The following is a 202,824-nucleotide window of genomic DNA, read 5'->3' on the forward strand; positions in this document are numbered from 1 at the left end:
AAAATTGCGGAAAGTAAAATGGTCGCTATGGCAACCATGAGGCATTTTTGCGATGGCTCATTTTTTGAAAATGTTTAGGGCCCTAACCTGTACAATTGTACCAAGTTTCATGCTTTTATGAAAAAGTGAACATTTCATCTCAAATTTTGCACATATCACCAGGACTATACTAAAAGCATTTGGTTTTTAGTGTGAAGACTGCTGAATAAGTATCACAATTCAAATGCAGTAAGAAAAAGTGAGAAGTAGGAGTTGTAAAAATATGTACCAGTATTTTACATAAGGAGAAATATACATTTACTAAGCTGAAAGAGATGATAATAAGCTCTACAGTCATTTTCTTGAAAATATCAAATTTTTGAGTCAGACAATCAGTACAGGCATTCAGCTTGTGATTTCCATTATCTGTAGTTTGCAATGTGAAAAGTAACAGTTCAAATTGTAAGAGATCAGCAACTATGCCTGTAACCACATGGGACAGTGGTATAACGGTCTAGTGTGGTAAAGGAACAAGCTTTCTTAATTATGTTGAACAATTATAGTAAGTTAAAAGTGTTTGTCTAACATGACCAAAATAATGCATTCACATGTCTAAATTTAGTCAATCCAATCCACAGTTAATTTGTATTATAACCTATACCTTTTTTTTATTTGCAATAAAATGAAAAAAAACATGCCATGCATGAGCTTCCATGTGAAACTCCATTAAACACACCGAAGGCTGAATTAGAGATACTATTATTTTAGTGTCATTGGGATACTATTACATATTCATTCATATTTTGGGTTTTTATTTTTATATTTTCTGTTTTCTTTTAAATTGTACTTTGGTTATTTTAGTGCATCAAGTTACATTAAATGAAAATGAGAAATGTTGCAACTAGCTGAAATTGAAGATGAAGGGTTTTTATATTTTATTTTATTATTTAAAGTAATGATTTTTTAAAATGTTTTAGTTCTAGTTAAATATAATAACCCTGAAAGGGAGGAGTTGTGAAAAAGAATACAGCAACAAAGGTAAGACAAACTATTGTTACGAGGGAAAGAAGACAAGAGTGGAAGGATTGCAGCGGTAAGTCCTCTTTTCCAACAAAAGCATTTCTTGTATCTAGAAACCATATATATATATATATATATATATATACTGTATATATTAGGGCTGTCAGTTGATTAAAATGTTTTATCTAATTAATTATATGATGTCAATTAATTAATCGCAAAATAAATTTGACTGTGAAAATACCCTCAAAAGATTATTTAAAGCTATTTTTGTGTTAAATAAGAAAGTATCAAGTATTGGAAATTGTAGCTTTAGAAATAAATATTTTGTTTGATTCAACATAAAATGTATTATACATAAACATTTAGGCTACAACAGCCTAACAAAAACTAACTAATGGAACATAAAAGAAGATAATTTGAGAAACGTCTCAGTATTTTTGTTTATTCAATGAAAGACATTGGTAACCAAAACAGATTTGTTACCAGAGGTGTAAAATACTTGAGTAATTTTACTTGATTACTTTACTTAAGTATTATTTGGGGGGATTTTTACTTTATTCAAGTACAATTTAAACTGACTACTTGTACTTTTACTTGATTACATTTCTGAAGAAAAAACAGTACTTTTTACTCCTTACAATTTTATTTCAACTTAAAAATTTAATTACAATTTTTATCTATTTCACATTAAATATGGTAAACGGAAGTTCAAAAGTGCATGCTTGATGTGAGAACCAATGATCATTGTTTTCATGCATCAAGCACACAGGTCTACTTCAGTTATGACTTTCATCAGGTAAATGTCTGGCTTCGAAAGTTCAACATCAAATCTGAGGAAGCATGTTGTGGCAGCAAAGTTGTGTTTTCCCCCAAAAAAGTTTATTCATTATTCTTTCAGTTTTGATAGAGCCATTAGCTGCATGTGTAATATATTGTCTGAATGCACAAGATTGAGTGCAAATAAAATCAATGATGAAAATTTAAATATAATTAACATTTTTGTGGGAATTTTTTATTTTTTTTTATTAAATGTTACAAACCTCCAAAAAAAGTGTTTAAAGGAACATTGTATGTTTAGTTAATTGTAATTCATGTTGTGATGTTCTTACCGCGGGTAAGTTGATTTTATAATGTCATTATGTGACACATGGAGTAGGAATTTGAACTCTCAATGAATATCTTTTAATCTTAATAATTACATGATTTGCTCATTAATTCATTTAATTAGTCACTAATAATTATGTAGCAATATTTTCTGAGAAAAAGCCCAAATAAAAATGCCCCAAATAAACAAAAGATTAATTATCCTTAGACAGTGACGTAGACAACACAAAAAAGTGGCCTTTCCAAACATTAATGATGTATGTTTTAATTATATGACTCTCCTCATTAATTCAGCCCATTCTTGCATTCTGTCTGGAATATGTTTCTAACCTCTGCATCACATTGTTATTAAAAGTGATAGTTCACCCAAAAATTAAGATTCTCATGTCATCCCAGATGTTTATGACTCTTCAGATGAACACAAGCAAAGATTTTTAGTCTTTGATTTTTAGATTTTAATTAATGCAAGGGGACAGGACCACTTCAGAAACAAAAGTGAACACGACGGTCAAGTTAAAAATATTGCTTAATTAACAGGGTGTCAGTCCTCTGTTGTGTGTGTCATGTGTTCCCGCCTCTTGTGTCCATATTTGGTTTGTTTCCTGTCCTTGTTTAATATGATAATTAGACAAACACTGCTGGACAAGAATTAACTAATGATGTATGATTATCCTGTGTAGGCCTACTTATAGTCCTGTCTATTCAGTAGATTTCGTCTGGTCTACTCGTTACTCCCCAGTGTTCCTGTCTGTGTCAGCCCTGCCCTGCCCTGCCCTGCCCTGCCCTGATTTGATATCTTCATTAAAGACTGTTATTTTGAGTTTATCCTCGTCTCCCCCTCGTTCCTCCCTGCTGTGTGCACCGTGACAGAAGACCAGACCTAAACTGTAAGTGGCGCCCCTTCACCTCGTTTTGTTTTGTTCGTTTTTTTAAAAGATTTTATTTGTTCCTGTTTGTCTGTCCCGCGGCATGGAGGTCGCGGCTCGACATCTCGCCTTAGCCTGCTAAGGTGTTGGAGTTCGGCACGAGTCCGTGAGCCGCGAGCCCTCAAGCCCGCCGATCGCGGGAGATATCCGCCGCCGCCCACGGCTATCTCAAGCCAGCCACTCACTCCCAGACGGCCCGCCGCCTTGGATCCAGTTCCCCAATCACGGCCGGGAGTGCCATGCCATATCCCCAGAAATATTTTAGTCATGTTGTGTCCACGGAAGCAGTTTTAATCCAGTCTTGTCTTGTCCACGGAGACTCGTCGAGGGCAGGCGGCTCCTCTAGTCATGGCCGAGGAGGCCATTCCCAGCCACGTGCCCCTCCTGTCGCAGAAGTAGAAACGGTTCCTGAGGCAACCTCGACTGTGAGGGCCCCTGACTCCACGTCATGTCCAGAATGGACCTCAGCTTCTGAGCTCGCCCACGGAGGGTTCCCTGCTCCTGTGGAGTGTCTTGTTCCTGTGTGGACTGTCCTGTCCTGTATGTCTAGCCCTGGAGGGCTCCTGATACCCCCGAGCTACCCCATGGAAATTTGGGGGGGTAGAAGGGTTCTGGCTGGAGTGGCCACGAAGACCACCTGCCATGACCTCCAGAGGTCCCAGCTCTGCCATGGCCTACATCTGTCTGTTCCGCTCTGGAGGTCCCCGTCCTGTGTTCCTGTCCATGTCTGTCCTGAGGGGCCTCCAGAGCGCCCACCCCCCCTCCCCGGTGGAACTGTTAAGGCTCGAGATGGGCCTTTCGGGAGGAGGGAGTTATGCCAGTCCTCTGTTGTGTGTGTCGTGTGTTCCCGCCTCTTGTGTCCATATTTGGTTTGTTTCCTGTCTTTGTTTAATGTGATCACTAGTTAATTCTTGTCCAGCAGTGTTTGTCTAATGTATGATTATCCTGTGTATTTATAGTCCTGTCTATTCAGTTTGATTTCGTCTAGTCTACTCGTTACTCCCGGGTGTTCCTGACTGTGTCAGCCTTGTCTTGTCCTGCCTTGATGTCTTCATTAAAGACTGTTATTTTGAGGTTATCCTCGTGTCCGTGTTCCTCGTTCCTCCCTGCTGTGTGCACCGTGACACAGGGGTTGTATGAGTTACTGTCATGTTCACTTTGTGTAGTTTTTGAAGCGTCACTTTTGGATGTCCCATACTTCTCTTGTAAGAAGAGAGATGAATTAGTTTAGATTATTTAGTACTTTTACTCAAGTATGTTTTTGGCCAGATACTTGTACTTTTAATTGAGTAAAATGTTCACTGAGTATCTTTACTTTCACTTGAGTAAAATTGAGTACTTTTTACATCTCTGTTTGTTGCCAACAGTCTTCAAAATTTACATTTATTTATCTGACGCTTTTATCCAAAGCGACTTACAATTGCTATATATGTCAGAGGTCGCACGCCTCTGGAGCAACTAGGGGTTAAGTGTCTTGCTCAGGGACACATTGGTGTCTCACAGTGGATTCGAACCCGGGTCTCTCACACCAAAGGCATGTGTCTTATCCACTGCGCCATCACCACCCACACAAATACTTCCATGTTCCTCAAAAGTAAGGTTTTAAACGACATGGTAGTGAGTAAATGATGACAGTATTTAAATGTTTTGGGTGAGCTATCCTTTAATGTTATTTATTATGAAATGCACCAAATAAACTAAGTCTGCGTGCAGGTGGCGGTAAATGTCTTTGAGTCATTCATTCATTCAGACAGACAGCTGATTCATTCAGGAACGAAGTAAACGTCTTTCTTTATGAATGGATCTTTGAATTATTGATTCACACGATTCGTTCAAAACATGATTCGTTTGGTTTCATTCAGAAACCAAACACCACTGTATTGCTCTGAGACATGCAACAGTTCTGCGGTGGCTTTAAAGGTAATATTTTCTCTGCATATTTGAGCAAAAACACATAGGCTAATATTGTTTAAAATGTAACACAATATCAATTTATTTACTGAACTGTTGCTATAAAATCACGTTTAAACTCGTGATATTTGGGACAAACAGCGCTGGTGTAATACTGCTCTCCATGCTCGTGTGATATCGTCGTATGATATAAATATGGAAAAAATATTAAAAATTTAATTTTATAAAAATAAATGTAAGCTTCCATTGATAAAGTTTTCTCCTTCACAGTATAGCAGGAATGGAGTCTTTCGGCTTTTTATTGGTGACTCCTCTTTGGAAGTGGAAGCTTCTTAACAATGGAGAGAGGTGATGTTGAACATTTATTTCATTTGCTAAAATATATGTCATGCAATAAACTGATTTTTTTCACTGCAACACTCTTGAAAAAGGTTCTTTAGTGACATTGATGGTTCCATATAGAACTATTAACATCCATGCTTATAATCTTTCCATTGCACAAAATGTTCTTCAAATTATTAAATATTTTTCATTAGAAAAGAAAAAGAACTGTTCATTGAAAGGTTTTTTTGAAAACACCTTTTTGGAACCTTTATTTTTAAGAGTGCGGAATAAGTTTGGAGCCTATTGTTGTCATTTAGATGAAGCTGCTGGACATACAAATCTATCATCAGGCTGTGTTCTGCCTAAAGCATGTCCACTGACTGGCTATGAGGACTGGTACAAAGTGGGGTCACGCTGTGTCAAATTAGGGGTGGGCGATATGGGGAAAATATCATATCACGATTTTTTATAGAAATATCACGATTCACGATTTTTATCCCGATTCTTTGTTAGTTTTACTATTTTGGTTTTACAAGTTGTCTGAGCATTACAGCCAAACTAGAAAGACAAAGACGCATGGCAGATATTTAGGCCAAAGTGGGTGAAGATAAAAAATCTTTGTCATTATTTTATTTTTCTTATTAAAAAATAAGAACAAAGATACACATTACAAATACACATAATATACAAATAAAACAAGTGCTTTATTTTCAGGTACAATAGGTGTATTTAGCAGAGCATTCAATGAAATTGAATGAACAAATATAAAAATAAAACACTAGATAGACTGATTCCTAAAGCAACTGTATTAAAGTTTTTCAGTCAAGAATAGTGAGTGATTTTTCTCTTTGTGTTTTGTTGTTTTGTTAACGTTAAATGAATAGTTCCCCCACAAATAAATATTCTGTCATCTGTCTGTCAATTCTGTCATAATGTTGTATTTTTATATCATCATTTACTCAAAAGTTGTTTTAAACCGGAATGAGTTTCTTTCTTGTGCTGAACATTTATAAATGCTATTTTGAAGAAGGTGGAAAACCAAACAGTTGCTGGTCCTCAGTGACTTCCATAGGATTTTTCTTTCCTACTATCAAAGTCAATGTAGACCAGCAACTGTTTGGTTTTCCACTGAGTAAATAATGACAGAAATTCAATTTTAGGGTGAACTATCCCTTTAATGACAGTCGACAGCATGTTTAGTGTCCTGTCCCTTTAAGAGCTGCACGCATCTAATATACAGTACAGGCACGCATCCGTTTCTCTCTTAACTATTTACTTTCATTTTAGAGATAACCAACTCAGTCTGTATGCAAACCTTGTGTGTTTTGACAGTATTAGCGCAAAATATAACTTAGTTGAGTAATCAGGCGCTGTTAGACAGGCGTTTTAGTGCGCGTGCTTCAGGTGTATGCGCTCAGAACAAGCGCACGTCAGACCAGCGCGCGAATGAAACATTTAACCATCAAGGCTTGTATGCAAATAATGTGCTTTTGCGATCGCGAATAAGTGCAGTGTCCTGTCAGAGTAACTCTACTGCTGTATGTCGTGTTGTACAGTATATAGAGACGGAGGCGCCAGAACTGTATTTGACAATGTGCGCGGTAGCGCGATACTACGATATTTCTTAAAAAGCAGATCGTGGAGACATTTTTATCGTCCACGATCAAAAATCGTCATATCGCACACCCCTATGTCAAATACTTCGGCAGCCCTCTCAACTTCACTTCCGCTGAGGTAAGTAGTTTCAGTGGGAAAAAAACAAACATTACAGATAAACAGAATGACATATGCTCACATTCTCCAATTTATTCTTTCCATATTTTCTTTAGAATTAACATTATAGCTCTTCCCGCACAGTTTAGCTGTAGAAACAAAGCCCCTGGTGGACACCTGGTGTCAGTGCATAACTCAAAGGCTAATAGTGATCTGCTCTGCATTGTGATCAAGTTAAACCCACACAACCTGCGCATCTGGATCGGAGGCTTTGACTTTTTTCAGGTAAATTAGAAATAATTTTTTTTTATTTTTCAAAAACATTTTCCTTAAAATGTGTCTCACTCTCTCAAGTCTGGTAGATTCATCTGGACTGATGGTTCCTCCTGGAACTATCAAATGTGGACACCTGGTGAGCCCAACCACGTCTTCAGCTACAAAGCAGACTGTGTGGAAATGAACTGGAATCGTAAGGGTTTCGCTTTACCATTTTACCAATAATTCTATTTTCTGATCAAATCATCGCATGGTTAGTACAATTTATAATCTATAATGATTATTCATTCTCTGTTGGTTTGAACTTTTTCGACTTTTTCAGATGTTGGCAAATGGAATGATGACACTTGTTATGTGAAAAAAAACTACATGTGTGGCTTCAAAGTGATGACAGCTTTGACTCAGACTTTGGCCTAGACTGAACTTTTTTATCAGGTTATCATTACATGAAACCTTCAACATAAAACTTTGTTTAAAATTGTGAAAATGCAATGTGTTTTCAAATTAATTAAAAATTGTACTCTAATAAAAATGAGTTGCTTTTGTATTGCACTGACTGGAGCGGTAGAGACTCCAATCGTATAATTACATTTTTGTCATGACAGCTTTAGGAGGGATCGGCATGGTACTGTACATGACAATGATCATGTGTTTGGTCTTGGCGGAATAGATCTGCTACACTGCTGCTGCGGCAGAGCAAGTACTAAGACTTGCTACTGCCAATACATTTACAATATGCTGCTGTGAGCATGTAGGAAATACTGCTGCTGCAAATAACATATATGAAATAACCTCCATATACTTGATCACCTCATAGCAAATCTATACAGGTGGAGCTGGGGAAGGGGGTGTTTCTGAAGCACGCTGCAACTGCTACAACAAGCACTAGACAAGTATTTGAACGTTGCAGTGAGCACATTGGCTACCGATACAGGAGAGAACCAATCAGCTGTGACGTGATAATGATCTTATTATGTCAGACCGAGTTAGACCTATCGGACTGCGCCATCTAGAAATTCATGCCAGTATTTTGTATATTTGAGGGAAATATGCTTTCATCTATAGTTGTCACAGTACATTTACATGAAGATTTCACATGCAAAATGTGATTATAATCACATTACTACTCTTCTCACATCAGCCACTAGAAGGGGCTGTAAAAACTTCAAATGAAATTTCATTCAGATTGACCACAGTCCAATAAACTGAGGTGTTTACATGATCTTTTCACAAGTTTTTCTGTCAGATTGAGCCATCAGTCCAATGGGCTATTTGGGTGCATGTACATACATAGTGTACATAGTGTCTCTTATTTTCTCTATGTATCAGACCAGAGAATGTTGTAATGTCAGTAATGTGCTGTAATAATCTTTGAGGTAATGTCCTTTATCTCAGATCTATCAGGGATTCATAATCTGAGATTGTTAAAGGAGTCATGAACTGCCTCTTTTTTGGTATTGTTCTCTGAGGTCCACTTATAATGTTATAAAGATTTTTACATAAAAAACAGGCTATTTTCTGTCCTGTTTTTAACCCCCTCATCAGAACACTTTGAATGGCATATTGTAAACTCGGAAGTAAATGCCCACTGCTATGATTGGCTAACAGTTGTGTATGCAGACTACGTCCTTAGATTAACGCTTAAATACTCATATTAAATGATCTGTTTAACAGACAAAGCAATAGTGATCACATAATAAAAAAGTTACTCACACTTGTGTGTTCAGCATTACTGTAGGATCCAATATATTCAGCACAGCATCGTTTTTTTGGTTTCAATCTTTCTGAAAAGCTCACATCGAAATTGTGCCTTGTTTGTAAATGAATCAAAGGACCGAGTTCTTACTGACACGGTCTGAAACTTCATTCAAAATAAAGTTCAGCCACCCTTTCCTAACGCTGGGAGCAGAAGGAAGGCAATGCAAAGACTGTTTTTTCACAACTTGGCACTGCACAGTGTCTCGTTGTCTTCGGAGGCATCTTTATGCATTAACCTGTTCGCCTCACTCATAAACACTACATGTGCAAATCGGTGGGCGGGGCTAAACAGCCAGTGATGTAGAAGCAGACATTGATCTTCTTCTGCGGAGGAGGGTTTAGCCACACTATTACATCACAGTGGCACATTCCACATGTTGTTCTTTTGGCCGATTGGCTTCAATATAAGTTGGTTTTAGACTAACGAGAAAAATTTGAGTTTTAAACTTACAGGATGTTTTTATCATACAGTGACCTCTTATATGTCAAAAAAATCAATGGAATTTTGGTTTCTCAGTTCATGTCCCCTTTAATTAATAATAATAAAAAAACTATGACTTTTGAGATATGGACCTTATTTAGGGTAAGACAGCATATTTTAATTTGGTGCCACTGAAAACAAGGCACGTAGACATAGGATGCATTCCAATCAACCTACATAGTGGACTTAACATGGTATTCAACCCTCTTCAATTATAGAGTCCAATCCGAAGGAGTGGAGAGGGAAATTTACCCACCAGGCAGTCATTGCACATCACACCAATACTGCAAAAAAGCTGTACTAATAAGTGCAGTAAAAAAGAAGCTGAGGTCCTGGAATTTTTATTAAATTAAACTGTGATTGTTTGCAACAGTCAAAATGCAACCATCATGTTTACAGGTTAAACATTAAACAAATTAAATGTCATGTTAAAAATCGCTACAGACATGTATTATTCAGTTTAAGCCTTTTATATATGACTTTATGTTAATTAAATTATAATAAATTTGTTTATTAATTTGTTTAATGTTTAACCTGTAAACATGATGGTTTACACATAATGCATTATGTAAACATACAATATACTCAACTTTTGTTCATGTTTGATGACTTTGCAAGGTGCTCGGATTCAAAATGAACACATTTTGTCAAGTCAAATTAACTTCAACAGATATTCCCTGTTTAGGGAGTAGTGAGCAGTGAACTGAAATGAAGTGAGCAGATGAACTGTGAATAGAAAGCTATGCAGTCTGTTCAGTTAACTGTACTGTCTTAAGGTTGTGCACGTCATGTCAAAACATTTGCGGACTGGAAATATATTTCAATGTGTTGTTGACTGAACAGGCACATCCTTTCTAAACACATCCACCGACATCTGTGCACAGTGTTATGAAGCATCCAAAATACAAACACAGGCCAAAGTTTGCTTGAAATGACCAACAAAGACTAAATAAGATTATAGCATACATACTATTTTTGGCAGTTTTGTCATCTAGCTGTAATAGTGAAAAAGAAATTAGATGATAAAATGCTTCTTTCAGCATAATGCTGTATAATAAACAGCTTATATGAGGCTGCCTTTTTAAGGATGTAGAAGTAACTCTGAAAGTAAGATGTGACCGTATAATGTGAGAAAAAAAGTGAGAGAAAGAAGGAGGGGTTGTGAAAATGAAAGAGATGTAGTATGTCTGGCTTAAAAATGTAATTAAATTAAATAAAAAATGTGTAAAGTAACAAAGTCTATTAAGCAATCGACTTGAGAGCTGCAGCAACTTGGGCAGCACTGATACTGACAACACACTGTATATAACCATGAGAATAAGTGGTTTCATTGTCTGGTGTGGTAAAGTACTCATTTTTCAGATGTTTGTCATTTACCAGATGCCTCTTTCTGAGCAATTTGCAAACTACTCTCTACAAAAATAGTCCCCCGAGTGACACTCAAACACTCTGCTCCCATAAATGCTGCATGCATCTGAAATGGAAACTCCTACAAATGCATATATGTCAGCCGCAAAAATAATTGTCTTTAGTAAATCCTAACAGTCATTTTTAATTCAAAAGCAGGTTTTTGCTAGCACAGGCTGCAGAAAGTTTATCCCTTAATGATAGACAGCACGCTCAAATAATTACAAGACAGTCCCACTTAGATAACATTTTCACAATTAAATAAATTAATGATAATAACTAATGAATTGGTTAATGTTTTTTTAAAAAAAGGGTTAGGGTTAGGGTTAGACATTTGTATAAGCTAATATGTAAAGAATAAATAAAATTATATTATTATATTATAGGTGGTATTTTTAAACAGAAATATTAATGAGTCTGAAAGGTTAACACTGATTAATTCATTTTTAATGGGAGTGTGAAAATAATGTTGTTTTTTTCCAAATGTGTGATTTAAATATTACTCATGTCGTTCCAAACCCGTAAGACCTTTGTTCATCTTTGAAACACAAATTAAGATATTTTTGATGGAATCTGAGAGCTCTCTGACTCTCCATAGACAGCAAGGATATTACCACAATCAACGCACATAAACATAGTAAGGACATTGGTAAAACAGTCCATGTGACATCAGGGGTTCAACCGTAATTTTACGAAGCTACGAGAATACTTTTTGTACGCAAAGAAAACAGTAATAACATAATTTATTCAGCAATTCTTCTCCAAAAGTTACTGTCTTCCACCATTTTGGAGAGTACCTCAGAACGAGAAGAGAATTGGTGAATAAATGCTGTCTATGGGAGGGCCAGAGAGCTCTCAGATTTCATAATTTGTGTTCTGAAGATGAACGAAGGTCTTACGGGTTTGGAACAACATGATGGTGACTATATAATGACAGAATTTTTGGTTTAACTAACCCTTTAAATATACAATTATGCTGAATTTCAGCCACCCGAGCCTTTAAAATACAGTGGATTAAGATGCAAGCAATTTTTATCAATTACTGCAATTCAACACACATTTTGTTTCACAAAACTAGTTAGTTTGTTTATTATTTGCATAGCACATTTAAAAGCAACTCATGTTGACCAAAGTGCTTTCCAGTAAAACAACATATAAAATAAAATAACCAAAACTAAAACAGCAAGAACACAGAAACAACATGACATAAACAAACACAAAACCATCAGATATAAACCAACTAGCTCACACCAAATGCCCGGGCAAGTAAGTGCCCTCTTAGAAGTGTTTTAAGATTACCTAGTGATGTACAACATCTAATTTCCAGTGGCAGGTCATTCCAGAGGCGAGGTGCCACAACCGAAAAGGCACAGTCTCATTTGGACTTTAAGCTGGGTTTAGGGATCTTTAATAAAAAAAATTTGAGATGACCTCAATGGCCGTGTTGTAGAATAAAATGGGATCATGTCCGAAATATATTCAGGTGCTAGACCATGCAAGGCTTTATAGACATACAGTAAAACCTTAAATTGAACTCTAAAATTAACCGGCAGCCAATCTAATGGTAGCAAGTCATCAGATCACCTAACTCATCACGATCATGTGCATTCAGTGGAAGATAGAGTTGTGCATCATCTGCATTAAAATGGTATGCAACTTTGTATTTCCGGCAAATAAAACCAAGCGGAAGCATATATAAAGGAAATAAAATGGGCCCCAAAATTGATCCCTGGGGAACCCCAAAAAAAGCAGCGAGCATTAAGTCATTCTGCCCTTTTAAAAGGGCAGTCTCTACTATATTTTGATCTAAAACCAGACTGAAATTTTTATTTAAATTTAAATGAAATTTGAATTTTTATTTAAGAAGAGCTGATGATAAACAGCCTTCTCTAATATTTTGGATAAAAAAGGGGCAGCGGCTATTTGCACTAAGTGTAAATAGCGATAGACGCTATTTACACTAAGTGCAAATAGCAATAGATGCTATTTACACTCGGTGTAAATAGCAATTAGATGCTATTTACACCAAGTGCAAATAGCATATTTTTTTGGCAGCGGCTATTTGCACTAAGTGTAAATAGCGATAGACACTATTTACACCAAGTGCAAATAGCATATTTTTTTAGTGACAGATGCTATTTACACTAAGTGCAAATAGCGATGGATTCTATTTACACTAAGTGCAAATAGCAATGGATTCTATTTACACCAAGTGAAAATAGCAGTATTTTTTAACGATATGCTATTTACACTAAGTGCAAATAGCTATAGATTCTATTTACACTATGTTAAAATAGCAAGATTTTCTGCTATTTATACTACTTATTGCAAATAGTGGCAATTATCTGCACCTCAGTATTTTAGTACATTATAAAACAGTACGCAATAATAATGTACTGAGTGTAAATTGTAATTTTAATTCAAATTTATTAAATGGATGCCACATTATTGGGACAATAAAGCCCTCCCTACACCTACCCTAACCCTACCCGATACTTTATTTTCAACTTTTTGATTATTTCCTTCATTTTTATTGAAAATAAATGCCTTTCTGATGCGATATGCGATTTGAAAAGGGAGAAAAAAATGTTTGGCAAAAGGTGGGCTCGAACTCGGGTCGATCGCGTCAAAAAGCATGTGCCTTACCATCTACGCCACTAAAACTGATGTTGAACTAACTTCTTTTTTCATTGTTGACTAAACCAATCACACGTTAGTGGGCGGAATTAGTGTAAATAGCCTTTGCCAACAAGATGGGCTATTTGCACTTAGTGTAAATAGACACTCCGTAAAAAAGGGATCTTAGAAATGGGGCGATAGTTATTTAAAACTAAAGGATCCAGTCTAGACTTTTTCAAAAGAGGTTGTATTATAGCATGTTTTAGGCAAGATGGAACTATACCATTTACTAGGCTACAATTAATACTAACAATGTTTGGGCCTACAAAATCTAAAACTTGAAGAAGATGAGAAGGAATGGCATTTGATGCACAATTTGTAGGTTTTAAATGCTGGACTATGTTTACTAAATTAGAAAGTGAAATTGGCTCAAAGTCAGAGAAGAACAGGTCGTGAAGAATAGTCTAAAGAATAATCAGAGGTAGGCTGAATGCTAGCTCTGATTATCTTGATCTTACTGGTAAAAAATTGTAAGAAATTATCACAGGCTTCTTTAGTAGAATCTGGGTAAATGCATGTTAATTGATTTAATACAGAGTTTATTGTACTAAATAAAACTTTTGGATTATGAGAATACCTATTAATTAAATCTGAAAAATACTGCGCTTTAGCTGCCTTAACTTCTCGTTGATAATTAATCATACAATTTTTAACAATGTCATAAGATACTCTCCTCCATTCTCGTCTATAATAACACTAGTGCTTTGGTTAAGCCATGGCTGTTGTCTGGTTTTAGGTAATACCATTTTTGCAGGTGCACACCAATTTAAAATGTCATTGCATGTTGTGTTAAACCACGAAATCAATTTGTCAGTACACATATTACCAAAATATGATATAGTTGACCTAGAGGTCACAGCAATATTATATACCTCTACAAACTGACTGGCAGTGAAGGGACTGATGGCCCTCAACCATTTTCCTACAGGCTTACAGCTCTGAAGATTGCCCAACAAAGAAGCATTAAAAGAAGCATTAAAAATTACAGGTTTGTGATCCAATAAAAGGGTGACAGCAATTTCCACATTATGTATAGGAAAACCAATAGATAAAATCAAATCCAGTGTATGTCCATGACTATGAGTGGGCTCCAAAACAGACTGCCATAAGACTGAATGAATCCACAAGATCTAAAAATTAATTAACCAATGCCAGTCTGTGTCTCGTGTTTCCCCGCCTCTCGTGTCCATATTTGGCCTTCCCGTTCCTGTCCTCGTTCCCTGTTTATTAGTTAATTAGTCCCTAGCCCTGAGTTTAATTGCCCCGCACCTGTTTCTGTTCTTCCTTGTTGATGTCCCAGTGTTTATAAGCCCTGTGTTCCCCTGCCTTGGTGTCTGGTATTATATTAGACGCACTGTGACAGAATACCAGACCTTAAACATGACTAAGGCTGAAGACAGGCTTTGGTGTCTGCGGCAGGATGGTCGGGAACTGATAAGATATGTGGAGGAATTACTTGAGCTTTCCAAAGAGGTGAGCTGGATTGATGCCTCCCTCGGTGTCTGTTTTCGGCTTGGGTTGGACGATGATGTCATCAGCTGCGATCTCCCTTCGTCCAGTTTTTCCCTGATCGAGCTGATTATGTCCTCTGTGCTAATGGCATGGATCTAGAAGTAGAAGTTTGCAAAGACGATCGTCGTCCAACCCCAGCCGAAAATCAGCCCCACCAGCTCACCCCTCGCCTCGAGTCATGTTTTGAACACAGATGTACTGGCTTCACTCTCCGTCAGATAGGAAAGACACAGTCTGAGCAAGAGTACTTTGGAGAAGTAGGGCCATACTAGTCATACATTTACTTCCATATGATACATTTTGTATGTGTTAGGAAATTTTTCAAACAAAAGGAAATTCCCCATCTTTTCACAAAAGTATGTGCTAAGAAAACTGACAAATAATAATTTGCCCACTGGGACACTTTTCCATTGATCTTCTCATTTATTGCTTCATTCCAATGAAATGTGAATACATATAATTGAGTTTTACCTTTGACTACATTAGTATTGTGTAAAAGTATTGATTAGTATTTTAGGCACTAAATGGAAAAAAAAAAACTGTTTCCTGTTTGATGAAGACACATACACACCCTGAAAGATAAGGATGAGTGTGAGAAGAGGAGGAGTTGTGAAAACAGATGGAAAGTTATAAAATTAGGTTAGATAGATCCTGAGAGGACAGATAGACAACAAAAGTGGAAGATCTGCAATGGTAAGTCGTCTTCTGTCTATATAGTTTATGTGGTTATTCCACTGATTATGTTCCTTTCACAGGCCAAATCAGGATCTATTAGCGTTCTGTTGATGACTTTCCTTTTTGAAAGTGGAAACATCTTAGCAATGGAGAGCGGTAACTTTTAATTCACATTACAATATATCTATTTGGTAATTTCATAATTCTACCCATTATTCCTTAATGTACCCCTGATTATAATACAGGAAAATGCAGATATTGTTGACAGAAAACACCTGACCAATAAAGTAGCCAAAATTTGTGAATATGTTATATTTACTGCTGTAAGACATGACCTGCTTTGAGTGGATATTAGATTAACAGAGGGATATATTACAAATGCTTTCAAATGGTCAAGAAATATACCCACATATCATATTTATAAAATTCTTACAGCTTAAATATGTGATTCTGTAATTTAGGGTCTGTTGCTGATCATGTAAACATCATTGGTCAGTGTCCTATACCTCAGTTATGTAATGAGGATGGCTTCACTGATTGGTACAAAGTGGGCCTTCACTGTGTCAAATACTTCAAAGAGTCTCTCAACTTCACTGATGCTGCTGTATGTTCTTTATTTTTATTTAAATTCTATTATTCCTTAAATTACTTTCTTCACCATTAAAATAAATCACTGTATTGTGAGGTCATTAAATGTTCGTCCTGTTTCATATCTAGTTCAGCTGTACGAAAAAACACGCTGATGCACGCCTGGTGTCAGTGCATAGTAGTAAGGAAAATTATTACTTGTTATGCACTGTGAAAAAGTTGAACCCAAACGACCTGCGCATCTGGCTTGGAGGCTTTGAACTTTGAGGTAAAAAGACCTTTTGTGAGGTTCACAAACAGAGGGAGCAAAGAATGAGTTGTTTTTCTACTCTGTTTTTCAATGACGTGCACCCACTATAGTTTCTCACTACCCGAACACCTTTTCTGTCTGTTTTCTTTTTTAAAATCTCTTTCTCACTGTCTCAGACTGGTAAATTGTTTTTGGATCGATGGATCCATCTGGGTTTATGAAAATTGGACATGTGGTCAGCCCAGCCACATCTACACTAAGGATGTTTTCAGAGACTGGCAGATGGAATGACACATCTTTTGAAAAAAAAAAACTACATCTGCGCTTTCAAACCAAAAGCCATCCTGGAAGCAGACTCGGAGTAGATGGAGCATTTTATCTATATCGTCCCATAAAACTTTCTGAATAAAACTATTTTCTCTGCATTCTGAAAAAAAAAAAAAAACCTTTAAAATGATAACTTTTGCAATCAAAATATTTTCTGGACAAATGACAAAAAAAGGACACTGGTTACACACAAAATCTTATATTACATTTTGCATAATAATAGGGCTATGGAGAAAGAGAAATTTACTGTGCTGTGCGGTTAATTAACAGTCATAAATGAACAGCTTAAACTTTAAAAGAAAATAGGAGAAACATTTGCTATACAAATTACATAATCTGATAATCTGTCAAGGGATCACTCAAAACAAAGCAACCTTACCTTCACTGTTTGTAAACCAGTATTTATTTGTCTGTTTTAATAAAATGTTTTGTATGCAAGGTTACATAATTGCCTTGAACCTCATTCATCCTCATTCAATCATGCATAGCATGCATGCAGTTTTATAAAACAGTAACTGTCTATTTTGGTTGGACCTGTAGGTCTCTTGTGGTTTTCATTTGACTTGATATCCTTTTTAGGTGAAGAGCATCCAGTGACCGTGGCATAGTGAAATGAACATACAGGCCAAAGTATGTTTGAACTTTATCTGGATTTAAATGACCAACTAGTTTTTTTAATTACATGTTTTGTCATCCTGTAGATCAGCTAAGGATAATTTGTAACATTTGTAAAGTTTAAACAAATTTATCTTAGCTCTACCCAAATAAATGATTAGGCTATAAATTTAAGCAGTATCACGAACCTTTAACTGTAATATAGCCTATTTAAAGAAGACCCATATGTAAAGAATTTTTCAGCAATAAAGCAAAAAGAGAGGTGCAAAGAACCAACAACAATGATTAAGTTTGCAAGAGAAGGTGAAAAACCACCAACTACAGCAACAACAAACAACTTATTACAAAAGGCCCAGGCATGGGAGATGAGTGTAGATCTGGGAGGAAGATTGCAGTTCCCCAAGTAGTCCAAGTCGAGGTTGGCTGTAGAGGATTCCCGGCCCAGTCGGTATGGAGAATGTTCACTAACAGAGAAGGAGAGGAAGGTAGCAGTCTGTAGGACGGGGGAGGCAGCAGAAAGTGTCTCTTGCTGGTTATGGAATAGGAGAGAGGAGCAAAGCTGTAATCAAGGAAGAGAAGAATGGTAGTGATTTGGCCACCACTGCCAACCCACCAACAGGAGGGTGTTACGGTTCAGGGTCGAAACACCCAAGGACTTCTGATGACATCAGCTCCTCCTAGCCAAGGCTACACTCTTGCATGGTGAATGTAAGACAAGAATATCTTAGATGTAAGTAATCTTGCATAAAACAAACAAAACACTATTTTTGACAGTTATGTTTAGCTATAATAGTGAATGGGAAATTGGAAGAGCTAATGCTTCATGCAAACTAATGCAGCTTTGTTTTATCATGAGGCCATCTTTAAGGGTTTTTTTATGCGTGATGAAGAACTGAGAACGAGATGTAAGAAATAGGAGGGGCTGTGAAAATTAAAGGGGTGCAAAGTGACTGGAACATGAATTTAATTAGAATTAAAGACAACTGTCGCTGGCGGTGTCAAGTGGATTTAAGGTCACAACTGTATCTTCAACCACATGAACCTATATTGCCTCTTTCTGACTAGTGTACTGTCTATAAAATCAATTTTAAATATATAAATAAATAAATATAAATAATATAAATATAATTATTAATACTTCATGTGTTAATATTGTAGTAGGGAGTGTTGTTTTGTTGTTGTGATTTTTGTTTTTTTTGTGTGTGTTATGTTTTTGGATTCTTGTGTAATAGAAACCCCTTGAAAAGGAGATGATGCATCTCAAGGGGTTTATCCCAAAGATTAAAATGTGTTGCATTCGTAGCCTGTTTTCCAATCACAATACTGATAGGGTGGGGAAAAGATCCAAGAGAAGGGTCATGGAAATGTAGGAAATAAGATGCAGATCAATTTCTTGTTTGGTTTGAACCATTACTTAAAGTTAAAAGTGCATATGACTCAGATTGTAATGAGAAGAGTGCAGCAGGAATGAAATCCTTTAATATCATGTTTCAGTCCACCTAAGATACAGTCTCTCTTCTCATTCTTTCCTTAATTTGTTTATTCATTGAACTTTGAATGCATAGGTTGATCTGTGTAAAGTTTAATGGATCACACAAAAAATATTTTTTTTCTTCATTATTTTAAATTTATTTATGTTGAAATGCTTCAGTCACTAGATGTGTGAAACGGTTTCCTGTGTGATGAATAAAAAACTGTTCTACACCCTCTGTTCTACAGACAGTAAGACTGAGAGAAGAGGAGGAGTTGTGAAATCGAATGGAAAGGTATAAAATAAGGTGAGACAGTTGCAAGATTATTGTGAGGACAGATAAGACGACAGAAGCTGATGAACTGCAATGGCAAGTCTTTGTATCCTATAGGCTATATATAAAATTTGTGGTTATTAATCATATTCCACTTCTTTTACAGGTCGAATCAGGATCTATATGCGTTCTGTTGGTGACTCTCCTTTTTGGGAGTGGAAACTTCTTAAGAACGGAGAGAGGTAATGTTTAAATCGTACAAAAATATATTTATGTTGAATTTTCATAATTTTATCCATTACTTCACGCACATTTCTTAATGAGCCCCTGATATTAAAGGTAAACCAGAAGTTGTTAAACAAAAAGCAAGTGACCATATATATATAGTACATACATATATAGTTTGTGCATATGGTTTATAAAGTATTTGTTGAGATGACTTGCTTTGAGTATACATTGACAGTATTAGAAGACTAACAGAGTGATAAATGCAAAGTTTATCTTTTAAACAGGGAAGAAATACTACCCACTTATCAGCTCAAATATGTGATTCTGTCATTTAGGGTTTGTTGCAGGCCGTACAAATGTCACTATGCCTAAAGCGTGTAATGTGTACGGCTTCACTGACTGGTACAAATTGGGCAGTGTCTGTGTCAAATACTTCAACTTACCTCTCAACTTCACTGACGCCGAGGTAGGTTTTTTGTCAATGCAATGTGAAAAAAATCAATGTAATGTGTAGTCATTAAATGTTCTTCCTTGTTCATATCCAGTTCAGCTGTAGGACCAAAGCCCCTGGTGCACACCTGGTGTCGGTGCATAAAAGACAGCATAATGATTACTTGCTCTCCATTGTGAAAAAATTCAACCCAAAGAACCTGCGCATCTGGCTTGGAGCTTTTGAATTTTTTAAGGTAAAAAAAAAAGGAGAGCAAAGAGAAATGACTGATTTGATGTTATTTCCTGGTTTTCTATGACATGCACACACTATAGTTTCTCACTAACTTTTTTTTTCTTTAAAATCTCCTGCTCATTCTCTCAGTCTGGTAAATTTTTATGGCTTGATGGATCCTTCTGGGATTTTCAAATTTGGACAAGTGGTGAACCCAACCATATGTACACTAGCACAGAGGAATGTTTAGAGATGAACTGGAAAGGTAAGAACAGAGAAACACTAAAGGTTTATAGTATATATTTTGCTAAATTATTTATTCCAGTGATGTTGTGAGGAATATTTGGTAAGACACACTGCAGAAGATAGAATAATCTCTTAATTTCACTGTCCCTCATTTTCAGAGATTGGCAGATGGAATGACGACGCTTGTCATTACAAGAAAAACTACGTATGTGCCTTCGATGTAAAGGCTATCTTGAAACCAGGCTCTGAGGAGATGGAGTAGTTTTATCTGGGTATCGTCCCATTAAACTTTCTGATTAAAATGATTTTCTCTGCATCAACAAAAAAACTTACAATAAAAATAAATGAAATAAAAAAACAATTCTTCAAATAGCTAATAAAGAATGTTTGCAATCAAAATGATCAGTTTTCTTTTCTTTATTGTTTATCTGATTATGACTGACTGTAATGACCACACTCTTAAAATAAAGGTCCCAAAAGGGTGTTTTTGCAGCGATGCCTAGAAAAACCTTTCAATTAAAAAATCCTAAATGAAAAATTTTGAAAATATAAAAATACAAAGGACCTTTTTCGAATATAAAGAACCTTTTCTGCATTTGAAAGGTCCCATGGATGGTCAAGGTTCCTCAAAAGAACCATTGATGCCAATAAAGAACCTTTATTTTTAAGAGTTTGTAAATATTTAGGAGACTTTTAAAATTGAAATCAGCGAGCTTTCCTAAATCAGTAGTCAAAATATCATTAAAATGTAATTGTGTAATTGTTTAGATAATTTTTTTTATAGGTCTATCATTTATTCGTATCGGAGTTCATTTAAAATTGTGTGCAAAACAATGACACGCTTTTCATGAATTGGTTTAGCTATAGTACACACAAACAGTATTACTTTAATTCAACATTTAATAGTTTGTATGTGACTACCTTGAAACCGATTACGGAGAGTCATTTAATAATTGAATTTAATAGCACTCTGTTCATCCAGGTAAAGTTCATCAGCGCCCTCTTTTGGTGAAAATAATAATGACACGATTACTCCGATAACCAAGGGATTTGGGGACAGTCTGTTTACCATAATAAGTGTAGGCCTATAAAAACAGGGGAAAGGTGGCTTTATCTCACTATCCTTGATCGTAACTAGTTTTGGACAAAATTATAAGAACACTGGTATTTTCACCAGCTAAACATGGTTTTAAATCAGTTATTTACATTTACATTTACATTTACATTTATTCATTTAGCTGACGCTTTTATCCAAAGCGACTTACAATTGCTATATATGTCAGAGGTCGCACGCCTCTGGAGCAACTAGGGGTTAAGTGTCTTGCTCAGGGACACATTGGTGTCTCACAGTGGATTCGAACCCGGGTCTCTCACACCAAAGGCATGTGTCTTATCCACTGCGCCATCACCACCCCTTTTCTTGCTGTAGTGTTTTGCAGGTAGGTTTCTTGAAGCATCTTGGAGACGTTGCCACAGTTCTTCTGGATTGAGTCCATCTCAGTTTGTTGTGTTTCTTCATGTCATTCCAGACAGACTGAATGATGATCAGATCAGATCTCTGTGTGGAGCACTGGCTGTTGTCAGACAAAAATCTCACTGGATTATTGCAATTAATAGCAAAATGAATGTTTGGAAATGTAAACTGATATTTCCTACTGACACACTACAGCAAAAGATAGAAATAACTTTAAACCTTAATAACTTTAAACTTCTAGCTGGTGAAAATACTAGTGTTCTAATCATTTTGGCCAACGCTGTATACTTGTGTCGGTTTAATAAAAAAGGATTTTATATAAAAAAAATGTTTGCCTTAATTTGCTTTAAACTATTAATCCAAAAATACAGTATATGCTACAAAAAGACCCAGGTTAAATAGATAAGGATACGCATCCAGGAATACTTGAATACAGTATTTCTTTAGATATAGATAGAATTCTATCTAATGAATTCTATCTTAGTAAGAGCCGCTAAACACAGATACAGAGAGAGAATTGAGTCTCATTTCCAGCTCAATGACTCTCGACGGATATGGCAGGGACTGAGGACCATCTGTGCCTTCGGAAACGAATCCTCCACAGAGGTAAGTGAACAGTGTTCACTTCTATCTTTAATGAGTCCCTTGCTACCTCCGTGGTTCCCACCTCATTCAAAAAATTCGTCATTATCCCTGTGCCAAAGAACAATAAACCCTCTTGCCTGAATGACTATCGCCCAGTTGCCCTCACATCTATAGTCATGAAGGTTTTTGAGAGACTTGTAAAGAGCCACATCTGCTCCTCCATCCTTGATACTTTGGACCCTCTTCAGTTTGCCTATCGCCCAAATAGATCCACTGACGATGCCATCTCTCACGTCCTCCACTCTTCCCTCACACACATGGACAGCAACAATGGGAATTATGTAAGGCTATTCATTGACTATAGCTCAGCTTTCAACACTATAGTCCCCATCAAGCTGGCTTCTAAACTCACAGACCTCGGCCTAAACTCCTCACTCTGTGACTGGATTCAAGACTTCCTCACCGGCAGACCTCAAGTGGTGAAAGTTGGCCAGTTCACCTCAAACTCCATCACCCTGAACGTAGGAGCCCCACAGGGCTGTGCCCTTAGTCCCCTGCCCTACTCTCTCTACACGCATGACTGCGTGTCCTCTCACAGCTCCACATCTATTATCAAATTCGTTGATGATACTATGGTTCTGGGCCTCATCTCCAACAATGATGAGACCGCTTACTTGGATGAGGTAGAGAGACTCACATCATGGTGCCAGGACAACTGTCTCTGTCTGAATGTGAGCAAAACTAAAGAGCTGATCATGGACTTTAGGAAGAGACAGCAGCGGCCCTACACTCCTCTTATGATCAGTGGGACCCCTGTGGAGAGGGTGAGTAGCTTCAAGTACCTCGGTGTAAACATCTCTGAGAACCTGACTTGGACTACACACATCCAAACACTGGTTAAGAAAGCCAGGCAAAGACTGTACCATCTGTGACAGCTGAGGAAATTCAGGGTCTCACCAGCAATCCTGAAAACTTTCTATTCAGGGACCATAGAAAGTGCATTGACTCAGTGCATCTCAGTGTGGTATGGAAACAGCTCCAATCAGGACTGCAAAACATTACAGAGAGTTGTGCGCTTAGCTGAGCGCATCTCAGGGTCTGCTCTCCCCTCTCTGCAGGACATCTACCTCAAACGCTGCAAAAATAGAGCTGTCAAAATCATTAAGGACTCTAATCACTCTGGTAACCGACTATTCACTTTGCTACCATCTGGTAAGCGCTTCCGTAGCCTGATGGCAAAAACTGAGAGACTTAGGAGGAGCTTCTTCCCCCAGGCCATCAGGCTCCTAAACTCTAACTCTGTGTCATAACTTCACTTGACTCCATGTAAATATCACCATATCAATAAGCTATTCATAATTTTTCTCCATGTAAATATCACCATATCAATAAGCTATTTATAATTTTTCTCCATGTAAATATCACCATATCAATAAGCTATTCATAATTTTTTCTACCTCATATTGCTGCTATTTAAATACCCTGTACAACTTTTTTGCACATTATTTTTGCACATTCCTCTTTATTACTATTTAAGTCAACAACATACTGACCTGCACATTTATATTTATATTTTTTATCTTTTATTTTATTCTTTTCTTTTTTTCTTTTCTTTTTCTTAATATTTGTATTCTATATAATTGCACTGTCCTTGGAGCGGACCTGACCTACATTTCACTGCTGGTTATACTCTGTATAATTGTGTATGTGACAAATATAAATCTTGAATCTTGAATCTTGAATTCTCATGAGCACATTAAGCACAAATCTGAATTCAGGGAGTGTGATAAACAACTCAACAGATGGAAATGAAAATACATTTTAATACATGTTGGTGATTTACAATTCATTACAATACATTAGTGGAATTTAAAGACAGCAAAAGACACATACACACACACATGATAATATTACATGATATTTTGCATAATTGCATAATAATAAGGGCTGTGGAAAAAGACTGATGATTTACTGTACTTTACAGTTAATCATCAGTGGTGAATGAACAGGTGTATTATTAATTTGTATTAAATAAATGTGTATACTGACATAGCAAATCATTATATTGATAACTTTTTGAAAATTATTAAGAAAATAATTATGTGAAAAAGGTTAGTTCTTTCTAGTAAATGGATTATCTACTGTAATGTGCCCCATCTTCTGCACACCAGTAAATTTCCAGTCTTTACAGTCAAGGAAGTATAAAACAAGGCACACAATTAATATAATGATCACATGAACAATGAAATCGATTTGATGCAATATGGTCTTTGTGTGTTGCTTTGGGGTTTCATAGACTAATGACTGCAGCTGTGACTTTACTGACCTGACAAATGCAGATGATAGATCTGGTATGGTCAGCAGTGGTAAGGATGTGATGGTAAATGCAGAGGTGGAGATGTGGAAAAGGGCATGCTGTGACGTGGTGGAGATGCGCTGACAGGAGATTCATTCAGGATTACCGGGGGAATCTTGTAGAATATGGCGCTCAACGTTTCTGTTTTTACTGGAAGAGAAAATGAGTGAAATAAATGTCATGTTCATTGCTCTCATTGAGTAAATTAATTCCAACCCTCCTCAGCTTTTTCTCACCTTTTTTGTGCTTTTTAGGTTGTCGGTGGTGTCTCTTTTTGCTAAGACGAATTCGACTCTTGAGGGCAGAGTTATCCAGCAATTCAAATGACTGCGAGAGATAATTTTTTGTCATTTATTAAGTTAAAATAAAACTAAAAAAATCATATATTAACATAAAATTCCAGTTATACAGAAAATGTACAAATGTGTTCCCGACCTTGACTGCTGAAAAGTCCAGGGGGGCATCTGATGATTTTCTTTTCATTAATGGAAAGTCATTTTTGGGAATAATATACATGTCCGCACAGCCATAGACGTCATCTGAGTTGTTTGACTTACAAGCCCTTTGCATTGCATTATTTGTTAACAGTGCCTTAGGTATAGCAAATATGTTTGCATCCCGATCCACTAGTTTTACATCCAAGTAACTGTTTGATTTTGCTACACTGTCCTCTTGAGGATCACTAACACTGTCTTGATTGTCCTTTATGTCCTCTGACTGGTCTTCCTCTGGTGTCTTTATGTCCTCTGACTGGTCTTCCTCTGGTGTCTTTATGTCCTCTGACTGGTCTTCCTCTGGTGTCTTTATGTCCTCTAACTGGTCCTCCTCTGGTGTCTTTATGTCCTCTAACTGGTCCTCCTCTGGTGTCTTTATGTCCTCTAACTGGTCCTCCTCTGGTGTCTTTATGTCCTCTGACTGGTCCTCCTCTAGTGTCTTTATGTCCTCTGACTGGTCCTCCTCTAGTGTCTTTATGTCCTCTGACTGGTCCTGCTCTGGTGTCTTTATGTCCTCTGACTGGTCCTCCTCTAGTGTCTTTATGTCCTCTGACTGGTCCTCCTCTAGTGTCTTTATGTCCTCTGACTGGTCCTCCTCTAGTGTCTTTATGTCCTCTGACTGGTCCTGCTCTGGTGTCTTTATGTCCTCTGACTGGTCCTCCTCTAGTGTCTTTATGTCCTCTGACTGGTCCTGCTCTAGTGTCGGAAGAGGAGCGTCAAGCTGAATGTCCTTTTCTGGTTGTAGAACATCATTTGTCATTGACTCATCACTAGTGTCTTTCTCAGCTGGACTTTCTTTGATGGGAAAGTAACTGAGCCATATGCTGCCTGTGAATATTTCTTCCATTAAGTTGATCGGTTCAAGATTGAGTTTGAAGTCTTTTAGGGTAAATCTTCTGCTCAGAAAGACAATAAATATTAGATTAATTTAATAAGTCAACTGAACTTGAAACACAGGTTTGAAGGTTTTATTTGAATAGTTTTAACTAGCGCAAACTGCAGGTATTTTCATCCCTTAATGTAGTATTTGTACATTCAAACCTTTGGTATTCCCTCAAAGTATGATACAGTGATTTTATTTAACAATGCACTTAGTGTGCAACCCGAGATATCACCAGAGGCTAGGGGTGGGCGATATGGGAAAAATATCATATCACGATTTTTTATAGAAATATCACGATTCACGATTTTTATCCCGATTCTTTGTTAGTTTTACTATTTTGGTTTTACAAGTTGTCTGAGCATTACAGCCAAACTAGAAAGACAAAGATGCATGGCAGATATTTAGGCCAAAGTGGGTGAAGATAAAAAATCTTTGTCATTATTTTATTTTTCTAAAAATAAGATGACAAAGATTAGATGACAAAAATAAGAACAAAGATACACATTACAAATACACATTATATACAAATAAATCAAACAGTGCTTTATTTCCAGGTACAATAGGTGTATTTAGCAGAGCATTCAATGAAATTGAATGAACAAATATAAAAATAAAACACTAGATAGACTGATTCCTAAAGCAACTGTATTAAAGTTTTTCAGTCAAGAATAGTGAGTGATTTTTCTCTTTGTGTTTTGTTGTTTTGTTAACGTTAAATGAATAGTTCCCCCACAAATTAATATTCTGTCATCTGTCTGTCAATTCTGTCATAATGTTGTATTTTTATATCATCATTTACTCAAAAGTTGTTTTAAACCGGAATGAGTTTCTTTCTTCTGCTGAACATTTATAAATGCTATTTTGAAGAAGGTGGAAAACCAAACAGTTGCTGGTCCTCAGTGACTTCCATAGGATTTTTCTTTCCTACTATCAAAGTCAATGTAGACCAGCAACTGTTTGGTTTTCCACTGAGTAAATAATGACAGAAATTCAATTTTAGGGTGAACTATCCCTTTAATGACAGTCGACAGCATGTTTAGTGTCCTGTCCCTTTAAGAGCTGCACGCATCTAATATACAGTACAGGCACGCATCCGTTTCTCTCTTAACTATTTACTTTCATTTTAGAGATAACCAACTCAGTCTGTATGTAAACCTTGTGTGTTTTGACAGCATTAGCGCAAAATATAACTTAGTTGAGTAATCAGGCGCTGTTAGACAGGCGTTTTAGTGCGCGTGCTTAAGGTGTATGCGATCAGAACAAGCGCACGTCAGACCAGCGCGCAAATTAAACATTTAACCAGCAAGGCTTGTATGCAAATAATGTACTTTTGCGATCGCGAATAAGTGCAGTGTCCTGTCTGAGTAACTCTACTGCTGTATGTCGTGTTGTACAGTACATAGAGACGGCGGCGCCAGAACTGTATTTGACAATGTGCGCTGTAGCGCGGTACTACGATATTTCTTCAAAAGCAGATCGTGGAGACATTTTTATCGTCCACGATCAAAAATCGTCATATCGCACACCCCTACCAGAGGCTACATATTTCCCCCGTTAATCCTTTGACTGATCATTTCAGTTGACTTTAACAGGTTTTCCTTGTTTATTAGTCCCCTTTTTTGTGGACTAACATGCAGCATTACAGAGCAGGAGAAACAGATCTCGGTAGCAATTTATTTGAAGGTGTCCTTGTTATATGTTACATACTTACTATTATAACAACGATAAATAATGAATAATTACATGCAAGTAACCCTAAACCAAACTAACCCTAATCCTAACCCTAACCCTAACCATATGTAGTTAATACTCTGTACTTAAATGTATAATTACACTGTAATGGACACCTTAAAATAAAGTGTAACCCAGATCTCTATTACAACATGCATGTTTGAGTTTGATTTGTTCCATCACTTCATATAAAAGGAATGTCACAGAACTAGAAATTGTCACATGTCTGTGTTGAGTTTCTGTTTTTGACATAGTTTTTGCCTGTGTCTTATTAAGTTCATCGTCACCACCTGTTATTTCATTAATTATCCCATTAACCCCTGGGTTTATAAATCCTGAGTTTTCTCCATTTCAGTTGCCAGTTATTGTCTATGTTACACTTTTTGAGTGGACTGTTATTAAAGACTGTTATTTTGGATTATCTTTGCCTGATCTCATCTTCCTCCTTGGAGCTCCGTAACAGAAATAAGTGCTCTGATTTATAAATAGGTTGACTGGGCAATGCTACAATCAAGGAAGTGTTGTAGATTTTGTAAAACAAAGTTTTAAAAGGAAATAGGTTAAAAGATAATATGCATATGCCACAAATAAGTGTAGTCTATAATTTGGCTGTTTTTCATCTGAAATGCATAACTCTCAGTAATTCTCTCCATAAAAAATGTTCTGAAAATGTTGTTGTTTGAGGTGTTGTTGTCATAAACTAAACCTAAAACTATTCAAAATGATTTTAGTTCATTGAAATGAATATGAAATAAAATAAAACAAAGATGAAAAAAAGCAATTGAAATAAAAGTAATAAAATTGCTAAAACTAATTATATTTACAAATATTTTGAATGTACTTTATTTTACAGTATGTGTGCTTACATGCACTTACCTAAGAAAGTACTGTATTTAAGGTTAGGTCTAGGGGTAGGTTCAGGGTTAGTACCTAGTTATTACCCAGTTATTGCGATCACCATTATAAGCACATAGGATGTACATGTGGAACAGGACTGTAAAATTCCATAAATATTTTTAAGAAAAAATGACAAGAGCACAACATGACTAAAACTTAAACTAAAATTCAAATAAAAAAAGTGAATTCAAATGAATACAAATACCATATCAGTGTATAAATAATACTAAAATAACACTGCTTGTTATGTTTAGCATGTCCTACCTGTCTAAGAAAACATATTTCCCCATTTTTGGTGGAAGTGGTGGTGGAATATCTTGAGCCTCGGCTTCCACCTCCACAGAATTCAGCTGCAAGATGATTCATTGTGATTTAAGTTTGAAAAACAACCCAATGAAAAGTGCAATAGTTAAATATGAACTAAAAAAAGTTAATCATAAGTCACAACATTGATTTACGTTCATTGTAAGAGATCTGTCATACATTAGAAGTATGAGGAAGTAAACATACGTTTTGTCCTTCTTCTTCTTCCACGCTGTCTTGGGTGCTCTTGCTGCCAGTGTGCTCACAATCATGTTTATCTTTAAGCTTTTCCATCAGTTTTTGAGTAAGATTCTTCATTTTGTTTTTCACACCTTTCTTTTGCGTTTTGGTGAGCGGGTTGTCATGTTCCACATTTCCTGAATACTCATGTCCCAAAATCTTAGCAGCTTTGCTGAAGCTTTTGGCTGGCATTGCATTTGCAAAATCTTCATACTTTTCATATTCCCGTAGGTTTGAAATACTTGGAGCTGAGAGGGGTCTCTCTTCCTTAGGCTTGCGGGTTACTGGATCTGAAGCGGACCTTGTTGTCTTGCCTGTAACATTCACAGCAGTTTGATGGGTTAGAACTCTGCTCGTATCCATACTGAATGGTTTTGAAGGACCACCACAAGCTTCATCTAGTGGTTCATGCTTCAAGCCCACCTGTGCAGAGTCTACTTTATCAGAGGACACAGAGAGGAAAGATGTGTGTGTAGATGTTTCTTGAGATTGATTGTTAGGCACTAATGCTGCTCCAGCCACATGCTCTTCCTTCTCTTTGCTCATTTTGTCCTCCAAAGACTCACTTTCTCTTGGCTGACGACTTAATTCTGCCACCTGGGTTTCTATGGACGAAGAGTCAGGGAGTAAACTCTTCCTCTCCCATTTAGGAAACGCATCTTGAAGCTCTTTGACCTCTTCAACAGCTTCATTTCCATCTTCTGTTTCAGAACGCCTAGTTGGTTCCTCCTCATCAGATCTGACTTTGCAATCTTTCCTGTCTTCTTCATTTTTGATTCCTTCTTCAGGCTCCAGAGAATTGTAAAACACACTTTTACAGACTGTTTCTGGGTGTAATTTAACACTGTCTGTTTTGGGATGTTTGTGTTTTAGATTAAGTTTTGCCAGCATAGACTGCAGTCGTGGAATATCATTCCGCAGACCATCCCTCACATCGCTCTGAAAAGATGCATATTATGCCCTTATAATATTAGTTTATGGCATTATTCAACTTTTTAAGCACTTTCAGTGAACAGTTCTTATAAATATACCTTTTTATTAACATTTTAATAATCTAAGGAAACATTTTCCACTATAACAAACTTTTTGTGCAATGGAAAGGTTCCATGAGTGTTAAAGTTTCCTTTATTTTTAAGAGTGTAATAATAGTAAAAACTAATAGTACTACTTTGTAGTTTGTTTACAATACTTGTGACATCCCATTTACTCTTATATATTATATATCATACAAATCTTATCATATTTGATCTTTTTGTGCTGTTTAAATACTGCATTTTTTGCAAAGCAATCTTATCTATACTATCTATCATCTATTTTTCATACCTTTGCTGTTTGTTCCTCCATAGTCTCTCATTTCATTCATCATTTACAGCTCCTTTACATTCATCCTTCAAGTCATATTCAGCATTGGTTCTTCAGTCTGAAGTGTATTACACCTTATGGTCTCTTTTCTTCAAACCAATCAATAGCACACCCAAAGCAGTTGTGCAACCTGTGTGAATCACCTTGCTTCTGTACCTTCCTCTCTCAGTCACTGCCTTCTTCCTTTTACAGTCAAACATTTCTATACTGCCAAAACCTGTTTTCTAAATCTTATCTCACGTTCCACCTTCTTTCCCCATATAGCCTATGAAATTAATATAAGTTCTTGAATGTACTTTTGCTTTAAATATTAAATCTACATTAAATAGCTTTGCAATACAATGTTTACATCATTAAACAGATTTGCATTAAAGTGTTGATATTTAAAAATGTGCAGTTGAATGTAATACATAGAGGCAGGGAAACTGTAAAATATTAACTCAATAATACCTGGCTACATTTTAAATACGATGTGAATATGTCTTAATACTATGTTATTCTTCATAAATTTAAGCATTTAACTCAGTAGATTCCAGTCTTTACTGTAGAGCCTGCATGTAAACAGAAAACCAGGAAACATCTCATCAAGAAAAAAAATCCTAGAGAATTCCACACCAGAAATGCCAAAGAAACTTTTTGTTACTGCAGGAGGACTGGCCAGTTAGAAGTAAGCGTATTGGTCAGACAAACTTGTCAAACAGGAATATCTGAGGAACTCCTTCTAGGACTTTCCACTTTTTCTTTGGACTACATTCTTGATCAAAAATTAACACTAATGACGCATGTGCGGTATACGTTCATAAACATATCTCATTACACTTTTACAGATAGATATGTGCTCATATACACATCCACTCCAGTGAAAACATGTTTACACTGCCTACTGTGCTGTAAATAGTATGCTGCAGTGAATCTCAGCCTTTTTGATGCAAAAGCCCTTAATATTCAAAGGCATAAGTGTTCATGATTTGCTCGGTATGAATTTTTATAAATATTTTGTACTTTTAAAAAAATTAATTATTTGATTTCATTGATTTACATAGCTTGCATATTTTGGCAAATGTATATTCCTGGGGTGCCAGGAAACTCAGTTCCTGGAGGCCCAAAAGCCCTGCAGAGTTTTATTCCAACCCTGCTCCAACACACATGCCATGTAAGCCTGAAGAACTTGATTGTAGTAGGAATTTTTGTTGTTTTCCAGTAAGCCTAAACGATTGAGTGCTTTACAGGAACTGAGTTTTGCAACCCTGGGCTATTCATTATTACAGGAAATCTGCTCACTGTACACAAATAGCCTCCATACTGCATTATACAAAACTAGCATGAGCAGAATGGTTGTACCCCAGCTCACTGTCGCAACCAATGAAAGACTACAGTGGTCGTCACGTGGTGATCTAGATTGCGGAAGCCAACCAGTGTTTTCTACTTTGTACACAAATTTCCACGTGTTTTGCTACTGTGCTTTTGAACTGGATTGTTTCTTTTTTATTAGAAAATGGCAATGTCGGCGCTCGTCCACGTTCTCATACCCTTCCTGCTTTGCATTGCGCTTGCAAACACTCACATTTTCGACAAAGTTTTGGTGGATGTCACTTATGATCACTATGCGGAAAAGAAAGTAGACAACCTTCCTGCTGTCTTGGCCATGCCGTTTAACTGTCTGATAAACTTGGGATACATTTTTTTAGGTGTCTATTGGATCTTGCAACCGATGTCAGACGATAGAGACACCTGTGCAGCCGTCTACTACACCAAAGACGTGTTTGCGTTAATGGCAGTCGCTTATGGCCCGGTGCAGTGGGTCCGCTTGGCCACCTTGCGGCGCGCGCCCTCTGTTTTGGACCAGTGGTTCACTTTACCTATTTTTGCGTGGGTGCTGGTGTGGTGTCATGTCATTGAGAAAGGCTGGTCGTCCCGTTACGCCTTGATGGTGGAATCGTGCTCTGTCCTCAGCTATGGACTGGCGCTCTTTCACGACCGAGGGTTTGAAGTAGCTCTAGGATTTCACATCGTCTTCGCCGTGTTCAAAGGCGTCCGAGCGCAGATGAGCCTCGGAGACACTGCGTCCATGCGCTACCTCTGCTTGGCCCTGCTGTCCTGCGCAGGTTTCGTGCTTCTCAAGCTTCTGGATCATTCTCTTGCAGAGTACTGGATGTTTCAAAATCTTACTGGACATTTCTGGTCCAAAGTTTGCGACATTTTGCAGTTTCATTACAGCTTTTGTTTTCTCACTCGCCTTAGTGAAAATGCACACAAACGCTCTTCATAAATGCACATACATGTATTTAGCTGAATCATGAGGCAATGCAAATAACATGTACGAACCCTAATTTTGTCTTATCTTCAACAGTAATATTGTCACTGACATGTACAAATTTGAACAATTAATGTGATCAAAGAGTTGTAAAACCACAAACTAATTTGATGCTCATCATTGTTCAGATTTACGTTCAAAATAGTGTCAGAAAATAACTTTGTAATTATTTATTTGTAAGGTAAACTGTCAAATATGTGAAATGCTTGGATTTCATCTCTTTAAATACAGTAATATCAAATAGATATACTGTGTGTGTGTGTGTTTATGCTACATTGTGTGACAAAATGTCCCCACAAGGATAGTAAAACCGGAACTTTTTGACATTTTGGGGGAAAAAATCATTAAAAATGGTAGCTAAATTATGTTTATCTGAAAGTGTAACTATGTAAACAGGTTTTCTGTAAGGGGTATAGTTTAGGGTTAGGATTGGGTTAGGGGATAGAAAATATTGTTTGGTCAGTATAAAAACTATAGAAGTTTATGGAAAGTCCCCACAATTCACAGAAACAAATATGTGTGTGTGTGTGTATACAAACTCATTATTTGAGGCATTTTAAGTTTTGTGTGTGTGTGTGTGTGTGTGTGCTTGATAATGTGTGGTGTCATACATAAGTATGAGGTATTACAATTAATGTGAAGGTGATTTATGAGGACACTTTCAGTGTCCCCGTAATTCTAAAGGCTTAAAAATCATTTAGATTGAGTTTTTTGAAAATCTAAAACTGCACAAAGTTTTCTGTGAAGGGTAGGTTTAGGTGTAAGGTTGGTGTAGGCCGTCAGAAAATACAGTTTGTACAGTATAAAAACCGTTACGCCTATGGAGAGTCCCCATATCCCATAAAAATCAACGTGAGTGTGTGTACAAATTCACTATTTGATGCAGTTTAATGTGTGTGTAGTTCATGATGTCATGTCCTAAGCTTCATTCTCAGTTTTGTCAAGTTGAAGATTAAAAGAAAATGAATGTAAATGCACAATATAATTATGGGCAGCCTGGCATATATGCCTTAACTTGATGCATTAAAACAAAACTTTGGGCAAAAACATCTTCAGCATTTATTATTAGCTGCATGTTTGCATTTACTGAAATCTCAGCACGCATCTAGTCATGAGACAGAGTGCCATGTCTTCCCATTAAAATCATGATGGGATGCATTACAAAATGTGTTGCACAGGAAAAAAAAATCATATTTCAAGCCTTGTTATGCTAGTCAGCACTGGATGGGGAAAAGCTGATCTCCTTTTGTTCCAAAACAGTATGAGTACTGCTTTTCGGAAGTCTTTATTTGTGCAGTAGATAAAGGGGTTTAAACCACAGTCCAGATACGCCATTACTGATGACAGTGATCGCAGCCATCCAGGGGATGGGGTCAAATCAAGCCTTCCAAGAAGAACTAACTAACAAAACAAGAATAAACTGAATTGTTAACATGGAAAAACACATTCAAATCAAATTGACTCCTAAAAATGAACAAAACAGAAAATAATTCCACACAGATTTTTCTCACCTCAGATGCAGCAAATGGAGCATAGCAGAGCAGATACAAGATCACCAGCAGTGGCGTGATAGAGGACAGGTCACCCGGGCTACAAACAGATCAAATGTGGACATTTAAACTATGACAGAAAAATGGAGAAATGGGAGAAATTTTGCATCACCGGTATGTCTGCTCACCAATGGATCCTAGTGAATGGGTGCCGTCAGAATGAGAGGCCAAACAGATGATAAAACATCACAATAATCCACACAAATCCAGTCCATCATTGAATGCCGTGTGAAGCAAAAAGGTTCAAGTTTGTTTGGATTATTGTGATGTTTTTATCAGCTGTTTGGACTCTGACGGCACCCAATCACTGCAGAGGATTCATTGGTGAGCAAGTGATGTAAAAGTGATGCAAGTGATACATTTCCCCAAATCTATTTTAATGATGAAACAAACTCTTGAATGGACCGAGGGTGAGTACATTTTCAGCAAATTTTCATTTTTTTAACAAGCTATTCCTTTAAAAATCCATATGAAAACTTTCAGCATTTCTACTTCCAACTCTACAAACCTGGAACAGTCTTTCCCATAGCCAGCACAACTCAGGATGGAGCAGGAGATTATGAGGAGAAATGGGATGAAGATGGAGATGGAGAAGGCACAGAGGATGTAAACCAGCATGTCAGAGTAACTGCTTTCCCAGAAAACTGCACACAGCATTTCTGCTGGATCATACCTGAAAATGGCATGCAGAGTATAGTGAGAAGTCATGTTGATGCCTAAATTTGGAGCATTTCTAAGCATCTTCACTCACTTTATCCAGTCATAGACTACTGGTACTGCTCCAAATATAGCTCCAGTGCACCATGATGCTACACATGCCACCGCCATGAGAACAGACAGCTTTTTGCCTTTGGAAGGAATTCCCATATATCTCTGAACACAGAGAATTGCTGAGGACAAAGAAGAAAAGAATGCTATTATTGTGATATAACTCTTTTTTTTTATAGATACATTTTTAAAGCACAAATGAGGAGTTTAATTCTCAGAATAACCTTTTCTAATAAACCTTAATATATATACTATATATACTTTTATTCAGAATATGGTGACAGTAAAGAGATTTGTAATGTTACAAAAGATTTTGATTTCAAATAAATGAAGTTCTTTTGAACTTTCTAAAAAATATATTTAAAAACATATTTGAAACTTTGAAGTTCAAAGACTTACTTTAATCATATTAAGTATGAACCCTTTTTACATAACCAAATAACAACAACAACAATAATAATAATAAACATTGTATTACTTCTAATAATGAAAATAGTAAACAATCTCAATCAAAGAAGAAAAGATACCTCCTCTATTGATAACTGTTTTTGATAATTTATTGATTATTTTTAAGGCACAAATGAGAAGTTAAAGTTTTTAGACTACCTTTTCTAAGTCATCCTAATAAAAAAAAAAAAAATCTTTGAAACTAAAGTTTAAAGACTTTCTTAAATAATATTAAGAATTTTGAAATAACTAAATAATAATATAATTAATAATAAAAACTTTTTTTATATTTTATATTTACTAGTAATTAAATATATGCGGAGAACAACACAGAATAAAATTATATTATTTGGACAAAAGATTTGTTGTAGATAACTTTTTAAGACACAAATACTTTTTTGAATGTACCATAATTAAAGATAAATAAATAAATAAAATTAAAAGATAAATTAAAGATAAATAAATAAATAAAAACATTGAAACCCAAATAAAAAGGCTTTAAAATTAACTTTAAAAAAAAAACTATTTTAAACCATAACATTTTATAACTAATTATAGCATTGCTTTTAAGAAATATTGAAACATCAAATTGTCTGCATTTCTGAACATTGCTTTTTCAATAAATACTCAGATGCACCCATTCAGGTGTACAATAGGGTGTTTATTTATTGTTCTTTATTGCTAATTACAATGAAAGCAGTATTAGAGATATCCCACAGAGGTCAATTGTTCCTTGTCATAGCCATACCTATGCTTCCAATGGAAGAGGTGATGAAGGTGAACTTTAGCAGGTTCACCACCTCACACCACGGTGAAATCTGACCTTCACTCAGCATGGCTAAGAGGGAGCCACAGATTATGAGGATGGAGCAGAGGAAATCTGAGAGCGTGAGACTGAAAAGTGGCAGCCAGTAAAGGCAGTGAAAATGATCTTTACACTGTGAGAAAGCAAAAATAAATAAAGGCATGAGATAAGCATTGCATTTTAAAACTGATCGCATCCCATTTGCTTTCTTTTTAAAATAAAATTCTATATTATTCTTACCACAACTTTGACTATCAAAACCAATCCATTTCCTAAAACACCCAGTACCATCTCAGTGGTGAGGATGGGAGCGAGCACAGACTTCTCAGTTCTGGACCAATAATTCTCCTCTGATTCTGTTATATTATCTGAAGTGTTCACTGAAATGAATCAGAATATTATTCTGATGAATTCATTTTCAAATTGCGTAGCTTCTATAGAAATCAGAAATCAATTTAGCATTGAAATTCAAAAAATGATACATCAACCTTTAGGTCAGTCAATGAAACAGCACTTCGACAGCACAGATTTATCTTCATTACAGAGAACATGACAGAGAATTTTGTGTAAAGGTGATCGACTTACTTTGTCACTGAAGCAGAGACCTACAGATAAACCCAACAATTAGGAAAAGGAAAGCTTCACACTCTTGTTTTGTGGATATGTGATACAGAGAGCACTGAACACGTGGATTACGTGGAGACATACGTCACAGCTTTCTGTAATTAAACTTATCATGCTTCATTAAGCTTTAACCATCAAACACTTATTCAGCTTTCTTCACAGTGATAGCACTAATGGCTTCATAGCATTAGTATAAGGAAAAGAATCACTCTAAAACGTCATTTTAGCAATTTAAACATCTGCATATCTTTTTTTATCAACTCATATCTCACTCAAGTCCAAAACTATTTTCAAAACTATGGCATGTCAGAAGGTTAGAAAATGATTACTTGATCACATAAATACACAATTATTATTATAAATAAACAATTGTTAAACCTACAGTGTTTAACAATTGTGAAAATTATGGGCTATTAGAAACAAAATAAAACATGTTTAAGTAAAGGATCTTTTGAAGAATACAATCAATAAAATGGTACATTATTCATTGTAAGTCTTTGTATTTATTAATTAATTTATTTACTTAAAATAACGTAGCCTACCTCCACTACTCCCACCTCTCTCTCTCTCTCTCTCTCTCTCTCAATTCAATTTTCAATTCATATTGCTTTATTGGCATGACATACTTAGGTACATATTGCCAAAGCATTGTACATAGCAGAATAAAAAACTAAAATATATATAATATACATCCATATATAAACCAAACAAAATACATGTAAAATACACACACACACACACGTTGGTTTTTGTGGTTTATGTGGACTCTCCATAGGCGTAATGTTTTTATACTGAACAAACTGTGTGTGCTATTGCACTGCACCAACCCTACACCTAAACTTAGCCCTCACAGGAGACTTTGTGCATTTTTAGATTTTCAAAAAAACACCATTTAGTATGTTTTTTAAGCCTTTTGAATTATGGGGACATAGGCAGTGTCCTCATAAACCACCTTCATATTGTAATACCTCTGTCATACCCATGTCATTATACAAATTTGTGTCCTCATAAACCACATAAACATGCACACACACACACACACACACACACATATATATATAAACAAACATTAATGGTACTACTAATGCAGATGTGTTGACTCTTTACTTCTTAGTTTGTGGCATTTTATAAATATGATGTGCTACCAAAGAGGAAGTAGGTCCTTCACCAAGTAATATTCTTAATTAGTCATTTTCATGGAGTGTCTGGAACTCAGGAATAATCTGTCCTTCTCTCTCTCTCTCTCTCTCTCTCTCTCTCTCTAGGCTTCTTTCTTTGTAAATTGCACTTTCGTAAATTCTCTATGGAATTTTGCATTGATTACTATTATTCCAATTAATTTATATAACCCTGTACTATACAACAAAATTCTGAACCACAGTGTTCACTATTTTATATCATAAAGAAACATATTACATTTTATAACTTCTATTATAAAGGTGGTTTTGTTAATTGTATTATTTTTGTATGCTTATTTTATATTATATATATATATTTTCAATCTTTTTGCGGATGTCTTGTGTAAAAAAAAACAACAACACACAGACACACACACACACACACACACTTCCGGCGTTCTGCATGTGCATTTCCTCAGTCGTCCGCTGTTCTGGTTGAGAAGGCCAAATAGCGAGTGTCCGGTGAGTGCGAACTGGTTTTTAAACTCTCTGCAGTCGCTATCTATCTTTTGAGTGAACATGCTCCGCATTTTGTGGAACCGATATAATTAATACAAAATTAGAAACGCAAATATTGGTATAAAAGATATACGAATGATAGCAGTATAGTCATTGAAAGTCCTTGAGAAAATCAGCCTGTGGCTAAGCTACTTAAAACACTTCACGGACAACGTTTAACTTTGAATAAAAACACAAAGTTATAGATATTTAGGCGAAGATTAAATGGTAAATGCACATTGGAGAAAGTGAATAGTAAATATGTGGAAAGCTAAGTAGTCGGCTAAAACGCACATGCTTGTGCTCCTTGTCTTAAGCCACTTGCTGCAGTCCTACAGTATCTGGGTTGCCTGTCAAACAGTTGCTTTATTATTTTGGACGTGTGACATGTTGTCTATAGATTAAATAGCGATAATTGACATGTGGTGCTTAAATGAAAGCTAGTTATGTGTCTGCTGCCTCGCGTCAGCGGAACCAATGTTTTGGGGTTTTGTTTACGATTTGTAAGGGGAAGTAAATCGTGGCACACTGCCAATGTTTTGCCAAAATAAAGTGTAATAATACAGTACTGAATACAGTGTTTCTTACCATTATTTCAAAATTTGGTGATTAAAACTTGTCACTATATGTCCACAAGTATGTTTAGTGTTGTAATCCTGAAAAAAAAATCAAATAAAAGTTTCCATCCCTCATCTTTGTCCCTTTCACTCACAGTGCACTTCACTGAGATGTCTGCGGCGTTACGTGTGGTTTACACCGTATCCAGGCCAGGTGAGTCTAAGAATGATTAGAATAGAAGCAGTATATGAGTTTAAAAAGCAACAAATGCAGTGACATTTATGTATGACTGTATAATGTGCTTACTTCTTAGGGTCATTTCTGGCCAGTCAAAATCTTGCACGTTCTCTCAGCCTATCTGCACACAGAGCAGGGATTAGTAAGTATCACATGGTACAAACTATGGTCTTGGTTTTAAACCTTTTCCTGTTTCATCACTTATTTATTTTTGCAGAGTATGTCAATAATCAGGAGGAAGCCACCGATATGAAGTCCATCACGGACCGTGCGGCTCAGACTCTTCTGTGGACAGAGCTGTTCAGAGGTCAGTTACGTCATGAGATTTTTATCTTTAACTACAGCGCTTCCTTAAAGTAATTCACACAAATAACTCTAAAAGTAGGCATTAGCTGATATTTGTCTTGATGCAGGTTTGGGAATGACCATGAGCTATCTTTTCCGTGAACCTGCCACAATCAATTATCCCTTCGAGAAGGGCCCTCTGTCGCCCCGTTTCCGTGGGGAACATGCGCTGCGCAGGTACCCCTCTGGAGAGGAGCGGTGCATTGCCTGTAAACTTTGTGAGGCTATTTGTCCAGCCCAGGTATACTTTCTTTCTGATTGCCCTTGTTCATTCTAATAAATCTTGACACTTATAAGGACAAGCAGAAATTGCATGCAGGCTATTTGCACGTGAACAAGAAGAGTAATAGTAAAAGTAAAATGTGTAAGGTAACGCCCATATTTTTCTCTCTCTCAGGCGATCACAATTGAGGCAGAACCTCGTGCCGACGGCAGCAGGAGAACAACGCGTTATGACATAGACATGACCAAATGCATCTATTGTGGCTTTTGCCAGGAGGCCTGCCCTGTGGATGCTATTGTAGAGGTAAGCATCTCGCAGCACTTATTTAAACTGCTCATCATGTCTCTTAACGGGTTGTTTAATGTGTTCAAACTGGTTTCTAGTGGAAATTTTGAGGAAAAAGCAATCAGAGTTAAACAGTGCAGTACAATATAGAGAACATAGTGAGAGAAAACAAATAGAACATACACTACAGTTTGGGGTCAGTAAGATTTTCTTTTTTATGTTGTTGAAAAGTCTCTTTTGTTTGCCATTTATTTGATCAAAATACAATAAAACAGTAATACTGTGAAATATTATCACAATTAAAAAATAACCATTTTGTATCTGATTATATTTGAAAATATAATGTATTTCTGACAACGAATTTTTAGCTGTCGTTAGTCATTCTAATATACTGATTTTGTGTTTTTGATGCTTATCAACTTTATTATCTTATTATAAAAGTAGTTGCATAATGCTGTTTAATAATGAGAAAAGTAACACTTTTTTTCAAGATTCATTGATAAATTGAAATTTCAAAAGAACAGCTTTTTTGAAATAGAAATCCTTTGTAAATAAATGTCTTTAGGAAAGGAAAGGAAAGGGAAGGGGTGTGTGGCCAAGTATGGTGACCCATACTCGGAATTTGTGCTCTGCATTTAACCCATCCAAGTGTACACACAGTAGTGAACATGCACCTGGAGCAGTCTTTACTGTCTCTTTTAATTAGATTTATGCTTCATTGCTGAATAATAGCATTCATTTCTTTAAAGAAATCTTGCTGACCCCTTAATTCTGAATGGTAATGTATATAATATGTAACGTGCATTAAATTATGGAGAATTTTGGAGAATTATTGTAATATTGCGCAGCATGAGAAGTCAAATGTGCAAGGATGAATAAGGATGAATACCTTCTATATGACCAGAGTTACTGGAGTTAATGTCCACCTTTTCCTGTCTGACGTTTTCTTAGGGTCCCAACTTTGAGTTCTCCACAGAGACCCATGAGGAGCTGCTTTATAACAAGGAGAAACTCCTCAACAATGGAGACAAGTGGGAGGCTGAGCTCGCTGCCAACATCCAAGCTGACTATCTCTACAGATAAATAAATGTCATGGACTGTCTCATTACAACACAGTGACAATATACTCTTCACCGTGCTCTCTTACCAGTAATCAGTTTCAATTGCGTATGGAAGATTTTATTTTAGACAGTTACTGTTGTGCTGACTGCACATTTTCAAAGCCCAGGGACTGACTTTTTTGTGAAGATGCACATAATTTTTTATTTTTTTTTACTGTGAGCATACATGTAGATGATCAGATCTAAAATTAAGTTCACAGATTCATGTCCATGTAAACTACAGCAGCCTTAAAGTGGTGCGTCATACTGAAACATTTCAGTGTGCTTCTAAAGCTGTCATTTTTTACTTTTCATTCAGCACAGCATGACCATCACACAGCAAATGTTGAGGTATGTTGTGTAATAAACAGTATCTAATGGCAGTATAATCAAGTTATTCTTGAAAACCACCAAGGATGACACACTACTTTGAGGCTAAAGTTACATTCTCATTTTGAGGCAGTCGATCCATCCTTCCCATTTTCACCCTTCTTCCTTTCATATTTTGACCATCCAGTGGATTTAACCGAAGAGTTGTAAGAAACAAGCACTTTGACAGTTGTGTTGAATATATCTCACATTATATCCTTACAGGTTAAGACATTTTATTTGTCCTTGTGAGAACTGTACAAAGACTAAATACTTGTGGACCGTATATAATAAATTAATGCTCTCACAATCTCTGGCCTCTTGTTTTTATTGCAACCAAGTTTGTATTTTGAATAGTTTCTTCATAAGAGCAATGTATGTTTAAGGTGAAGATTTTCTTTCTCTGAAAGAAGTTTTCATATGTTTTTGTTTTGTTTCTTTAAATGTCTTTTTAACGGGATGGGGAATCTTTGTCATTTTTGTCTCGTATAAGCTGTGTCAGATGTGCTGCTTTGTGATACATTTCTTGATGTTTTGACTTTCTTTTTAAACTGTTTGTGCTGGTGAAGAAGAAATATGCAGACTAACTGGTCAATTCATGGCCAAATATCAATATTGATTGTAATGGTGTTTCAGTTACTGCTTTTAAAAAAAGCAAATAGATTTGAATAATTTTCAGTACTTCAAAAGTCCCTCAACTCACCCCAACCAATCTTGACATTTTTGTTTTATGTTGGATTAAATAGTTTTAAGTATAACAATTTAATTTTCACTTTTAGACAAAATGTATTGATTTTTTATTATTTTATCTATTTTATATTTTAAAACGTGCATTAAGTAGTTTTAAATGTCTTAATTTGTTCATTTAAAAAGTGATTTATTTCCATTTTTATGTAACTCATTCCTTAATTTTATTATTTTTAAATCTCAGTCCTAGTCCCATAGTTTGGGGTAGTCCTATGTGTGTAAATGGAAAAAAAGAAGCAGCTTGGCTCGGCAGAGGAAGATTAGCTACCCAGCATACAACTGTTGCGCTAATCCGTTCTGAGAGGATAGGCTTAAAACAACTACAGGACAAGAGCGACACTGCCATATTGTTCGATTTTATTTTTCAATAAAAAAGAACACCACTCTTTTTTTTATAATTTTTTAGAGTGTCTAAAATAAAAATTCTAACCGGTTCTATTGGAACTCTAAACTTAGTGTATTCAGTTAACATGTTTTCTAGCTATCAAGACTGAAAACCACGTCGCTGCTGTTTATCTTCTACACTGACCACTACAGTAATTTGAAATCTTAAATCTCATCACATTGAACTGAAGATGAAGGACCGACTGGAACAACTAAAAGCGGTTAGAGATTTTTTTTCTTATGTTGAACTATGATTTTATTATTACGCACACGGCGCTTTGAGGACTGATTTGCTACTGTTTGACCTTTCCCTGGGAGGTCCTGTGCTCAATAATATTGACCAACAGGGTCATTGTAGTGAGTTATGGTCAATTACGGGTAGGTTATCTATCTCTAAATGTTAGCAATAGGTCATTATCAGGAGATTACACTCATGATTATACAACAAACAGGTTAAAAGAGTAAACAGCATCTTAACTGCCATTAGACACGTAGAAATGCGTCTGACAGCAACTTGTCCTGTGTATTTAATTCAAAAGTGTTACATTTCTGTAATGTTTCATTTCTGTTGAAACACTGAAGATAAGCTGTACTGGATTCTTTAACTTACTGACAAAACAAGAACAGGTTGCTGAAAAAAAATCTTTTGTATGTAGTTTGCTTGGTCTTGGTCGGTCTCTCAGCTTGGTCAAGCTGCTCGTTGAGTTAAACATCAGATTCACCAGTCTGGAAGACCAGCTTAAAAAGCTAAAGCATATTTTAAGGCAGACAAAACACTATTTCTGCCAAGTTATTAAAATTTCTGCTGTTTGTTTAGTTTGTTGTTTCTGTTTGTTGTTCTGTCAAAACAGAAGTCGGATCAAGCTCCTGATGATGTGGAAATTCCAGTGGAAAATAAAGAATTTATGGATGAGTTCTTCGCTCAGGTAATGTGAATCTACATTGTATTCAAATGAATAAGCACCTTTAAATGTCACACACTCTTAAAAATAAAGGTTTCAACAAGGGGGTTTAACAGCCGGCATGAAGAACCTTTTTGGGGTTCCCCAAAGAGCCTTTTAGTGAACAGTTCTTAAAGGATTCATTTTTTTAAGTTTTAAAAGGCGAAAGAACCCTTTTGCAATAAAAAGAACCTTTAGTGCAATGGAAAGTTTCCATGGATATTAAAGATTATGTATAGAACCAGCAATGCCAATAAAGAACTTTATTTTTTTAAAGTGTTGTTAAAAGGACATTTTTTAAAGTCATTTCTGTATATGTTGCACAGATTGAAGAAATCCGCACCAGTATAGACAAGATGGATGAAAATGTAGGCGAGATAAAGCGACTGTATTCTGTCATCCTCTCTGCACCTACATCAGACCAGAGTTAGTCTAATCACATTTGACCTTCATTTGATAAATTATTTATCATTTTTCTCTAACACTTCCCTAACCCGTTCATGCTTTAAATATCTCTCATGTCATTTCTCAAACAGAGACACAGGATGAATTGGAAGCAGTTACCAATGAGATAAAGAAACTGGCCAACAATGCTCGCAACAAACTCAAAAGTCAGCTTTCTGCTCTTTTTTTTTTGCTTGTTGATGAAAATAAATATTTTTTCTCCAATGATAATTGGACAGTATGCTACATCGCTGTTATCTCAAATTCTGAGTTGAATTATTTTGTCAACCTTGAAAACAGGCATTGAGCAGAGTTTGGCATCTAACGCTGAAGACAGGGTTTCAGCAGATATCCGGATAAAGAAATCTCAGGTAACCACTAGCCATTTGAATAAACCACAGGGTTTTCAGCAAGTAGTTTGTTTTTAAATCACACAGTGTTTATCTCCTTTGTTTAGCATGCCATTCTTGCTAAGAGGTTTGTAGAAGTGATGACCAAATACAATGAAGCCCAAATGGAGTTTAGAGAGAAGAGCAAAGGACGCATCCAAAGACAGCTGGAGATCAGTGAGTGACACACACACACAGTACACAGACCTTCTTTAAGGTTGGATTACAAAGAAAGTCAGTGAACACAATGTTATATACATGTTTAAGGCCACTGTTGAATCTTGTCTTACAGCTGGCAAAGCCACTACTGATGAAGAGCTGGAGGAAATGCTGGATGGAGGAAATGCTGCAGTATTCACAGCAGGAGTGGGTACTATTCTATATACATCTATGTGTGATGTATTGTTGTAAGAATATAACTTGTCTGTAATTTGTATGGGGTGTAAGATATTTTACTTAGACTGTTGTTCATAAGTTTGGAGTCAGTATGATTTTTTTAAAAGAAAAACATTTATTCATCACAGAAACGTTAAAAAAATCAAAAGTGACAGTAACATGGTTAAATAAAATTCTATTTCTAATAATCACTTTTATTTAGGATTTTCTATTCATCAAAGAATCCTGAAAATAATTATGCTGGTGTACAAAAATGTAAGATGCACGAAAGTTGTCAACATTGATAAAAATTGAAAATGTTTCTTAAGCAGCAAATCAGCACACACGAATGATTTCTGAAGGATCATGTGACACTTAAACTTTACATCACAGGAATAAATCACATTTTAAAATTATATTAAAAAAGATAATATAATAATATTTATAATGATATTACTAGTTGCACTGTATTTTTTAATTATATAAATGCTGCTTTCTTTAAAAATAATAACCTTTTAAATGTTTTTTTTTTTATATAGATTATGGACTCGGGGATATCAAAACAGGCACTAAGTGAGATTGAGGCACGACACAAAGATATCATACGACTGGAGAGCAGTGTAAAAGAGTTGCACGACATGTTTGTGGACATTGCAGTTCTGGTGGAAAATCAGGTACATGTGTTTGTATTTTCAAGAGAATAAAGCAAATCTACAGCCCTGTTTTGAAGACTTTAGGATTAAAACTGCTTTTGGACACCATTTTGTTCTCAGGGAAGCATGATTGACAGGATCGAGAGCAACATGGACCAGTCTGTGGGTTTTGTTGAGAGAGCCGTGGCTGACACTAAAAAGGCTGCCAAGTTCCAACAAGAAGCACGCAGGGTGAGCTGGGAAATTATGAATTGTGTTATATAATAAATGACACTTTCACTTAGAGTATATTTTGTACTAAATGTAGACTACCAGTGCTGAGATTCCCAAATTAGATTTTTTTTTGCAGCATTTGTTTTTTATTTTCACTGTTCCATCTTCTATTCTTCTTCATGCATTGATGTCCTCTGCTTCTTCTTCATAATTTCAACCTCAACTCTGTATGTCTGTTCTCTACACCTTCCAAATCTCTTTTTCCCAATCATCCTTTCCCCTTGCTTTCCTCCACTATCATTATATCATTATCACGCTGTCACTGGCTGCCCACTTACACCTTTGTAGAAGAAAATGATGATCATGCTGTGCTGCACAATTCTGGCGGTCATCGGTGGTTCTCTGGTGTATAGCTGGCTGACATAAACGTCAAAGTAAGCATTCATAAAACTAAATTGATAATATGGCATGTTGACCATTTGTGAGTGACATCCAGTCTTTTCCAGGCGAAGTGTTTGGCTACTTTTCCAAGTTGTGTGTCTATCAAGAATCAAGAGAAGCATCTTAATGCAGAAACCCAAAACATCCCTACACACACAACATGCTTTCCAGTGCTGGTTCATCTCATTTTCCCATCATTTTTTTTTTTTTTTTTGTCTTTTATGTTCTTCCTGTCTTATCAACTGGCCTTGCACTGTTAGAGGCATCACGGCAAAATGTGATGTGCAAGCTGTCTGTTTATTTTAGGGCTGTGGTATGAAATATTGCTTTTATTTATTTAATTTTTTGGAAACTTATGATGTAGCCTATATATGATGATAAAAGATACACAAGAGGCTAAGTTTAGTTTTTTGAGGCCTCTTTTTTTGTAACTGACAACTGAAACAATTTACATTAACAGTGACAAATATTTTGTCCTTGTTGGGAAAAAAAAACAGTTTCATTCTTAAACATTTACATTATGTTTTAACTTTTATTTTAGGATTAGTCCAAATTATTTGAAGATTCAGTGAGGGTAAATGTGGTTCTGTCTTTACTGACCATTTGCTTATTTAGTGTAGATGAGTAGCAATGAGTTGACTTATTTCTTGAGTTGGTATTGCTCTCTTGATAATATTAGAACTTTATATTTTGGAGACACTAAAGTTTAATTTTACCGTAGTGTGACTTGAGGTGTCTAGACTGAGTAATTGTGATTAAAAGACCAGGGTTGTATAAAATATGTGTTGTTCGTTCTTTCGTCCAGGCTTAAAAACAGTCAATTATTGTTAGTTGTATTTATGAGAGAAACTCTTTGCATTTGCAGTTATCATCGACAGCTGTTTAGTCCAATGAGTGGCTGCGCGTTGAGCTGAAGCCTGACCAATCAGCAACTACTTCCTGATCATTTGGGTTAAACGAAAAGTTTTACCATGCGGAGTTACCTGTGGTGGCTTACCGACAATTCAATGTGTACAGTTCTTCCAGACAGTTTACCGGACCCAAAGAAATGTCGAGGATTTTATGAAGACCTTATTTGAAGTTCTTTCTTTGTCACTGGGCTAATTCGAAAGAAATTTAGACTTCTTTGACCAGACGACCCAAGCCAGAGCTTTATATGCAGTCATGGAGTGGACGTCCGCAGGCCACGGAAGATCGAAGGTATTTAATATATATTTTAATAATATTGCTCCTAAAGATTAAAGCGATTTTGTTGCAGAAATGTTGCTTAAAGTGAGTGTTGATATTTAATATTTGATTGGTTGGCAACGCGACACTTTCAGCACATAAAAACCAATCTTTGTGTAGTTGTATTGATCGGCGTGTAGCTCCAGCCAATGAGAGCGTGGCTACTCTGGTCACGTGTACTATTATTAGTCTCTTAGCACCGCCTCCCAGAGAAGTGACAGCGACACTGACCAATGAGAGCAAAGGCGATGGCGTCGCATGTGTTTGTGATTGGGTGCTGAACCAGTAATGGGCGGGGCTTATTTCGTGGAGTTTTTGTGACGATGTGAAAATGGCGGCGAATGATCTACTACATTAACTTTGTCGTGAATTCACTCAGTGGAGCTGTCTAAATAATGCTTACTTTCACTTAGAATAGAAAAGTTACTAGACGAGTCTAGTCGGAGTGCACATTAATAGTATAAAATCCACGAGGACTGTTTTAACCGCTGGATTTTCCCCACTGTGAGCCCGAGTTTAAGTCTTATGGTTTTATTTGAAACTTGAACCAGGATTAGCGTGTGTTACTCGATAAATATACGCTCCTCATTTCTCGCCTCACTCTTCATGGTTGACTGAAATATTAGACGCTATATGTATCAGCAAGACCCCATATCGCTTTGTAATTTTAATATTTTTTCGACCGTGTTTGTGGGCTGATGCTCGTTCAATATCCTCAGCAGCGCTTAGCTTGACGACCTAACGCTAGCTATCATGGTCGTTTTAATAACCTGCTGTTTTTTCATTCTTGTGTGAGATTATAATATCATAGTTTTGTAATATTAGAGAACACGCTGAAATCGTGAAACCCGCTTCTGAAAACAGTGATTTTATACAGCAAGTATTCATGTAGCGCAATTTCACAATTAACACTGTATTAAAGTGAGCATCAAACACATTGGGGGGTATTTCTAACGCGATAAAGTGACATAAGCGCGTTTCCTGGCTCGCCATGGACGACCCCAAGCCGCGTTACAGCAAGAGACTGGTGAGTGCAGCACAGTGGACACTTGGACAATAAAATGCTTTGATTTGGAGGGTACATTGTGTGTATATATACTGCATTTGTACAGAAACTAACTTAAGCTGGTGAAATGTTGCTGTCATATGAGTGGGAAAAAGAATCTGCTAGGCGTCACTTAAACGACCTCAAATTATTAAGCGTTTTATTTACTCTTTATCGGTTTAATGCGATTAAAACATTTTGAACAGATGTCAGTCTCAGTTAAAGATTTCTTAAAAACTATGGCACTCTAGTGAAGAGGTTGGATACAGTAGATATTGATGTTTTTTGGCTGACTCGCAGAAGAACCACGTGACCAGCAAGTGCCAGAAACCACTGACCCTGACAATTTTATGATCGAGACGTTTCCATTGTCACATCAAAAATCAGTAAAATAATAATATACTTAACAAAGCGTTCTTGCAATGAACGATGATGAGGAAAAAAAAGATTGACTGGTTGGCGCAAATATCATGGTATTAAAAATATTTACCAAAAGTATTTCTTCGTTCCTATATAATATATATATTCTTTTTCAAACCTGTGATTTTAAAATGGTCGTATTTCTTTGATCCAAACTGATAGGTTACTTTCGCTCTATTAATATTCATATTTTTGTATTAACCTCAACAATAACTGTTGAAAGCATATTCAACAACATTTACCTCACATGTGAGATAAAGCCACCAATATCATAATGTTAAATTCATATTTAGTTATGCATATTTATATAATATGTAATTATATTATTCAGATCAACACATGACGGTCTGATCAAGTTGCATTTTAAAACACTTATTTGAATGCTTAAATCCACAAAATATTGTTAATTGACAAGTTAATGTTTAAAAAATGCTGAATGTTAGTTGCTGACATGGTGACTTGTGCATGCAGAAAAATTATTAATGTTTTTTTTTTAACATTGTGGTTCTCTTGTTGATTCTGCTTTTAGGGAAGTAGTAGCAGGTAGTGAAGATAACTAGGGCTGCGAAACGATTAATCGCATTACTATGTGTGTGTGTGTGCTGTGTATAGTTGTGTATATCTATAATATGTTTATGTGCAGGGCTCGCAAAATTTCTAAATCCCTGGTAGCCCTTCGGGCACGTACTCTTCAGATTTTGGTAGACCGAAAATTATTTAACTAGCCCAAATAAAATAAAGGCCATAAATGTCAATCAAAAACATTTTCAATACACAAATATCAACGAATATCAAGGAAAGAGTTTTATTTTACTATTTACAAGGTATCTGTAGAATTCTTAAAAATCTATTTAAGGCAACTTGAAAAATTATTTCTTATACCATTTAACATATTTAAAACTGTCTAAGGCCTTAACTCTTCAATTTAGTTGTATCCAATTTAAGGACCCGTGGGAGCAATGTTTCCTCTAATTTTTTGTTCTTGCTGAGCAAAACTTTTCTCTATTGGGCGGACATTTCGGTCACCTGAGCAAAAGCATTCTTTATACCAGACCTGTACAGCATGCACACAAAAAAGTGTGTAACTAAATGATGTGACCCTTGATGTAACTAAATGATGTACATTTTAGGTTACCTGAGAAAACATTTTTACTGTACAATACACTGCAGTTCAAAAGTGCTCATCAAGGCTGTATCTATTTGATAAAAAATACTGAATATTATTTCACAAAATAATATTGTGAAATATTATTGCAATTTAAAATAAATGCTTTCTATTTTAATATACTTTAAAATTTAATTAATTCCTGTGAAGCAAAGCAGTATTTTCAGTGTCACATGATTCTTTAGAAATCATTTTAATATGCTGATTTTTAATCAATGTTGGAAACAGTTGTACTGCTTTTTTATTTTTATACTGTATTTTTTGGGACCTGTGATATTTAAAATAAAAAAAATAAAAAAGTTAAAAAGAACAGCGTTTAGTCAAAATAGAGATTTTGTTACAATATAAACTATTTAAAAGTTTGGGGTCAGAAATTTTTTTTTTCTTTCTTTTTTAAAGATACTTTAAAAAAAGTTTAAAGCAAGTTAAATAATCTTTATTCAGCAAGGATGTGTTAAATGGATAAAATTTATGGTAAAGACTTCTATTGTTAGAAAATATTTCTATCTTGAATAAATGCTGTTCTTTTAAACTTTTTTTTTTATTATTATTAATCAAAGAAAAAAGTAACGCAGGTTCCAAAAAAATATTAAGCAGCACAACAATTTCAACACTGATAATAAATCAGCATATTAGAATGATTTCTGAAGGATCATGGGACACTGAATACTGGAGTAATGATGCTGAAAATACAGCTTTGATCTCAGTAATAAATGCTATTTTATAGTATAGGTATTAAAATAGGAAACCAATATTAGAAATTGCTATAATATTTCACTATATCAGTTTTTTCTGTATTTTTGAAATGAATGCAGCCTTGATGAGCAAGAGACTCAAAGTCAAAGTCTCAAAAACAAGATCGATTATTTATCAGGTTTATAATATAGCCCTAACATAATATATTACCAAAACAAACTATTTAAACTGATATAATAGAATAGAATAGAATACAAACTGAAGCAAAACTTAAGCTGAGATCTGTAAGTTAAATATTAAAACCGTGAACATATGAATTCTTCTATAGCTGTCTAAACATGGTTATGAAGTACAGTTTGTACAATACTCTTGTGTGTGACTGTACACGTTTCAGAGTTTTGTTACCCATCCTCCGCTATTTCCAGCACTTAATCAAGCCACTCTTCTTTAATACATGAGGACGTTTTATTTCACGTGTCTTTGCGTTTGTTGTCTCTCGTGTTGAGCACACTTCAACCATTGAAGTATTCAGTTTCTACAGCGACTCATTTGGTGCATATCGTTCTCTTTCTATGAAACCGGCTCTAACTCTGTCGTGACATCAGCTCTATAGCGGTTTGCCCGAGCATTGCTATTCTTTCCCTTTTACTGGCGGCAGTCAATCAAATGGCTTCCCAACTCATTTTGTGTGTGCGCGAGGCACATTATTTCTTCTGCACGGCCGTGGTGGAAGAAGGTCGCGGTCGCTCATCTTAGAGGTAACACTGTATGGGAGCCCTGTATATTAAGATAGCCCGTTGGGCAGGGCAGTGATACATTTTGGTAGCACGACTGGAAAACACAATAGCCCCGGGACGTCGGGCTAGCGATTTTGCGAGCCCTGATGTGTGTGTGTGTAAAATAACAACAACAACAAACTTACATTTTGAATGCAATTAATCACGATTAATCTTTTTGCAGCCATAAAAAGATCTATCAACCTTTTGCTCTATATAGATTAGAATTTATCATCTCTGATGTTAGGGTGGTTTGAAATCATAATGTTGGCTGGATTGTAACATTTATCTTCTGAAGACAGGACAGTGATTGAAAGTAAGGAGGATTGGATGGATTTTTGTGTGCAGACTGTTTTTGTAGCGGCTGAGGTAGTGGAGGACGAATGATTAGATTGGTTTAGCAGACCATGTGATGAGACATGTGGAAACGGGGAGAGGAGTGGGAGGGGGCACTGCAGAGGCGAAAGGATGACAGAGGAGAACAGACGGCAGATTTTCTCATTTTGAAAGTAATGCGGGGATGGAGAATGGGCAGGAGATCCTTACGCTTGTCGACGGGGGGATGCTGTTGATGAGACGCAGAGGCAGGAAGAGGAAAAACCAGCAGAGGGATGAAGATGTGACACTGAAGGTGCGAGGTGTGTAGTGTCTCATTGCCCTCCACAAGGGCTTCCTCTTAGCGCACTGCAGTCTAGGGCCTCGCTTAGAGAGATGTGATCAAACGCTAGGGAATAACAAGAGTGCATGGAAGGTTTTCATTCTGCCATCAGTTGCATTGTCCATTTATTTATTTTTTTTATACTCCATCCTAATTCATCCCCCTCCTGTGTTCCCATATTGTGCTTCGTTATTGGTGTCAAATTTGGGACATGTTGTACTGTTTCACCATTTGCTGCTTTTGTCAGTGGGAGATCTGACAGTTGTGAACGGAAGAGATGGAAAGATGCAGTGAGTGATGCAGTGACAGATGCAGGGATTGCGCACAGGCCCAGAGGAGGTAAAAAAAAAACTGCAGCGTCGTTGGCTAGGGATGGGCACAAGCCCTGAATACTTGGCAATGTCAACACCGATTAATCATCATGATAAATGTGTCTTCAAAAATATCTCTTCTTAATGTTGTTTACAGTTGTGTTTTGGGCGGTTCCTTGCTGTCTGATTGGCCAAGAATAGGAACATGGTGTACATGGTGTGACTTTCAGTTTGTGACAGCAGTTTTAGATGGGCGTACACACAGGACATGTTCTTGTATTCAGAAACAACCAGACAAAGCACAATTGATGTATTGGAACAGAGCACAGGTCCTGAAACACATTTTTAATACTAGTGCAATTCTCAATTGTTGAATAAAGAGTTGTGAGACAAATAATCATCTGTTGGGCTATTGTCTGGTAATGTGAAGGTTTTTAATCTATAGGGCTTGTTTGCATGCTCATAGAGGTGCACGTGGTTTGATCAGTTATCTTTTGAATGGGTTTGTTGCAAATTTTCTATGATACTGCACAGTCATACCCAATTCATTTGATTGATTTTTTTTTTTTTTTTTTTTTTTTCCTCCCCCCTCTTTTTTGCTCGATGTCATTAAGAGGGTGTGACGGCAGGGCTTTAGGAAGCGTGTGATTGGCTAGTGGTTCCCACATCACCATAGAGACATTGAGGGCAGAGGCAAGGGCGAGCAGAGGAGGGTCTTATTGTTTTGTTCTCTGTGTGTGTGTGTGTGTGTGCGCGTGTTACTCACATGCTCTCCGTGAGCTGTGGTGCATCTCGGCATCATTAACATTGCAAACAAGCATTATTTCAGATAGTATTTTTCTTTCTTTGTAGCAGAAATTCTATCCACATAATTTGTAAGCTACTGTTTAAAATATTGGGGTCAGCAAGTTTTTTGTTTTTAAGAATGATCAAAAGTGACCGTCAAGGCTTACGTTGTTACAAAACATTTCTATTTCAAATAATTATTGTTCTTTTTAACTTTCTATTCATCAAAGAATCCTGAGAAGAAAAGCAACATGAAAACCTTCCACAAAAACACAAATTAGCACAACTGTTTTCAGTTAATAATAATAATATAATAATTCAGTAATAAGAAATTTATCTTTAGCAACAAATCATCATATTAAAATGATTTCTGAAGGAACATGTGACACTATAGACTGGAGTAATGAATGCTGAAAATTTAGCTTTGACAGACTAGGAATACATTACATCTTAAGTATTAACCTATTAGCTATTGATCAGTTTTTAGTAGTTAGCAACTTATGAGCCATATGAGCAGTTCTTCTCCAAGGCTATTAACAGTGAATCCTTGTGCATCAGTGTGATTTGTGATGTCTTATTTCTTTTTATTTTTTTTATTTATTTATGTTTTTTCAAATTTGTATTAATTTTCAAACATTACAAGCAATTTCAAATCGAACAAGATGGAAAATAATAATTATAACAACAGAAAAAAATAAAAATATTATGGCTCACCCCTCCAATAAATCAATCTGAGAAAGAAATGAAATGGAGAATGACATAATTGTACAAACAATATACCTTATTTGTACTTCAATATACTACACCTATTTAGGCATCATTAAACAAACCCTCTAATAAGAATAAAGGATATATCTAAGCCCATATATATCAGAAATTGGTCCCACCTTCTATGAAATATGGCATCTTTGATATAAGAAGCACAGGTTAAGTAATCTAATGATATATATTCCAGTATGACCCTGTGCCACAGTGCCTTAGATGGGGCTTTATCACTTAAACATAAAAATACACTTTGCAAGTTCCTAACATTTTGTGCAAGAAAATGTATTCTTTTGAACTGGTTGTCTAAGATATCATCATATATTCCAAACAACATGTGTTTTGGACCACAGCCAATAGTACTAGACAAAATAACATTAAGTTTTTGTTCAACCATAACCCAAAACTTCTGAATCTCCCTACAAAACCAGAAACGGTGAATAAGATCCCCTTTCTCTGTTCTACGTTTCGGGCATACAGGCAAACATCTGATATCTTATTAATAGTTGGTGTGTGTGTGGGCTAGTGCTCATGATGGGAGAGTTATTTAGTGTATGTATGTGTGAGATTGTGAGTGTAGGTGTGCGCTCAAATAACCCAACAAGTTGAAGCTGTGGTAATTATGCAACATTTGTTCAGCATTCGAGGAGGAGTGTATGCAGAGAAATAGTGTTGCTCTGGCATCGGTTTTTCATTCTCATTCGCTCATTCTCTTGTCTTACAGCGGTCTGGCACGCGGCGGCGTTACCAAGACGATGGCATTTCCGATGACGAAATCGATGGAAAGAGGACTTTCGATCTGGAGGAGAAGCTTCACAACAACCGCTTCAACTCAGACAGAGTCAAACGCATGGAGGGCAAAGGTGAGAAAGAGATGCAGCTCTTTATGGAACTCTTCAAAGATCTTAATGATGTGTGTAATTTAACACTACCTGTTGTTTTTGTTGATTTTTTTTTTTTTTTTTTTAGACCTCACATTTGAGTACATTCAGAGATATGGGCTCCGGGACCCCATTATCTTTGAGAGACCTGATGGACTTGGCATTAAGTAAGAGATTGTCCTTTTTTAATGTAATTTTTCCTCTGTCCTTTATGGTTCCTTCTTTCTTTACACATTTCAGAATGTTTAGAAATTTTACATTTAAGTTTAATCTGAAGTTGCAATATTTCCTTTTTAGAATGCCAGATCCAGACTTCAGTGTAAATGATGTGAAGTTGTTTGTAGGTAAGTGTTTTTGTGGTTGAATACGCTGATGAATTTCATGTTGACTTGCATCAATGGTGCTTCAGCATCTACTCCCTGCTCGTCTCTGTTTACAGGAAGTCGGCGTATGATTGATGTGATGGATGTGGCTACTCAGAAGGGGACGGAGATGTCAATGGCGCAATGGAGGCGCTACTATGAGACTCCTCCCTCTCAGAGAGAGAAACTTTATAATGTTATCAGCCTTGAATTTAGCCACACTAAACTAGAGACCCTTGTCAAAAGACCTGCCACGGTAGGTACCTTAACGCTTAAAAGGATAGTTCACCCAAAAATGAAAGTTCTGTCATTAATTACTCACCCTCATGTCGTTCCAAACCCGTAAGACCTTTGTTCATCTTCTGAACACAAATGAAGATATTTTTAATTAAATCCAAGAGCTTTCTGGCCTTGCATAGACCGCAACAGAACTACCATGTTCAAAGCCCAGAAAGGTGGTAAGGACATCGTTAAAATTGTCCATGTGACATCAGTGGTTCAACTTTAATTTTATAAAGCTACAAGAATACTTCCATGTCAGTCAACGAAGGCCTTGTGGGTTTGGAACGACATGAGGGTGAGTAATTATTGACAGAACTTTCATTTCTCTTTAAAACGCACCAAAAAATACTAATATTTAGATCCGTCTGTGATGGCCATCATTTTTTCTATGTTACAGGTGGACATGATTGACTGGGTGGACAACATGTGGCCACGACACTTAAAAGAAAGACAAAGAGATTCTACAAACACTATCACTGAGATGCAATACCCCAAAGTGCAGAAGTGAGCATATATTAGATCCTTAAATATAGTTTGCGTTTATGAAAGCTTGGTCTTCTTTTACATCTTGAGATGGCTTTAAAACAAAAAGGGTTTGTTCACTGGGAAATAAGTCTGCTGTATTATGTTTATGTCCCATGTCTCACACAGCCCTCTTTGTTCATTCTTGTTATTCAACAAAGCAGCAATTTTCTCCTATTTCAAATTTGCCTGTTTTGTTTCCAGGTACTGCCTAATGAGCGTGCAGGGCTGTTACACAGATTTCCACATAGACTTTGGAGGCACATCTGTGTGGTACCACATACTGTGGGGCTGCAAGGTCAGAGAACACTGTATAAATACACTACTGTTCAAAAGTTTAGGGTCAGTAAGAATTTAAAAATATTTTTCGTGTTTTATGCTTACCAAGGCTGCAATTATTTGATATTTACATTTTGTCATTTAGTAGACGCTTTTATCCAAAGCGACTTACAAAAGAGGACAATGGAAGCAATCAAAACCAACAAAAGAGCAAAAATATGCAAGTGCTATGACATGTCTTAGTTAGCCTAACACAGTACATGTCGCAAGGTTTTTTTTTTTATTATTATATAATAAATAAAAAGAAAACATATAGAATAAAGAATAGAGCAAGCTAGTGTTAGTTTGTTTTTTTGCTTTCTAACAAGCAATTAGTAAATGAATAGTGCAAGTCCAAAAGGAGCAAGTTTTTTTTTTTTTGAATAAATTAGAATAGAGAGAGCTAGAGTTAGAGGGTCAAATAAAGGAAGAGGTGTTTTTAGCTGATCCTTGAAGAATCAAGAAAAACTAAAATGTTTACAACAACATATGCTTACAAATAGTTTCTATCCTACACAATTTGCAATCCTTTACAATTCACTATTTGCTGAAAAAAATTAATATTTTTTTTTTGCACTAAAGTTTGAGGTGCAACATTTTTCATGCTAAATAATAAAATTTTTGTTTAAAAAACAAAACATTAAACTTAACATTGATAGAATCAATCTTCTGAATGCAACATCTATATAAAGTTTTAATACTTTGGTAGCGATCACTATGAATCTGTGACTTTACAGTTACAAATAAAAGCCCCCATTAACCAGACATTGAAAATCAATAATACGGGGTACATACTGCCACTTAAACAAGTTAATTCATGTAATATCTATTGTAAAATTAGACATTTTAATTTTATTTATCAATTTATTTTTTACATTTCTTCAAAATATGTGTTGGGATGCAAATCAAGCATGTGACAGAGTATGAACTAAAAAAATATACTATATCGGACTATATAGAATAGACTATATCAGATTTCATACTCGGGCCTGGAAGGAAGCAGCATTTGGAGCCTCTTTGTTTCTGATGCTATAATAGTCTGAATGGGTTAACAACGGGTGTGGCTTTCATCGTCAAAGGTAGCTGAGGGATGTGGTGATATTTCAAGCATTCGTACCAACTCTTACGAAGGACTGAGCAAAAGTGTGGAAATCGATTTAACGAGTTTTTTTTTTTTTTTTTTTTTTTTTTTTTTTCTTCACGCTCCTCAACTGATGGATTTTTTGGTGACATCTCGGGCACATACAACAAAATAGCCTCTTTTTTTGCTCCAATTTTTAAAATATAAAATAAATACAGTAATATTGTGAAATATATTACTATGTAAAATACTGTGTTCTATTTGGGTATGTTTAGAATGTAATTTCTTGATGGCAAGGCTGAATTTTCAGCACCCAAGACTTCAAAATATTTGTCACTTTTGATCAATGTTTTGATAATTTCTTAAAAATCTTTGAACCCCAGTCCTTTGAACAGTAGTATACATGCTAAAATCATGGTTTTTCGAATTTATGAGTTCACTGATAACACCATATGAACTGTTGTATTGTGTGTAATTAGTTTGCTGTCAAAACACCCCAAAATGGTTTTAGCCTAGATGAGCTTGATTTGGATGTCTACTACAGGTGTTTTGGTTAATCCCACCCACGCCACAAAACCTGGAGCTTTATGAGAACTGGGTGTTGTCAGGAAAACAAGGCGACATCTTCCTTGGTGACAAGGCCACTGATTGCCAGAGGATTGAGCTCAAGCAGGGCTACACGTTCATTATTCCATCAGGTGAGTATATGCAGGCACACACATTTGTTTACATGAACAGAAACACTTGACTGTAATATATTTTGTGCTTGTTTATTTGGGATCTCTTAGATTACCATGTTTTCATGGTTTCAGTTTTGAATGATTAGTTTGAACCTTCTTAAATTACATGTTTGCTGTGAATTAAGCCTACATAAAACAGTTTTAAAAATTTTTTTTTTAATGTTAGGTTGGATCCACGCGGTGTATACTCCAGTAGACACACTTGTGTTTGGTGGGAACTTTCTACATAGTTTCAACATCCCCATGCAACTGCACATCTCCAGCATTGAGGACAGGACACGGGTGAGTCCAACATTTTACTGCAACCACCATTTTCTTGTATAACTTGCATGACCTTTTATGGGCTTACTAATTTATAAGTAAATCTCATAAAACCTGCAATAACATGACCTGGTCATCTTTTTCCCTAAATTTAAGAGATAGAATATAAGAATATATATATATATATATTTTTTGGTACCACATTTGGACTGCTCGTATCATTTTGCAAATTAAGCACACTTCTTTTCAGTTTTCATCACAAATAAGAGGAAAAGATAATTGTAATTACCGCAATCCAATAATCATTGTAGTATTTCTTGTAATGATTTTTGTTTTTCATATGAAAGAGAACCTTTGACTAATGTTGAAAAATTTCCTTACTGCTTTACAGTAATGAGAACGAGTTTCCTTTCTCACACAATTATTGGGAATTTGGCAGGAAAAGGTGTATAATTTTCATGAAAATAATAACTGGAATAAAAAATCATAATGGTCTCTGGTTGTTCCTCAGGTGCCAACTAAGTTCCGCTATCCATTCTATTATGAGATGTGCTGGTACGTGTTGGAGCGTTATCTGTACAGCATAACCAACTCCTCCCACCTTATTCCTGAGTTCCAGAAATACTCTCTGGGAATTGGTCAGTACATTAACAACACATTCACATCCTAACAGATTTGATTGTATTGAGCACAGATAAGCTTAACGCTACTTCTCTCTTGTTGAATCTAATATACAGGCTTGAAGCAGGAAGACTCAGGCTGTGAGGTACTAAATGGTCATGTAAAAGAGGAAAGAGATGACAGCGATGCTCCCTCTCCACCTAATGCACCAGGGGTAAAGCTTCACTTGACTCCTTTGGAGCTGGAGGGGCTGTGGCTCCTGGTGGGGATGCTGGAGTCGTTGCCCTCACATAAGAACTGTGTGCCTTCAGGAATACACAATGCTGCTGCCCTGCTGCATGACATACGGGTCAGAACTCATGCTCATTGTGCTTTACACTTCTGGTTATTTTGATGTACTTGCTGGTGTGGTATTTGATTTTTTTTATTTTTTTTTATGCTTAAAAAATGTCGCTTGAGATGCAGGATGTCAGTGGTTAATTTTAGGTTTTGTTGCTTAAAAATCTTGTTGGCACAGTGGTTTTGAAATTTAATGAAAGTGTTTTTGTTTTCTCTGTCTTTTAGGCATTATTGAAAGAACATGCCAATGACATCCCTAAACTCTCTTACACCGGAAAACCTATTGTCAGATGGCCAAAGAGGGTAAGATCACAGTAATAGTGTCTTTAAATGGTTAATTTTTAACTTTCTTTCCAGTAAAAACATTAAGTGAATCATGTAAATAACTAACATATTAGAGTTTTTCTTTTCATTCAGTTTTTGTAATTTGTCATTTTTGTGGTCAGTGTTTGTAATTTCATGCCATACCATGGAATAATGAATTTGTAAATAATGTTTTTAAAATGTTTTTTCCTGATTTTTAAAAAACATATATAATGAAAATTAGCTTGTCAGGACAATTATTTTGTTCTTGCATACATTAATGGTGCTATCAAAATATCCCTTTTTTGTCTTCCTTTTGATTTTATTGTGAGCAAAATATGACTGGAACATTTTCTTTGCTGCACTGATAGTTGTGACTGTCTAAATATGTGAATTAAACAAATTAAGCTTGTTAACTGCTTTCAAAAGGGAACATGATGGATAAAACAAACCATAAATTTGCATTGATGAGGAAGATGCATTTTATTCAATTCTGTTTGAATATTCTCACCACACTGCAGCACTTACCTCTGATTTCTCTTTGTCCCTCTTCCAAGCCCCCCTGGTACCAGCCTCCTCCTCCCCCTCCACCGGTTATTCGTCCCAAGCTGGCAAGCACTCCCATCATTCCTCGGCCAGTGAAACCAGCCTCTAATATGTCAGTCTTACGACGGCGCCGTGTACGCTGTAAACGCTGCGAGGCATGTCTGCGCACAGAATGTGGCGACTGCAACTTCTGCAGAGACATGAAGAAATTCGGTGGCCCTGGTAAACTCAAACAGACCTGTGTGCTGCGCCAGTGTCTCGCTGTGAGTGTCTTCACATTGTGCATTTTACTTACAATGTAGCCTTCCTTTGGTTGCATATATTGAATAATATATTTATTATATTATTCAATATATGCAATATACGCTTTGACTTTTTGTGTTCTCTCAATAGCCTGGTCTGCCGCTCTCTGCTGTATGTGAGATCTGTGGGGAAGGCAACCAGGACACTGGTGAAGAGCTCATGGAGTGCTCCAACTGTGCCGAGATTACACATCCTAGCTGTTTGAAGGTACAAACATTATTACTACAGACAGCAACTCAGTAGACTTCTCAAAATGCTTTATTCAGATTCATTAATCTTTGAGCATTGTGACTATAGGCTTTGCAAAGTGTGGACATCAGTAAACCATTTTCAACACAGCAGAGCGTAACAATTGGCTTTCGGAAGTGAAAATCTTATTCATGTTCTCCATAGAGAAATGCATTAGTATAGCAAGACTCCTTAGCATTGTATAAGCACTTCAGAGACAGACCTGCCTGAGCTTTTGAAGAGATTTGACCCGTTTAAATGCCAAATTTCTAGTTAACACAGGGTTTCCGCGGAGTCATAAGTCATAAAACGTCTTAAATTTAATAAGAATTTTAGGCCATAAAAAGTCCTAAAAACGTCCGGATTTTCCATACAAGGTCATAAATTACATTTAGCCACGTCTTAAATTGATATGTTTGTTCATTCATTGGTTCTACCATCGCCTTTTCCCCCCGAAAATGCGCAGGCGGCGGCATTCATTCGTTTCACCTGTTGTAGTTCTGTCTGAGCGTTCCAGAACTTAGGGCTGGGCGATATGGCTGAAAACTGTATCACGATATCAGTTTCATATCGGTCGATATCGATAATTATTGATATTGCTTTTAAAGTGGTACATCAAGTTCGTGGTATTACCAGTCTTGGCGGGGACGACGGTCTTGCATAATTTGCAGACGACATTTGGTCTGACTACGGTCAGACTTATAATATCCAAAAAACTGCCATACTGGCGAGCTGACTTTCTCTTTTATTTACAATTTCCTCGCTCGCTGCGGCACTCATTTTCTGCTTATGAAGAGGAATCCAGCAGACCAGCCAGGTCTGGCTGTAGACGTGCACTCTCAGCCGCGCGTGCGCACTTAGACACGAGACAACGATATGGCGCAACCAAACATGATACTGTTACATGATTGGCTGTTAGCGTGTCACTCCCTACATTGCTAGGTTACCAGAGAGCGAGTGCCTTTGTTAATGCAACCAAACTTGCTTCGCAACCTTTGTTTTCTTCCGACGAAGAATAAAAAATATTGAACGTTTTATCGAAGACACTTTTTATTGATATCGTTGACGTGTCTATCACGATACATATCGTTATCGTTTTATCGCCCAGCCCTACCAGAACTACAAGGTCCATGTGGCAGTGCAGCAAACAGACTTGTCATAAGGACTTTCACAGAAACCCGCGCGAACTCCCAACTGCCAATGTTCTAATGTAGCCTAGGCCTACAGTCTATGTTCGCACAGTGTTGCCAACTTAGCGACTTTGTCGCTAGGTTTAGCGACTATTCCAAAAAAGCGGCTAGCGACAAATCTAGCGACTACTTTGACAAACCTTAGCGAGTCTCTGTGATCGCTGGTACTGCCGCAATGGCGCGAGGTCAGCGCGCACGCACCTCTTTCTCTGTATCTGCTCTGTTCAGTGAGCGTCTGAGAGGAGCAGCGCGTTCAGTTAAAATAGATATTATATTGCTTCTCTAATTTTGAAAATATACCATGGACAATATTCTGTAATAATCTTTTGCTCAAAAGGGAATTGTATATAAATAATTACAATTAATTATGATTAATTAGAATTATTTATATCGGCTGACAGTAAGAATTAAACAGAATTAAATAGCCATCAACTGATCTGTCCGTCCAGCGAACATTCAGTGCAAGTTCATATCAACTCTAAGAAAGGATATTTCCTTGGCCACATGAAATACTTTCCTATTAATGCATTAGAGCATGTAGTGAGGGTCATAATCATAAAGAGACATTTAATTTGCAAGGCAGAACCAGAAACTTGTGTAATTTGTGCGCACAACTTTTATTAACCGAATACTAATGCAAACTAGTCTAACAAATAAACATACATGCCTACAATCACTCATACATGAGGAAAGGGCAAATGAGAGTTGATGGATGAAACCATCAGGAAAACCAGAGAATGCAGTTATGGAAAGTCATTTAACCACCTGAGTAAAACCATCAGCGGCGTTTATAACGGGGTCTATAGCTTGTACTAATATAGATATTGGATATTATTGTCTCCATGCATGGTAATTAGCATATGAACTGGATTGGAAGTTGATATACAAATTATTAAATATTCTTAGAACACTTATGTTGCATAGGTATCGACATATAATATACACTCTCAATTAGATCATCCGAAGACAAATTGATAGAGACCAAACATTGTAGAAGTTAGGTAATATTAACTAGTGATCTATCATAAGCATGCATAAAACAGTATATAATACACAAGAACAGTAATAATATACACTATGACCAGAAGATATGTGTGTTCATTCAAAGAGAGGTTTTTCTATGAATTTTATTAGAGAAGAGTCCATTTCCTAAGGGGAAATGAGGTGAGTGTTGCTCTACCCGTATACCTTTGAGCAATAAAACTGGTGTTATGAGATTGGTTGCCATGGAACCGGGGGCCTGGAGTCATTCACATGGACATATCGGCACGCAGTATGTGTATTGGGTGAGGGGTCTGTGACTATTTGTTAATTTAATGACTTAAGTGATTTGTTAAATCAAATGCAAAATCGTGTGTCTGATTGGTCCAAATGCTACAATTCTTCTAACATTGTTATAACTTTTCTGACTTGGAGAACCATCGTAGGGCTCCGAGACTAACATTTGAGGACAGTTGAGATGCAGATAAAATTAACTTTTATTACTGTCATTCATAATGTCTAAATATAATTTGATAAATTAAAAAAAATAATTATGTATAGGGAGTGGAAATGGCTAATAAGCCTATAAGTCTCTGCAGCCATATAGTGGTAATTTAATTATTATATATAATTTTATTTTTAAACAAGTTTTTGCTTTCCTACATTATGAAACTTTGCTTTATAAATGGAGGCAACCTATGAAAGATGAACAAATAATGTCATCACATTACAAATAATGTTCAAATTTGGTAATAGTACTTAAAGCTTTGAAGTGCTGGGAAAATTTGTGGGAAGCATTTAAAAACACTGTAAAACATTAGACCATTTCTGCCACAAGTTGTTCCGGTAGTTATGTTAAATCCATAGTGAATGGTGGAGATTTGTGTTTATTGAACAATGTTTTTCCTGGTTTCCACATCAGTGGCGTTTGTTCGGATATCTGTAGCTTTAACAGAATTCTGCGTTGTATTGGAATGCTTCTCACAAGATTTGACAGATGCGGCAAATTCGACTCCTTTCTTCACTGTATCTCTCAGTGCTGTGTGTAACGGCGTCGCGTGATCGAGAGCAGCCCGCGGCTCCGGACCGAGCAGATAAACGGTCTGTGCCGCGTAGCCCATACTGTGCTTTCAGTTAATTTGTCCAATGTAACGTTAGCTCTTGTAAATCAGGAATGATGAGAACGCAAGGTGGTTCATTACATTTTTCAAACTGAGAAACAAACTTTCTTTCACTGAGTGCGCGTTGTGATGACATCACGGGACGCGTATATAAGCCCAAAATTTGCGAGCTCTTGCGAAAATTGCGGAGTTTGCTTGATTTTGCAAAATTATCGCAAAATCCTGGAGGGACCGAGTTAAGAACAACACTTCTCAAGAGTCAGAGCAATTGATGTAACCTTGGATAAATCTTGGATACTTAAATATTTTAAAATGTAATTTATTTATTTAATGAAAACAATAATACTGTGAAATATTCTTATAATTTAATATAATTGTTTTGAAATTTCAATGTTTTAAATTATACCTTGTTTCCCAAAAGCTGAATTTTCAGCATCATTACTCCAGTCTTCAGTGTCACATGATCCTTCAGAAATCATTCTAATATGCTGATATGGTGCTCAACAAACATTTCTTACTATTTTCAATGTTGAAAACAGTTGTGCTGCTTCAAAATTGAGTGGAAAACATGAAAGTTTGATAAATAGAACATTCAAAAGAACAGACTTTATTTGAAATAGAATTTATTGTAATATTATTTACAATTGACCTATCGGTAAGTTAGTTACTGTTGCTCCCTCGGACTAACAAACGGAGTTGCTCACTGTCTTACAATGACAGCTGCAGTGTGAAAACCTTGTCCCACAATGTTTTTGCACAATTTTGGACACAGAAGACCACCAAATGGGGATTAAATATTCCATGGAGGGATTTATAAAATATTTAAAAATGAATACGTACAGGAGAAAATCCATAGCATTTTCTCCTGTACAGAAAATAGTTTGACTGTCATTGTTGTAATGATCTTATGTCCTCTGTCTGTGTAGTCATCTGGTGAGGGTGTGGTAAACAAAGACCTACCGAGCTGCTGGGAGTGTCCTAAATGTGTTATTGGCAAAGACACAGATTCCGAGGTAAAATGCATTTTTACAAGCAAAAACATTCACCCACACACCCACAGTTTTGAAGATTGTTTCTCACCCTCTTGTTTGAACACCCATTCAGGCCTTTGAAACAAAGGAAGCTTTGAGTGTTTGTTCTAATGCTGCTAGCTTTTGCAGGCCTGCATACATACTCTCATTCACACCATGTAGAAAGATGCATGCCGAGAGCTTACTGTGATGTACACAATCAGATCTGTGTGTGTAACAGTAACGCTTGTTTTCCTGTGTGCCAGTCGTCAGGCAGCGGTGATGACATCACGGCACAGGATGGGTCAGGGGGGCTCGGGGGCGAGGGCAGGGCATGGCACGGGGTCGGGCGGCCCCCTTCTTCTCTCTCACACGGGTTGCTCCAGAAACGGGCCGCAGCCCCTGAGCAGCGGCTCAGGAAGCGGGTGAGAGGCTCCGCCTTCCTCACATCACTGCTGCCGCATGCACAGCTGCTCCGCTCTGCCTTTGTATTCCCTTCTCTGCTCTCTCTACCTTTTGCAGTAAACCCCCCCCCCTTATCTTTTTTCCATGTGTCTTCTCTCGCTCTCTCTCTTTGGACCTCCCTGCCCTGTTCATCATCATTGTGCCCCACTGCTTTGACTGACTGAGGGTTTCAGAATCAGTTTTGTGTTCGCAGCTTGTGTTTCCATTCAGTGATCCTGATGTGTTCATCACCGTTTATTGATGTTCATAATTAACCACAGCATGTTATTCTGTTTTGCAGCTAAAATTGGAAGGTGGTAAAACACATGTACGTATCCTTTTTTTTTTTTTGGGGAAGACTGTTTATTAGTGCTTGAATGATTTTCTTAATTTGTAATGAAAAAGCCAAATTTATAATCATTTTGTTCTGACTAGTTGTTTGTGACCGCAAGTGGATACATTTCCACAGCAGACTTTTGCTGTGATAAATTTAGTTTAAAAAAGTATTGGCTTGTTTAAAGTTCTAGGCCCTGTTTCTGAAGTTTTTTTTTATTTTTATTATTCTTTATCATAAAATTTAGTTGGAAACGGGTCCCTTTAGCTGCCTTCTCACTGTCATTGACATAAAAAATGTGTTGTGTTTAACCCCCCTAGTGGCAGTCACACAGAACTTGTCATATTGGTCAGGGATAAGGTCTGCTGATTCACCATGGTAAAATGAATGAATACTGAATGTTTGACTATATCCACACAAATTAAATAACCACCAACACTTCTGAAGGGAAAAAAATGGTAATTCTTAACTTGTACTTGGGTTCAAGTTGATTAGGTTCAAGTTTCTTATAATAATATAATAGATAAACTAACAAGACGTGAATAAACAAGTAAAATAGAAAATGAATGTAGAATATAATAGAATATGGTCTAGATCAGGAGTAGGCAACGTCGGTCCTGGAGTGCCGATGTCCTGCAGAGTTTAGCTCCAACCCTGAAAAAAACCTCACCTGCCTGTAGCTCTAGTAAGTCTGAAGAACTTGATTAGCTTGTTCAGGTGTGTTTGATTAGGGTTGGAGCTAAACTCTACAGGACAGCAGCACTCCAGGACCGATGTTGCCTACCCTTGGTCTAGCTGCAAAAGTTCAGATATTTCAACACAACCAAAGCTCAAAACGGATTTGAAAATTCTGCATATGCTTATAATCAGAGCTTTACTCAGCTTTCATATTTCTTTCCATTGGAAATAATTATTTTTGGTCTGTCATTTGTTCAAAGAGGACATTGGATAAAATTCACTTTTTTTTTTAAATTTAGTTAGGTTTCTGGCATGTCTGCCTGCTGAGAAAAACTGAAAAAACAAACATGCAGCCAGTTTGTTATGGGCTGTCTGAGTTTTTCAATCTGCAGCCAGTGTCTACGTAGATGGCTAGCTATTTAATTAAGACCACTGAGCCATATACGGAGTCCAAGATGGCACTTCATGTGTCTTGTGTTGACAGCCCATGGAAGAGAGGGTGTGGTGAGCAGTAGCTCATCATTTAAAGAGACATGCACCAAAATGGGTTGCTGTTAACAAGGTAAAAAGGGTGTTTTACACGACCATTGATGAATTTTAAAGCAAAGTGTGTTACAGACATTTCATGAAGACCCTAAAGAATCATACCAACTTATGGAAAATGGGCATCTGATGTCCCCTTTAGAGATTGTGAAGAGGTTTTGTGTGCCTTTTTTTCTTATTTTTTTTTCTCTTACAGAAACGCAAGTCTTCATCTCTTGACCCTCGCGTGGCTAAGATCTATCGGCGTCATGGGATGGAGCACGATGATGATTCGGGCAGCGATGACGACAGTGGCAAGATGTCATCTGTCCGAGGCGGGGTCTCTTCGTCCCGCCGAGGTTATGGAGCTGGGAGGAGAGGTGTTTGGAGAGGCTCCTCGCATCGAGGGAGTCGAGGGGGAGGCAGCTTGGCAACAGGTTCGCTGAAAATGAGGCGGGGACTTGGGGCAAGAGGGGAGAGAGGGGGTCGGGTGAGGTTAAGAGGAGGATCCCACATGAGGCGACGGCGCTATGAAACTGAAGACGAGGATGATGATGATGACGACGATGATGATGATGATGATGATGAGGATGACAGTGATGAAGAAAGACATCTTAGCCGGTCAGATAAAGAGCATCGTTCAAGGAGACGAAGGCGGAGAGGTGATGACTACGATGATGACGAGGACGATGATGATGACGAAGACAGTGAGGAACAGGACTTTGAAGGAGAGGACGATGAGATGGAAGACTTAGATGATGGAGGAGAGGAAGATGAAGATGATGAGGATGGAGAGAACCAATCAGACTCTGATCCCGACCCACCCGTCTTACTAGTCTCAGACTTGAATGATGACCTGCTGAACGATTCCTACCTGACTGTGACACTCCAGCGTCCTCCAAAGGCCAAACGGGACCCAGGTTCCATTGTACCCAAACTGGAGGCGGCTATGTCTCCCCGAACACCTAGCGGTCCTGGCTTCATCCAGCGCAAAACGCTGCCCAGGACCCGTCTCAGGAACAGCACCTCGACGCCAGCCGGAAACGGCCTCTCTCAGTTCAAAAGCATGCACACATCCGGCCGCCACACGAGGCGGAGCTCCAACCAGGACGGTCGAGAGAGAGACACCGCATCACCGTCCTCTATGTCTTCTCGATCCTCTGTTTCTCCACCACCTCCTCCTCCAGCCATCACCACTTCTCCTCCTTCCCTCCTCTCTCATCCCTCATTTCGTGATGTAGGAAATGAGCGTGGCTGTGAAAAGGACATTTGGATGTCTGTGTTCCGTTACTTGGATCGGACGGATTTGGCTGTGTGTATGAGAGTCTGCAAGGCTTGGTACAAATGGTAAGTGTAGTAGTTAGTTAAAGCCACAACAGATCCTTTTTAACAAACTAGGATGTTTCCTTTAATTTCCTGTTTGTTTGTTTTTATCAGAAAAAAGGCCTTTTCACACTAGAGATAAATGATAAGCGAAATAAAACTTAAATTGCGATATGTTGTAGTACTATTATAAAATCTGCGATGTAATTAAAAATATGCTCTGTGGGTTTCAGAGTGAAGCGTGGCTCAGTTCATTTACACGCAAGTAGCTTGTGTTTTCAGTAGGGGTGTGCGATAATGACAAAATTATATCTCAACAGAAATATTTCAGAAATTTTGTCTAACGATAATTAGCCGATATTTTGCTGAGCAAGTTATTGTGCTGGTAATTTGGCAGCTTTAGGACTGTTGTGGACAGCTGACTCAAAGCTTTTCCAAATATAAATGTTAGGTTAATATTTAATGTATATGTTAAAATATAAACCTAAAATCTTTTCCAGATTCGTTTAAACTGCCGCATGATTCAGTAACGAAACACTGTTGTGAGTTGCTCAGAGATGCAAAACAGTTCTGCTGTGGCTTTGTTTGGAACTAGTTTTATTGTCTAAATACAGCAAAAACAAGAACTGTGGTGTATAAAATCTAAGTCACTTAATATTTACTACATGTTTATTGAGCTGTTCATCAAATCAATATCATATTTGCAATAGTGATGGTATTTGGAGGAAAACGTCACTCTTGTGATATTAATTTTATCAGATGATATAAATATAAAAGACAACTCATACAGGGGCATTTTCCTCCCCTATCTTGAATAAAAAAAATAAAAAAAGTATTTAAATAGACTAAATGAGGCAGTGGAAACGTGAAATGTAAATGTGCTTTCTCACTAGTCTAACTTACATATGCCTGCATGCACTCTTGAGTTTTTTTTTTTTTTTTTTGATTATATGCAAAAATAATTGCAAATTGCATATTACAATTACAATATTTTCGTAGATGATGTATATCGCTCACCACTATGTTGGGGTTGTCAAAAAACAGAATAATATGATTAAAGACTAATTTGCATAGGTAACTTGAAAGAGTATTTTTACAGTAGTACGCTATTTTAAACGGCATAGTTGTTTTGGTTCATAGTTGTGATAGTACATGATATTGATCATTCAGTAAATTTTTTTTTTTTTTCCCCTTCTCTCAGAGTAATTGTTTTGTTTCTCTCCTGCTGTAGGTGTTGTGATAAGCGCTTATGGACTCAGATAGATCTGAGTCGATGTCGGGCACTCAGTCCTCAGGCTCTGTCAGCCATCATAAAACAACAACCTGTGACACTTGACCTCTCCTGGACACCAGTATCAAAGAAACAGATTGCCTGGCTCATTCATCACCTCCCAAGTACAGTTTACCCAAATCTCAGCCTTTTATAGATCCTTAAGGGCCAGTTTTATTAAACGGGGCAAATTAGCGCGAGAGCGCAATTCCAAAATAGTGCCGATGGGAGGGGAAATGTCTGGGTGTGATTTGCTAACAGTGTGCAAATTAAAGAACACAGATGCAACATGTCATTTACATATCGACCAACGCAATATACCAAGCACAGCGCAAATTAGCGCAATCGGAAATAAAGAAGCCACAGTATGTTGAAAAGAACCAGAGGCCAAAAAATGAAGGTTTGATAGACCTAGTATTGTGTGACTCCTAGTTGAGGGTTCCAGGTCGTCTTTTATTTCCTGAAGCAAAAAAATAACATGGCTTGGCAAACAATATCTTCAGATAATGTGATGTTCTGGCATTCAAAATAAATTAATAAATGTGGAAAAAATCCTCTCACTTCTACCACGCGCTTTCAATAATTGCAGCCATTTCAAGTGCAATATTGTTTAAAGAGGTGGTTGACCTTTTTTTTTTTTTTTTTTTTTTTTTTTTTTCTATGCTTGATTGTGTTTATGGGGTGCAGTTTAACATGTTCATGCCTTGTTTTTTTAAAAACTCATTATTTTTCACATAATTTACCTTTATTCTACACCGCTCTGTCCCTTCTCTGATAAACGTGCTGATCATTTCCTGCTTTTATGAAGCCCCTTCCTCAGAAATACACGATAGGCTCAGATTGGTTAGCTGGTCCAGTGTGTTGTGATTCGTCTAAACGTCACGCCCCTCACCTCAGCGGCTTATAAATTTTTGCCCGATTGAGACACAAAGGATAATTGGTGAAGAGGATCGTGTAGTACTTAATGGTTTGTTTGTTGGTGTCTCATGCTTTTACATACTCTATTTACACTTGTAAATGCTACCGATTCTGTTAAAAAAAAACAACAACCTTGCTACGTGTCCTGTTTTAAGCTAAATAAGACTTAAAGCACTTTCATATTGCTGTTTTGTTGATTTTGATTGCTTCCATTGTCCTCATTGGTAAGTCGCTTTGGATAAAAGCATCTGCTAAATGTAATGTAATACGTGGTTTTATCCTGATTAAAGCTTTAATACGGCATGGCAACCGCACACGCATCCATGTATAACGCTTCTCATTGTTCCAATTCTACACTTATTTACACATAGCAGTTCATTGTTGGAGCTGAGCTGATGATCTAATCAGACGAATGAGAGGCAGAGAGAGAAAGAGAGATGCAGAGCAGGAGGATGTGAGGGACATGATTAAGAACTGCTGCTTTAAAATATTGATTTTGAAACTTGTGAATCCATTAGAATCGTTAGAAGACAGAATTGCGATTTCATATATAGTTTTCTTCCTCTTCTCAAAAGCAGCGCAGCATGGCCTCCCCCCCTTTTGCTGCATATTCCCGGGGCGGGGTTTATCTGGGTTTGTTACATCATGAACCTGGGAAGTAACTCGTTGTAATCTCCTTTTGCATTGGACTTTCAGCTTCATAACTTTGGTTGCATCCGAAAACTTAGGCAGCTGACTTGCTGCCTCACTGTCTTATGAGGCAATGACTTTGCAGGCAGCGTTTTTGCAAGAAGGCACTTCACGAATCTGAGGCAGCGTAACGGTTTAATTATCTACAACAAAATAGGAGTTTTGGTGATGACTAAAATATTTAGTTACTATAATACTAATTTCTCACTAGAAATAACATCAAAAGTGCAGAAAGTTAATCAGAAATACACATTTACACACAAACTAACCACCAAACGAAACTTTCAGACGGCATCTTTATTTTTTAGCTCAACCGTCACAGAATGGAACGCACAGGATTGTGGGATATCAAAGGCAGCGAAGGATACATCTATGCTGCCTTCAAAAATCGATCAGATGAAGGTATCTCATGAGACAGGATGTGAAGCTAACTTTGGATTCAGACTTGCTTATTGTTTATGCTCAAACAGCAACATTACACACTAACTAACGTTAAAGTGAAATCGCAATCAACCACCCCTTTAAGGCATGTTTTTTGGGCGTTAAATAATGGCACAAATGCCAGTAATTTGACGAGCGCAAACGTTAGTAAAACGTGTTGCATTTGATTTCTCTCCTCCCATAAATTTTGCGTCTGAAAGAGAAACTCCTACAAATGGATATTCAACAAGGTCAGGCGCAAAAATAATTGTCCACGCCTTTTCAGCGCTAATTGGATATGCGCAACAGACTTCCGTATTCTGCTAACCTGGTCTCGTTGCTTCCGGTTCACGCATTTTGCATATGCCTTGTTAAATATGACGCTGTTTTACTCAAGATGCCTTCAAAGTAGACACTAAAGATAATCATAACTAATGTCTATCACATATGTGTGTTGAATAATAAATGTTTTTTATTTTTATTATTTTCACTAACATTTATAAGTCGAAAACAGCTAGCTAATTTAACTGATTACCTTCAAAGTATTTAATACTGTTATTAATGCACTCTCCGAGAAGCAGAAGAGATGAGACCTGTTTTCTGGGTTTCATCATGTGACGTTCAACATTTACCGCATTGATCACTGCGTGTCTTTAGTAAAACCTGACAGTAAAATTTTAACTCTGGTTTGCGCTGACGCAAGCTGTTAGTAAAACTGGCCCTAACAGTCTTAACTCACATGAAATTGCTTAAAGGGGTCATATGATGCTTTTTTTAAAGATCATTATTTTGTGTATTTGGTGTAACAGAATATGTTGACTTTTTTTTTTTTTTTTTTTTTTTTTTTTTTCAAATACTGTACATTAAGTCCACATAAGTCCTCTATGCCCTGCCTCTCTCAAACGCTTCGTTTTCTACAAAGTCCCTCCTTCCAACAAGCACAGTTTGCTCTGATTGGCCAACTGACCCAGTGCATTGTGATTGGCCGAACACCACAAGCCGCGTCGGAAATGTAACGCCCCTTTCCATAATCGTGAGCTTTAGCTTTCAAAATTATAGTAAAGACAGTTAATAATGTCCTTAGTTTTACCATCAGTTCAAGCCTGAGAGGGGAACAGAGTCACGTGACAGACACAGTGATGATGCTCATATGTGTTTGCAGTACACAAGCTGCAGTTGTGTGACCGTGTCTCCCTCTCTCACACACACACACAAACGACGCTGCGCTGTGACTCTCTCTCACACACGACGCGCAAAATTCTGCATTTAAATAGCAAATACTTAAACTAATAACAAAACATAGTCGCTGATTCAGAAGCGCCAGATTGTCATAGCAAAGTCAGAATTACCTCCTCTCCTAGGTTCACAAAACAGTCGTCCATAAAATGTGTAGCTGTTCTGTTGCATCTACTTCCGGAAGGCCAAATAAAGTGCTTTTACATAGAAACACACAGCGTCTCCCTGACATGGCACATCAACACTACTGCGGTTAATGAAACCACACCTTCTTTCTTTGCGTGAACATTTGGGCAGCATTATGCAAATATTTCAACATCATGACATAGACATGTGGGGGCGTATTTGAACGAGCCGTTTTAGGGGTGCGTGGCAGATTCTTAACTTTGATAAAGAATATCTCTTTGGTTTTGAGACTTTAGTCTTTGCAACTTCAGGGATCTTATCTATGCACAAACAGCTTGTAACACTCCAAAGAGAAAGGAAAACTTGAAATCGCATGAAATATGACCCCTTTAAAAATAAAATCTGCATCACAGTCAAGACTAAAATACTCTCCCTCTCTCTCATTTTTTTTTTTTCCCACAGGTTTGAAAGATCTAACAATGTCAGGTTGCTCGTCACTATGCGTGTCAGCGTTAAGTACACAGAGCTGTCCGGGTTTGCGAAACCTTGACCTGAGCTGGGCCGTGGGTGTCAAAGATTCACAAATAAAAGACCTCATTGTGCAGCCAGGTGATACACTCATAATCATTGTTAATGAGACTGTGTTTAGTGTGAGCTGAAATTCACTCTCCTCTTTCACCTCTGCTTTCTCTTGTTACACAGGCAGTGAAAGTCGCAGTCGGCTGAGAGGTTTGCTCACTCTGCGCTTGGCTGGGTTGGATGTAAATGATTCCACCCTGAAGATGATCGTCAGACATATGCCTTCACTGCGCCGGTTAGATTTGTCCCACTGCCAGGGGCTCACAGACCAGTCCATCAACCTGCTCACTGCTACCGGCTGCAACACTCGCAACACACTCAGACAGCTCAACCTTTCAGGTGAAAATACCTATATGTTCTTCCCACATTGTGTTTAGGCTATCCTTGTGTTGCCCAAGAAAACACGACTAGTGCTGCAAATCTTGGTAACACTTTAGTTTAGGGACCAATTTTCAACTTAAAATTAACTTGTTGCTCATTAGCATGCATATTGCTAGCATATTTGCTGTTTATTAGTACTTCTAAAGCACATATTAATGTTTTAATCTGCATGACCATATTTTAGAACCTTTACTCCTACTCCATACCTAAATGTAGCAATGACTTACTATTAATAAGCAGAAAATTAGGAGTTTGAGGCAAAAAATTAATAGTGACAATTGGTCCCCAAACTAAAGCGTGACCAAAATCTTAAATTCAGTTCCAAATCAATGTGAAGGCCATAAAATCGTGCATATTTTAATTTAGTTTCAGTTAAATAAATGAGTGCTGCAAGTTGCAATGTAAAAACTTGTCACTGTTGTATTTTGCAGTTACTGATTACCATGCATTCATGCCAAGCAATAGCTTATGATCTACTATTGATGAATTATGACAATGTTTACTTCATGGTTTTAATATTGTAATATATTGTAAATGGTTGTAAAAGTGCATATTTTTGAATTACCAGCTTGAAGTAACCATGTTCATTTCAAAATAAAGTCCCTGTGTATTTTGGGCTTGTTTATACTTAAAAGTTAGACATTCTGCATAAAATCTCTTGTTCTCCTGGAAATTATTGGCATTTTGGTTTCATAAACCGTATCTGGCATTTAATTGAACATAAACCTTTCTAGCTTCTCCCTGTCACAAGAAGAAATGAATAAGAATTTAATTAAGCACGATATAGAGATTTTTGTTTCTTCTATATGGATATATGGTATTAAAGGGTCAGTTCACCCAAAAATGTAAATTAGCCTGTGTTTTACTCGCCCTCAAAGCATCCTAGGTGTATATGACTTTCTTCTTTCAGACGAATCCAGTCGGAGTTATATTAAAAATTGTCCTGGCCCCTCCAAGCCTTTCAATGGGGGTAAGCGGGTGCTTTTTGTCAACAGTCCAGAAGACGTTAAATAAAGTGTGAGCATCAATAATAAAACGTGCCTCACACGGCTCCGGGGGGTGAATAAAGGCCTCCTGTAGCAAATCCATGTGTTTTTTGTAAGATAAATATCCATATTTCAATCGTAACACTTTTTATTTATTTTTTTTTTCTCTCTCACTTCCCCTGACTGTCATACGCGGAAGCCGTCCAGGGGGATGACGTAGGATGTATGCGTCGTGCGCACGCTTCTGTGATATGCAGGAGCGTAAAACACAGGCTAATTTTCATTTTTGAACTAACCCTTTAGCTTTGTTTGGCTTAAAGAAATAGTTTACCCAATTTCAATTTGATGACAATTTGCTCATCCTTAGGGCATCAGAGATGTAAAGGAGTTCTTCATCAGAACAGATTTAGAGAGATTGCATCATTACATCACTTACTCACCAATGGATCGTCTGCAGTGAATGGGTGCCATCAGAGTCCAAACAGCTGATAAAAACATCACAATACACAAGTAATCCAGACTATCAGTTAAACGCTTGTGAAGTGAAAAGCTGAGTTTGTAATAAATCCATCATGAAGGGGTTTTATGTTTAAATAATTGCTTCTGGCCAGCATCCATAATAACACTTCTTCTAGAGTAAAGAGGAAAAGTCCGTCCCCGTTTGTCCTCTCACATCAAAATCCCCAGACATTTGCTTAGAACTGTTTTTGCTTGTAAACTATGCATATGTTAATTGATGGACTGGAGTCATGTGGATTACTTGTCAATTGTTTTTTTTTTTTAATTAACTGTTTGGACTCTCATTCTGACGGCACCCATTCATTGCAGAGGATCCACTGGTGAACAAGTGATGTAATGCTGAATGTGATCAGTCTGGTACTCTCAGTTGGTGGTTTAACCTTTCTCTCTCTCTCTCTCTCTCTCTCTCTCTCTGTCTAGGTTGTAATAAGTTGACAGATGCTTGTCTGTCTTATATGAAGCGACTATCAGCTCTGGCTCTGTTGGATCTGCGGGGCTGTAGGAACTTGACTCGACACGGCTGTGAAAACTTCATCTCTGACCTGTCCTACTGCACCGTATTCTGTCTGACCGAGGACAAACTCATTCAGAGAATATCATAACATGCACACACAAACACACACACACACATACATACACACACAGTCTCCGCACAGCTCTGCTTAGCGAGCTCACGAGTGCTCCATCCCACTCAATGCAGGCTCATCTGGCCTGAATGGGAGGATGAGGCTGAAGAAAATAGATGGATGGAAGGATACGGCCGCTGTCCTAGAAGAAGGGTAAAAACAGGCTGACGGGAGAGGTTATTTTCAGCGCTGTCTTCAAGTAAAGTGGAGGATTTTATTCCCACAACCCATGAGACCGATGCAGACACATCCAGCGTGTGGCTTTTTCTTCTTCTCTGGGCATTCAGCCTAATCCAAAGTGACTCCTTCAGAAGATGTTGCTGATATGCTTGAAGCTGAACTTCATAATCCAGCCCAGTTGGAATTTGGTCAAGAGATTCGGTCCAGGTGTGGCCGCTGACGGTGCAGCAAATTGAAGCAAGGAGAAAGAAAATGACAGACATGGCATGCCACAACTTGATCAAAGAATGTAGTGGCAGCACAGGATGAATCTGAATCATAAAGACTTCAGCATATCGATCCAGATCGTTCACTCATGCTTTCTTCGTAACTTTGTCTGAATGCAAATTTTGGTCGTTCGACCTTTCTGAAGGTTCTGCTGCCTGGATGTTTGTAGACATTTAACACACCACACTAAGTTTTTACTCACTCGTACCAAACAAAAATCACTCTGTTTTCTTTCATCTGATGTTTTGTTCTTCTGCTTCTGTCATCTCAAATGGGCGGTTCACTTGCATTCTCCTGTCCTGTCTAAACTTAGAGGGTTGCTCAATTGTTCATTTACCCTTGGAAAGCTATAATTTAAGTGCAACTTGTAGCAACACAATAGCAATTAGTTTCTGAGGACTTTTTAAACAAATGTTCAGTTGTTTTTTGTTTTTCATGAAAAAGCAGAAAAATAAAAAGTGGAAAGCAAACAATGTGTTTGACTTCACTTACACCTATTTGTCATGTTGCCTTTTAGCACAGAATTCATGAATATTTGTCATTTTATGAGTGTACACAGACCTAATTTTGCAACATTTCCATACAGAGGTTATCATACATGAGGGTATGCAGGCTAGAAGTAGAGCCACAGTAGTAATAATATTGGTCAGCTGATATGGGGTTTTAATGTCCAGAGTGCAAGGGGAGGGGGAGGGGGAGGAGGGGGTGGGCAAGTCAGATTCTCAACATGGTTTCAGATATTTATTCCTTAAAGTGTAATGTGTTTATTTATTAAAGTGTGTAAAATGCAAATAATTCAATCAATTTTTATTTGTAGTTTACTAATCTAATAAGCAAATTTGTCACAATGACCATGTGACTTCCTTTGTACAAGAGGTCAGATTTTCTTGCCTCAATTTAAAGCATACAAGACTTTGTATTAAATTGAAAAAGGCAAAATGACATTGTGTTGATTCAGTTGTTCAGTAACATTGTTGGATGTACACACGTTTTGTTTTTATATGTATGAACACATTCATGATCGCAACTAAGATGCACAAAATCTCTATATTTTTATGAACGCATCTACTCCATTCTGTGTGAATATTTGAATACAAATCATCTGTTCAATCCATTTTGATGCCAATAATTTATATTTATGCTTCTAACAGACATGCATTGCATTGAATACACCCATTTAAAATAATCGTACAATATCAGTCATTTAATGGTTAAAATAGTACCTAATGGCTCGGTTTTAGTTTATTTCAGTTTTCTTCCTCAATAACACCTTTAAGGTAAGAGTGCATTTGTTTTACCTTCCTTATTCTGAAGATAAATGGGCTATAAAGATAAAACTTGCATGTAAAAGTGTTGTGAAGAACCGTGATCATGAAGAATACAAATATTCTCAAGTTCTAAGTTACAAAATCCTTTATTAGTATTCTGCATTTTTGTAATTCATACGTTATGCTCAGAATTACGATCTGTGTGCTTGGGCCTTTAATCTCCACTCATTGGGGAGTTAGACATCAATCTCTGTCCATTGGCTCTGCAGCGAGAACCTTCTCTTCAAAACATCTCACTTTGTTTTCAACAGAACCAAGTCATACAGGTTTGGAACAACATGAGGGTGAGTTAATGACAGAATTTTCATTTCAGGGTGAACAAACCCTCTAATGAATAATCCTAACCTACAAGGGGTTAACATCCAGCTTTAAAATGAAGTATAAAAACATTTTTACAGAGATGATGTACATTTACTCTAGATGCTGAATTGATGCAAAGGAAAAAGGGTTGAACTTGTATCCAGATCCGCTGTAGAATTTGTTCTGAAACTCCACCCTGCATCAAATGGAAAAAATCTATTCAAATTATTTAAACACTTCATCAAGAGTAAATTTTACACACACCTAGAAAATTCAGTAAAGGTGCCAAGATCCCCACAACTGGTGATTGATTCTTCATAGTGTATATTTCAATATGAATATCAACTAATGTAAACTACTACACTTTACTACTAAACTACACACCTTTTGTTAATCACCGCGTCGCCCACCACACACTATACAGCACTTGCTGTTATGACTCATTAGCCCTGCAGGGGGCCCTAATTTGAAGCTAGTATATCTATATTTCGCCAGAGAAAAATGGCCATACAATGGTGAAGGAAGGTGACACCTTAAAAGCACAGTTCATCCAAAAATGAAAATTCTGTCACTTTCTCACCCTCATTTTGTTCCTACCTCTTTTTTTTTTCTTTTTTTTTGAAGAATGTAACCAAACAGATAACAGTAGCCATTGACTTCCATAGTATTTAATTTTTTTTCATTTAGAAGTCAGTGGTTAGTGTCAACTGTTTGGTTACCCACATTCTTCAGAATATATTTTGTGCTTAACAGAAAAAACCTCTTACAGCTTTGGAATGACATGAATTTTATTTTTTGGGTGAACTGTCCCTTTAAGGCCATGAATCAGATGCTTGTCAACTTTAATGATGTCACAATGACAGTGACTATAAAGAAAGAATATTTGAAATGTTTGGTCTTGACATTCTAAATGACTCCTCATTAGGTCAGCTGCAGAAATCCTATGTAATCCAGTAAGATACTGGCTGACTGGAACAGTGTAAGTTTTTTTAAATACTGTAAGTTGTAAGGCCCCCCTGCAGGGTTGTGGTGGTGGGGCAGGGGTGAGCCTATAGGGTGGTAAATGGCAGGTGTGGTGTTGTGTGTGTGGTGGGGAGTGTAACACAGTGATTGACAAAAAGAGAGACGGGGTGGTTAGTCTCTATCAAATGAACCTTACTGGTTTAACGTTATAGCAACCCCACTCGACCCCGTCCTCCGTTTAAAAGTTGTTACATCACTGTTAACACCTGCTATAAACCTTAATCAATGACATTTAATAAACTCACAGAACATAACTATGATTCCTGTGTTGTTGCCTTGTTGTCATGCAATGTTTACTTACAATGGGACTTGATGAATAAAAGTGTGCATACTGCATCTCCATTCTCAGATGCATGTTTGTTAATTGTTGCAGAACAGTACGCGATCACTTGCAATCACTTTCTGTCAGCCTCTGGGCAACACCTGGTTATTTTTATGGTGGTTCATAAGAATTCTGTTTGCGTTCTAAATAATTTACAAAACACTTCAGTATGCTTTTACACTTAATTGTTTTCACTAGACCGAAGCGTTTGCTTTTTTTTATTACGAGGAAATTATTCAGTATTATTTTGCTGTAGCCATGGTTTGACAAAATTCAGAACTGAAGAAGTTTCTCCTTTTTGGAGAAATTTAAGTTGGAATTTACATAGTCAAGTTAACCAAGCGCCAAAGGAAGTGAACTTGATTTGACACCTCGATTCAAATTCAGTTCAAATCCTGGAACTGAATTGTAATTTTAAAAGCACTCCATTTAATCTCATTTAATGTGTCAAATAGTCACCAAACAGACATACTAGTCTGTGCAATTATTAGTTTTGTGGTTCTCAACCTTTATAATCCAAGGCCTACTTTTGTCCAAGTCAATATTTGAAGGCTCTAAAAATACTTTATGTATTTAAAATGTTTAAATGTTTATTTACACATTAAATGTCAGTTTAATGTTGTAAATCTTAAAGTTTTTTTGTTGTTGTTTTTTTAGTCATTTTAATTAAGATAATATAACTAAATCTTACTGGGGCCCCCTAGTGGATCCTGGCCCCTGGTTGAGAACCACTACAAAAGTTGGTTTATTTTTGTGATTTTCTCACCAGTGCAGACGCAGAGCATGCAGAAAGGCTGACAGCCCCTCCATTACCAGCAGGATAGAGACCGTGAGTATGGCAAAGACAGAGAAGATGACTGACAGAACCACAGATCCCACATAGCCTTGCCATGAGAGTGAAATTCTCATCACCATCACCCAGAGAACCTCAGACAGCTCTAATGCACACAAATACAGAACTAATTAAGCATCCACCTTATTTCGCAATGCAGAGGTATTATCTGTGAATGTGTAAAGCTTCCAATTCATTAGCCTAACAAAGTGCAGTAAACACTAAAACTAGCATCACATATTCAAGTTACAAATGGCTGAACTCACTTCTATGAAAAATTTAAGGTGGATAAGTGAACATGAAATACTCGTGGATGCTTGTGAGTGTTTGCATACGTGCATGTGCGAGGCTGAGGGCCCAAAGTCGAAGGTACGAGGCGGTGTTAGAAATGCAGCCCAGGCAGTACTCTATGGTGTGGATCGCCTGGTGCATAAAAACCTCCGTGCAATCAAACTCCTGTAAAGGTTAAGAAGCATACAATATTTTAGTACCTCCTTTATGGAAGAATGAAAAATGTATGCTTTCAACCGGAAAGTTAGTGTTTCTCCTTTTTTCTTGACTCTTTTAATGCTGAGTTTTATTTGTGAAATGTGTCTTGATCTTTTCTCTTTCTCACCTGAACCTCTGTTCCTCCTCCTCCCTCTAGGTCTCCTAGTTGAGCGTTTATAGAGCTGGTGTCTGTGACTAGGGGGCGCTGCTCCTCCTGTAACTGAGAAACGGTCAACACATTTCAATCAGGCACAGTATGGGAGAAACTGCAATGTCGAATATGACAATTGCTTGAAGGACATTCTACACTTCTGTGAAAAGAGACACATTCCCTTATTGGTGAGGGCATCACCTGGTCACTTTGGAATATGCAAATGTATTAGCTAGATCTAGTTATGTTTTGTGATACTTTTATGATTTAAGTTCGAATATATAGTCCTATTTTTGACCCTGGACCACAACATCTGTTAAGTCGCTGGGGTATATTTGTAGCAAAAGCCAAAAATACATTGTATGGGTCAAAATTATAGATTTTTCTTTTATGCCAAAAATCATTAGGATATTAAGTAAAGATCATGTTCCATGAAGATATTTTGTAAATGTCTTATTGTAATATACAGTGCCCTCCAAAAGTATTAGAACAATAAAGACAAAATTGCTCTGTTGGCTGTGGAGTCAAGACATTTACAAATATGATTAAAAGATGAATATGAGACAAAACTACAGAATGGGTCACAGACTCACTGCTGTGATTGTGTGCAAGGGATCTGCAACTAAATAATAGCTTTTAATCTTTTATATCTGCCTTATGTTCAACTGTCCCAATACTTATGCTCACATCAATGAGTGGGATGAACTCTAAAAGTGCTGTTCTTTTTATTTGGTAAAACATGTATGTGTTGAAACGGCTAATAATAAAATGTGACATTCTGTAGTTTTGTCTCATATTCATCTTTTAATCATATTTGCAAATGTCTTGACTCCACAGCCAACAGAGCAATTTTGTCTTTACTGTTCCAATACTTATGGAGGGCACTGTATATCAGAACTTGATTTTTGATTAGTAATATGCATTGCTAAAAACTTCATTTGGAAAATTTTAAAGGCGATTTTCTCAGTATTTAGATTTTTTTGCACCCTTAGATTCCAGATTTTCAAATAGTTGAATCTCAGCCAAATATTGTCCAATCCGAACAAACCATACATCAATGGAAAGCTTAGTTATTCAGCTTTCGATGTATAAAACTAAATTTTGAAAAGACTGGCTTTATGGTCCAGGGTCACATTTAAGGTTACACTAATCGAGAAAAGAATGTGCGGTTGGCCAGACAAAGCTTGCGATATAAATTATGAAAGTTACCCTAATGAGTCAAATCTTGGATAACAGTTATCATGACCCTACTGTGTGACTGTGTCCACAATGATATATATATTAATTATTTTATCAAAGATGCCACAAAAAAAAAAAAAAAACAACAACACCTCGAGCACTACAACACTGAGCACAGAAAAAAAAAAAAAAAAAAAAAGATGCCACAACAGACTAAATTACTTACCGTTCTCCTGTTATTCCTGTGCCTGAAGTACAGGAAGAGTGGTCTTCCCAGTAACAGCACTGGAACTGCCAGCAGTGCCAAGCACACTAATACTCTCTGCACTATCATCTGAAGACAGTGAGATGACATGTATGTATTAGTCATGACAGAAAACTATTGTACAATACCAAAACGTTGAAAGAATCAGTGTACTGAATGAATGTCTCACCTGTCCTGAATAAAGTGGTGGGTTGTCTGGGTTCTCCGCAAACACAAACATGTCAATGAAGTGGATTAGGATGCTGGGAGCACGGTCTGAATCCTGAGGTCCAAACGCGATCCATTTAAACACCACCATGAAGACAAGGTACCCAAAAAGACACAGCATGAACACTAGCTCGGGAATCAACACCAGGAACATGCTGCTCACATCCCCAGAGTACCTGAGGAAAAATACCATTAAAATGGCAAGAAAATATCCACCGAACAGATCAGAGATATGAAGCAAATCAATGTAAACAAAAATGAATCGGTAACTTGACTCACATGTAGTTGAAGAAAGACAAGCAGACTCCAAAAGTCATATGGATGACTCCGATGATGACTGACATCTTCATCTTATAGGAGTTGAGGAAGGTGAGGTGGTTATTGGCAAGGCTCCAGATCTAAAGACCAGGAAACGAGACACAGTCAAATCTAAGCCTCAGAGAGAGCTAGACACAAGGGGGATTTGCTTAAATGCCTGGTTACCGGGTCAATGCCGAATGGATATGGTCCCTGGAATACTCCAGTTACATTCGGATCCAAAGTGAGGTACTGGTTGCTCCTCAAAGTTTCATCACTGAACCAGTCCAGATGAAAAAAGACACAAGTGAGTGTGAGTGTAAAATGAGATCAAACAGACAATAATGAAGTGAAGGATAAGTAACGGGTTTTACAGAGCATAGGTGTGTTCACGTTAGCGTCCTCTGTCTGTTGTCAATAGTGAGTGAGGTATGAAGCACAGCTCACACAGAAGACACTTTCAAACCAAGCAACTGTCTGTTGGTCAACACGGCAAATCTGCTTGTCCAGCTTGAACCCATTTAAACCTGTTTGGGCGAATCTTTAGCCAATTACCAATTGCACAGATTCCTATTAAAATTACTATAAAGGGGCAGTTGTGGCCTAATGGTTAAAGAGTCAGACTTGTACTCAAAGGTAATGCGTTTGAGTGTCAGGACCGGTAAGAAATGTAGGTGGCGCTCTCTTCAACACTCGTTATGCCCTTAAGCAAGACACCTAATTGCTTCCCAGGTGCCACAGCAAAATGACTGCCCACTGCTCCAGATGTTTGTACACAAAGTGTGTGTGTTCAATAATCACTGCTGTGTGCATGCACTTAGATGGGTGAAATGCATTTTGTCTGTGAAAATTTGTCAAACAATGGTAAATGTGAACACACCGTAAACAGTCTTATTCCAAGAAAGCAGGATCTTTATCTGTCTGACCATGTCATAAAGGGAAGGAAGTCGTTAACTTCCTGACAATCAAGGGGATGAATTAACACTGTAGAATAAAGGAATTTCTGTGCTTTGACTCTGGTCTAAGGGTTGTTTGAGACACTTGTGTAGGAAAGAAAATATGTATTTGCAGTTTTATGTAGTGCTTCTAGTGGTTTGATGTACATATTTTAGTAGTGATGGAGGATATAGGGGAGTTTGAGGCTGGCTGTTAGTTCACTCCAGTGAATATTTCAGGGTGGATTTATTTTAAAAAGTTAATTTCTGCATAAAAACATATCCGAAAGGAATTGTTCACCCAAAAATAAACATTCTGTCATCATTTACAATGATGTCATTCCAAACCCATAAGACTTTAGATCATCTTCGATTTCTGTCCCTCCATTTGAAGTCTACGCAACCAAAACACTTATGCTTCAAAAAGTTAATAAAGACACTGTAAAAATAATTCATATTAATTGAATGGTTTAATCTGTCTTCTGAAGAACCATGGTCACTTTATATGAAGAACAAAATTAATTTAGACCTTTATTCACACATATACATTGACCTTTATGTCTTAATGCTCTTAATACCTTTATGAACTTTTTAAAGCATTAAAGTTTTGGTTGCATGGACCAATCTCTCAGGCTTCATTAAATATGTCTTCATTTGAAAGTCTTATGGGTTTGGAATGACATGAGGGTGAATCACTGAATGTTAATTTTTTTGAGGGTGAATTAACTCTTTATAGTCTTGCTCTAAAAAACCTGTTGAACATTCCCACCATTACTATCCTTGTCATTACAACACTATTAAATCTTTAAATTGAAATCTACCTTATGGTTCATCTTTGCCTTGGATGTAATAGTTTACATGTACCTCCAGTTGTAGTGTTGCATCATGGGTTTGAGGTGCCAGCCAGAAGAAAGAGGACTGAGTCCTTTACTGAAGCACTCATTATAAACAACCCCGGTATAGATGGAGAACAACCCCATCAGAAGGATCAGATATCTCCCACCAAACAGCATACGCCAAATCTAGAAGAAAGTGTAAAATTATGTACAAACCTGAAGTGCATTCTAGAAAGTGATGGAGACAGAGCATCTAGAGCGGCATTTAATACACAGAGCCGTAGTTCACTGACAAGCTACGCAATTCGTGCTCAGAATCGCAGATGAATCGTCTGCGATATTGAACGTGATATTGCATAGCTTGTCAGTGAACTACGGCTCTGTGTATTAAATGGCACTCCATTAGAAAACAGGTGATGGAGATTTACCGCTAATCACAGAACCGGATTTACTGACATGCAATATATCGTGCAGCCCTAATTTCTATTTCCAATAAATGCAGTTCTTTTGAACTTTGTATTCACCAATTAACTCCTGAAAGAAAAATTATAATTAAGCAGCCCAACTGTTTTTGATATTAAGATGTATAGAAATTGAACGAAACCTCATTATTGTTATTCCTCATCTTAGGGTCTCTTTCTTCCAGAATCATCCACAGAGCAGCCAATGTCATGAGTAAACCGTGACCAACATCTCCAAACATCACCGCAAACAGGAAAGGAAAAGTAATGATGGTGTACACAGCTGACAAAGGAACAAACACAAGACATTTACTAGAATGGGTTTCCATGTCTTCCGTAGGTTATCTCAAACGTTAGTTAACTAAAATGACTTCCATGTGACTGTGTGTGAGAGTTACCTGGGTTAACCTCTCTGTAACTGGCCACACCATAAGCATCCACAATGTTCTGGAAACTGGAAGTGAATGTGTTGGTGTTAAAGAGTGTTGGAGGAGATGTGGGTGCAGGTAGACGGTTGTAGAAGGAGTCCACACTGCTACCACTCTTTCTCTAAGAAACAGAAAGGACAAAAAACAATCTATTGCAGAATTCACTGCTCCGAATCCTGCTATAAAAGAGAAAATTAGTAATTTTCTGCATTGCTATCCCTCGCCATCTATACTTCTTCAGTACTTAAAAATTAACGCTTGACTTTTTTGTGACATATTTTGTGTGAAACAGTTTATTAAATTGTCTTATCTCACCGTTCCTTCTATCAGAGCGCTCTGGAGCAGGGGGAGTTTGGCCACGGGGCACCAGGCCTCTGCGATGAGACACTTCTCTGTGACTGAAGGGCTGCAGAGGTTGAGCACCATCTGCACAGCTTTACACTTCTGCACACGTATCTTCCACTGTGGCATCTGACACACGCAGCGAGACAGCAGCTGCTGCATATACTGCTCCGTCTGAGACAGCACCTGCAGACAGACAAGAGCATAGTTAAATACAGTTTTTATTTCATTTTCCTTTTTATATTATTTACTAAATATTCTGTGCACAGCTCATCAATGCACATTTTTTTTAAAGTAATATTATATACTACTGTTCAAAAGTTTGGGGTCTTTTGGGGAGAAATATCTTGTGCTTACCAAGGCGGCATTTATTTAGTCAAAAATACAGTAAAACCAATAATACTGTGAAATATTCTTACAATTTAATATAATTGTTTTGAAATTTTAATATGTTTTAAATTATACCTTGTTTCCCAAAAGCTGAAATTTCAGCATCATTACGCCAGTCTTCAGTGTCACATGATCCTTCAGAATTCATTCTAATATGCTGATATGCTGCATTTATTATTATTATCAATGTTGAAAACAGTTGTGCTGCTTAATATTTTTATGGAAACCTTTTTTCAGGATTCATTGATACATATAAAGTTAAAAAAAAAACAGCATGTATTTGAAATCACATATTTTGTACAATGTTAAGCTTAACTGTCACTTTTGAACAATTTAATGTGTCCGTACTGAAAAAACTATCAATCAATCCCCAAACTTTTGAATGTTACATATCCCGTCTCACTTGTAAATATATCAGATTACAAAAGTAAAATGAGTTGCAGACTTTCTGTTTTCTGGTCTTTCCATAAAGAAGTACCACTTGTTATTTTTTTATTGAAAGCAATCAAATTCATACATTTTAAGTGATTCTACAGTCCCTGAAAATGTTTTGATACCACTACATGGTCTTATTTCAAAGTGAGTGTCATTGTGTAATGAAAGGAACATTCCAGTCACCATTTTGATGTCTACTATCCTGCTTTCCAGCCCCTGAAGTACTCCTTCTCTCTCCTCCAAACCCTCTGGATACACAAAGGTATGTGTGTGGAAACTATGAAAAGAGGGATATGTGATATCATGAAAGTGTACTATAGTAAGCTACAATTAAATTAAGCTATAAATGTACCAATCACAGATCTTCTTCACTTTCTGCCCAATCTGCTCTCCCCAAAAAGAGATCACAAAGACAGTCCACTGAATCATCTCTCCCTGTGGGCAAGAAAAACATATGTATATGGCCAGTTTCATCAAAATGAGTTATGTGATTCAGTTAATGTAACTCTCTTACAGTGTCTGGCACTTCCAGCCTTTCCTCCATCTCCCAGAAGTCTACAATGATATAACCACGACAGGCCCTCCACAGCAGCCTCTCGAATGCTGGAACCTTCCATGGATGGACCACGCCAGTGACAAAACTGTGCAGGAAAGATGTCAATAGCATTATTAATGTCTTGTTACGTACTTGTTCACAATGTGAAAATAATATTTCGACTTACTGCCTAAAGATGCAGTCACACTTACCACTGCTCTGTGAAATTTTCTGTTTAAATTGCAGTCATTTCAATAGAATTCTGCGCAATTGCTAGTTTTGGTGAGGGCTAAAAGTTTCCTACGCAGATTTTGTTCATGTTCAAGTTGAAAGTGACTTTAGAAAATTTTGTCTAAACAAGTCGTTACTTTAGTGATACTTCAGTGATATTCTGTCTCTTGTCAACAGTCTGGAGATATATAAAGCACAGCTCACACAGAACTCCATTGATCTATTAGAATGACCCCATTTTGCCTGGAAAAATTCATAGAACAATGGTTAATGTGACCATAACATTCACATTTCATCCCTTTTTAATGATATTCAAAATGATTCACTGAGATTCAAAAGATACTTTATAATGGAAAAAAGTTCTTTGGAATATTAAAATGTTCATCACATTCTCTTTTAGATGGATATTGTCCTCACCTCAAACGCATATCTTGCCTGCTGTCCAATAGTGCTGTTGTCTCAAGAGTCGGAGGTGGAACCTTGAGGAACATTATGAGAAGCATTGGTAGATATCTGAGAGACATGAAGGTAAGCAGGCTAAGAGCTGGATTTTTACCTGTGAGGTTGGTAATAAAATGCTCTGCTTCAGGACCCCTCTGTACTGACTGAGCTGGGTCAGCTGGTTATGTAGACTGTCCCTGTTCCTTGATACCTACATGCAGACTGGGTCAAGATCACCACTTGCACTACATGATATCCTTTCTGGAACACCAGATATTCATTTAGCCTACTTCTCTTTTCTCCTCTCACCTCTCTGAGTTCTCTGGCCAGTCTCTCGCTCTCCTCTTCAATGGAAAGCAGCTCTCTGGGTTGTGGGGCTGATGGGATTGGTGTGGCTGTAGGTAAAGGCCCTTTCAGAGGAGGATAGAGAGAACGGCTGATCACTTGCTCCAGATACTCTGTGGAAAGGAGGGAGAGGAAAACATGTTGTGGATGTGCACAGTGATAATGATACAAATATTTGACAGATGATGAGTGTCAAAGAATGAGTACAATAATTATATTATACTTGCTGAATTGATAGCTGGTCATTGAAAGGTGAATATTTTATGATTACATAAAAATATGGATCAACAATGGTTGGATTTAGAGACTTACTGAAGGTTTTCTCCAGCTCCTCACATCTTCTCAATTCTGAAACAAACTTCCTTTGAAAGGCATTCACATTTGGGTTCAGCTGTGAAGATTGGGTTCAAGAGAGACAGAACAAGAGGGGAAAAGAGCAAGACAGATTGCAAATGTGATGGCAGTATATGAGCACAAATTTCTATCTATAGACATAAGCTTGGTCGATAAGATATTTAGGTTTTTTTAAAGAACTCTCTTATGCTCACCAGGTCTGTTTTTTACTGTTATTATTATTAAATGCAGTAAAAACTGTAAAATTGTATTATACTTCAACATAATATTTATATCTTAATATTGTAAAAAGTCATTTATTCCTGTGATGGCAAAGCTGAATTTTTAGCAGTCATTACTCCAGTCTTCAGTGTCACATGATCTGTCAGAAATCATTCTAATATGCTGATTATGCTTAAGAAACATTTATTTTTCCAGGATAATTTGATGAATAAAAGTTCAAAAGAAATACAGAACATCAACAGAATATTATTATAACAATGTAAAAAAATGTATCTCTCACTTTTGATCAATTTAATGTGTCCTTGCTGAATAAAAGCATAAATAATAAAAAAAAGCTTCTGAAAAGTAGTGTATCCATCAAACTCACATCTCTGAATTCGACTAAGCCCAGCTCCCCAAGCTCACTGACGCAGTTGTAAGCTGAACCTGCCTGGAGGAAGAGCTGGACCAGACACATCTCCTCACTTCGGAAGAGGCATCCCATGATAGCCTGAAACATAATGTGTTCAAATACCAGACCTCAACATTAAACTGCAACGTAAACATTACAACTAAAAGTAACTGAGCGATAAGTACATCCATATCATGCAAATTAAAGAACAAATGATAAGTCTGCTTATTTGTTGCATTTCTCTGGCTTATACAATGACTAATGGTCATTATTGTGCATAGAGGATATTTATCTAGGGTAGCTTTTCTTTTCATTTTGATGCATAAGGGTTGTAGACAGATCGGTTGCATGTGATGTTGGTTAGTTGGTAATCTAATTGAGATTTCACAGGGGATTCGCCCATGCTCATGTGATGAATAAACTCATGAAAGAGAAAGAATCTCATTTAGAGTCATCTGAAACTCATCTGCTAAGGCATCTATGATCGGTATCCTATTATAAATATGAGAAATAGCGGAATTACAGACGTTTGGGAATAAAAATGTAGCATTATGCGATAAACTATGAAAGCTCTTACAGATTTTAGCATTGAAATATAATTTATTAAAACAGATACACCTTTATAAACAATAATCATAAATGTAGGCTATACAATATTGCAGTTTAAGGAATTTTCTCGCATTTACCAGAAAGCTACAAAGAGATGCATTAATTGTCTTTCAGCACAGTGCATGCTAAAAGCATTTACAGTGATCATTTTAGATATTTAATGAAAATGTGGAATGATGGGAATTGATGGAGTCTGCCTGAGAGCACTTAGCCTAATAATCGCAGCAGTGTCCCATTACTGCAGAAGCATGGCGTAGCAACATAAACAAACCCCGACGACCGACATAAATGAGGACAGCTGTGAACTGAGCTAACGCGATTCAGTTGCTTCTGAATCACCTAGTTTATATAAACGGTATTTATAGTTTCAGTGTATTTGTACAGCATTTTATAAATGCATTCAATTCAAATGCGCTTTAAACTGCAAGCCGATCTTACCGTATGAGAGATGATGGATAGATCCAAGGTGATAGTTGTGGGGAAAAAAATTATCCACAATTTGATCTCATGATCGGATGTATTCTGAAGCTGTGCGATGTAAACAGCAGATCTTTGAGCTCACGGCCTCTCATTACTCCAGCTCCAGTCACTGCCATGTGATTGAGCCACTGAATTAGACCTGCTGCAGCACATGAGCCAAGAGCATGCATTCAGTCCCTGGAGAGGAAATAATCATGCCAGCTCAATGGTGAAAGTATTTTTTATTATTTTTTTTTTACATTTCTAGTAACAAAATAAATAGTGAAATGACTATATTTGATAAATGTCAATGCATTTATGAGAGAAGCAATCCTCGTTAAATACAATTTTAATAGAATTAGGAGAAGATAATTAATACAAAAAAATTCAAAAGAGAAAAATTAAAAAGTAATATCTGCAATGGCAAATGTAAGATATCCAACCACATCAAAGTAAACCATTTTGATTTAAGCTACATTATTAGCTCTTAACGCATTGTATTTTTTCCTTCTATTTTGGAAAAAATCAATGGAGAGAATTTATTTTAATATGTAATACTTTTAATTGTAATATATAATTATATTTAAATGTATAAAATACTGTGTCTGAAATACATAAAATACTCTAGTTTTCATTCACTCAGAATGCTATGTTAATTCTAGCATGGCCTAACAGACTCCGTTCAGTAAAAACAATGAGAGAATGGCATAGAAATCAAATCAGTGAAGTACTGTGAACCCTTTTCTGTGGCCAATTACATGCTCTGAAAACTACACTGGTATGATCCTTTAAATTCCAGATGTTCATCTGACAGGCAGCCTCCGCAGTGCCAAAGATAAGATGGTCGGAATGGAAATGAGAAGGAGTGTGAAAAGCTTTATTTACATGTGAAGTATTGTATATTATGTATTGTATTGTTATATGTACTTTAACATAATAATATATAATAAAAAGTAAGATAATCCAGTTCTGATGATAAAAGGAGGAGCAATGACAATATGTAAACTGTGATACAATATTTGCCACTGAGAGCAAGAATTTGACCACTATGTCTTTAAGACAAAGCTCAGTATCACAACACAGAGTGCCTCCTAGCATGAGGAAGATGTGCAGGTGTGTTAGTCACCTGTTCCTCAGAGGAGCTGACTGGTAATCTCTGGTGGCATGAATAAAGAATCACAGCAGCCTCATGAGCTCTCACGATCTGCATTCAGTTGCCACAGGCAACACACCAAAGAATACAGCACTATAACTGGAGGATCACATGGAAGGTGTAGGTAAAAAGTGAAAGTTAGGGAATTGAGTACAAACACCTTTAACATTTAGTGAGACAGATAATGTTTTCGAACTACCATCGACTTTTCTGTTTCCTTTAAGATTAAAAGTTATGTGAAATAAAAAGGGTTGTTGTGAAATCCATAAATGATAAGACAGTATGGCAACACCTAAATTACTATAAGATAATCATTTCCTTTTTGTCTAAAACGACCAGCGTCCATTCCAAAGACAATATTAAAAGTTTAAATATTCAGTAAAATTACAGAAGCAGATGTTTTCATTTTCAAACCATATTCAGAAGGAAAAACTGAGGAATTATAGAAGCCTGTTTCTTTACTGTATGTTACACCTCTCTTCATCTCCTTGCACTGGCTACCAGTGGCAGCTCGCATCAAGTTCAAGACACTGATGCTTGCATACAGAACTACCACAGGCTCAGCACCCTCCTACTTCCACTCACTATTACAAACCTACATCCCCTCCAGAAGTCTGAGATCTGCTAGTGAGCGACGCCTTGTGGTACCATCACAGAGAGGCTCAAAATCACTCTCCAGAACATTCTCGTTCACCATTCCTGGCTGGTGGAAGGATCTTCCCACCCCTATCCGGAATGCCGGAACCCTGTCAATCTTCAAGCAACAACTGAAAACTCATCTGTTTTGGCAGTACTTGACTTCATCCTAAACTCAAAAAAAAAAAAAAAAAACTCACTCTTTCGCTCTATCTTGCTCTCCCTCCCTTACTAGCTTGTACTTATTTGAACAATGACTGAGACTTGGTGTTACGAGCACTTCCTCTGTCTGATTGCCTCTTCAAGATGAATCGCTTTTTGTATTCCCCAATTGTAAGTCACTTTGGATAAAAGCGTCTGCCAAATGACTAAATGTAAATGTAAATGTTCTGAATTTTTCTTGCGACCTCTCAGGATTGCAACGAATGCCGAATTGCGAAATGTTAACACACTTGTCGCAACAACCTTTTTTTTTAAAAATCTTGTTGCAGAAACAAGCTGCCATACAATACCTCTTTATCGGGATCTCTTTATGAAGACAACAGGAGCTATAGCATAAATCTCCTTAGAAACTTTGCTTATATTTAATGAACTGATGCTACTGTTTCTTAACCATTATATTATGTTTTAATTGTTAAATTTGTATTTAGGCATATGTAACAAGGCATACCCTATGCATCCCTCCCACAAAGTACTCATGAGCATAAGCATTGCACTGAGACAGATGTATCCTGTTGGGTTTGTTCAGAGTATTGACAGCCTGAATTGGTGTGGTCCTCTGTTAGGGCTTGTCCATGAATGGAGACAACTAGCTGTTACAGAATATAGAAGGGACAGCTGAAGGCTGAAGCACTAACATAAATAGATGGCCTAGTCTCCTTTATATTTGGGAATATGGAATTAGGTTTGAGGAATAAAATTAATTAATTGGTGTGATGACTAAGTTAATTACCCCTGTATTTATTTTAAAATGACTAAATCAACATCAAATTTTTGTGTTAAAGCCAAGGCATTAAAGGAAGTACTTGGTTAATTACTTGGAAGTTCCAAAAATACTCTAAAGCTCAATCAGCGTTCCACAAAAAAACAAATAGTCAATGGCATTGAAGGGAAATTGTCAGTTATAGCCTACCACACATTTAGGGAATAATAATTAATAATAATTGTAAGGTTCTGCTCTTGGACATTTAAGGAATGGATCATATTTCTCACAAACTGGGATGAGCAGGCTACAGTTGCCACATTTGTTGCGATATTTTCTTCTTTGAAATACTCAGCCCAAGCCTACACACACATCAATCCCCACAAAAACATTAATCGTCCATTGCGTCCAAGCTTTTCAAGACAAAAGGAGCGGAATGTGCCCGGGGCGGTTTGTTTGCACGACAGCACAGGGGCTTAGTTGAACTCTGCCAGACTCCCACAGGACACTCCTACCGACAGTAATCTACAGCTCTCGATACACGCTTAAATCCTACATTTACAGCGGAAACAGCCATCATATTAATGAAACTGTGAGTAGGCTATGATCTTTTAGTGTGAAGAATATCATCTTTGTTAAAACTGCGACCCCCCCCCCCCGAACGCTAGCATTACGCGATTTAAACCTTATTTTCCTTATGCAAAGTCGTTTTTCTGTAAGCGATGTTGTTTTAAATTCTAATACACCTGTTTCCTCTTTTCGCTTTGCAATAAAAGTAATAGGCTGTACATGCAATAAGCGCGTGAGCGTTTTTTGTTAACAGTCACCCTCCTATTTTTAACACGCGCCTAAGATGACTATATTTTGTCAAACATTGCTTTAGTTGTTGCTAACATTTCCCACTCCTTTTTGTTTTTTTCGAAGCATTGTTGAGATGAAACCGAAATCTTAAAAGCGCAGATAGATTAATTTGCGTCTCATACTTGAGTAAGCTATAGTGACGTTTTTTGATTTAATAATCTGTTGTTGTTGTTGTTTCTTCTTTCATTTATTGGGTTTCTTGGAATAACTAAATCTAATTATTTCGTGCTTTCGCGAGTAGCACGATGTCACTGAAGATCTGGCCCAATCATGTAATTTAACGCCCTTCAGGAAAGCTGACCATTAGCCGCCATTTGTGTAGGCGTTCCAGTTTACTTAAAAACATGCTATGCGCCATATGATATAACCTGTACTATACGTTTCCTAAAGATCGCATAAAGCACGAATTGCAGCTGAACTATGGGGCACTGACTTGCAGAGGAATGCTGTTCGTGCGCATTTTGCAAAAAATTATGAGTTTTGTGGATTGCCTGGAGTGGTTTAACCCTTGATCTTGAATCTTTCTCAAATAACTAAGCTGTTTTTAAGATCTGTTTTTTAAAAAAATCTACATGCATGGTTTTATGTTTTGTATCAGATAAAATGTTTGAGGAGACAAACGTTGATTTTACTCAGAGCAATATAATAAGCTATTTGGTGCAGATATTATTATTATTATGGCCACAAAAGTATGATGAAATGATTGAAATGTAAATCACTTTGAATTTACATAAAATGCATATAAAAGTTAACTTGTCACTCTATATCTCCCAAACTATGTCTTAGTAGGATGCAATTTAAATGCTTAGTTTTACGATCAAAGCTCTGTAGTTTTTATTGTGGGGGCAAAAAACAATGCAGTGTGAAATATGATGACTGAGAGATGTTCAACATTCTTTAAAAGCCTGATGCATCATATTTGATACATTTTACCATGATTTTTCTAAATAATTATGTATGTATAATCAAGTAAACCTATAAGTCGCTTCAGTCCAGTAAGTGTTTGTCTTGAAATATTACTAACGATATAAAGGGTATTCATATGCAGAGCTGGGTAGTAACTGATTACATGTAATCTGGATTACGTAATCAGATTCCAAAAAATAAGTACTTGTAATTAGAATAAATTACATTTTAAAGTACTTGTAATCAGACTACAGTTACATTTTATGGATTACATGATTACATATTATTCACACAATAACAATAAATTATTCATAAATGATTGATTCTCTCTAATTTCTCTTTTTCATCTTTTGCCTTTTCTAAAATAGCCATTATATACATATTATATATGTATATATATAGTCCAGTTTTTTGGACATTCACCCAGAGATCAGTCATTAGTCAGGTGGCGACAGCATTTGACCACTGGATTTACAAAAATAATTTCAGGTTTAAGAAGGATTTCAACATTGCATCAACTACTGATGAACACATTAGTTTTTATTTGAATTATTACTCTGTAGGTTTTGTTTAACCATGTATTATTAATGAATTAAAATGCACATATTCACATTATTTCTTAGTTACATGTAATGCAGGCATTGCAAAACTTTTTGTCATCTAAACCTTATTCACCGAATATATTAAGTACACATTTGCATGTTCACAGTTTCTTTGATGTTGATTAATGATCACATGACATGCAGGTAAATAAAAATATTTAATCTTTTTAGTAAGTGTTTTATTTAAAACAAAGACTATAGAAATACAAAGACGGTTCACTCCTATAGGGTTACTTATGAATAGGAGAAACTGCAATGCGCAATATGTAGGAATAGTCCCACCTTCTAAATGAAAGAGCCAAATTTCCCATAGAAACCTGACTAGACCAGCTAATGCACATGCACAGTATAAGCAGGTTATGATTCCGCATGCACATTGGCTGGTCTAGCCTGAAAAATAAGCTTTTTAAATGCTATTTGAGCATAAGAAACAACATTCATTGGGCCATTAATTTCAGATTTATGTTGCTGATTTGACATATGTAATTTAATTGTGAGTTCAGCAAGCAGTTTTTGAGATTTCAGGATTCCCCCATTCATTAAGATTAAGAAGGCGTTGCAAATATGGCCGCCGAGTGAAGAGACTTTCCTCAAAAGGGAGTTTGTTTTAAAATGATTAATTTTTTTATGATTTAATTAACTGTGAGCTTTGCATTAAACATACAAGCCCCCTGCAGTTCCTTTATGAACCCTAGTTTGGGAAACCAACCTTGATGTAATATAATGTTTCATGCACTTTATGTTGTAAATTACAATGAATGTAACACGTTTTCTTACTCTTTGCATTTTTTACATCATTATGGTACAAGATAATGCTATTTAAATCAATGTGATTAACGAGTTAAATCAAAAGTAATCTAAAAGTAATCTGATTATATTACCTAAAATGTGTAATGTAACAGATTACGTTACTGACTACACTTTTTGTCATGTAATCTGGAATCAGTAACAGATTACAATTTGTAAGTAATCTACCCAGCTCTGTTCATATGTTTACTTTAGTGCTGTCAAATGATTAATCGCGATTAATCGCATCCAAAATAAAAGTTTTTGTTTACATAATATGTGTATGTGTACTGTGTATAATTATTATGTATATATAAATACACACACACATGCATGTTTATATTTCAGAAAAATATGTTTATATATTAAATATATTTATTTATAATATGAATTATATGAACATAAATGTAGACATGTAAATATTTTACAAATATATACTGTATGTGTGTGTACATAATACATATACACAGAACACGCATATATTATGCAAATAAAAACTCTTATTTTGTATGCGGTTAATCGTTTGAGAGCACTAGTTTACTCTTAAAATCAGTAAAGATTTATACAAGTACCTCCCCCTAAAGGTGGACATTTTTTAAATTGTACTAGAAGGCCTTTTACTTGCAAAAAAGTATGAACTATCCATCAGATGATATGTAATAGATTGTGTACAACAAGTTTTTCTGCTAAGTTTTAATCATGCTGATAATTTAGAGACCTTAGAAATTCATGTATCAAATATAGTGCTGTCAAACGATTAATCGCGATTAATCACATCCAAAATAAAAGTTTTTGTTTACATAATATATGTATGTGTACTGTGTATATTTATTTGGTATATATAAATACACACACACATATACAGTATATATTATGGAAATATTTACATGCATATACATTTATATGTTTATATTCTTATATTTTATATTATATATAAATATATTTCATATATAAACATATTTTTTTTCTTAAATATATACATGCATGTGTTTGTATTTATATATAAATAATAAATATACACAGCACACACATATTATGTAAAGAAAAAACTTTTATTTTGGATGCGATTAATCGCGATTAATGGTTTGACAGCACTAATCATATATAAGATGAGGCTTTATAGGTTTCATATCAGCCAGTATTACTTTTGTTTGGATGCGCAAAGAAAAAACAACTGATCAGGAGATACGCTGAACAAGGTGTTTAGATGACCCATAATTCTGATTTATGCAGGTATATATGTCAACGTGTTCTGTCCTATATTCCCCCAGCTGTTTTTTACCCAGTGTTTTTAGAGCGTGGGAATACTCTGAAAAAGCGTTTAAATGACCCCGAATTCTGATTAATGGAATCATATGACATCTGATTTATTCAGATTTTTAGAAACAAGCATATTGGATTCAGGTTGATGTTTTAATGTAATGTGTTTTTAGAATCTATCTGCAATAATGCTAGATCTTTTCTCAGACAGATGCTGAGTATTTGGACCCTGCTTGCAACTGTTGTTTGTGCAGGTATTACAACATTTGCTTATTAACTATACTGAACAGGACAAGTTGAATAATGTGTTAATTTAAATAAACAGCCTACACAATGCTAACTGCCATTTCGAAAGAACTCCTACTCATCTTGCCACTCTAAAGAAAATTTCTCCCTCAGTGTCAGTCTCTGCAATATCTCAGAGGCTTGTAATCCACGGCCATCAGTTTACTCTGGATCTTCCTGAGAGGACAAAGAGGTTGGAGTTCATTAGTGCTGATGAGAGTGAAGAACTTACTATCTGGGAATACAAAATCTTTTCTTTCCGGTCAAATAAACCTAGCAAAGGCGAAGTGAGCAGCGCCACTAAGGGCTGGACATTCAGAATCAGACATGTTACGTTTGACGATCAGGGAAGCTACACCCTGTACAATCACTTTGGTTCAACTATCTCCAGTTATATAGTGAGGGTCAAGAGTGAGTAGTAATTTAATCCTCTATCGCAGATTAATATTTCTGTGACTGTCCACATATCCTCACTATCTGTCCTTCTCTACAGCCAGCAGAGAAGTCATTGATCGTGTCGCAGGTGAAACTCTGAGCATATCTCTGGCAGGACTCAAGCAGAGTGATGCCACACTTCACTTCTACAGCAATTATTCATCTATCACCCTGGTGGAGAATGGAGTTCCTGTGGGACGAAACCACCCTGACTACATCAACCGGCTTAAAGTGAACAGCGAAACCATTCAGATTCTCAATGTAAATGCATCAGATTTAGGCAGATACGAGCTCACCGATCTCAAAGGAAGACTCGTCACAAACAATACAATGATATTAGTGGGTAAGAAAATAATTTTTTAAAAATCTTTTAAAATTACATATTTTTTTAAATAAATTAATGCTTATTCAGCAAGAATGCATGATCAAAAGTGACTGTTTAAATTAATCAAAATGCGTATGTACTATTAAAAAACATTTTTATTTCAAATTAATGCAGTTCTGTTTAACTTTAAAGAATACTGCAAAAAATGTATCACGTTTTCTACATAAATATTTAGCTGTGATAATAATAAGAAATATTCTGTGAGCATCAAATCAGCATATTAGAATGTTTTCTGAAGGATCACGTGACACTGAAAACTGGAGAAAAATTGGCTTTGGCATCACAAAATAAATTAAATTGTAAAATATAAAACATTTATTTTAAATTGTAAATATTATTTTACAATATTACTATTTTTACAGTATTTTTATACAAAAATGCACCCTTGGTGAGCATAAGAGATGACTTGCAAAACAATAAAAAAAATTAAATGGTTGTGTATATTCAAATAAAATGTTTTATTTTATTTTAGAGAATTGGGTTTCATGCATTACGATTACTACATCTCTTAATGTCTGTTCTTCTTTCATCTCTTCAAATATCTTTGTAGATCAACATGACTTTGCCCCTAGTAAAGGTCTTATAGCTCTGCTGCTGCTTGGGATTCCTGGAGGAGTCTGCTTCTGCTGCAGAAAGAGAATCTGCAAAAGCTGCCGGACATCTAAATCAGACACACAAACAGGGCAGTACAACACCGAACCAGTGTCTATACCTTGCAGCAACACTGTGACTAATCCTGTTGGTCCTGGAGACCCTGGCCAGGTAAAATAGAGTCTGTCTCTCTTCCTGCACTTTCCTGTCCATTCTCTACTATCCTATAAACAAAAAGCCAAACAAAATCAATAGAAGAGCAAAAAAAACTTTGTAAACTCTTTGTGACAGAACCATGCTAAGTGACATAGAATAATCTATAAATAGAATAATCTAGTGAATGCAGCTGGAGTACATTGTAATTACTATTAATAGCTTGTTGTTTCTGACTGAAGGGCTACATCGCTGGTTATCCGCCTCATCCAGATCAAGGCCAGATTCATTATCCTTATCCACCAGGGTCGAGCGGACAACCTGCTGTTCCTCCTAACCCTGTGAGTTCACATACACTGAGATTGACAGCAGATCCTTCTACCCAAAGTGACTAATAAGGAATGTTACAAAAAGTTAATCCTGAGGTGGCAGCAACTTTGAAAGTTTTTCAATACAAGTTCCCATTTGTTTAGTTAGCTCTAGAATAGGAGAATGGGAAAATAATGCAGGGTCAGAGACCCGTTTTTTAAAAATTTATTTGAGCAACATGATTTTGGAATGATGTGTCATGTGAATTGCCGCAAAAGGTGCTAGATGCGAGGGCAACTGACAAAGGCATGTTTACATAGTAGGGTTGCCCTCGACTAAGGATTTTTCTGGTCGACTAGTAGTCGTTCATTTTAAGCATTAGTCGACTAATCACACGTTTATTAATAAACCATTTAAATCAATATAATGGGCCTTTAATTGCCTACAAAGCCTAATTAGCGCTCAAGCGCACGCATAAAGCTTGCCACATTGCACCAGCAGAAGTAATGATTATGAATGTGTCAGGGAAAACAGTGAGGAGGCTGCATTAACATTTGAATAATTCACTGATAAACAAGTGTTTTCTTTGTTTCGGTTTAAGAGATGAAGTCGGCGACACTGACTCGTCATCTGCGCAGGATGCGCCTTTATGCATGTTTCACACAGATTACATAATCTAAGAATATTTGTTTTCCATTTAAATCGGGTCATTTGAAAGTAGACATTTCACTCTCTAGAGATATATTTTTAAAGTCTGTAAGGCATAAATATACACAGAGTTTCGCGCTCAAGTTCACAGAGACGGCAGAAAGCGCATCCTGTTTGCTTTCATTATTTTACAAAAGCATGTTTAGTTGTTATTGTGAGTGCACACAAATAAAAGTATAGTCTTTACAGATTTGAAAGATGTATTACTCTTATCTGTATGACCAAAAATAAAGGAGTATTTTAAGAGCAAGTGAGAACACCGGCGCCTCCATCTGTCCTGCGGTGAGCACGCTGCTGTTCAGCTTCCACACTCCGCACAGACACTGTTGCTAATACTTACATATTTCAGATGATAAGCCATATTTGTGGTGGATGAATGATAGGCGAGCGTTTGGATGTCCTGCTGGATGTACTGTATTACCATAGACCAGCCTTTAACGATCTGCCTGACTTCGCCAATGTGACTAAGTGACTAATAAAATTTTGGTCGACCAAGCCTCTTCCGGTCGACTAACGATTAGTCAACTATTAGGGGCAGCCCTATTACATAGAAAAACAATGTAAAATCAAGCAGTGGAAAGCAAAAACATGTTCTGTGTGCATTGTCCGGAAGACCAACATGAATTGTGGTTTGGTTTTTAGCCATGTAAAACTTAATAAAAATAAATAAAACAAAGAGAGCAGTGAGTACATAAACCAGTAAAGAGTTATTTATTTATTTAAAGTTAAACTTTAAAAATCAGTTTTGTGCATGTTCTCTTTTTAAGGGCTTTTATCCTGAGTATGTGCCTCAAAACCCTGTCTATCCTCCTGACTTTGGACCTGGACTTCCCCCTGCTCAGCCGCCCCAGTGGAATGCCCCCCCGCCCCAGTATAACCCTTCTGCACCAGTGGTACATCCAAAATCTTTTGCAAATCTCTTTTGCTTTACATTTATTTCTATCTGTTTATTTGTAATGTAATATGTAAAGATAAAGAGCTATTTAAAATGCATTAATGGTTCTGAAGGGGACAACACAGGGTTAAGTGTTTTTTCATAACACAATTGCAATTCTACTAATATTTGTCTTTCTATCAATTTTTTTATTCAATGTACATTTACTATGTGATTTCTTCTTTGTTACTTTCTTTCAAGTCACTTGCATTAAAATATCCACACAAATTAATTTAGTCAGTCTTTATGTTTACGTGCTCAATTGTGTATACATTTGTATAACATGATACTGTGTGTGTCCTCAGAACTATACGCCAGTAATGAACAGTGCTCCTCCTGGGCCTGAACCCACAGGGATGAATATGAATGAATTGCCGCCAACTGCACCACTGCTCACACCTCAGCCTGAGGTAACACCTAATCTTTTTCTGCCCTTGACAGCCTGTTAAATCATTAAAGGGGTCATATGATAGTATTTATTGTTTTGTTTTTTTTCTATTAACATCTGCCTGTTTTAACTGTCCAGGCCTACAGCAACATTCATGTTACATTTTGACATTTCTTTTTAAACAAATTACAGAAAATGTGCCACTCATTGCTGAAAATGAATGTTATAAAAGTAAAGCTTTATGCCTTTTGACATATTTCATATTCCCAAGGTCTCTCTGTCTCACACTCTTCTTTTTCTAGTCGCAGCCGTCTGTTATGAGCAACATTTCCATGGATATCCTTAACTCCAGTGACTCTGGTGTCCAGTTTGACATTAACAAAGGAAAGTCTTCTGGCAGCAGCTTCCTGTAGTTGCTCCAAAATCCTGAATGATCACTGCAAGGGATATAGAAACAAACACTTAGCTGGTCATTAGATTCATACAAAATCCAAGCCTTAAAAAGAAGAAGCAGAATTTTAGCCTGAGAACTAATAGGACCTTAATTAAAACTACTACTTCAATATTTTATGACTAGACATATTCTTTCAGGACTCACGTCTAGCTAAAGTGCAATACAAGGATATTACAATTAAAAATAAATAAATATATATATTAGGTACTGCACCACAAATCCCTGTTAACACTTTTCCAATTAAAAAAAAGCTTTCAACGCAACGTTTCTTTTTCTTACTTCTTAAGAGTAATCTCTTGCTGCTCTTTAGTAGCAGTATAAAAGCTGTTGAATCATACCAATGAAAAAAAAAGCTACCTCCATATTTTCAGCAAAATGTTTTCATATTAAAGAGCACCTATTATGCAAAATGGTGTTGGACATAAATGTGTGTTGGCGTTCTGTGAACCACCCTCTCACTAGGCCTGCTGTTTTGATTCTCTAAGCAATATGACATCACATTGCTTTGACCCCGCCAATGACAGCTGACTGACAGCCTGGCATTGTCATAGTTTCCGCCCTTAGTGGTTGTATGCTGTCCTCCGTTTTTTCCTTGTTTGAGCAGCTGTAACATTAACTATGTATCGCAAAGCAATCCTGGTGTTTTGTGGTTGGAAGTAAAACTGAACAAAAGTCCTAGAGTCTTCATTTTCTCCCAACATCTGAGCTGCTGAGGACGCAGCGGATTACTTCTATTTTTGAAGGTAATGCGCCACAAAATCTAGCTAAATACGTTTATGTTTGCGCAAGTCATTGTGTTATAGTGCTTAGCGTTTTAACCGTATTTTGCTATCGAAGTTATTTTTATTGATCAGCGCCGCGTTCCAGATGTATATGCTAGGTCCTGTTCTGAAAATGGGGAGGGAATATGCAGCTAATTTGCATTTAAAGTGATACACACCAAAATAGCTCTTTTGTAGATACGCCCCAAAAATGTAGAGTTGTGCAACAACAACAAAAACCTGTAACCTGAGAAAACTAAAATATACGTGTTTTTTTATTTACCTGCTTTAACAGCATCATGTAAATCCCAGGAATCTGACACATGTGTGAAAACATTACAGGGTTTATGGCTAATTCAGTTAAATACATATAATGCATGTTACTTTTAATGCTTGTAAGTGAATTTAAATGTATTAACAGTGTTTCAGGGAATTTTCTCAACTACCATGCCAGTAGCATTTCTTTAGGGCATTTTCATAGTGCTGTTAGGTAGCTGGAATAAAACAACAAATGGCGCAAACAAAACTTTTATACTTGAATCTTGATAATATGTGTAAAATATTGTGATTCATGTTGTAGCTGAATATAGATGCCTTATTTTAACTGCCCTTCATATCACAATGGATATTGAGACAATAAAAAGGCCTACCATTCTTCTTTAGTAAGATAAAATACTTCTATCAATTTCTGAATTTACTGTTCATATTTTATATTCTCATATGCATTTTTATTTTGTCTGACATATGGTGCCAACTGGAAATGTCGTTTCTCTTGTTATATTTTGCACTATATGAACAGATTAAATTTAATTTGTTGTTACACTTTGAACTATAATAAGAATGACAATAAACATCATCATAATCAGCATTCATGTTATTGTTTATTGTCTGCACATAGTCAGAATCAAGCATCTCTAGATTTTATGAAAAAAGACATTACAACCAGTTTCAGAAATTTCTCCATAACACAAAAGATTCCACTGGATTCAAGGGGATATAGAATTGGGTGTTGCAGAAAAAGAAACAAAAACACATCTCCAATAAAATAAACAAAATGGTGGAGATTCTGGAACTTGCGTAGAGGATTTACATCTGCATGAGATTGAATGCAGAGGCAAATTTTTCAGTTATTTACAACAGCATATGTTGTTTTTGTGACTTTAGGGATTCATTTTAGGATTTTTCACTCCAAAACAGAGTCATGGGAAAAAATGCAGTGGACTGCTGCCAAGAAGACCATTTATTGGACAGGGCTTTTGTCAACAAATGTATCCCTGAATAATGCATTGAACAAAAACAAAAAAACACGAATATTTAACTGCAGTGTAAAGACATTTGCTGTTCTCTGTACCTTAAGACCCCAGAAACATAACTTTTGTTAGCAATTAAACCCCTCGAATGCCAGATCCAATTGTGCTATGGGACCCTAAAACAGATTTTACTTGAGAATAAATAATCTTGGAATATTGAAGCACCTTTCAAGTTTAGATAAACATGCACATGTGGATCTATTGCAGGGTCACAATATCATGCTGGATTACATCCTTGGACTTAGTTTCTTCTGGTCTGACAAGAGTATCCCTGTCAACCCATTTTGTTTTTCTCCATCTCTCTTAGTCGTCTCTCCAGCATCTTGCTTTTGTCCTCGAGGTGCCTATCTGGCTTTGCAGATGTTGTACCTATTCCTAACAGCACACAAACACATGCCAGGCCTGCTAGTCTTATCGCTGTGGTTTCTGCAGAGGCTCTAGTGTCGCTGAGAAACAATCCAAACATGCCTGTGGCAAAGGTGACCTTCAGCAGCCACAGAGCCAGCCTTATAGCTCCAACAACCAAACTCAGGATGAAGGACATTATCCAGTGGGCCACAACAACCAGAAGGGCCCACTGAGCGACAAAAATCACTCCCTCCGGAGTAACTTTTTGGAAAAGTAGCTTGGCTAGATAAAAACATGAATGAAAACATACATGTGAGAATGTGTTTTGGTTTAAATAAATTGAAACTTTCAAGTATGATTTTCTGTATATTTAACGTCAATTCCAGCTGATTCCAAGATTTCCGTAACATACTGGATGACCATATTAAGGGCTGATGCCATGAATAAACAAATACAATATCATTATGCTTTTTTTCACCAAAGAAAATAACTTGCCAGTACAGCAAGCATCATTATGTAATATATATTGCATTAGCAAATTAGCAAACCATGTGACAAATGACTCTAGTTCTGCTTTTCTCAGAATCACCTTCACTTTTCATAACCATTTTAAAGTTTTGAGCTGGTGTCAAGGTAATTTCAGAGTTGTGGTCAAATGTTTTGCTTGGTTGCCACTTGGTTTCTCATAGAGCAGGCATTAATTATATTATGCAATGCCACACAAAGTTTAGTACAAATATGACAGAGTATTTTTACAATGTAAGCTCACCTTGAGAGACAGGTCGACTCTCTTTTCACCAAATGTGGAGACCAGGCAACTGTGGGCTTCCTCGTACAAACTTGTGATGATGGACCGCACAAATTTTAGGGGACTAGACTGCTCGCCCCATTCCAAAGAGTGACACAACGGTATCAATCGATATGAAACTGAAAGTACAAGTGTGGTAAAATAGAAACACCGCCCATTTTAAAAAGTACCTTTAACTACGCTTATAACACACCGGCACAAATAAGTGTGTTTAAACTCGTATTCGTGTTACTCGCAAACGACGGGTTAAACTTGAAAACAACTGACGGGCAATACTACTGAGGTCCTACATGGAAAGAGCCAGGGGATTACTAAATGAAGTTTAAGATGGGCATTTTTATATCAGAAATGCTATTAGGGAGGATGCCAGATCTATCCTTCACTAATAAACCCGAGTTTTAAGAAACTAATCCATAAAGCGTTCCTTTTCCCGGAACAATGCCTGCTTTCTCTTTCCTGGAAGGACCGACCCTGCCGCCTACCGATGATTCGAGACTGCGCGCCCTTCATCCAGAAGAAACGTCTCATGAATTGACCCCACATGAGAATTGTGAAAGACCAAGCTTAGCCTTTAGAAAACCTTTGAAAATGCCAGGGAAAAAAAGGCGTATGAATTTGAGTCCTATCTTTATTGTAAAAAAAACCCCCAACAAAAAACAAAAACAAAGCGACTATTGTGTGCACCATAAACCAACAGCATGGCACACATTTAGTAGTATAAATTTATTCTTAGTCTTATTAGTAGTTTATTTAATACTAATGATTAGCAGTGTATTTATTTTCCTCATACATATACAGAACAATAGGAAAAAGGAAGTCACAAATGCAGAATAATTATGCTGACAAAAAGAATACTCTTTTATCATGATTTGCCTTGTATAGCAGATAGTCCTCTTTAGTCGGGCAAATCACCGTGAAAAGAGGATCAAACAGAGCCGTTATTTCGGTCTCATTTTGAGCATTATCCATGGCTGTCTGTCCCCACACATCTTTCTCCTAAGAGTGAAGAGGTTAAAAAATAGGGATGTATTTTTTTTAAACAAACATTAAAAGCCTAAAAAAATTGTATTGTCCAATCAGACAGTAGTTTATACCAGTGGTGTGGCTCCATATTCCAGTAGTTTGGTGATCATGGACTTGTCTTTCAGATAAACTGCCTCATGCATTACTGTCCGTCCATCGTAGTCTTTAGTGTCCATGTCGACTCCTGATAGAGCCCAGGCACGCAGCAGAGGGTAATTTCTGGTCTGTACCGCTCTGTTGAGAGACAGGTTACACAAAAATAATCTCACAGGCACATAAAAATATATTATAAAGCATATTACAGGGGGAAGTAGTGAGATATTATGTGATTAATGCTTACTGGATCAATTCCACGGCAATTCTCACAGGGTGCAGATTAACAGTGACTTCTTTCATGTGCAGGAGTTTGACAGCATGACAGCGCCTAAAAGAAACACTAGTCACCACATGTGCTGGAAACACAGTTACACTGACATATTCAAGCTGAGCATGTACAAATGGTTTTACTGCCCCCTATTGTTAGTTTGAATTCAATTGAGCTAGAAGACCTATAGTGAAATGGGCAGCTGTCAATAGAGGGCTGCAGTGATGACATTTTTGTAGGCCAACCGGGAAGTTGGTGCCTTCAACAATGGGATTTTGCTTTTGGAAGAAATTGCAGAAAAATTAATTTATCTTATTGCAGAAAATAAGCTATGTGGCCTCACAAAAGTCTAGGATTCCAACAACTCTTTTGTCTTTATTTAAAAACATTTTCCCTGAAAGTTTGTGTCTGAATAGTTTGAGAGAGTGCGATGAGACTGTAAAAGTGAGCTAGTGCGTAGATGTAGTGAGTACAATTAATTACCTCTTTAAAAAAAAAAACAAGGGGGTAACGTATTACTGACGTATTTTATGTTATAGAATAATATGTGAAAACATTTTCTAAAAAGATAAGAGATTTTCTTAAAAGTTTCAGACATTTAATCAAAAATCCTGTTGACTTCGGGACAATGGAACTGGTAGCGCTGAAATGCTCACTCATTTCCAGGTTATGGCCTACAAAAATATGTCACCCCTGCAGCACTTTAAACGCCAGACAGGAGCAACACATACACATAGATGAAATAGAAGTTGACGTACTTTACTACTCAAAAATGTCAGCTCAATCACCTGATTTCTGATCACAGAGGTGTACTGTAAATACCTGTTCTTAATGGCCATGTAAAATGGGCAGTGTCCAAATCGGTTCACCTTATGAGGAGACGCTCTCTTTGCTAGCAGGAACTTAATCATGTCTAAGTTCCCCAACTCACAGGCTGTATGAAGAGGTGTTACATCGTCATAGGTTTGGCAATTGACATCCAACTTTTAAATAAATAATAAAGAAATCACTTTAGATACAAAATAGGTTTAAATTCAAATTGTTGCTGTCCAAATTTTTTAGTTTAGGAAACCTGAAGTTTAGTAACCTTCTCTAGGAGAGCACTTAGAGAGAAGAAATCATTGTTTTCCACAGCTACGCAAGCAAAACACGGTATGATTCTGTCAACGAGCGATCTCCTTATCTAAGAGATAGCAGAGTAATTTCAAGCACAATGGACATATATTAATAAGTTTCATATAAAGTTCAACTTTACATATTATCAAAGAACAGGTGAAACTGGTCTAAATTGTTTAACAATCAAGTCGGGATGGAATCAAAGCTATATGGACGTAAAATATTACATTTAAGGTGTCTGCACAGTTATTCCTTTGAATAACAGACCTGTCTGTACAATCAATGTTCAAATATAAAGTTTCCAGCCTAAAAAAAAAAATGTATGTGTCATTATTGTGTTACTGGCACTGTTAGCAAGCGAGTCTATTCATGCCTGGACTTCTTTGCCAAGTAGCCACTTAAGTTTCAGCACTTTGCCCAGTCTATGCAGAAACTCTTTGTCTCGGACCACCACTCTGTTAATGATGATGGGCTTGAAGCTGGTATTCACCACAGCTTGTTTCTGCATCACTATGAGAGAGACATAAAGCAAGGTGGTTTGTTAGTTTTAAAATGAAGAGTTCTAGAAATATTGTGATGCACACAGGGACCAAATTCAATATATATACTTATTGCATGGTCTTTGTAGAAAAACAAGCAAGAGGTTAGATATACTCAAGGACAGATAAATCCCATATTTTTAACTTTGAAAAAACATGTTTTGTTCAGATCAACTGGAGTAGGGTCCATCTTTTTTACTAAACATTTGACGTTTTTTTATCACTGTTTCTACTTTTCTTCACTGATTTGTCATTGACAAACGCCACAGGCTAATAAGAGCCCAAAACAAGCTAATGTACATAGGCGCCACAAGTTGATTCATTACACCATTATTAGATTTGATTGACTAAAAATCATTTAATATGATTATTTTTTATTCTCAGATTTAAGCTATCACAACAACTCAAAATGACGCTAAGTTATGAGGGTTTTGTGTAACGTTGTTTTACTTTTTCCCCTCAGCTTTACAGCAAAGCGCTTGCCCTGAGACTAGAAACAAACCTTATATCAAGTAGAAACTGATATATAACAGGATCAGCGAATAAATCGCTTCTGTTGAAGGGCCGTTGTCTGTGTTGTTAGCAACCAACATACGAATATTTGTCTGTGTAGCTCATGAATATTTAATAGATAACGTGTCTGTTGCTTGGTGTTCTGAGCTGCTTATTTATTTATTTGTTTGTTTATTTTAGTTCTTAGTTTTTGCTCTGACTACTATTTCGTGAACCAAGCTCTTTTAAAGTGGATTTTTTATTGTTTCCATAAAAAAAATCTGTACAACGGCGAATATCACATAATTCATGATTAATATTCGTGAGCTAAGCATTTAGCTCGTGTCATGTGACTGTGACGATTTGCCGGAAGCTGGCTTGTTTCTTCTAGTAACTTTTTTTATTGAACATATGAACAGAATATACATGTAATGGCACTGATGAATATAAATAAATATATATTAAGCAAGGCACGTAATACAATATAAAGGCAAAGTACCAATAGACTTTCTGAGAGAGTAGAATGAATATCTACAGTCTGAGAGAAAGAAAAGAAAAGGAGAAAAAAGAAAATGGTGTAAGTAGGGGGTCTCTTCATTCCTCTTCAAATAAACCAAGTTCTCTTATTATTCCAACAAGTTTCTGGGCCTTTTGCATTTTTATATAGGCTATTCCAATGATGGAAAGTAGCCTAGTTATGAATAAAGTCTCTTTTAAAAACAGAAAAATAAGGTTTTGTCTTCATTCATTTGCATTTATATAAAAAAAAATGTGCCTAGAATCAACATTATATTAATGAGAAAATCATTATTTTTATCATCTAATAGCATTCCAAACATAATGTGTTTTCTAAAAAATTGGGCAGTGAGTGAATTTTTGTCTCCAACCACTAAGACATATTTTACCAGAAAATTCTGGAATACATACAAAAAAGAAAAGATGATCAGTTGTTCCTGTCAACTTGACAGAAAATGCAGGCATTTTCTTCAAAATTAAACCGGTGTCTTAAAAACTCAGATGAGGGATATATACCATTACATATTTTAAAATGAGTTTCCTTTGCTTTAGAAACCACTGGAAAGCTAATATACTGTGTTCGAAATTTTTTAACAGATGGCTTATCATAAGCTTGCAAAATACCATTTTGGTACAAGGATGTTGGATATAGTACAGAATTGACACAAGAGCAAATAAGTTTGTTGGGAAGCATTGCTTTGAGGTCTTTACCATTAAAGAGAAGTGACAGGAGTTCACATGATCCATCTGGTATGTTAACAAAAGTGTTTTGTACCAGATTTATAAAACTTTTTGGAATGGCATTTAAAACTCGCTCAAATTGTTTATGTTCACAGACGTCACAGAAGTATAATAAACTCCTATCCTCGTTCATTAAATGAAGAACTGACCAAACACCCTTTTCAAGCCAATCAGGAATACATATAGAGACTTATATCTAAATAGAATAAACCAATTGTTCCATATTGGGGTTCTGTGTGGAGTGAAATTGTGATTGTATAATAATTTCCAATACAGCAAGACCTGTTGGTGAAAGGAAGATAATTTGATTGGTAGTTTGGAAACAGTAAAATCACACCTTACACACAATAAAGGTGCTTCACATTGCCATAGAAGAACCTTTTTAACATCTGGAGAACATTTCTGTTTCACAAAAGGTTCTTTGTGGTGAAAGAAGGTTCTTCAAATTATAAAAAGGTAAGAAAGAGATGTTTTTTTGAAGAACCTACTGAATGGTTCTTTGTGGAACCAAAAATGGTTCTTCTATGGAGTGTAGGAAATCAAATCCACCCAATTTTCTAAATAAACCTTTTCTTCTAGTAGGCTAACTAACAAACAAAGTAGAGCCAAAATGATGGGAACAAGGTGCTGTTTCAAGTTGTAAAATAAAACCAAAGAGACCATCTTTAAATGTAATTTTAATAAGAATATATATTCTATTATTCTATATATTGTATATTTTGATTATTTATATAAAAGTATACAATTCACATTCAATTTTTCCAAAAATATAACAACACTTCTGCTAAATACATTGGCACAAGAAAAACCACATGTAAGCTATATGAAATGGACAGTTTAAGGACCTCGTATTTAAATCCAGAAATGTCTTGGGATTAAGCAAGATGTCATTCAGTCATGGTCTGAAATAGAAAGAGGGAAATCCACGTTAGAAACTCACCTTTGAAGCATACTTTGAATTTAATGAATAATTTATAAATGAATTAGGCAGTTCAAAATCAATAGTAACAACACACACACACACATGCACGCACACACATATAATATCATATTTTTCTAACTAAATATTTACCTCATAGTCTGTAAAGCTCCTCCTCTGATTATACAGTATAACTGTAAAAGCAGAGGACATTGCTGTCTGGACCATACTGACCAAGGAGATGGTTGTCTTCAATCCCATGCTGAAATGCTGATTTAAAGAAAGAGTCCTTACTAAGATATACAACTGTTAATATAATAGAACTCTCACATATGAGGGTATGAGATACATACAGTGGCATAATACCGGTGGTCACACATCTGGTGTAGTCCCTCATGACATTCAGTTGCCGGATTTAAAGCAAAGTCAGCATAGTATAGGATAAGTGCAATAACTGAGATGATAATGGTCACAGCAGAGACTGCCAAACAAACAGAGACCTAAAAACAAGTGCAAATTTAATTATTTATTTTGGATTTTCTGTTATACAGAATATTCCTGCTGTTGTGGAGCCTTTGCATTTGGGGTATGAGTGAAATACAAGAACGGCATATGCCAGTCTCTAAAATGTGCTCTAACAGTTTGTCTGTCTTGCTGTAAGTTCAAACTCACTGTTTTCAAGTTGGCATATTTTTCCAATGCTATTGCAGCTGTGCCTGAAATGACAAACTGTTTGGAAAAAAAGAAACAAGATATGAAGTTCAGTGATAGGTCTGTTGTTGGCAGATATACAATTTAATGTACATTCCTTTAAATACTTTGCCATCACCTTAAATTATTATATAACCATGTCCTAACGTATTAGTGTAATTTACCATAAGGCCACTCCACCATGGCACACCAAAGTTAAGTATCATTGTCCTCTCAGCGGAGAGCAGAGGAATAGAATAGGAGATGATCAGCAATCCTATTACAATCTGAGCAACCTATGAGACAGAAAAAAGAGGGGTGGCTCAGCATGAATTTCATACATCAACATATAATCTAAATTTAAGAGAGTAATTTAAATCAGTTTTAGCCGAGGTGTGATGTTAAACTGTTTCTGATAGTATCGTAAACAAAAATGATCTTTCCTCTACAATCATTATTCAGTGTTTAGCACTTCTTTCACATTTACACAATATGAGTAGTATAGTGCTAAAGACTATACTAAAAATATTAAGGACAGAATCTTCTTATTTATAAGACTGGAACACACGAATCAGAACTGTTTTATATTTAATGTACTACACTATATTTGTAGATTTTCTTGAAATATTATTTAACATAACTATAAATGTTGTAATGTATAGGCTATTTAAATGATCGACTTTGTTAATGGTAAAAATGCAGGGGCCAATATAAACCCCTAACAACAACTGTATACTGGAAATATAGAATTCATTGTTTCAGAGGAAATTCTGTTTTAAAGTGTTTGTGTTTTTAATCACCATGTTCCCTGAATCAGGAGCCCTAAGAGATTTTGAAGTCTATAATTGCATATTACATAGCCTAGGATACAGATATAAAGACAAGATGCAAGGTTCAAAGAAAATGTACATTTATACACATTGTTTATTTGCTGTTATACAAATCTATTGTGACCGAGAAGACATTTGCTTTAAGTTAATTTATGAATTTATCAGTGAAAAGAACCCCCGTTTGCTTTCAAGATGTAAAATTGTGCCAGAAAACCTCCCTGAGAAAACCTGCGAGGAGCCCTTTAAGATTACTGAAGCCATAACACGACGTTCACTCACCCCGAATATTTTGGGCTCCCCCTTCTCGATGCTGTCCCGCAGAGCTTTTTGTTTGTCTTGTAGTTTTTCCTCTACCTGAGTTGGGCTAGTGGTCACTGAGAGGTCCGTCGACAAGGTCAAAGTCATCCTTCGTTTTTAAGTAAGTGAGTTTGTAATAACAAATGCCAAAATGAAGAACACAGCTGAGTAATGTCAGATACTTTTAAGACGTACAACAAACTCGATGTACACGCAGAGAGGAATTCCACATGAATGAGTGAGACAGGCTGACCCCCCCAAAAAGTCTTCAGCACGTTCTTTCGAGTAGTTTGTTGTGGACTAGCTGGACCTTCTCCTGTTCCTCGAATTAATCTCTTAAGTGCGCAACAACTCCAAAGAAAAGATCTGGACTTCAATTCTCTCTGTATTACAAAAACAGTTAGACCCACCCTTGCGTTTTTATGCAAGCATCACAAAGAAAAGGGGTCTGTCCAGCCCCTTCTCCCCATAGGAGCTTTTATCGAGCGTATTCTATCACTTCATAAACAGCTCTGTTCCTCTCAGCCACGAGCTTTCTAGGATTCCCAGAAACGAGATTCGAGGTGAGTCGGTAGTGCTTTATTTGCATTAAAATTACATTTGACCGGACATATTTATCAGTAACATGTGACATACTTTCTTGCTGAATTCATGAGTGTATTTTTGGGTGATACCTGAAACTAGTTTTTAAAAAGTGCATTTAAATTGTGCAGTGGCATGCAATAGTTATCGTGTGCATTTGTGATCGTATACAAACTAATATAAACGCAAACTGAAGCTGTTTTGGACATCTGGTCAGTCCAGCCCACTTAAGGCAATGCATGTAGTGTACTATTTTTTTTTGTCCTACCCCTAACCCTTTTCCTCTTCACTGCTGTTGAGCAATCAGGATTGTATCAAGCTGTGCTGCTCTTCTCTCCAGACACATTATATCCGCCCACTTCCTCTCCTCACAAAGATGTTTTTCTTCACCAGCATCTGTATTCCCGCAAAACGTTCCATTAATCCAGAGGGATCAGATCCTGTTTCATACCGACTCTCTCTCTATGATCTAAGTGTGTAAGGAGCCATTATAATCATTGATCTGGACCTTGAAATCTTTCTGTTTTTCAGTACCGCAGTTGAGTTTTAGCTGGGTTTTCAAGATGTCAAGCAACCAAATGCTGTCTGCTGACTTGGATCCTCCCAAATTCCATCGCCTGTTCAAGTTTTATGACCCGGAAGTGGTGGCAGTAAGTGGATGCGGGCCAAATAATTTGTCATTAAGGAAGACAGATAATGGTAGTTTGGGATCTTACTGTAACAGTCTTCTTTGAGATGTTTTGCTGTTCTTGTTTGAATTTTTACTCTCACCATGTGTTTTCCCTTTCTAGCTTATGGCAATATTATTAGGTTTGTTCCAGATCCTCCTGACTATACCAACCTACAGCATCAGCCTTGATATAACATTTTTGTTTGTGTGCCCTCTCTGTGTTGGTTCTATGGTATGTTTATTTCACTACTAAGATACTGTAGTTGTTAAAACACAAATACATAAATGAACATACACAAAGCAAACATAGCATATAAACACATATCAACAAGTCCCAGTCACATTCTGCCCATTAATAAGCTTTTGTACAATTGTATAATTTATTCTGACAGTTGCTTTAATGTAAGATCAACTTTCTCTTCTAATTCTTTTTTTTATTATTATTATTTTTTTAATGTAGTCTGTGATTGCTGGATCATTTGGTATGGCATCTGAGAGAACTCCTAAGAGAGAACTGGTAAATTCAAGTAACTAGAGCTTCTTATTGGTTCTGAATTGTTCAACTTTATTCTGACATAAAAACAATTATCTGCTTTTCTCCCTGTAAGTTAAAAAACTGTCTGATCTGTGGTCTTGCTGGCCTGGTGGGGACACTGATTGGACTTATTCTGTATGGTTATGCTGCAAGTACCTCTCTGAACATCCCTCCTTGCTCACATGAATCCCATGAAGACTACACCTGTCCAGAAACGATCTTTCAAGTAAGTGAAGAGTATCGACGTATCCGCCAGCTACACAAATGAAAATAAAAACTGGCCTGTTTTACACATTAAAATCTTCTCGTCTACTTCATTATGTTAACTCCAAAAGATACCACTACATTACAAAACAGCATAACACACATATTCTGTGCTGTGACTCACACTATTTTTATTGATTATGATTAATGGAGAATGTATTGGCCAGATATATTATTGAATAGTTGTAAGTTGATTTTTTATTTTGTTTAAACTTGAACTGATTAAATCTTCTCTTTTTGTTTTGACAGAATTTTTACGCAGCCATCACTGGGCAGCTGTTGATTTATAATATTGCAGCTCTGGTTATTCATTGCTTTCTATCATTTTCTGCATTTAAAGGAATGAGAATACATTGAGATTACATTTTCCATACAGCACACACTTCTCTTTTAGGCACAGATTTTTTATGAGCATCTAATCCTAATATTTTAATTAGTATTTTGCCGCCAAATCATAATCACTGCTATTGTTTTTCTGTCCTTGTTTTCTCTTCTTCTTCTTAAAAATGTGAATTTACAATATTGTCATGTACAAAACATACAGATTTGAAAGTCTGTGAAACTGGAGACATAACTTACTATACACTGTAATCATTTAACCCACTATTACTGAAAATGTAAGTTTATTTGCTGCTTTATTATTTTTAAGTAAAAAAATTAAATAAAGCAATGTGGTGCCAAATTTGCAACCTTGTATTTTCGACCACTTTATTAAATTAGCAGTGAAATCATTGCTAATGAAACGATCAACGAAACACTGAAAACTATTAAAATCACAAATTATTGGTCCAATGAAATGGATAGAATCAAATGTGTAAAACACAATTTACAGTGCTTGTAATTCCAAAAGCTAAAATAATGTCTCTTTAGTGCTTACATCTGTAAATGTGTGAGACCACTCTTTCTGAAATATTAAACTTTTATATATATATATATATATATATATATATATATATATATATAAATCTATGTTGCCTCTCTGGTGAAATATCAGGACCAACCCTGCTGCCATGCTACATGTGGAATATTCCTGTCACATCGGGGTTTCCCTTTCAGTCAGCTGAACATACGACGATACCATATCAAATCAAAGTTAGGGGAACACTATGGCATTTTCACGAAAGGATGAGAATGTCTTTTCATTTTCTCTATTATAAAAATGTTATATAGTTGTTTAAGTCAAACTCTAAAACTAAGTGTAATATTCTCGTCAAGAAATGTAAGCTGTGTTTTAAACATATCTCACTTCCCTAGACAAACTCGACAATGGTTTCATCCAAAGATGGCCACGATATCTGTCAACGAGAAGTGAAACTTTCCCTTAAGAATAGGAATATATCCCGTCAGCTAACCTTTATTTGGACTACTTTGCTCGAATTGACATCGATGCCGCTTTACCGGACTCACATTATGATGTCTTTCTGAGTTGTTATGTCGTTCGACGCCGTTTGGTATTGAATAACAACCCGCCTTGCTCAACTGCTCTCTTTTAAGTGAGCTAACTTAGCCGTCCTGCTAACCGCGGGGAGATTCTAGTCTCCCGGAATAATTTCGGGAAAATATTTCCACTTTGTCGCGCTCAGTAACGCGCTACACCTGGTACCGATACTGTCTCGTAAGTGAAGTGTTTCTGGCAGGACGCGGGTCGTTGTCAGGCTCGGCGCTTCCGTCTACATCTTTCCGTCACTCGCTTCCAGTTAAGTTTGATGTTTTTCCATGAGCACTGTGCGGAGAGGACTTTGATTTGCTTGTACCTTGTAAGTATTGGCGGATTCTTTAAGAAATACCAAGCAGGTAGAGTTAAGTTTAGGCTTATTAGCATAATTCCTAGCCACACTTTAAGTAGTCCACTGTTACATGTGCTGTCTGAATGACAGAAGACTGACCCAGATTACCTATCGATCCTCAAGTAGTGGTTTGATATCCAAAATGACACATACCAAGTATAAACTGCTAGCCTATTTCAGTTTAAAATGATAGCTTAACCAAAAGTGACATTTCTGATATCATTTACTCATGTTGTTCCAAACCAACTCTAATGTAATAAGTAGATTATTAGCACGCATAAGTAAACTTGCTGTTGCTCCTCAGCTGTCCTAGCAAATCAATGGAGAAGCTTCAAGACCTCAGCCAGCCCGAGTTGCAGGATTTGCTGGATAACTCTGAGCGGGTGGAGTCTATGGCACTGGAGTCTGATGAGGTAAGATGATTATGGAGGTTTGTTAGAGAGAGTTCTCCCAATAATGAAATTTCTGTCATTATTTATTCATCCTCACATTGTTCACATTGTACCCTATTTTTCTGTGGAACACAAAAGGAGATGTTAGGAAAGATGTGTATGTTGCTTTTTCCATGCAATGAAAGTAAATGGTGCCCAAGGTTCCAAAAAAGACCTTTTAGAATTACCTGAAACCCTTAAAAAGTAAACGTTCTTTATTGTCGTCAGTGGTTCAGTGAAGAACCTTTAACATCCACAGAACCTTTCTATTAAACTGTTCTTCACACTTCAAAATTAAAACGAAAAAGGTTTATATTGAAAGGTTCTTTGGGAATCCCAGAGTGTTTTTTTTTTTTTTTTTGGAGTCTTTGTTTTTAGGAGTATCCCAGAAATCCTTAAGACTCATTCACCATATTGCATGTTTTTTGTTTTTTTGAATAGTCCAATAAACCAAAGTCTTACCTACTGAAATTCTAAAATGTGTGTCAGGAATCAATTACAAGGACTCGCTGCATTGTTGTCAAGCCTACTGTGACACATCCTTATATGTCATATATACATGAACATAAATGAGATTTCAGAGCTTTGGTTGAGGAGAAAAGTCAGTTATTGAATTAGTGAAGTATTCAGTGAATAATTGGTTTGTTCTTTGCATAATGAATATAAGGTAAATGTTGTATTTCACATCAGTATTTCTCAATCTGTCTCTGTGAACTGTAATTTTCCTTAATACCCTAAATACCCTTGTGCTGCTTTAGAAAATGCAGTCCTGAAAGGTTTCAAAATACTATTTAGAATGACTTAAAACTTATATTTTTTATCAGCACCATTTGTGTGGCATACAGTAGTAGTCTGTGATGTGATTAAAGGGATAGTTCACCCCAAAATGAAAATTCTGTCATCTTTTACTCACCCTCTAGTTTCTTTCTTCTGTTGAACAAATTAAGATATTTTGAAGAATGTGGGTAACCAAACATTTGCTGGTAGCCATTGACCCCATATTATGAAAAGAAAAAATACTATGGAGGTCAATGGCTACCAGCAATTGTTTGGTTACCATCACTCTTCAAAATATCTTCTTTTGTGAACAACAGAAAAATCTCATAGAGTTAAGTTTGGAAGAACTTAAGGGTGTGTAAATCATGATGACAATTTTTGTATGAACTGACCTTTATATTATTGAGGCTATAAATGAACATTTACATTTGCACGTATTGCTAAAGATTCAAAATTAAACATCAGATTGAATTGCCATTGATCCACTCCTCTCTGTACTTCTAGTCATTTTTGTTTGTTTGTTTCTGGTAATCTCTTCATCACTTCCTTCAGAAATGACCACTTATCTACTCAGCATCAACAGCTATCTCTAAGTCCTGTCGAGGATGGATTGTCCTGGTGGACTGTTTAATGTCTATAGCGTTGTAGCATTTGTCATGTGTCCGTGTTATTCTTCTGCAGATTCAGAACATACAGTTGGAGAGGGAAATGGCTCTGGCTGCCAACCGCAGTCTGGCCGAGCAAAACCTGGACATGAAGCCCCGACTCGAAACAGAGAGGGCGCGACTGGTGGGAAAATATGCTGAACTAGAGGAAGTGAGGGAGAAATACAAACAACACTGTGCCATGAGAGGTAAGGGAACGGAGTAATTGATTTGGGTTACTAAAGTAAAGGTTTCAAAGAGAATACAGGAATGAATTCTGGGTAAATTGGTGTAAAAAGAACTGGGAGAGAAATTGATTGAAGTCAGAGCAGGTTTTTACAGAGGTGGACAGTAACTAAGTACATTAACTTGAGTATACTTAAGTACACTTTTTGAGTATCTATACTTTACTCAAGTATTATTTTTTTCTGGAAACGTATGACTTTAACTTCACTACATTTGAAAGACAAATATTGTACTTTTCACTCCACTACATTTCTATCAAGGTCATCGAAGTAGAAAATCGTTACTATGTAGCAGCTTTGAAAGACAGTGGGTGATTTTTTTTTTCTTCTCTAAAACGTGACATTTTATCAGTAATCACTCTTGTAGGGCTACATGAAGTGTTTTCCCAGCATTTTTTGAACACTGACCAGTTGCAAATGTGATATTTATTTACAACAATTCAATAATAAAAAGTTAATAATGTGGTATATATTAGACACAATGTTGTCTGATTTTGCTAAATTGTGTACGTGAAAATATTACCTATAAAGCCACAGAAGAACTGTCTCCTAATAAAACACAATATATGTGTTGGACTTGAAGCAGCACTGCACAGACCATTCTGTGTATGACCTCAAAGTACAGCGAGAGCGATTAGACAGCATTTTTTTTTTTAAAAATTTGTTTTCTTATTACTTATTATTACTTATGTATTTACAGGATTTCACTGTCCACTCTGGTCAAATGTGGATGAATGGCTACACACAGATGTGTGCACACTACTGTGTGAGATCACTACCATCCTGCTTTTGTGGGGGTGGGTATGGGTGTTAAATAATAATAATAATAATTATTATTAGTTTTTTCCCCCATAGGTTTTTAACATTCTAAAAGCTCTTTATTCCAAAGATACTACAAGCTAGTCAGTGTATTCAGTAGGTTTAATGTATTGTAAGTTGCTTCAGAGGTATTGCAAGTATTACGTACAACTATAATAAAACCGTGCATTGACATAAAAAAAAAGGAAATTTACTTTTGGTACTTAAGTACTTTTAAAAGCAAGTACTTCTGTACTTTTACTCAAGTAATGGAGTTGTGTACTTTGTCTGCCTCTGGGTTTTTTAAATCAAGAAGCAGAGGTGAGTAGTTTTGAAGAAATGATGTTGGTAATGATGTGCTTTTGTATTATCCTATTTAAAACAGAAACAATTTGGGATTATCATGAAGAATAAAAAATAATATATTATAAATTGCATAGCCCCTTTGATGAAATTCATGATCAAAACCAGTTTAACATTTCCAGATTTCTGTTTATTACGTAATGTTAATTTTATTGATTTTATAGGAAAGGCTTTTTTTGTTTTGTCATTTTTATATTTTATTTAATAAATTTTTATGTTCAGCTGTAACTGAAATGTTTAAATCTTAATTTCGTAATGTCCTGTTGTTGTATATTGAATCTTAAGTAAAACAGAATGTAAACATCTTAGGAAAATGTTTCAGTGTTATATATGGAGCGGCTTAGACAGCTTGAAAAATAGAATGAATCTTTTTAAAATATTATTTTATCAGAACTGCTTTTAGCTCAATGAAGTGAAATTAAAAGGACTTAACTTTTGTTCACACTACAGTTAAACTGCACTGGCAGTTTTTATGAACCATTAATCTTTGAACAGACACTGGAATTCTGGCTGAGTTTCTAAATAGAGCATGTTGTTCAGCCAGAAAATCATCTTCTATATGTGCATATGTCTGTCATATAGTGCTGTTCTATGAGGTTGTTTTGTTCTGGCACTCATTCTCCTCCCCTTTTTTTGAATCTGTGACATTACATCACACAAAAGCTATGTGTCTGGCCTCTTTCTCCGAAGTCTCATTCTCCTTTCTCTCTCTCAGTCTATTCATTACTGCTTTTTCCTTTGTTAAAATGATTACGCATTTCTAGTCAACTGATTTGTTTGCATAAGTTCTCACTTTTCAGTTTCTAGCTCTATTACGAGCCAGCCTATTTATGTGTCAACTCCGTCCCACTTCTGTTTCTTTTTCCCTTTCCCTCTGCAGACAGCATCATGGGCCAGGTGTCTCCGGAGGGGCTGTTGTCTCGTCTGCAGATAGAGGGCGCCAACACAGAGGCAGAATCAGAGGTGGGCTATCTTGGCCTTTATAATCACCTATTTTCATAGTTTATATTTGTTGATTTTGGTGTTTTCATTGTTTGTGAAACTGCCAGGTTTGTTTATTGATTGTGAATAAAAAAAGATGATTGTTTGGGAAACAAATGTACATGAAAGAGAAGAAAACATCTGCTTTTGCCTTAAATAAAATCAGTTATTTCTTATACCTTTGCATAATATTAAACTTAATTATTAACATCAACAGACATTTTTACATTATATACCCTATGAAACTGTATGTGATTGCTTTAAAAATGATAACATCCTGCACATTCAAATGATGAAATTCTGGAAGTCTTGATGTAATTATATAGTTTTTCATAAATACAACCGTTCAAAAGTTTTCAAAAATACCAAGATATGTTTCTGTTTTCTCACAATGTTCAATATTTCAAAAATACATTTTAAATAACATTTTTACGTGACTATATATAAAGAAAGAGGATCAGAATAAAAATAAGAAACTATCAAAATTAATAAATAAAATTCATTCTTCTGTTCACCAGTGTAGCATTTAATTTAATCAAAATAGTAATTTAGTAATAATATAAATTATTGTAATTAAGTAATTATAATTCAATTATGAATATGATAATAAAATAATATTTTAAAATTACTGTCCTGGCAAAGCTATCAAATAGTCTAAGCAGTTATTACACTAGTCTACTGAGAAAATCTTATGTAATCCTTAAAAGGATTCTTTGAACGGAGAATTTGACTAATGCAAATATTTTTTTGCAAATAGAAATGGAATGCTTTGCAAAAAGTAAAAAGGTGCAAAAAGTGGCAGTTTATTTAAAAAATACTCTGTGTTTGCAAACGTTTGAATGGTGGTGTATATTCATATTTAAAGGCTTATGAACTACTGATCTCCTAAGCATTATATAATATTATAAAACTTTTATGGTTTTACCAACCCCACAGGATTTGTAAATCGCTCAATCTCTTTCCCTCAGGTTTTAGCAGATGAGTTTCTCGAAGGTTCGATATTGCTGGACTCCTTCCTCGAACGCTTCCTTTCCCTCCGCTCTCTCGCTCACACGAGACGAGTGCGCATCGAAAAGCTGCAAGAAATTCTCAGCCAAAAAAGCAAAGGGATAGGAGATGCCACAGTGACATCACAAACTGGTGCCAATCAGGATGCTGGATCATCATCGCAGTGGCAACAACCGCAGCCTCAGCAGCAGCAGAGCTCCAAAATCAGTGCACCCTCCAATGCTGCCACTTCTGCTCTGCCCTACACCCCCTATCCCGTTGCTCCCCCCTCTGCCTCCACAGCGGGCAACACTAACCCTAGCACAGCGTTTCAGCCCTACCCCGGCCAGGGTGCCCCCTTCCCTCCATCGACAGGCTACACAGCTCCCAGGCCTGCCTTTGGTCCTCCAACTTGCCCGTACCCCACCCAACCACCATTTCCTGCCCCACCGTTTGGGCAGTTTGGTCCCACGGCCGCCCCGTACCCCAGTCCATACCCCTATGGAGGGTACAACTACCCCACAGGCCCCCATGGGCCATCAACCCAATCACCCACAGCTAGACCTCTTTATAGGCCCGGTTTTGGGGTACCACAACCGTATTCCTGAGCCACTCTGTGTGTGTCTGTCTTTCTCTTTTTCTCATGATTCTCCGTCTCGTCTCTCTCCCACCTTTCTCCACCTGCTCTGTCTTTTCCTTACCCTCAGATTTGTGGTTTGCGCACCCATGTCACATCCTGTTCCTGTCTGAGGCTTATAAAGACACTTGAGATCGAGCGTGTGCTTATTTCCCCCTTGAAACCTCAGTCAGAGACTCAATACGGGCCGCCCAGTTTAAACGGCTCAGTTCCTTTCCATTTTAAAGCATGTTATCAGTTTGCAAAATCTTTGATTTATTATTATATTCAATGACGAAATGCTGTTTTTTTTTTTTTTTTTTTTTTTATGACATTGTTACAGCTCAGCCTTATTTGGCTGTTTTTTTTTCTCCAATAATTCTGTCAAAATTCTACTGAGACAAACACGCCACACTACATGGAAGCGTTACATTAGCGTTAGGCTAATCTCTTGTCTATATCAGCACTTGTTAACAATGTCAAACCAGAAAGCACAGCACCATTTTCCACTCTATCACAGATGAAAACTCCTTAGAAAAGCAGAGCGTATTCTTTATCATGAATAAATTTAGACAACTTCCACGTGTGCAGATTTGGGTGCGGTATGTCCTGTTATGAATGCTTAGTGTACCAATGCGCCAAACGATCACTCCAAACCTCTTCTGCTCCCTCTCTTTTTCTTTCACACCCTTCCACTCCATTTATTTAATACACCGCTTGAAAGTGATTGGAAGGAGTAGACTATTACTGTAAGTTCTCTAGTGGGGACGGTGTACTTAAATCAAACTGATATTAAAGGGAAACCGGAGAACAAGGGATATATTAATATAGACATATCTATCTGCTATAGCACAGGATTTGGTGGGGCAGTTGAGGCATAACATAGCACAGAGCATATGCAAAGAAAATAGGCGCTACATAACATGCTTACTTTAGTAAATATAGCATTCTTTTGTGGTAAAACTATGCAGATGAGTTCCTGGCTGCATATTTTACACTGAATTTAGACACAGTGAGACATGGTCTTGTACAGCTGGCCACCCAGTTTGTTTCAGAGGCACATTGCCCTCAGAATCATAACGTGGGTGGGATTGGATCTGGTTAACCAATAGATTGCTTTATTTTGTGGTTTGATTTGAGTCCACCTTCAGATTCTGCCATATGAATACTCTCACTAGCCCACAGCTGTAGGCCTATCCATCAAAACGGCCCGTGTGTGTCATTATGTGGTGTTATGTAGATCCGTAAAAGCCCCATCTATTAGGTCTCCTTGTCGGACAACCGGAGGACCATGTGAATCACACTAGCACTCCACACTAACCGCCCCGAACTCTTTGGCAACAGGAGCTGGGAGCGGGGCCTTCAAAGCCTCAGCTTTAGAATAGGCGTGTGGGGTCTCTCTTTATTTTTGTACTTTAAAGCAATTCAAAACCAGAGGCGTCCTCAATCAAGCCTCGGGTGGCTTTATCTAATTCATGAACTCAGTAATTAAGACTCAGGTTTGTAGCAAAACCCCCACGTTTAGGTTCCCTCCCCAGCACCTGGAGCGAGGGAGAGGGGAGATACGACACGAGGATGAGAGAACAAATGGGATGAAAATTTTATTAGCACATTGATTTGCAGCATTAGAGGAAAATAAATTCTATTGCATTGGTTGTGATGACTGTAGCCTGTTAAAAGTGTATTTTTATTTTTATTGTCCTTTTTTCGGGTGTGAATATTAAACACTGAAGTTGATCTATGATTTCTGTGTTGATTGGAATAACTGACTTTTTTCTGACTTTCTTATTTTTTTAGTGAATTAAATACTTTTAATCAAAGGTGACAGTAAAGACATTTATAATGTTACAAAAGATTTCTATTTCAAAAAGATGCTGTTCTTTGTTCAAAAGATGTATCAGAGTTTTCACAAAAAACATTAACAATACACTGATAATAATAATAAGAAATGTTACTTTAACTCCAAATCAGAATTTCTCATGTGACTCTAAAGACAGGATTAATAGTTGCTAAAAATTCAGCTTTTGCCATCACAGAAATAAATTACTTTTTTTTTTTTACATGAATACAGTATATTTAAAATGTATTTCACAATATTAATGTTTGTACTGTATTATTTGTTTAAAAAATGCAGCCTGGGTGAGAAACGTTTTTCAAAAAAACGTTCTGACCCCAAACATAAATGTTTTTTTATTTTTTTTCCCTTTTACAGTACAATCCCAATGTTTTCACAAATTTACAAGAAGAGCAGTGGTAGTTCAGCTCATTGACTCACTTTTGAAGGCTGTTTAAATTCCGTTCATATTGAATCATAGACGAGAGTTTCAAGAGGGTGTTGGGGGAATTTTTTGGTACAGGTATAAACCCCAGTCTTTACGGGTCTGTCTCCGACTATACAATATGGTAAACCAACCCCGGCGACACCTGAGAAAAATCGAGAGAGTGAGGGAAGGAAAGAGGCGGCTGGGAAAGATTGAATGAAAAGAAGATATGAGTAACTATGAAATGAAAGGATCGATGTGGATATCGGTGGTTTTGTAGCCGTAATGATTGCCGCAGTTGACTCCTGTGAGCACGATTAATCATCTTTGAGCAACTTGTGTGAGCGTTTTCATAGTGCGCCGTACACCACAAGAGACTCCGTTCCTGTATGCAAAGACAATGATTTTGAATATGCAGATTTTTTGTTGCTTTGTTTACTTCCAACCATCTTTAAATTTAGGATGAAAAGATAATTTCACCACTTTTTACCATCTTTTTACCAAATATTTATTTTTTAATTTGAACATTACATTTTTTAAAATGTTTTTATTTTTTTTTTTACATTTAATACAAAGTTAGACAATGTCACACTACTAAGTACTTTTCTCCTCCCACTTACCAACACTCACTTTTTTTTTTTTTCAAGCTTTTCTTCATTTTTTCTTGTATGCAGCTCTCTTTGAAGTGAGGAAGCAGTGCAATGTGCAATCAAACAGCGCTTGAGTTTAAAAGTCACGCTCTATCTGGAGAGACAGAGGATGGGGGCGGGGAAATAAAGAACGTAGCTCCACACCTCCGCTTATTTCCTTTCACTTAATTTTTCTTGTCACTTGCTCCACACATTTGTTCTTGTCAGTCACAGGCAAGGTAAGATCTGATAATATATTGTTAAAAAGCTGGTTAGAAGTTGTGGTGTTTCATTGATGTTCGACACTCTTTGAAGAAGAAAATCTTCAAACACCGCTCAAGCCGAGATGTGAAGACAGCTGTCAGTTAAAATGTAGCATTTCTAAAATAACAATCTAAATAACTTAAAAGGAAGTCCAGTTTGTATTGACAAATTTATTGCTGTATGTCACTGTAGTGAATGATTTGTTCTTATTGTGGTTCAAGTCACGGTACGATTGGTCTTTGGCATTATGTTAAAAAAAAGTGCAGGCCAAAGATTTTAATATGGTCATGGTTGTGTATTTGTTTGCTTTATCCGAACCACTAAAAAGTATGAGAAAAACAAAATGAAATATTCTAATTGAGCCGAGGCCCAATTAGATAAACAAAAAAAAACAGGGTTGCTTGTCATGTACGAGAGGTCATTCATTTGACCTCTGGGCCTGTTATCTTTTGAAGTGTATATAGTCACTTTGTTTAGTCAAATGAAGTTAAATTTTGCTTTAAATGTTTGGCAAACCTTTTGCCAGATGGAAAACTCTCTGCTGATGACTCTTACGGCGCTCCTGCTCCTTGGAGTTCGTAAGTAAATTGTTTGTTCTTTAAATATACTTCATTGTTGCATTTTTGTATGATTATATGCACATGGATCTGCTCTGCACCTGAAACTTTACCACTTGGAAGAAAATATCTGTAGTGAGTTGTAGATGTTCAGATAGATTTTTATCTGTCTGATCTAATATTTCTCTAGTAAGACAAAACTGACCAATAGCGCACAGCTAGAATTTATTCAGATGCAGTCACAGCATTGTGTGTTATATAGAAGAGCTTTTAGAATGCAAAACATTGTGTTTTGCATTAGAAATTAAGAGGAATAATGAATATCATCATATATATATAAAATCACAGGGTCTGCAAGAATGCATTACAAAATTAGTGTAACTGTCAATAAAATATGTCATGCTTGTATAGATTGTTGTTGTTGTTAATTTTTCAAATTCTTACTCTAAACTTCCTTTGAAAATGGATGTCAGCGCAACGTTGTATGCATCTAATATGGTGAACTCAGTAAATCGGCCAACCTGTGCAATAACTCTTTTTACACATTTCTTTATTATAGATAAAGTATATATTTTAGATTTTGTTCTTTGTGTTTAAGAGATAAACTGCATACAGCAATCATAAGGGAGTAGAAACTTAAAGTTTGTCATTTACATGTACAATGGTATTATTTTATCCCAAGTTATGCCATAAAAAGTTGTTGTTGTTGTTGTTTAAAGTTTTACTTTAAGTAAAATTAAAATTAAAGTCTATTAAAACATTACATTGCATACTGGTAAAAAGGGAATTCATGCCAAATTACAAATTACAGCCAACAGTCTGCTAGATAAATAATTTTTTGGATTATAAAGGATGATAAAACGTAAAAAAAAAAAAAAAAAAAAAAAACATCGCCCGGGACGCAATTTTCACAGGAATAGGTAATAACTACATAAGGTTTTAAACCATTTAACATATTTAACCCTAGAACTTTTAATATATTTTTTGTTTTCCATCAAAAATAAATGTAACTGGTTTATCAACAAGGACACTCTCTTAAATATTAAGCACTGAAATGTGAAAATCATAAAAATGCCACCTGTATTACACAAAATATTTGTTGAAAAATGTTGTTGTGAATAAACACAGGCTTAGTACATTAGAATTCAGTTTTAGAATCCTAGAATTTTCAAATTTATATATAATAGTAATTGTTTAATATAATTTAATAAATAGACAGTTTAAACGTTTAAATAACTTTTAAGCATTTGAAAAGTTTTTCCATTCATTCCATTCCACTCACATAGCCATAATGATTATATGTATAAAATCATTATGGTTAATTTTGGTAATCTGAATTATAGATCCATTTATGCTGTGATTTTGAATTTTATGAATGTCCATCGGTTTGCAAAGTGCAATCTTGCAATCAAATGTGCAAAATGTGTGAATGTCTTCGAACTCTCTGCAAACATGCAAGAGTGTAATGAGTGCAAATGATCCAGCTCTCTGCTCTCTGATGGCGGTTTATGCTTGAATAATGTAGTGAATATCATGCCATGTTTTACACAGGAAATATTGTATGAAGATGTGGAGTTCTTAAAAGGAATATAATTTTGAGATGTGACAATATTAGTGACAAAAATATAATATAGCAGCTGAAGCAATATCTACATGTTAGCTGCAATGCAATAAAATAAGAGCAGAGAACAGCAGTTTGCATACTGCAATTAACAGTTTCTTGGTGCAACTCTCATTTCATTTATATTTGATATTTGAAATGTTTCAAATTCCTGCACAACTGCACATTTTATGGTCAAAAATGATTGTAGTGATCCAACATTGTCATGAAAGTAAATTATTTCTGTGCTTTTCCCTTTACAGAAGGAATCTTAGCTCAGACCCAGGGCAGCAACAACACCACAATCCCTTCAACCCCACCACCCACTAGTGCTATGACATCCACTACCCTACAGGTCACATGTCCAAAAATCATCCAGGTCATCACTAAGCCATTTCTGGTCCGACTGAAGGCAACTTTGAAGAAAGGGAGTTCATGTGAGGGTCAGCTGCACCTGCAGTACCCTAATCAGAGTAGAGTCCCTTTGTGCTTTAACAATCAATTATCACGCAACTGGAAGAATGAAGTGTGTAAGGACATGAGATGTGGACCCTTCAATTCCGTTAAGCCCATTTCTAAAGGGCTTGAAGGTCTTTCGTTCACAAGCAACATGACATTAAACTATGAAGTCTGCTCGGGCCTGATGATTGCTTGCCAAGGTGTGTGTGTGTATGTGTTTCTGAGAAAAGATTTGTGTGTTATAATGTTTTTCTTGATGTTTTTTTCTTATCAGGTTTCATTGGCAACATAGTTATACTGTAAATCTATTTAATATGCTTTGCAGTTTGAATTACACATTGTATTCTTTCCTTCCCACATCAGATCCTCTAGGAACAGAGTTGGCTGCTTATAAAACAGTGACTGGCATATTAATCTTCTTGATCTTGGGTGTCATTCTGGTTCAGTTCAGTCGGCCCACATACAAAGCCATCCGCAAAAGATGTGAGTCAGTGAAGTCAATGATCATGTTTTTAATTTTATGTTACTTATAAAAAATATAAATGCTTATGAATTCAAGCACATGGCCCCATCAACATTTCTATGTGTTTGCTTAGAGCTGTTTTGTACAGCCCAAAATTACAGCTGCATCCAAACTCTGAAAAAAAAGTGTTTAGAAACTTTTTATGATGTAACATGAAGAAATATTTCAGATTCTGCACCTTTATGTGAACCAAATTATGTGAACTTTTTGTATAGATGGTCTGATGTTCTTCTTCTATTAAAGAACAAGTGTTCATGCAGCTCAAGTACCGTAGACTAAAAAATAGAATTTTCAATTCAGTCTTTCACTAAAATTGTTTAGCTGAGAATATCATTTGTAAAAGCATTTTCACTAGTGCTCATATGGCACTATATAGTTAAAAAAGACTATTTGACTTGCACACTTTCCTGTTCTTTTGCCACAGATTTTATTTAATTTTTAAAATCCTGTGTAAATGAAATGCTGTGTCTAATTTGACTATTTTTACCTGGTTTGATGCAGTTTCACAAAAACGTCAGAGTCGCTGGGTCGGCCCGACTCAGAGCGGTGAGTCATCATCTCACACAACATATTCATGACTGGCAGCTCAGAAAAGATTCAGCATTTTATCTTTCTTTTTAAAGTGTGCTATCACAGAGGTCAAGGACCCCCAAACAAAAACACAGAGAAGAGACAGTCCTTTCCTGGTGAGTAATCTCTCTCTTTCTCTCTATCCTGACCGTTCCGCACTCTTTCTATTAATCTCTAACTCGCATTCATGCTCATTTACTTTGTACTCAATTACATAATGATAAATTGAGTAATACGATGTACTGGAATTTTCATTCAAACTGCTCAGCAATACAAATCACATGTGTGTGCTTTTCTGGTTGTGAGATCTATTTGGATATGTAAGATTAAACTATTATCCAACATAAAAACAACTTTGCATGAAAGTATCTAAATCATCATCAATTATAAATTTGGACCTTCGTGACTATATACAACAATTAAGATCATGCAATAATGTCATCATTTTGAGTCAATGTATATATTTTTAAAAAATTGGTTGAGAAAGGATTTTGTCCCAAATTATCTGCCTCCTACTTTGTGGTGATAGGGATTATTTTAGGCTAATTTGGAATTACCTATTTGTTTTTATGTAATTTTTTATATATTTATATATATTTTTAAAATGTCTTTACATTAAAAATTTATTATTTGTATTTAGCTTAAAAATTTATTTAATGCTAAATACAAATAAAATAAAAAGTTCAAGTTTTTGTTTTTGGTAACAATTTTGCTGAAATTTGGAAGCCAGCGCTGAATAGAAAGTAAAACAGCTCATACAACATTTAGTTGCTTATTTAGTTCGATCCCCAACGTTGAGAAATTCTGACCATGATTAGAGATTTTTGAGCTACTTTGCTTCCATAACCTGTCTTCTTATAGACTAGTGGAAATAAAATATATATTTTTTGCCCTTTATGTATTTGTGTCTGTAGATTTCAGTTACGATACACATTTTAAAGGCTATTTTCTCAAACTTGACTTCAGTTTCTCACCAAAGCAAAACAAGAATTTCGAACCTGGCTTTACCCAATGTTTAGAATTCTGTTCTGGAAATGAATGCAAGTTAGTGCGTATTTAAGATAATGCCATGAATGTAACTTTTCAGAAAACTTGTAATACAAGAAATGTTTGCAATTCTTAATATGATCAAGCAACTGGGGAATTATGGAGATGTCTATTAATTCAATTTTGATCTTGTTCACCTGGGGAGTCTTGCCTTAAGACTTTTAGACTCTGTACGTGAAAAGGGTCATGCACGCACTGGTACCTATTCTTATCTGTCTGTGTTGTCAGGTTTGGAAAGGCTGACGGTAAACCAGAGCAGAGAGCCCTCATCCAACAGAAACAGTGACTATGACTCATACAGCTGAAGGCCTGTGCTCACAAAAGACTTACTGACCCTAAGCACAACGCTCTCGTCATCTACAATCAGCAGATTGTTTTACGTTACATGGCTTCGGTTGTTTTGAGCTGTCGATTGGCAAGTCAAGAAAACTGTAAATATCTTTGAAAGATACAACTGAGAAATCCATTTAGGATAAAATAACAAATAATAATAATAATTTAGTCTCAACATAAGAGCAAAAGCGCTTACTTGGTATAGCATAGTAGGCTTCTTTTTATTCATTATTCATTTTTTAATGCTTTGTAATGACTTGTTTTTGCTGTGTGGTTTTTTTTTTTTTGGTATTGTTTTTGAAGTCATAAATAAATTGGGATTTCGCTCATGTCCTGAAAGACAATGGCTTTTAAAAAAAATTTTATTTATGCAAGTGATTGATTTTTGAGTTGGAGTATGAATAATTTGAAATAAACCAAAAAGACAATCATTCAGATCTGTTGTGACTTTTGACTTGGGTTTGCACAGTCAGAATAAAACTGGGAGTAAATTAGTAGAACAATACATAAGCATGGTTATGTTGGATCTTAGATGAGAAATATCTTCCGAGGTGGCATGGAAGTGAAGTTAAGGTTGGGAGAGGGAATGTGGTGTTAATGCAGAATTTTGCAGCAATGTGGTTTCCTGTCGTAATTCTATTAACTTCCTGTTTGTGTTATTTCTGTCGCTCATGCTCTAAATATACTGTAGACTCAATGTGCTCATTCTTTTTGGTGGGTTTCTTTGTCTTTCTGTCTTCTTCCTTTTAATATTTTCTCATCACTCTCTCTGACGCAGTTGATTTTTTAATACTGCACTCATAGAGGGTTTAATATCACAACAGCTTAAAATCTTATGTCTCGCTTGACTGATGGTAGCTAAATAAAACTCTCTTTCTAAGTGCACCAGTGAGAGAAACAGTTAAAAAGCTTGGTGGGTTTCTGCCTAAACCTTTCTATATCTCTCTGTGTGTTTGCATGCACAGCACTTCAAGATGGTTGTTTCAGTTTTGTTCATTTTTTATTGTTATGTGGCTTTGTCTTTGCAGCTGCTTTAGTCTCTCCTCATATTTGAGAACAAATACACAGCCGAGAGAACAAACGCAACAGCGGGTTTCGGGGGAGAATGTGTGTTGTGTGTGTGGTGGGTGGATAAGTGTCGTCTCCTCCTCATCCTCAGGTCAGAGTGAAGGATTAAATCTGTAGTTTAAATGAGGTTCCAGCAGAGAACAATGACAGATGACAACAGATTACATGCACAGATTAACAAAGAGACCACACTGGATAAAATATCTAGCGCATCCATCCGTCATTCCTCACTAAAGACTTGTGACACTGACATCAAACCTACTTGTTACCTGCATACAGTTTCATGTAAATCTTTGGATGAATTTTTTTGCATTAAAATTCTTCATACCAGCTTTTGCTTTATAATGTTAACAGTTCAATCAATTGTACAAAAAGTGAATTATAAAAGCCCCCCCCAACCAAAAAAATAAATAAAAAATCCAAAAAATGTAATTGATGCGCTTGGATATATATTTTGTCCATGTCTATCTGAGGAAATACTTGATGCTTCTAAAAGTGAAAAGTTTGAAAATGCAGCAGATTTGTTCATTTTTCAAAATATGACTAAGAGAGAAGTCATGATAATAAATGGGGATAAGGGTGTGTGAAAGAGTTCATATAATATATTTAGACTTGATGTCTTTAGATATTCTCCGTGGTCAAGAAAGCAGAGAAAGATTAGATGGAAAAAGAGACAGTGGTGTGATTAAATACTTTTATTTTTCAGATGCATAATGCCCTCATTCTTGCTAATAGGATTTTGCCCTTAATGCCAGCGTCTGCAGCATTTCTCCCTCGTGTACTACTAACCATTAAGCCGCTGAAATTAAACATTAAAAGCATTGCGATCCCATTACTTTAATGTATGTGCAGAAACTCACCCATTTGTGACAATATAAATTCTACATGTTTTATTATAGTAAACAGAAGTGTAGAGAACCCAGGGAGAGAGAGAGAGAGCGAGATTAAGATGAGATAGGAAGTGGGTTTCAAGATTTACCAGGAGTTTCTTGGAAGGACGTCAACTATCTTTGGCCAGACAGTATATCCAAGAAATAAAGAGAGAAGAAAGGGGAGGGCGAGATCTGAGGGAAAGAGGAAGAGAGAGGATTATTTACCATTTTAAATGAATAAATCCGTATTGTGTGAATCCAGCTCACCAGCCAAAGAGGGACAGAGAGAGTGACAGACTGAAACAGTGCAGAGATACAAATGACAAGAGAGAGAGAGAGAAAACACGAAAATAAGGAAAGGAGGATTTTAAAATCATTTGCATACTTCTGAAATATCTTAACTTGGAGTATTTTTATATTTACAAAACTAAGAAAAAACATCTAAAGCATAGAAGCAAGAATACTGACAGAAGATGGATTGATGAAACTCACACATTGGGCTGAGCATGTTTGTGAGAGAAGACTGATATCTTACTTTCAGTTTTGCACATCTGAAAATCTGAAAGGACCATTGAGGTAAGTACAAACTTTTTGGAAATGTTATAGTGTCATATATGCTGTATATATATATATATATATATATATATATATATATATATATATATATATATATATATAATTTTTTATTTTTATTTTTTTAATATATTATTTTATGTGAATATATATTAACATGTCACTTTTTGTAATTAAAAAATTGGAGTATTTGAAATTAGTGTTTTTTTATGTGTATTGTAATGGATAATATTAAAAGGAATAGTTCATTCGAAAATGAAAATTTGCTGGAAGTTTAACCTCCCTCAGCTCATCCAATATGTAGATGAGTATCTTCAGTGGAACAGATTTGGAGAAATGTAGCGTTATACTTCCTTACCAATCTCTGCAGTCAATGGGTGTCATTAGAATGAGAGTCAAAAATGCAAATAAATACATTACAATAATTCACAAATATAATCCACAACACCAGTCTGTCAATTGTCTTGTGAAGCAAAAAGCTGCGTGTTTGTAAGAAACAAATCCATCAAGATGTTTTTAACTTCAAACTGTTGCATCCAGCTAAATGAATCCTTAATCCGTTACATTGCTTTCTCCACTGAAAAAGTCACTTCATCTGAATCAGGAGAGAAATATCCACAGATCAAGGTCTATTCTGAAGTGAAAACAGTTCTAAATAAATTTGTCATAGGATTTTGATGTGAGAGAAGAACAGTGGATGGACTTTTCCACTGGAGGAAGCATTACTATGGATTAAAGACTTATTTGATTTATGGATTTTGGCCAAAAGCAATGGTTTAAAGTTCAAATGCCTTGATGATGGATTTGTTTCTTGCAAGCACACAGCTTTTCACTTCACAAGACATTCACTGATGGACTGGAGACATGTGGATTACTTGTGAATTATTGAGATGTTTTTTCAGCTGTTTGAACTCTCAGTCTGACGGCACCCATTCACTGCAGAGGACCCATTGGTGAGCAAGTGAAGCTAAATTTCTCCAAATCTGTTCTGATGAAGAAACTCATCTACATCTTGAATGGCCTGAGGGTGAGTAAATTTTCAACAAATTAAAATTTTTGGGTGAAGTATTCCTTTAATAGATTTGTATTAATAGATAAATGTAACAACAACATTTTATTGACCACCAGAATTTATCGTTACAGGGTGTTATGGATGTGCTGAGTCTTTCTGGACTCAAATGGAAGTCTTCTATTATGAGACTGGTAACCCTTTACTTATTACTAATCCTCTGTAAGTATGACTTTTTTATACTCTCCAAAAACACTGCATTTACACTTAAAAACGAAGGTTATTTTTTGGCATATGGTTCCACGAAGAACCTATAACATCCATAGAATCTTCCATTGCAAAAAAGGTTGAAATTCTTGTGAAGTTTCTCAGACCAAGTTTGAATTGATTTAAACGGATTTTTTTTATTTTTGAATCTTGTAAATTCAATTTTTATGTTACTTTTAATATGAGAGATCAGTGCTTAAATGATAAAGCAATTGTTACTAATTCCACAAACTAATAGCTCAACTCTCCATTTTCTCCATCAAAAGCCCATTGTCAGACACCTCCTTCCCCGTCACTTCCAGTCCGGGTCACTGTTCCCTCACCATGGCAGTCTCTCCCTCTCTCTCAGGCTGATCTGGGCCTTCTCTTCACCAACTCCAGCCCCTTCACCTCCACCCAGTCCCTGTTGCTCATGCCTCCATCTGGAACAGCCTCCAAACCTCTTCTCCGAGCTACATTTGGTTCCTACACCATCACACAGGTACTGCAGTCTCAATTACATTTAATGACTTTTATTTCAACTTAAAAGATAAAGTTACTTATTCTGTTCTACCACTTCTTTTCTTCTCAAGGTGATGTCTGAACCAATTCCTCCCCTGACTCCATCTCTCACTGCATCACTGCTTTCTAAAACCATCGTGAAAGAGAAGGAGGTTGACGGAGGAGAACAGTTTAAGGTGCGAGTGCTGTTTCACATGAGGGGTGATGCTAACAGAGGAACCTGTGTTACTCTCCATGCTTTCAAACAGACAGAAGAGCAGAAAGCTTCCTGTATCACTCAGGTACTGCTGGTTGAAGACACTACATATGGATCAGGACAGCATATATTTAGATTTTTAAACAATATTAAAATTACTGGAAATTAAATGTATAAAAATGTAAAGTAAAACTTACTGAAAAAAAGAAAATATATATATGTATCTATTTCATTTCTGTATATTAAAATATATGTAAAATGTGTATATATATATATATATATATATATATATATACATACATTTATTATACACTCAATAGTATTGTTTTTGAAAGAAGTATCTTATGCTCACCAAGTCTGCATTTTGCAAGTTTGCAAAAAGAATTTCCCAATATTATCGTTTTTATTCCAATTATTCCAAACTTTGATTGGTATATATTTTGCAGATTTATTTATTTAGCCATATGGCAATCCACTTTGTATTCTTCCATTTCTTCTCAGCCACCCTTTGGGTTGTGTGTGGTCACTCTGACACTTTCAAACGACTGGTTTGAGCCTATTCAGAACATCAAGGCAAACCTGGACCAGATTTTCAAGCAACGTCACCTGAGCAGAAACCGCTCTCGTTCTCGTAACCGTGGGAGAAGGCATCCGTATGTGCCGGGAGGACTCAGGGGCCAGTCTGATCAAATTCAGCTCTACTACACTTCCTTTGGCATTGTGTCCAATCCTAAAGACGGACCTCCTCGATGTGTGGAGGAAGCATTGCAGCAGTCGGAGAGGAAGCTGTACTACATTGGTCCTGTGGGACTTGAAGATGAACAGATCAGCAGGACCGAGCAGAGCTCTACATGTTTAGACAGACAAGCGGAAGAGAAACTTTGGTTGGATTCCAGTGTGCTGATTGTCTACAGCAAAGGGCCTGTAAGAGCTGGGCAACCAGTCAGATTGTCAGTAAACCTGAGGGCAAATTTGAGTGTGGAGTCACTGACCATTAGGTAACATTAATATTATTTTCATAAAATTGCTCAGCACATTTTATGCTATAATGTGTTGTATATTTCTGTTCACATTTTTTTTTTTTCGCAGACTGAAAGTGAAAAAAGGGTTGTTGTCTCTAAAGGTCCACCCAGTCACAAACTCTGACCTGTGGATGGTTAATGTAGAAAGGACTACAGGTTCAAAACATGACGTTATTTCCATCATTAGCCACAGCACTGGTACTCTTCCAGACAGCACTGGGTAATCTATCTATCTATCTATCTATCTATCTATCTATCTATCTATCTATCTATCTATCTATCTATCTATCTATCTATCTATCTATCTATCTATCTATCTATCTATCTATCTATCTATCTATCTGTCTGTCTGTCTGTCTGTCTGTCTGTCTGTCTGTCTGTCTGTCTGTCTGTCTGTCTGTCTGTCTGTCTGTCTGTTCAGAGCTGCAGAGCACCAAAGATAAAAAAAACTAAACATGCCCACTTAAGATAACTGGCAGCCTATCATTTTATAGCTGGCAAGAACTGGGCCTGCTGACAAACATTTATATAAAAATATTGTGATATTAAAACTTGTGTCGTATTTAAATAAATAGTTCAGCCATGAAACTCTACTTGCACTCTAATTGGTTCATTTAGTTCAGTGTTCTCAGCCAATTGGATTCACATACTCATATATCCAGGATGTATTCAATGAATGCCATGTCTGTGCACTATGCGTGTCCTCATATCAGCCCACCGCCTCCCCAGCACCACCTGCCTACATCTGCTACGGGAAATCTTCCTCTCTCTAGTTGCAGCAGCATGCTTTCTTTTTTTATGATCTGAGCATTTAGCAGAAGCAAGTCTACTTGCTCTGCAGCAGCAGCAGCAACGTAACAGATTTAGTCAACCAAGACCATACGCACATTCTATTTACATTAATAAAGATTTTACAATCTATCCCGATAGTTGTCATGAGTGAATTATACTTGTGCTTTACATGTGCTTTAGTTTAGCTTTTTAGTCAACACACCAAAGTAAGTGTACTTGTTTAAAGCAATACATAATATACATCACAAACCCAAGGGTTGCTAACTTTCACGCATTCAGAGTCATGCAGTTGAGACACATCCTTTTTCTTACGCAGTATCGTGAAGCAAAGAGGACACTGACAAAGATCCGACAGAGAAGACAGAGCAGGCAGCACAGTGCAGCAGCAAGTTATTCAAACCAATTGGGTCTGTAATTTATTGTAATTAACACTTATGCATGCTGAGTAGTCAGCTTCTCTCACTCATCTTGTACCGTGTGACTACAAGCAGGCAGGTCAGTGAGTACTTTTATGGTTACACTCTGTGTGTTTCCGACGTGTTTAGGTTTGTAACTAATATGCTGTGTAGCCTACCTGGAAATAGGTTAGCATTAACAGTTATTTGTTTTGCAGCACTGCAGCAGCTATTTTACAGTTTTTCACTGTAGTTTTTTTCCAATGTGGGCGACTCCAAGCTGAAGCTGGCAGCCCTGCTGAAAGCTAGTTGAAACAATAATCTGACATCCATTGTTTCCTTTTTTGTCTTTGTCACTTTCCTTGTGTTACAGCACTTCTTCTCTAAGCCAGGTATCCTGTCTCTCATTTGAGGCTTTACACAGAAACTTTGGTGTAGCGATGACTGTCACTGCTAGCTGGTGGGTGGAGTACTCGACACACAAGTTTGCAGTATCACCACACGGCACAGCAACAAGCTTTTTCTCCTTTACTGGCAGAGAAGTGGTGGGCATTGCCCCCATCACAGAGGTAAAGATAATGGCTAATTTTCATATGCATCCAATAAGTAATCATAAGGATCACTACCAGAATAAGAAGTCCCACTCCCCATGTCTTCAGTTACTAAATATTCTATTAATTCTATTCTATTCATTTTCTCCATTGTATCAACTTGTCTGAGTCTTGTCTGTTTAGCATTTACAACATTTAAGATGATAAAAAAATGTTTTACCATCCTCCTGGCAAACTGCTCAAAGGAATACTTTGCCCAAAAATGAAAATTTACAGAATATTTACTTATACCCTCTGGTCACCCAAGATGTAGATGAGTTTGTTTCTTCATCAGAACAGATTTGGAGAAATTTAGCATTGCATTGCCGTCAGAATCAGAGTTCAAACAGCTGATGAAAACATTGCAATATTTACAAGTAATTTATACAACTCCAGACTATCAATTAACATCCAGTGAGGTGAAAACCTCACTTGTAATAAACATCTGTGATTAAGACATTTTTAACTTCAAACTGTTGCTTAAAGTTAAAATGCCTTAATGATGGACGTTTCTTACAACCACACAGCTTTTCACTTCACAAGGCATTGATTGATGGATGGGAGTTGTGTGGATTACTCATGGATTATTGTGATGTTTTTATCAGCTGTTTGGACTCTCATTCTGACGGCACCCATTCACTGCAGAGGAATCATTTGGTGAGTAAGTGATGTAATGCTGAATTTCTTCAAATCTACTCCTATAAACAAACAAATTTACAGCTTGGATGGCCTAAGGGTGAGTAAATAAAATTTTTTTTGGTGAACTATTTCTTAAATGTTAAATGTTTGAAGCAATATATGTGAAGAACAGGAAAACGTGGAGTTTACAGAGGTCCTATTCTTTTCATTGGCAGAGCAACACAATTATCAACACAGCTATCTTGACGAGCCAGCCTGTGTCACTTCCTGTCATTGTCCTAGCGGTGGGCCTTGATGGCAAAGTATCAGATGTGACTACAGCAGTGAAGTGTCATTCGGCCAATGAAGATATCGTCAAGGTATAAATATTTTGGAGAAGGTCTACTAAAATGCATGAAATATATCAACTAATCTGACTGCTCTTTTCTTGTATGACAGGTGTCTCATGATTGCTCTGTGCTTTTTGTGGATGGGAGTGAATCAGGAAGGGGCAGCATCTGTGTGGAGCTGGAGTTTTCTTTGGGAATGCACAGTGGCTCTTTGTGCTTGGCTGTGTGGGCTCCTGTAGTTCCACTGCGTGTGTTTCTCTCTGACTCTGTCCTGAGTCCCATCAAAGGCTGGAGCTACTTCAGTGAGAGCGGGTATGCAATACTTGGTTAAACTTATCAATAAGGTCCCATTAGTTTATGCTAGTTAATGCATTCCCCTTGTGAAAAAGAAGCATAAATTTAAAAAGAGTACTTATTAGGGAAATGTTTTGGTCACTTAACTGCATGTTAAATTAAATAAATAAATAAAAATGCATCATAGTTAAGTTTATATTAAGTAGAACTTATGCTGTTTGACCCACTTAAGTAGGACTTAAGTGCATATTTATATCTAATTTCATAATTACTTTTCTTTTGTCTTTCACATATGGTTAAAATCCTGACAAATGTACTAACAAGCATATAGTAAATGAAATTTCTATTAAAACTTGTATCTCATGTATTTAAATATATCTGTAATTACACATTTGTAATAATGAAGTTGAAATTTAGTACACTTAAAAATACTAATTTTAAATAAACTTTCAAAGTCATGACAGTATACTATCTTTGATTCCTTTTCAAATTTTAAGTCCACTACAAGTTTACATTAAATGCACTCCAAAAAGTGATAAGTTGACTTAACTTAAAAAAAAATTGAGGAAACCCCTTGCCTTAAAATTATCAAGTAAATAATAATTTTAAAAATTAAGTTGAGTGAATTCTCAGGTTCACTTAACTTATTTTTTTAAATTATTATTTACTTGATAATTTAAAGGTAACGGGTTTCCTCAATTTTTTTAAGTTAAGTCAACTTATCACTTTTTACAGTGTACAGTTAAGTACATTTCTTTTTCACAAGGGTTAACTTTGACTAACAATGAAAAATAAATGTGTTACAGCTTTTATTAATCTTTGTTTTATTAGCTATAATTAATTAAATATTCAACTGTTCACGTTGGCTCAGGTCCATTATGTAACTAAACAGATGACATTTTTTATTTCTATAATTAATTATTAAATGATAAACTTAACATTTACTGAGTTTAATAAATGTTTTAGCAGTATTTGTACTGTTACCAAATTAAACCTTATTATAAAGTATTCTTCTGGAGACTGTCCAATAGTAGAAGGTAATGGCATTGATCATAATGAAATCACAATGTCTCTTTCTTAGGTGTGAACCAGTTTATCAGAGGTCCACTATACAGATTTTGGCACAATTCAGTGCCCAATCAGCAGCTCAAGGCCAACCAACCTACATGCTCGGATCACCGGATTGGTTTGTGGATGTGACTGAACTTGTCCGAGACTGGCTGAGGATAGAAAACCCATATATTGCCGCTCTTGATAAACAAAAACATCTAATTGGCTTGAAGCCTGGAATTACATCATTATATGTTGGTATCTGAATTAAATATACCGAAAGGGTTAGTTCACCCAAGAATGAAAATTTAGCGTAATTTATGTCACTCCAAACCTGTCTTCTATGAAACTCTAAAGAGGATATTTTTGTTTAAAACGAATCTATTTTTAGCCGTACAATGAAAATAAAAGTGGTCCAATCTTGTTTTGAACCCCACTGACTTTCATTGTTTAGACTTTCAGAATATCTTCTTTGGTGTTCAACAGAAGTAATAAGGTCCTACAGGACACAATATTTTTAAGGTGATAAAATAATGACAAAGATTTTCATTGGTGAACTATTCCTTTAAACATAGGCCTGTCTTGGTTCCTTCTCCCCTACTGCTTCATATATCTCACATATGTTTTTCAAGGTGATATCAAGTCAGTGGGATGGAGTGCTTGGAAGAGCTAATGTCATTGTATCCTCTGAACCAGTCACTCCTGGTGACCTCTCCGTTCAGTTGGTGGGAGGGCTTGGCCTGTCTATTAATCCCAGCCCATCTCATCCATCTATTATCACAGCAACAGTGAATGCTCACAACACACTGTACAACCACGGGCAAGTAAGTAAACTGAGTATTAACATTTTAACACCACTGTTTCTGTCAGCCTTGTTCTAGTCCTCATTCTCTCCACTCTTTTTTATTAGGAAGCATCCATCAGTGTTTGGATCCAGTTTGATGATGATTCAACGATACCTGTAAATGCCTTTAGTGGGATTCCCTATACGCTCCAGCTTTCCTCTTTGGCTGAGTCCGTGGTTACTGTGACACCTGTTCCATCCCAGCGCATTTTGGCACAAGGTGATGGCGGTGGGCCTCTTGTGAAAGCTGAGCTTCTGGTTTCCACCTGTGAACCAACATTTAACCACGTTGAACCAGAAGTAATCCAAAAAAGAGGTGAAGCAAAAAGATTGGCTAAAGGCTCTGGCTGGATAAGGGTGAATCTGAACATGGACTTTTGGCCAATGGGAAGTGAGGAAACCAACTTTGAGATGGATGATGTGACTGATTTGTTTATCGATTCCAATAAGGATCTGTATGATAACTTTGAAGAACAACAAATGACGGTAAATTCCACAAGTGACTATGATGTTGGTAATGATGTGTTCAGAAGAAATGACTTGGAGCAGGCGGTTTTGATTCCCAACCATGAAGAGAATGCCGTGTATTTATCCCCTGGAGTGGAAAAAGAGAGGAAAGAGGTTAAAACTGCTGATAGACAAGTAGAGATTGGCATTGGAGCTGTCCTTTCTCTTCTCTGTCTCTCTTCTCTCCTTTTCCTGGTCAACTGCCTGCCATGTGTACTGAGAGAACAGAGGAACAGAGAAAGACAAGAGGGAAATGTAAAAGACACTGTGGAGGAAGATGAGGAAACTGGAGAAGAACAAGAAGAGAAAGCAGAGGGAAAACAGTGTAGTGAAGTGGTAACAGGAAATGACAGAGGGGAAAGGAAATGACTTTTTGACTTTCAGATTACATTACATTGTGTATATCCTGGAAAAAGGTCAATAAATCTTTATTTGCCCTTTACAGTTATATAATTATAGTGCTGACCATCAATCTGAGTTTTTGGGGTAAGATGTAGTAGTATTATGGTATGGTAAATTATGTATTTTATGTTGTTGTTTTTTCTTTCTTTTTGTTAGATATTTTGTTAGATATTAATCTAACAAACTTTTTATGATCTGAAATGATAACTTAAAGTCACACATACTTGAAGGGTTTTTAGACTTTTTTTTACACCACTCAAATATTAAATAAAGGTGAAAAAGAATGTTCACGTTCTTTTCCTAAAAGGGGCTGGCGGTGTTCAGTCATACAGACAACATTTCTAGGACTTTATCACAATAGTAAAACTGATGTGATTCTAATTCATTTCATCAGTTCACAACATTCAGTTGTATATTCAGTAACGTTACATTCAGTTTCAACTAGAACGTCTTTAGACCATCTTACCACTTGTTTTTGCAAATACAATCAACCACAATAGCAATCAAACCGATTAACCGCATAACTTGTAATCTTCAGCCTTAAATTTACATGGTTCTACAATGTTCTGGAACATGTTCTGACAGCTCACCTTCATCACTCCCTGGTGGTCTAGTGGTTAGGATTCGGCGCTCTCACCGCCGCGGCCCGGGTTCGATTCCCGGTCAGGGAATTACTGTTTTTTTCCCCCTTAAGTCCAACAAGGTCATTCGACAGAAGAAGTCCCAGTTCTAAGTTAAAAAGTTCTAAATAGTATATTGTGCTAAAAACGTTGCGCCTGTGAACATCACGGATAGCAGAATAGCGTCCGAGGTATGTTATAATCAAGTCTCGGCTGCCTGGTATATAAAAGAAACCTTTAACATACCTCTATCTCACAAATGGACCGATAAAATGTCAAAAAGCAAACAAAACTAACTAAAGAATAAAAAGTCCGTAATATGTTTAAACAGGAAACAAACCTAAGAAAGTGATGTGTAGTAAACAAAGAGCATTACGGCAACAGCAGAGTGGCGCAGCGGAAGCGTGCTGGGCCCATAACCCAGAGGTCGATGGATCGAAACCATCCTCTGCTAGAAACATTTTTTCAATGTATTTTATTTAGTTCTCTTTTTTTTTTTATAAAGAAACCAATATTGACCTTTACACTTTTATCTCAAATCTTAGATTATCATACGAATCTCTAATGGTCTAAATGATGTATGAATTGTAAAGCTTTGAAAATATCTTTAAAGGAGCAACTACAAAACAAAAAAAGCAACAACTGTAGTTAGCTACATAGCTTGTAAATCTAGCAGACATCTAGTTTCAAGTTTCCACAATGAGTTGTGAGTTGGAGATCTGGATATGCCAGACGTTGGAAAACACCGATCTATGTTTGGCGTTCAGGTTGTGTTGGCAGAACTTCTCTCTGGGAAAAAAAACTCATAAATGTGCACCTGAAGGTGCTATAAAAGACTTGCGCCCAACGTGGGGCTCGAACCCACGACCCTGAGATTAAGAGTCTCATGCTCTACCGACTGAGCTAGCCGGGCTGATGCAACACACTCATTAACCAAAATATAAACCACCTTGATATTTAATTATGTTTCAATACATTTAAGACTCTTATTTAGAGTACTTAAAATACAGAATACCTTTCGTACTGCCAAATCCGTTAATACCGTGTGGGTAAGATAAAACTAAGGCAAAACACTTATGGATGCTCCGTTCATCAGTGCTAGTGCACCACCTGCTGCTCACTTTTAATATTACAATTCACGGACAGCCAACATTAAAACACCGTAGACAATTGCTTTAACCGCTGCTAACATCTACAGACCTTAATCTTCCTAGTAATGCTTCCATTTATATTAAATAAGCCCCTTTTCTTTCTTGTGTAAATTATGCCAAGAGTATTATAATGATTCCTTTGACATTCAGAAGACCACTGGGTTCATAAGAAGGCATGAGTTGGAAGTCATCAGATATATTATATCAGACTCCTCCACAGGAGGCCGACTGCTGATGTGTCTTGAGGTTGCAGATCCAGGCGAATCGTTTCCCACAGCAGGGACAGACGAAGGGTTTCTCTCCTGTGTGAACTCTTTGGTGTTTCTTGAGGTTGCCTGCCTCTGTGAAAAGCTTCCCACACGTGTCGCACTTAAAGGGCCTCTCGCCTGTATGCACTCGCTGGTGGGCCACAACATTGGACAACCCAGGGAATGCCTTTCCACAGTACTTACAAACGTAGCTTTTCCGCCTACCTTTCTCCATGTGCTTTGGTAGCTGCAGCCCGGCAAGAGAAGCCCCAGGCTGAGCTAGGTTAGACATAATTTGGGGAATCACGGTGAAATATGAAGGGTTTGTTCTGCTTGCAGTCTCTGTCTGAATCACTTCGGGTCTACTGATGTGGCCTGATGCTTCAATTTGGCTTTGCCTCAAAATGGCAGCTTGATTCCACCTTTCCTCTTCTCTGATTGACCCCTCTGCTGCATTTCTAACAGCACGTGTTCGGGTGGATGATGCTCCATCCCGTCCACCTTTGGAGCATCTAATAGATGATACAGTCTCTGACTGAACCAGCATACAGTCTTGATCCTGGTCTGACTCTGTATATGAGCAGGACGGATGTGTGGGCCAATGCGTAAGGCTGGTTTTAGGTTCTAAAGGTCTGTCATACAACAAGCAGTCCGTTCCTGACATTTCAGTGGCTGTCTTTTCTCTGCTGAGCAGAGGCTGGTTTGTGGGAGAAGTTCTGCTTTTCACCATTCCCTTGTGCAAGTGTCCTGAGCCTGCAGTTTCTCCTGTTGTTAGACCCTTGCTATGTCGAACAGCAAACCTGTGGTACTGGTGCTGTTGAGAACCACTTGGACTGGATTCAACAGTACCTGGGTGTAAATACGTTCAGATACCATCAGAGTACTTTTAATGGGCAAATAGCTCTTAATTTAAGATGACATTCAAATCTGTTTAGTAAGGTAGTTGTAGGTAGAGTTCATATATACATACGCACCAGGGATGGAAATTAGCACCCGCCACCAGCCAAATGCGGGTGATTTTGTGTTGTGGCGGGTAAACTCGCTTCACCTACCGGCCACCGTGGCGGGTAAATAAAAATAGCATACTGTTTCACCCGGACGGCGGACACTTTTAGAGGAGGCACCTAATGTTAGAGCCTGCAATACTGCGGTTTCACGTAGCACTGTAGCGCAAGACTGTAGTTCAGCCCTCCTGGATGCATTCAAGAGAAGAAGACATACAGCGCTTCAGAGAAAATGCACCTGAACTTGAGCGGCGATTGGATGAACATGTTAATATATAGCTCGCTTTCGAACTATATATTAGTTACTGAGACGTGTTTATTTAGTTACGTCTCAGTAACTAAATAAACAGAATAAAAACTGACAGCAGTGTGAAAACAGCATTTAAAAATCTGATTACAACGATGTGGATGTTTGCATGAGCTCTGCTTTTCAGTAATGTAACGTTACTCCAGTAATGTCCGGACTAAAGCAGCTCTCCAGTGTGGAGCTAGCTAATTATTAAATATTTTTATTAGTGGGAAAAAAAATGTTTCATTAAAGTGACAGTTTGGTTTACAGAGACCAAAGCTTGATCTAGCTAAGGACTGTTTTGATTATTCATAACCCTATAAGGTATTTTAAAATATTATGTTCTGAATAAAATAGTTTATCCAAAGCATCGTATCACTTACATTTATTATGTTTCTTATCTATATGACTTACAAAAGGAGAAGTTAGGCAGAATGTGTCATTCAGTTTCTTTTTCATGTAACTAATTAAATGGTGAGAGAGTGTCTCTGTCTGTCATTTCATTTGTGTGCCAAATACATCTATTTGTATAATGAATTGGTGACACTTTACAATAAGGTATAATTTATTAACATTAGTTAATGTATTAATTAACATCAATGAACAATGCATTTATTACATTTAACTATTAATCTTAGTTAATAAAAACTTAAAAAACAGCATTAGTAAATGCTGAAATTAACTAACTTTTAGATTAACAAATGCTGTAGAAGTATTGTTCATTCTTAGTCCATGTTAACTAATGTTAAATAATTAACCTTATTGTAAAGTGTTGCCAATTAATTGTTTAATAATTGTAATTACATAATATACTTTTCTAAAGCTGAAGTGACCTTTATGTTAGAATATGTATAACTTAATATTTTAACTAATCACAAAAGCTGAATTATCAAAGTCTACTGGTCAATCAGTGGAATAATCGATGATTAGTCGATTAATCGTTCTAATAATCGTTAGATTATTCGATTATCAAAATAATCGTTTGTTGCAGCCCTAAGAGAAAACATCTCAGGAGGAGCCAGTGGACAAAGAGGCGAAGGTCAAAAAACTTTTTTTTAAAGAACGATGGAGAAAAGCAGACAATGGGGAGTGCCGTGATTGGTTAGTTTACGAAGAGACAAGTCTGACAATGTTCTGCTCAGTATGTCGTCAACACGCTTCAGAAGATGCCAAAACTAATAGTTTCATTGTTGGGACTAAAAACCTAAAACTGGAAGCTATAAAAGACCACGAATCATCCGAGCAGGCGTAAATTGGACTGGGAGTGGGGAGGATGGGTGGAGGAATGTTAGTTTTTTGTTTAATCTGCCCTACTCATTTAATGAAATGTATATCAGTTCATGGTTTGTGTGTGTATAAGAGAGAAAGAGAAAATGTCAGTATTTCATTGAGACTTGAGATTAAATAAACTGCTTAAGTATTGTAGATCTTGTAGTATTAATTTTCACATGCAGTTACACATTGTCGGTTAAAAACAAGAAAGTGGCTGGTAGATTTTGAAATCCACTAGCCACAGTGGCCGGTGGACAAAAAAAGTTAATTTCCATCCCTGATACGCACTGTACTGTATATATGCGTTGAAAGGTTAACCTTCATCTGTTTACTTCTTTTCATTTACTCACCTTGTATCTGCAGTCCAGTGGATGGAGAAATATTGGTTCTCTGGCTCCTATCCTGTCCATTTTCACTCAAATGGGAAAACTCCACCTCTATAGGCTGGAAACAAAATAAAACTACATTCATGTTTTTTTGTTGTTTTAATCCTAAAGTGGCTTACGTTTACTTTGCAGCGGTGATGTGACACTTTCCACTTGGCACTCTTTAGCTCTGTCCTAGTTTTATTGTATCTTAAGAGAACAGAAAATCAACAAACCTTCTCTGCACCAGGTGCAACTGTGCTTTTGGCTGGTGAGGTAGAAAGTCTTCCGCTACAATTTTCTGTATTTGACTCTGCTGAGGAATGAGAACGAATGGTCATTTTTTGGAAAATAGAGTCCAGGCCAAAGTATGTAAATAACTAGTTCAGTCATTAAACTCTAATGTGCCGCTGACTGGCTTCAGCAGCCTCATTTTTTCCCCTGTTAGTATTTAATACCGGTTCTACCAGTAGGACTGTGCAATTAATCGAATTCGATTATCATGCGCATGCGTGTTCGTCTTAACCCTCCTCCACCCCAGCACAACCTTCTAGATCTGCTACATGTTTTTTTTTTTTTGTGGCAGCAGCAATTCACTGCCACTGTGTCTTATCGAGCAAGCCTTTATACTTGCTCTGTTGCAGCGGCAAATTCTTATTATAACGAAGACATTTAATTCAACACAAATGGAATCATACTATTCTACAAATGACTTAAGCATCAAACAGAGGACTGCTTTTTTGGCCCTCTACTCACCATCTTGCACAATTATGGCTTGTGTCTGGCTTCTTTCCCACTGGTCGTTCAGATCCTCCTTTATCAATATTGTTTCTGGCTCTCCGTCTTCCACCTGTCTTTGCTGCTGAACACATGAAACAAGGTTTTGTGTTACAAAATGGCCCTGGCTGACACATAAACATCTAGGTAATTTACTGAAGCTTTCCATGTGTAAATAAACTAGGAAATTCCTATGTATGATGAATTGTGTTCAGTGGATTGTAAGGGTGTCATAATGTTAACTGAAGTTTGACAGTACAAAGAGCTGTGGATGTTTAATTTTTTTTAAAGAAAATTAGGTAAGTATTTATGCTATTGTTGAACAACCAGTGTATGATTTATTAGTATTTATCAATGGCTGTTTCCTTCAGAGCAGTATGTGGTTCTAATCATTCATCACAATGTAATGGTTTTTCAAATGGAAAATCTAAAATTATGCTATTGCACAGTGCTGACTACATTCTGGTTATTAATTAAATATGTTTGTTTTCACTGTTCTGATATTGTTAAGTAAATTTTACACTTGTGGTTGCAAAGGCAGTGACCACCAGATGCTTCCATAAGGTTTTACTTCCTCCAGCTACCTGCCTTCAGGGTCAATGTTCTTCAAAAAACAAACACAAAATGAGTACAGAAATGTTTATTTAAAAATGTTCAACACTTATTATAACAATAACTGCATTTTGACTAAGTTGCCTCCCCTTTTTCTACAGTACATCACAGGGCAGAGACGCTCTGAATTTGCTAATTATATATAAAAAAAACACTTTGACTCACATTCCTATCAATCAAAAACAATGTAAATCACGTATATAACTTAAATGAAGGTCTTAACCAGATATGAGATATGATGGTGGCATAATACACACTCATTAGCAGTAATCTAGTGATCATTTATTGACTCCTCCTAGAGAAAGCATTTCTACTGCAGTTAACACATCAGGATGGTACTTCTGTTGGTGGTTTTTGAGGTTTCGTATCCAGGCAAATGTCTGTCCACATTGGGTACAACTATACGGTCGTTCTCCTGTATGGACTTTCTGGTGTTTTCGCAGGTTTCCCGCCTCTGCAAAGAACTTCCCACATGTGTTACACTTGAATGGCTTCTCACCCGTGTGAATCCGCTGGTGGATAACCACTTTTTTGGGGCGGTTGAAAACTTTGCCACAATATGTGCAGGCAAAAAGTTTTTCACGAGGAACTTTGTCATTTCTAGTCTGACCAACTCTTTGTTGGTTAAATATGACATCCCTGACATTGTGGTAGCTGTCCATGCCCTGTATCTTTGAAGATGTTGATGCCACTGCTGCAAAGTCATTTGTCACCAGAGGTGGATTGGAAGAAGGCAAGAGGATCCTGCTATCCTGACGTTCCTCCCTCCCGTATTGGGGATAAACACGTGGAGCCAGGCTTTTTGCACATGCTACTTTGCTAGCCCACACAGAAATCTCTTCCCCCTCCTCTGCAGAGTCGACTTCTATGACCTCTGAACGGCGCAAAGGGTCTGTGCACGGGCTCTCAGCTGATCTTGCATTGTTCACGTACGTGCAAGATCGTAGCCGCAAGTCTGCATTGTCATTCCCTTGCATAAAATAATCCCTCATAGGACTGGATTTTCCATTCAAATCAAACTTTCCTTCAGCATGTAATTCTACGGGCTCTTGGGATATCCCCTTAACACTCTCAAACTCTGGCTCAGATTTAAACGCAGTGTCAGATCCACTGACCTCCAAAGTCGGCTGCTGCATCCCAGAGACCTGATCATCATCTTTCACCATCTGAACATCACCAAAACCTGCCTCTCCAGTCTGTGATGGCGTCTCTCTTACTCCTGAAAGAAGAGAAACAGTGTTAAGACAGGCTTTAAAATGGGTATTACGGGTTAGTAACCCATCCTCTAATCATTTTAAAATAGGTGGCTAATGTTCTTCTGTCCACTCACCACCACCTCTGATGAACAGTCTCCGCTGTGTTTGGTCCTCCTCAAACACCTCATCCTTTATCAGCACTGTGTCCGCTTCTGATAATACTGCATCTCCTGCCTTTAATGAAAGGAAATGTTTCACAAATCTCTAGATATTATAGAGATATGCATGTTCAACAATTTAATAACATCTATAACAGTCAATATATCTTAAATATGATTTATTTTTCTATAACTGGTTTTGTTTATCTATTTTTTATTTGCCAATGTATGGATAGATCTATTTATGTCTATATAAAAAGTGAACCTGCTAAATTATTTTAAAAACATGATGATATTAAGATATGATAGACATTAAAGTCATTAACATTTTGTGTAAAGCTGCTTTGAAAATCAGTATTGTGGAAAGTGTTATCTATACATCTACTGTAACCTTTGGGCTCATTACATGAAAGGTGGATCAACCAGTTATTGTGGTTATCGCAAAGAGATACCTACCATATTATTAGTTTCATTTTCATCTTGCTGAGCAGCTGAGTCTGTTCCTGCGCCTCTCCACAGTCCCGAGTTAAACTGAGCTCCATACAGCACGTCTGGATGTATGAAACAACACAAACAGAGTACTTTAACTACATTAGACGTTATAATTGATTAGGTGTGACAGAAGGTATCACGATCACACACACACCGTTAGTTTGGTTCCTGTATTTGTCAGACAAAGCGGCGCTCACTTGAACCCGGTTAGTGCGATGGAGTGAACTAATCCTCCTCTCTGCAAACCCTCGAGCCATCTTTAGCTCCAATATGTGAAGTTTTCTCTTCAGCGTTTTGTTTTCACGCTGACATTGGGTCATCTGTAAGTTTATAACCGCGTAGTCGTCGTCTACGAGTTTGCATATCTCAGCCACCGCTGCATTTGCCAGCACCTCCATAATGGAAGCTAACTGAGTCTGAAAAGCGATGCGATTTGACATGGTTAACGTTTCAGCGTCCTACAGCACGTTTCAATGATTTGGGAGCTGGATTGAAATGATACAGAATTCAAAAATTTAAAGACACGTCGTGGGAATAGCACTCATTTGCTCGGGTTTGACATCGCTCAGCACTTCCGGTCAGTAGTAGTGTCGTAAAAACCATAAAGACTCTTTCACAGCGCACACCAATCTAATGTCGAGGCTGTTCAATAAAACATTTACTGAATGAATATAACTATGACTGCTGTTTTGGCCACTCTGTTAGAACTAGTTTGGTTAATTTAGGCTAAACCGTTTGTGTATGGCTTTCTGAATATTCACCCCAAATGAAAAGCGTGTTTATTTACTCATATTGTTTCAAATCTGTTTCTTGACTGGATACCAGAATTGTTAATTTTTTTACTGGTCTTAGCATTGCTGAGATTTTAGGCATTGAAGCCTTTCTGTGAAAGATGCGGAAATCTCATAACATAATCATTTAATTCTGCTGTGGTACACCAAGAAAATACATAAATAATACATGTAACATATTTGGGCTTGTAAAACAAAATAAAAAATAAAATACATTTTTTTTTTCATTTACATTTAAAAAAAATACATTTTTCATAATGTGCATCCCAAGGAGGGGGGCTGGGGCTTGGACCACAAAACCAGTCATAAGTAGCATGGGTATATTTGTAGCAATAGCCAACAATACATTGCATGGGTCAAAATTATCGATTTTTCTTTTATGTCAAATATCATTATTTAGGACATTAAGTAAATATCATGTTCCATGAAGATATTTTGTACATTTCCTACCGTAAATATATAAAAACTTCATTTTTGATTAGTAATATGCATTGCTAAGAACTTAATTTGGACAACTTTAAAGGCGATTTTGTTTTTTTGTCCCCTCAGATTCCGGATTTTCAAATAGTTGTATCTCGGACAGATATTGTCTATCCTAACAAACCATACATCAATGGAAAGCTTATTTATTCAGCTTTCAGGTGTATAAATTATTAGTGTATAAAAAAATTGACCCTTATGACTGGTTTTGCGGTCCATGGTCACATATTACAGATTTAATTAAATCATTCCAAGGTCCTCAGACACCACCCCCAGTGTTTGGCTTAGCTTCTTTTCATGGAAAGACTGAGGGGTTTTGGGTGGTTTGTTAACTTTGCTGTAGATGGGTTGGTTCTCCTCGGGCATTTTGTTTTGTTGAGAGTTATTATTTTGAGTCGACTGTAAAATCTCAGGTACACTATAAATGGGCTCCTCGGTCTTCTGGTCAAGTCTTTTACTTGTGTTTAATTTGACATGGTCGTACACCTCAGAGTACACAGGTTCTTGCTGATTGCCATTGTTTGGAGTTGGCTTGACAGGCCGGCAGTCTATCGTATCGGTAGGGTTGGCTTGGACACAATTGTTAGGTTTTGGGCGGATGACATCTGCAGGATCAGAATACACTGGCTCTGATTCATCCCTATGATGAGAAGGGAGAGGATCGGTCTTTATATCTGCATACACAGATTCATGGCTCCCTATTAAAACTGCAGGATTTGAATACACAGGCTCAATCAAGCTAATACCGCCACCAGGATCTGAGTGTGTGCTTTTTAAGGAGCTATCTGAATCTGCAGGGTTTGCATACACAGATTCGGTTAAGCCAATAGGACTTGCAGGTTTTGTATATACAGGATTTGAGACAGCATATATGTTTGGGCCAAGGATATCTGCTGGATTGGGGTTCAAGGGCAGTTTTGCATCTGAAGGCTGAGGGCTGTTGCTGCCTTCCGTATCAAGCAAAGTAAAAATTTCTGGGCGTCTGGGCAGGGGTGAGCGAGGAGAACGAGAACGTGGAGAATGTGGCGACTGCCTGTCTCCAGTAACGGCAAGGCTCTTCTGTTGGCGAATAGCCAGCTCAATAAGGCGAAAGATCTCCTCACTCTGTCTGGTCTCAAAGTTAAATGTTCCAGGGCCCGATTCACAACGCCTGCCTGCTTCTATAGAAAACAGCATCTAGAGAGGAACACAGAGAAGGTCAAAAACATTTGTTTAAGCACACATTTAACATGTTAACTATAAGTTACCTTATATTGAAAAAAAAATGTTTACTGTATTATATGTAATTTTAACATTAAATTCAGTAAAATGTATATTTTAAGAAAATACAGCATTCAAAAGTTTGGTTTGGTAGTTTTTTCTGGTCACAAAGGCTGCATTTGTTATCAAAAATTTTGTGAAATATTATTACAATTTAAAACAGCTGGTTTCTAATTAAATATATTTTAAAATGAAATTTATTCCTGTGAAGCAAAGCTGAATTTTCAGCAGTCATTACTCCAGGCAGTGTCACATGATCCTTCAGAAATCATTCTAATATGCTCATATTATATTTTTTGTAACACTGTAAATGTTTTTACTGTCACTTTTCATCAGTTTAATGTGCCCTTGTGGAATAAAGGTATTAATTTATTTAAAAAAATCTTACTGACCCTCTAGCTTTTGCCTGGTAGTGTATAATTAAAGTGTATAATTATAACACATAAAAGTAATTAACAAATCATTTATTTTAGTTTATAATATTCAACAAGAATATGCATGAATATCCATCGTTACGGTAATTACTGTTAAAATTATGGTTTTGTTTTGCTAATAAAAATATGTGTCATCTTATCTGATTGTATTTTAAATGATTTTTTAAATTTAATTTCTGTTCTGTACATGAAGTATTTTTTCTGCTGACCTTATCTCGGCCATAGCGGCGCAGCAGCTTGTATAGCCACTCCATTACAGTCCTCCTGGTCTCTAGATCTTGAAGAACTAGCATGTCCTCACCAGCTTGTAGCCAGTACTGTCCTTTCAGGCCACATCGAACTGAAGCCTCGTTCTGCAGTACAACCACTTTAAACTCACACACTAAAATGAAAGAGACATCGAGATCAGAATTAAACTTTAAAAAGCTGTAATTCAGAGGTCAAAGGTTATACCATCTGTTTACATTTTAAACCAGATCTGCATTAAGGTGGTTCAGCATAGTTGTCTTCTGGCTTGTTAAAAATTCACTCTTTAAACAGCAACGACATAGGAAGTGGTGGGCCTTTCAGGAACATGACAGCATGAATGATACATTTGACCGCTGTTAGTACTCACATTGTTCTCTGGACATGTAGATCTGATTGTCTTCCATAAGAGGCACTGGCTGTGGTGCACTTTTAGTGTGTTTCTGTGAAATTACGAATACCGTGAAAAACAGGGAGTGGAGTAAAGGGTATGGTACTTCAAATAACCAGTTATGTGGCTGGATTGATCTGCATTTTTCATTGTATTAGGATCTTGAACTCAGCCATATAACTTTATACAGCTTAAATGGTTTGTTGTTTCATACTGTTCAAAGGTTCGGGGTCCATAACATTTTTTTAGATGTTTTAAAAGAAGTCGGTTTTATGCTCAGCAAGGCTGCAATTATTTAATAAAAAATACAGTAAAAACAGTAATATTGTGAAATATTATTACAATTTAAAATAACTTTTAATATATTTATTCCTGTGATGGCAAAGCCATTTTCAGCATCATTACTCCAGTGTCACATCATCCTTCAGAAATCACTCCAACAACATGCTGATTTGGTGCCCAAGAAACATTTCTTTTTATTTTTTATGAAAACTGTGATACATTTTCATCATGATTCTTTGATGAATAAAAAGTTCTAAAGAACAAAATGTATTTGAAATAGAAGCCTTTTTTAACACCCTTACGTTGACTCTTTTGTATAGTGTATCCTTGCTGAATAAAAGTATTTTCTTTTTAAAACAATATAACCCCAAACTTTTGAATGGTAATAGAAATATATTTGAAAAATCCAAACCTTCACCTGAAAGGCAATGTTACATAATATGTCCACCCATTGTCCACAGCTTTCTTTCTCTGCTGCAAACACAAGCCTCCTGTCCTCTGTCTCCACACAGAAAGCAGCCATGTTTTCCCCAGGACAAGCCTCTGCATGAGGAGGCAGCTTGACGACACTCACACAGTCGGCCAGACGGACAACTTTCCTCTCTGGATGTCGTCTGACCACCACAGTTGTCCGTTCATGAACGGCCTCTGATAATTCTAACCGTGCAATGCCGTGCCGACTAGCCGGGTAAAGGGCCAACCAATATCGCTTCCACTTCTGTTGAGAACAAATAGAATATTATTACTCATATTTATTAATTTCCCTCATCCATGTTTCTGCAATAGGCTACAATGAAAGTGAGATTCATCACATGTGATAAGGTCTAGTCCACCAGGTGGAATTTATGCTTCAGGTAATGAACACGCCTCTGGATTGCTAAATATCAGCATTAAAAAGTTCTTAAAAAGCACTGCACGCTGGAGGTATGGATGTAATTACTGACTCAGCCAATCCCTCATTTACCTCACATGTATTGCGTGTGTAAGGCAGGGCCTGAATCTAGTACAACTTGAAGTATGAAGTGCACTTTCATAAGGGTGTGTTTTTGTCAATGGAATGTGCTGTAATACAAAAAGCAAGGCAGAGATGTGCACACCAAGTTTCAACTTGTAGAGGCAGTTCCATTCCATCCATCTCATACCAGAACATTACCTTACACCAGAGAGTTCATGCCAAAACACAGGGGCATGGTGAGTTATTTTAAAAAAGTACAAGCAAACACCATCAGGCTTAAAATCATTGTATATATTTTATATGACTGCCCTACTTTTTCTCCAATCTTTCTGAATGCTACAAACCATAATATCAATACGTGTAACATCATTGTAAACAGTTTCTGAACTATTTTAATAACACTTTGTTTTATTTAGATCAGCTACGAACATTTTGTAGTTTTAGACTTGAGGTTGACAAACACAAAAACATCTGCCTGTTTTCAATACCAGAAAATAAATGACAATGCTCAAACGATGTCTTACCTCACCATGTTTCTGATGTTGTAGGTAAACTTCACCTTGTTTCCCGTGAGTGTCCATGTCTGCTTAATCTGACAGCTCGAAAAAGTGCTTTAACAAACAGTTTATCCTTTCACAGCACAATGTATGAGCTCCTTTAGATGTTACCACATATTACCAAGCCTATTACATGAGTTAAGAGTATTGTACACTTAAGACTCCACCTCTTAAAGAAAAAAAAAAAAAAAGACAGCCACTGTTTGATTTAGAGCACATATACACTTAAATTATGTCTGAATTATGAATGGTTTTCTTATTTCCTCAACATTTATGGCTCAGTTTGGCCTAATCACAATATATAAATAAACATCAAACAGCTGGATAATATGTCTTCTAAAAACCTTTATCTCATGGCCAACTATATAAATATCCTGCTTTTTGGTTTTGGACTGTGCATCTTCACTTTACACTCCACCTAGGAATTTGGACATTGATTAAGTATTAATAAATGTATTAAGATTAAAATATGATTTAGTTTTAAATCACATGCCCATATTTAAACAATGTACTTCAGAACAGCAGAGAGCTGTAAAACTGCAGTAAATAGTTTTCTACATTTTTGAGGGGGTGAACATTATTAATTTGAGTAGATGAAGCAGTTTTTAATATTTAAGAAGCCTTGAAATTCCAAAGTTGGATTACTTGGGTAAACCAAATAGTGTTCTAAGCCTATACATAATAAAACGTAAAGAGTCATACAAAGAAAATTAGCCTCCAAGTGGCTTTGGACTGATGTTTAGGCTGTCCAATCAATGGAGTAACCACGAGACTAAAACAATTGTGCACTATTTGCTAAACTGGTTATTTTGAGTAAGTATGTACTTCACATTTATTAACAAAGATAGTATTTTCATATGGTGGCCAATTTTCATCTTTCAATATATTCTCCTGGGGTGCCTTTTTGCATTACATTTTGGGTAAAATCTCATTTAAATTTTGTTATAACTGCACCATTTTAAATCAATGTATTTGCCCTAGAATATATTTTTAAAACAATATCCTCATTGTACCCTACTAATTCTTCTTAAATTTGTCAATAACTGAATTTATGTGAATTTATGTTTGGTTACCACTCAGATATGGATTATAGTGACACATTATATTGAAATTGAACATTTTAAAGCATTTAAAATGTAGTACATTTCTTTGGAAACCCTCCGTAACTACATACAGAGCTAGCTGAAACTTTTTTTGTACAGTCTCCAAACCTCATTTCAGAAGTATTGTACATGCACAGACTGCCACACAGACATAAAATCACATCCTCAGACAGACAGCATTATCTTATGTGCAGTGAGCAAGAGTCTATGAACAGTCATTCACATAAACATCTTTCTCACTATTACTTAATGAAGGATTAAGTATATAAAACATCATCCTCTGACATAATTCAACTGTTGAATGTCAGAGCATTAAGATAAGAAATAGCCAAAACGGTGTGTCCAGACTATTGGTCATCACTTCATCTTGGTTGCTTTCATCTCTTTTCACTGATCTCTGGCCAAACTTTAAATGCAAGGACAGTTAATATGATAAAAGATCTACATACATCTAGAAAGTATGTCAGAATAATACCTATGGGACAGGGTATCTTGGTAAAAAAATCATGGTAAATGATCTTATGTTAAATAATTTTATAACCATCAACACAATGTAAAAAGCTTAAAGGATTAAAAACAAAATGGGCAAAAAAAAAAAAAACTGACGCAGCACTCTACAATTAAATATAACATCCATGAATCAAAAATTCTGGAATGTTATGAAATACTCCTTATAAGCAGAAATAATACAAACCCTTTTTCCAAAAGGCGGAGCAGTTTCGCTATGACGTGCGTTTCATTTTTAAAGGTGTGTGATTAAGCAACACATGGCGTATCTGTCTGCAGGGTAATCCAAATAGTGCTCTAAGCAAACACATAAAACAAACAGTCATATTTGATATGACTATGGTTATAATTATAGTTAGTAACTCTGTTACTAACGAACAGTCAATTGAAAATTTGATGTTTAGGCTCTCTAGTCACTGGAGTAACCACAAGACAGACACTGGGAAAATCACTCCTTTCAATGTAGTAAACTACAAAAGGTACTAATGACAATTTACAATATACTGCATCTGTCAATTAAAGGAATAGTTCACCCAAAAATCTAAATTTGCTGAAAACTAACTTCGCCTCAGGCCATCCAAAATGTAGATGAGTTCTTTATAGATAGAACAGATTTGGAGAAATGTAGCATTATATCATTTGCTCACCAATGGATCCTCTGCAGTGAATGGGTGCCGTCAGAATGAGAGTTCAAACAGCTGACAAAAACATCACAATAATCCACAAGACTCCAGCCCATCAATTAACATATTGTAAAGTGAGAAGCTGCATGTTTGAAGCTGCAAGAGAAGTAATGCTTAATTTCTCCAAATCTGTTCCGATGAAGAAACACTCTTCTACATCTTGGACGGCCGAGGATAAGTAAATTCAAGCAAATTTTCATTTTTGGCTTAACTATTCCTTTAAGAACAATGATCTGACATTCAGATATAATAAAATAACTTGTATGGAAAAAAAAAACATTTTGTAGAAGCTGAACTGAACTTACATTACTGAAATATTTAGCTCAAGATCTTCTGCAGGCCTCTAATGACCAGTCCAGTTTGCGTGAGGCACTGTAAAATCTCACTGGTCTACTAATTTGTTTCCCCTGATAACAGCCAAAAGACTGGTTGAGAATGCTCAGGGCTGAAGTTTATGCTGGGTACACACCACAAGATAATCGGGCTGATTTTGGGACGATTTCTCCCCTTCCGACAATCCTAGGTAATGTCCCGATTATCTTGGTGGTTCTAAAGATTATCTTCTCAGATTTTCTTGTGTTGTGAGGTGTGTTAAGAGTGACTAAACATTGAATATCAAAAATCCTGATGTGTGGGGGAACCTTTAGTCACATCGTGGCACACCACACACTATAGGAGCAAAATGGTTAAATCTAGGATATTTTTGTCCTCATGTTTGTGGTCTCTCGCATTATGAAAATCTTATATTTTAAAAATCTTTTAGTGCATACCCAGCTTTAATTCAAATGCACAAATGCAAAAAGACATAATGGGACAGAACAACATGTCCAAGAGGGAACCTGCTTGTTTTATTAGATTTTTTTTCCCCATTTTTGTTAATGCATGTTGCACACTGTGACAGAACTTCAACGGAGGAAGGAGAAAAGAAACTGGAAAAAATGTTTCTGTGAAAATCCCTCAAAAGTTGTCAGCTGCCACCAGTTCAGTCCATCATAGAATGGTCCACCTGTCAACAGTCCTTGTACTGTCAGGTTTCCTTTGTCCCAGCCCTTTCTCCTCCCACTCTTATGACACACACCTCCCCACCAAACTTCCTTTTAAAGAAAATAAAAGAAGACAGGAAAAAAAAGATGGCGGCAATGACACGGGGGCAAACTGCTAGTCACTATCACAATAGTGGAAATCACATAACTGTTCCTCTGAGATTAATACAAAGATCTTCCAGGAGAACTAGTCACAATCTGCAGCGGTCCAATAGGAACATTACACTGAGTAACTCGCCCACGTTATACATGGAGACAGACGGAAATAAAAAGCTTATAGAAGAGCATCCAGCACCCCCCCCCACCCACAAGCCCCACCCCATCAAGCCCCACACAACCCCAGGATTGAAGTATGTGTGAGGGTGACCCCTGGCCACCAGCGGTCACATAAAGTCTCTATAAAGGAGCCCCTAACTGGAGGGTCTCTAGTATTTCACACCTGGAACAAACTCCTTGGCCTCTGGGTTCAAGCTGCTCTTGCGCTGTGGAAGACAAAAAACAGATGAAGTACATATTACAACATTAAAATCTCACCAAAGGTTATTTGAGGTCTAAAACGTGGTTTCCTTTCAGGAAGGATGGGAGATTCGTTTTGCTTAAATACCTGTAAATCAAGCATCAAATCATTATGCTGTAATACTTACTGCAATGTCTTCGGCGTTTCCGTCACTGACCGAGAGCCCGCTAAGCTGCTGTTGGATCTGCCCTACTCCAGGGGGAAGGTCTCTGGCAGGAATGAACCAATCCTGATCCTCCTCCTCCAACATCTCCTGGAAACAGCGCTCAAGAAACTCCTGCTCCAACAGTTCCTCCTCCACCTGCAGCAAGATGTCCGAGCCATCAAAATGTAGTGGTCATTGGCTACTGTATGAATTCATATTAGACATGCGAGTAATTCAGCTGATTATGCCCATTTATATAAAGCATATAAATATAAAGTATATGAATTGTAAGGTGCCACTTTTTAAGAGTCATTATTATTGGCATTTCTTCTAACTTGCTGTACAGTTAGAGACAGAGAGAACAAAGACTGCAAATTGTGGGGAAAAAAACAAATTAAACTGCAAATGTGAAAACAAATCAGACTGTGTAACTTGAGACACAAAGTAACAACAGTCGTGGCAGTCAGACAGTATGCAGTGACAGTCTCGCTCGAACATCTCTCAGCCAATCTCATTACATTATTTATATAGCAATAAACAGTGATTTACATTATTAAAGTGAAGTGAAGTGACATTCAGCCAAGTATGGTGACCCATACTCGGAATTCGTGCTCTGCATTTAACCCATCCAACGTGCACACACACAGCAGTGAACACACACACACCGTGAACATACACCCGGAGCAGTGGGCAGCCATTTTTGCTGCGGCGCCCGGGGAGCAGTTGGGGGTTCGGTGCCTTGCTCAAGGGCACCTCAGTCGTGGTATTGAGGGTGGAGAGAGCGCTGGACATTCACTCCCCCCACCTACAATTCCTGCCGGCCTGAGACTCGAACCCGCAACCTTTGGATTACAAGTCAGACGCTCTAACCATTAGGCCACGACTTCCCAAGACTTCCCTTTTAAAAAAAGCCAAGGTAGGAAACAAATCAGACATGCTATGATTTCTCAAACTTACACAATCAGCATTGATCATAAAAACTATAATAACTTTATTCATTTAAAATCATCCACTACAGTTCTCAAATCTCACTCATGCATGCGTTCAAAAAGGAAAATGTTGCCTTTTAAATCGCATTGAACCAATTCTGATGGCATTGACACACACAAAAAACAAACACTATTGCTTCTTAAGAAACATGACCACGACACGGCCAGTTTAAAAACATGATCACAAATGGGATTTGAGAACTATAGCACAAGGGAAGATTAACAGTGAATGACTTTACTTACTTTTGTCATTTAGCAGATGCTTTTGTCCAAAGCGATTTACAAATACAAAACAGTAACTAAAACTAAAAGTTACAACTCTATAAATACTATATACCCACATATTTAGGAAAATAAAGAAATTAAATAAAATTGACAAATGCATATAACAACATTTCAATAATAAACATATAAATTAAAAAAACTCAAATTTTGCCACACATAAAACACCATCCACTTCACTTGGAAGGAAAATGGAAACTCTAACATCCAGCCTAAACTCCTGTTCACAAATTTGGGCTGATTTTTGCATGCAATTTGTCTTTTCAGCCCATGCATAAAAATGACATACTGGTCGACTGAAAATGCAAGTTCACTCTCTTTAGAGTAGGTGGTGCTTATAGAAAAGCAGAAACCAGATTTTATGTTTTCTCTGTGATGTTTACCAAACAACAAATACAAGAGTAGGTTCAGATTTTTTTCTCTACTATTCACTTTTACTTGGCATGCGAGCAAAAGTGTGAATCTTTCTGGTTGGCCAATTTTATTCAAATTGCGATGGAAAAAAGATTAGAACAATCAGCCTAAGAAAATCTGTTGCACTGACTACATGTGAATGTTTGTGACAACCACTTATTCAAGTTCAAACTGTTTTATGGAAGAAAGTCACAAAGGTTTGCAATGACATAAGAGAGAGTAAATGGTAAATGTGTGAATTTCCTTTAATAAGTTTGAAGTTAAAACTGAACTTGTGAAGCATCCTATTTAGAAGTCTACATACAGCAGGCTCACACTGACCTGTCTATTGTACTCCTCTTCGTTCTCCATCCACATGTACTCTGCGAAGGGGTTGGCGTCCCCCTCCTTGTGTCCATTCACAACATTCTCATCCTTCCCTGATCCGCTGCCTCCTCCGGGTGTCTTTGCTACCTCTGGACTGTTAATATCAGCAGGTTCTGGGGGTGTAAAATGCTATATTAATACTAATACTGATCCTATTCTCAGTACATAGTACCTCAAACACACACATAACACCAACGAACATAAAGATGATTTATGGGGCATTGGATAGAATTAGCTTAGATTATATGCATCAGTAAAACTTTACTCGGTGTGCTTGCGTTAAATTAACAATTCAAGTCTAAAAACCGTGAACGTACGCAAAATTAAGTCATTGTTATCACAGCAAGAATCTGTTTAAGACTGTGTTCATGCATAAACAAACTAGCAAATTAGACGTTCAATATCACAAAATGAAAGCACGGTAATGTTTATTAAGCTCTTCTAATAACACGCACGGTTTAAAGAACATTATATAACTATCTGTTACTAACTATCAGTGTGTTGCATAAATGAGACAAAGAGGAGGTCAGTCGACACCATCTTTCTCCACATGGATTTGATTCACATGAGGCCCGGATATAAGGTTCCAGAGAAAACTATCTATAGTATAAACCATTTTAAGAAGTCTCCAATCAAAACAGCTTCATTTTTGCTGTGAGATGTGTCCCACCTTCGAATACAACACTTGCTCCAACTTTACGTTTGTGAGCGTGTATTGTGAAGCTACGCGTGTTAGCTCGAGCCATAAAACAACAGCGGGCTTTCCTCGTGAAAAACATGTTGCCTGGCCTCGCACAGCAACGTTTAAATGTTATTTGAACGCCACTGAAGTAAAAACAGACGCAAGTTGTCTGAAATAGATACGTTTTAAAGGATTTGGTGAAGTAAATGCACATGGTGGATGCGTGAGCTAGCCACACGACTGCATCACATTCATCTCACTAGGCCTCCATCTACTGCGCTTTACACGAACTTGGCCAAGTGAGCCTATAATGGCGTCATTTGCTTTATATCGCACGCTAAATGTGTCGATTTAGTTCTGTGTCGCTACTCTACGCATTCAGCGATGGCTACCATTTTACAAAACAAAGAGTGAGAGCAGCACACTGCACTTACAAAGTCAAAAGATTAAACATGACTTATTTTGAAGATGTGGGCTGTTAAGAGGACTTACCCGGCATTGTAACGCGTCTGTCCCTCTAATCTGTCGACTAAAAGAGGTAATTTTCCTGTTTGCGGCGACACCGTTACCTGGCTAGATTTCAACCCTACGTCAGAGTGCTCATGTGGGCCTTTCAAACAAACATGTCGCGAGCGCCTCCTGAGGGCCATCCACGGTACTTCAAAAGAGCATTGCAAAATGGCCAGGAAACTGTCGCGTGCTTTCAAAGATGCATTGACCTCTTTCGCGTAATTTTAGAAAGCTAGATCCGTTCGCGTTCATTCAGGTGTAATTTTTAAGAGCCATTAATAAAATTAAAAATAATAACAAAGATATAGATTTTCGTGAATTGGTCAGTTTGTTTATTTTCTCTCTCTCTCTTTTAAAAAAACACATTTTAGTGCGTTAATATATTATTTCTGCTTTTTTGAAAGGCACATTCGGGAGGGATTTACCTGCATGCAAATTCCGTAGGAAAATACTTGGTTTTACGCCAAAAGACATCTCTTTGCCTGTACTTGAAGGTGGCTTGGAGCATTAGAGCATTAATGCACAAGCACTGACAAAAATGCATGGTTGTTTTATTTGGACAGATTCGCTGACATAGTTTGGATAAAGCATTATGGTGTAACCTCTTATGAAATAGTGTAATTAACCCAGATTTGGATCTGATATAACCCACTCAAATGTTTAATATAGAACAACCTAACTGATTAAAAAAGCAAATTAGTACAAAAACACTCATTTACAGCATTTTAAGGTAGAGAACAAATGACCCAGATCAAGATTCAAGATTTTCATTCGTCACATACACAATTATACAGAGTATAACCAGCAGTGAAATGTAAGTCAGGTCCGCTCCAAGGACAGTGTAATTTTATAGAATACAAATATTAAGAAAAAGAAAAGTAGAAAAAATAAAATAAAAGATAAAAAATATAAATATAAATGTGCAGGTCAGTATGTTGTTGACTTAAATAGTAATAAAGAGGAATGTGCAAAAAGAATGTGCAAAAGAGTTGTACAGGGTATTTAAATAGCAGCATATGAGGTAGAAAAAATTATGAATAGCTTATTGATATGGTGATATTTACATGGAGTCAAGTGAAGTTATGACACAGAGTTAGAGTTTAGGAGCCTGATGGCCTGGGGGAAGAAGCTCCTCCTAAGTCTCTCAGTTTTTGCCATCAGGCTACGGAAGCGCTTACCAGATGGTAGCAAAGTGAATAGTCGGTTACCAGGGTGATTAGAGTCCTTGATGATTTTGACAGCTCTACTTTTGCAGCGTTTGAGGTAGATGTCCTGCAGAGAGGGGAGAGCAGACCCTGGGATGCGCTCAGCTAAGCGCACAACTCTCTGTAGAGCTTTGCAGTCCTGATTGGAGCTGTTTCCATACCACACTGAGATGCACTGAGTCAATGCACTTTCTATGGTCCCTGAATAGAAAGTTTTCAGGATTGCTGGTGAGACCCTGAATTTCCTCAGCTGTCACAGATGGTACAGTCTTTGCCTGGCTTTCTTAACCAGTGTTTGGATGTGTGTAGTCCAAGTCAGGTTCTCGGAGATGTTTACACCGAGGTACTTGAAGCTACTCACCCTCTCCACAGGGGTCCCACTGATCATAAGAGGAGTGTAGGGCTGCTGCTGTCTCTTCCTAAAGTCCATGATCAGCTCTTTAGTTTTGCTCACATTCAGACAGAGACAGTTGTCCTGGCACCATGATGTGAGTCTCTCTACCTCATCCAAGTAAGCGGTCTCATCATTGTTGGAAATGAGGCCCAAAACCACAGTATCATCAGTGAATTTGATAATAGATGTGGAGCTGTGAGAGGACACGCAGTCATGCGTGTAGAGAGAGTAGGGCAGGGGACTAAGGGCACAGCCCTGTGGGGCTCTTACATTCAGGGTGATGGAGTTTGAGGTGAACTGGCCAACTTTCACCACTTGAGGTCTGCCGGTGAGGAAGTCTTGAATCCAGTCACAGAGTGAGGAGTTTAGGCCGAGGTCTGTGAGTTTAGAAGCCAGCTTGATGGGGACTATAGTGTTGAAAGCTGAGCTATAGTCAATGAATAGCAGCCTTACATAATTCCCATAGTTGCTGTCCATGTGTGTGAGGGAAGAGTGGAGGACGTGAGAGATGGCGTCGTCCGTAGATCTATTGGGGCGATAGGCAAACTGAAGAGGGTCCAAAGTATCAGGGATGGATGAGCAAATGTGTCTCTTTACAAGTCTTTCAAAAACCTTCATGACTATAGATGTGAGGGCAACTGGGCGATAGTCATTCAGGCAAGAAGATTTATTGTTCTTTGGCACAGGGATAATGACGGATTTTTTAAATGAGGTGGGAAACCACGGAGGTAGCAAGGGACTCATTAAAGATGGAAGTGAACAAACCAGCGAGCTGATCAGCGCTGGACCTCAGAACATGGCCGGTTATCCCATCAGGTTCGGCTGCTTTCCTGACGTTCACTTTCTTTAGCGCCCTCCGAACCTCATCCTCTGACACGGTGATTACAGGATCATCGCTGCTCTGCCTGCTGCTTCCTGACCCGCTGGACGGCAGAGTTGCGCCGCTGCTGTTGCAATCAAAGCGACTGTAGAAGATGTTTAACTCGTCGGCCAGCAACTGATCTGCTCTCACCTCCGCGGAGGATTTGTTTCCAAAGGTCCTCAGTCCCTGCCACATCCGTCGAGAGTCATTGAGCTGAAAATAAGTGTTTACAAAGCTTAATGCTACATCCGTGAACTCGCTGACTTCAGAAGAACTCGCCCGAACTCTTTTAGAACTGGGGCAGATAAAATGGGAGGCAAATAATGGAAAGATGTTCCAGATGAGGCGAGCAGGAACGCGACAGAATGGAGATATTCCTGGGATCACACCATTTCTTGTTGATCACGAAACACAGTCCTCCACCCCTGGATTTACCGGCCTCTGCTGTTCTGTCCGTCCGAAAAACGGATTGTTTATCTCCGCGTTCCGAAGAATCTCCAGTGGCCACGATGGATTCGTGGATAGAGTGTCCTGGAACAGGTTAGTGTAGCGGTTTCCCATGTCCAAAAGTGTTTCTATGTTATAGGTGATCAGTGCCGATGTGAAATGTGTAAAAAGAAAGTAAAAGTAAGTAAAAAAGTAAATTAAAGCAAAGTCTGAGCAGAGCGACCTGGACGGCGTCCGAACACAGCGGCGCCATCTTATTTTGAATCATATATTTGTTTGGCTGATTGTTTCCTATTACACATAAACAACAGTGTAAGCAACTTCACTTTAAAAGTTATTGTTCCCTGACCGGGAATCGAACCCGGGCCGCGGCGGTGAGAGCGCCGAATCCTAACCACTAGACCACCAGGGAGCGCTGTGAAGGTGTTGATGAATATAGTACTAGTCAGATCATGAATTCAAACTCAATATTTCATTAGCCTAACCCTAACTCTAACCCTAATGATGTTATAAACAATCGCAACTCCCTGTAGAATCTACTATATATTGACTGCTAATTACAATATGTGAAAAAATAAAGTATGAATACATGATAAACAGTAAAATGCTGCGTTACAGGTAGCATAATTACGCCAGTGACACCAATGAAATGTTAAGTTTGAATTCATGATCTGACTAGTACTGTATTCATCGATACGTTTACAGCGCTCCCTGGTGGTCTAGTGGTTAGGATTCGGCGCTCTCACCGCCGCGGCCCGGGTTCGATTCCCGGTCAGGGAATGACAATTTTGAAGTGAAGTTGCTTACGCTGTTCTTTATGTGTACAGGAAACAATCAGCCAAACAAATGTTTTATTTTGGTTTCTATATAAAAAAGAAACTCATACAGGTTTGGAACAACTAGGATGAATAAATGTGGCCTAGGACTACAAAACCAGTCATAAGGGCCAACTGAATCCAACATAATCTGAAAGTTGAATAAATAAGCTTTCCATTGATGTATGGTTTGTTATGATTGGACAAGATTTGGCCGAGATACAACTATTTGAAAATCTAGAATCTGAGGGTGAAATATTGAGAAAATAGCCTTTAAAGTTGTCCAAAGGACGACTTAGCAATGCATATTACTAATCAAAAATTAAGTTTTTATATATTTATGGTAGAAAATTTACAAAATATCTTCATGGAACATGATCTTTACCTTTATCCTAATGGTTTTTGGCATAAAAGAAAAAATGATAATTTTGCCACAATGTAGGCTATTGTTGGCTATTGCTACAAATATACTTATGACTGGTTTTGTGGTCCAGGGTCACAAATGATGAAAGAGTTCTTCATTTTTGGGTGAAGTGTCTCTTTAAGGCCAAGTGAAGTGCATTGTGGTGTGAAAATCTGCCCTCTTGTACCACTCTTAAATCTTACTTGCATATGGGCCATTTTTTAAAACTTGGCTCATGAATGACATCAGACCTAATGCTGCTCTTTTATCCTTTTTTGACTTGATGGCCCTTGGTTCCTAATGCTTTTATTGTATGGGAAAAAGCATACATTCTAATTTCTAGGAAAATATTAAATAAAAATATGATTTGATAAGGAAAATGTGAAGGTGAGTAAACGGTTTTTATTTTTATTTTGATTAACTCTTTAAAACTGTGATTTGGGTTTGTCTCCTCAGTGATCTTGACATTTTTTTTAACCGTATCTAACAATTAAAATCACAAATGTTGTATAATTTAATGTATAGGCCCAGGGCTAATATATAATTTTGAGAATATCTGTTGAACTGATATTGAATCAGTTTTGACCCATGCATTCCAATTGACCTTTCCATGACCTTTCAAGTTGATTGTTATTACTGGATTTTTAAGTATAATTAAATATTCCAGACTTTTAAAATTCCCTAATATTTCCAGGATTTCCATCACCATAGGTATTGTAGTGACTGTAGTAAATATTTTTTAGATCACTATTTTTAATTGTTAATTTCTGCTGCTCTATAAAAGGAGAAATGCAAACAATAATATGATGTTCCTGTTTCATTGTATTTTATTACAAAGATAATGAAAATATACAATATTTAAGGGGACAAAACTGTAGGGATATTAGGCTGAATTGACCTCAGATATGTTTTTCTTTATATTACATCCTCTGAGGAAAGACAGATGATGGTTGTGATAAAGACAAGGAATTTTTTGACACCACTCATATACAGATAAAGCAACAGAAGCAGATTCCATCTCTAAAACCATCTGGATGCTGCTATTGTCCCTAAGGCACTGATCAACATCCACCTATGAAGACAAACAAAAATATATCAATTCACTGATAGGTTAGACTCAAATATTCAAATATAGGTAAAAGCTTAGAAAACACAGACGATTGAAATAAAGTCAAACTCTCAAATGTTTTCACATATTTTTCAAACAACCAAATGCATTTGAGTTTTTCTTATTATACATATGCTGTTCAAACATTTTTACTGTTCTACCTTGTTTCCTCGAAGTATCAGAGTTCTGAATACTTGTCCAAAAGGCTTTAGCAGCCGTAGCACTCCTGTAGCAGCACTGGGCTGATTGGGAACATTACATACAACCAGCAAATTGTCTGAAGGCGTCAGCAGCCCCTAAAAGACAGTGGGACTTGTTGAAGAATGGATGGTAAAATGTTATTTTTATTATTATTAAATTTTAAGTTTGAATATTTGAAATGGCTCCAGAACAAGTGATACTTGCATTTGACAATGATGGTCCCACAAAAGCATGAAACACTGACACCTGAGGTAAAAGTAGCCTATATGTTAAACTCACAAAGTAAATAAACAAAGAGTATTTATGCATGAAAATATTAATTATAAAATTGTTTCCATTTATCCATTAGTGTGTCAACTCACAGGTGAACTAAAGTCAACGGTTTGGGACACCAGCTCCAAACTTTGCTGTCTCATGTGAACTGGGATCGCAGAGTAAACCTTCACCATCTCCTCAGCTGAGAAGTCTGTTGGAAACATCAGTAAAGCCTGGAAAACACACACAAACACAAGCTGATATAGAAGTGCTGTATTTTACTGGAAATTGCTTTAGAAAAAAGGTAATTATTGTTTTATTGTTTTAAAAGTAGCGTAACATATACAGCCTAAAATGACACACCTTCTTCCATTCTAGACAGGTTGTTGTGTCAATCTCAGTTGCCATTAAAACCTCAACAGAGTGACCAAACGGAGATGCCATTTTGATGAGTTCACTCTCAGAGTATTCAAGAGGGATTCCAGACACACGAATCACACCCTTATGGTAGAAAACAAGAGAACAATAAAAAAAAAAAGAAAAAAAGTGAGCTTTGTTAAATGTTTCCTATTCTAAACATTGCGACTCTCAGGCCACCAGAGATCACTGTTTCACATTTGTTAAAATGGGACTGTTGGAGCGAACTACTCGAGACGCATACCTTCGTTATTTTCAGCTTGCAATGTTGAGACTAAACTGATACTTTAATGGTTTAATGGTGGTGTTTCAATCATTATGGTAGTAGTGATCACAGTTCACACTAGAGAATAGAAACCTTTATAAAACACATTCATTCAGTTTTGCTTTGAGGGCACGAAGTTCTGTTATCACCATAAATGACATCAATAACCATCAGTATTTCTAGTATACCTGCCAAAACTTACAGGTTGTGCTGATGTTTTTGTAGTCATCTTAGTTACTGGCATCTGAATGTTGATGGATTCAGAGGTTACTTCTGATTTTGCAGATGAAGACTGTTGATGACCTTTTGTCATGGCATTGTAAGTGTTGGATCTGTGTGATAAGGCTCTTTGTGTAGTATAATGTCTTGTTTTATTACAGTCTAGAGAGACAAAGCTTTGCCTTATGCTGTGTTTTGATCGAGGGGTGAAATAGACTGAACCAGGCCTCCACCTAGTGGCTTCAGCAGGCTCATGTTGCAGCCTCTTTAGGAAGGAATTTGATCCTCTTCCTGGAAGGAAGGGAAACAGGGATTTCTAATGTTACAGCTGCACATTTCTGGTCCAAAAATAATAATTATTTTATTAATTTTTTTTAACCTAAAGAAATAAATGTAGAGTAAATACTACAAACAAACACCCGCAACCCTACATAGGACAAGTGATTTAGAAGGCAGACAAACAGACAGACAGACAGACAGACAGATAGTAATAACTCACCTGAATGTCTTGTTCTTAATGTTCTAGATTGGGTTGGGAAGTGCTTATAAATGACTTTAGATGGGCAACATCTTTCAGGGCTGAGAGATCTATGGGAATGGGATTCTTGCCATTCACTATTTATAATCTTCGGATTCCTCTGTTCCCTTTGAGTGTATGATGACTCTCTGGATGATTCCACTTGATCAGATGAGATCCATCTAGCATGGCCACATTTAATGTCCTTTGTTCCTTTGTGTTGCTGAATGCCTTGTATAATGAAGGGGAGATTCTCTGTTGTTAACTGGTTGTCTGGGCAGTGACTAAGTAGTTCTAGATCCTCAAGAGAAAGGCCAAGGCTGGTTAAAGCTTTGATCAGATTTTCTGTTGGATACTGCAGCATTGTTTGTCGCTTTGTCTCTGCTTCTTCAATCTGTGGTCTATCAGGAGGCATCATTGCTTTGGCTGTCATTGACTGGTATTGCGAACAGTCCATATGTGGTTTTAAGCCAAAATGTTTGCCAAGATGGTTGGGACTGGATCTAAAATGAGCTTCCTCAGAAATTGGCAGTGGCAATGTTGTATTATTCATGATGGGACCTAGTGTTTTCTCCTGAATAATCTCTTTTGCCAGAAGTGCACCACTCTCTTTATTAGCAATGACTGAATTAATTTCTGTGACTGATGTTGAAGGATGACTAACCATGTGACGTGTGGAATCCGTGTTTTTAAAACCACCTGGGTGCTGGTACATGCTCAAAAATGAGGATTTTTGAATGCCAACAGGCTGTAAGAGATTGAAAGGAACAAGAGGGTTCCCATAAACGCTATTTCCAGATGCAACATTACTAATCAGGTTTAAAACTAGCTGAGCTTCAAGTTGGGCTAGTCTCAACAGGAAAGCTTGTGCTGTTCCAAATAGTGGTGGCACACTGGTGAAAACACTGCTCATCTGAGACAAACACACTGGCCTGGGATTGATTTGAGCAGCATGTGGATGTCTGTGGGGGAAAAAAGATTGAAAAACAGGAATATCTGAATCATTCAAACTTGTACATTCAGCAATATCCATTCAGCATATTTGTTTTCTGGATCTATTAATTTATTCAAAAATGCATTGAAAATGTAATTAATATATAACGCAAGAGTTAAATAACTATGAAATCATAATAAATAATAATATCAAAAGAAAATAAATTATTATTAAAATAAATTATTTTCCAATCATTTATTATGAATTTTGTTTTATTTATTATGATTGCTTATTAAGATTTGAAAAACTTTTATCTGGCATTTAAAGTGTTACCAACATGCTGAAAAACAAAACAAACAAAAAAAACATAAAACCAGACACATTGTATCAAGGTCAGTAATAAAGTCTCTTAAAATATCAGGTAAGACAAGACAAGGCAAGATTATTTTAGGGTGTAATACTGTATGTCATGTGGTGGAGCTCCCAAAAACATAATATCTTATAAATAATCTTAATGTATTTATTAATAATGTATGATAATTTGTGATAAATATATTTATTTTATAGCTTGAAAACTTGAATTATATTTTACTTTAATATCTTTCTTTTTAATTTTTATTACAGCATATTTTCACAAAATGTAGAGTCGCTAAACTGAAGAAACACCAGCACAAACACTACACTTCAAAGAATTTGTCACATATGTTTTTTTTTAACTACATTTTTTAAAACTCTACGGTCTGCTCATTATTCAAACACCAATAATAATAAAAAAGCATTTGTTGATAAGTTTTTCCTTTCACTGAGGCCATCCATTCTCATTAAGGCTCAACATTTGCTCCCAAAGCTTACAATATAAACTGTGAAATAGTTCTCTGGTGTTGAACATATGCAAGCTTAATGAAAGCGCAGCTAGTCTCAACAGAGCAAGAGAGGTCAACTTCCTGAAGGCTTTCCATCAGACATGTGCGCACTTCATTATATATAATTAATAACACGCCAGCAGGGTGTTTTTCAAACACTGTGACAGCATGTCCTTGTAACATGAGCAAGAGGTGAAAGACATTTGTCTAGTGTAAAGTACCACACAGCTGCCATAGTTCCATAGCCACAACCACATGGTCCCTGGCACGTGTGCTCTCTCTTGGACAGACTTTTGAATATTGTCATCTATTAAAGAATTATGTTTTTAAAGAAGGGTTGACAAAACCATTATTCAAAACTCTGTCCAAGAGAGTGCACACACTTGCTAAATGTTCACAGTTCAAACAATGAATGCATAAGGTGCAGAGTAAGGTTAGCAGCCAAAATTACATACAAAAAGATAAAAAATAAGTACTTTTTCAATCATACAGTGATGATTTACTAGGAGAAGTTACTTGGTTAGATCTAAAAAATGTTTCTATTTTTTGTGGAAAAGTAAAATTATGTTTAAAAAACTGTACTGGACCACTTAAGTGTACAATTTCATGACTTTTCGTCAACTGTTTGTATCTTACACTTCAGTACACCATTAAAAAGTGCACTTTGTAATTATGTTCAATTAAACACATCTTGCATTTAATTGAAAAACTGCATTTAGTACAAATTCAGTGACACATTTTCATTGACTTTCAAATAACTTGTAATTAAGTGTAAGTAAAAATTGCATTAAATTCTCACTTAAGTATATTCTTTCAAAGTATATTATTTCTTAAGTACTCTTTTTAAAAGTATGCTAATAAGTACTTCTTAAACACAAGAGTATTCCCAGTGCCGGAAAGCAACACAATTGAGCTTACTCTCTGGTGGCCAGTGCTTAATTCCAATGAATAAAACTAAATGTTAAAGGTTAATGTTGTTTAGCACATCTACCAAGAGGGTTGTTGACACAGCACAGCTAGTTATCTAAGATGAGACAATCAGTTAGAATATCCCAAAGCTCATTTTGTCAACTTGTCACATTTGACTTCCTGATGAAATATTGGCTACTTTAGATGATCTGTTTGTCCTTGTCTTGTCCCAGACTCCTTGGTATCAAATGAACAGCGTGTCTGAGCAGGAGAGATAAGAAAGATATGCTATAATAGGGGACATTGTAGAAGCTGTCAGACAGGCGGCAGTGAAGACAAATATAATTTAATACAATGCAGTCAGAGAGATTCCGTTGACTCCCACTCTGCATATTAGAGAGCAATGTTTTACAGTATCATTTCAACAAAATAGAAGAGCGGTATGTTCCTAAGTCTGATCTCTGACCCCAGCTGGCCTGTAACTGAAATACCAAGTGTAATGAGAATCAACAACCGCCAGCTTGCTTTCCTGAAGAAATCATCTGAGCCTTCTCACTCTATCAGTCTCACTCATCGGTCACACATCTATTTAAGAAATCTTATTTATAGACATGATCATCTGATGCAGGATCACTCCCAGAGGTATGTTCAGATTCACACATTCATCAACTCTCACAAAAGGACTAACAGCAAGGGAAGCAATGTAAATGTCAAATCTCTCTCTTTTTTTTTGCAGGAATGGTATGATGGCCTGAAGACACTGTGCAACATGTCGCTCAGCAGATGGTGCTAAGTTGATAAGCTAATCTGATTTACAACTCCTGGACAGATATTCATCACGCTGTCTTCATTCCTGGAAGGTGGGAACATTGGAACAGTCCATGCTGGTCAGTCAAGGGCAACCCATTCCATAAAACTAAACATAAACGTGATGATAGAACAACTTAGCGCAATATTTCTGCTCTATCATACTAGGATATTGGGTTTTAGCACATTCTGGAATGAGACCAGACGTATCTATGTTGTTAACTTACAGAAATGTTAATGACCCAGCACCTTGAAAAGGCCAAACATACTGAATTACACAAGCCTCGCCTGAAAAATTCAGGTCTCTGTTACATCTAAATATGGAGGTGGGGGGAATCCTGTCGCTCTGGTACATGACGTCCTCAAAGACATTACCAAGATCAGTATATGATATCAGTATATCAGTACATTTGAGTTATGTACTCCTTGAGATACTGGACAAGTCTAGAAAGAGGAATCTTATTTATCACCCTCATAAATTTCCACATGTTTGTGTACATACATAAATAAGATGTTTTAAATATAATTATAAATAAATACTCGACTTGTGCCCAAATTATGTCCCAACACCAACATTTTTCTATCATGTTGCGTTATTTCCTTATATATCTTCACTTTGTCTTCATTTCTGTCTACAGATAATAATGGAAGATCTGGGCCCGTATTCATAAAGATTCTAAGAATCCTCTCATAAAACTCTTAATTTAGCTTAAAAACTTTTACGTAGGAGTCTTAGCTTAAGAGCGATTCGGGACTTAGCTTAAGAGCGATTCGGGAGCGATTATGTGCGCTGTTTTATCGGTACTTTCGCTTTCAAAAGGAGCAAGGAGGGGAGAGGATGGAAAGTGGGGGGGCACGGCCCGCGACGCCCCTTGGCGCCGACCCTGCATATTTACTGTGTTTTATAGGAAATTAACAGAGACATATAAGCCTAATAAGTGCTGTAACAGACCCAAATCATCAATGCTGCATAGTTGCATTTTTCCAGTTGCCAAATATGTTAATGTAGTGATTTCTGGCGCTATGGCAATTCTGCGCGGTGTCTGAGATGTTAGCATGAGATGAAGATCAGTCACAAACATGATCCCTGCACGAACTAATGTGTAGTGTCTTATTAACTCACTGTCATGCATTGTGTGCAACACATTTCTTCTCCCTCTTCATTTTCGTCCATTTTCTCCGCTGTTAAAGAAACTCCTAAGCCCCTTAAAAGTCCTCGTCCATACTCCTAACAAGTTTGACCTTAAGACCTCTTTTAAGGGTTAAGATGCTTTCTGAATTACTTTTTTCTTTACTAGGATTTTTTCTTTAATTTTAAGAGTAAACGCCCACATTTCTAAGAATTTTCTTAGAATTTTGTCACTAGGAGCTACTTTTTGCATTAAAATTCTTCATGAATACGGGCCCTGGTCTTTTATGATAAAACCTGAATTGGTTTAAACCAGGAATCGAAGAGTAGACTAACTATTCTTCAGTACTTATTTGAATATAATATAATACAGTACCGTGTATAAATATAATATAGTGAATAAAAATGATTGGATAAAATTAGAAGTCATTTTTTGTAACTTGGAGATAAAACTGAAGGCTATCAGCTTGTAGTCATGCAGCCTGTGGGCAACAAGAGACAGAAACATGCATGTGATTTTTACTTGAGAACAAATTTAAGACCTTGACACACTTGTCTAGTTAAAGTTCACAATCGTTGTTAAAAATGGAATCCAACAGGTGACAAGACTGTTCTCTGGGCACCAAAACAGTTCACAGTCATAAATTTCTATGCTTGTGATTAGTGACATTTGACTCATGGTTTCTCATACAATTAAGGTTTTGTTTCTTAAAAACTTCTCAGGACTGATACAGAAGCATAACAGCTATTTTCAGCTTAAATTAGAAAGCAATAAAGCCAATCTCTATTATAATACCTCATGTTCAGGTAAATATATCTACATGTCACTGTTCGAACTAGCAATAGATTTGTACCTTGAAGTACAAAATATAAAAAAAGATCATTGTGAGATATAGGTTAAAATAAGAAATAAAGTCACATTGTGAGAAATAGCCATAATTATGAGATATGTGTAATTATGAGAAACAAATGTCATAAGAGAAATATTCACGGCATGAGAAAGTCACAATAACAAGAAATAAAGATGCAGTTAATAATGTCACATATGAAATCACATTGAGATACAAAGTCTTATCAATGAGAATGCATACATTTATTGATTTCATGCATCCCATACAGAGAATGTAGTGTGGCCCTGAATAATATAAAATAGCATCATAGTGGAGTGATGACACTGGCAAGCCAGCATCAGCTGTCAACAGTAAAAATAAATGCCTCTCTCTTAAGAACAGTTGAAAACCACTTTGATTGAAAGCTTTATAACAAGACATAGATGTGAAACAATTAGGCTGTGTGTTTAAATGTATAGCATTATGTAAAAGGTTAAATGTTAATAGATGCTTACTATCCATTTCAAAATAATTAGATATGTTTCCAACATGACCCATGCTGAAAGATTAATTCAGAGACACTTCTAACAAAATCCTTATATACTCACATGTTGGCTTTAGTTAAAGTTGAGCTGGAGGTTATTTTTCTTTGGAGTGAATTCTTCATTATTTATCACTTCAGATTTCAGAAATCTTCAACTGTTCCTCCTGATTGTCATTTCAGATGAACACCAAAAACTACAATTTGAACAGTATTAGAAGCACACACAGATTACTTACTCCCAATGCAAAATGTATTTTGTCTCCCTCTGTCAATTTTATCCTACTCCTCACTCCAGTCAGACACACACTGTAACACATTCTTTCTTCTCACATGTTTTCATCCCCCAGACTCACACATGCTTGCCCTACCAACACCACCCCCTATCATTTTCCTCAAGGCTTTTCTCTCTGCTTTGGGAGCACCTCTCTCTCACTTCACAGTATTAACTAGAACACACTAAAATGACTAGGTAATGATCAGCACTGTATTTTAGAGGTCAGGTTCAAAAAAGTGGTTAGCAAGAATGACTTGATCACACAATAGATTTGAAGGTTTCATGCATTGTTTAGCATTGGACACTTACAATGATGTTCAACAGACTAACTGATATCACTCACACCTCACTCTTACTTTACTAAATGAAAAAACATTACGTGAAAAGAGTAGTATGTCTGAATTCACAGCATTCATAGAACAGTAAGTTTCTAGATGACCTACTAGTTCTGATAAGATTCTGAAGCACACATCCAATAGACACTTTATTAGCCCATAAGGCCATGCATGACTTTTAAACGGCAGGGAAGCAACCTTACAGTGACAAAATAACAGTCACAATGTACCTACTCAAAAGAATGAGAAAAATACTCAGAAAGTTGTTCTTAAACTAGGTTATCATCATTCTAAACCCTGCTTTTAACCCTAGGTGATGGTACGTTTCACATTTGTAAGTTTTACCCAAGGTTAAAACCCTGCTCAGCAATACAGCACCGTAAATGTCAATTTTCAATTCTACTTCATTTATATTCAAGGTCAAAATATATGTTACTGCACCATGATTTTCTGTTCAAATATTGCACCATTGCATAATATATATATGTTGCAAACACAGACATTCATAAGAATACATTAATGATTTGGGTAACAAAGTGATGGACAATACTATGCAAACACAATATGTATGAGCACAGGTACATTACCTCATGAACAGATGAAATATAGTCAAAGATTTTGTTGGCTTGTCAATTTTGGGACTGTTTCCTCAAACCAGTGACATTTTACAATCTAATAGTGGCAAAATAATTGCAAGATCTGATCAAGAAATTAGTCTTTCTGTCCAGTTTAGAAATTATGCAGTAAGTATTTTCTCTTAATTCAGAACAAATTTGCTTACCTGTTTTTGAAAATCATAAAAAATAACAATTGACTGCCTATTAATTTCTGTTTCCCCAGCCGTGTCACCATCCTTCCAAAGCAACGCTTCAGTTTCCGTGTTACATGAAGTTCTACAGTGGCATTGCATTTGCCAGTCAGACCTCTTCATGTGTATGGAACATTACCTGGCAGTGATAATCCTGTAAAATTCCTGAGATACAAGGGCATCCAGTACAGCATTGCATTGGCAGCAACTTGGCTAATTGGAGCGGCAGTGGAGTTTGAGTTTGAGGTTCATTTCTGCAATTACAGACTTTTTTCCAGATCATACATTCTTTATCCTTTTTTGCATTGTGGTAATAATAATCTAATTTTGCTGTGCCTCTGTCCTACGTGCCTTGAAACGTCCAAGACCAGGGGACCAAAAGAATATAGAGATGACAGGGAAAAATGCACACAATAAATGAGACAGAGGCAGAGCCGTTGAGAACCAGCAGAAAAGGAAGGCCTTCAGAATAATCTCTCATATTTTAGTGTCCATCCTGATTTGTTACATTCCTAATGTAGTAGCTTATTTTATGCTCATAGCTGAAATCAGTAGTCATTTATACATATGCATAGCTTTTCCACTGATTCTGTCCATCACTATGATTTTTGTACTAATTTCACCACTAATCAGGATGTATAGTGAAGGCCATCTGAAACATATCATGTGCTTTTCAAAGCTTAGAGAACAAATAAAATGCAAATATAATACTGAGTGCTTTAATGATTAGAATTTAGATTTATTTTATAAAACAAAGGGACTTATATTTGAAAGATTAAAATGTGTGATGAATACCTGCTTAGAGTAATTTGATTACTTGTGTGTTATCCTACTCTAGGAGAGTAAATGAGAGACCTCTCATATTGTCAACAATATATAGTACTATTATTATTGCTATTATGCATTTTACTATACATATTTGAATAAAATTGCACAGTTGTGTCAAAAGAACTTTACTTTCTTTTTAGCATAATATTGAAATATTTCCCCTGTAATTATCACAATGGCGTTATATCATGAATTGTTCAGTATATAACTATTATAATTAGTAAGCTAGTAGTTTTTTTTACACTTTTACACTTTTGAGTTTTCTGATTCAGTAATTTGTTAATTTAAGACTCAAGACCGGATCAACGAGTCAATGAGTTGTTCAGTTGGATCAGTCGAGTTCACAAAATACAACCTGTTCAGAGAAGACAATCAAAACAAATGGTTTGTTCAAGAATCATTCATTCATGAATCTAATGAAGTACAAAGTCATATATTCTTCTTTGTAATGTAGCAAAGTAGTAATTGATTACCATATGCCAATATTGTCCAATAGTAGAATTAACCTCGCTGTGTCTGTCTTGTACCTGCACAGCACATGGATTCTTACTCTGTTAGAAATGTTGAATAATAATAAAATATGCAATTCATAATTGTGCATGAATTCAATTTGTTTCAAGTAGCATTAGTGTATGCATGTATGGATTGATGTTTTATATGAATTTGTCATTTGGCAACAAAGATGAGGGCTTTGGTTTTGGTTCATCCCAAGATTTTTTTGCTAATGCATCTTTTTAAACATCTTAAGGAGTTTATTTTGTATTAATGTCACCTTTGGCTTGCTTACACTTGGGACTATAAGGCACTATATTATTTTCAAAGATGGTTTAAAAGAATTTTTACATCTCCATAAAATAGATAAATATAGGAAAGTGTGCACCTTACCTCATCCTTCTTTAGTAAGTATAAATCATGATTTGGCTCTCACAAATATGAATAATGATGATTATTAGAAACAACATTTGCCTTTTTGCAAAGAAATTAATGAAAGACAATCTGTAAAAATGTCAGTGTACGATAATCATGTTTATGATAACACACCATGATTTTCTATTCAAATATTGCACCAAGATTTGCTTGAATGATATGTTGCAGCAAATATGGGCATTCATGAGCGCACACATTAATGACATGAAAAAAAGAGACAATCCTATGCAGACACAATATATGTGAGCACAGGCACATTTATAGTTCCCTATGAACAGATGAAACTAAATGCAGGTACTTTTGGTGGTTCATCACTGGTGGGAACAAATAAAAACAATTCTGTGGTATATTTTGAATTATCTTTCTTCAATCCAGGTATTAAATTTTTTTTCAATAATTCAAATACCAATACTGCAGACTTAGTGAATTTAAATGACTCGTTCATTTCTGCTTTCCACATCTCTAGAACCATGTGTAATTCATCCTTTCAAGGCATCCCAACATCCCTAACATCGACATTAGATGAGATTTTAAAGTGGTATGCCATGTGTCGGGGACATTTTGGCACTCTTGTTGTTATTACCACTACAGCATTATTTTTATTTGTGGGAACACCGATCCACTGCTGGTCCCTCTGGATATTTCTTCATGGGAACATCAAACCCAACTTGGTGTTTCCACTAAACATCACTGTACTGGAGCTGCTTTTCAGTATTAATTGTATTGTAGACTTAATTGCTACCAAGTATCTCACCAGACACTGATTAAGCCTAAACTTCACAAAAATCTTCAAATCTGATTGGTTAATCACAATGTTGTTCTAGGGTCAACAAAGATGTTGATCCAGGAACATGTCGCACTTGGTAAAATCAGGTTCTGCATGATTTTATAGGCCTACTGCAAGTATACTCGTAAGTTTTCTTTAGGTGAACTTTACATCATACTTTAAGTATACTACTATGTCCCTATTTAGGTATTAATTTGTATATATTTTGTTATATGAATATCTGAACATACAAAACACCAAAACACATGGAAGCATGTTTTAACATATGAAGCATCTGTTGTTTTGGTTTCTTCTTCACTTCACTTCACTTTTTTGTGTGGAAATTCTGTACAGAAGATGAGTACTAGCACCCACTACCATATAACAATGAGAACACGGCTTCTAGGAGCACAAGTATAGCTCAAATATATTTAGACCTTTTCTAAGTATAAGTCAAGTATACTTAAATGTTATTTTAAGTGTATTTCTGAGAAGTACATAAAAAGTAGACTAAAAGTATACTTTCTTATTTTTAGTTTAAAAGAAGTATAGCACACTTGAATAAACTTATTTTGCGTTAAGGGGACGTTCTTCTTCTTCAAAATATCTTCTTTTTTATTCAACAGAAAGAAAGAAAGAAAGAAAGAAAGAATAATGGCACTGATCATTATAATGGCATTATGTGGGTGCATGTAGTGAATCACTTTCGTGAAAAGAAATACACCATAAAACTCACAGCTGCCTGCAGCACTAAGGTAGCCAAAGACTATAGAAATAAAAGTCCATTAAAAGGGACTTTGAGGTAGCTACTGCAAGAGGAGCGTCTCGCTGCAGTGGTTGGATCCAGATCCAACTCCTCCCACCTTACATATACCTAAACCTACCCATCTCCACCCCCTTGATCCCTAAACCTACCCATCTCCACCCCCTAGATGTGGATCCAACCACACCCCCTGGATCTTGTGGGCTGCAGCGAGCCCTACTTGCAAGACACATGACTAGTGTGTGCATGATAATCATGGCCACTGGATGACAGTACAGACATCCAGTTTGGCGAGGACTAGGAATGAGCTCATTGAAGATCTGTCAACACAGCACAGAAGCAAGACGATCCAAATTTTGTATTTAACAAAAAGTAGCCTACCTTAATCAATTAAACATTTTCATTTAGAATTTTGAATACATCACCGGCAAATACATAACACACTGCTTATAGAAAACCTTACCAAAACTTTATGAAAATATATATTGACGTAAGTTTCAAACACTTTATTAAAATAATGTTCAGTATGATGAGAATATGATGTTTATGGGTAATTCACACTAAAATGACATTTTCTGCAGCAGTTCAGATTCACCTCTGGCTGCCATCAGCTATCAGCCAACCATCACGTCTGGAACAACAGCATTAAATCATCTTACCCCACTCCCTTACTAGATATAAATCATTACACATACACTGTGTGTGTGTGTGTGTGTGTGTGTGTGTCTGTTTTATATATACATTATACATACATACATACACATTATATATATATATACTGTATATATATATATATAAATTACAGAATAATTTATAAATACTTCTGAAGTATTGTTAATTTTCATCACTCAAAATTGGAAGGAATATTAGCTGTGGGTATACCACTGTTATGCTAACATGATTACAAAATAACCAGGGAATTTAAAAAAGTATTACAGCTGTCAAATATTCTAATTAAAATTATATTTTGACAATTTGACAATCTGTTTTCTTCAAAATAAAAACTTTGCTAATCAACAAAATACAAGATCACTATTTTCCAGAGACACAACGTTAGATCAGTTAACCTCAAAACTGTTTCAACTAACTAAATATCACAAATGTTGATATTCAGATTACATATAGTGCATAAGTTCAAGTTCAAGTTTATATATATATTGTATAGCGCTTTTTACGATACAATTCGTTGCAAAGCAGCTCTACAAGAAATTAAGTTTCCACAATATATTTATATATTGCAGAACCTTAATATATTTAACTTATGGCAAAATTTGGTAATTCCGTATGTTGTCTGAGCGTTGGCATCCTCTGAGGTCCTCTGAGGGGTTGGCATTATCTTTTCTCAGGTGTTCGGTCATCTCAGATCATTTAAGGGTTGGATCCAGACTGAAGCTTCTGTCATTCCTAGTTACAGAAACAGAGAAACAAATAGAGACATAATTAGCGTAGCTGCTGTTCCATCTAAGCAAAAATGATTTGTTCAACCCAAGCTAAAGAATAATAATAATGTACATTTGATCAGATATAACTGCAGTACAAGATTATAAGATGCATTATGTGAATGCTTGGCTAAAGAGATGTGTCTTTAATCTAGATTTAAACAGAGAGAGTGTGTCTGAACCCCGAACGTTAACAGGAAGGCTATTCCAGAGTTTGGGAGCCAAATGTGAAAAACCTCTACCTCCTTTAGTGGACTTTGCTATCCTAGGTACTACCAAAAGTCCAGAGTTTTGCGACCTTAGGGAGCGGGTTGGATTATAGCGTGGTAGAAGACAAGTTAGGTACGCAGGAGCTAAACCATTTAGGGCCTTATAGGCAAGTAATAATATTTTGTAAATGATACGGAACTGAATAGGTAGCCAGTGCAGAGACTGTAAAATTGGGGTAATATGATCATATTTTCTTGACCTGGTAAGAACTCTAGCCGCTGCATTTTGGACTATCTGTAGCTTGTTTATTGAAGATGCAGGACAACCACCTAGCAGTGCATTACAATAGTCCAGTCTAGAGGTCATGAATGCATGAACTAGCTTTTCTGCATCAGAAACAGGTAGCATGTTTCGAAGCTTGGCAATGTTTTTAAGATGGAAGATTTTTTACTTTAGAGGACGTAACGGTACATCTGTCTAGTTGTAAATTGTAATCCAAGAGATTTTGTGTACTGGTTTTTGGTCCAATAAGTAATATCTCTGTCTTATCTGAATTTAATAGGAGGAAATTATTGGTCATCCAATCTTTTAAATTTTTTACACAATCTATTAGCTTAGATAGTTTAGAAGCTTCATCTGGTCTTGTTGAGATATATAGTTGAGTATCATCAGCATAACAACAGCATAAGTGTATAGTGCGTCATGTGGGATGCAGCTATACTCTTCTGAAAATATGTACTTTTTTTCACAAGAAGAGTACATATTTTTAGGGGAGCGTAGTATAAGTAGGCGAATGGGACACAGCAAGTGTTTTGGGGCACGCATCAAATCAACCAAGTCATGTAATTTAGCAACCACCAGGTTATGTTGTATTGTATTTCAAATCAGTTTTATATTTTACTTTCATAATGCTGAGTAGAATTGTGGAAAAAGTTTTTAAAAGTGTTACATACCTGAATAAGTGCTATAATATAGACATACTTGAAACTTAGAGTTGACACACACTTTTGCAACTTATGTAAAATGTTTTTACTGTGTTCTGGTTGCATATCCTTATTTCCCTCTAGTAGTAGCTTATTTTATGTGCATATCTAATATCAGTGAGCAGGAATTAACATGTGATACTTTTCCAGTGACTCTGTCCATCACATTCACATTTACTCATTTAGCAGATGTGGTCACACTTTATATTAAGTGGCTTTAACTACTATGCACTTACATCAAAAAATAAATACAATGTACTTATTGTGGTCATATTGTATTGAAGAACACTTTTGCTGCTATTGAGGTGGTATATGGGTAAGGTTAGGGACAGGTTTGGTGGTATGGGTAGGTTTAAGGGTGGGTTAAGGTGTAAGAGATGCGTCAACAGTGTAATTATAAATATAATTACAGAACTTAATTACAGATGTAATTACATAGAGGTATTTTTAAAAATATAAGTAAAAGGTAAAAACATGTATGTACACAATAAGTGCATTGTATCAAATTATTAATTTAAATGTAAGTACACAGTAGTTAAGGCCACCTAATATAAAGTGGGACCGCAGATGCTTTTATCCAAAGCAATTTACAGTTGAGGAATATAACAAGCCATTCATCCTAATCTATAAACCACTACTTTATTAATTCCACCAGTAGTCAGGATGTGAAGGTAATCTGAAACATAAACTGTGTTTATCCATGCTTAGAGAAAAAAATGAAAGCAAAATAAGGAAAAATGTATTTGAGAGTATAATGCGTGTATTGAATGCTAGAGATTAGTTGCCTTCACTTTTACATTGATGACTTACTGAATGGATTTTTAGGTTTATGGATAACGTTTGCCTATATACTATAGTCTATTGATATTGCCATTGTCTTATGATAATGTGGATAAAGTAGCATATTTCTGATAAAATAACATGTTTTTCCTTATTCAAATATTTATTATGTTGTTATGTTGTAAAGTTTTTGACCAGAACATTTGTGTGATATGTGAGTTGCACTGTTCAAGTGAACACAATTCAAGTGATTGAATTCATAAATTAATCATTCAATGTTATTTGTGAACCAGATCATTGAAAAAAAAAAATCATCACCAAATAAATCTTCATCCATGTATCAGACAATTGCTATCGGGTTTTAGAGCAGGTTTTAAAAAAGGAATGGCATGTTTTTCTGAAATGTTGGCCTATATTTGACCACAATATCCATGTTACCAAAAATGGTTGACACCTGGACCCAATTGTTTATATCTCTAGCATCACACCACTCTCTCATTTCAAATGCTTTGATTTGATTTTAGTGAAAATGACCTCAGAGGACCTTAGTATTACAATTAGGCTACTATATTATTGCACTGTTTATCTTGTTGCCAGGCCGATTGATTTGGACATTATAATGTCCAAATGTTTTTGTTTTGTTAGAGGAAGGTTTAAGATACAGGTAAGTATTTTTTTATACTAAACTCTGCAGGACAGTGTCCCTCTAGGATCAACGTTCCCCACCCCTGCTTTAAGATAGTAGACACATAAATATTTAATGTCCCTGTGTTTATTTATTTGGTGAGTAGTCTTGTGAAAAGCATACAGACTGACTGTATTTTATCCCTTACATAACAAGACTTAGTGGGCCAAACACTACATATACAGCATGCCTACAACATTACAATTTTGTTTAGTGAAGTGACATACCGCCAAGTATGGTGACCCATACTCGGAATTCGTGCTCTGCATTTAACCCATCCAACGTGCACACACACAGCAGTGAACACACACACACCGTGAACACACACCCGGAGCAGTGGGCAGCCATTTATGCTGCAGCGCCCGGGGAGCAGTTGGGGGTTCGGTGCCTTGCTCAAGGTCACCTCAGTCGTGGTATTGAGGGTGGAGAGAGCGCTGGACATTCACTCCCCCCACCTACAATCCCTGCCGGCCCGAGACTAGAACCCGCAACCTTTGGATTACGAGTCCGACTCTCTAACCATTAGGCCACGACTTCCCCCCTTTAGGGGGGGGGGGGGGGACTTTATCGTATTTGTATCGTAATATTCAGGAATATTCAGTTCTCTCTCTCAAATAAACACACACAAGCACAGACAGAAAGGTTTCTTTCAAAGCTATATTCAACAAATATAAATTAAGACAGTATTATTAGTTGCGTCAAGAACTTTATTTACCAATTTCAGTTTCTATTTTCAGTTATATTTGAAGTGTTCGGTATATGTTTATTCCACAGAGATTAAAAGATGGTAAATATTTAAATATCTTAAGGTTAATTAAAAATAGTCAAAACTATATAATATACTTTGTCTAAATAAATGTAATGTATGTAATGTTTGCAACATTATACAGCTTTGAATTTAGTATCTCTCCTATAGACTAGAACACGAACAGAACAACCAAAGCATACACAGATAAGAACGGACCAAGAACAGAAAGAAACACAGAACTTAAATGCACAACCAAACCAATCTCTGAAATGAGACACAGTTGATACAACTCCATGCAATCTTAAATGCATTAATCATTGAAGCTCCCATAGATATTTATTCTTCTTGTTTTTCAAGGCCTGTACCACTGTACCACTTTAGAGGCTCATCTAATTTGGAGGTTGAATTGACAGTTAGCGAGGATAAATTACACATGGCTGTACAGAGCTGCCAAAAGAATTGAATGAGTTGGTCTATTTCATTAACTTGCAAAAATAGCCAAGCAAAGTAAGTTCAAATGAACATAAAAGCACTTTGAATAGACAATTTGATCAAATGTTTATTTTCTAGATCAAATCTTATCATCAATTTGTGTGTAATTTAATTTAAGTCTATAGAATTAAAGGAATTAAAATCATTGAAAGAAATGTAATACCTGGATTAATGAAGCAGGATGCAAAATATGCTACAAAATTGGTTCATTTGATCCCAGCAGTGACAAGCCACCAAAAGTGACTGGCTTCGTTTCATCTGTATAGGAAACTATATATGCATGTGGTCATACATATTGTAAAATTTAGCATCATTTAATTACCTTTGCGTTGTTCCAAACCCCGGGGCGTAGTATTCAAATTACCCTTCCCCCCAGTATTTATACATGAAAAATTGATTTATTTTGTAATATTTTCTAGATCAAATCTTGCTATTAGTTTGTGTGTAATTTAACTTTAATTGTATTTAATTGTAATTTTTACAATTATTAAAAGAAATATCATACCTACAAAATTTGTTCATTTGATCCCAACAGTGACAGGCCACCAAAAGTGACTTTGTTTTAGCTGTATAGGGAATTATATACACATTGCAACATCATTTTATGAAATGATTTAAGCAAATCTTGGTGTAATATTTTAATAGAAAGCATGTTAATCTCATAAATACATAGACCTGATTTGTGAACATTTTTTGTTCCCGATCGAATGTGAGTTTATCGTAATATATCAGACAAAAAATTCCCCCTTATTATACAAATTAATAACACCCAACTGTATCTACACATCGCTCAGAGTTTCATAACTGCCGTTTGAGAGTGCAGGAGGCTCTGAAAATGAAGAGAAGCGCTGCCTAGCAGACTATTTTCGATTGCACTAAGCGTTACGGTAAAAAGAATAAAATATTTACTGATAAGGAAGCATGATAATATTGAATAAACTAGCTAACAACACTCCACATATATTGTAGTGTGTGCAAAAGCTGTCACTGAGGCAGTGCCTTTTCAAAAGGTATACTTCTCTACCTTTTTCTGAATACTTTCCTCAGCTTCCCCAAGCAACCTCACCTCCGTCCAAGGTCCTCCCTCTCAACTCCAAATGTATTGAAAGTACATTGGAGAAAGGTTCTGTCTATTCCCGAAAGTCATTTTCTGCCCAAAACGAACCTGACAATAACCGTCTCACAGACCATGGGACTGTGGCATTGAATTAGTTCCGGGTGAGCCAGTGCCCTGTGGATAAATACATCCACTGTCCATCCCTGAACAGAAATAAGTATTTAAATTTGCCTTTCAACTTCCCCTGCTGTGCCAAGTTTCTTTGGCCTTCCATAGACTACCAGGCACTTAAAAAGATGACAGTGAAAGTCCACTATCCACTTCCCCTCGTCCCTGGTCATAGTGGATAGATTTTCTAAAACACTTACATTTACCTGACGCTTTTATCCAAAGCAACTTACAATTGCTATATATGTCAGAGGTCGCACGCCTCTGGAGCAACTAGGGGTTAAGTGTCTTGCTCAGGGACACATTGGTGTCTCACAGTGGATTCGAACCTGGGTCTCTCACACCAAAGGCATGTGTCTTATCCACTGCGCCATCACCACCCATGCCACATTATATAAAACATGCCATATTGTTCACCTCAAGAGACTGAAACATGCATTTCAAACATGCACCTCCATTGATTCTCTGCAATGGAAACTGCCGAGTTGATGTTTAACCATGTGTTCCAAAACTATGGCTTTCAAAGCAGACATCACAGACCTCAGCATTCTTCTCTCTCCTGGGTGTGACCGTGAACCTCTCTTCCAGATACCATCTTCAGTCGAACGGGCAAACGCAGAGGAGGATTCAGTATAATTGCTGCAAACCTTCTACCACAGTCAATAGAGTACACTCAGAACTTCCTTTACCAACCTGCCACTGGATTCACAACCTTCCAGTGCATACTCAGTTTCCAGCCTCTCTTGTTTCTATGGGGCGGGGAACCGTCAGATGTTCCATCAGTCGACTACTTGTACTGGGAGAGTAAGAGTGTCTGGCACGCAGCTCACCACCACCTGCAAAGATGTGGCTTAGGAACATCAAGCTGCATCTGCCCAGTAAGAAATTAAGTCCCATATACATTGGCCCCATTACACATCATCCATCAAGTAAATCCTGTCACATATAAACTTAAAGGGATACTTCACCCAAAAATGAAAATTCTGTCATTAATTATTCACCCTCATGTCGTTCCAAACCTGTAAAAACTTCGTTCAACTTTGAAACACAAATTAAGATATTTTGGATGAAATGCAACTACAACCCGAATTCTGGAAATGTTGGGATGGTTTTCATTTTATGTTTTTTTTATTTTTAATAAAATGAAAACTAAAAGACTTTCAAATCACATGACCCAATATTTTATGCACAATAGAACATAGAGAACATAACAAATGTTTAAACTGAGAAATTTTACACTTTTATCCACTAAATTAGCTCATTTCAAATTTGATGCCTGCTACAGGTCTCAAAAAAGTTGGCACAGGGGCCAACAAAGGGCTGAAAAACAAGAAATTTTGAAAAGATTCAGCTGGGAGAGCATCTAACAAATAATTAAGCTAATTGACATCATGTCTGTAACATGATTAGCTATAAAAGGGATGTCTTAGAGAGGCAGAGTCTCTCAGACGTAAGGATGGGCAGAGGCTCTCCAATCTATGAAAGAGTGCATAAAAAGATTGTGGAATACTTCAGAAACAATGTTCCTCAACGTCAAATTGCAAAGGCTTTGCAAATCTGATCATCTACAGTGAATACCATCATCAAAAGATTCAGAGAAACTGGCGAAATCTCTGTGCGTAAGGGACAAGGCCGAAGACCTTTGTTGGATGCCCTCAGATGACACTGCATCACTCAGTGGCATGATTCTCATTACTAAATGGGCCCAGGAATACTTCCAGAAACCACTGTCGGTAAACACAATCGCTGTCATGTCCTGTGGGTCAAGGCTCATTTAAAACGGACTGCTTCAAAGTGTAAAAATGTTCTATGGTCAGACGAGTCAATATTTGACATCCTTGTTGGAAATCACGTGTCAAATCACACTGTGTCCTCCGGGCTAAAGAGGAGGGAGACCTTCCAGCTTGTTATCAGCATTCAGTTCAAAAGCCAGCATCTCTGATGATATGGGGGTGCATAAGTGCCTACAGTATGGGCAGGGTTTATTGAATGTTTTGGAAGGCACTATGAATGCTGAAAGGTATATAAATATTTTAGCGCAACATCTGATCCCCTCCAGATGACGTGTATTTTAGCAGGACAAGGCAAAACCACATACTGCAGCTATTACAACAGCATGGATTCATAGTAGAACAGTCTGTGTGCTGAATTGGCCTGCCTGCAGTCCAGATCTTTCTCATATAGAGAATATTTGGCGCATCATTAAATGAAAAATACGTCAAAGACGACCAGAAACTCTTAAGCAGCTGGAAATCTATATCAGGCAAGAATGGGACCAAATTCCAACACCAAATCTCCATAAACTCTCAGAATATTTTCAAACTGTTTTGAAAAGAAGTGGAGATGCTACACCATGGTAAACATGCCCTCATCCCAACTATTTTGAGACCTGTAGCAGGCATCAAATTTGAAATGAGCTCATTTTGTGCATAAAATTGTAAAATTTCTCAGTTTAAACATTTGTTATGTTACTTACGTTCTATTGTGAATAAAATATTGGCTCATGTGATTTAAAATTCTTTAAGTTTTCAGTTTATTCAAATTTAAAAGACGCCCCAACATTTCTGGAATTCGGGTTGGACTACATTCAAGGGCCAGAATGTCAGGGAACAGGCTGGATTCAGATGCGAGTACAAACCGAGGCTTTATTGAACAGAAAATAATCAGAACAGGAGATGAGCGCTTCCGCGGACTACTCATGTGGACTTGGAATCTCCTACCACACAGAAGGGTGGATAGCAGCGGCGACAGCGCTAGAGGAGATAAAGCCGACAGGGTAGCTCGCTAATCCGAGTGAGAGGCTGAGGCTGAGCAATCCACTAACGAGTCCGCAGATGGCGGATGCCGAAGGGAGCCCACGGGAATCTTCCTTCAGCACAGAGAGATGCAGGAAAATACACTTGCAGCTACGAGCACTGGAGCCTGAACGAGACAAGACAGGACAGGTAAGCGATTCAGACTATGACAGTCGCAATGGGAATAAACACAACAGTCTGACAAAAGACAGAGAAACAAGGGGAGCTATAAAGTGGAAGCTAATAAGATAACAAGAACCTGGTGTGAAACAAGATGAGCTAATGAGCAGAGAAACAAGGACGGCGAGTGAAAAAATCACGCTGACAATGCGCACGTGGCGAGCTGTCAAAACAAAGCCACGCACACAACAACAACACAACACCCGAACACAGAGACAGCAAAGAACAGGTGATCAGACCCGAGACCCGGCACAGAAAGGTAGTAAGGACATTGTTAAAATAGTCCATGTGTTAGTGGTTCAACCTTAATTTTATAAAGCTACAAGAATATACTATTTGTGCACAAAGAAAACAAAAATATGGGCTTTATTCAACAATTCTCTTCCATTTCATTCTCCAACGCACATTTATGAGAATACTATGACATGGGCGTTTGATGCTGCTGACGTAGGAGCCGGGATTCTGAACCCGGATGCGCTGCGGCTTGTTTGCCAGCAGAAGAATGTACACGCATGCATTGTGATATACTGTATTGAATGCACATCGAAGACTGACACAGAAGAGAAGAAATTGTTTAATAAAGTCTCTATTTTTGTTTTCTTTGCACACAAAAAGTATTCTCGTATCTTTATAAAATGATATAAGCTAATGAAAGGTAGTCTGTAAAAGTGTAATAACAATGTTTATAATAGCACACCATGGTTTTCTATTCAAATATGGCATAGAAACGGTAGAGTAAGACAAACACAATAAAACTGACAGAGGCAGAGGCATTGAGAACAAGCAGAAAGAAAACGCATTTCTAATAATTTTTCATATTTTAGTGTCTATCCTGATTTGTTATTTACCTATAGCCTATTTTATGTGCATATCTAAAATTGACCAGCATTTATATTTGTGTGATATTTCTCCATTTATTTTGTCCATTGCTATGAGTGTTGCATACTTGATGCAAAGACTGAAGTGCAACAAATGAATGCAAGACTAAATATTGCAGGCTAAAGATAATACTAGACTTGACAACACCTGAAGCTGTTTTGCAGCAAATGTCTCTGAACACATGCTTCTGTGGCATTTAGCATTTACACGGCTTTCCTCAGAGTGCAGTATTTGAGCACTTGGAAGCCATGAATCATTTTGTAGAGCAATTGCTTCAATTCTAAGTTTCAAAAGTCTCAATTCTCCCATCACTAGTGCAAATGCAGCAGGTCTTCAAAGGTGTTCCAACCTAAAGTTTTATGGGTTATTTGAGGCAGGATGACCCTCCTCCACAGCTCACATTGTATCATTACTATAAAATGAGTGAAAGGGGTATATTCACATTTGCACATTGACATAAGCTAACAGTGACAAACATACGCAAACAAAATAGGAGTGGGCACACATACGTTGGTGGTTGTCTATGAACAGACCAAACAAACTGGATGATGCATGTTTGATAGTAGCTCCTGGGATCAAATAAAACAGATTCTGTGCCATCAATCCAGGTATGATATTTCTTTCAATTTCAATTCATATAAAACATTCTTATATATTTAAGAGTTAAACTATGTGCACATTATATAAAAGTTTATATTGAAATTAGTCTTTTGTCCAGTCTTACACCATATGAAGTACTATAGTCATCTGTTTTGAGACACATTAACTATGTATGTATATGTGAAAATGATAAGTATCTGTAAATATTTGATATATTTTATATTAAATTAAGAAGATTATTATGAAAATCCATCTTTTATTTCTCCAGTTCTGTTCAACCATGTGCAATTCATCCTTCGTAATCTGGAATGCATCTATATTTGAATGGTACTGCATTTGTGAGGGACATTTTGGGACTTATTTTGTTCTTTTCACTTCAATACTGTACTTCTCTGTTGGAACGCCAGTCCATTGCTGGTACCTCTGGGTCCATCTCTGTGGGGACATCAAACCCAACTTGGTGTTTCCACTGAACAACACTATACTGGAGCTTTTTTATTGTTTTCAATGCATTGTAGACATCATTGTTGTCAGGTATCCCTATAGACTGGGCCAGAGCATGCTTCACTTTCTTATTGGTCTCTGCTGGACTTTCAGACCTCTCATCCAGATCTGCATGTGTATTGAGCAATATTTGGCAGTGATTCATCCAGTAGCCTTCCTGAGATACAAGGGCATCCAGTATAGGTTTGCATTGGTTTTAGTGACTTGGCTGATTGCTTTGGGGAACAGCATGAGGCTTGTTTCCAATGGGATATATTACTTTCAAGATCATATATTCTTTGTGGGGTTTTGCATTGCAGTGATAACAACCTCATTTTGCTGTGTTTCTGTTCTTCTCGCCTTGAAGCGTCCAGGACCAGGAGATCGAAAGAATATAGAGATGACAGAGAATAACAGACACAATAAAACTGACAGAGGCAGAGCAGTTGAGAACCAGCAAAAAAGGAAGGCCTTCAGAATCATCTCTCATATTTTAGTGTCTATCCTGATTTGTTACATGCCTCAAGTAGTAACTTATTTTTTACGCATATCTAACATCAGTGAACCTTCTTATATATGTGAAGCTGTTCCACTGATTCTGTCAGTCACCCCAATTACTCTGTTAATTTCACCGCTAGTCAGATTGTACAGTGAAGGCCATCTGAAACGCATACTGTGCTTTTCAAATGTTTTCAAATGAAAGGAATATTGCATTTTAAAAGAGATGTGGCATGGGAGTGAAAATTAGATTTTGTCATTTATATATATGTGATTAGTGCAAATACAAATTAAGATTGCATTTAGTACATAGCATTATGTTGCCACTATACAGCAATATAATTTTTGTCATGTGTGTTATGATTATTTGGATATATCAGTTGATTTGAGAAATAAATGTACCCTTGTTTTTTGGATTTTGAAAATGTATTCCAAGTTTTCACTAGGCAATTATATTCACATAACGTTTTTGGCACACAAAACTGAAACAATTAATGTGTTACTTAAACAGATTTTTAAGTGGCATATATAGAATCTAGTGAAACAAGTATGACGATTTTTATTTTTAATGAACATTTAATGGAAGGAGCCATTAAAATGTCACATTTTATCAGTACAGTGTTTTATCACTACAGTGTTCTTGTAAAATGGTCCATGAAGAGATCATTTATCATATGTAAAAACTAAAAACAAACAATCAAAATGTCTGTCTATAACACAGGTGTTTTTATAAACACAAATACCGATTTTCTATTCAAACATTGCACCACAATTTGTTTGGACCAACCCACAAATAAGCTGTTCAAAAAAGCAAAAACATTATGATTAAAAACATACTGATGACATGTGCTAAAACAACAGGGACAATTCTATGCAAACATAACATGAGTAGACACTTTTCTTGGAAATACCATCAGTTACTAACAAGTCAGACCATTTGTAATGTAAGATAACATTGTCCATTGGCTACATCCCTCTTTTGCTTATTTATGTGTGTTTTTTGTGAATAAGATTATTTATCACTCAGGCTGGACATTTTTTTCAGTCTTGAAAGCTGTAACATCCCTTTATTTTCTCCACATTGCAAATTGTATTGTAACTTTATAAAACAAACAAACTATAGAATAAATAAAGATAGAACTGAATCTATTTGACTGTATGTGAAATTAGCAACTGTCTAAATGTATGACAGCACATTATGATATTCTATTCAAATATTATACCAAGATTTGCTTGGAGCATCCTATGGGATGCTGTTGCAGAAAACCCTCCAACATATTGATTTATGACATGAAAAACAGAGGCACACATATGTGAAACAAATTGGGAGCACACACACACAAACTCTCACACACACACACACACACACACACACGTTTAGAATTCCCTACTGACGGATGAAACATGACGGATGGGGTGCATTCAGCTTGATTTATTTTTTTTTTACACAGTTTTTGATTCTTGGGATCAAAAACGGTTCTTCAGTAGGCTGTATATTGCATGACCTAACATCAATCCAGGTATGACATTTCAATCATTTTAATTCATACATCAGGTTTACCTATTAAATTAATAGTGGCAATCTGGATCCAGAAATACATTTTTCTATCTGTCTTACTACTAAATAAAATGCTTTAAAATTTGGGTTTTACAGGTTTACAGTAGTATAAAATGGAATGTAATGAAAATGTTATTTTGCCAGCACACTGACCCATTTCTGTTTTTCCCAGGATGTGCAATTCATCCATCAACAATAAAACTTTCATATTTGATGAATCGATGGACTGGTTCTGCATGTGTGAGGGACATTTTGGCCCTATTGCCACTTTTTTTACTTCAATATTGTGCTTCATCGTGGGAACGCCGATCCATTGCTGGTCTCTCTGGGTGTTTCTCCATGGGAACCTTAAATCCAACCTGGTGTTTCCACTGAACATCACTATACTGGAGCTGTTTTTTTGCATTCAATGCATTATAGATATAATTGTTATCAGATTTCCTTCTGTGGAGGGTGACCGTTTAGCTAATATTCTCATTGGTTTTAGTTGGACTGTCAGACCTCTGCTCCAGATCTTCATGTGTATTGAGCAATATCTAGCAGTGATTCATCCCATAATATTCCTGAGATACAAGGGCATCCAGTACAGGATTGCATTGGTAGCAGCAGCTTGGCTAATTGCTTTGGGCAACAGCTTGAGGTTCATTTTCAGTGAGGTGAACTATTTTAAAGATCACATATTCTTTTTTGTTTTTTGCATTGCAGTGATAATAATTTCTTTTAGCTGTGCCTCTGTCCTTCACGCCCTGAAGCGTCCAGGACCAGGAGATCGCAAGAATGTAGAGATGGCAGAGAAAGACAGAAAGAATAAAACTGACAGAGGCAGAGCTGTTGAGAACCAGCAGAAAAGGAAGGCCTTCAGAATAATTTCTCATATTTTAGCATCTCTTCTGATTTGTTACATCCCTCTGGTTGTTATTTACTTTATGAATATAGCTAAAATCAGTAAATATGTATATTTATGTGAAGTTGTTCCACTAACACTGTCCTTCACTGTAACTGCTGTATTATTTTCACCATTAGTCAGGATGTATAGGGAAGGCCATCTGAAGCACATAATGTGCTGTTTAAAGACAAAATGAAGGGAAAATAAGACAAAGTGAAAGAAATTGGAGCTTCAAAGATGATTAGGTTTTAGATTTATTATAAGAGGTGTGACATTAGGACAGAATAGTAATATAGATATATTATTCAATCATTTTCATGAGACTGATCTTTTGTGCAAATTTGAAGTGTATAGCATGTGTTTTGGGGCTGTTTCTGAGCATTATGGAGGTCCTAAGTTACACCCTGACTGGAAGCCACATCTTTCCACTCCTTGCTTAAATGTGTACTTTATTATGACAGAAAACCCTTTGAGCCAGTGCTTGCATGTCACTAATAAATTAATTAAAACAGACCCTGCTTTGTGGGCCCCTGGTGGCTCGAAATATCCAGTGTTTTGACAAAAGAATTTACCCACTTTGTTGCAAATTGATGATACGTTTAATCACTTTGTTATTTATTCATATAGCATTTAACACAGCCAACTGTAAATAGTCAGTTAAAGAGTTTTTGAAAGTTTTGAAATAAATTTCTTTTTAACACCAGTCTGGGAACTTTTCTGATGTCTACCATACCCTGCCAATATCCAGTGAAATTAAATAGCACAAACAACTGCGAACAATGCAAAGAATAGGTAACTATGTGAGACGTGGTAACGAAACACAATTTTATCATCTTGAACCAGCTATAAACTTCAGTAAACTATGAAACAAATATTTTTACTCAAAATAATCAATACTTGTGTAAGTACATTAGTTTTTCAATGTTTTTATAAAAAACTACAAATATTTGTCTGAACGGTTTTAGGCCACTAGAAGTCTGTAAATTTCTGGGTGATTTCATTGATTTTTTTTTTCGTTATAAATTTGATTTTAATGTAATTGTTATCGAAAACCTTTTGTGTGAAAAAAAGGTTTTATGCACAAACATGTGTGCTTGCATACTGAATGAGTTCCAATGTCCGTCTACAAAGACCATCAACAAGACTAGAGTGCAAGCATTTTTTTTTTACAACAGCACCTCCTTGTTATTTCATTATTGTTTCAGTGACTTCATCTGTGTCCTCCTCGTTTGTCTCCCTATTTATTCTCCTGGTGTCTGCAGTCCTGTGCTGTTTCGTTATTTCATGTTAGATGTTTAAAGTTGTGTGTGGGTATGTTTGCAGGTACTGCAGTTCTCTGTCTGCCTGTTTTTCCCCTTCGGGGTGGTTTTTGTTCTCTTTTATTAAGAGACAAACTTTTTCGCCAGCCTTTGAGTCTTCATCTCTCCCCACCCGTGACAGAACGAAACAGCCCAGGACTGCAGATACCAGGAGAATAAATAGGGAGACAAACGAGGAGGACACAGGTGAAGTCACTGAAACAATAATGAGATAACAAGGAGGGCGGGGTCAGACAATAGACAGGAGAGCACATGGCACAAACAACAAGCCATGTGCTCAAACAAACACCCAGTGACATCTGGTGGCCAACCAGGGCACACCAGCAGGACCGTGACAACACTATGATGTTCTATTCAAATAAAAGCATTCTTATACAATTAGTAAATTAAATTAACTTAAAAAACAGGTACAACACTATGCAAACACAATACGAGTAAGCACAGAGCCAGATGAACAGATGTAGTGGATGAGATGCTTTTGTAGTTTGCACTTTATAGAAAATCTTTCTCGACTGATGTTAGTTAGTTAGCCTATTTATTTATTTAAAGAATGTGATAAGTTACTAAAACTGTCACCTAACATTTTTGCCCATTTTTGTCATGTCATGCCCACATTTGTCCAGTCTTTGTCATGTTGTCACATAGCTGAATTAAATCACAGCTGATCCAGATAATGCAAACTGAAAGTGTCCTGAGAATGTCCTGGCCACCTTCACACAGCAGCAGAATATGGTTGTCAGTTCTGTATATGAGTCCTTGCATGCGGTATACTTAATTAAGGGAGTAACAACCACATTATATAACCAAACTAGATGTCTATCACATTATCCAATGCAAGAGAGCTGCTTTGGTTTGCACAAACGCGTGTGTTGCAGGTTTTCATAATGTGGTAATAATGTGATCACTTACAGCAAATATTACAACCTATAACAAATATGAGCTGCGTGTCATATGAAGGTTTTAAGATCCAGTCACTGTTCTTCTCCACTGGAACTCCATCAGTTTTGTATTCGCAAAATGCTCCGCTCTCCACCCAAATAAAAAAGCTGATGTTGGTTAATGAAGATTTGACAGATGAATTTGCAGCTCAACAGCCTGACAGCCCGACTCCTGTCATGTTAAAAGTGATAAGACTTTTCATTTTTATGGACGTTGCCATCTTTGATATTACTTTGGTCACTGTCCGTTGCTGTTGCAACATAGACAGTATTTGTGACACTACTGTAAACTGCTGTGTGAACGGAACATTTCGAGACTCATACCTGTTAAGTATATGTTGGTTGTCAATTCAAAATCTGACAATGTAAACGTAGCATCAGCTTCATTCATTGCAGCACCTGAAGAAGCACACATTGGCCACATTCACATTGTCACGATTCATAGAATCACTGTCTCAGCCTGCTTGTCTGTTGTGGTGTGTGTGGCATGAGTGGGCGTGGCCAGCTCGTGATTACGGGCTAAGCTGTACCAGCTGTTACTCGTTACTGGGGACTATTTAAGATCTGCTAACGCTACTCTCACTGTCAAATCCTCAGAGTATCACTGTGTTCCTTCTCGGTGGTCCTGGTGTGTTTCTGTCCTGTCTTCTGAGGATTCTACAGTCAGACTGGCTGCCCATTGCGTCCCTGCGTCAGTCTCCTATCTACGCTGTGTGCGAGCTTCGTGGCTACTTGTGACTCTGTTCTTCTCTATAATAAACTGTGATTATCCGCTATTGAATCCTTCTCTTGATTACATGACATACATAGCATCATATGGTTGTCAGTCCTTGAGTCTTTAATTTGCATTCAAAGTTCTGTTATTTGGAGTTAAAAAAACACAATCTATGGTTGTGTGCACACTATCAGTGTTCGGGATTTACACAGCAGCTTAAAATATAGGGGCTCGAACCAAGGCTAGAACCATATTTTTGGCAAAGCCCTACCTTACGATGTCCTTACTACCTTCCTGGGCCTTGACCATGGTAGTAATCTTGCTGCCTATGCAGGATGAGAAAGCTCTCAAATTTCATCAAAAATATATTAATTTGTGTTCCTAAGACGAACGGAGGTCTTACAGATTTAGAACGACATGAAGGTTTGTAATTAATGACAGAATTTTTATAATAACCCTTTAAGGTATGATTTGTAAAATTGTGCCTCAGTTGAACTTTTGTCATGTCAAATATGACAACAAAGTCTGTGCAGTTGTTGACGTCACCATCTTTGATATTTACTTAAGTCACTGTTGTTATGGTAATAGGTGATAGTCATAAATAGAACAAGGGTTGACTCTATTACGCATTCATACAGATGTTTTTTGAGCCTCTGTATTATAAGCTGTTGTGTGAACAGGACATTTCGAGACTCACCTTCCCAAACACTGACTGTGTGAACCTATACTGTATGCAAACAAAACAAGAGTGAACACAGGTATATTTATAGTTCCCTATGAACAGATGATGCAAAGCGAATGAGGTACTTTTGGTGGCTTGTCGTTGCTGGCATCAGACGTAACAATTCTTACTTTGCAGGCTGTACCATCAATCCAGGTATGACTATGCCTTTAATCAAGTTACTGTATTTAGGAGTAAAATTACACACACAGTGCAAGATTTATTATAAGATTTCATCCAGAAGTAAGTCCCTCTGTCCAGTGTTACTACAGTATAAGTGCTGATCATTTAAATTGACATTTGCTGCTCATAAAATTTTATGACAAACTCATTCTTTTCTGTTTCCCCAGTTCTGTACAACCATGTGCAATTCTTCATTCCTAATCAACAATTCAATCTTATTTACTGTTGAGGATGTAAGTTGGTTCTGCAGGTGTCAGGAACATTTTGGCCCTGTTGTCTTTGTTTTCATTTCAGTACTGTGCTTCTTTGTGGGCTTGCCGATCCAGTGCTGGTCTCTCTGGGTGTTTCTCAGAAGGAATTTTAAACCAAACATGGTGTTTCCACTGAACATCATTATACTGGAGCTGACTTTTTGCTTCCAGTGCATTGCAGACTTCATCGATTTCAAATATTCAACAACAGTGAGCTACAATTTATCTACCTTTCTCATTGGTCTCAGCTGGACTTTCAGACCTCTTATCCAGATGTGCATGTGTATTGAACAATATCTGGCAGTGATTCATCCAGTAATATTCCTGAGATTTAAGGCCATCCAGTACAGGATTGCATCGGCAGCAGTAGCTTGGCTAATTGCAGTGGGCAACAGCTCAAGGCTTGTTTCTATCAAGCTTAACTTTTTTCGAGATCATGTGTTCTTTTTAGTTTTTTGCATTGCAGTGATAACAACCTCTTTTTGCTCTGTCTCTGTCCTTTGTGCCCTGGTGCATCCAGGACCAGGAGAACGAAATAATGTACACATGACAGAAAAAGTCAGAAACAACAAAACTGACAGAGGCAGAGCTGTTGAGAACCAGCAAAAAAGGAAGGCCTTCAGAATCATCTCTCATATTTTAGTGTCTATCCTAGTTTGTTATTTTCCTCTAGTAGTAATTTATCTCATGTGCCTAGCTGATATAGTCACTACACACATATTTTTATGTGAATTTGCCCCACCTATTCTGTCCATCACTGTAATTACTGTATTCATGTCACCACTATTCAGGATGTATAGTGAAGGCCATCTGAAACACATCATGTGCTTTTCAAAGCTCAGGGGCTATTTACCCGACACCGTTTTCAACTAAAAATGGAAAACTATTCATGTGTTTCGAACATTCATTTACATGAGAACAGCGTCTTGGACGGCTGAAAATGCAAACCTTTAAAAACAGGTTTCAAAGTACATAGTTTTGAAAAGAGACCATTAATGTCTCTAAACTACAAAAATTTGTGAGAATTGTGACATCATGCACAGACATTCAGTCTTTATGTGTGCACAGACACATAGTGTCTTCGTGACATTGCCAACTACTGGCCTGGCATGCAAAATACAGAATTTTTAGTTGTTTTCACAGATCCTTGTGAACAGGGATCATTTTGACAATGTTGTCGTCTGTATGCAAGAGGATCATAATTGTATCTGCTGCATTGGGGGTACAGATTCAGACATGCTGTGCTGCTGCATCAGCTGCAAGACGGGCATCTTGCACAGTGGGCCTACCTTCCTCACCTGCAGTTTCTTAGTACAGTGTTGTCGTGTAAATTTACCCTTTAGGTTTAAGGATTATTTCATTTTAGATTTCTTAAAAGGGATGTGACATAGAGTGTAATAACGTAATATCTGTCTGTTTGTGCTCAACTCGTAATTACATTTTTTTTTTTTTTTACATAATTGGTATGTGTCTTTTGTGCATTTTAATATAACCAGTTTTGTTAAAAGATATTACCCTTGTTCTGAAAATTATGTGTAATTACTATGCATTTGATTAATTAAAAAACAACTGAAAACAAATGGCTTGACTTTTTTTTATTAATTTTTTACGGTTTTAATGAAAGCAAACAACAAAAATGTCAATAAAAATATGTCAATAGCTGAAATGAATGGCACATTTTACTATCTACACTGCATATATTTTCCCCCATTGAATCAGTGAGGCTGCTTTGCAAATCTTAGCATTTTATTTTATAGTGTCCTTATGACATGTTGCTTTTAGACCTGGCCAAACACCTGGCGAGTACATGCAAAACCCTATTGCTACTGAAAAATGGTGTTAAAACATGCCTGTCTACAATAACATTCTAAGGTCAGAATTTTCTATTCAAATACTGTACCAAAATTTATTTGGACCATTTCATATACTATTGAAACTATCACTCATAAACACACATTAATGACATGAGCTAAAACAATAGGAGCAGTCCTCAAACACATTTTGAATGGATACAGGAGCATTTATAGTTTCTGACAAGCATATGAAACATGTTGGATGAGGTACATTCTGTTGCTTCTGTAACCCTTATTTTCATTTTAAGAGGAAAATTAATGGCATTTGTCACATAGAGAGTGATCAACTTGTATTTCTGAATGTTACAAAAAAAAAAAATACAAAATTTACTAAATTGAGTTAATTGAACTAATCCAAATGTCAGAGTTACCAGAAGCACTAAAGGGGACATAGGAGTTGGTCTGGAATTTAAATCAGCCAGATTTAAAAATATATTTCATTTTTTATTATACAAACTAATACTATCACTTACCTGAAGGTACTATCACTTACCTGAAGGTACTAATACTATCACTTACCCTTTTACCTAGCCTACATGCTTTCCTCTCCAGCAATCTCCATCCGTCTACACTCCAGCTATGACTCCCATCTTCCCTTGTGTTTTTCCTCGTTCATCTGTTTGTGAGTTTCTCTGCATAAGACTATTCATGTTATTCTTACTGCATTGACTCTCACATTAAAATAGAGGCTTGGGATCAACTTATTGGATGCACTTTTGAAATCTTCTGTTTTTGCATATAGAGAGCAAATCATCTAGCAAATAGGCCTTCTGTGGTTATTGAATTTTCAAATGTAATTTTATATCAGTTTCAAAATAATTTCAATAATAATTTATATATCTTTTCATATTTTTAAGGTTTTGCTATTTGCATTTAAATAACTTGATACATTTTGTATGAAAAATAGATCACAAAAAAGTTCTTATAATTTAAAGAATATAGAGCAAGACATTGCAATAAATGCCTTATAGGAATAATAATTGTTCTTTTCCAGCTGTTGATGTTCATAAGCACTTGCCAATGACATAAGTTAGCAAACAATGACAATATGCAAACAAAATAGGAGCGGGCAGGTAC

General features: G+C 36.7%; 18 protein-coding genes across 40 annotated transcripts; 10 read left to right on the forward strand and 8 right to left on the reverse strand.

Moving 5' to 3' along the window:
* The first annotated feature begins 15,746 nt into the window (after positions 1–15,746).
* LOC306872165 (lectin-like) lies at positions 15,747–20,922 on the forward strand. 9 transcript variants are annotated; one of them, XM_079420606.1, is made up of 10 exons: positions 15,749–15,786; positions 16,230–16,372; positions 16,486–16,624; positions 17,513–18,278; positions 19,268–19,326; positions 19,460–19,535; positions 19,857–19,987; positions 20,067–20,207; positions 20,336–20,450; positions 20,590–20,826. In XM_079420606.1, exons 7-10 carry the CDS (start codon positions 19,886–19,888, stop codon positions 20,691–20,693), a joined length of 462 nt encoding a protein of 153 aa, XP_079276732.1. In that variant the 5' UTR covers positions 15,749–15,786; positions 16,230–16,372; positions 16,486–16,624; positions 17,513–18,278; positions 19,268–19,326; positions 19,460–19,535; positions 19,857–19,885; the 3' UTR covers positions 20,694–20,826. The 9 variants fall into 9 exon arrangements, with proteins under 9 accessions (XP_079276734.1, XP_079276728.1, XP_079276732.1 ...); XM_079420603.1 differs by adding an exon at positions 15,849–15,924 and having other exon boundaries at positions 15,751–15,786; positions 16,486–18,278; XM_079420608.1 differs by lacking the exon at positions 16,230–16,372 and having other exon boundaries at positions 15,747–15,786; positions 20,590–20,827.
* Positions 20,858–30,930, reverse strand: LOC306872163 (uncharacterized protein). Of its 2 annotated transcripts, XM_079420597.1 has the most exons (7): positions 30,718–30,930; positions 29,362–30,333; positions 29,116–29,201; positions 25,282–26,236; positions 25,083–25,173; positions 24,817–24,996; positions 20,858–22,005 (listed from the first exon to the last, which is right to left on the reverse strand). In XM_079420597.1, the coding sequence occupies exons 1-6, from the start codon at positions 30,736–30,738 to the stop codon at positions 24,848–24,850; spliced, it is 2,274 nt and encodes a 757-aa protein (XP_079276723.1). In that variant the 5' UTR covers positions 30,739–30,930; the 3' UTR covers positions 20,858–22,005; positions 24,817–24,847. The 2 variants fall into 2 exon arrangements, with proteins under 2 accessions (XP_079276723.1, XP_079276722.1); XM_079420596.1 differs by lacking the exon at positions 20,858–22,005 and having other exon boundaries at positions 24,295–24,996.
* Positions 30,931–32,183: 1,253 nt separating this feature from the next.
* tmem187 (transmembrane protein 187) lies at positions 32,184–33,983 on the forward strand. The gene has a single exon (XM_079420738.1). The coding sequence runs from the start codon at positions 32,252–32,254 to the stop codon at positions 33,023–33,025; it is 774 nt and encodes a 257-aa protein (XP_079276864.1). The 5' UTR covers positions 32,184–32,251; the 3' UTR covers positions 33,026–33,983.
* Positions 33,984–34,258: 275 nt separating this feature from the next.
* Positions 34,259–37,346, reverse strand: LOC306872317 (visual pigment-like receptor peropsin; the record flags this gene model as incomplete). Its single annotated transcript, XM_079420818.1, has 7 exons — positions 34,259–34,471; positions 34,582–34,660; positions 35,129–35,293; positions 35,372–35,510; positions 36,584–36,773; positions 36,881–37,020; positions 37,250–37,346. 7 exons carry the CDS (start codon positions 37,344–37,346, stop codon positions 34,259–34,261), a joined length of 1,023 nt encoding a protein of 340 aa, XP_079276944.1.
* Positions 37,347–38,815: 1,469 nt separating this feature from the next.
* On the forward strand, positions 38,816–42,369 carry LOC306872225 (NADH dehydrogenase [ubiquinone] iron-sulfur protein 8, mitochondrial-like). The gene is made up of 7 exons (XM_079420721.1): positions 38,816–38,904; positions 39,655–39,711; positions 39,812–39,877; positions 39,953–40,042; positions 40,149–40,321; positions 40,478–40,606; positions 41,540–42,369. Exons 2-7 carry the CDS (start codon positions 39,669–39,671, stop codon positions 41,669–41,671), a joined length of 633 nt encoding a protein of 210 aa, XP_079276847.1. The 5' UTR covers positions 38,816–38,904; positions 39,655–39,668; the 3' UTR covers positions 41,672–42,369.
* Positions 42,370–43,055: 686 nt separating this feature from the next.
* stx3a (syntaxin 3a) lies at positions 43,056–47,420 on the forward strand. The gene is made up of 11 exons (XM_079420980.1): positions 43,056–43,409; positions 44,040–44,114; positions 44,456–44,555; positions 44,666–44,740; positions 44,874–44,944; positions 45,031–45,139; positions 45,255–45,328; positions 45,877–46,011; positions 46,111–46,221; positions 46,552–46,637; positions 46,710–47,420. Exons 1-10 carry the CDS (start codon positions 43,380–43,382, stop codon positions 46,627–46,629), a joined length of 858 nt encoding a protein of 285 aa, XP_079277106.1. The 5' UTR covers positions 43,056–43,379; the 3' UTR covers positions 46,630–46,637; positions 46,710–47,420.
* A 165-nt stretch (positions 47,421–47,585) lies between these two features.
* On the forward strand, positions 47,586–78,013 carry LOC306872769 (lysine-specific demethylase 2A-like). Of its 3 annotated transcripts, none has more exons than XM_079421538.1 (22): positions 47,586–47,844; positions 55,215–55,353; positions 55,460–55,538; positions 55,669–55,715; positions 55,811–55,989; positions 56,413–56,519; positions 56,742–56,835; positions 58,481–58,634; positions 58,843–58,958; positions 59,449–59,575; positions 59,675–59,907; positions 60,123–60,200; positions 60,758–61,009; positions 61,140–61,256; positions 65,496–65,582; positions 65,846–66,004; positions 66,325–66,351; positions 67,775–68,904; positions 70,112–70,275; positions 74,003–74,149; positions 74,243–74,458; positions 76,426–78,013. In XM_079421538.1, exons 1-22 carry the CDS (start codon positions 47,809–47,811, stop codon positions 76,605–76,607), a joined length of 3,870 nt encoding a protein of 1,289 aa, XP_079277664.1. In that variant the 5' UTR covers positions 47,586–47,808; the 3' UTR covers positions 76,608–78,013. The 3 variants fall into 3 exon arrangements, with proteins under 3 accessions (XP_079277664.1, XP_079277665.1, XP_079277663.1); XM_079421537.1 differs by lacking the exon at positions 47,586–47,844 and adding an exon at positions 48,166–48,898; XM_079421539.1 differs by lacking the exon at positions 65,846–66,004.
* A 462-nt stretch (positions 78,014–78,475) lies between these two features.
* On the reverse strand, positions 78,476–91,036 carry tcirg1a (T cell immune regulator 1, ATPase H+ transporting V0 subunit a3a). Of its 2 annotated transcripts, none has more exons than XM_079421541.1 (21): positions 90,865–91,036; positions 89,794–89,916; positions 89,163–89,241; positions 88,815–88,963; positions 88,621–88,716; positions 88,482–88,543; positions 87,813–87,939; positions 87,651–87,733; positions 87,482–87,575; positions 86,447–86,659; positions 86,102–86,252; positions 85,847–85,986; positions 85,271–85,428; positions 83,658–83,748; positions 83,454–83,572; positions 83,137–83,350; positions 82,929–83,036; positions 81,500–81,592; positions 81,219–81,339; positions 80,818–80,989; positions 78,476–78,902 (listed from the first exon to the last, which is right to left on the reverse strand). In XM_079421541.1, the coding sequence occupies exons 2-21, from the start codon at positions 89,908–89,910 to the stop codon at positions 78,818–78,820; spliced, it is 2,472 nt and encodes an 823-aa protein (XP_079277667.1). In that variant the 5' UTR covers positions 89,911–89,916; positions 90,865–91,036; the 3' UTR covers positions 78,476–78,817. The 2 variants fall into 2 exon arrangements, with proteins under 2 accessions (XP_079277667.1, XP_079277668.1); XM_079421542.1 differs by having other exon boundaries at positions 78,478–78,902; positions 81,500–81,586.
* Positions 91,037–93,997: 2,961 nt separating this feature from the next.
* LOC306872774 (uncharacterized protein) lies at positions 93,998–104,281 on the forward strand. Of its 2 annotated transcripts, XM_079421553.1 has the most exons (9): positions 94,017–94,188; positions 98,219–98,265; positions 98,411–98,707; positions 98,790–99,074; positions 99,667–99,878; positions 100,103–100,201; positions 101,645–101,770; positions 102,117–102,221; positions 102,502–104,281. In XM_079421553.1, the coding sequence occupies exons 1-9, from the start codon at positions 94,181–94,183 to the stop codon at positions 102,610–102,612; spliced, it is 1,290 nt and encodes a 429-aa protein (XP_079277679.1). In that variant the 5' UTR covers positions 94,017–94,180; the 3' UTR covers positions 102,613–104,281. The 2 variants fall into 2 exon arrangements, with proteins under 2 accessions (XP_079277680.1, XP_079277679.1); XM_079421554.1 differs by lacking the exon at positions 98,411–98,707 and having other exon boundaries at positions 93,998–94,188.
* Positions 104,282–106,491: 2,210 nt separating this feature from the next.
* On the reverse strand, positions 106,492–109,531 carry LOC306872777 (ankyrin repeat domain-containing protein 22-like). Of its 2 annotated transcripts, XM_079421567.1 has the most exons (7): positions 109,425–109,531; positions 108,757–108,893; positions 108,355–108,450; positions 108,090–108,250; positions 107,244–107,327; positions 106,975–107,137; positions 106,492–106,876 (listed from the first exon to the last, which is right to left on the reverse strand). In XM_079421567.1, exons 2-7 carry the CDS (start codon positions 108,889–108,891, stop codon positions 106,715–106,717), a joined length of 801 nt encoding a protein of 266 aa, XP_079277693.1. In that variant the 5' UTR covers positions 108,892–108,893; positions 109,425–109,531; the 3' UTR covers positions 106,492–106,714. The 2 variants fall into 2 exon arrangements, with proteins under 2 accessions (XP_079277693.1, XP_079277694.1); XM_079421568.1 differs by lacking the exon at positions 108,355–108,450.
* A 1,901-nt stretch (positions 109,532–111,432) lies between these two features.
* Positions 111,433–113,522, reverse strand: LOC306872779 (membrane-spanning 4-domains subfamily A member 12-like). Its single transcript, XM_079421570.1, has 6 exons — positions 113,390–113,522; positions 112,466–112,576; positions 112,263–112,319; positions 111,944–112,090; positions 111,744–111,860; positions 111,433–111,573 (listed from the first exon to the last, which is right to left on the reverse strand). Exons 1-6 carry the CDS (start codon positions 113,513–113,515, stop codon positions 111,559–111,561), a joined length of 573 nt encoding a protein of 190 aa, XP_079277696.1. The 5' UTR covers positions 113,516–113,522; the 3' UTR covers positions 111,433–111,558.
* LOC306872780 (uncharacterized protein) lies at positions 113,402–116,146 on the forward strand. The gene is made up of 6 exons (XM_079421571.1): positions 113,402–113,970; positions 114,521–114,639; positions 114,781–114,891; positions 115,120–115,176; positions 115,268–115,420; positions 115,708–116,146. The coding sequence occupies exons 2-6, from the start codon at positions 114,553–114,555 to the stop codon at positions 115,813–115,815; spliced, it is 516 nt and encodes a 171-aa protein (XP_079277697.1). The 5' UTR covers positions 113,402–113,970; positions 114,521–114,552; the 3' UTR covers positions 115,816–116,146.
* A 586-nt stretch (positions 116,147–116,732) lies between these two features.
* Positions 116,733–124,904, forward strand: LOC306872775 (vacuolar protein sorting-associated protein 37D-like). The gene is made up of 5 exons (XM_079421555.1): positions 116,733–117,215; positions 117,550–117,658; positions 119,135–119,306; positions 121,384–121,466; positions 122,453–124,904. The coding sequence occupies exons 2-5, from the start codon at positions 117,566–117,568 to the stop codon at positions 123,077–123,079; spliced, it is 975 nt and encodes a 324-aa protein (XP_079277681.1). The 5' UTR covers positions 116,733–117,215; positions 117,550–117,565; the 3' UTR covers positions 123,080–124,904.
* A 1,260-nt stretch (positions 124,905–126,164) lies between these two features.
* Positions 126,165–131,764, forward strand: LOC306872778 (T-cell surface glycoprotein CD5-like). Its single transcript, XM_079421569.1, has 7 exons — positions 126,165–126,216; positions 126,768–126,819; positions 128,662–129,057; positions 129,221–129,340; positions 129,882–129,926; positions 130,004–130,066; positions 131,226–131,764. The coding sequence occupies exons 2-7, from the start codon at positions 126,768–126,770 to the stop codon at positions 131,300–131,302; spliced, it is 753 nt and encodes a 250-aa protein (XP_079277695.1). The 5' UTR covers positions 126,165–126,216; the 3' UTR covers positions 131,303–131,764.
* Positions 131,765–133,535: 1,771 nt separating this feature from the next.
* Positions 133,536–142,968, forward strand: LOC306872770 (transmembrane protein 132E-like). The gene is made up of 12 exons (XM_079421540.1): positions 133,536–133,846; positions 134,987–135,074; positions 135,386–135,600; positions 135,692–135,901; positions 136,318–136,814; positions 136,906–137,058; positions 138,399–138,594; positions 139,470–139,613; positions 139,693–139,895; positions 140,959–141,181; positions 141,560–141,751; positions 141,838–142,968. Exons 2-12 carry the CDS (start codon positions 134,993–134,995, stop codon positions 142,645–142,647), a joined length of 2,925 nt encoding a protein of 974 aa, XP_079277666.1. The 5' UTR covers positions 133,536–133,846; positions 134,987–134,992; the 3' UTR covers positions 142,648–142,968.
* Positions 142,969–143,799: 831 nt separating this feature from the next.
* On the reverse strand, positions 143,800–163,610 carry LOC306872772 (uncharacterized protein). Of its 9 annotated transcripts, none has more exons than XM_079421545.1 (11): positions 163,484–163,610; positions 162,265–162,422; positions 160,241–160,414; positions 160,036–160,078; positions 150,829–150,923; positions 150,349–150,448; positions 150,134–150,237; positions 148,386–148,488; positions 147,866–147,945; positions 147,615–147,708; positions 143,800–145,548 (listed from the first exon to the last, which is right to left on the reverse strand). In XM_079421545.1, the coding sequence occupies exons 1-11, from the start codon at positions 163,488–163,490 to the stop codon at positions 144,656–144,658; spliced, it is 1,851 nt and encodes a 616-aa protein (XP_079277671.1). In that variant the 5' UTR covers positions 163,491–163,610; the 3' UTR covers positions 143,800–144,655. The 9 variants fall into 9 exon arrangements, with proteins under 9 accessions (XP_079277671.1, XP_079277675.1, XP_079277674.1 ...); XM_079421546.1 differs by having other exon boundaries at positions 143,806–145,548; positions 147,866–147,942; XM_079421544.1 differs by having other exon boundaries at positions 143,806–145,548; positions 147,866–147,942; positions 148,386–148,491.
* LOC306872773 (docking protein 1-like) lies at positions 151,767–156,382 on the reverse strand. The gene is made up of 5 exons (XM_079421552.1): positions 156,228–156,382; positions 155,167–155,466; positions 154,446–154,518; positions 154,039–154,211; positions 151,767–153,311 (listed from the first exon to the last, which is right to left on the reverse strand). The coding sequence occupies exons 1-5, from the start codon at positions 156,282–156,284 to the stop codon at positions 152,376–152,378; spliced, it is 1,539 nt and encodes a 512-aa protein (XP_079277678.1). The 5' UTR covers positions 156,285–156,382; the 3' UTR covers positions 151,767–152,375.
* A 4,822-nt stretch (positions 163,611–168,432) lies between the features above and the next one.
* LOC306872808 (uncharacterized protein) lies at positions 168,433–176,933 on the reverse strand. Its single transcript, XM_079421659.1, has 8 exons — positions 176,690–176,933; positions 170,592–171,571; positions 170,076–170,383; positions 169,555–169,692; positions 169,299–169,424; positions 169,141–169,182; positions 168,897–169,031; positions 168,433–168,699 (listed from the first exon to the last, which is right to left on the reverse strand). Exons 1-8 carry the CDS (start codon positions 176,746–176,748, stop codon positions 168,511–168,513), a joined length of 1,977 nt encoding a protein of 658 aa, XP_079277785.1. The 5' UTR covers positions 176,749–176,933; the 3' UTR covers positions 168,433–168,510.
* Between the last annotated feature and the right edge of the window lie 25,891 nt (positions 176,934–202,824).

The sequence above is a fragment of the Barbus barbus genome (assembly GCF_936440315.1).
Source record: "Barbus barbus genome assembly, chromosome: 7".
NCBI classification, from domain to species: Eukaryota; Metazoa; Chordata; class Actinopteri; order Cypriniformes; family Cyprinidae; genus Barbus; species Barbus barbus.

What these genes read in the sequence shown, in the direction of transcription:
- LOC306872778 (XM_079421569.1), top strand. Translation starts at nt 126,768, where the DNA reads ATGGAAAACTCTCTGCTGATGACTCTTACGGCGCTCCTGCTCCTTGGA. An exon ending in GCTCCTGCTCCTTGGAGTTC is followed by an intron (nt 126,820 to 128,661) that starts GTAAGTAAATTG and finishes TTCCCTTTACAG; the next exon opens with AAGGAATCTTAGCTCAGACC. An exon ending in GGTCGGCCCGACTCAGAGCG is followed by an intron (nt 129,927 to 130,003) that starts GTGAGTCATCAT and finishes TTCTTTTTAAAG; the next exon opens with TGTGCTATCACAGAGGTCAA.
- LOC306872777 (XM_079421567.1), bottom strand. Translation starts at nt 108,891, where the DNA reads ATGCAGAAACAAGCTGTGGTGAATACCAGCTTCAAGCCCATCATCATT. An exon ending in TAAGTGCTCTCCTAGAGAAG is followed by an intron (nt 108,251 to 108,354) that starts GTTACTAAACTT and finishes TTTATTTAAAAG; the next exon opens with TTGGATGTCAATTGCCAAAC. An exon ending in AATATGGAGCCACACCACTG is followed by an intron (nt 106,877 to 106,974) that starts GTATAAACTACT and finishes CTTCACTCTTAG; the next exon opens with GAGAAAGATGTGTGGGGACA.
- LOC306872225 (XM_079420721.1), top strand. Translation starts at nt 39,669, where the DNA reads ATGTCTGCGGCGTTACGTGTGGTTTACACCGTATCCAGGCCAG. An exon ending in GTGGACAGAGCTGTTCAGAG is followed by an intron (nt 40,043 to 40,148) that starts GTCAGTTACGTC and finishes GTCTTGATGCAG; the next exon opens with GTTTGGGAATGACCATGAGC. An exon ending in AGGCTATTTGTCCAGCCCAG is followed by an intron (nt 40,322 to 40,477) that starts GTATACTTTCTT and finishes TCTCTCTCTCAG; the next exon opens with GCGATCACAATTGAGGCAGA.
- tcirg1a (XM_079421541.1), bottom strand. Translation starts at nt 89,910, where the DNA reads ATGGGATGCCTCTTCCGAAGTGAGGAGATGTGTCTGGTCCAGCTCTTC. An exon ending in TTGTCTTTCTTCAACTACAT is followed by an intron (nt 83,351 to 83,453) that starts GTGAGTCAAGTT and finishes ATTTTTCCTCAG; the next exon opens with GTACTCTGGGGATGTGAGCA. An exon ending in CATGCTCTGCGTCTGCACTG is followed by an intron (nt 78,903 to 80,817) that starts GTGAGAAAATCA and finishes CATTTGATGCAG; the next exon opens with GGTGGAGTTTCAGAACAAAT.
- LOC306872774 (XM_079421553.1), top strand. An exon ending in GTCCTGGAGACCCTGGCCAG is followed by an intron (nt 99,879 to 100,102) that starts GTAAAATAGAGT and finishes TTCTGACTGAAG; the next exon opens with GGCTACATCGCTGGTTATCC. An exon ending in ATAACCCTTCTGCACCAGTG is followed by an intron (nt 101,771 to 102,116) that starts GTACATCCAAAA and finishes GTGTGTCCTCAG; the next exon opens with AACTATACGCCAGTAATGAA.
- LOC306872808 (XM_079421659.1), bottom strand. Translation starts at nt 176,748, where the DNA reads ATGAAGAATTCACTCCAAAGAAAAATAACCTCCAGCTCAACTTTAACT. An exon ending in ATTAAGAACAAGACATTCAG is followed by an intron (nt 170,384 to 170,591) that starts GTGAGTTATTAC and finishes CCTTCCTTCCAG; the next exon opens with GAAGAGGATCAAATTCCTTC. An exon ending in TGATACTTCGAGGAAACAAG is followed by an intron (nt 168,700 to 168,896) that starts GTAGAACAGTAA and finishes TTGTCTTCATAG; the next exon opens with GTGGATGTTGATCAGTGCCT.
- LOC306872165 (XM_079420600.1), top strand. An exon ending in CTTCTTAAGAACGGAGAGAG is followed by an intron (nt 19,536 to 19,856) that starts GTAATGTTTAAA and finishes TCTGTCATTTAG; the next exon opens with GGTTTGTTGCAGGCCGTACA. An exon ending in TTTAGAGATGAACTGGAAAG is followed by an intron (nt 20,451 to 20,589) that starts GTAAGAACAGAG and finishes CCTCATTTTCAG; the next exon opens with AGATTGGCAGATGGAATGAC.
- LOC306872770 (XM_079421540.1), top strand. Translation starts at nt 134,993, where the DNA reads ATGGATGTGCTGAGTCTTTCTGGACTCAAATGGAAGTCTTCTATTATG. An exon ending in GTTCCTACACCATCACACAG is followed by an intron (nt 135,601 to 135,691) that starts GTACTGCAGTCT and finishes TTTCTTCTCAAG; the next exon opens with GTGATGTCTGAACCAATTCC. An exon ending in AAGCTTCCTGTATCACTCAG is followed by an intron (nt 135,902 to 136,317) that starts GTACTGCTGGTT and finishes ATTTCTTCTCAG; the next exon opens with CCACCCTTTGGGTTGTGTGT.
- tmem187 (XM_079420738.1), top strand. Translation starts at nt 32,252, where the DNA reads ATGGCAATGTCGGCGCTCGTCCACGTTCTCATACCCTTCCTGCTTTGC.
- LOC306872780 (XM_079421571.1), top strand. Translation starts at nt 114,553, where the DNA reads ATGTCAAGCAACCAAATGCTGTCTGCTGACTTGGATCCTCCCAAATTC. An exon ending in ATGACCCGGAAGTGGTGGCA is followed by an intron (nt 114,640 to 114,780) that starts GTAAGTGGATGC and finishes TTCCCTTTCTAG; the next exon opens with CTTATGGCAATATTATTAGG. An exon ending in CTCTCTGTGTTGGTTCTATG is followed by an intron (nt 114,892 to 115,119) that starts GTATGTTTATTT and finishes TTTTTAATGTAG; the next exon opens with TCTGTGATTGCTGGATCATT.
- LOC306872163 (XM_079420597.1), bottom strand. Translation starts at nt 30,738, where the DNA reads ATGGAGGAACAAACAGCAAAG. An exon ending in AAGAAGAAGAAGGACAAAAC is followed by an intron (nt 29,202 to 29,361) that starts GTATGTTTACTT and finishes ATCATCTTGCAG; the next exon opens with CTGAATTCTGTGGAGGTGGA. An exon ending in ACCTAAAAAGCACAAAAAAG is followed by an intron (nt 24,997 to 25,082) that starts GTGAGAAAAAGC and finishes TTTCTCTTCCAG; the next exon opens with TAAAAACAGAAACGTTGAGC.
- LOC306872772 (XM_079421543.1), bottom strand. An exon ending in GAAACGCCGAAGACATTGCA is followed by an intron (nt 160,079 to 160,240) that starts GTAAGTATTACA and finishes TGTCTTCCACAG; the next exon opens with CGCAAGAGCAGCTTGAACCC. An exon ending in ACTGTTCATCAGAGGTGGTG is followed by an intron (nt 150,238 to 150,348) that starts GTGAGTGGACAG and finishes CTCTTCTTTCAG; the next exon opens with GAGTAAGAGAGACGCCATCA.
- stx3a (XM_079420980.1), top strand. Translation starts at nt 43,380, where the DNA reads ATGAAGGACCGACTGGAACAACTAAAAGCG. An exon ending in TGCTCGCAACAAACTCAAAA is followed by an intron (nt 44,741 to 44,873) that starts GTCAGCTTTCTG and finishes CCTTGAAAACAG; the next exon opens with GCATTGAGCAGAGTTTGGCA. An exon ending in TCCAACAAGAAGCACGCAGG is followed by an intron (nt 46,222 to 46,551) that starts GTGAGCTGGGAA and finishes ACACCTTTGTAG; the next exon opens with AAGAAAATGATGATCATGCT.
- LOC306872779 (XM_079421570.1), bottom strand. Translation starts at nt 113,515, where the DNA reads ATGACTTTGACCTTGTCGACGGACCTCTCAGTGACCACTAGCCCAACT. An exon ending in GGGAGCCCAAAATATTCGGG is followed by an intron (nt 112,577 to 113,389) that starts GTGAGTGAACGT and finishes TCTGTCTCATAG; the next exon opens with GTTGCTCAGATTGTAATAGG. An exon ending in CATGGTGGAGTGGCCTTATG is followed by an intron (nt 112,320 to 112,465) that starts GTAAATTACACT and finishes TTTTCCAAACAG; the next exon opens with TTTGTCATTTCAGGCACAGC.
- LOC306872769 (XM_079421538.1), top strand. Translation starts at nt 47,809, where the DNA reads ATGGAGTGGACGTCCGCAGGCCACGGAAGATCGAAG. An exon ending in ACATACTGTGGGGCTGCAAG is followed by an intron (nt 56,836 to 58,480) that starts GTCAGAGAACAC and finishes TGTCTACTACAG; the next exon opens with GTGTTTTGGTTAATCCCACC. An exon ending in GCTCATTCATCACCTCCCAA is followed by an intron (nt 70,276 to 74,002) that starts GTACAGTTTACC and finishes TTTTTCCCACAG; the next exon opens with GTTTGAAAGATCTAACAATG.
- LOC306872773 (XM_079421552.1), bottom strand. Translation starts at nt 156,284, where the DNA reads ATGGACACTCACGGGAAACAAGGTGAAGTTTACCTACAACATCAGAAA. An exon ending in AACATCAGAAACATGGTGAG is followed by an intron (nt 155,467 to 156,227) that starts GTAAGACATCGT and finishes TGTTCTCAACAG; the next exon opens with AAGTGGAAGCGATATTGGTT. An exon ending in CTACATGTCCAGAGAACAAT is followed by an intron (nt 154,212 to 154,445) that starts GTGAGTACTAAC and finishes CTTTCATTTTAG; the next exon opens with TGTGTGAGTTTAAAGTGGTT.
- LOC306872775 (XM_079421555.1), top strand. Translation starts at nt 117,566, where the DNA reads ATGGAGAAGCTTCAAGACCTCAGCCAGCCCGAGTTGCAGGATTTGCTG. An exon ending in TGGCACTGGAGTCTGATGAG is followed by an intron (nt 117,659 to 119,134) that starts GTAAGATGATTA and finishes ATTCTTCTGCAG; the next exon opens with ATTCAGAACATACAGTTGGA. An exon ending in ACAACACTGTGCCATGAGAG is followed by an intron (nt 119,307 to 121,383) that starts GTAAGGGAACGG and finishes TTCCCTCTGCAG; the next exon opens with ACAGCATCATGGGCCAGGTG.